Raw genomic sequence first — 288358 nt, forward strand, 5'->3', positions numbered from 1 at the left:
ATAATTTAGTGAAGGCCACCATGAAAAGGAATTGGAAAATTATTAAGTTTATATGAAATATATCATGTGGAATATAATTTATTTTTTTTTTTTTTCATATACATATTTCAAAGCGCCAGAAACAAGGTTTTTCTAAAATCGGATTAACTGTTTTTTTTGTTTTGATAAAAATAGAGAAGATAAACTACATATTGATAATAAATAAAGTTGAAAGATTAGATTTAACAAAGAATTCTGATAGGCCAAAGGTCGTGTTTGATATTATTCTTATAAGGTTTGTAGGCTTCCAGTACTCCGTTTGGTTAGCAATTTCGGTGGGTGTTGGAAAAAAAATGTTTGTATAGTAAATTACTTCATATGAATTGACTCACATATTTATTTACTTCGTGAAATTTATAATAATTCAAGATGAAATGGAAAAATAAGAATACAAAAATAGGTGTTCACATGTATTAATGTATATATGTAGAAGTTATACTTCTTTGTCATTGACTTATTGTGGGCGCACATTAATTATAATAAACAAATTTATTGACCAATAAAAACACTTCTTTCAAAATCCGAAGGCTCTGAAGGAAAAAAGAAAAGACAACTAACAAATAGAAACAATTGGGGTTAACAAACAGAATTGAAATAGTAACGGAGTTATGAATATTAGAGTTATGCGTGACAGAGTTTCGTGCTTTAAAGATATGAAAATCTGAAATTATAAAAACACGAAGTTATGAAAAACCAAAGTTAAAAAAAAACCAAAGTTATGAAAAACCTTTTTCCTGTTAAATAGACCAGTTTTTGAAAAAATTAATTTTCAAAAAACAATTTTGAGTTTCTTAAAAAAATAGTTTTGGTTTATTTTTATCTATCGAAAACGACAAGACATTTTTGGATCCAGTTGTATGTTTTTGTTTAAAACCAATAAGAGCATTGAGTCATGAAAACTAAATTATAGTTTGAATTTTTTTTCAATTTTTTTTTATTTTGAAAATAAATTTTTCAAAAAATAGTCTATTTAATTAGTCCGGTCAATTTAGACATTAGAGGTTACATTAATTCCCAGCAAGCTGAAAATTGGTAGGATTGTTGAAAATACCATCATAAATTAAATCTAAAAAGTCCTCATCGATCCGAGACCTGGAAAAAAATTTACGGGGGGTCAAAGGTCACAAAAACTGGTTTTTCACGATTTTCAGCAAAACGGTAAGTTTTATCAAAAAATTTTCAATGCAAGAATTGTAGACCAGATCATTATATATAAAAAGTGTCATGACACTTTTTTTCCTAATACCCACCGTTTCTTAGGTATAATGATTCAAAAAGTTGAAGTAGAGTAGTAATCGTCATAATCTGGCCTAGGTATTCTGAAAAAAGAACTCCTAACTGAAAAGTTCTTGAAATTTCATTATTTTTTTAGCTTGAATTTCGTTCTTCGATGGTTAAGAATATGAGGAAAGCAAAAAAAAAAAAAATGAAAATTTTCACCATTTTTCCGATTGGGGCCCTCCTCCCGAAACCATTTCCCTGGGAATTTTTGTTTAGAATATGTCTGAATATATACAGGGTGCGCAATAGAGAATGAAAAACCCTAAAACGGCAAATAGCTATACTTATGACTGTTCTAAAAACAGATAGAAAAAAGTTCTATAGCAACCAGTTCATAAAATATTGGCTTTTTATCGTTCAGTGTATTTTAAATTTGATCATCTCATGTTTTCGTTCACTACAACCACGAATGAAGGAATTTTATTTATTTCTTTTTATTTATTTCTTTTTTATCATTTTCTACAGTAATTGTATAAGTACATAAACGCTTTAAAAACTGCATAGCTATTGCACATTTTCGTAAAAAAAATTTTGAAATCTGTTTTTTGATGCAAAATGTAAAAAATGTATTTTATGAAAAATTTTAAACACCTGTGGTATAAAATAAATCTATAGAAACCTAAGTGGCCAACTTTCTTAAAAATATTCCCCCTAGACGAGAATATGTTTTCTTTTCCAGGCCTCGGATCGATGAGGACTTTTAAGATTTAATTTATGATGGTGTTTCCAACAATCCTACCAATTTTCAGCTTGCTGGGAATTAATGTAACCTCACCCCCTTATTTTAGTCTAATTTGACCGGACTAAATAGCTTTATTTGAAAACATAATAAAAGAAAAGTTTTTTGATTTCCAAAAAGGTACGGCACGTTATTATTGGTGTAACCGTTGATTTTTAATATTTTGTAGTTTTTTATGGTGAAATAAAACAAATCAACTTAAGCTTCTTAACAGGAATGTTGTATGGACTAAATTCAAACAAGTAAGAATTCTAAGTCAAATAAATAACATTTGAGGCGCAGTGCCCACACCAGTAGATTTACTTTTTCCAAATTATAAATTAAACAGGCCACTGTGGTGTATACGTACTTATTTTTCTAAAAAATTATGAAACTATTTGGAAATTGCAACAACAATAGTTGGGAAGATGAAAATAAATGGTGGCTTAAAGTGGACAAACCTTGGGGAAATAAACCACAACGATAAATCAACGATTTTTACACTAAACAAAACAAATATTTTTTTTGTGGTTTTTGAGGTGAATAAAAACTAATGCTTTAATAATTTTTAAACTAAGGGTAGGATACCAAAAATAAGAGTTGAGATAAAACTAAGCAAACAATCCACAATTTTAAACTAACGATTTCTTAGGAAAATAAAAAAAAACATATTTTTTTCGGTTTCTGACATAGGTATGTAGGTACATGGAAGATATTTTTTTATTGCACTTATGAAAAAATGGTGGAATAAAAAAAAAATGGGCTACCCCGGACTAAGGTGCAAAATACAGTCAAGTAAAAAAAAACCAATTTGTTTAAAATTCGAAAATTATTTTTTTTTAATTTAACAACTCGTTTGGGAGAAATTCAGAAACTAAAAAAAAACGAATCTACTACTGGAGGTATCTTTAATAATGACTTTCGAGAAAAAAAAACTTTTTAGACCAGAATTAAAAACTAATGAATTTAAATTTTTTAATAAAATTAATAGTCTAAGACGCTCATCGCTATACCAGTTGAGAGTTGTATTTTTCCAAAGGTAGTAACTTAAGTCTAGAGAAACAGTTCGCAAATGAGTTTTCTAGCGATATCCTGTCAAGGCATAAGGTTGCCACGCTTTATCCATAATATACCGGGAATTAAATGGCATAGTTTGTGGCCTTATAACAAATAAATGCTTTCCATTTTTTTCTGTTTTTACGAAAAAATTCTTTCAACTTAAATGCTAAATAAATGCTAAAATAATTAAAAAAAAAACTCTTTTCTGAAGCAATCAAAAGTCATAAATTCCATATTTTTGTTATTATTTATTACTTTAGTTAACATTTTTAATGAAAATAAAGCTTATTACAAATATTTTCATATATAATTAAGTTGTTTTTAATATAAATTTCATATACAAATTCGTTTTTTTTTTATAATACAAACATTAGTTTTTTTTTAACATACAAACATTCGACTTTGTAAGAATTTTAAATTTTAATAATTAATTAATTATAATTTTTAGTCTTATTATTTTTTTAACAATGCAGTAATAATCATGAAAAAAAATTTCATCTATCAATATACATTTTTGGGGCTCACAAAATGTATATTGAAATGATATTTTTATTTAAGAATTATTTATTATTATTATTATAAAAAAAAAAACATATTTCGTTGCAATAGATTATTTTATAAATTTTTTTATCTTGGAACTACATACATGATTAATTTATAAATAAGTTATTATATTTTAAGCTTAAATTTTACTTTTTAAAGTTAGTAATAGTTTTTTTTTTTTTTTAATTTGCAATTTTCAATAAAAAATATATAATTTTTGTATTTATCAATTTTTTAATTTTTTTTTTCATATATAATGCTAAAATTTAGTTTTTAAAATTATTATTATCTCTACTTTCTTTCCTATACAATGGCACTTTCGTAATATTTTTTCCCAATTTGTATAAATTTAATTTTTATTTCAATCATTCAAATTTTATAAGTTCTCACAATAAAAAAAAAATCATTATTAAATATAAAAATAAAACTTTTTATCTACTATATTTTAAATTATTTACAAGCGAAAATAAATGTTGGCAATTTTAGTCAAACACACGTTGTCGTTACCCTTGTCATTCGAGTCATTTCAGCGGCTGAAAATCTTCGTTTGAAAAATAGTGACTTAAATGTTGTGCGAAATTGTTTGGACATTAAGCCATACAAGACGAAACCAATAGCAGCATTGATTAGTGCCAGAAGATCCATTAGTTCACCAAACAAAACATAACAACGGACGAAGAAACATTTCTGCAGAATACCACTTAGAAGACCTAGAATTCCTTGAGGGAATTCGGTAATCAGGAAAAGCATTAGTACAGCAACTAAGAGCATAGTAGTTCTGTCCGTTCGACGATCACATTTCGCAGAACTGCAAAAATACAAAAAAGGTATTACAGTCAGCGTCAAAGTAATAGATCTGATTTTTTAAAAGTGTTCGAAAATTGATGAAAACTTACCGACTTCCATGACCATTTAATTGAGCACCACCTTTATTTGGATTACTGTACTCTTTAAGTTTCAGTTTTCGTTTCGAGGCATCACAGAGTACTCGGACGAGAATGAAACTAATAACTGTAAGGATGCAACATGGAAGCAGTTTAATTATAACAGAATGTATCCAAAAGTTGAAACTGCAAAGAGGAAGATGATTTCATTATTTGTATGTAAGTTGAAAGTAGTAAGCTTTGATATGACAAAATGCTAAAATAGTGGACTTACTAAAGCTAAAGGGAACCCGGCCGAACACCTTCGATTTTGATGATTAAATAAAACACCATATTTCTGCAGCTGTAAATGACTTACTTCTAATCACTTTTTTATGAGAAAAATCAAATTCTTTTGAGTTTATTTGAGCATTTTATTAATAAAATTCGTTCAAATTTTAGATAAATCAAAGAAAAACTAAAAGTTTTCAAAAAAAGCTAAATTTTGAAAAAAAAAAAAATGTTCATACCATTTTTGGATATTTTTCCTAATTTTGAAAATTTTTAATTTTTCTTTGGTTTATCTAAAATTCAAACAATATTTATTAAAAAAAGAATTTGATTTTTCTCATAAAAAATATGGTGTTTTATTTCATCTCAAAACTTCAAACCCTCACAACAGAAAAACTGCTTGTTGAATAAGTTTGAAATTTTGCATATTAATTTGAGGTATATTAAGCTTCAATAATTTAGCCTCAGTTTAATCTTATCACCCATAGTTATAAAAAAGCGGCACATTTTCTAAAAAAAACGGTAAAAATGAATATTTTGATAGCTTTCCTAAATTTCTCAAATCTCAAATGTAAGAAAACATTTTTACTAACAAAGTTAGCTTAATTTATTTGTAGAAAATTTAATGAAGTTTTTAAATGTGTACTTGAATTTTCTGTAGAATGATCCGTTATTGAGATGTTGATAGTAAAAGTCAAAAGTATGGTTTTTGGTTGGATGACTGATATTTCCTTTCTAAAAATAATGGGCACGTTCAGGAAATATTAGGGACTAGATATTTAGGCAACGTCATTTTCTGAACGGAAATTTGAGTAAATTGACTAAATTAGTTTGGATGTAATGCTATTGTCAAATTTCGAAATTTATTTAAGAATTTTACCGGTCGCATGGGTAAGACACCAAACTTCCCTTAACTATAATGAATAAATAAAATGAATTATAACCGATAATGCACTTTTTAATTGTTTTTCACAAAAAATAAATTTAATTTTGCTAAAATAATTCTTTAATTAAAAACAATCTGCTGTCATGTTGACAAAAAAAAACTTTCCTAAATTTTTAGGGAAAATTTTCTTGCCGAACTTTCCAGTCAGCTTTCCAATAAAATTACCTAAACTGGAAGGATTTTTTTTGACAGCTGACCAATCAGAGACCGAGAAATTACCTAAATATTTAGTCCCTAACGTTTCTGAACCTGCCCAATAATCATTTTATCACTAAAAAATTTTTACACTTTTTTATTAGAAAAGTAAAAACGAAAAAAATTTTGAAAATTTTGGTTTTTGAACAGTTCCAACGATTAAGCTATTTTACCGTTAGAAATAAAATATTTTGTCATAAAACCTAAAACAAGAGATACAGCCTATCAAAAATCACTAAAAAAAATCACGATTTTTTTCTTGTTCCCTTAATTTTTTGGGCTAGTGTATTTAAATGTTTAAATTTGGAAAATAAAATAATAACACTGGTCTGCAAAATTTAACTTTTTTTTTCTCCTTCAAATAATTTTTTGATATTATGAAAGATTAGAATTTTCTGAATCTAAATCTGGTTTCAGAAAAATTCTATCAGGTACCATTTTTGTAAAAATGATTTTTGAAAAATGTGGATAGTTTCTAAAAAATCAACCTTTTAGATTTATTTGAACTCGTTTAAAATTAAAACAATTTGTAGCATTGCGCTCAAATTTGGAGGACTTATTACTCGTAATATGGCCTATCGATTGACACCAAATATGTCCTTTTACATTAATGTTTACTCATATTTTAAAATACTGATTTATAAAAAAAGCAAAATTATCGAAAACCTTTACTTTTTAGTAAGTCCAACATGAACAAAAACACCTTAATTAAAGAAAATGTAAAATATCAACGCCCATTATAATTAAAAAGTCAAATATGTAAAGAAAACCATAATAAAATAGGTACATTAAACAAAATTTTTACGTGTTTTGTAATTTTATATACTATTTATCTATTTAGAAATATCTTATTTGTAATAAACCATTCGATAAACTGCCTTGTAAAGCTTCAGATTTGTTTCTCCTAGAAACAAAAGTATACTTTTCTTAAAGTTTTTGATGTGCTGAGTTTGAATCCGAAGTCAAAAAAATTCTATCACGTGAGGATTTTAAGATATTCGCATTAAAGTATCACAAAATCAAGTTTTTTCTTAGAAGATCTCAATAAAAACTACTATATCTCACAAATCAGAGCTGACCGAAATTTTTTGAGTTCGGATTCAAAATCAGCACACTAAAGTCCATTAGAAAAGTATATTTTTGTTCTAGGGAGAAAGATATATTAATTTTTAGAGATCAGTTTTTTTTATGATAAGATATGCCAAACCTACTAAACTTACTTAAATTTAGATATCTCGGAGAAGAAAAGAGATATTAAGAAGATTGAAACTGAATTTGAAAAAAAAAATAAGTTCTTTTATAATGCCGTAACAAATTTAATTGAAAAATATTACATTATGCCAAAATATTTCTTCGAAAACAGCAAAAAAATGGGTTTTTGAGATTTTCTAACGGGAATATCTAAAAAACGTGACGTGCTAGATCGATTCTGACTTCGGATTCAGAATCAGCATACAAAAATCCTTTAGAAAAGTATAGTTTTATTTAAAGGAGGATTTCCTTGCAGACCAGTGTAATTTAAATTTTGTTTCAAAAACAAAAAGTTCCTTTAAAATAAATACTTTTTATTTTTTTTTTTATAAACTATAATACATACCTACATTTTAAAATTCCCTTTTCTGATTACAAAACACACAAAAGAATATGGCCAGCAAAATTTAAAAATTAATTTTATTACGAACAACTTAAAAAAAAAACATGTTATTTTTTTTTTCAAAATTCTAAATTGGAAGACCAGTTTTTGAAAAAGACCACATTTTGAAAAAGACTTTATTCAATTTACTTAATTTTTATTTTACAAATAGGAATAAGCTTCCAGCTTTTTAAAAATGTGAATTCAAATATTGCAGGTGTTGCCGTTGTGATCAAATTGCTTCTATCGCTTAAACGATGGAAGCTAAAGAGGTTAAAGTATTTTTAATTACCGATGTTTGAAAAAAAAAATATCATCAAAATCGAGTGAAAGAAAAGAAAACCATGAGTAAGAAATTATTTGGCTTTTGTAGTGCACGAAGAAGAACCTTTAAAATAAATGTAACCAAGAGTCACAAGGTTTGGTATAGTGGAATTGATGTAGATCAAAGTTGACTACTAAGAGACTCGTGTACTAAATTAAAACCTGTGGTATGCCAACAAAGCAGAGAGTTTGAAACAAAATGTACACATCGTCGGTGAAACCAGAAAAGTGTGTAACTCCATTTTAGCAAATTTTATAGGAGAGCAAAAAAACAAAATCGTTTTGAAGGCATTTGTATGAGTTTTCATTTTTTAATTTGCTAATAAAATAAAAACTATGAACTTTAAGGGGAATCTGAGTTTAAGGAACGGTAGATATTAGGTTTGTCTAACAGATGGCATTCAAATCTAGTTTTCAAAAAATTTGGAGTTACACACTTTTCTGGTTTCACCGACGACATGTCACTCTATGTCTTACGTATAAATCGTTCAACTATTATAGGTAAGCACCTTTAAGAAATATATGGTTTTAAGCTTTGTTGTGTTCTCAAATTCTTGGAACTTCAGATAGACAAAGTAGAAATCAATCTAATATATCTACATACCTTGCTTACATCAAAAGCTCTTTTCATGGCAAAAATTCAGTAAATTTAAAAAAAGAAATAATAAGCATCATATGAAGCTTCAGGTTTTTCTTAGAAATGGAATGTCCCATAGCACAATGTTGCTAAATCAAATCTCTATCCTTTTATTAAATTTGTATATATATATTGTTCTGGTAGATGTTTCTAAACTGTAAACAACATTTTTGCATTTTTTTTTTATTTTATTAATAAGTTGCACACGATGATGACACAACAACCATATCCTTATATATCGAATCCCTGAATGCACTTCTTCATAACTTTAATACGACAAGCACTCGAAAAATAAGAAAATTCTTAGGAAAATATTTAAAAAAGATTTCCAGATTTTCCCTGAACTATCAAGTCGCAAACATTAAATAACCACATCAACATCATCAAGATGGTTTTTCGTAGAAAAAACAGTAGAATATTCCGATTTGAAGTGAAAAATATTTAAGTCAAAGAATCAAAACAATTTATAGTTTTATTTCTCTCCATTTAAACAGAAATAGGTCAATTTAATTTAACGAGAAAATGATTTAGTTGGTATCTAGTTGATTCGACCTAGCCCTGATTTTTCAATCGTCAGTTAGACTATCAGATGAATAAAAACTGCCAAATGTCAATATAAAAAAAACTTTTATTCCTAGGAATAAGCTGTATCTGAGGTTTATCTGACTATTGAAAAATTGGCCCTTAGTCGTTTAAGTTGTCATGTTTGACGAATTTCTTGTTAGACTTTTAATCGATGGCTTTTAGATACAATTATTGCAAACTACTTACAGTCTTTATATGTTTGCCACTCCGCAGAAACGATTGTATAAATTCTGATAAAATTTAAAGGGGTGGTTCTTATAAGCAAAATAAACATTTTGAGAATACTTTTAGAAAAATCCACCCGCTTCCACACCCACTTTTTTGTAATACATACATCAGTTTCTCTCGGCAACCCCCGGTAATTCTGTCTGTCAGTCTGTCTGTCTGTCTCAATTTCGACCTGCAGTCCGAACTACTGATGCGATTTGCTTTTAACTTGGTAGGTAAGAGTTTTTGGTAATCCCCTGGAGGGGAAATTGAAAATTTTTTAGGATCAAATTTGTAATATGACAAAAATGAAAAATGTAAAAATACCTACATATACTGTGGCAAATAAATTCCCACATTTGAAATTAAAAAAAAAACATTTGAGCCATTTTTAACGATACCTGCCATAGAACCATTTTCTTGATTTCTGACTCATTCTTAAACGACTAAGTCGATTTCAACGAAGCTGCAATATTAAAATGCCTTGAAATTTTCAAAAACTTGAGTTTTGGAATTTTAAAAAATTTAAAAATTAAAATTAACATTAAATTGAATAACAGCAAATACGTGCGACCCAGTCGTGCATTTTATTTCTAGTGTATTAGTTTCTCGGAAACTTCTATATTAATTTTGGTGAAAAAAGACCTACTCGGTAGAACTGAAGCTATTTTTTAAAATGCATTTATTTATTTGTCAAACATATTACAAATATAATAATCAGGCTCACCTTTTTGATTTTCGTTTCGTTAAATTTCTTAATAAAATACTGATTTTAAAAATAAAATGCAATGTACTGTACATGCTACTTCCGGTGGCAATTTTTAATGGAAACGGAAACAATTCCGATGTTCTGAATCCAGAAAACCCCAAATCTCTTAAATCCGAAATCTCCAAAAGCCCATAATCCTGAAAATCCAAAATTCCGAAAACCCAAGATCCAGAATGGATAAAATCCCGATAATTATGAGTATTATCGGGATTTTAGCCTTTCAGTAAAACACTTTTAAAAACTTTTTATTCAAGCTTTTAATAACCCATTTTGTAAATTAAAAAGTTTTCAGCATTCCTGAACTAAACACACTGGATATGCTCAAGTGTTCCAAGCTTCATTAACTTTCGTTAAGAAATGGCCACACAAAGGATTTTTAAGTCGAAATACACCGTTATTGTCAGTTGTTTCGTGTTTATACATATAAACTAATAAATTTATCGAATCGTTAAAAATTCAAAACGGCATACGAATAACTGAATATTATAAAAGCTGCAATAAAAGCAAATGGCGCCCAACGTGTGGCCAAAGACTTCGAGGTATACCTACAACAAAAGAATCAAACCCCAATTTTATTGGACAGAATGTATTGTCATATTTTTAACCTATTGCAACTAAAATCGCCACTGTCTTATTTGATCATCCTATCAAAAAGCTTTATGAAATGCCTTTGTATTTATTATCGTTAGTTTACCTCCTTTATTCTTTTATTGAAAAGGATAAAATAAAATACACAAATTGAAAAAATATCTTATCAAATATTATCAGCTATCTATTATTTTCTCCTGGCAAAGTTAAACTCGATGTCGATACCAATCTAAATGGGTAATATTCTTTGACCTCTTTCAAAAGCATAACAAATTGTATATATGATAACAATCTGAAGCTGGCAGTTTATTTTAGTAGCTATAAGAAAAAGTCAAGTCTATTTTTTTCAACTTCCATAACAAAAGCCAATTTTATTTTTCATCAATATTTAATAGATATATCCGGAATTCAAAGGCGAAACCATTAGCTCAAAGTATATAGGCTTGTCTTTTACCTTTTCATTTGACTCCTTAATGTTTAGTTACCTACCTTTTTAGAAAAAAATATAAAAATATACAAGGGTATAGAAAAGACGGAAAAATTAAATAACTTATTAGCTTGTTATTACCTTTATCTTTTTACCGATCTTATTGCCAATATCTGCCCGACCCTATACTTTTGTATTACCAAACCCTTTTACTTCTTTTGGTAACATTAGCCCATTTTAAGATATTCCCTCTTCAAATAACTTCAAAGGCTGTTGTTTGCCTGGGTAATAAAAGGCTTATGAAGGAATCTCGATATCATAATAATAAAAAAAAAAAAATACAGTCTTGTGTCAAGTAAGGCCAACTAAGTTACGTCAAGGTCTTGAACTTTGCACAGGCAAATTTATATTTTTGTTCCTGTGGCACTGACACCCACCATTTATCTTTGTAAAAGGAAAAAAACAACTTACTTCCTTCCAACAAGAAATGAAAAATAAAATAAATTTACTTCGCTATCAGTGGCAACAGCAAAAGACAGAAAAACTTTGTAAGAATAACTCAACTTTCAACTATTCTATATTGACGACAGATGGAGCAACTTTTTCTTACGTTGCATCAAAGTCTTCATTCTCGCATGGCCACGGGTTGGATACCTTACCTAAATGTAATCAAGAAAAATCGCTGTGTAACATGCGTTGTCATTACTCACTCACCTGTATAAGGCTGTATCCTCTGTAGCATCGACATGATAAACGGTCTCTTCTCTATCGGTGAAATGTCGTTCCTTCACTTTGAATACAAAATAAGTTGGAAAACAAAGTATTGGCGAGATGATGAATGAAAGTAGAATGGATTCACAGCAGTGCGACAACATAAATGAGGCACATGGTCCATGTGGGTGCCTGCTAATCACAAAATAGTGCAAAAATAAAAGAAAAATATTTAAGGACGTTAGTTTGGTTTGTATAGAATTTTTTAATTTTATATTTAAAGTTTAAAGTATTATATTTATATTTAAAGTTAAAAAATAATATGAGACAAAAAACTTTAAGGTTTTTTGTTGAATATTTTTTTAAAGGTTCGAAGTTTGTTTTATTCTGTATAAATAATCTTGTTTGAGAGCTCGCAGGTAGTTTTCTTTGAAATCAGTTAAATTTTGTTCGTGTTATTTTCCAGACCCAATTTTTTTTTTTTGATTGATTGATTTGAATGATTTAATACTTTCAATCAGCCTGTAAAATTCTATGAATTATCTTTTTGCTAAAGTTATCACATAAATAACAATTAATTTGATGATTAAAGATAAAATCGTCTTTTTCCATTTGGAAAAAAAAAAAAGAAAAACTAGGTACCTACAAAGGAGCAAATTGAAATTGAATTAATTTTCCAAATAAAATTTGCATTCGTTTTAAGTGGAAGAACATTTAATCAAGTTCGTGATAAATTCGAATAATTTTAAATGATCATTTTTACATTGGATTATTTTCATAAAAAAAATCGTTTAATTTGAGAATTTTTTTTTATTTTAATCGTAAACGAAAGAAGTGTAATATTAAGAGCCAATTTTTCAATCTTCTAATAAACAGTCAGTTAACTGTTTGACGAATAAAGTTATTAGGCTCATAAACAATCAGATAAAAACATTGAATTTTTCAATCAAGAATAATTTATTCTACAGAATAACAAAAAAAATTTGTCAAATTCAAAAATATTTAATATTAAACGTCATTTTTATTCATGATTGTTTTTGTTTTCTTGTGTTTCACTGTATTTTTTTCAAAATTCTTTCAAAACAGCTTTGATAACTGAAATAATATTTTTATTGAGATTATTCCTTAGAATAATTTTTATTCGTCTCTGAAAGAAGCAGATAGTTTTATTCATAGGAATAAGCTATATCTGCCTGTTGGAAAATTGATTTTTTCTCTATCCTTAGGAATAAGTACTAACTGACTATTTAACTGACTATTGAAAAATTGGCCCTAAGTTTTAAATTTTCAAAAAAGAAAAGCACACTTTTGTATTAAAAAAAAAAAATATAAAATTGATTGAAGAAATTTTGAGCTTTTTGTTTTTATGTGTCTTATACTAATTTCTAATGTAGCATACCAAACTTTAAAGTTGAAAAAGTGTTTTTTTTAGAAAAGCTTGATTTTATAACTCAAATTTAATTTCGGATCAATGAAACTATAACAAAGTAAATAAATTTAAGTGTGAATATACAAATCTGACTGTTAAAAATAAAAAGAGTTCTTTTTATAAATCTTAAAAATACAAAATTTATTTAGTTAAGCAAAACATAATTCCATTACCTACTCCAAAATAAAATTAAAACTAACTTTTCATATCAGTGGAAGAAACACCCTTTCACTTTGAACATTTTTGTATAAACTCTTTCGGTTCTTGGTTATCATATTAACTGTTATCATATTAACTGTTATCATATTAACTAGTTATCATACTAACTGGTAGGTTCTAGTTGCAAATCCTCTCATTGCATTAAAAAAAATACCTTGTACTTGAAAAATTAAAATATACATTATTGATTCTTTATTTTTGTATGACAAATTTAACTACAGTACCATTATTTTAAACATTATATTATATATATTAGATATTTTAGCAGTTTTTGGGGAGAGCGGGTCTAAAAGTATCACTTTTTGCACTTTTTTGAAAATAAATCCACAAAATCTTTACAAAACTAAAAAGCCAATTTAAAAAAAATGCACTGTTTTTTTTTTAAATAAACAGTCTCTGTTGCAATACCAAATAAAAAGTTTATAAGACTCAAAACTCACAATCAGCGGAATTTGGGGCCAAACAACCAAATTTTTGCCAAAAAAACATGAGTAAACCTTATTTTAATGAAACCACAATGAAACACAAATAAGTTACATCTTATCCCGGCATGAAATTTTTCACATAAAATAAATTAACGCTAAACTTAAATTTAAACAATTGTAGCCAAAAAAAAAAATAAAAACAAGACACTCAGAAATGTATCTTTTTTCTATTTAATAAAAAGAACAAAAAAAAAAACAAAAATGTTACAAAAGTGCTTTTTTGCAACTGAAGAGATGGCTATGGAAAAGACAAATATTTTTCTTTTTCACGGAATTCTTAATTCTAAGAGGAACAGTGTTTGTTTTAGTTGTTACTTCAAATCCCGCTCATCCCTACTCAAAAAATATACATACATACATACATATACAAATATACAAAGGATTATAAACATTTTTAGAGTGGTCGTTTCGGATCTCAGCATTATTATGAAATACTAAAAAAAAATACGTATACGCCACAGTGCACATTGATAACCTACAAATAATGTGACCTACAATTTTGTTTTAGATGCTAATGTTAACACACCCTAATCCAGATTAAAAAAAAAAAAAACATTTGCCTTAAGAATTGAATAACATGTAAATCTTCTTGTCGTCAGTTTAAACAAAGAAATAAAAAAAACAAAAAAACTTTCATATAAAAAAATTCTTCAGCCTCTTTAGTTTTCATTTTTTTGTAAGTATGACAAAAAACAAAAACAAAACATGAATAATTCTTTAATTAAAAACTATCCATTAATTTAGATTTGATTCAAAACATTATTTCTAAAATAAATTTGAATTTCAAAAACCATTTTATATGCAAATATTTTTTCGCATTTTTGAAAAAAAAAAATTTTGAATTTATTTGTTCAAGAAAAAAGGTGTAGTTAAAAAGAAGGAAATAAAGTTTTCTCGCTTTTAACTGAATTTTTTTAATGCCATATATTCTTATTTTGGTCTGAAATTCAGAGGTATTTTTCAAAACCCATTCTATCCATATTTGTTTTGGATATTACTCTAAAACTAAGACCCTCAGATCACGATTTCTGGACTTAAACTGTAGGGAATCCTAATTGAATCAATCCTGCATTTAAAAAAAGTACTAAAAAATGTTTCGTTTACGAGTTACAAGTTTTTCTCGATTTACTTGAAATAAAAAAAGTGGATAAAATGGGTTTTTTTATTCTGATCCACACAATTAACTACATTAAAATTTGAATCGTGTCAACCCGTATTAAACTTCTAAAACTTGCCATTACAGCACACAAAATTAATACCGCGATCCAATTACATAAGTTTTATTTCAGAACTTAATCATATTTGTCGCTTCACCTGCAGCAAAAAATATTTTGAGTTTACAAAGTTTATATGAGATCCAACTTTTCGTCGTTTTTGACAAACAACTAAAACACTTATTCCAAAAATGCTTTACTGCACAAGAGCACAAGGAAACTTAATTCCTTATGAAGTGAGCAGTTTAAAGTTCTTCAAATTGTGTGGATTGGATGCGTTGGGGATGGGATTCCAACCCAATATTAACTTGTTTAAAGAGCAAAGAACTTTTGCAACGACTTCAAAGTTAAACTTTATTACATACACGTCAGTAAATTAGGGAATTTTCGATATTTTGTTGAGAAGTGTGTTTCAAACTATTTTCAATAACTGACAAAGTAAAAGTATAAGAACATAAAGGGTTTTGAATGGAAAATTAAATCACAGTATGTATCTTGAAAACCTTTGGTAATTCAATGCTATTTGCTCGACACTAGTTACAAAAAAGAAAATGCAAGGAAAGAATTTTTCTGTTGAAGATTTTTTTATGTCAAAAATATGAAAGCAACGAATAAACTTACCTTATAGCAACATAACGCCAAATAGCAAGTGTCACTGTCAGACCAATTGAAATTGTGTGCAGGATTTGTGTGAAATGCATGTGAAATAAAAGATACACAGCCCACGCATAACGGAAATCCTTTTCACCTAAAAATTTAAACAATACAAATTTAAAAAATTGACCAATAAATAAAATGCAAAAATAGAAAACAGAAAATATAAATAGAAAGTAGAAAATGGAAAATAGAAAATAGAAAATAGAAAACAGAAAATAGAAAATAAAAATAGAAAATAGAAAATAGAAAACAAAAAATAAAAAATAGAAAATAGAAAATAGAAAATAGAAAATAGAAAAAAGAAAATAGAAAATAGGAAATAGAAAATAGGAAATAGAAAAAATAGAAAAAAGAAAACAAAAAACAATAAATAGAAAATAGAAAACAGGATATAGAAAATAGAAAATAATAGAAAATAGAAAAAAAAAAAAAAATAGAAAATAATTGAAGTTAAATTAAATACTCACCAGGTGACACAACATACATGTATGTTGCAAATGGTATATATTCAATCATAACAAACATATCAGCAACAGCTAACCATTTGAGAATTTTGCTAATAGGTGCCTTGGACATTTCCTTTTTCGTCAGTACAATAATATTCAAAATATTTGCTATAGTGCCAAACACGCAAATCTGTAAAATAATGGGTAAATAAGGTCAAATTTGAAATAATGGCATATTTGAAAAATGACTATATGACAGTAAAAAGTTGGCACATACCTAATAATAAAATATTTCTACTAAAAACAATAGAAAAGAAAGGTTATCATTTAACACAGTACTGTGATAATTTACTACATACATAAATGTTTGCCAAAAAAACTCAATGAAAAAAGCACTAATTATAAAGATTAATTGCAAGGACATTTTCTTAAAAAATGATAGACAGTCCTTTTTGTTTTCATAAATCATAATCGACTTTACTCCTGACATAATTTTTTTGTTTAATTTAAGGACAAATCTTTTTCAAACGTTTGGCATTTATAACACAAAAGAAAAATATAAATAATCCTTTAAGTTAAAATTAATTAGACAATTATTTATCAAATACAAAAAAATAACTTCTTTGTGAAATATGTCCTCGCAGAGTCAAAATAAAAAATAATATTTTTTTTTCTTGGAATCCCAACTGACATACTAATTTATTAAGAAAAATTACATTGTGATATATTTTATAATAAAAGGATTCCGTTTAATTTTTAACCTGAGATTTATTAATTATTAAAATCGACTCATTAAATTGAATATCCTTTCTTGTTTTTTTTTCACTCACTCGGTAAGTGAAGTAAATTAATGAAAACAGACAATCAATTATATTATCCAGGGACAACATGCAAGGGTATTTCTGTCACAGTCTTTGTTGGTTTCTTTATTGTAAACAAAAAAAATACATAACAACCAGATCTAGGTGGAATCCTTTCATTATGGAAAGAAATCCTCATTAATTAACCTAATTTTAAGGTCTTTTCCTTAGGATTTTTTTTGATATTTCATAATTTGTATTTTTGTAAAGAAAAAGTATCAACATTTCCATTGTCTCTTTGAAAATTAACTTCAAAATCATGTTAAAATGATGACAAAAATATTACAGAAAGAAATTCTTGTTTGATATATTCAACTCAACAACGAAATATTCATGAAAACACACAAGAGAAAATATTTGCATCGATTTCGCTTGTCAAAATGCAAAATTTTATGTTTACATTTTGCAATCTTCTTCATAAAAATAATTGCCTTAAAAGAGAACAATTTCTTCATCTATGATTCTATTTCAAAGAATGTCCTTGTGTCAAATATAACGATAAAAATAACTTTATGCAATGACGTTGGTTATTATAGTCATTGCTTTGGAATAATAAAGGATCAACAATCTAGGTGCTTATTCTTGGAAAACTCGGATACAAATACTCTGCAAAACGAGTCTTTAGATTTGGTAAAAGGCAATAATCGATGCATGTATCTATACGACATACTTTCAATATGCATGGAAATGTTATAACAGTCATATATGCAATATTGAATATCCTTTGGCAATTTTTGTTTCATATAGGTAGTTTATTCTTTTGAAAAATGCTTACAACTTACATATATCGTGTTCTACTTATTGTAAAAGTATTGACTTTTTGCCTTTGTAAAGGTATTTTATTGCGACGACACAACATGAATTCACTAATTAAAGGGCTCCTTTCACTTTTTCAAACAAACAAGAAGTCCTTGTATTTACTTGAAATACTCGTATGTTTTATACGTTCTTACTGTTAACATTTATAAAATAAAATAAAATAAAATCGATATTATGTAACAACCAAATACAATATCATGAAGAAATGTGGATAAAACTGGGATTCACGTTTTTTGTTTTCAGTTTGTTTAAGAGTTGAATCTAGTGTTCTTGGATTTGATGTTTTTATTTAATAACAAATGTTAAGACTTTCTCGTGTCCGTTAGAAAATTATTTTTAATCCAGATATTTGTTCGACATTCCATAGCTATCATCAGTTCAACAGTCTTCTGTTTTCTTATCAGGTTTATTAAAATACAAAATTGAAATTCCAGTTATTGTTTTGATGATTTTCCATGGTAATACATATATTTTTACTTAAAAAGCAGGTTTTGTATGCATCTTTAAAGTTTAAGCCTACACGTTCACTGTGGCGTATGCGTACTATTTTTTCTTAAATATTGTTTTTTTGCTTAAGAAAAAAAAGTTATTTTGTTAATTAATTAGTGTAACTGTTGACTCTTGTGACACATTTTCTAACCATCGACATTTTAAGTGCAGAAAATATTAAAGTATTATTTCAATTCCTATTTCGTTTTGATAAATAAAATTTCAAATTTAAATTCGAATATTTACGTTGTTTATGTTTTTCTCTCTTTTTCATAAAATATGAACTCTCAAGATTAAAAAAATATTAAATACATGATTGGGTCGTACGAATTACCTCGTAAAGTTCAAGCTGTGCAAATTTTTAAAACTTTGGACAATCTTATTTAAAAAAAAAAAATAAAATTCATTATTCAAAGAAAAACAAAAAGTACTCAACTTGATTTCTTTTATAAAGATGCGTTTTAAGAAAAAATAATTTGAATTAGGAGTTATATTAAAAATATTTTTTTAAGCTAATTTAAAAAAATAAAAACATACATAATTAATTCGGTATGCCATTTTGTAGGAATATTTAATGAGCATCTAAGACTGTCCTATTTAAGAAAAAGCGAACAACTTTTTTTTTAATTCACAATAGTGGTATTTTCTTTTTTGAAACAGTAGGTATATATAACTAAGAAATTTACCTCTTAAATACCAAAGTGGAGTTAGAATTTTTATTGAAATTATAATTCTTTACGAGTGTTTGTTCGGTGTAAAAATTGAAATTTAGAATAAACTAGTGATTTTAGCACCAATTAGTTCTCATAATTGTCAAATATGGTGTTACTGTGAATCTAATAATTTTAAAAGGAATGTTCACACTTATAAGAAAAAAGAGAACGAGTACGATAATTAAGGCGACAAGAATTAATAGCAGTATTTTGTAGAGGAGTTCAATACAATCATTTTTTACTATGGGAGGGGGTGTCTATCTCCCCCGTTTAGGCGGGAGGGGCAATTTTCTTAAATATGACGTAAAATACATAGTAAAAATATTAAAAACCAACGGCAACACTTTTAAATTATTACAATTACTAATTTAAATTTGGTGAAAAAAGTTTTAAAAAAACCATTAAATACTATTTTTACCAAGACTGTGAATTTAAATATGAAATTAATCAATAAAATAAACTGCCTTAATAAATTTCTTATCACATACTGAAAACTATATGCTTCAATGCCTTATAGATTCCGAAGAAATTGAAAATAAGAAAATTACCTTTTTTATCAGATTTTCATTTTCTTGACTATTTTCGCCAATATTAACATCTTTTTAACTCAAAAGTATCATGCCTGGCCCCACTAGCAGGTTCTCAGGATCTTAACTTCCTTTTGGATTTCTCTGTCCCGCTTCTCTTAGGCCATTTGAAGCTGGTCCTAAGAATCTCCCGATTTTTTTTTTATAAAAATGGTAAAGGTATGAAGTTCAAGGCGTATCAAAGTGAGATTTGCCTACACCCAAACTCACACCCACCCCAAATCCTACAATAGTGAGCCAAAGCATATGGGTTGCAAGGGGGCATACTGCGTGCATGCAAATTTTGACTTTGAAGTTGATTATTTCGAGAAAAATTTAATGAAATAATTTGATTTAAAAACTAGAATTAAGTGTACAATTCTGGTTTTTGGAAAAAGGTATCATTCATAGCTGTAAGTGTTTGCGTTGTTTTTTAATAATTTTTTTGTATTTTACGTTATATTTTAGAAAATTGCTCCTCCCGCTTAAACGGGGGAGATAGATAGTAAAAAATGATTGTATTGAACTCCTCTACAAAATACCGTTATCAATTCTTGTGGCCTAAGTTATCGTACTCTCCCCGCAAAAAGTTTTGATAAAAGTGAATTTCTGTGAGTGAGTGTTCATATTCAACGACAAAACAAGAAACATTTTAAAAACAAAAGCCCAATATTTTTCTTGGATTTTTTGTTTGGCAACTTTTTTTACCCATTTATGAGGCTGTGTTTTTATTGCCAACTTTGTTTTGAGGCAAATACTTAAAACTTGAAATAAGCATTTTAGTAAGCGGGAAATTAAAAATAAGTTAATCTTAAGAAAAAAAATTACTTGTTGTTTTTTAATCTAGTTTTTGAAAGCGATTTGATGGGTATTTTATAGTTTTTTTTTCAATGTTTATTATAATATTTTCGTTAAAATGCATCAAATTGTTTTTAGGTAAAGCGGTTAAAAAATGGTCTGCATACAAATTTTTTTTTTAACTCATCTACTGCTATTATAATTTTTTTTTTTATTTTTTTTTTTCATAATAATAGATATTTTTAGCATAGAAGCAAGTACAAGTAGCTTCGTGGGATCAAGTCATGCATTTATTAAAATTTTGCTTTAAAGATTCAAAAGCTATAAAAACGAATAATTAGGATTTTTTTTATATTGTTGTGCCCTCTTCCATACCTACCAGAGGAAATCGTCGTGCGTTGAACTCAGCACACTTCAATTGTAATGTTCACTTTGATTGTCCATTCGGATATTGTTTTGGGTCAATCAAAGTGCAATAAGACAATAATTGAATTGTGCTGACTCTTTAAACGTGCCGACGATTATCCACTGAGGAAGTTGGGCTCGCGACTATCGGAATGACAAGACAAGTAGAGTCTCATTCAATACGTAAACCAGTAGAGTTGTTTAAATATTAATCCCTGCGAATTCCCATAATATAACATCTTTCGATTGTTATAACATTGGCGCAGCCGGTCCGCGAACCTTTAAATCGCAATAAATAAAAAAATCAATAAATAAATAAATAAAATAATAAAAACAAAATAAAAATAACCAATAACTTTGTGTTGTGTCGACTTTTGGAAATTTTAAGTGATCACAGTGAATCATAGTTTTTTGCTTTTTCGAAAGAAAATAATTAATTAAATTCAAAGTGCAACATCAATTGGAATACGAAACCACAGTTGACAACGACTACACTATATTTATGTATGTACGTATGTCAATAAGCAGGTAAGTATATTTCGTTTTTATTGAAGTTATACTTCTTATGGGAGGGTGGGTATGAAAATTTACTTTTTGACAAGAATGTCAAAGGGATTATGACGCGATCACCCTGGGTAGCAGGGCTGTCGTTTCACCTTTAGAGTAGGCAGTACTTTAGTATTTAAAAATGCAGTACGCCGCAGTACGGCAAACATAAAACACACAACACGTTGCAAGTAACATGTTTTATGTGGCAAGTTGCATGTGGCAAGTTGTATGTGGTAAGTCGCGTGTGGCAAGTTGCATGTGGCAAGCTGCATGTGGCAAGTTGCATGCGGCAAGTTGCATGTGGCAAGTTGCGTGTGGCAAGTTGCATGTGGCAAGTTACATGTGGCAAGTTGCGTGTGGGAAGTTGCGTGTGGAAAGTTGCATGTGGCAAGTTACATGTGGCAAGTTGCGTGTGGCAAGTTGCATGTGGCAAGCTGCATGTGGCAAGTTGCGTGTGGCAAGTTGCGTGTGGCAAGTTGCATGTGGCAAGTTACATGTGGCAAGTTACATGTGGCAAGTTGCGTGTGGGAAGTTGCGTGTGGAAAGTTGCATGTGGCAAGTTACATGTGGCAAGTTGCGTGTGGCAAGTTGCGTGTGGCAAGTTGCATGTGGCAAGCTACATGTGGCAAGTTGCGTGTGGCAAGTTGCGTGTGGCAAGTTGCATGTGGCAAGTTGCATGTGGTAATTTCCATGTGGCAAGTTGCCAGGGTTGCAAAAAGCTCACAGCTCAGCTCAGCTCAAAATTTGAGCTAGCTCACTTTTGAGCTAGGTACCATAGCTCAGCTCATTTGAGCTGAGCTGAAACTGAGTTGAGCTGAAAGTAAGCGCCCCCAACTACCAAAGCTTATATCTCGGAATTTTGAAGAAAATGAAAAAAAAATTTTGTATGCCAAAAGGTAGCGGGGACTCTAACCTACATTTGGGTACAACTCTCATCCCTGTAGGTCCACGCGTTCTCAAACCGGGAGAACTTAAAAGTAAAAAAAAAAATAGGCACGATTCTGGAAAAATAGGCATGATGTGGCGGTTTAACATGGAAGGCGATTTTTAAAAATCTGACAATGTGCAAAGCGTAGGCCCATGACACAAGCTATCATTTGGCATCACTCCCAAAAATTGCTCTCAAGCGGTTTAGCTTCCAGGAGCGTTCAAAGATTCGGGGATTTTTCGAAAAAAAGTTTTACCTCAACTTTCAAACACGATTTTCTCGGAATTTTGAAAAAAATCGAAAAACCGGATTAGACCACTATCAGGTAGCTGATAATATAAGCTTTCATATGGCACCACTCCCCTGTCTCTAGATTAAAGCGTTAAAACGCCTATATCGCGGAATTTTGAAGAAAATTGAAAATAAAATTTTTGATGCCAAAAGGTAGCGGGGACTCTAACCTACATTTGGGTACAACTCTCATCCCTGTATGTCCACGCTTTCTCAAACCAGGAGAACTTAAAAGTAAAAAAAAAAATAGGCACGATTCTGAAAAAATAGGCATGATGTGGCGGTTTAACATGGAAGGCGATTTTTTAAAAATCTGACAATGTTCAAAGCGTAGGCCCATGACACAAGCTATCATTTGGCATCACTCAAAAAAATTGCTCTCAAGCGGTTTAGCTTCCAGGAGCGTTCAAAGATTCGGTTATTTTTCGAAAAAAAATTTTACCCCAACTTTCAAACTCGATTTTCTCGGAATTTTGAAAAAAGTCGAAAAACCGGATTGTATCGGAATTTTTTTTTATGATAAAAAAAGAAATATTTTACTAAAAAAATTGAAATATATTTACTATTAAAAAAACCAAGAGGAAAGATCACGAAAAATTATCTGTTTTATTTATAAAAATATCCATGTGTTAAAATAATTAAATTAATAACTAGAACCGAACATCTTAAGCTATGGTGTTTTATAAAAGTTTAATATATCTTCATATTTCATTATACTTTCCAAATAAAAATCAATGTATCCTCTCACCCATCACAGCACAGCTCAGCTCAGCTCACTTTACCTTAGCTCACCCAACAGCTCAGCTCAGCTCAGCTCACTTTCAGCTCAGCTCACTTTCAGCTCAGCTCACTTTCAGCTCAGCTCACTTTCAGCTCAGCTCACTTTCAGCTCAGCTCACTTTCAGCTCAGCTCCAATGAGCTGAGCTGTGGTACAAAGCTCAAAAGTGAGCTAGCTCAAAATTTGAGCTGAGCTGTGAGCTGAGCTTAGCTCACTTTTGAGCTTTGTAGCAACCGCAAGTTGCATATTGCAACTACTAGTGCTGAAGCACACACAATTCTCATAAAATTACCATATCGCACATTTTATGCGCAATTCATTTACTTTCGTTAAGTATATACCGTACCTTCTGAACCGCACAACATGAGTAAATTTCACAGAATAAATTGAAAACTACATGGACGCAAGGAGGATGAAAAAATTAATTTATTGTTCACTTGATAAAAATGTAAAAAAACGAAGTGTGGATTAATTAATTTAATAATAGAAATTAAAAATATCAAATGAAATTCATTTACATATACTGAATGAGAAGTATAACTTCAGTCGCGTGTATTTTGTTTTGAATCGTTTTCGTTTTTTTTCACTTTTTGAAAAACGATCTACTTATTTTTTTAATTTTTTTTTTGCTTGAATTGTTTTATTATTACGGCCAGTAGATATACGTTAATTTTAGTTAATGTAGGTCAGTTTAAAACTTCGAGTTCGGGATAAGCAAATTAAATAAATACCTACGTTATATTGTTTGACTCCAAGTGACTAGTTTTTTTTTTATAATTAACATAATTATGTGTCACACGACAAAAAGTGAAAAGGTTACAGCATGTGTAACCAAAGATTGGCAGACATTTCTTCCTCGAAAGGAGATTAATGTAAAAAATTTCTCAGAGAAAGTGGTTTGCAAATTCTGTAAGAAAACAAACCACAAAAGTGCTTATTGCAGGTTTAAGAGAAATACTTCTTTCCACAATACCTGTTAGGCACATGGACAACCTCAAAGAACACTTTCGTTACCCAAAGGTCAATTAGAAGCGGCAAACCCGCAAAAGACTAGGGTACGATGCGATTGGTGTTCTAGGGTTGGACACTCTGAGAATGAGTGTAGATGTAAAAGACGATATTTTGTAAAATATGATTGGGTCAAAAACCCAACGTTACCAAAAAACAAACAGAATGTCCCTTATCCATCCACTCAAATTACCAAATCTGCCAAAACGCCAATCCCCGTTGTTAAAACAAACAAAATTTATGATTTTCAAATACCTTCAGTTTTTAACTACATTTTTTTCATTTCACAATTGTTAGTATTCACTAAATGTTTCGATATGATTTATGAATTTTATTCAAAAATTCATAAAATCATCATCGAAGTGAAAAGTAAATTTAACAATAAAGAATCCAAGAAAAAAATGTATATAAAACTGCCATTTCCAAATGCTAAGAGAGGTAAAATTTTTGTTTTAATAGACGAAAATGAAAAAGCAAGCTTTTTAGTAAGTAGTGCATTAAAAAATAATGCAAAAATACGAACTAAAGAAAAATGTAAAATAAAATTAGCTTCTGAAGGGATTGGCGAAACTTTAGGTTCAATTCGGTCGAGTTTGAAGGGAAAAATAAAATTAAATTGGAATATAATAGATGGCCTAAATAACATACCCGCCGATGGTATAATAGGCAGGGATATTCTTGGGAACCATGCTATAATTGACTCTGTTACCAAAACACTAAAATTTTTGGATAACAACAGAAAGCTGGTATCACAGTTTCCCCTTATATATCCGTTTACTTCAAATAGAAAAAGTACCGAATTTCCAAGAACCTCTTCAAGACAAATAAAAAACAGGAGTCACAAATTAAGTGAAACGAGGGTTTCTTCCCCTAAAAAAAATGTTTTCAATGGATAATGTCTTAAACTTAATCTCTAACATATTTTCTAAAAAATATAAACAAGAAAAAGACGACTCTTTTGATCGAAGTCACATCCTCTTAGTGAAAAATATAAGAAGTTCTGTGAACAACGACAATCAAAAATTGAGATCAGTCAATCAATCAAGAGGCTTATGTCCGTGGGTACGCAAAGCATAACCACTTAAACTAAATCCTGTAAATCCTGTCTTGAGTTTTAAACTAGATAGTACTACAAACTTATTTTATTCAAAATTTCAGTAATTTATTATTTATCTTTGTTTTTGAGCATTTAATCCAATTTTTTTTCTATTTTCAGATAACATTAAGATGTCAAAAACTCTTTAACCTAAATCTTTTCATATATTTTCCTTTCTTTAATACCTCAATTCATTATATCCCACTTTCTTCTCAATTCATTATTCCAATTCTTTTCTTTGTTTAAAGCCTAAAATATTTAAAGTTGCACTAATTAAATAAAAAATATATACATACTAAGAAAACTACATAAATAAATAACTGATTGACAACTACGAAAGTATAAAAACTAATTGAAGATCAATAAACAATTGCTTTAAAAATTAATTATTAAAAAAAATGTTTCTTATAAAAACTACAAAAATACATAAATACCTTGTATATTAAAAATAATATATAATATATATGAAATAAAATATATGAAATAATATATATGAAATAAAACAAATATAATTGATTAATTGATAACTTAAATAAATCAATTAACTTAACTTTAAGTTAAATAAAAGTACAACAAAAAAAAATCAAATTCAAATATTAAATTTTTATGAAACTTAAACGTCATAAGTACTTGAAAATTATTATAACAATAAGAAAAAATATTATGAAATGTAAAAATAGTCTAAATATGAAAAAAAAAAAAAAAAAATTATTAAAATTAAGTATTAAACTTTATTAAATAAAAAAAAAAAAATACAAAGACAAAGACATTAAGACATTATTACGTAAAGGAGCTCTAAATTAAAATAAAATTGTAATATAAATATTACTTTAAAACTTTAAAATGAATGGTCACGAAGTTATGTTTGGGAAAGATGCTGAGAACTGTAAATAAAATGTTCTGCCAGTACCAGAGGTAAAAAATGTAGTCCCAGGTGGGGAGGGGAACCGCCTATCTTTATCTCTGTATTAAACGCACACTATTGCTCACATAAAAACTACCACATTTAACTACAAAGATGTTTCACCCATGCCAGAAAGCTGTAAGATCTAAGGGATATTTTACTCGAATTGAAGTAGTTACAAGCATCAACATACTAGATGTCAAACTCATAAGTAATAGTTGATATGTAGCGTAACTCAAAGCCGAAATTACATGTCGAACTGCACAACAGTCACCTAATTGGTAACAGTGCTAATGTTGGCGATCCCGTTCCTGCTTAAATATACTTGCTGGAGGCATTCAACTTCGATAAAATAATTCAATACCCTTCGAAGATGGGTATACTTCAACATCATATCACAAATAAGTTAAATTGTGTTAGAAATGTAAGCAATCGCATCTTGTGCAAGACGAGAGATAGAAATGGCAATTGGTTCTCCCGAATTGAAGCAGACTGAGTCAAGGCTAATAATTGAAGATTAACTTGACGCCCCAATACATGGAAACTACAATCATCGCATCCGCAGCAAGCCGTCAAACAACACCAAACTCAAACTAAGCATACTGACCGAGAATCATAATATTTTATATTACTCCTAAACGTTGAAACTGTCATTTAAAAAAAAAATACAAGATTCATGTGCAATACATTCGAAATAATAAGAAAAAATATTAAATGTATTTTATCCAAATATGTAACTAAATAATAACATTAAAAAAAAAGACTAAATTTGTAAGTTCCATAACATAATTTTATAAAAATGGTTTAAAGATATTTAAAACATTTAATGTATTCTAAATTCATAATTAACTACAAAGAAATTAAATTTAAAAAAAAATAAATAAAATAAAAAAATAAAACATATGTCAAAAAAGATAATTTATAGAAAATAAGAAATCAATTGTTATATTGTTATAAGAAAATGCTAAATAAATATGTGTTATTTAATCTTGTCGATCGTCATCCGGTTGATCGTGAGTTCTTCCTCCGGGTGGGGAGGGATGTTGTGCCCTCTTCCATACCTACCAGAGGAAATCGTCGTGCGTTGAACTCAGCACACTTCAATTGTAATGTTCACTTTGATTGTCCATTCGGATATTGTTTTGGGTCAATCAAAGTGCAATAAGACAATAATTGAATTGTGCTGACTCTTTAAACGTGCCGACGATTATCCACTGAGGAAGTTGGGCTCGCGACTATCGGAATGACAAGACAAGTAGAGTCTCATTCAATACCTTAACAAGAGTAGTTCAAATATTAATCACTGCGTTATCCCAAGGTATAACATATTAATGTTATAACAATATTGTACAAATGTATCAGACACAAAGTTTTAACGTTAACATTTAACCTTGTCTTCTATATAAGTTAAAATATTTGCCAGTTACGACCTACTATGATATTGCATTTTATATTCGAACAAGAATAGAACATTTTTCATGGCCATAAATAATTTGGCGCCGGGTACAAAGGGGTTAAGTCAGAAAATTTAGTTTTGAGAAAAATGAAATTGAAGTTTCAATTTTTTGTTTGTAAATCTGAATATTATTATTAAGAAAAAGTAATGATGCAGGAACATCATCTATAAGATCTTTTTACATATCCATATGCTGTTGACCAGAAAATGAACGTTCTTAAAAAAAAATGTGTTGACTTAACACTTTAGAGCCATTTAGTCATCAAAAATAAACTTGATACAAAGGAGTTAAGTCAAGAAAAATCTTTGTTTACATTGATAACAAAGTTTAATTTGTAAAAGAAAGTTGGAAATATCAATGTGATTATTTACCAAATGTGAGAATTCTTTTTGAGCTAATATAATATACTGTAGAAAAATGAATTTTCGTTTTCTGTCTTCCTCTTGACTTAATGCCATTTTTTTTATTTTAAAATTAAAAATTAATGCAAAAACAAAGGAGTTAAGTCAACTTACGCCCTTAGTATCACAAAATTTTAAAATTTTTTGACTTAAACCCTTCATTTCTAAAGGAAGGAGATACACTAGAGCTATGGCGATAGGACCAAACGAAAGAGAAAACAAAACTGACTAAATAAAAATCCGAAAATCGATTTTTTTGACTTAAAACCTTTGTACGCGGCAGCAAAGAATACACACATCGAATTCAGAACTGAATGCTATTTTCCATTGCATTAATATAGCAGTACTAGAAATATCAATCAGTTAATAAAACACCATGATTCATAACCACATTCCCTATTTTAAATTCTATTTAAAATATTATGCCAATTTCACTTCATCTATAAGTACACTTTGTCTATACTTTTCGCTTTTAATAAATAATAATCCTTACCAAAAGTGCAATATATCCATGAATAGCTTTATATGCAATTGAAAAATCACGTATATTTCCATTACAATAATCCTCGCACTCATCTAAGCTAGTTATATTCAATCGATGGTTATTGATTTGTTGCATATATTTCTCGAGAAAATCATTCCAAGCATCATTAGTTATGTTTAAATCCTCTAGATATTTTGAAGTATTTGGTTGTTGTTGTTGTTGTGAGAATGATCCTGATTGAAGAATAAGATTATATTCGGATAGATTGATGTCATTCGTCATTTTTTTGTGTTGCGGTGTTATCATTATTTGTTGTTATTGTATTTGATAGGGTTTATAAAACTCTTTACAAGCTTTATTTGTTGTTGTGGTTAATAATTGATGTATTCCTTCATTAGAGAAGGTTATACAAACATTATTGTAGTTATTTTTATTTAGATTCACATTTTAACTGTTAGTTTTTCATGTTTATGTGTTTGGGGAACATCTGCAAAGAAAAGAAAAAAATAAACATTAAATTAAAGTTTTCCGCATTCATCACATTTATAATGTAAAATCATAAAAAAAAAAAAAAATTGGAGGAACTTATTTGCCTCAATCTTCCTTCTATTTTTTTTTATTATTTTTAAAATCGCTTCCCTTTTTAAATCTAATTTCATAATTTTTATGATTAATTTTTATTTTTAAACTCATAGACCTAAAATAAATTTTATTTTATAGTCCAATGATTTTTCTATCACGGAAATTATTTTTTCCGCCAAAGACACTTTTTATCGTCATCCTCATTTCTTCTTGCGTTATTGGTAAATACTAAAGGGTAAATGGAGAGTTCTTAAAAAAAAGCTCAAAGCATTTTCTTGAAATTAAAACCCCGCAGTTCTATAAAAGCAAGTACAAACGACTCAGTAGGCATTTAATATATACTTTTTCTTAATAAGGCACCATTTTTGGTTGATGTCATTTTAACGAATTAAAAAAAAAAAAAAGAAAACAAACAACGCAAAGGCACCCCATGATGTTTAATGCTATTTATGTTAGCAATTATGAACATTATTTTTAACAACATTTTTCTCCTCTACGGACAAGCTTTGGGGGCTGATATAATATTTACCAGACAAATTCCAACAAATTACTTCTTTGTATTACTTATTACAACTTGCGAGCCAACATAAATTCTTTCGTTCTTCCTTCCTGTATTATAAATGCTTTCACAAGTTGATTCATTTAAGAAACTTTGCCCCAGGTTATTAGTCCAGCCATTTTAGCTAAAAAAGAGGGTTATCTAGAATGTTTTGGGTCTAGTCTTTAAAATAAATTGGCATACGGAATTTTGGGTAATCTATTTGAATTTTTTACTTTGGTGCTTTTTTCTTTTGAAAAAATTGTATGATGATAACAGTAAAAAAAAATAATAATAAGAGCATTAGTAAACGCGGCATCAGTAATCAGTTCTTTACTCGAAAAAAAAATTGAATCACGAATTGAAGATATAAATAAAATGTATCAAAGTAATTTTTACTGAAGAATTCCTAATTAAAAATTTGTTAGACTATGATAAACTAACCGTTTTACCCCACAACACCTTTGCAATCACTGGATGAGAAAGGTTTTTTGGAAAAGAACATAATAAAAAAAGTTAAGAAAAATAACTTTGTTGAAAAATATTTTTTTTAGAATAATTTTTTGTTCTGGAAGTTTAATTTTGAAATCTACTTCCGAAATTTTGGATCTACTTCACTTTTTTTCAAAGTTGCTTCGAAATTTCGAAATTGAAGTCCGAACCTTGGTAATTGCCATAGAACCGTTTTAACCGACTTCCAAAAAGGAGGAGGTATTCAATTCGCCTGTATTTTTTTTTTTTTTTTTAATGTTTGTTACTTCATAACTTTGGACTGAGTGAACCAATTTTGATAATTCTTTTTGTATTGGAAAGCTGGTGGCTGCAATGTGGTCCCATTTCAATTTCGTTCAGTTATAGCCATAGGAACTATTAGAAAAACCATAAAACCCAGTTTTGATCCAAGGAAGTCGGTTTTGTTTTTTGATAAAAAAGATTATTTAATTTCTGACTTTGTGGAAATATCTACACAATCACGCAAATTCTGAAAAAGCAAATAAAAAAATGATCGCACAAAAAAGGTTAGGAGCGATATCACAAAAGCAAAATATTAGGTAGATACAAAACACTATCAAATCACCACAGAAAGAGTAATCTGGGAAGACGGTCTTTAAACTTCATTGGAAAAACGGATCATTAAGTTTCACCCGAAAACTTTTTGTTCCCCCGAAATATAATTTTCCTGCAACTTTTTTTTTAAATGTATACTTTTTCAAGATTTATTATGAATTCAGAAAGAAAGTTTATCAAAAACTGTGACTTTGGAAGATGAAGAACAAAACGTAAAATAATTCTCTGGATGATGCACGAAAAAGTGTGACTCATGTGCTAACGTTCCACTTCCTGTGTGGTATAGATTGCAATTTCATCTTTAAGGCCAAGTCATATGAGGCCAAATCAGCTATATTTTCATAGTCAACAGACCAGAGTGTTCAAGCGTTGTATAAATTTGTCTTTTGCACCAGAGGTCCAAGGTTTGATTCCCAAGGCAATGGACTGTTAAAAAAAAAAAAACGAGAGTTTGTGTAGTTGTTGATAAAACGTGAGTAGTTTGTGACAATTTTTTAAGATGCTCCTTGTTCTTAGGGCTTAGGTCATAAAATCGAATTTTTAATGAGATTATTGTAGTTTTTGCCCAAGGGTACCTCTTAAAAACTTTACTCGACCTTGATAATCAAGAACAACTAGGGGATAATTGAGGTCCTGAAAATTGGTAGCGTTAAGTTTCTTAAGAAACTGTTTCCTACAAATTTTTCTATAAGATGGCTAAATAAATGTTATTTAAATTATATAAAATTTTTGTTTCAATAAAGTTTTATTTCAAAATTTTACATACATATTTACAAAAATTATAAATCATTTCTTCCAATGGCTTAATTTTTTTTAATTCGCCATTGTTTTGTCGTCTTAGTAATGTAATGACGACAAAAGTGATCCATGCGATAATAATGGTCCATGTGAAATCAATGGAGCATGTGAAATTAAAGGAGCATGCGAAATAAGTGGAGCATGTGAAATCAGTGGTGCATGTAGTAAAGGTGCGTGCGAAATTAAAGGTGCGTGAGATATCAAAGGTGCATGTGAAATGTATGATGAAGAATGAGCAATTGATATGGGTGAATGTAGTCCCAATGCAAGACCACGCTTAGTTTTGGTTGTATCAGAAGCTGGGGCAGCAAGGGCGCTTGTAGCTACAACGAGAAGAAGGATCTGCGAAAAAATAATCAATTTATTGGTTGTTTTAATGTTTTTAGGTTACATAAGCTTAAAATAAATTTAAAAGAAGAAATAGTTCACTTCTTCAAGATTTTGTAAAATTATTACGAAATTTTCGCAAAAAGTTTTTTCAAAGATTTTTTTTTTATATTTTTTATACTTCAAATCAACACATAAAAAATCTTTGAAAACAAAAATTATCTTCTATTTGAAATTAAAGAAAAAAGTATAAATTATTTTAACTGATTTTTTTAATATAAAACAACAACAAATAAGAAAGTCTTAGTAGCTTTGAAAAACATGTCGCGAACTAAAAAATTTAAAACCTTTATTTTGCATTTTAATGTAAGGATTTTTTAAATTAATTCAATTGATTTATGTTAATATTCCAAATTTAAAAATTTCACTTTTTAAACTAAACTTATTAATATTTTTAGTATACAAATAATTTAGTTAAAAATATTGTAACTTACAAAATATTTCATTTTAAAAATTGTTTTTTATTTTCAATTTAAACAAATTATTTAAGAATTTCACAGTTTGATGTGATGTCAGGCGGTTTACTATTACTTCAATCCAATAGACACATGATATTTATAGTAACTTTTGTCCATTCTACAAGTGGGCTGAGTTAAAAATAAAAACAAAACTAAATCCATACCTATCCTACGTACTTTATCCGCTTGATACAAATACCGGTGTTGTATTAGCTAAAAGCCCCGGCGAACACCCCATAAGTCGCCAAAAAAAACTTACTCAAAACATTAAAAACACAAAAAAAAAACAAGTGTACCAGCCCAATGTATATACATTTTTTTATTGCTAAACATTCTCTCTGTCGTCGTTTTCATTTCGTCAGTACAAAGTTGTATCTTATAGATTCAAAAGAATCTCGCATAGCTATGATTGAGCATGGGATTTAGTTGAATTCAACTCTTTGGAGTCATTCATGTGTTGTTGTTTACATTTCTAGTCGATCGATTTACAAAAAAAAAAAAAAAAAAAATTAAAAAGAAAAAAATCTATTTCATGTGGGATAGTGCATAAATAACAACAACAACATCTACATATCTGATATCTCTCTATGCCAATACAATTTGCTTATGCGCTCATGTGACCAAATTTTCGGTATGTTTTGACCGACTGATACAGTTTAAGAAACAAATTCTACAAATCATACGGCGATGAATTGCAGTTAAGTCTTAAAGTAGCACCAATTCGAGGCCGTATTCAAAAAAATTTGCGTGATCCAAAGGAGAAGAGAATGGTTGTACCCAATTGTATAAAGTTACAACACTTAAACTAAAAAAAATTATATTTAATTAAAATTTAAAAAAATGCATGTTTTTGTCTAATAGACAAGTGCAAATAAAGTTTGAAAAAGAAATATTAAAAGAGGAAAAATTGATCGGATCGCAGCAGATGACGAGGAGGTCTTTTACAATATCTAGCAAAAAGACCCTTTTAAAGAAAGTGAAAGTTGTAGATAATTTATAGATCTACATCTTTTATGTAGATTTATTTTTTTCATAACCTCAAAAATATTGCGAAAATGTCAAAAACTAAATTTAACAACCATTTTTGGATTTTAATAAAATTTTGTGATAATGAACGTACGTCATTAGGAAATTTGATTTGAATTAGGTCCAACGTATTAAAATTGATACTTTTTCATGTGCATCAATTTTTTGCCTAGAACATATTTTTCAATAAAATGTTATTAAAATTTATTTCGAAATTTTACTTAATTACACTTTTTACAAAATAGGAATTTTACAAGTTTTTTTTTGGAAAAGTTTCTGCATCATTTTTAAAAGTTTTGCAAAGGGGAACAGTTTAAAAAAATAAGTTTTAAAATTTTCACTTTTTCGCTTTTGTAAAATAAATAACCGTAAAGTTTTAACAACTAAAGTAAAACACTTATTTATTTCGATAATTTTATTAATTTTTTTAATTATTTTATAATACATAATAATATATATTTGAGGTCCTAAATTTTTGGTTGGAGGTCGTAAAAACTTAAGTTTTAATAGTTTTATATTGAAATTTTTGAATTGAATTTCCACGTTTGTATTAGTGTAGCGATTTTTCAAAAACATTTCATTTATTTAGAAATACTATTTAAGTACAATCGCAATACCTACAATATAAAAAAAAAAATTAGGTAGAAATATCTTTTAAATGAATGCTTAAGCTTTAAGAATGTAAAATTTAAAGATAAATAGAACTTAGAAAGATTCCTTTGAGGTCATACGAATTTTAGTTAATTAGCCGGTCATATTTATCTATATCGTTTTTTAATAATAACAAAGTAATAACAATAAAAATGTTAAATAAAATAAAACAAACAAATGTGTTTTTTATCGAAATTTATTCGAAAAAGAAAAGTAAAGTATTTTTTGTAGGAAAAAAATCTATTAGGTACTATTTTTAAAGAATTCAAATAAAAAATTTGTTTTCTCAGTTTAATGTCCTCAAAGAATTGCGCATTCTACCATTTCGATTTTAGTATTTACTAATATTAAAAATACAGAATGCAAAATGATTTTTTTTTTCTTTCAAAATTCGAAATATATTAAGAAAACACGGAAATTTATTCTGATAAATTTTCTGAACTGTGACTGATGTTAAGTTCAAGTGTCAGATATTCTTGATATATCCTTCAATATCAGTTTTTTTTCTATACAAATTTTGTAAATTTGCATTTTTTTTTTTTTACAAAATGTATAAGTTTTCTTAAAACTGGGGGACTTTAAAAAAAAAACATCAAAAATATCAAAAAGTAATTCTTTACGTATTGAATTCAAATCACTGATACAGGGGCGTACACACCATTGGGGCAAGCGGGGCGATGCCCCGGGGCCCCCCACACACCAGGGCCCCGTCTAGAGACAATGCAGAGAAGGCAACAAATTAAAAAAGTAATAAGCAAAAAGATTCAGTGTAATGCATAATGAATTGGTAGCTAGCCACATAGTATTCCATCTAAAAAAAAAATAGTACCTAACTTATTTTCTATATTAAAGGGGCCCCAAGTATCAAAGAATCCCCAAAATTTAGTCTTGCCCCGGGGCCCCGGCAACTCAACGTACGCCTCTGCACTGATACTTGAAAACGATTGGAATTAATAATATACTTCTGTTTCTTTTTTATTTGAGTAAGACTTCAATGCAAAAAAACATATTTATCAAGATTTATCAGTTTTGTTAAAAATTTTGATAGGTCATTCTTAAATTTTGTTTTATTTATTTTTTGCTTTTGTTGATCAACTTCATATTTTAATTACATCATTCGCTTTTCGGAATTTTGAACACTGAAAAAAATCTTAAAACTGATTAAAGAGACGCAAATAAAAAACTCCCTCAAATCCAATGCCCAGAAGGGTTTATGCAAACGGACATGAATTTAAAAACAATAAAAGCCTATGAATACTATTCATTGAATATGAATAAATGAGTATTCATAAAAACAAAAAAATTGGAAAACAATATTGATTCGTTCACGTGAGGGAGATGCTTACGCATTCGAATTCAAAAGGTTGTGCAGTAAATAATATTGAACATATAACAAAGCTTTTTTAATAATTTTATGTGTAATATTCACGTATTCAGCCTTTTATTTGATTGATAAATAATTGTTTTCTTTTTATTTATTTTTTTTTTCTTTCTTTCAAATTAAATATGATGTATTTCAGTTTGATGTATAAATGAACAAATTTTAAATAATACGCATTTACAAAAAAATCAATACAGCACAGAAAGAATATGCTATGAGGATACATATGTGTTTTATGCAATTTTGTCCCCATTTAAAACATTCCCTTCGAACAAATACAGAATTTCGTTTCGACTTTTTTTCTGATTCTAGATAAAATGCACAACCTGGGTTGCATAAACTTGCTCGAAAAGTTAAGATTTCTTAAACACTTTAATTTTAATAAATTAAAACGTTTTTCATGCTATCCCCCTTCCTGGCTCCTGACCTGGTATTAATCTACAAAAATAACAAACCGCCACTACACCAACCGTCAAAAATTAAATTTCATCGATTAAGCAACTGCCGGGCGCTGTCGAGTTTTTTGCGAATCTTACTGGCAATTAATGGCAACCCATATCTTTGGAAAATTTATAGCTCATTCGTTGATTGGTTCTTTCCTCAAAACTTGACTGTATCTCATTTTTGTTTTTTTGTCTGCACCAGGAAAATAAAATACTTACATGTAATTGCAAGTGTGGTGCATTTACTTTGGTAACCATTTCAATTATCCATGAAATAGATAATTTTCTTTTTTTTTCTTTCAAAATAAAATAAAAGAAGAAAAATAAAAAAAACTTGATGAACTTTGTATATGACCACCTAGCAAAAAGAAAAACTCGTATCGTTTAGTTATACTATTTTTTCTTATTCATTCATTTTTGCATCGAACAGGATCTTGACAGGTTTCCGATTAAACTTCCAACCAACAACAACAACAACAAAAAAGTGAGAATGAAATAAATAACAAACATTCACACAAAAAAATCTTAAACTAACTAAACCCGCACTAGTTATTATTAATCGCAATAGTCACATGGTTAATTTGATATTATCGGCGTAAGTGCATTGAAAAGAGCGAGTGAATCTGTCAAGATTTAGATTAAAGGCAGTTTGTTTGAAGTCTACTGACTTTAATTGTAAGGCAAGTTGCAAAATCGATATGGCAACTTTATAAAGAGCAATAAATATTCATCAGACAGTGACATAGTGTAAATTAATAACTTTTTTTTGTCGTAGTGATAAGAAAATAAAATCTATAGTAGTGAGTTATTTACAATGTATATAGAAAAATCGGAGCACCTGTTATGTTTTTTTTTTTTTGAGATAATTGTTTCAAAATCAAATGAAAGGATTATAATTTAAAAAAAAAAACAAGATTTTTGTATTTCACAATTAACTAATTTGTTGCATGGACTACGCAATTTTCTTTTGGTGATAAGGTTTATTGCAGACAGCTTCTGTAATAAAGAAAGAGGCTTAGATGCAATATTGTTGTTTTAGAAAATATTATTTAATTAATATTTGACTGCCCGAAAGCTGCAGTATTTAACATAGACTAACTTTTTGGTTAGTACAAAGCTGACATTACTCTTCTGCATAGCCTCATCAAAAACGGTCCAGTACTTTAGATTTTATTGAGTTTTTTCCACTTTCCCATACAAGGTTCCCCACTGTGCGGCGCGGCGTTCTATATATGCAACTACATTAAAAGTACAAAATTTTAAACAAGTAGTGAGGTTCTAAAACTTATTTATTGTTTTAATTTTTTTAAGAGTTTATAATTTCGTCATAATGTTTTAACAGATTCACTGTACTAAAACAAAAATTGTTTATTATTTTTATTCTTGATGGCTTCGTCTTATAGACATTAACCAGCGGACAAGCAAGATGCTTGCAACGATATTTCATTTATCGAAATGCTACAAAAAGTTAAGGAGGTATGATGTCATGGATGAACATCTGCCAAAATACTATTTGGTAACTAAAAAAATGTCCCTTTTTTTGAATTTCATTTTTCTTAAAAAAAAAGTACAAATTAGTAGAAAAAGTATATTGAATTATAAAATTAACATTATTTACTTTTACAAGTTTGAAACCCAAATTTGGATCGAATTGCTTACAAATCACGGTAACATTGTGGTTTATCTTGGTAACGCAGTGGTATTTAAAGTATTAAAGCTGATTTTTGGTAATAAACTATTAAGAATATTTAAATGAAATTAATTTTTCTGTGATTTAACTTCATAGGAGACTTACGTTGTTCTTAAAATTTCAAATAGTAATATCAGAGAGCTTAATTATTTATGATTTTACAAATAAAACTGAAATTTGCAGTAAAGTAACGCAGTTGTTTGGTTTTGATCACTTTCTGTTTAAACTGTCATAAATATAGAAATATCATTCCAAATATATCGGTGCAGTTGAATCATTTATTTTCAAAACATGATAAGTCCATTATTTTAAATTTTGCAGGAGAAGAAAAAAACGTTCTATTTTCTTTTGATGTGTGTAGCAAAATTTATAAAAAATATATTTTGTAGAACTTCTGCCTAGGTACAAAATACCGTTTCGTTTTTAATTTTTGGAGCGATAGTTCAAAAGATAAAAAATAAAAACGCTTTTGGACTTATCATACTTTGAAAATAAACGGATGTGAAATTAGTTTTAAAATGGGTACCCAATTTTGCTTTCATCCCCAGTCTATCACAAAATTGTATTTGAGATTAAAATATAATGTCCGGAGTGCTTCTTTAACTTTAAAGACACTTTAAACTTAAGATTTTCAGCCAGTAGCTTAATATAGCATTTACACATAAAAAAGCTGTTGTTTATTTTCAAAAGATGATAAGTCCGGGACTTATCCTGTTTTTGATCCTAAAACAAATATTTCGCTTAGCTGTAAAATCGGATATAAATGGAGTAGATACTTCTTTATTTTGAAGATAGACGTGGTTATCCCTAGATTTAGTCAAAAAAACGAATTCGGAAAAAAAGTGGACTTATCATGTTTTGAAAATAAATGATTCAATTGTTATTTTATAATAGATTAAAGTATAACTATTCTATGTCAACTAAAATATATTGATAAAAATGTGAAAAGTATTTTGGCCCAAATACCGAACTCAAGAAAAAAAAAACACATCTTTAAGAAATACCATGAATAATTACTTATGAATGCTTAAAGTAGAAGTGAACAATTTAACTTAAGCGTTATTTTGGAGAAGTGAGATTTTAGTTCTCAAACTAATTTTTGTTTTAATTATTTTGAGGTGCATAATGTCGTCATAAAGCTTTTTACAGAGTCACTGTACTATAACTAAAGGAAAAATCTTAGTTTTCTTAGTTTGCAGTTAAAACATATTTTCCAACACAAAATTATTCATTCCATTTCCATTGAACTACTTGCTGATGCAAACAATGATGCCTAGTGACCGGACGATTTCGACATAATCAAGCGATTCCATTGAATTGTTGTTGAAACTTTAGTTTAAAAACCAGACAAGAATTAAGAATTTCTTGAAAATAAAATTACTCCTACAAGCATTCTTGTAAGAGCTACTAAGAAATCCAGTTGTGGAGTCATAATGCTTTCATTTACGAATCCCACAATTCTATTTTCTTGAAAAGTATAAGTTTATCCTATATAACAAATTCAATTGAAATAAAATTCAAAAGGGGAAAATAGAGCCGTAACTGTTATTTTAATAGAATTTTCAGAATTATACAAAAGAATTATTATAATATACAATTATTCCATTAAACTGCATAAGATTTTATTTTTACTTTGAACTTGATGTCATATTATGAGACTTTTCCATGGGTATCAGTTAAGTATAATGTCTTTGGCAGCTGTCATTGGTGGAGTAAGCGACTATTTAAAAAATAATCAAAGTTTAAGTTAATATATCATTTCGTAGAAATTTGGTAATACAAATTTAAGCCCAAAATTTTCAAAAAAATTCAATATGGCCCATTTTCGAAAAAATTGATTTTTTAATCCAAAAATGCTTGCAAAATCCGAACAAATTGTCTTATAGATGGTGTTCAGGGAAGAAAAATAAAACGTTCATTGAATTCAACACGGCTTAGCGAGTCAAGGCCTATAGATAAAAACAAATTTTTCCATAAGCCATAGGTACTACAATACCTCTCAAACTTACACGAAGTAACAGGGCGTAGATATCTAATTAAACTACTTTCGACATCTAATCTGACAACTAAGTGAACTGAACTAATTTCTATTTTCAATTTCAAAAAACAAAAACTCTTAATTAAATGTTCATCATATTCGTTTTAATTCATTCTACATAATAAAATCTTAATCTCACACAAACAATAAAATTGATTTAATGAACATTTTTGTATCTAGGATTAAATTACCAGGAAGAGAATATAAATTAACATGAAGAGACATGAACAACAATGAAAACTAATGCACTTTAGAGGAGAAATAAATTAACTCACACAAATCTGTGTTTTTCTAAAGGAGCTTAATATAGTGCAGAGGTTGCACTTTAATGACTTTTTCTATCTTTTTGGAAAAGTATCGACTTTTAGTCCCTATTTATTAAAATTTCATAAAATTTAAAGCCAACTTTAATAAGAAGAAATTTTAAAATTTATATGCATTTTGACAGTTTTCTAATTTTTAATGGAGGTTTTAAAAATAATGGTCGTTATAGCTGCTCGTAATTACTCGTTTTATTTAAAGAAAAAAATTCTTTAAACGTTTTTAAAACAGTCGAAAATCATGAAATAACCCCAATCCAGCTTTTAGTTAGGTATATTGAAAATTTCATTTGGAGGTTGTTTGAAAATTCTGAGCAATACTCTGTTAATTTTTTGTCAGTTAGATTCAGTCAACTAACTATTCAAATCTGTTTTTTTTTTTTTTTATTTACAAATACAATACATGAACCCTTAAAAAGCAATTAGGATAAACTATCCTTCAACACTGTTGCGTTGCAGTGCCAGTAGTAGGTACTTTGAAATCCATTAGTCGATTGCTAATTTAGTTCGCTGAAAGTTTTCTAATCCGAATTTGGTCAAATGGCGTGTAGAACGAATAAAGTACTTTTATATAGAAACACTCACTAGTGATGCTCTCTATAATAATTATGAGATGTTAGCTCGTTTTTGTTTGATATATTCAACTTATTTGGCTCTGAAGAATCTAGTTAAGTAATTGTTTTAGAAGATGGTGCAATTAATTCATTAAAAGAACATTTTCTATGAGAAACAAAACAGGAAGACTTCTAAATGAAAGCAATTTATATACAAAAATGATTAAGAGAAAGTGGATGTTTAATTTTCAATTTATTAAATAAAGGAAGTAAAGATTAATCTGGGTGCTAGTAATTTTAAGAGACATAACTTATAGAAACAAACAAAATATAATATGGACAAATTGATGAACCTGACCACAGAAAAACCAATAAAAGAGGGTTATGTATTTGACCGGTATGTAGTTATGTTCATCTGTGACATCAATACATCATAGCTCCTAAACTACTCATCGCAATTTGCCTATGAGGTATCATTGGAAAGGTCTTACTTGGTCACGTCACTAGTTAATGACTATGTATGTTTTATGTTAAAGTTCATTTAAAAATATTTATAATTTTATTTTATTTAGAAAATTTTAAAAATAACATAAAATTTATTTTATTTTATGTTTAATTATAAAAATTTCTTATAAACCAAACAGTTTTTAGATAAAAAAAAATAGCTCATTACAAATAAGATTTTTCAAAAAAAAAAAATTGGTACGGAACTGAAAAGAAAATATTAATTGACATAATAAAAACAAAGTTACCTTTAATTTTCGTCCTAAAAATAAAATTTTCAACATCTTCTCCAGAAGATGTGAGACTCACTTTTGCGTTACATATGGACAAAAAAAAAAGTTGAGATAACAATTAGACATGACGTTATGATGATTATGCTAAAAAAAAAGTGGTTTCCGCGAGTCCGTCTGTCTCTCTGTCTATACAAGGAACTACTGCCTAATCTGTTGGTCCGATTGACATCAAGGGGTTTTCGGAATTAATTTTCTTGTACCAAAAATAATGATAGCTGATACTGCCATATACCGATTTTAGTAAATTTGAAATTGCTCGAAAACGGCTCCAACGATTTTGTTAGAAAAATTCAAATATATTTAATACAATTCTTTTTCGAAAATCGTTATTAACAGTATTTTTTTTTTTTTTTTTAATAAGATTTTTTACGAAACTTCTAATTCGATTTCAACAGTTTTTTTTATGCATTTTATAATTTTAAAACAAACCAAAAATACAATTTTCGAAAAAATGTTTTTTTCCGAAAATGCGACATTGAATTTTCTTTGAAATTTTGGTTGTAGGCATAGCCGTATTTAGGGGGGGGTTTTGGGTGTTTAACCCCCCCCCCGAAATTTTTTTTCAGAAAATCAAAAGATACCTATATTATAAACATATACAAAACTAATATGTGCAGCACTAAATGATTTGTTTTTGTATTTTAGTGATTTGATTACCTATATGAAAATCTCCCTTAAAATCACTACCAATTTTGCATCGTTGCAGAAGCTGTCGATGAAGTTTGTATAAAGGAAAACAAAACTTGTTTGGTCCATTACAAAGAGTTTTTATCTCTTTGACCATTTCCTTAAGCACTATGTTAACACCTTAAAATGCTCTTTTAAGAACCCTTTAAATACCACAAGTACTTATGCAGGGTTTTTGGTGCCGAGACTAAACTATGCTTTTTCAAAGGGTTTCGGTGGCCGAACTCGAATCCAAAGACGGACTTATTCGATCACATCTCGTTTTTGAATATTACCTTTAAATCTATTTAAATCTTTCAGACATCTTTTCTACTGTCCGAGATATCTTCAGTTGCTTATTACCCACTTTTGTTCTATGTTAACCTTAAATCCAGTATGTAAGCGAAAATAAATGTATCGATTTATTCAGAGACTGTAGTACCTACCAACGCTAGGAAATAACCTCGAAAACCGATAAAAAGCGGGATTTTCGATTTTCTAACGGATATCTCAAAAACGCGATGTGATAGAATTTTTCTAAGTTCGGATTCGAGCTCAGCACATAAAAAACCTTTAGAAAAGTATATCTTGGTTTCTGTAACAAAAACCTTGTTGGCCTACTCAAAATAAAAAAAATGCGATTATACTTTTGCAATGGAAGAAAAACTTATTTTTATTTCTAAAAATTATAAGAGAAAGTAACGGGACATTTTGTTCTTCTCAATGTTCTTGTTTTTTGATCCCCTTTAACAAAAAAATAGTAGGGTGTGGTTGCAATACTCGGTTTTATATAAATAGCATTTTTATATGGTGCGATTATACTTTTGCAAAGCACTGTATTTACAACATTTCGTTATTTTTTGTTTTAAATTATAAAATTAAACAATTTCAGTTTATTGTTAAATTTCAAAGTGAAGTATAACACTGGTCAACAAAATTAAACTTCTTTTTTGTTACAGAGACCAGGGTATACTCTTCTATAGGTTTTTAGTGTGCTGAGCTTCAAACCGAAGTCAGAAAAATTCGATCACATCACGTTTTTGAGATATTACCGTTAGAAAATCTAAAATGCCGCTTTTTACCAGTTTTCAGGGTTTTTTTTTAGCGTTTACTTTTTTTTTTTAAATTGAATTTGTAACAGTTTCTAAAAGAATTAAGTTTTGTCTCTCTAAATCCGTTTAAATCTTTTAAATATCTATTTTCTTCCTCGAGAAATCATAACTTGAAATCAAAGTGTTTGGGGCATCTCAAATTTATTTGCTTTTAATAGCAAATATCGAAAAGTTCTGTACCAATCGCTTTTAAATTTTGACACAATTCTTTTAGAAACTGTTACAAATTTAATTTAAAAAAAATAAGTAAACGCTAAAAAATTACTTTGAAAACTGGTAAAAATCGGCATTTTCGATTTTCTAACGGGAATATCTCCAAAACGTGATGTGATAGAATTTTTCTGACTTCGGATTCGAGCTCAGCCTATAGAAAAGTATACCCTGGTTTCTGTAACAAAAACCTTGTTGACCAGTGTAAGTAGCTCATGTCAAACAACTTGGATTATTTAAAATTTTAGTTTTTAAGTATTGCTAATTTCATTTCGAACTCAATAGATAGAATGTACCTTTCAATTTTCTGCTACAAAATTTCAGTGCAAGAAAAAGTCCATTTTTCAATGTTTTATGTATTAAATTGTACGAAATAATTTTTTTTATAAAGCCTTAGAATGGTTAAAATTTGTTTCTTAAAAAAAATTTTCTTGCTCGCTAACGCTCGCAATTTATATCAACCAACTTATCACTCTTTGTACCTACAAAACTAGAGATGCCGCTGAATATTCGGCCATTTTTAAATTCTTTTACCGTAAGCAGGGCTTTTTTAAACTTTTAACTACGAATTCCTCTCCTAAAAAATACTTAAAAAGGATATTGGCAAATTTTTCGCTTCTACACAGTTCAAATGATTTTTTGATTTAGCGGGATTTAGAATCGACTGCATGTTACATATAGTTGATGTTTGGTCTGAGCTTTTAATCTACATAAAACGAAGAAAATTCCGTCAGGTAAAAATTATTAAGAGACAATTTGCAACTAAAAATTAGTTTCAAAACAGATTTTTTAAATAATAAAAATACTAGCAAGATTTATAACTTTTGCTAAAGAAATGAATGAATACAAACAAAAATAAAAAATTCCCTCTGGCTTAAAGATACCAAAGTATTATGGACTTGGACTACCTATCAACTCTGTCGTCTAAAATGAGTAGATAAATGTATTATTCTATCCCATTAATATTTCCTTTTTCTTTTCCATTAACCTTCTTTAATGTGTAAAAGTTTGTCGGGCAAAAGCAAATTGGAATCACCCTGTGTGAACAAGAAAAAAACGCGTGTACCAAAAACAAAATAATTATTTCAATTGGATTAGTTATAAAATTTATTGCACGTTCCTTTTTTTTTGTTGTTGTTACAATCATAAATTAATTCCCAGCAGGAGCTCATAAAGTCACTACGATTTTGTTGGCCGATAAATCAATTTTATTCGCCCTCTGCCAATTAAATACCATATTGTCAAGGACCAAATGTCCAATCCAAGTCATATACATAAAACCTAAACCTGTAGGCAGAAGTTTTATTTTTTTTTATTTATCCAAATATAAATCATTCTATGGGTGTGTAATTTTTTTTTAACTGTGCCCGGCATGATCTATTTGATTTCGGTGAATGGTTCAATTTTTATTATGTATCTAATCATGATTTTGAATATCTACACGTTAAATACATTTTTTTTTAATTTTTGCAAAAATACCCTCAAGAGGTTCATTTGATATCAAAAATATATGCAAATTCCAAAAAACTTGTCGTCGATTGATCATTTCATTGAAATTAGTAACGCTCGTTCTTGCATTTAACTGTCGCAGGGCGGTACAAGTATGGTTTTAACTTTTTTCAAAAGCCATGTAATTAACTTTAAGAAAAACAGCTAGAGGTGAAGTATTAGAACTTTTAAATACGACAGATATTAAGTAAAATTTACATACGATTAATTTATTTTGATAGTTTTGATTTAATTCATGACATTTAATTAAATTTGAGTGTTTGGGTAATCGTGTTAGATTAGATTAATCGATAAGATTAAAGCTAGGCGTTTTGAATTCCACCGATTAAGAATCGAAATTAAATGTTTTGGTTTTGCAAAATATATCTCAAACACGTGTAAGAACACATACGAGTATTATTGAATTTTTTAACCTACATTTTTCTTCTTAACCTTAGCGATTACATACAACATTACTTTTGCTTATGGGTTTAAAAGTAAAAGGTGATGAAATAAGGTTGTTATTAAATTACATTGTGGGTTGTATGTAAGATAGATAGTAAAATGAGAATTTTTGAAGTGAATACAAATTAAGGTGTTCATAAAAATGGAGTAAACAATACATTCATAATAATAATAACACGGTGCTACACTGAAAATACACCCAAGAAATAACATAGTGTAGGCTGTTCGTATGGTCGAATAATGCATACAAATATTTTTGTTATATTTTTGGAACCAGCCAAACCATTCGTTCAAAAAATTTAAAACTTTACAGACTCAAATTTAATAAGTCAAATTCAATAAAGAAATACGCCAATTTGTGCCTAAATGTATATTCTTTCAGAATATAACCTTACTTTATTTTTTTGTTTGTTTTATTTTGCAAAAAAAATTGGGTAAAGTTGAAAAAATTGGGAAAAAAATCACTTTTTCAAGATTTGTGGGATAAAAACCTACACTTAATTTGTTTAAACAATAGACTTATATACATCATTCAAAAGGTCTGGAAATCCTCTTTCCAAAAACATATAACATATTGAGAGTTGCTAGAAAAATGACTGAAATATTGATAGATTACGTCGTAAGGTCTGTAAAAATGGTTTTTTGTAAATAAAAAAAAAATGGAGGGTTTCAAAAATATAACAAAAATATTTTAATGCATTATTCGACCATACGAACAGCCTATGTTATTTCTCGGGTGTATTTTTTTTTTTTATTTTGTAGCACAGTGTAATTTCCCTTATAAAAATCGTAAAATTAGATTGATTTATATAATATGTATGTAGGTACAGTACAAATATAGGCTTCTTTATAAACAATTAGGAGCCTTCTCATTCAAAAATTAAAACGAATGAACAAAGCGTTTTATGTAACCTCTTCACATAACACACTTCGAAGTCCAGTCAGTAAAAATTTAACACATCAGAATCCAAAAACATCAATTTATTAAGGATAACTTAACATTTATTGTACCCGTAAAAATGTCACGGGTGGAATTTAAAACAAGGAGTGATTTTGAGGTATATTTATTTAAATGTTTTAAAAATCCTATGGTTTCCTACACCAAATTAGTCGAAGCTCTACACTAAAAACGCAAAGCGACTTAAAAATGAGTTTCTGTGTATGTATATAAAAAAAAAAATAAGTTGTTAATGTCAAGGGTGGAATTTCCCAGCAAGAAAAGATTTATTTAAGTTAGTTTAAAACAAAATCGAAAAATCTAATATTTTAATTATTAAAATGAGAACAGGTCAGTTGTGATATAAAATATTTCACTTGTATATCAATTTTTTGAATATTAATTTTAATGTAATAAATAAACAAATTTTTAATTATTATTTTCCAAAATATTTAACATTAAAAAATTTTTTAACGTAGGTAAGTAAGCAATGAAAGGCACTAAGAAAACTGCATTCTGTAGTATTTTTGCTTATATAGTAAATTCTGCAAAAAATTTAAAAAAAAATTTTTAAAATTAAAAAAAAACTTTTTTTTATACAAAAAAACATAATTTTAAAAAATAATATTTTCAAACAGAAATTTTGTAAAACATTATTTGATAAGTTAAAAATCGTAGCTGCAATCTTGTCTTCAGTTTGAAGTATATCACGTTCTTATAAAATATAGGACCCAAAACACTACCTTGTCTTGTGGTATTCCCACTTTAAATTTTGAATACTTGTTTTCGTGGGTAACGTGGAAAATTCAGTTATCTAAATTTCCTTTAAAAATGATATTATCCATCAGACGGAATTTGTCTTAATATGAATTTGAGACCTTCGAGCTATATTTTGTCAAAAACCTGAGACTCATTAATTAACTTCTCAAACTGAATTAATGTTCAAGTGTTTTACTTTTTCTTCTATTTTATTGACTAAATAAATATACTTTCAAAAACTTTACATATATGTATGTAAATTGTTTCAGAACCATGATAATGTTTTTTTTTTTATTTCTCTGATCCAAATATTTTATTCATTCATGCTAACGTCAATCCTCCCACGTATTTCTTTTCTACGAATCATAAAATAAATTCCAATGCAATGCCAGTTAAATTTCACTGTAAAATATTATGAATATAAGTGAAAATTCTGAGAATACTGCTGAAGTCTCATTCTGGGTTCAAGGTTAATCAAGGACCGAATCATAACCAGAAAATCATTTAGCAGCCATAAAGAAAAAAAAGTTACTCATACACCACAGTGAACTTTTTTTTATTTCGGTGTGTGGATACTTAAGACAGGCCTAATCAAAACCAATTTTATGTTGAAATTCGTAAACACTTAATTATCTATTTTTCCTTATATTTTGTCAAGGAAAGACACAAATTGACTTTGTAAAAAAAAAACACACAAAAATAACAATAAATCAATAACATGGTGTAGAATGAATAAATCAACGTTTATTGCGTAGTCTGTCTACAGATACGATGTAATCGTTGCGTTAATTTTATGTTATGAATAAACAATTTAGAAAAAGAATCATGTGACAAGGCGCTAGCATGTTTGGTGGTGGTGGTTCTTAAGAAAAATTTAATATATCTTTGGTACCGGTGTAGGTTTTTTCGCTAGTTAAGGTTGATATAGGTATAGATTGGCAAATTGGCAAACTGTCAATTAAAATGAAATAATTTTGTCAAAGTTGTAACTGTTTTTTTTTTTATCAAATTAAATGATTAATGATTTAGTAATCACTTAATTAGTTGAGATTTGTTTTTTGTTAGTATATGAATAAATCATTTATTTGTAGATTTGTTGATGGAAAAGTTTAGATCTATGTAATTAAAGGTATTTAAGTCAATTGAACTTTAAATTTGCTGTGAGAAATATGTAAGTCCAAAATTAAATATTCGTTTTGAAGAAATCTTTAAATCCTTAAAGTTGTATCTATGTAAGTGAAGAAGGGTAGTTATGAAACTACACTTCCTTTTTTCATATCTTCTATCTATTATTTCATCTAAAACAATGCTTTCATAATTTCATTCCTTATTGTTATCTGAAAAGCCTCTTTAATTGCATAACATTTTGTTTTCTCTCTAAAAATTTATTTTTTAATTTAAAATTTATTGTAGGTATTGTAAAAAGTGAACAGCACTTAAAATAATAATTTTCATTCATTCGTGACTAATGCAAACACTTAAGGAAACAAAAGTCAAGGATATAAAGGTCCTTTTGTTTTTTTTTACCTCAATTGAAGTGGAACTTTTTAAGGTTTTGACTCATTTTAAGATATAATCATTTATCATTATTTTACTTTAAAGTTTTATTACCGCACAAAAGTTTCTGTATTATTGTTTACGAACGAAAAATTAAAGAGGAAATTTCTATACGAAAAAAATTGCTTTTCTTCGTGTTAAATTAGGTGGAAAGTAAAATAACTGAAATGATTTGTGAGATGAATATAAAGAGAAAGAGATGTTTAATCATAGGAAAATTTGATATTTTTGTTTTGTTTGTATAGAGTTTGAAGTTTACAAAATGTATTGGCTCTTGTTGTTTGTGGGGGAGAGATTTTCCTTTTTCAAGTACCTATATTATTTATGAGTCTTTTACCAGGTCTGCCAAAAAGTTTGACGGCGGTTAGTTTATTTCAAGAATAAAGTTCTATAAAAGGAACAACATAATTTTACTTTAACGTTCTTCCGTCTCCTTTTTTTTAAACTAATGATTTTTCTTTTGAAAGCATCGAAAAAATATATATAATTTATGCATAAAGATGTTTGTGAAGTTTGAAACTTGAATGAGAGGTAATTACATAGAAAACTGAAAGAAAAAAAAACCTTTATAATAGTCTAGTTTGTCTGTCTGTTTGTGCTAGCTGTCGGGAAAAAAAATTGGGTGAACTAAAAGGAGGTATATTAAAAACAAACTGATAGCTAATTTTTATAGTTTTTAATACAGAAGGTATAATGTGTTTCTTATTATGTTAATAGCTTGATTTTGTGTTGAAAATCCATATCTTATTTTTAAACATTTTTTTTAACTGTGCTTTTTTGTTTTTTTTTTTAGGAAAAACAAATTTGTTTCTTACTTTTCTTTAAATAAAAGTTTTTAAATACTTGTTTGGTTTTCGTGTTAATATAATTTCGTTGTTTTAGTCAATACCAACACTATGATGACAACATTGTGATTTTTGAAATGACAAGCCGTATAAATTTTATAACGTTTGCAGTAGGTACCTATACAGGGTGTCCCACAGTCACCGCCCCAAATGAAAACCATGGATTCCTGACGTCATTTAAGTCGAAAAACTTAAGAGGTAATTTTCTCGTTTTCGTCCCGTTTTCGAGTTACCACGGTTTTTGTGATTTTTACTCTCTTTGTCCTTTAACTGGCCTTATCTTTGCCAAACTATGTTTGATTTGAAAGATTTTTTTTACAACCAATCAAGAATTTATTAGGGTCAATGTGGGTAAATGTAAACAGGGGTAAATGAAAACATGGCTCATAACAAGCTTCAGTTAAATCCCTTTGATGCTTACATAAGTACAAATTGCGGACGCATGTATCTTTTAACTTATACGTCAAGCTCATTGCTGTCAAGAGAGAATTCATTCGACGAGCGTATTTTCCGTGAAAGATAATTTTTTAAAGTGCCAAACAAGTCGTTAGTCTTTCAGAAAAATTAAATATTTTTCCAGGTTCAATTAAGTCAGTATAATTTGCAAATGCTTTGTAGTTTTTAATTTTGATGTAGATTCTATGTGAAACAAACAAATTTTAAAATACAGGACATTTATGTCGATTTGCATGTGTTTACATTTACCCCAGAATATTTTTCATAATGGGTAAATGTAAACAACTAATTGTGGGGGTAAATATAAACATATATTTTTGCTGAAATTATTGGTTTTAATAAAAAAAAACGTATTTTTAGTCAATTACTATTACTAAAGTGCCGCGGAGTCCAATTAAAGTAGCCAACACCATAAATTTCCGTGGATGATGTTGCAAAATCGGTTTTTGATGCAAAAAAAAAAAAAATATGACGTTCAAAACTGCTCACAATGCATTTTGGGTGCCTATATAAAGATTCAAAGGAAGAAAACTAAAACTTTTATTGAAATTTGAAAAAGTTTTTGTCAAGTACCTTCTTGAACGTTTTTCAAATTGTTATCCATATGATAAAGAGGAATTTCTAAATTTTAAACCACCGTTTACATTTACTCCGAATTTCTAAAAAAACACAAACATGGTGGGGTATTTGTAAACATGTCATATTTGACAGTAATGTAAACAATTTGGGAAATATTTGTTTATTTTATATAGAAGAATTGCCATCATTTCATATTTGCATTTGAAGATACCATTAAAGTTGTTCCGTGAAAACATATAATAATCTAAAGTCGAAAGAAAAAAAAGACAGGAAATTGTTTACATTTACCCACATTGACAGTTTAAATTTGTCTGAAAACTTTTATTTCTGCGGACAACCGTTTCTCCACAATTTTGCATCGAACACAATTTCCTTCGTTTTTTAAGTTGTTTTTTACACTTTCCTATCATTTAAGTAAAAAAAAACACGTTAATGAGTATTAATTTTTTGTATTTTCTATTTTGTTTTGCTGAATAATAATTTTAATATTTTGTGGTTGTATTACTTCCTTTTATTTTCAATAAAAACGCCATTTTTATTTTTTAATTTGCCAATATATTATGAGGTTACCTCGAAATATATTGGCAAATTAAAAAATAAAAATGGCGTTTTTATTGAAAATAAAAGGAAGTAATACAACCACAAAATATTAATTTTTTGTGCTTTTTATTAAAGCCCAGTTTATTTTCATAAAAAAAAATAAGTTTTATTTCATAAAAAAGGCTACTAAATTAAAAAAAAAAATAAACAAACTGAGTGAAATAAAAAATAAATAATTTTTAAATAAAAAATTAATTTAAATGAATGAAAAACTTTTTCTCAGAAAAAGTTTTAATTCATTTAAATTAATTTTGTATTTAAAAACTATTTTTTTTTTAATTCACTCAGTTTGTTTATTTTTTTTAATTACTTTCAGTAGCCTTTTTTATGAAATAAAACTTATTTTTTTTATGAAAATAAACTGGGCTTTAATAAAAAGCACAAACACCCTGTATATATTTGAAGAAAATTTATAAAAAAAAACTGTCTTTTTATAAAAACTAAAAATGTAACGGGTGTGACATTTCGAACGTTGAGAAAGATAATGTCGAAACTGGAGAAAACACGATTTTTCAGGAGAAGTAAAATAAGAAATTCATAAAACTTAATTAACATATAAAACTGACGAATTTGTAAATCACTGGTCACAAGATTTTTGCCCTAATAAACCAAAATATAAAGCATTTAAGGTTCCTACCGAACCTGAAGCCTCCGTTTTTGAAATATTAAATGTTATAAAAAAAAAAAACTTTTATGCCTTTTATAACGGTAATATTTCAAGAACGGAGGCTAAACAATTTTTTCTGACTTCGGGTTCAAGTTCAGCCTAAAACCTTTACAAAAGTATATTTTGGTTTATAATGAATTACCTCATTTAAAAGCATAACCTCGCAAAACAGGTAAAATTACGTTTTTTTTTGCATAACTTAGCTTTACTTTACTTAAAATTCGAATTCAGCACCCAAAAGACCTTCAGAAAGGTAAATTTTTGTTCTTGTGGCAAAAACCTTGTTGACCATGTCAGTGTAATTTTCAAATAATCCAAAAAATATTTTTTGTTTTCGTTGAAACCAGTTAAGTCATTTAGGATACAGTTAGATATCAATAAAACGGTTCCATTACAGATACCGTTGATATCAGTCATCAGAACAAGCTTTTTTGATTCGGTTATTTGGCAAGTATATCTACTATTGATTTTGGTCCAAAAATAAAATTTTAATTTCTTCTCTAGGAAATCTTCTAAACATTCAACGACTACCACTGCTTCAGTAGTTAACTATTATTTGCTATTTTATCTTTTTTTCAGCAAATCTACTCCAACGTCCCCATCTATGCGTTTATTGAGAAAATAAAAATTAAAGCGCAATATAAAATAATAACTTTAAATCCATGGTGAAATCTTGCATAGATTTATATTTATCTGTTTTGAAGTGTGAGTTTCAGCTTCATACTTAGATGTTATTTATTGTTTAGCTGCTTGAAAGATATCCTTAAATTGTCATCTTAAATTGATATTTATTGCTAGTTACTTAAATTCGCTTTATAAAACCATTATTCATGTGTGAAATGATCCTTAACACATTATATTTTCACAAAGTTCAAACCTCATAAGGCACGAGCAAGTGTTTTTCAGACAAAAGCTTTTTTTTTTGTAACTTATTTGGAATAAGTAAACACCCCTTTTTTAACAAATATCAACACATTAATCTATTATGTTGATTTTATGTCTTCTTGCCATGAATCCTTTTAAAAGCCATTGCACTCTTCTTCAACCAGAGTACAAAAACAAAACAAACAAAAAAAATAAAAAATTTTATAATTTTATCATGAGCAAAAAAAAAATAAACGCTAAACGGGTGTGCCTAACTTTATTGTTCTATAAAGCCAAAAGGAAAAATAATAATAATCATTATTTAAATATCCTTCCTTCCTTCATCATTAAACATAAACATCCTTTTTTGTGCCTTTCAACATTATTTCATTCTTCAACATCTCTGACGATTGAAACTTTAACGTTTAACCCACCACTTCATATTTTGAATTTTCTATGTTGAACCAAGTTGTAGGTATATATAGGTTTTAAGCACTAAGCACTTTTGAGTTTTGAACCGTTTTTAACAACCCAAAGTTTCCTGGTCATTAAGTACAAAATGTGTTTATAAACAGGAACCGTTTAACAGCATAAGTGGAAAATAGCGAAAGAATTGTTTTTTTTTTTTTTTTTTTTTTTATCAACAAAAAATATGTTAATTTATAAATGTGAGACCATTGTTGCTGGGTAAAACTATTATGTTTGACTTTGATTTGGTTTCTAAAAGTTAATTATGTCCTTTTTACAGACAGTCAAAGTTGACTTGAATTTTATGTTTACCAGCAGTCCCAAATTGAATTTTATTGTTATAATAGAAATACATATGTACAGTGCTGCAAAAAACATTCCGGATTTTTTTGTCATTTTCATCAAATAAAATTTTATAACACAAAACTGAAACAAAATATTGCTTTAGTATTTTTTCTAGGTCGTTTATATATCAGTTAAGCATTTTCAACAGAAAATAAAGACCTTTAACACATACAAAAAAATTAAAAATTGAAAAATGAAGTAAAACCAGAATTTCGGCTGTGAAAAACTAACCGGATTTTTTAATGTTTATGCTTAAAGTTAATATTTTGTTCAGAAACCTTTGTTTTCTAAAACTGCTTGGCACCAACGAGGCTTGGACTCGGACAAATTAAATAAAATAAAACTAGGAATATGCTCCTAGTCATTTTTAAAAGCTACAAGAACGTTAGTTGCTGAGGTGTGCTTTTCCTTCTCTACCTGTCTCTTAAAGATGGCCCACAAATTTCCAATCGGGTTCAAGTCGGATAATTGTTCCGGCTATTCCAAGCCAGGAGCATTGTCTACCCCGAACTACTGTTTTTACGAGCTTTTAAGAATTTTTGGCATCATAACTTGCAGGAAGAGCCAATGTAAAGGCATTAAATTAGTTCAAAAACTAAAACCTCGTTTAGTTCATGCATTAATTTCAGAAAATAAGGATATAACAAAACTTTTCATAGCCTATAACTAGCGGGCTTGCAATATACTTCCATAAATATATCACTTGTCAATTGATGGAAAATAGTATAGAAGTTATGATGGAACAAACATTCCTACCAACATTGATACAAAAATAGACTTTAACGCTAGCCTAATTGCATGCATGCCGTAGGAGGAATGTACTAGTATAAAATCGGCTGGAGAAAGTCATGCGTGGATATCATTTCATGTAAAACAAACAAACATATTTTATGATTTTTCGTTATATTTAGAACACAGTTTCTCTCACACTTTTTTATTAATTCCAAGCTAAAATAAATAACTTTGTTATAACAACTCAAAGCCCAACTACATCACTTTAGAAATTTATTTCCAAAAATTACATTCCCTAACATAACAAAAAAAACGATATTTCATGGAATTGAAAATTTCCAACACTATATACCTACATCCAGCAAAAGGAGAACTATAATTACTAAAAATAAAACCCATGAGGCAATTTAAGGTATCTAACACTTCTAACCAGGCTATTTTTCAAAACATTTTATATAATTCCCAGAACAAGACAAAAAACATTTACGATTTACCTTTTGGGTAACACAACACAACACAAAGAGGCGTTTAACAAAAACGTTTTAACATAAAACCTACATCGGTCAGTTTTTTGGCCAAATTCATTGGAAATATGCAGATGGAGGTATAGAGGAAATCGTGTCATATGAAACAATCCGGAAGACCGGAAAATGCTTATAAGCCTTAAGGCATTTGTCTGGGTTGTCTATATTGGGGAAAATCCCAACCTAGACCTTTTTAATAAAACACACACACACTATAGTAAATGCGTGCATTCGTACCTTTTTCATTCGACATAGAAAACTACCATCTCATTGTTCGGTTCCGTAGTTTCTTTCAAACTTAAGTAGAATAATGCTAAGTAGAATTCTAGAATTTGTATGTCTCGTAAAAAAGATTCCTATTCCAATAAACGCAAGAGTGTCGTTTACCCAGTATAATATTGCCACTGAACAAAAATTAAGTGTCGGAGTAAAAAGGATCCTTGCATCCTTTTTTTTTCGTTACAAAAAGAAATCAATACCCAAACTCAATGTGTATCTCCCATCGTATTCAGTCAAAGAGGATATAACGACGACAACGATTTCCACTTCTGATATCCCCAGTTAATAAACTCATTTTTATGAGAATGAGTACCTACTTCCTTTAAGAAAATGCTCCTTAAGCTGTCATTTTATTATTCGTTATGTGAAATAATTCTCGTTTACTCACATCACGTGATAAGGAATCTAATTCCTTGCAAGCTTTAGGTAAGTCATTTTTATGAATGAAAAGCTAAATAGGCGTATGAGGAGATATTTATAGAATAAATGTTTCGAAAAACACTTATTACTGAACACATGAATGCGCCTACACAATGGCTATTTTGAAAGGATAACTACCTACAACAGCATAAAATACAAAAATGGTAGGGTTGGTATTAGTTTTTTTTTTTTGTTTTTAATAAAAGCCTTTTGTGTACAAATTATGGTGAAATACAAGGTAAGATTAAAGTTTTTATTTACTATCTGCACTAAAAGGTTTGTTTTTTTTTTTTTATTTTACCATCAGGTCGTTTTTGACTTTGAATCCGATTATATAAAAAATGAAATAAAGCTGGATTTATATTTAGCAGTAGGTAATATTTAAATATTTTATTTTAGGAAGGGTATTTTGACTTTTGGACATATTGCGTGGAAAAGCTACCACTGCTTTAATACTATTAAATTTAAGATGACAAGCGCCAATTAACTAAATTAATGGCTAATGGAAAAGCTTTTCAAAACAATTAACAGAATTTATATTAAATTCGTCTAATGTGGGGATTTATGAGTCTTTATGGCCATAAATTAATTGCATAATTTTAAATTGATTTGTTTTTTTTATTAAACCACAAAACTTCAATTTCAATCTAATTTAAACACAAAATATCTATATACTGCATAATTATAAACAATGTCACTTAGCAATTTCAGATGAGAATATATAGTTTTTGTTTCATATATTTTAATAGCGTGATATTAGCTGCGTTCCTTTGGGAACATTTATCTACTGCTAAGTAGGTACTTAAAATTACTTTGAACTACTTTTGCTATATTGAAAAAGTAGTTCAAAGCAGCTTTTTGTACTAAACAGTAGATAAATTAAAATTTAAAAAAAAAATAATTTTCTTTTAACTTGTGTTTAACGGTTTTTATTTTTAATTTTCTTAACAATTTTTTTTAAACTTAACTTTTATTGAGTTTTACTTAATTTTTTAATTTTTAAGTAAATGGATGTTTCATAATCAGAAGAAAAAAAAACTAGGTACATGTTTAAATGGTTAAAAACACAGGTCGACACGATTTTAGGATCTGACTTGGCTCCTTGGATGTGGCATAATAATGTTTTTGATCATAAAGTTTGCTTTTGTTAAGATCAGAGAAAATATACTGGGTTTTTCATTAATTATTATATTTTTAAATTCAAATTAAGAAAGGTTTTACTGAACATGAGAGCATTTCAATTTTAAGAATAACTTTTAAAAGATCATGTTGAAATGCATTGTTTTTATTTACCTAATTTCTTATATTATTTTTCAACATAAAGCATTAACTCAAGAACGAAGCGAAGGCGATAAAACTACCTCAAGAGTTTTTGGACTGTATAATTACTTCAGGAACCCATGGTTTTCGTCTTTGGCGGTGACTGTTAAACACTGGCCAACAATGTTCAACTTTTTAAAAACTTTCCAGAACAGTTTATATTAAATATTATGATTTTTGGTTCATTTAGCCCAAAAATCATATTGGTTTATTTCTGGCAGCTATAGTTTTTGAAATATTTAATTTTTTTTTAATTTAAGGGCATGTTCACAAAAATTTTCAAAGTTGCCTTTTTAAGATTTTATTGGAATTTCATTAAATTACTATTAGGTAAAATTATATTTTATATGGGGCCCCCAAAAATGTTTGTCACAGAACGTCAAAAAGACAAGCTTCCACCACTGATTAACCATTTTTCAATAGCATTTCCGACTCTTATCTTAAAAAATATGTAGAAAACTTAATTTTCTTTTCATAAAAAAACTGTGTAGCCTTCTCCGAAAAAAATAGCGCTTAAAAGATTATTTTGCAAAAAGTTGGTCATTGAAGTTATTACATCTTGACGTTTTTTAGAAACTCCTTACTGTAACCATTTTTACACTTTTACCTATCAATTTACCTATAAAAACAAAATTCAAATTTTATATTGTTGATATAGCCCTATCAAAGGTCCCGACATATTACGCATTCTTACCACGAACGAATCCTGCAAAAAAATAAGTACCTACCATTGTTAACGTCGGACTTGATATTTTCCATGAAAGCTGCAGCTTATGATACTACTTTTAACCAAACTCCGAATTTCGTAGCAAATATTTCAAAAACGACGGAAACAATGGTACTATTTTTCACTATAGCCTGTAATAAAACCGATAAAAAAAAATAATTTCTTAAAAAAAACACAGAATTAAGGGCCATTTGCTGAATAGAAACTTAAATAATTTATGTTCTCTAATTTTTCCTCTGCGTAAACTGTCACATAAGAATTTATGTTGAACTTAAATCCTTAAGTTTCGATTCAGCAAACGGCTCTAAGATATATAAGTTCTGATTTTGCCAATCAAAAGAGCAGAATTGGGTGAAATCCACTTTATACATCCGCTTGTATTTTAGAATCGAAAACAAGTATTTCAAAGCAGAACATTCAAAATACTACTAACCATCGACTATAAAAAAAAATACACCCACTTGTATACCATCCCTGTGAACTGTGATGTTCATGTTCTCCCTCTTTCAATCTCAAAACAGTAGTTTTTAAAATCCGTCAACTTTTGTATTTGTTTAAGTACTGGAACGGTCAGTTTCTATTTAAAGAACAAGTCAAGTGCACTTCGAACTTGATTCCTCTTGTTGAATAAATCCCTTACCCACTTCACAATCCATTTGGATATTCTCAGATCATCCATTCATGAGTAGTATTTCTTTGAAAATCAAAAATAGAAAATAAATAACCACTCCAACTTACTTTTCCAATAAAAAAAAAAAAAAAACATTTTAAAAATGCAAAAACCTGAAAGATAATTTCTCAAACATAAAACCTCTTCAAATACATACTTTACCTGTTCAATCTTTAACCGAATCTACCATTCCTGTTGTTATCTCTGCAACTACTTACTGGGCATTCTCCCTACAAAATCCCACCCCACCCATCATCAAAAATAAAAACTCACATCCTTTTTCATTATTATCATCGCTCATTATCATAAAACTTTATTCGTTTATCGTCTTTTTTTTAAGATTACTTGCATCAAAAAAAAAAATTCATACGACATTACCACACTTTTGGCCAAAAAAATAGAATAGAAATTAAAAAATTATATAATTAAACATAACCTACAAAATCGCTCGCATTCCTTCTTTAATCAGAGAAACTATCACTCCAATAAGTCGTCGTAAGTGGTGCCACACATTTAAACAAATCCTTGCCCATTGACAGTGATTCCAAATCACCTCGTTTCTTCTGTGATGTATCGAATCCAGGACAATTCGATTCGGTATGCTTTTGCAACCGTGTCTCACTGGTAAATGCCCTCTTGCACTTCTCACAACTAAACTGTGCAACAGTGTCCTTGTGCGCTTCCTGCATGTGTCTTCGACGTTCAGTCTTGTTGGGAAAGTGCATATTGCATGGCTCACAATTGAGAATCTTCAAGCTCGTGTGCTTTTCCATGTGGGTCTTTAGACTGCTCTGCATCTTAAACTTCCGGCCACACAACTCACAATCAAAGCTGGAATGATTTTGCTTTTTGTGGTCCCTCAGTTCTTCCCGAGAGTTAAGGGTCTCATTGCAAACGTTGCATGTCAGATTTACGGGTGGTCTGTCTTCAGATGACTTTGATTTCTTTCCCTTTCCACGTCGTCGTTTGGGAGGTGAGTAGTTCTCCTCACTGCCGCTGCTAAAGTCTCCAGCTGCAGCGCCAGACGGTGCTGTCGGATCTCCATCCAGTTCTGAATTCTTGCTATCGTTCAAGTCCGGATCTGGTTTAATGGCCTTCTTTAGAGGCGATTCCTTCTTAATTGCCGGTGACTTCAACTTCTTTTCCGTCTTCTCGGACTTGATCTTGCTTGACCTCGACTTCCGTGAACCACGACGAGGTCGTTTCTTCAATAATGGAACATCGGAATCCGTTTCTTCGGCTGAAGGTGGCGAAGCATCGGACAAGTTAAAGTCCTGGTCTTGCGGGGCATCAGGAATGTCTTCCGGATCACTATCTAGCGCATAGTTCGTTACTTTTCTGGTCTTTTTGATCGATGTTTCCAGCACCACTCGCAACTCTGCGTCTGTCTGCTCGCATTGACCCTTCAGAGCAAAGGCAGCATTGACACTGCTTAAACAGATCTTACAAATAAACTGCGGCAAAAAGTCCTTTCGCTGGATGTTAACCAGCGGACAAATAGCCATCAACTTCTCGGCATAGGTCTTCTGGTATTCCTTCTTGAAGATGCTCACCAGGTCTTTAGTTGTCGTACAGACTCGGCATTGATTTTCATCCACTTGACCCAAAGAAACCTTTGCTCCTTTAACTGGCTTCGGGGTGAATTTGGGTAAAGTCGATTTGGCGGATAGTGTCGTCGTTCTGGGAGTTCCTCTCTTTGAGGAATCTCCTCCATGCTTGTCGGATGGGTAGATGACTTGTCCATTTATGACCTTTGTTCCGGGCTTCCTTCCACGACGTTTCTGGTTCCGCTCAGGCGAATCATCGTCGTCGTCGTCATATCTCACAGCGTCGGGGATTCGTCGCTTTTTCGGCACCTGGGAGATGATTTTCTCCTCCCGACGACTTGCCAACGTTGCCATCGGATCTATGACATCTTCTTCTTCCTAGAAATTAAGATGGGATTTAAAGATAGGCAAGAGTACGATCACTAAGGCGGTGAAAAATTGTAACGGATTCTTGTAGAGGAGTCAAATACAATCATTTTTTCCTATGCGGGGGTATATATCCCCCCGTTTAGGAGGGAGGGGCAAAAAAATTACTCAAAATAAAAAATAAAATATTTTAAAACGACGACTAAGTGTTACAGTTGTTATGAATGATCACAGTACTGTGATGAAAGATACATAAAATATAAAGCAAGAGTTAGACACTTAATTTTAATTTTTAAGTCAAGTTATTTCAATCAACAGTTTTGGAAATAATAAATTTCAAAGTCAAAAGGAGAATGGGCATCTTGGACGTTCGGCGGCCATTTATGACATTTTTAATTTTTCCTGAGCCTTAACTACATTCATCTTTTTTTGCAAAAGTAAAAAAGTAAAAATATTTTTTTTCCCCGCTAGCGCTGTTAGTTTGTAAAAAAGAGTACACAAAAATAAGCTTTCATTTGTTTTAATTATCCTGCCCGAAAACCCGACTAATAGAACTCTTAATATAGGTAAGTTTTTTAAACCAACAGTATTGACTCTTTTTGACTGAACAAAAAATTTCTTAAAAAAGACTGAAGATTGTTGTTTTAAAAATGGTATATTTTGCTTTCTATTGGCCGGAATTCAATGCATCAGCATTTTGCATTCAAAATGCATTTGTGAGTTATATTAATGAGAAAATCTGTAGAAGTGTTAAATGCAAAAATGCAATTTACCGTGTGATAGATACATACATTTATGACTTAAGGGGGGAAATGCCTCTGGAATTTTTTATTTTTGCACTATTTTTTTGTTGCCTAGTAAATTTATTTATCAGATAGTCTCGAAACCCATGGGCTCCGAACTTACCACAGTACGAAAACGAAAACTTTGAACGGATTTTTCTCGAAACGCTCTTTTTTCCGCGCCGTGCAAAGTAACTCAAAAACTAATGAAGCTATCGACTTGAAATATAATTCAAATTACTCGTTATATAATTGGCCATTGCATGAACCTAAAAGTCTAATAAAATTTTGACAATAAATATTTTTTTTTTAAGAATTTGTTTATGAGAAAACATTGTATTTTTTCGTTTTTTTGGTCTCTAATTTTTATTTTACACTATTTTTTATTATATATTTAGGTTAAAGCAATGCGTATCAATATATTTTATTGGAATAATATTTTTGATTATAAATAATTTTCTGGACCTGGGCGTCAACTTTAAAGAGCTGTAGAGCCGCCGTTTTGTTTTTTTCTTACTTCAAAAAAATTGTGTTAATACTCCTTAATGTCAATCATATCATATAATTTTCGAAATTCGATAAATGCTTTCGGTTTTCCGAAAAAAAATTATTGAATTATTGCTGTCGTCCAGAGGAATTTCCCCCTTTAACGGATAAAATAAAATGCACGACTGGGGCCGCACGTACTTGCTCTTATGATAAAAGTAGCTTTTATGTCAAAGATTTAAAAAAAAATATTTTGAATTAGTTAAAATTTGATTTTTTTAAGGAATTTCATAAGAAATGCAAAAATACGAAATTATTTTTTTTTAGTTTTTCTTACGCCATATTTTTGTTACTCGTGTTTTTTTGACAAAAAACAAATTAGCAATTAGCTACATATATTAAAATCACTTAAAGCATTATGTATGTCAAATTTAGTCTAGAAAATTGTAATAACTCATTAACGGTGTACGGGAAGAGCCGACATCAAAGATTAAAAAAAATGTGAAGTCATATTTCCATTATCCGTATTTTTTGAGAAAAACTAAAAATGCAGTTACGTTAGATTTACGTATAACATTACTTGTGTAAAATGTAATCGAAATCGTTAGAGTCATTTAAGAGAAAATTGCAATAACTCCATTAAGATGTACGGGAAGAGCCGACATCCGCGATTTAAAAAAGAGTTAATGTCATATTTTCACTATCCGCATTTTTTGAGAAAAACTAAAAACGCAGTTATGTTAGAACTGCAAACAGCATTACGTATGTTAAATTTAATCAAAATCGTTAGAGCCGTTTTCGAGAAAGTTGCAATAACTCCAAAACTTTGTATGGGAGGTATACGTTTAAAACGAGATATTAAAAAACAAAAAAAAACCAACCTTGGAAATTACAAAAAAATCATCTGTACCAAATTTCAAGAAAATCCCTCAACCCGTTTAGGCTGCAGCTTCATGTACAGCTTTTTGTGACGACGCACCGACGCACAGACCGACGGACGTCATGACGAAAACCACTTTTTCGGACTTCTCCATCATCGTAATGTTAGTTTTGATTAAAACCTCGAATTTTTTTTTTTACACGAAACCAATACTTGCCCTATTGAGCAAGTAAAAATAAGTAAAAATTACTTTTATTTTGAGTGGAGTGATTGAATATATTTAAATTTTAGTCACTACACTTAAATTGCATAGACATATGTTTTAAGGTGCAAAAATGTAACAATGACGAGATCATTAATGCAGGACTGCAGCAGTGCTGCAAAAAACAATTGATAATATTTTTATAATTACGAGTGAAATTTGACTAATTTAGTACTCGTTCTTAGAAACAAAAGACAGATACATAATGTAATAAGTTGAATACATTTTTCAACAGACAATCCTTGGCTGAATATATGGAAGGTCTATTTTACTGAGCTGCTGCAGTCCTGCATTTATAAACTTAAATAATATTCCTCTAAAATATTAAAATTCACAGTCTTTTCAGCCTGTATACATGGACTAAAATTTTGCTTCTTAGTAAGAATATGACAGCATCTAACTGATGAGCGCCAGCGCACTGTCATACTTTGTGAAACGCATTGAAGTTGAGGTCATTTGAACTTTTAAAATGTATTTTTTTTTTACAAAAAAAAATACGATAATTTTACGCATCTGATCCTTTCGACAAACTGAAAGCTATTTGAATAAGAAAATATAGATTTAAGAGCGAGATATCGCAAGGAGTGATCGAAAATAGTATATAGATTTTAGTTTAACCGGATTTTTACGTCTAAAGGGCCCAACCCATAGAATCCGTTGCGTCCGTTCCGTCGAAGTTTTCAACTGACAGCTCGATAAAATACACACGTTCTTATGGGAAGCGACCCATAAGGGACGGATCCGACGGAGACGGACGGATTTGACGGAAGAAGTAGCCCAACTTTCTACTTTTTCATCCGTCGTATCCTTTGACATTGGTTGTCAACAATAGATCAGTTCGATTTTCTGTTTCTGTGTGCACACCGGGGAATTTCAGAACTAAGAACTGTGTTCTTTTCTTCTCTGGTTTTATGAATTGTGAACTTTAATTGTATATTTGTGAAGAATATGTAATAAAAGTAACATTTAATGCTATATCTAATAAATTAGGTATATCAATTTAATACTCAAATTCTGTTGTAGAGTTCAATTTTACTATGCCAAAGTCATACCTACAACTCATAATTTGTTATAAAAAATTGTTTTTAACTGAAGAGCAAGTACCTAGAGGAAATCTAGTAGTGCATTTTATTTTATTAAAAAAAAGAACAACAATAATAGTTAAACATTTCTTGCATCAGAACCTCCTTAATGCACATTCAGCGATAAAATATCGAACACACCTTGGAATTTGAAGTGAGCTGTCAAAAAGCAATCCGTCATACGACGTATTCTATGGGCCACCCCTTTCTGTCCCATCCTTCAACTTCAACGGATGGATTGACGGAACGGACGCAACGGATTCTATGGGTTGGGGCCTTAACGACGAAAAAAAATCTGCAATGCAGATTTCTTAAAATTTGCGAGACTCGATTTGAAAATATTTGCGAACTGATTTCAAATAAAAAATTAATTTCGAAAGTGATTTTCCGCGCTGAAATTGACACTGAAATTCTCCTAGAAGTGTTGCTTTATTGTATTCTTGGACTTTTTCCAATATAAAAGCAAAAATGCTCTTAGTTTCCTTATAATTTGCATTTAAGAAAATAGAATCAAGAATTTAAGAAAGAAAAAAATAGAACGAAGAAAAAAATAACAAAAATAATAAAAAAATAAAATGCACGACTGGGTCGCACGAACTTGCTCTTAGAGTTAAAGTTGCTTAAATTTTTAAGACTTTTTATATAGAAATTTGTAAAAAAAATAAAATTCGTTTTTTAAAAAAATAAAATAAAATCTAAAATTAAATTGCCCTCCAAAACAAGTATGCAGTTTTAATTGATATATTAAGGTGCATTTTTAGAAAAAAAATTTTCAAAATCGTTAGAGCCGTTTTTTAAAAAACTAATTTTTTATAAATAATTTTTTGGAAAAAAAGTTTTAAAATAAAATTGGTATGCCATTTTGTAGAAATCACTAATCAACATCTAAAAACAAAATTTCAAAAAAATTCAATGTCCCGTTTTCGAAAATTTGATTTTTCAAAAAAAAATTTTCAAAATTTTTTTAAAAATCCAAAAATATTTTTTTTGGAAATTTTATTTTTGGTTTATATTCAAATTACATAAATGCTTCTTCACAAAAAGTTTCGTTGACATCGAATAAGCAATTTCGGAGATAATCGGATTTGAAAAAAACGGTTCTATGGCAGGTACAGTTAATAATGATTTTCAAAAAAAAAACTTTTTCATTAGAAAATAGACCTTAGCTTAAAACTAACACTTGAATTTTTTAAACAAAATCGTTGGAGCCGTTTTCGAGATATTTCAATTTTACTAAAATCGGTATATGACAAGTACCGTTATTTTTGGTCCAAAAAAATTAATTCCAAAAACCCCTCTGGAGAGTCGCCAAATAACGCTACATACCAAGTTTGACATTAATCGGTCCATCCGTTTAGGCTGTAGCTCCTTATACAGACAGACAGACAGACAGACTGACAGACAGACGGACAGACGGACTTCCGGGACCCACTTTTTTGGCATTGTCTACCATCGTAATGTCATGGAAAAATGTTATCTCAACTTTTTTTTTTTGTACGAATGCATAACTTTATATACATATAGTACCTATATCGCAAGTAAAAATCATGTGTGCAATGCACACGTGGTAGAAGTGAAACCTTAAAAAATCATTTTTCTTGAAAAAAAAAATATACCATCAAAAAGCTTACAAAGTTTTCTAAAGAATTAAGCCATACTTAAATTTTTACAATGCGTAAAGCATAAAAATAATTTATTCAAAACAATAATTTTCATCAAAAAAAAGCGAAAAAAACACGTAATTTTATCTTCTCACGCAACAACCCAACAACCTATATAAATTTTTACAGCATCTGAAAGCTTATTGACTAAGCTCAAAATATATATATGGATCAGGTCTATGAGACATTAGGGTGTCCGTTATTTCCCAAAGTGATGTTTTCGGGGGAGACACCCCCCAGTTTAGGGCCTAAATAAGGGGAATTTAGCAAACAAAAATTTTTTGGAGGTCATTAACCCGTGCCTCTAAGGTCATACAAATTTGTATGGGAAATTTTTAACTCATACATAACATTTTTTTTCTCTCGAGTTAAATCATCTATTGTTAAAATGTTTGTTGATTCTGGTTGGAAAATAGTTCCTTTAAAAGATTACATTCAAAATTTCCCGTTGAAAAATTTTTTTATATTTTATTTCGGTTTTTGAAATTATTAGCTGTTTTCGTTGTTTTTGCTTTCACCTATCACATAATTTTAAATGCAGTTTTATTGGGTTTTAATTCTTTTCAAATATTGCATTTAAAAATTTGTGTATAAATCAAAAATTTTAATTTTTAAAATTTTTTTTTGAAATTTTTGCCGTTTTTATACGTTATTTTTCTCGAACTAAAAAAGATATGTTTACAATATTTTAATTGAATTTTGTTTAAAAATTATTCACCTAAAAAATGACATCAAAAAAGTTGCAAACAAGAAAGGGTAAAGTATTTAATAATATTTATTTATTATAAAAACGGCAAAAATTTCAAAAAAAAAATAAAATTTTTGATTTTTACACAAATTTTTGAATGCAATATTTGAAAAGAATTAAAAACCAATAAAACTGCATTTAAAATTATTTGATAGGTGAAAGCAAAAACCATAGAGGAAGGAATACCTAGAGACGCGACTTCGGTTGGTTTTTCTCTTCCACCCTACAAGCTGCAATGAGAGGAAAAACTCCACAGTGCTTATATGTGGTAGTTTTCCCGTGCATTTTAAATGGCACCAACACATTCAACTGTGGAGTTGAGCTCAAAACAATTAAAAACAATTTAAGTGCTCAGTAGGAAATAAATTCATAAAAAAATAATATAATAAATTCAAAACAAGAACCTTTTTTTTTTATTTCTGTACATATTTATTGAAAGGTGGGTGTCTGGTGTGAGCTATTTGAGCTATTCAAGTTCATGTACAAATCAAAATCATGTTTAAATTCAAAATTTGTGAGGACATCTACTGGTGAAAGGAAGGTTTAAACGAATTGTACTTTTCACACGTATTCACAGATAGGAAAACAAGAGAAAAATAAGAGAGATTATCTGAAATTAAATTTGCGGGTGTTTAAGGTAAGGGGGGTACGAGTCGGCTCTCTAGGTATTCCTTCCTCTATGGCAAAAACAGCGAAAACAGCTAATAATTTCAAAAACCGAAATAAAATATAAAAAAAATTTTAACGGGAAATTTTGAATGTAATCTTTTAAAGGAACTATTTTCCAACCAGGAACTATTTTCCAACCAGAATCAACAAACATTTTAAAAATAGATGATTTAACTCGAGAGAAAAAAAAATTTATGTATGAGTTAAAAATTTCCCATACAAATTTGTATGGGGAAAGTAGGAAATTTTGTACAATTATAATTTATTTAATTACCTATCTACAGTACAAATTTCATTCATCTATCTATTTAAACAAAAAAGTTATAACAAGTTGAAGTCGTGTCGCGTTTTCGTTTCATCTTGTTTCAAATCACTACGATACTAAAGATGTTTTCACTTCAAAATTATTTTTATTTTAAGTGGAGTGATTGAATATAGTTCAATACAAGTTCAAGTGACCTCAACTCCAAAAATTTATAAAGAGTTTTGCCCAGGTACGACAGTGGGTCCATCAGTTAGATCTGTCGTACCCTTACTAAGACGCCTTATTTTGGTCGATGTTTACCGACAGATCTAACTGATGAGCCCACTGTCGTACCTGGGCGAAACTCTTTATAAATTTTTGGAGTTGAGGTCACTTGAACTTATATTGAAAAAAATAGAACGTTATGAAAAAACTCCACCTGATTTGAAAACTTAACTTAAATAATAGGCAAAATAAATCATGTTTTAGTTCGTTCTTGGCCTTAATTTAATTGACATTTTACTGGAGTTTTTGGAATTTAATCCTTTTGCGTCTTTAAAACGTTAAGTTTCAGCTGCAGATTAAATCTGCACTATTGGCAACACTGCTAACGGCACAAAACAGTTTGTTTTTACACATTTAAGTGAAAAGTGTTCGGCTACTGGAGCTGTACGGAAATGGGTACATCTACCCTACACTGGTTTTAGATTTTAACAAACTTCTCATTGCAGGAAAACGTAATAAACACGTCTTAAGAATATATAAATCTCCCAAGAAATACTGGCGACCCCAATCTCCATTAAAAACATGAAGTCTATTTCGCCAATATCATGCAGTTACAGTTCCTTGTTTTTCCTCTCTTCCTTGTTTTTTTTTTTTTTTGTTTAATGACAAATTTACATTTGACTTAGACAGTTGAAGAAGTGTATTTGTTTAAAAAGCGGATACTTCTCGAAAAGTGTTTTAAAATATTTTCGGATTTTGGAAAATCAATTTTTAGTTTGAGCTTCATGGAAGCAAATAAAATATTCTTTAGATTTATTAACACCTTCAAGGAGTTTATCGTAAAAGTAAGAGTTTGCTTCAGACAAATAGTTAATTCAAAAATTCCTTTTGAAAACGCCTTTATTGCACTTCACAATCTTCGGCTAATTTCAGGTCTTCTATCTCGCTACCGATTTTCTTATTATTAAAGACCTGAAATTAGCCGAAGATTGTGAAGTGCAATAAAGGCGTTTTCAAAAGGAATTTTTGAATTAACTATTTGCCTGAAGCAAAAAGCTGACGGCGGGAAATTAATTTCCATTATGCCGTGAAAATTAGAAAATTGTCCCCCCTCTCATAGTACAAAATGCATGTATTTGACTCTTCTACAAGAATCCTTTACTTATTTTCAACGCCTTAGATTGATTCCAGAGGAAAATCTCTGACAAAAAACTCACCTGTAGAAAGTCACTTGCATTAAAGCCGATTGCTGTCTCTTCCCCGGAGAAGCCATTCTCTCCAGCTACTGGCAACAAGATTGTATTCTCGTCGATATTCGGTTCTGGCGCTAAACCGATTTTGGACGTGTCATCGGCGGCGCCTTCTTCCTCGTCGTCGTTACTATAAACATGTTCTTGCAACATTTCCACAGCGCCATCATCGGCGCTCATATTTGTGTTATCCTCTTCCTCCTCATCACCACCATCGCCGCCATTATCAACGGCATCGGTGTGAGTTGTAGCAGCAGCAGCGTCGTCATGGTCGTCGCTGGTGGCGGGATTACTGACAGCACCTTCTTCATGGGTGTTTTCTTGTTCGTTGTCTCCTCCGAATGACGAAGACTCTGGCATATTAATATCTTCATCCATTTTATATTATGTCTTTTTCTTTTCAATTTTACTTTTGAGCAAAGTTTTGAGCACTTTTTTTTGTTCTTGTTAAAAGTTTTTAATATCTTTTAAATAAAATTTTTTGCAAATAAATTATTCTCGTGTCAATTGTGAACCCTGTAAATAGACACAACAACATTCCACCGTTCACAATAGATTTTTTTTTTGTATTATTTTCATACACTTAATGAAAATTTTAAATCACTCTGTGAAATAACCAATAGATTGTTTAATTAATTGTGATTATAATTTACACAATATTTTAATTGGAATTTTTATGAGCAAAAATTAAAATGAAAAATACGCGGCAGACAGTCACAGTGTATATCTCATTGATGTTATACGGCCATTTTGGATATAAAAATGTGAATTTAATAGTGTAGGAAAAATTTTTTGATAAATGCGCACTATTGTGAATGGTTGTGATATGTACAGAAGAATTTTCGTTTTCGCTTTAATGGCAGTTAGAAGAGTACAGATAGTAGGGTGGATATTGATTTTTGTTCGTAGATGTTATTTATACGAAAGAGTAAGGAGATAGGCTATATATAACACAACAGACAGTGAATGCACAATATAATTGCAAATGTTTACATAAAAGCGGCAATTTTATTATTTTTTTTTCTTTGAGTTAAAACACAAATACACTTTTCATGTAATTGGAAAAACCATGAAGTTGATTTAAAATTGCTTATGAATTTTTATGTTTGGATTAATTTAGGAAAAGAACTTTAAAAATATTAAAAGAAAATTCAATTGACTTTGCCGGATGCAGACACAACGTTTTTTCATGTGTATTGTAATTATATAAAAATGAGATAGAGAGCTGACGAATATGTATATACCTTATTCATTTTTAGCTGTTTTATTTTTGTGCTTGGTGTGGTACAGTTTGAAACAAAAATGAGAATTACAGTAGAGGCAGTGTTTGGTTGCCAACATTTTTGAATAGGTATCTTCTGTTGTAGATGAATTCACAATATTTTACTATGGAAGAAGTTGTTGATGAAATTTATTTCATATCGATGTTTTAAATTTTCAGATAACTTTTGCCTATCATATGAATATCCCTTTTTTATTATTTTGATAAATTTTAGTTTGCATTCTCATTAACAGGAGTAAAATTAAATTTATAACAAATAAAAATTAAAAATGTAAGCAAATTGATTGTCTCTATTCACATTCCTGGTGGATTTTTAGTGTACAATGCTCTATAAAAGTCAAAAACCACCATTTCCAAATCAAAAGGAATAAATGACATGTTTTAGGAGCTTGTTTGGCGATAAATAGCCGGCTATGGGCTACTGTTTACTGTTCTGTAAGTTTATCACTGGCTAGAAACGTTTTTCAACTTTTCAAAAATCCATTTTCAACTGGAATTCATGAGTTAAGAAATTATGATTTTGAACGAAATTTCTTTTATTTTGATGAGATATAATGAATTTTTAAATCATTGAAACATTTTATTGCCAGTGATACAGAACAGTGGCACTGGCAAAAATGACTGCACATCGAAATTTCAGTCTTTTTTGTAGCAAGCTTTTTATCCTTGTTATAGACAATTTTTCTCTTTTTCAGAAATTTGACAGATTTTGAACTATTTGCAACACAAAGTAAACAAACATACCTACCTTCTTATAATGTTTTTACACCAAAAGTGAAATAAGACCAACGTTTTTTGCATTTAAGGCCGTCTGCGAATTCGGTTAAAATGTTGGTTAAATTTTCTACCACCGTTAAATTTTGAAGTTTGGTTTTAAAATGGATCAAATTTATTTTTTTACTGGGCGAATTGGGTTGAAATGGATTAAATGGGAAATTTTTTTGGCACTCCTTTGATTGATTAAAAAAAAAAAAAACAACCAATAATCTAATCATAATTAGAGGAAAGTACCTCTACTGACTGCTTTGTCATTTCGTAAAATATCACTGTATTATGTATCTTGATATTTCTATCACAACAAAAATATTACTGTTAAAAAAAGAGCCAAGTTATCCTATGTTGAAATTATGCTGGCACAAAAAGTACTGAGATGTAAAAGTGTACCAAGTTCTAAAGTTTGGGTTCAAATTCGTATCAATAAAATTTTGATTGTTCTCTTGACAATTTTTCTTAACCATCGATTTTTAAAGTTATTTCAAAAATTACCAAGTAAACAATCAAAATTTTATTGATACGAATTTGAACCCAAACTTTAGAACTTGGTACACTTTTACATCTCAGTACTTTTTGTGCCAGCATAATTTCAACATAGGATAACTTGGCTCTTTTTTTAACAGTAATGTTTTTGTTGTGATTTCACTACTTTTTGCAAGGTATAGCTGTAGAATATAAAATCTCTTTATTTGATGAAAATTCAGTGAAAATGGGTGGTTGCCACGCCCCCTGCCTGAAATTCTCAAACTTTAAATTTTTTCCTTTGTGTAAACTACCAGCTCCACCATTCTACCAAATTTCAAGATTCTACGACATACAGAAGTGCTCTATAATATTTGATGAAAATTCAGCGGGAATGGGCGGTTGCCACGCCCCCTGGAAGAAATTCTCAAGTTTTAAATTTTTTCCTTTGTATAAACTACCAGCTCTACTATTCTACCAAATTTCAAGATTCTACGATAATCAGAAGTGCTCTATAATATATGATGAAAATTCAGCGGAAATGGGCGGATGCCACGCCCCCTGAATTGAAAATCTCAAATTTTCGATTTTTTCCTTTGTATACACCACAAGTCCTATCACCGTGTAAAATTTCAAGTTTCTACGATATCGGGAAGTTCTCCATAATTTTGATGATCTGTCAGTGAGTCAGTGAATCAGTGAGTCAGTGAGTCAGTGAGTCAGTTACGGTTTTTGCGATTTTTGAAGCCCTATATCTCAGAAACTACTCATCGTAGGAGGCTGACATTTTGTGAGGTGTTTGGTTTTGACGAGCTCAACAAATGTAGTGAGTTTGAAATTTCTAGCATCTTTGGTGTGGAAGTTAGAGGGGGGTCGAAAATGGCCTGAGTTGTTTCCTGTAAATAAGGGTGTAGTGCCAAAGTTGCTAGAGAACTTGGCTGGGCACTACCGTGCCCCTTGATCTTGAGAAACGTCAAATTTTAACAACTATAGTGTCAAATTTTAGCTTGCTCCGTTGTTGGATAAGTTTTAACCCATTTTATTCACTACGCTACTGTCAAAATTTAGCCAAACGTCAAATTTTAACCAACATTTTAACGCAATTCACACACGGCCTTAATGCAATGAAATTTAAATTTTCAAAATGGTTTTCAATTGGATGCCTGTCAAACATTTGAAAAATTTTCAGAAATTTTGTTAGAAACTATATTGTAAAAATTGATATTTTTGGAAAAGAATGCAAAATGTAACTTATACCAGTTTCAAATATATCGACTCAAATATTTCTAATGGAGGCAAGGCTATAGAGACGGGAATTTTGAATTACATAAGACCCTTACAACCTTACGTTTCTGAACCTTTCCACAAAAGAATCTTTACTCGTTCTATAATGAGTTAATAAGCTTGAGTAAACAAAAATGCCAAAGTACGATATCAACTGCTTTTATTTGAAAACAATCAAAATGTGAAATTAACGTAAAAGTGATCATAAGCTGCGTTCCTTTGGAAATATATATCTACTGCTTAGTACTTACTACTTTTTGCTATACTTTGCTATTTTACTACTTTTGCTATACTGAAAAAGTAGTTCAAAGCAGCTTTAAGAACTAAGCAGTAGATAAATATTTCCAAAGGAACGCAGCTATAATTAGGTAATTCTGTTACGAAACTATGTAGGTATTTCACCCACATCACAAGTTAGCACACTATTATGAATATAACGGTATTATCCTGGCTCAAAAATGTTATGAAATGCCTCGTGGTTGTGCTATCCACTGCTAAATCTCTGTTGAAGAAAATGTAATGTGGATTTAAAAGAAACTATGAATAATGTGTGGATGACGTAAAACAGAATTAAAATGTAATCACAATCACAACGCGCTATGCCAAAACTGACGTGGGAGTTTGAGATAAATGCGCGAATAACGTCAATTTAATACGACAATAGGATTTCAAAAATGATACCAAAGATGAGGTTAGAGGTCTGCGTTCGAATCCCAGCTAAAAACATTTTTTTTTTCAAGATATTGCTTCTGTGAGGAATTTAGAAAGACCTTAAGAGTATTCAAAGTAAAAAAGACGGTTATGTGTTTAATCTTATTATTTTTAAGTGTGCTTGTTTGTTCATCAGTTCCATTATTAGCCGTGTTTTATTGGTACTCAGTATTTTACTGAGTAAACATTTTATGCTGTTAACAACAACTGATGAATAATATTTATTTATTAATAATCCTATTGTTGAAGGGTCAAAAATGTATACGTTTAGAAAAAAATTTTCTCTATAAACCAACAAATAAAAAACTTTTGTTTATCCTTAGCGATCTTTTGTTGTTGTTTCCCGTGTAAAATTTTACTGAGCTAAGTACTGAGTTACCAATAAAACACGGCTATTATTTCTTAAGTACTGATAATATGTAGTTTGAAATAAAGATTAAGTTGGGAATGTCTTGATTTTCTTTTGGTTATAGCTTATTTGACGTTACATTTAATAGTATATGGCGCCCTCTAGCAACAAAAGTTCTGAACTTTTTGTTTTTGTCTGTTTTATTAAGAAATAAAAAGTACTTACTTCGTCACCAACCAACAGGAATTCAAAAGCTACTTGATTTATGTAATAGAAAACAAAACTCTAATGATTTTACTAACCGTAGTGTGTTTTCCTGGACCGTAATATAATTTAACAGTAAAATATTGAACTTACCCCAAGCATAATTACGCCATTATTATGCCTAATTAACCGTAGAAATTCTGTAAAGAAAAAAATGTTAAATCGACTATTAAATTAATATAATTTTAATTACTAATGCTACATGAAAGACAAAATACCATACAAATTTGTCACATTCTAACAAATCATTGCCATCAATTACGAATATTAAATTAAATTCACGCTCCCAACAAACAATTTTGCTTCTGTAAAGTTTTACAGAAGCTAAATTGATAGTTTAACTATCATCGATAAAATATTCACCTTTTTCCTAGAGCAATGCAAAGCATTAACTGACAGACAAAAACAACATACAAAACCTAGTAAATGGAATCTTTAACACTTTAAATTAAGTTTCCTGCCTTTTAACAAAGTTGTGGAAGTTTTTCAATTAAATCAAAAATCCTTTTGACGAGGCGTGCTACACCTGACCAAACCACTACACTCTCCCATTAGCCCTCTTTTACTATGAAAACCTCAATACAAAACTGCCGCCACAAAAACAATAATGTAAATTAATCATTAAAATTTTACAACAAATGTTTTCCTAGAAACCTTTTTGCTTGTAGCTACTTCCGGTCGGTTTCAGCTGGATTCTTTGTTGGGATATAAATTAGTTTGAAAAATCTCCCAGCAATTTGCGTTGATTAGTTTTTTAGTTATTTAATTTGTTGACATTTTTCGCAAAAAAGGACTGTTCTAGGAAGGAATATACACCATTCTACTTCTTATACACCTTTTTAATGGGCTAAACAAAAATTAAAATAATGTTATTTTTTATTGAAAGCGAATATTTTCATACAAAACTTTTCAAATTAAATCGGGCATTTTGATATTGTGCTGATATTTTATTGTTTCCTTTTCATTTAAGAGGTATTGATTTTTTTTTTTTTTGTAGTCTTTTGAAAGCCTTTTCATGTAATTTATTTTTTAAACATGAGTTTTTTGTTGTTGTTTAAAAATCAGTGTAAAAATTGAAAGATTTCCGCTTGGTTAAAAGATTTCGTGACCTCTACTTTGAACCAATTTATTTATTATTATTTTTTTTTTTTGATAAACCAATTTTATTGGGTTCTTTATACGCAATTCATCAAGTTTAATCCAATTTATTCAATCCAAATACTTTTATCTACCAATGATTTTCTAGATATTTTGTGAAAGAAGAAAGAACAAAAAGAAAAGAACAAAATTACTGTGACCACTGAATTAATTTGAAATCATTTGGTATTCAAACAGAACTTGAATTCTGTTCGACGACGTTCGATATAAATGACTTTTGGTTTTTCTTCTTAATTTTAACAGATAGACAAAAAAGCAGTGAGCTCCCTCTTCTCGTTTCATAATTTGAAAAACATTATTTTTACAGAGTGGGTTACCCATACCCACCCTACTTGTGTAATGTGTACCACAACCAAAAGGTGAATTTCACCAATTTGTATTTTTTTTCGACAAAACTCAAAACTACTTGAAACTTGACTCCTACATAATATGCAGTAAGTATTCTATGGTACACTTATAGGATCTAATACCACTATCGGCTCTTGATGAGCTTATTTATTGAAGTCTTATAGGTTACTTCTTTGAGGTGCAATAGAAGTGAAAAAAGTTCACTTTTTTAATTGTTCGGATATTTATTGGAATTTAAGAGGACACAAATTAATCATTATAAGAATCTTCTCTGGCTTGCAGTTCATACTTTTACCCAATTTGGTATTGCATTTTTTTTTACGGCCACCAAAATTAAACAGATGAAATAAGTTGCACATGTGTACATACGATTTACTCTTTAAAGAAAGCTGTTAAAGTTTGATAAAACTTCTTGATCTACTTAAAAACTTTAAAGAAGCTGTTAACGAAGTTTTAACTTCTATAGGAAAATTGTAATCTAGGAATTTCTAGTGATGACATTAAGAAGCCTCGAAGAGTGATAAGACTTCGTGGAACAATAAGTGAGATTTCAAAAAATGATAAGATTTCGTGAAATACAAAAAGTCTGCATAAAGCAAAGGTGATGCAAACAGATATGAAATATCGTGAAATAAAAAAAGAGATTTCAAAGAGTTAAGAGACTTCGTGACTAAAAAGTCAGTGAAGTTAGAGAGGCTTCAAAGAGTGGTGAGACTTAAAACAAAAGTTTTCAAGAAGAAAAATAGGAATCAAAGAATGAAGAGACAAGAGACCTCTTGAAAGAAAAAGTACTGTAAGAAAAAAAATTCTTCTGGCTTATGCGGATGATCTTGATATTATCCGACGAACAAAGCCATGATAAACAGAAAACAAGGTATGCCCGATAGATTTTTGACAGTTCGGTGTGACGTCATCGCCTTCTCCCGCAGAATTAAGGCTTTACTATACATTGGCTCAAAAAGTGAAAAAGTATAAAAGGGAAAATTTACAAACGTACTTTCTTATGCATAGTTTTTCTGAATGGAAAAAAATGATGCAGAAAGCTTATTTAAAAAAAAAAAAAATTGTGCTACCGAGAAAAAAAATATTTTTAATTTTTCACTTTTGCAACGGGGTAAACGCAAACGCGGCTTTTAAATGGTTGCAAAGTACACATTCTTTTACCTCACAACCGGCCAAAAGGGGCGTTAACAAGGTTGACGGCCGGTTTCCGGCGTGCGTCTTGTGAAATGGGCCTCACAATGGATAGATATGATTTTGAAATAGTCAGAACCTTTTTATATTCGGGTTTCACAACAACTTTTCGCACATTGAAGTGCGTGCAGAGATAAAGCGAAGAATCAGTCTTTCTAATAGCTGTTTTTTGGGCCTAAGAAGCACCAGTCCATTTCGTTTCCAACCCCGATAACCGAGTGGCAACGTGGAAGAGGAAAACCTCATCTTAGGTGGCGTTGTTAACTGGGGATTTGGTACCGAGCTAACTGGAGAACCTTGTTTTGGCTGAGGCCGAGATCTATCCTACAATGTAAGTTGGGACCGAGCCTTAATGGCCGCTTTACAATGTCGCTTCGGGCTTTGCTTTGACAGATCTCTTTGTCATAGCAAAAGTTCAAACATAGAAAACTGTGCAGAATGCTCACAATGACGTTTTAAACTTCACGTTACGTTTCGGAGTTTATTAGTATGTATACAAACCAACGTAACATGAAGCGAGCTCGAAGCAAAAGTCCAAATATTTTGCTCGCGTTTGACGTTTGGGTTTGTTATATTTTGGTTGGGTTGGGTTCGATATCCCGCTTTTTATATTCCCGTTTTTTAAAATCCCGCTTTTAAAATCCCGTTTTTCATTATCCCGCTTTTTATAATCCCGCTCTTTAAAATCCCGTTTTTTATAATCTCGTTTTTCATTATCCAGATTTTGCGAGCAAAACTAGTTGTTTTATTTTAAAAAATCGGGCGATTTTTTAAAATAAAACAACTAGTTTTGCTCGCAAAATCGGGATACTAAAATAAATTAAAAAATGAGAGATTGTTCTAAACGCATTTAATTAAAACCTTTAACAAAAAATATAATACATAAAAAGAATAAGAAAAAGTAAGGAATGTGATACTAAAAAGAAATCAATTAACAAACTAATATTTACTTTAAAGTTTCAGAAGAACAATCAAATCGTGATAATCCCATAGATTAATAATAACATAAAATGATCACAACATCTTAAATTAAGTACACACTACATAATCAAAAGAAATTTCATTGAAATATATTTCAACTTATATTTGGTATTTGGATGCATTTCAACAATTTTCATATTTAAATAAATGAAATTTCTTTTATTTGTGAACTCAATTTAAGGCTTTAATCATTTTATGTTTTTATAAAAGAAATACCGTTTTCATAATGTGTTGAAGGTACATATTGTGTGGGCTTTACAACGCAAAAAATCAGTTTTACTAATTTTTTGTCTATTTCTCATGATTTTTTTATTTGTGAATTAAGCATGAATTTTGTAAAAAAAAATCGGGATTTGACGGGATTTTAAAATGCGGGATTTTAGAAAACGGGATTTAAAAAAGCGGTATTTTAGTAAACGGGATTTTGAAACTTTTTTTCGGAATTTTCGAAAAACGGGATTTTAAAAAGAGGGATTCCGATACGCTCCCATTTTGGTTAAACACAAAAAAAAAACAAAATTAGCAACAAAACTAATAGTTTAAGTTAAATTATTATTTATTATAATTTTTTTCTTCAGGATATTGCCAAACAAATTCATTTAATTGTGATTTTCATTAATTTTTTTTAACAGCTGTCAAAACTTAGATTTCAACGAACTGCAAACTTTATGAAATTGTTATTTTATTGTATGAATTTGACGTTTAAAATTGCTGAAATTCATATTAATATATGAAGCTAAGGTCAAAGCGGCATTGTGAAGAAGCCATAATGCAAAATTACTACCTGATAAAGTTATTGAAGGATTTATTTGTTGAATTTATAAGGTACATAATATTAATGGTAAATCGTATGCCTTCCTTAATTTTTAACAACTTCGGTAAGACTTGCACTAAACGGTTATAGAAATCTAACCGAAACTATCTGTCAAAACTATTTTCTTAGAGAAATATAATAGCATTGTTCAACAGACATAACCTTGTATTGAGATTCTTCTTTTGATGTATCTACATAGAAACTATATCGAAGTTAAAGAGAAACTTTATAGCAGTTGAAATTTCAATAAGTAGTTAAATTTTTTGAAGTTACATCTACTTTTTTTGACGCGCTATACACGAGAACCTAATATTTGCGTTTTAGCGGCCATTTTGAAACTGAACGTATTATTATTATTACCCACTCAATTATTTTGAGATAAAGTGAAAAGTACCTATATAGTAATTCATTGTTTTGTTATCTTTGTACCTGGTGAAATTCACATTCTCATACTATTATATTTTCCAGATCACCTCCAAGTTCCCACTTTTATTATTATTTTTTATCTTTTACTGGTTGTTAAAGATTCTGTTCAGTCTGCTGTCGATTCATTAAAATTTGCGGATTAGCTTCCACAGACTCCCCGGTGAATGCGATGCCTTTCAATTTACGATTCCCTTTCATGCTATAACTCACTTCAGGGATATTAATATGAATAAACGTATTTTTATTTTGTTTGAACCTCAATAAAAATAAATTTTGCAATAATATTTTCGTACATGATTACCCGCATTGCGCATATTAAGCACGAATATCATATATGTTATTAAAGGTATTTGAGTTATAAGCGATATGGGAGTATTCCCTCGACAAATTAAGAAAGCAAAACCATAAATGTGTGTGTGCTAACGACGTAGCTGAAATATGAAATGAGAGGGTATAAAAAAGTGAATTTAATGCACTTAGTTTTTAAGGATACCTTTACACCTTTGAGAGAAAGGAAACAACAAAAAATAACGAAAACGGATGCTACTCTTAGTTCCGGAAGATAGCTTTTCACATTGAATGAGCATAATTTATCATTGAGACGTGGTTTTTTTGTCTTGCATACATTAACTTAAAGCCTTCGCAATCAATTTAAATAAATTTGTCTTAAGACTCAATAAGATGAGGTGGGGTTACTAAAACAACAACATCCTTTAAAATTTTTGTTACAGTTGCTAAGCGTTACGTGTTTCCGTCACTGTCATCAGCAACGGGCTTTACTTTGAAGGTTGAGTATAAAAGTTTTTTTTTTTTCTGATGGTGGTTTCCTCTTGACGTTTTTTGTTAGAAAATTTAACATCTTTAACATTGAATCCATGTCTTGAATAAAATTGAGTACATAATTTGTTAGACAAAAAATATTATATTCATTGGTGGGAGAAAGGACATGACTTTAAGTGCTACCGATGGTTTTATTTTTTTAAAGTGAAGTTTGATAAAGGTTTGATGGGGCGAGTAAACTTTACCTTTTTTTTTTGTGCGGGTTCTTTTCTAGGGCGATAAGTTAAGGTTATACATATAAATTAGGGGCTTTTATTCCTCATTTTATAAATGAAGCTCAAGAAATTTTTCCAGGAGAAGGCTACTGGAAGGAGGAAATACTTACAATGTAGGTAGGCGTACAAAAAAAAAATAGGCACTACGAACTATGAAGGTCATTGTAATTGAATAAGGGACATAAAACTTTTAAGGTTATATTGAAAGGTTGTTCAGTTTTATTAATTTTTAAATTTTATAATGCTGTAAGATGAGAGATGTGGTGTGGGATTTTGGCAGCTTGAATAACAGCTGCTTTTAAAGTAGAGATTTTGAAATCTCACAGGTTAAACTTTATAAAAAATATAAAACAGAGACTTCTGAAAAATTTCCTTAAAAGTTTCATAAGAACTTTGTAGATGAATTCGGTACTTGCCATAGAACCGTTTTCTCATTGACTGACTTTCTCGTTAACGATATGACCGATTTCTATGAATATTTTTGTACAAAAAAAATTTAATTTACTTAAATATTAATATTAAAAAATTAAAAAAAAAAAAATAATACTCTTCTTGGATAGAAAAAAAAAGTTCAGAATTTATTTTGAGAAACCAATTTTATGAAAACTGCCCAATGAACTTAATTGAAACTTTTATTCTATTTTTAATGACAAAATAAATTTTTTGATTTGATGAAGGGAAAAAAATGAAATTGGCAACACTTGCAATTAGTGGCTTTTGGTATGATCGATCATGTCTGTAAGAGTGTAAGTTATAAGTATTAGCAAGATCGGCTGAGACGTCGAAAATTTACGGGTTAATTTTGTCATAATATCGTTATCGTTCACTTGAATAGTAAGTTGTACTTAAATATGTATATTCAGTGAATTAATTAACTTTTTCTTTTTTAATACGCTTTTATCAGCTTCACTTGTGTTGAATCACTTCCAATTATCGTATCGAACTGAAACTTCTTACATATACGCAGTTCGGATGGCAACACAATATTTTGGTGGTCCGAATCCTTGGGAGGGGCATTGGGGGGTCGAAACACCCCAAATACATTTTAGCCTTCTTCCAATTATCGTATCGAAATGAAACTTTGTACATGTATGTAGCACTGATGACTACACAATATTTTAATGGTCCAGAACTTGGGGAGGGGTATTGGGGGTCGAAACACTCCAAAACAATTTTAGCCTACTTCCAATATTATAGTACCGATATGAGATTTTGTACATAAATGTACATAATGTAGTTCGGATAACAACACAATATTTTGGTGGTCTGTACCCTGGGGGGGGGGGGCATTGGGGGTCAAAACACCCCAACTTAATTTATGTCTATATAGGTATGCAGTATAGATGCAAAAATGTAGGTTTTGCTGGTATGATTGAAAAAGAGGGGCTTTGAGGGCTAGTACAACCCAATTCGAATTGAACCTACTTTCAATTATTGGAAATAGCCTGTTTTCACTAGATGATAAGACTAAAAAGTAAAAAATAAATACACATATATATGTAGTTTAAAAGACTAAAAATACACTTTTATCGTGCACTAAAAACTATAAAATAATTTAATTGACTTATTGGAAATAGCCTGTTTTCACTAGACCCCAAATGAGATAATTTCGCAAATGAGGTCAGTTCAGATTTCAAATTTAATTTTTTTTTTTTATAGAATTTGACATTCGAAATGACATAATTTCCGTAATTATTTCAATTGGGATCTAATGAAAACAAGGCTTTATAAAAGAATTTGAATATTCAAAAGTATTTTTTTGAAAAAAGGAGTCAAAAATATACAAATTCAGTAAAAGTCAGTAGTCTTACACTCGGAAGTATATTTTTTCGGATTTAAGTCTCGAAATAAATTTTGGTATACAGATATGAGTTCAGAGTGAACAGGCCTATGCATTTAGCTTAAAAAATTACAAATTTAGTTTTTTTCAGATTTTCGAAAAAAAATCCAAGGGGTACCCCTTGCCTAACAAAAAGTTATTTTCAAAAAGTTTTAACTGGAACTAGTTACTGATTTCAAACTGACTCCAAACGTTCACATATATTTTCCTTTCGCGGAAATACTCTTAATTTCCACCTCCACATAGCTGTAATACCCACGGTCATTAAAATCTCTCTCGCTAGGACATTTCTATTTTCGTATCATGATGATACTCGTACTTCAACATAGAAAAATTTATCGTTGCTGCTGAAAATTCCTGTAAAATCTCATTAAATATTTTCACATGATGCTTATGATACTTTATACATTTCACATCATATCGTGTTAGATATTTCCAAGAATGTTCTTCTAATTATTCATTCACATAATTTCTTAGAAAACAAAATATAATAAAAAACATAGCTTTATGAGAAAATGGAAGGTAAATTGTAATAATAATAGGTTTATAGTATATTTTTCTACATAACTAATGTCCAAATGAATTACCTACCTACTTATTAAAATTATTTGAAATTGAATATTTAATTGATAGTAAGTGGAAAAAATACTTTAATTTTAATTGATTTCATTGGAATAAACATAAAATAAAATCTTTAAATAGAACGTCAAAGGATCCTATAGATGACCGGAGGCTTTTGCTTATGAACGTGGAATTTAGTTGAACATTTTCCAAAGAATTAATTCAATTGAGAATGCAATTAAAATTACTAAATCGATTTTATTTTTCATTTGAATTTGTTATACAAACAACAGTTTTAAATTTAAAGCCTTTGTCACCTTTGTTATATGATTTACAGAAGATAAAGTTATTTAATTTGAAACTATATCTATTGTTTTCAAAACTTAAATAAGCTTATTTCAACTTACGTTAGTTCAAATCTAACAAACATCGATTAGAATATTATTTAAAGAAAAAGAAGGAACATACCAAATTTGAAAAGGACTTTCTTCTTGTTATAGAGATGCAAAATGCAGAAGTTTGATTACGTAAACTATATTAATGATGAGGAATTTAAAATGGATAAGACAACTGCAAAATGCAATAATTTAATGAAAAAATTGGAAAAATCAGTTCGGAGTCCAAAGAAAATGAAATCGGACAAATTTCCGCTCCGACGCGACGGATATTTCGCTAGGGCCGAATATTAATTGTCTATCACCTTTTTATTTGATAGCATGGGAAATTTCTAAAAGATTGAATGTTGTTCAACAAATTGTATGTGGCATGTAATGTAAATGCTTAAAAGGAAAAATATCATCATTGATTTTTGATCTAATTTACTTAAATAGCCCAGTTAGAATAGACTTTTTTAAAGAAAAAATTCGTAACAGGCTGATTTTTGGTATACAAGTTGGTATTGAGGGTGTTTTTTATACAATCTGTGAAAAGTCCTGAAAGTTCCTTCGTCTGCTAGACCCGTTATAGTGAGTCAAAGGTCACAAAAACGGATTTTTCGTTACTATCTCTAACAGTAGGACTTCGAAAAAAATATGTATGTGACCTTAAACCCATTTTAACAGATGTATCGGAAGGAGGAACGTTAAGGAATTTTCACAGATTGTAAACAACCTCAATACTAACCTTTATACCTAAAATAAGCATGTTACAAACTTTTTCCTTTCTTTGGCTTTGTTTAGTCTATTCTTACCCGAGTAAAAATGGAATTTCGCTGCATTACCACTGCACCACGTCCACACCATGATCAAAAATTTCTAAACCGCCGCACCACCGCTGCAGCACGTCCGCACCTTTTCATTTTGATAAAATGAAAAAAATATGAAAAAAATTCGCTGGACCACCGCCGCACCACGACTGCACCACGACCGCGCCATTTCATTTTGAATAAAAAAAATTCTATTGTCCTACTTATGCAAATGTTTAAGTCGTCTTCAAAGTTATTTTGACTTAAGTAACAAATTGCCAGTTCGTACAAACATGACTTGAAGGTCGAGTGGTTAAAGCGTTTGACTTCTAATTGAAAGTGCTCTTGGATACTCGGGTTCGAATCTCCTTCTCGTCGCGACGCGTCGGTAGTTTTTTTTATTTTTCAATAATCCAAAATTATGTATGATGGTGCGGCGAATTTTTCATACAAATGAAATGGTGCGGACGTGGTGCAGTCGTGGTGCAGTCGTGGTGCAGCGGCGGCAGTTGTTCACCGAATTTTTCAATCAAAATGAAATAGTGCGGACGCACATGGTGATAACGCGACAAGGCGACAAGGTAACAAGGCGACATGACGACATGGCGACAAGGCGACTTGGCGACAAGGCGAAATGGTGACAAGGCGATAATTCGACATATGGCGACAAGGTGCCTGGCGATATTGTTGGGAATTGTTTGGAATTGTTCGGAATCAAAAGTTTTCGTTCGAAGAACTCTGACGTTTTTTTAGTAGATTGATAGGCATTAAAGGAATGCGTTTTGGCTAGCTGGGAAAGGAGATAGATTAAAAGTTTCATGGTCGCTATACATTTTTCAAGCATTATTTATGATAGTGTATATAAAGAGCAAGTATCTTATTTTAAAAGTTTTCAATTCGCTGAAGCTTTGTGACTTTAATCAAAGCCTATTTGTAACATCTTAATTGGTTTTGCCTTTTCTCGTGCATTATATTCTTCTTATCAATCATCTAGGAGAAATAATTAATTTCCATACTACTTTCCCCTTAATTCAAAACATGATTTTTTCAGCAACTGTTACAAGATTTATAAGATGATGCAAGGGTTTATCATTTGTTATCCTTATCAGGATGAATCTGCCAACATAATAATAATTATTTCGCTTCACTATAACAGCTAAATAGTGAACCAGTAATTGTTCATGCCTTTTTTGATGGTATTGGAATCACGTATAACCAAATACAAACTCATAAACAGTGAGGAGCAGGATTACTGTATCACAGCTATGAGATACCTCTATAGAATTTTCTATCAAAATTTATGTTATATTTCTTTGTTGCATCCAACAACCTCCCATTCATTGTTTTTTGGCCTCTACTATTTGAATTTGTTATCTTCATTATCTTCATCAAATTGCACTATAGAAGACTTAGTCCATAGGAATCTAATAATTTATGTCAGGTTTTGTTCAATTCTAAGAAGGACGTGCAAAAACCTTCAATCGATGGATACTATTCACGATATCAATGATGATCCAACAAAAGCACATCGAAATTTGTTAAAAAAAAACAGCGGGTATTTTAGAGGCAATATTGAACCTTCATTAAAAACAAATTGAACTGTCAATTGTTGTCAGCTGGCAAATTTAAAGCTATCGTTAAATTCTTGTATGAAGGCATTAAATTTTTAATATGCAAAAAAAGGATCAATATTTGTATGTGCTTTTTAGCTTTATATTGAACGAAACACACGGAATATACAAACATTAATCAAAATTGACTGTAAGATGTTAAAAATTACGGAAATTGGTTTTCTTTATTACAGGAAATTGGTTTTGAAGCTATTAGGTTTTGCAAATATGTTTAATTTTGGTTTTATATATGTGTATATGTATTAATAGGATGAGGAAAAGATTCGGACGGCGCGCGACGGATTGAGTGCGTTAGAAACATAATTATTGAACAAACAAACAATAACAGACTCAATGGATTTGTGCGGTAGGTACCTATTATATGACCGAAATGGAAAAGCATGTTTTTCTGAAGAACGATTTTAATTAAAATTTTTAAGCAAATAAGATTTTTGAAACAAGAGAAAAAAAAACATTAGTGGTACATTTATGTACTTCCATGTACTTTCAAAAAAATTTCTTTCCTATCCCACATAAAAATAGAAATTGAATTTTTAAAGAAAACAAATCTTGACCGCGGCACCGCAGCTGCACCACCGCCGTTTGGCGGAAAATCTCGGTGCACCACCGCCGCACAACAACTGCACCACAACTGCACCACGTCCCACAGTGCGTTGATTGTATGGAGATGTCGGAAAAAAATCAAATTTAATAAAAAAAGTTGAGTTTGGAAAAAAAAAAAATGTTTTTAAATGTAATAACAACACCTTTTACAAACTTTAGCGAAATTTCCACGCGCCCTGCCACGCCCACTTCTGAGTGTGCATATTTATATCTAGAAAACGGCTTGCACAATTTGAATAAAATTGAAGAAATTTGATTATCTAGGCGAGTTCAAAAGTACAAAATAGTGTCGACCCTATTCGCCCCCTGCCACGCCTACTTTTGTATACATGATTCGATCCAGGAACTTGTATGTATGGGAATTCGGGAAAAAAATAAAAAAACAAGTGTTTTGCTAAGATTTCTTGATTTTCAGGCTCTAAATTTGATTGTATATTTAGTTTTGACTTCATTAACTGCAAAACACCACGGGCTGTTGGGTTGGAAAAACAAACATCAAAAAGCTCCCTAGCTGAACACATTATGTAAAAAATACTCGTAAACAAACACTTGTTGCAAGAGAAAGCGCAAGTTCCTGCAGACAAAACTTACTTTTTTTAAAAGATATAATTGTTTTCTTTCTTAAAATAAAAACACTTTTTTCCCATCTGACCCCTCTCAAGTCTCAAAATATATGACTTATAAAATTAGTACTTACCACGAACAAAGAAGCTTTGATTTGGACTCTCAAAAAAAAATTTAAATTTACATTTAGAAAAAAAATATGCAGTTAGAATAATTATATTTTCTCTCCTGAATGTGAACCTAGCAAAAAAAATATCATATGTTCCTTTTTTCTTCAGTAAATGGTCTTTTAACCGGTAACTACAAATCTTACTCTAATTGTTTGTTTTTTTTTTATTGATCTTCTGAGGATCTCTGACAACAGAAAATTGAACTTTATCATAAATTAACTGTCGATTTATTCATTCAGACTTATTACCTTGAATTTGGCATACTTGCTTCACATTTTTGGCAAATTCTTTTTTTTGATTTTGTTTTTACTAGTCGCCGCACTGTGTGTCGCCTTGTCGCCATGTCGCCTTATCGCCTTCTTGCCATGTCGCCAATCAATTCATCCTCTTTTGACCCCAGTCTAAGCAAGTCCGCCTTTCTCAACCCACCCCGTTAAACTTTTTCTCCGTAGTCCATTTTTGGATGCAACTTTTATGAATTTTTCTTCGACCATTCAAATTAAATTCACGAACGTAAACAAAAAAGTTTATGATTCAAGCTCAAAAGTTTAGAACACACCAATAAAGAAGAAACCTCGGCCCAGTGTTTTGCAATTGAATAAAGAAAAGGGTTAACTTCGTAAGGATTTATTGTTTTATACTTTTTCTTGGATATTTTAGGTGTTTAGGTTCAATCCAATTTGCAAGAACATTAAAATAAAAAAATAAATAACAAAAACAATTACTTTTAAATATTTAAATTGAATTTGAATAAAATTTGATTTTATCCTCTAATTTGCATACGAAAAAGTTTTTGAAATTCTATCATTTTCACTGTTAAAAAAGTTAAGATTGTTTTTATTTATTATTTAAATGTTTTTTTTTTTTTACAAATTTGCTTTCATATGAAATACTTGGGTAATTTATTTGTTTTAATTTAATGGACTTTATTATATTAATCATGTAGGTTACGTACGTATGTTTCTAATAAATCTGGAATTTAGTAAAGTTTATTGACAATCTGACAAGTCCTGCCAGTACAAACAAACTAACATAAAGGTGCTTCTTTGTTATAATTCAATTATTCATGAGAAATCTATTTAAGAATTATTATCTTCCACAAATGGTTCTCACACAACCAATTTATTAAGGATCTATGCAATATAGAACTTCAACCAAAAGAAAATGGAAACATCATTTGTATTCCTTAAATTTAATTATATCATATCGACCTAATTGATAGAAAGATTTAACTAAGAAACAAGGTCTGTTTCTGGTTAAATATCGTTTTGAATTACATAGCAGTTCTGAAGACATACATAAATACTTTGAGATGGAGACGATAAAAGTTATTTTGTTTTGAAATATTAATTCCAATAATTCCTTGTTCGTATCACAACACATTAAACAAAATTAATATTAAACAATCAATTGGTCTTTTACAAAAGAATCCTTGAAATAATTTTGTGATTTAACTTTAAATAAAAATTATATTTAAGCTTCAATAAACTTTGGAGCTAATAAGCGACATCTAAACCTACTCACACACAATATCATCCCCTCTTTCATTGTTAACCACATAACTACATTTTTTATTACAATATTTTGTTTTCTGCTAAATAACACTGAAACATTTTCCACACAAAGATAATTTATTTTTTTTGAAATAACGCCGAGAGGGTATAGTAAATATTTACATAAATATGTCGAAACTAAAATAACATAGTTCCGGTTACTTTAGTTAGGAATGAGATAATACCCAACATCTTTATGCAAAGGCAAAAAGGAAACCACAATTATTGCCTTGTGTGGTATTTTCTATTAAGTTTGAAGTAGCTTATTAGATTTGTTGGCCAATTTAATTTATGTCCCTTGAAAAGTAGGTATCTGTCATGTATTTCAAAAAGTTTGTTGTTATTTAATTTTCTGCTTTTTCACACCATTTTATTCCCTCTGGATAAAATTTAAGAATCAAGAAGTGTTACAAGATGAATTAAAGAGTTGTTATAAAATATGTTGTAAGATATTTTTCTTTTACAAAAGTTCCCACGGCTTTGCTAAAGTTTATGTATTTTTTGTTAGAATGCCATAAGACTTTGTTCAAATCTTGTTTTAATTCTCATAAGGGAATTTCTTTTTTATTTTTTCTTACAAGGATATCATAATTTTTTTTTTTTAGTTACGACAAAGAGGTAGGTATACATGAAAAAAAAAATATGACCTAAGACATTAAATGTTTAAAAATGTACCTATGCTGATTATTTTTGTTGCCTACAAACCTTTTCACTGCGACCAACCAGAAACCGAAATAATTTCAAAAATAAGCATAAGGGGTGAATGGGCTACCTCTCAACTCATAGTTCATAGGAACCCACTTTTTCGCTCCCTATCATCATAACAGGGTTGTAAAAAATAATTTTTTTTTAATGAATTTGATTTCCAGTAGGTACAAATTAAAAAAAATATTTATTGAAAATAAAAAATTTCTGCATTTAAAAAAAAAAAATATTTATTGCAACTGAAAAAAATTTGCATTAAAAAAAAATTTTACTGAAAATGAAAAAAAAAGTGCATTAAAAAAAATATTCATTGCAAATAATAAAAAAATTGCATTAAAAAAAAAGTTATTGCAACTTAAGAATTGAAAATAAAATTTTTATTGAAAATAAAAAAAAAATATTTATTGCAACTGAAAAAATGTGCTTAAAAAAAATTTTTACTAAAAATGAAAAAAATGGCATAAAAAAATATTAACTGCAAATAAAAAAAATTGCATTAAAAAAATGTTATTGATACTTAAGAATTGAAAATGAAATTTTTATTGCAACTGAAAAAAATTTGCATTAACAAATTTTTTACTGAAAATGAAAAAAAATATTGCATAAAAAAAATATTCATTGCAAATAAAAAAAGTTGCATTAAAAAAAATGTTATTGCAACTTAAGAATTGAAAATAAAATTTTTATTGCAAATAAAAATATTTTGCATTAGAAATTAATTTTATTGCAAATAAAAAAATCTTCTGCATTGAAAAAAAATTCAATGCGTGCATTAAATAATTGTTTTTAATACTCGTCGAATTCCTTACAATTTTGTATTTGCAAAAAATGCAAAACATTTTTATTTGCAATAAAATCATTATTTTTTTTTCAATGCAAAATATTTTTCAGTTGCATTAAATTGTAAAATATTATTTTTTTTAATGCATTTGTTTTTCATTACAAATTAAAAAAAAATATATTTATTGCAAATAAAAAAATTTTGCATTAAAAAAATATTTATTGCCATAAAAAAATGTTATTGGAACTCAAAAATATTTTTATTGCAAATAAAAACATTTTGCATTAAGACAAAATTTTATTGCAAATAAAAAATCTTCTGCATTGAAAAAAAAAATTCAATGCAAAATGTGTGCATTAAGTATTTGTTTTTAATACCTGTTAGTAGAATTTTTTAACATTTTGACTTTTTGACCTTTTGATAGTATAGGTAGTTGAAAAGTTTATGTCTGGTCAAATACTCAAAATTGTAAAAAGTATTTAATCCACTCTTTTGCATTTAATTTTGTTTTCAACGCAGAAAATTTTTTATTTGCAATAAATGAAAAAAAAAAAAATATATTTTTATTTGCAATACAAATTTTATTTTCAATGCAAATATTTTTCAGTTGCAATAATTTTTTTTTTATTTTTCGGAGGCAATAAATATGCATTTTTTTTTTATTTTGCAATTTAAAAATTCGATATTTCTTGCTCGATTTTGAAGAAGACGAATCACATAATTATCGACATTATCTATCTATTCCTCAGATATATTCAGCTACTGTGAACTTGTCTCTATTTGCATTACATTTAATTAATATGAATCCCCAAAACCTCAATATATTTTTTAAAACGCGATTAATCTCTTGAGTATATGTATGTCCTTTCTTCAGGTAAAATATTCTTGATTGCAAAATCCATTAAAAAAATTATTGTCGTATATACACGCGTATTCCAAATTAAAAAAAACACACACACACACCCACAAAAAAAAACCTCAACCGTACTTTAAATAAATTAAATGATGAATCACCTCATTATACACAAATTTAAGAAGGATGAAGGACTTCTTCTTCTTTTAAATGATAATGTGTGTCTTCAGATCGAATAACATTATCCATCCATGATGACTGGCTAAAATGTTTAAGACTTTTGTATAAAATTCTAAGCCAACGAAGCGATTCTTTAAAGACTCCATTTAGAATATTTTGTACTGACTCATTCCAACTGTTTTAAATGTGAACTGTGTATAAAACTAGGACGACTACCATCACAGGCCTAATCCAATTTAATGCCCCAACGATTGAAGTTATGGAAGAATTTATCCATCTGTATCGGGCCAACATTCGTTTAAATACACTTTTAACCTTAATAGACGATACATATACACAAAATGGTTTTTATTCCTATAGAAAATACTGACACAAATTTATCCCAAAAAGTGATGGAGAAATTGTTGTTGTTTCCATTCTTGTTTGTAGTTTTAAGGTTTTCAATGGAAATGGGGACCCTTAATGTGTAAAAATACGTAGGTAAATAAATGGTAGGGAATGTTTTTGTTTTCGACAGGACAATACTTAATTATTTTCGTGGGAGGGGGAGGAGTGGAGAGTATATGGAAATGATTCCTGGAAACACCCATAAATTTACCAGCACTCATTCATTAATGTTAATGCCAGTAATTCGCTATGGCATTGTAGAGACACCATGCTGATATTTGAGAGGTCCTTGGATTGATGTTTTGTTTGGCTGGCTGTCTTTTAGGAAAATTGTAGGTTGTTGGAAGTTGGCACAATCAGCTCCAGTAGTCAGTTCAGAATTCGGAATTAATTATTTAAAAATGTATACTAGCCCAGTCATTTTAGTCATTTTTAAGCCCAATCTGCGGAAAAATTCCTACTGGGCTGAATTTTGGTATACAGCTTAATGACGGCTTTGTTATGAAGATGTGAAAAATCGACATTGATATCGTGTCCGCGTTAAGAGTTATAGGGGTCAAAAGGTCACAAAAACTGGTTTTTCACGATTTTCAGCAAAACGGTAAGTCTTATCAAAAAATATTCAATGCAAAAATTGTAGACCAGATTATTATATATAAAAAGTGTCATGGCACTTTTTTTCCTAAAACCCACCGTTTCTTAGGTATAACGATTCAAAAAGTTGAAGTTTAGTTGTAATCGTCATAATCCTATTCCTGAAAAAAAAACTCCTAACTGAAAAGTTCCTGAAATTTCATTATTTTTTAGCTTGAATTTCGTTCCTCAACTGTTAAGAATATGGGGAAACCACAAAAAAATGGAAATTTTCTCCATTTTTCCGATTGGGGCTCTTCTCCCGAAACCATTGCCCTGGGAATTTTTGTTTAGAATATGTCTCAAAATATACAGGGTGTGCAATAGAGAATGGACAACCCTAAAACGGCTTATAGCTACACTTATGATTGTTCTAAAAACAGATAGAAAAAAGTTCTATCGCAACCTGTTCATAAAATATGAACTTTTTTTCTTTCAGTGTATTTTAAATTTTATCATCTTATGTTTTCGTTCACTACAACCACGAATGAATGAATTTTATTTATTTCTTTTTTTTATAATTTTCTACAATAATTGGATGAGTACATAAACACTTTAAAAATTTCATAGCTATTGCACATTTTCGTAAAAAAAATTTTGAAATCTGTTTTTTGATGCAAAATGTAAAAAAAGTATTTTATGAAAAATTTTAAACACCTGTGGTATAAAATAAATCTATAGAAACCTAGGTGGCCATCTTTCTTAAAAATATTCTCCTTATACCAGAATATTTTTAAGAAAGTTGGCCACCTAGGTTTCTATAGATTTATTTTATACCACAGGTGTTTAAAATTTTTCATAAATTACTTTTTTTACATTTTGCATCAAAAAACAGATTTCAAAATTTTTTTTACGAAAATGTGCAATAGCTATGAAATTTTTAAAGTGTTTATGTACTCATCCAATTATTGTAGAAAATTATAAAAAAAAGAAATAAATAAAATTCATTCATTCGTGGTTGTAGTGAACGAAAACATAAGATGATAAAATTTAAAATACACTGAAAGAAAAAAAGTCCATATTTTATGAACTGGTTGCGATAGAACTTTTTTCTATCTGTTTTTAGAACAATCATAAGTGTAGCTATAAGCCGTTTTAGGGTTGTCCATTCTCTATTGCACACCCTGTATATTTTGAGACATATTCTAAACAAAAATTCCCAGGGAAATGGTTTCGGGAGAAGAGCCCCAATCGGAAAAATGGCGAAAATTTCCATTTTTTTTTGGTTTCCCCATATTCTTAACAGTTGAGGAACGAAATTCAAGCTAAAAAATAAAGAAATTTCAGGAACTTTTCAGTTAGGAGTTTTTTTTTTCAGGAATAGGATTATGACGATTACAACTAAACTTAAACTTTTTGAATCGTTATACCTAAGAAACGGTGGGTCTTAGGAAAAAAAGTGTCATCACACTTTTTATATATAATAATCTGGTCTACAATTCTTGCTTTGAAAATTTTTTGATAAGACTTACCGTTTTGCTGAAAATCGTGAAAAACCAGTTTTTGTGACCTTTTGACCCCTATAACTCTTAACGCGGACACGATATCAATGTCGATTTTTCACATCTTCATAACAAAGCCGTCATTAAGCTGTATACCAAAATTCAGCCCAGTAGGAATTTTTCCGCAGATAAAACCTAAAATTACTGGACTATACCTCGTGGCGAAGTTTAATATTTATTTGAGATGTGGGTGGTGGAAGCGTGTGGCTTTTTCTTGCTTATCCGCAACCATTTTCCATGTTTATTTGTGTCTTTTATTTTATTTTACAGAATATCCGAAAATAGAGTGATGTTTTATTTGTTTTATTTTAAGTTTTTTTTTTCCCGAGATTGGTAGCTATCTTTTCGTCGTACTAAATGAAAGAAGAAGAAAAATAAATAGCAAATGTTGACAAATGTAAATGTTGTGTGGTTGGAAAAAAATATTTATAAGGATTTCTTTTGATAATGTGTTTGTTTTTTAGCTCAACGAGTTTTATTCAATGATTCATGAAACTTAAAGTAATTTTCGAAGGCTTCACATCAAAGCATCAATAAAAATGAAGGAAACACTTCTTATTGCACAAACAAAACCAGAGGCTTACTATTTACTTTCTTATTTTTATGTTGTGACCAGCAGCTCCTTAAAATGGTGCTATATTCCTCTGTGGGGGCAAATAGACTCATCCTTATTTTGAGACAAGCTATAGAACCCAACTTAAGGGTTGCTGCCGTAAAAAAAATTAAAAATATTATTAAAAAGGCGGAAACCCTAAATGGTTCAGTTTTACATCTTCTAGGTACTAAAGCAGTCCTATATCATTGATATTACCTACATTTGTGGGCAGGGGCGTACACTCCCTTGAGGCAAGCGGGGCGGCGCCCCGGGGCCCCCGACCGACCCTAGGGCACCTACTGGAGACAATGCAGAGAAGTAAACTGTTAGCATAAACTGAGTTTCGAAATAAATTAAAATGTATTTGAATCACTTCGGATACAAGGGGAAAAAATTATGTCATTCAGTGTAATGTACAATGCATTGGTAGCCACACAATATATATTCATTTAATAAAAAGGCTACCTCAGGGGCCCCAAAAAAATAAACTGCTTTTTTAAAAGAAAAATTATAATTTTATCTTAGGGCCCCCAAAAATATTACTTAAAAAATAATTGCAACCACAAATAATACATTAGGGGCCCCAAAAGCCTTTACTTCAGGGCGTCAAAAAAAATTAAATTAAAAAAAATTGTTTTTTAAATTAAATAACATTTGTTGATGGATTACTAAATATTTCCTTAGGAGCCCCAAAAAATATGACTTCGGGGCCCCAAAAGTATTATATGAAGGGTTCCAAAAAATAAGTTTTGAGGAACCCCGTTAGTTTAGAGGCAATCAAATATTAATTTGGGGGCCCCAAAATCTATTACTAAGGAGCCCAAAAATATTCATCAAATTTTCAGATGACATGACAAATATTATTTGAGGATCCTCAAAAGCTATTACTTCAGTGGTTCAAAACAATCAAATGGAAAATTAAATATCAATTCAGGGGCCCCAACATAAATATATCAGGGCCCAAAATAAAAATATTACGTTATTGGTGGCATTCCGAATATTACTTCAGAACAGAGGCACCAATACCTATTAATTCTTGGCTCCAAAAATATTATATTATATTTAAGGGGCCTCTAGGCACTTAATTTTGAGGCCCCAAAAATAATTTTTCAGGGGCCCCGAAAGAAACAAACTATGTTTGATGATCGAAAATCAAATGTGTACATATGTATTACTTCAGAACAGAGGCCCCAAGAACTATCAATTCTAAGCTAAAAAAAAATTATTTTAGGGGTCTCTAAATATTTAATTTAGGGGGCCCCTAGTACAAGTATTTACTTCTTTTATGATAGAAATTTTAAATAAGTGGGTATATCAATGTGCATTACGAACTTATTAAAACATTAAAATAAACCTAAAAATAAATAAGCCAACAAAAAAAATGTATGGCGTATACGTATTTGTTTTTTTTTTTTTGTACCTAAGGGGCCCCCAAATATCAAAGGGACCCCAAAATTTAGTCTTGCCCCGGGGCCCCGGTGACTCAACGTACGCCACTGTTTGTGGGTAAAAATTATATTTAAATTCGATTAAGATAAGAATACAAAAATATTCTCAACACATGGCATCCCTGACTCCTGACGGGACGACAATCGTTTTAATTTCTTTTACTAATTTTCGAGTGAGTGACGGCTATTAGATTTAATTATAAAAAATATGTTGTTCAAGAAAAAATCCGGTTAAAAGAGTTTCCCTTAAAAAAGGACTGGAAAATAAGTCTTTTGTTGTCGTATTTTAGAGATAGCACCCAAAATTTTCTTAGAAGAGAACAGGCTTGTAAAAATATCAATTCAAAAAAATTCATTTGAAATTAAAAAAAAAAAATCATAGCAAATAAAAAAAAATGTCTTAAAAAAAATATTTATTGCAACTGAAAAAATTTGCATTTGCATTGCAAATTTTTTTAATTGCAACTAAAAAATATTTGCATTAAAAATAAAATATTTATTGCAAATAAAAACACATATAAAAAAAATTATTGCAAATAAAAAATTTTCTGAATTAAAAAAAAAAAAAAAAAATCAATGCAAAATATGTGCATTAAATATTTTTTTTAATATTCGTTGTTTGTTTAATAGCTGATGCATGGTCAAATAGTCAAAGAAAAGAAAATCAAAGGAATACGAATATCGACGAATATTACAAAAAAAAAAAAAATATTTAATAAACACATTTTGCATTGATTTTTTTTTTTCAATGCAGACAAATTTGTATTTGCAATGCATTTTTTTTTGAATGCTTAATAATTTTATTCGCAATAAAAACTTTATTTTCAATGCAAATATTTTTTAGTTGCAATAATATTCTTTTTTTAATGCAAAATATTTTTAGTTGCAATAAAACTTTTTTTAATTGCCTTAACTATCTCAAAATCAGAAGTTTCAATTGATATATCTATCGCTTTTGGATAAAGGAGGTATCTTATATAAATTGTTTACAAAATATCTATAAATAAAACTTTGAGTAGTAGGTAGGTATAGTAGATGTCAAGAAAGTATAGGATTATCCAATCTACAAATAATATTCTCTGCGAAAGAGGATTACAATAATCCTTTATAAGAAAATGTGATACCACTGGACATAGGACATTATATTGATTTTCTTCTATATTTACTTTGTTGAAGTTATAGTTCAGTCAATGGGGAAAAATTTGAATGCAGTATTGAAGCGATTTTTATCTTGAGTATAAATCTCAGTTTGCGTATTGATTGGTCTTGTGGGGCGTCCGCCATTTTGAAAAAACGCTTTAGTTTAATAGCAAAAAAAAAAACACCCTTTCATCCATGATATGATATAGTCTTCTTTTATTCTTGATGCCAATGACCATTGAAATAATTTAACCATTTTTTTAATATACCATTATTTTATCAGAATGTTTTGGTACTCTTTGCACAGCGTTCTTTCTGCCTTAAACAAGGTGTAAAGTAGTTTCACCAACAAAATTAACGGTAATGTAACTCGATGCCAAAAATACCCAAAAAATTGCATTTTTAACCTGTTTATTCGAGAATTTCAAAAACGGGACTTGTCAGTGCAATTATGATTTCATACTCGGAATAAGTTGACGAAAATATTTAAGAAAAAAATTTGTTTGGTTCAAGGCTAATTTTCGTTGCAGTCCAATGTACCCTAGTCATTATGAGTCCACATAAATCAATAATAAAGATGTATGACTTCATGATAGACCCTTTTGATTGTTTATTTGTCCAATTTAATATTAAACAGCAATAATTTTGAAATTTTAACTTTTAACAATTTTTGGGTTGGGGTCGAAATGCTGTAGGTTGCAAAATACTGGTATGTCAAAATTCTGTATGTGCAAAATTCTGTACGAACAAAATTCTGATAGTCAAAATTCTGTATAGCAAAATTCTGGTTGGTCAAAATACTGTATTTCAAAATTCTGTTCATCAAAATTCTGAAAAAATGCTGTAAAAAATATTGAAGTGCGCGCGAACTTTTTTACATTATCAAAACGATATTTTTTAACAGCATTTTTACAGAACTTTGAAATACAGATTTACTTAAAAGTGGTTTTATTATAAATTTCTAAAAGATCAACTTAATAAAGAGGCAAGCTTCTAATGCTGATTTATCTACATAGGTACCTTTTTAGGAGCTACGGAAAAATTATTTAAAAACCAAGTTGCATACCTAAAACGGATTGCAATAAAATTAAATATATTTTAATTTTGACAGTTTTTTGGAAAATGTATTTTATTTGTTTAAGAAAAGTTTGATTTGTGTTAATACAATTGATTTACTTTTTTACTTTAATAATAATTAGTTTGTATAAAATTACAACTTTATAGTCAATAATTTAAAATATTTAAAAAGCTAGTATTAGGTATGTGTTTTTTTATCAAAAGAAATTTCTTGAAAAATACTGTGTTGAATAAAATACAGTTCTTGACGTACAGAATTTTAGAAAACAGAATTTTGCAAGTCAGTATTTTGTTCATACAGTATTTTGACATACAGAATTTACAGTATAATGACATACAGAATTAAGGTCTTACAGTATTTTGACCCCACAGAATTTTGTCGTACAGTATTTTGACAAGCAGAATTATGACCCGGTCCCACAATTTTTGTTTGTTTTTATGAATGAACCCAATCCGTAAAAGACCAGACAAAACAGCTTCAAAATTCAATATTAATTTTTTCTATTAAATAATTTATAAGATTGGTTTTAAAAACAAACAAAAAACAACAAATCAGAAAAAAAACCAAAAAGTTTAAAATTGCTCACCAAACAAAATATTCTTCTTCAGATTGAATTAAAACTTTTATTGATTCTCAAGGGGATATAAAGAAAAAAAAGAAAAACATTGAACCATAAAAATAGAAACAAAAAGAAACCATAGCACACATCGTTGACTTTGGGTAAAAAAAAAAACCAAAAAAAAAAACCAGAGAAGGGGGTTTAACTTCAAATATAATCTATTTTCCATATAAACTTACGTCAACATGCGAGGGCTTGAGTACTTTTTTTTCCACACATTTTATACATGAAACTTTAAACAGAACAAGTAAAATGAACTAGCTGGGTACTCCTGATGCTGCGTTGGTTGATAGCATTTATGTATATGCCCTTGGGTTAAACAAAATGCACAATTTCACAGCTAATATTTTTCTCCACAAAATGCGTATCGTCAACTACACATGACACCACTAAAAAGCCGAAAGGTTAACTTATGAGAAAACAAAAAAAGCAAGTTTTGAAGTCTTATAACCTCTGGCAACTTTTCTGTTTTATCTACCCTTTTCTACCAGTTTGTTTTCTTAATAACATTTGCAAGGACTATGTATATGGACACCACTTTTGAGCTTCGTAAAGTTGTTTTTTTTTTTTTTTTTTTTTTTTGAGATACCTTGTTTATCAATGTAGGAAAACCTATGCTGATCCTTAATTTCTTTCAATTTTCCTCTTTCAATATTTGGTAAGGCAAACTTAGCTATGGACACTATTATTATCTATGTCCTTTATTTTCTTTATCTGATTTTGTTTAGAATAGGTATTTTAAAAATTTTAAATGCAAATTATTTTTCCAAATTTCTTTCCGTTCAAAAATTCAATTAAAGTTTTTCGTTTTCACTTAACCCTTTACAAAAAAAAATCGTTCAAATCGTCTATGATGGCTATGAACTATGAAGCAGTTAGTCCTTGAAACTTTATTCTATCAACTTTATGTCAACATGAAATATTTAATTCTATTTTTCCTCCCATCTGAACTCTTTTGAAGATGTTTTCCCCATCTCTCCGTCTACGAAGTTAAAAAAAAAAAAAAAACTTAGCTCAAGAGAAAAGCAAATAGAATCGGATCATTTCAACAAGACAGTAAATTTGAAATCCTATAAGAAGATTTTTTTATTATTCGTATTTCTTATCTTTTCAATATTTATTGGTTCTGTTCTATATGCGCTTGGTAACTTGCAGCTGTTGTCATTAATCTTTTTCGATTCTATTTTTATCTTAAAAAAACATTTTTCTTGAATGACAGTTTGTGGTTTGTGTTTTTTTTTTCTATGTGACAGAATAACAAATCCAAATGAATGAATTTGAATTTATAGGAAGATTCTATCATAAAATAAACATTTTGGTAGCTCGCATATGTTTTTAAAGTGCTTATATTGCAAAATCTTTGTTTTTAAATATTTTTTTATATGAAAATACAGAAAAATAAAAAAAAATCTTATCAGTTTACTTCTGAAGGCTTTTTACGTCATGAAAGCTTTCAATTTTACGAAGTCTTATCCCTCTTTTAATAGATTGATGAAAACTTTTTAATCCATGAAGTTTCACAGCTTTTGAAGCCTTTTTATATTTTGAAAGCTTTTTGATAATTAAAGTTAATACATAATTTTTTTTTTATTTTGAAATCTTTTTCAACTCTCATCACTCGTTGAAGCCTCTTTGCATCATAAAAGTTTTTGATTTTTTTAAGTTTCATTACATTTTTATGCCGTTTTACATCATAAAAGCTTTTAATTTTTGAAGTCCCATCAGTCTTTGAAGCGTCCTTACATCATTAGGGCTTTTAAATTTTTTAAGTTCTATTCCCTCTTTAAAGCCGTTTTACGTAATGAAAGCTTTTTAATTTTTGAAGTCTAATAACTTTTTGAAGCCTTTGTACATCATGAAGTCATTTTCATCTTCGAAGTCTAATTAAAGCCTTTTTAATCATTAAAGCTTTTTAGTTTGTAAAGATTATTTCTTCAAAAAGCCTCTTTAAGTAATGAAAATTTTTTTTTTTTATTTTGAAGTCTCATCACCAGGGATAGGATCTTGTGGACCTAAAAACTTAAAAAAAGGCAAAATAAAACTCCCAAAAAGGCATAAAAAGGCATTTATTGAGAGAAAGAATGAAATATAAAAATTAATGGCAGTAATTTTGAACAATCATGAGTTTTTTTAAACTTTCAGTTAACAAGCTCCTGCGATTGTCCCTTAAGAGTGCTTTAAAGGAGCTTAAAGATCTCTCTACATCTGTAGAGACGACTGGACCCCAATTAAAGCACTCGACATAACCCACTTCAACATTTGCCGGGAGCTCTTGATTTGTGTTCCCATGTATTACGCAATTTATTTGTTCAACTCTCTAGAGTCCCTTATTTGCCAAAAAAAAAATTGATCTGTACTTCTCAAAAACATCTTTTGCGACTGCCCCTTTCGCAGCTTCAAAATCTCTCTTGATTATGTCCAAAATCTGGAGAACTTCTTCAATGGAGTATTGTAAATTGAGTAAGTTAGCTTTTGAACCCTGATACGTGTCGGTTGTCGACCACGCAATAGAACGTAGAAGACAATAAGGCTAGGCGCACACATTCGATTTTAGTCGGGCGATTATAGTCGCAAAAATAGATCACATGGATTTCAATGCCTCTGAACAGACATACTTACCGCAATTAAAAAATTGAAAATTGTGTCTACAGTCATTGAAATTCTTGTGCGACTGAATAATCGCGCGATCAAAATCGCATGTGTGTGCTTAGCCTAAATGGTAGCAATAGCAGACAAACAAGTTGCATAGGTAGATCTTTTCACTCAAATTTTGTTTGTGTGGGGTAATTAGTGAATTTTTAATATAGATATAGCTAAGTACCTTTCGAGTAAGTAATGTACTGAGTAAGTTAGATCCGTTTTCTGAATCGAAACTTAAGCATTTTAGTTCTACATAAATCCTTATGTGACAGTTTAAGCAGAGGAAAAAGTAGGGAATAAGAGTTTATGTTCAACATAAATTATTTAAGTTTCGATTCAGCAAATGGCCCTTAGCTTTTTGTTTGTATATTTGAGTGTTTTGTGTGTAGGCATTATCTTAGAGACGCTAAAAAGATAAAAAAACATAGGAAAAGGCAAAAAAAGGCAATAACAAGAGAAAATGCAAAAAAAGGCAATAACGAAAGAAAAGGTAAAAAAAAGGCAAAATAAAATGCATATATTTGGCACGAGGGGGATGTGAAACGTGTTTGTTTTTAATCTATAATGTCGTACGATTGAGCAAGAAAAAAAGGCAAATTCCACAACATCCTATCCCTGCTCATCACTTTCTAATTTCTGAAGTCTATTCACTCTTTAGGTCTGTTTAATGAATCTGATGCGCACAGAAAAGAACAGAAAAGATTTAAAAAGTACAAGTTTTTCTGTTTCATGAAAAAAAAAAAATAAAATACTTGTTCTACAATCTGTCATTTTATGTTTCATGAACTTTTTCAGTACAGAAAAGTTCAAGTTTTCCTGCTCCTACTTTTGGGGTAGAGCAAGTGAGTGAAAAGTGTCAATTGTCAACTGTTTGTTTTCAATAAGAGAAAATAAGATTTTAAAAAGTGAATTTCTAAAAGCTTTTCATTTATAACAAAAAAATAATTACGTGAATATTAAAAGTGCTAGTAAATTATTTATTTTAATAAAAAAAAATTTTCAAGAAATAATTTTTGATTTGAAAATTTTAGACAATTGTCAATCTTGTTAAAAACGAAGTTGAACTTTTCTGTTCTTTCTTGTTCTGACAGTATTTACAAACTTGTGCTGCTCTGATCTGTTCTGTCCTAGACTTTTTTCATTAAACAGACCTTTTGCAGATTGTTTACAAGTTTTCTAATTTTTGAAAATTATTCATATTCTTTGAAGCAGTTTTACGTCATGAAAGATTTTAATTTTTTAAAGTCTCATGACTCTTTAAAGCTCTTTTAAATCATGAAAGCTTTTTGTTTCACGAAGTTTCATCACTCTTTGAAGTGGTTTTACTTTATGAAGTCCTTCCATCATTAATTAAAATCTCTCTTCCTCCTAAAGCCTTTTTATTTTATGAAGTCTCATGAATCTCCGAAACCCCTTGACTTCATGGAGTGTTTTTATTTTTTAGAAATCTCATCACTCTTTGGGAATTTTTGACTTCGTGAAGCCCGTCTTTGCTTTATGAAAAAATTTTGTCCAACATTAGGAAACAATACTTGATCTTTATTTATAGTTTACTGTCACTAACGTAAATTAATCTGCTTTCATTAAAATTGTACCTATTCCTAAATAAATCCATCTTTAAAGATTACCATAAGAGTTTAAAAACTTATAAATCCCGATTGTGGTAGTTAAATGGCAGCAAAAAAGACAAAATTTAATGACATAATTCATTCCCAAATCCTTGCATTATTTATCCTCTTTTTTATTAGGTACCTACAGAAAAAAAAAGAAAAAAAAAAAATATCACCGTTATAATCTAAGGTTAACTTGGGATCATTATTTCCACCCTGAACGACTTTAAATATTCCAAAATAGGTATAACGTTCAGTGAAAACTTTTAGGTATTTTTTTTTCTTCTTTTTTGTTGAGAATTTCAATCACTTAAATTCGTAGCACACCTACCTACACGAAAAATTCCAAAAGAGAGGCGTAAAATTGCACAAAAAAATAAGGAAGGAAATATTCCGTTCAATGAAACGAATCCTTAAGCCTGGTATTCTTTATCGATTTTCTTATATACCTACTCTTTCTTTTTTTTTTACACACATTCTTTCCAACGTGTACCTATATCCAACAGCTATTAAACAATAAAAAAAAGAAACGAATCATTATGAGAAATTATTTCGAAAAAAAAGAAAATTTCCTTGAAATCGGGACATAATTTAACTGAAAATCTTTTGTTCCTTATTGAAAGAAACAAGTTCCAATCAGCGATTATTGCTCTTTTTTTTGTTCTTGCCATTCTGCTACTCATGAATTTTTTTTTTTAACACACACACTCGTTGCATTGTTAGTTGGTGGGTTGGGGAGCTCTTTAACTTGACCTTCAATTTATAAAGCCATTATCATGGTTTATAGTTTTTAGTGAGTGAGAGAGAGAGTGTAGAAGGATAATAAATTCATAACTTGAGCTTTGAATGAGGTTAAAATCCACTAAAAGGACAACCACAGAGAAAGACTTTGAATGAGAAAAATGTGTATGAAGGTTAAATTAAAAACTTTATTTACAAAAAAAGAGGGGAAGATAACTTTTTAAGCTTTTATCAGCTGAATATGTTTTCTTTTTATTTCATTTGTTAGTTTTGTTTTTATGATTCTCAGTTTAATTGCTGATTCAATCAAATTTTTACACTAGAACAGATAGACTAACAGTAGAAGAGAGATCTAAAGGATTTAACTGAAAGGATCCTGTACAAGATTTCCTGGTACTATACTCTTCACATCCTAGATAGCAATTTTAGCTTTTCCACTTTTATGTCTTTCAAGTGGATGTGACTCTGAGTGGATGAGGTTAAAGTAATTGAATATTAATGAGACAGAGGGACAGGATTTAGAGGATTACGTTTTTAGCAGAAATATCAACATTATGCTATATATACTTAAGCGGAAGCAATTTATACATTGCGGTAGCCAGATGGTCTATCTACAGATATGTGTGTTGTGCAAGCACATCGGGAATAAATAGGTTGTGACAGATGGAGGATATGAGGCGTGCTATTTTTGTTTATATCCTGGCTAAAATAGTCTGAGATAAAATGCTGTTTTTTAGTCGGTTAAAAAAAATCACTCTTTTACACTTAGAAAAAACCTTTCTCAAGGACTTTCCTCAAGGACCTAAAAGGTACAATATTCTACGATAAGTTGTCAATTTCACATTTGAATCTATTTTAAATTCATTTGATATGAAATTATTGTCTTCCTATCAAGGACAAACATCAGAACGTAATACATCTTATGTCAATCTCTGGTGGCACAGCTTGATCTCATTATAATAGCCTCAAGATGTGTATATGGAATGTAAATTGGATTCATCAATCAATATGATAATGATTAATGAAGCCTATTTCCATTTTAAATGAATATAAACCTGTGTAAAAGGTGACCTTTGATGATGATTACACATGCATAGAAGCAAAATATACATTAATTATCAAAATAATCGATGCCTTAAACTATATTCATTGATTACACTATACCTTTTCACTTGAACCTATTTGAGTAATTATTTTGTCTGAAGGTTTGGATGAAAATCAATGTCATTATGACAAGAGATTGTCAGATCTGAGAACTATGTGGATCTCTTACTTCTGCAGGAGGCACGCTAATAGGAACTTTTGTCATTTTCAATGATTTGAATGATTCAGCTCTTCTAATTGAAAAAAAAATAAGAATTCATTAAAAATTAATTAAACACAAGCAAAAAGCTTTTATTTTGTCTAAAAATTGTCACCTTGTCACTTGATTTTTGACAAAATAAGTTTTGTTAATTTTAGAACTTTGGGTGATATGGAGCTTAAAATATATCTACTTAGTAAGAAAATAATAAACACCTCATTATTCACTTACTTTTATTAGGGGATTAATTATTTTTTTTTTTATTAATTCGTTGTTTTTTTTTAATTACCTACATTTTATGTCAAAAGTTTGAAAAAAGAAAAGAAAACATTGAGTATTTCTGACTCTGTCGTGCATTTTATTTTTACTAAGCGAATACCTATAGCAAACAATTACCAAAATGTAAAATATTTACATCACAACTACACTACACTTCAAAATTTAGTACGCTTTCATAAATGTACGTTTTTTTTTTCTTAAATTTTATTTGTCACCAACAATAACCTCGCTCTTGTTGAATATTTAAACCAATTTTGCCCATCCTCATTTATTTTTGAAATGTAAAATATTTGCCTATAATTTTATTTTTTGAATAAAATCGTTTGAAGGATAAGAATCATTTCAATTGCTTCAGCCATTTAGAAGAAAGTCAGAAATAAAAAATAGATTCCATAAAGGTAACCGTTTAAAAAGTAATTAAAAAAAATCGAATATACCTATTTTTTTTTTTTCAGATTCCTAGTAGCTGTTTTAAAGAAAAAATGAGCATTTCAAGAATTGAAAAGTTAATTTTAGTTCTAAAAGAAGTTCAAATACTGCCTGAAAAAACTATGTGAATTTTATACCTCCAAAAGAATTTGTATATCGTGTTCTGTAGTGCTACGATACAATTTTTTGCTAAGTCACCGTCGCACAAACTCGCTCTGAGAGTTCAAGTTGATTAAATTAGGAGGTGATTTCAAAAACCAGCTATCGGGAAAAAAAAAACAGGAAAATTAGATACACTGAAAAAAGGATTATTCTTAAAAACTATGAATCTCTTTCATAAACCAAAATTCATACATTTTTAAGAAATATTCATTAAATTTAAGCACAAATTCTTAAAAAAAAAGTTTAGTTTTAAGAAAGATTCATAAAATTTAAGAATCAGTTTTCATAAAAATTTTCCTATGGAAAATATTTTTATGAATTTTTTTTTAAGAACGAATACCTACGAAAGTTTATGAATAAATACATAAACTTCTAGATCCAATTGGAAAGAATTTTTTGCTGAATCTTAGAATCTGTACATACCTGTATAAACGAAATTCACTATTATTTTGCATTCATTTGTATTATGAGCAAAAAAAATTTTTATCATTGACTTTTTTTCCCTTCTAAAATTGAAAAATCTATTTTCAAAATTACATTGGTAAGAAATTCATAAATTTTGTGTTTTAAAGTATTTTTTCTTAAAAATTAATGTATTTTTTCTTAAAATGAATATATTTTTTCATTAATCGAAAAATAACGAATATTTAACCGTTATCCTGTATTCAGTATTAAGAACTTATTCTTAAAATATAAGAATCTGTTCATACTTTTTATGTTCGAAATTCATATTTTTCCAAAAGTTAAGAATTAATTCATTAAATATTATGAAAGTATACATATAATTTATGAAAAAATTCTCACGTTTTGAGTGTTTAAGTATATTTTCTTAAGGTCTATGTATTTTTTCATCAATCTAGAAAATAATAACTGTTGTTTTGAATCTATGCCTTAGAAGGTTTTCTCTTCAGATTTAGTTTAAAATCTGATATTCAAAGTGGGCGGTCGTTGTCGAAACAAGTTTGTGAATAAAAAACAATATTTATTATAAACAGTGTTTAGCATTTTAAGCCACGTAAACAAATTTGAAGAGTATAAGGCATTTCAACAGTGTAAATTATTGTTGGTTCCCGTTGCCTCTTCCCCTTACACTCAGATAAGTATAAAAACATAATTTGTTAAACATTTCTTTCTTTTATATATTAAATATATTTAAAATTTTTTTGTTATAGGTACATATTTTAGATACTTTTGTGACACGAGTAGGCACGTGAGTAATCTTCAATTTAAGACCATGTTATTTTCGAAAAAAGCGAAATATAATAGAATCAACAAAAGGGCACTAAATACTGCACCGTAAAAACCATCTTAAAGGCAACAGATCCAGTACACCCGAAGTTGTCATTGCAAAATAAAGCAAACACATCATGTTTGGAAAACATAGAATTTAGTAAGTGTTGCATGTTATTTAATTCCTTTAAATATTTAAATTTTGTTTTAAAGTAATAGGTATTATCAACATTCCTCATATTATTTTATATAATGCTGTATCTACCTAAATTTTTATATTGTGATTTTCCCCAACTTATTCAATTTTATATTGTTTTTTTCTTTCAGCTGCAGAACCTAATGCTGCCGATTACAATAAGGTAAAAAATATTTCTACCTTCTATTTCGATTTTTTGAACCAAATAGTAGATACATAGTCATTTTACTAATACAAACTTTTTTTATCTTTCCAGATGATACATCAATTAAAAAAGAAAAATTAAATTAAAAAATAAATTTATAGTGTCATTTATAGTGAAAGTGAACAGTAAAACATTTTTATAACGTTTAAACTCAATCATTTCTTTTATTTTTAAAAACAGTTTCATTTCTTTGTTTTAGATTTTGGGTTGTTTTCTTTTGCTGCTTGTTTGATTGAAATACAATTTTTTTCGGGAACAAATTAAATGCTTGGAATGGTAATGTATAATGAAAAGTGTATTACATTTTATGAAAACAATCATAAAACTTTAAGAAAAATTCATAGTTTTTATGATTTTTTTCATAAAATTTAAGCAACATTTAATTCAAATTTTTACGGAGTTTATAAAAAAAATCATAAAATTTAAGAAATAATCTTAAAATGTAAGAAACTTTTCTTAAACTTTGTTCTTAAATTATAAGAAATAATTCTTAAATTGTATGAATTTTTCTTAAAATCTAAGAAACTTTTCTTAAACATTTTCAAAAATGTTCGAATTCGTGTATGAACAGAATTCATAAAATTTAAGAACTTATTCTTAATTTTTAAGAAATATTCATTCCCTTATGAATTTGTTCTTAAAAAGATTCTTAAATTTAATGAATTTTTACATTGGCTCATTTGCCATGAATTTTTACATTAATTTTATGTACAAATTCATAAATTTTATGTACCTTTTTGGTTCAGTGTATGGATGCCATTTTTCACATTTTATTAACACGCATCTGATTCAATCAAAAAACTGAACAAGGCTCAATTTTAAAATGTATACGAGCAAAAAAGTTTCTAAATAAATTAAAAAAATATTGCCAAAGTTCAAATTTCTATCACTATATTTACCCATGCCGAATAAGTTTTCAATGATTCCATACAAATTATTCATGAATAACATGGAGTTTTGCAGTGTTGCAATTAAAAATTCGGCAAAACTGTAAACCTTGATTCGGGTCACTGGGGTGTATGCGTAACTTTTTGTTTATATTGAAAATTTAATTAAATTCAAAACTCCATCGCACGTATTAGATTATTCAACTTCTAAACAACTTCGAGTGGAAAAAGTTATGTAATTTTTTAAAATCCTTTTATCAATACAGAATGTTAATACATTCACAATACATTTAAAAATACTTATTGTTTTTTTTCTAAATTTTACTTAACGTATAATTTTAGTTTAGTTTTTTACTCTAAAAATAGAACTCATTCTGCTCCATTAATTTGCAACACTATCTTCTCGACTGTAGTCAAATACAAATGATTTTAGTTAATCCAACCATAGCATACATATTTTTCATCCTAAAAATAGAGACATCCTTATACTGACAGATTTTATAGTTTAATGTTGGTTGCTGTTAATTTGTCAAATAGAAACAAACACATAGCAAAAAGAAAAAAGAAAAAAAAAATACAGAAAACTATATTCTCAATTAAGAGAATGTGAGTTAAAATTACATACAAGTGCAAAAACACATTTCTCGTTTCGTTAATGGTATATTCGCTTGAGTAAGACTTTAGCTATATTTAGATGTGAAGCAATTTATTTTAAGTGTTTTCTAGAATATACATTCGTTTGAATATTAAAATACTCTTTTTTTTTTCTTGATTTACTTTTTTATAACTATGAAGGTTTTTATTGAAGAATTTTTTTTTTTTTAAATACATATTAAATATAACGTAATTCAATTTTCAGGAATCCTTTGATAGTTATCATTTATCTCGAGGATAACAGTAGGTAAAAATAAATGTTTGTCCTTTTTTTTTTTCCTGCAACCAGATACTTTACAAAGAAATTTGAGATTGGTTTTCTTATAAATGCCAGCAAGTGTTCTTCTAAGAAATATATATTCAAGATATTTGAAAGGTTAATAAAGCATCATATGAATGTATGTTGTTAAAGTAGATCTTAAAAAAGGATAAGTATGTTCTTGAAGGTATCTTTGGAAAAATGGTGAATAGAGTTATGATCTTTTCTCAGTAAGGATGATGGAAGTTTGAAAAAAAAACAGTACAATATCTAAAAAGAGCTTAAGGATATTCTATGGAATTGTAATAAAATATATTTCTTGAATTTCTCTCAACTGCCAACTTAGTCATTGCATTTTATTATTTTGCATCTGTGTCCATTTAACAAAACAAAAAGAACCATTTTGTTTCTACCAAGAATTAATTTTTCTTCAATTTCTTCGATGACGCATATCTAAAAATTAAGATGTCAGAAGGTAGTTTTTTTTTCATGAGAATTACATTCTATGACATTCTTTAACGCTTTCAAAAGGGCAAGATGTTGAAGAGAAAGTAAAAACCAAGTCTTGCATACTTTGGAAGATAGTATAGGGATACAAATTCGATCAATATGAACTAAAATAATCATAAATATAGCCTTTAGGGTTATGGTGTTCAGGCTTAATAGAGAAATAAATCCCTTCGAGATGTTATAATCTTTATGGGTGCACTTAATAAATCGAATTTACAGTGGTGAATTATGTATTTCTGAATATCTCTTTGCTGTTTTGCAACAGCAATGCTGTATTTTTGTGAAGAATTACAAAAAAAATGATATTGAGCAACTGTAACGAAGTGTTATATTTGTCCTGTATATACCACCGGACTATATCTATACACCGCTTCAATTTTACAACTGGTCCGCCCGGACTATTAAAAACATAAACCTCCCGGACTATGAACCGCACAAACCATCACCACAGACCACACCACCATCGACAACAACACATTACTGCATACAATATTTATAATCATTTATATATGAAATTGTGTACTTTATTTCTTATAATTCACATTTAGTATAAGTGAGATTATTAGTATGTAGATGTATTATTTTCAAAGAAAATCGAGAATCGTCAACCTTCAATACCAGAAGTATTTCTCCCGCCGCTACTAAAGTTGAATAGCAACTTGGTTATGGTGCCAGAGCAGAGGTCCAATTTTAATTAATTGTTCCGATTTTTTTCAAATAAAAGTTTTTCTTAGTTTATTTTATATAACTCTTTCACCCTCGTTAGGAGGCTGTGGACTAGGGACTTAATTAATTCCCACTCATTTTGAGGCTGGGCTTTCTCCGAGAGTTATTAGGTAGCGCTCTATTCACCCTCGCTAGGAGGTGTACACTAGAATATTCCCTCTCATCTTGAGCCTGGGCTAATTCCCACTCAATCTGAGACCGTAGCTTTTCTATACAGAGCATGTTAGGGTATCACATTGTGTAACAATTAAATAAATAAAGAAATAAATAATTAAAGAATTGTAAAAGAAAGTAGTTAGTTCTTAGTTAATTCAATAAATAAAGAACATTAATAATTGGAAAGAATTCGTTGTTTTTACTCTAACTGAGTTTTCGTTGCTTTTCTCAGGACGAACCTTGGATTCCGGCGAGCTTACCTCAGCCTTTGAAAATTAAGCATCACACAACTACAGTTCGGCTTAAAAACTTCTAAGAAAAACTGACTTTTCAAATTTAAAATTTTTCAAATTTGTACACATGTCATACATGTGAGAAATAATCTGCTTCCATCTTTAAGCTTTTTCATAAGAATGATTTTAGAAAAATACGGCCCGATACTGAAAAATAGTATGGAAACTGGTCACTGTGGTGTATACGTAACTTTTTTTATTATATTATATTTAACCATAATTAGTAATTAGGTACATTACTTTAAACTAGAACCAAATGCATTCAGCACCACCACTAACCAGCGAGGTTGCATGGAACGAAGACAAGTCCAAAACCTTTGGAGACTTCTTTGAAGACCATTTTTAACCAAGTTCACCAGGAGAACAAAGTCTACTTAACAAAGTAGACTTATCTATTCAGCGATTGCGTGTTCTTATCAGGCAAATGCTTGGTTCAGCCGTTAACAACACAGAGTTAACCACTTATGAGAAAAGCAAGAACATCATTCATAAGAATCACCCCAAGAAATCAGCAAAACCTGATAAGATATAAGATACCACTGGTGTTTTGATGAAAACTAACTTTGCTCTCCATCGTATCCATCCACTGCAACTTTCTAAACATTTTAAAAATTATTTTATTAAATTATTCAAACCAATGGAGTATTACCTAAAAAAAAAAGACTTTAAGTTTTGTGTGTCAACATCCATAATAATTTCAATGGGATTGTCAAAAAATGTTTTGGATGTCTTTTTGCAATTACCTACTTGAATTACTTTCAAGCTTAACGGAATGCACTCTAAATCTAGATCTTCCAAAAGATTCATATTATAATATTTTGTGTGTGCCTGCATCTTCAGTCTTTTTTCACTCCATAAACTTTATGTGTGCATAGAGAGCATAGAAACCCTGTGTTATAAGCTTTAATATACCTAACTCAGTGTTAACAACTTTGTTTTAATATGCTTCAACACTTTTGTGAATTCCAAAATCCCAATGGTTAAGATTTGCAAATAAAACACCTGCAACTGTTGGAAAACTTTAATATCGACCGTTTTCAAAAAAAAAACTTGGCAATTTACTTTCAAAAACTGCACATGCATGTTCACAAGAAATGGAATTGAGTTTTAAATTCAAACTTCTATTTCTGCATCTGGAGTATTTCGTAATTTAATGGGCCTTCCAAAATTTCTACCCTCATTTTCAAATGCTCATATGCTTTCAAGAATTTGAAATTTTGTCAGACACCTCCGCACCTAAATTTATAGGTTAGATTACCAAGCACCAAAATTGTGAATTTCCCTAAATAAATTATAACAAAAATCTGTTTTTTAATTAAGTTTTGTCCACTCTGAATGACCATGTGTCACACATAAATAAAATTACCCTACAGAATACCAAGTTCAAAACTGAACTTATCTAAAGAATAATACATTTTTGCTGCTATAAATTTTTGTAAATTTTATGGTAAAATTTTTAGTGTCCATCCTCATGGAAACAACATTATGAACGACAAATAATAAATCCCATGCCCTCAAGAGAATGAAGCCTAAATGATTGGTGTGGCACATGACGTGTTCAGCTATACAACACTCTTTCGTTTATACACATCATATAACAACTAAGTAGAAGACTAGAGAAACCTAATACCTACTTCACTCAGTTTTAATGTGTAATCAACTGCCACCCAACCATTAAACGTGTGCTAGGGTAATAAAGAAAAGTAGCAATTTGGAAAATTGATTGGTTAATATTGGCTTGGTGTATGTTGTGGTATTTATTTAGGTTCAACAAATAATAATAATAATAATGTATAGGGTAGGTACTTATGTACCTCCTTGGGAATTTATAAAAATGATGGAATATCATAAAAATTTCAGCAAAATAATTAGAAATAAAAAATGCTGTTGTTGACAGGAAGGCTATAGGACAGGAAGACATATTGGTAAGGCTTAAAAAGTTCAACAGAAAAAGGAAATTGATTTGTTTAATTGACAACAAAAAAACAACATTTAATGGTTTTTTAATATCAAAGGATCAAGGGTTTTTTTTTATTTTTAAATTTATTTATGTTCAAAAAAAAAGTTAAGGGTCAGCTTTCTTGTTAATGTTTGTATTTTTTTCTGTTCGCAGCTTATAACTCAAAAACGGTGCAACTTATAGAAAAAAACAAAATTTTCAAAATCAGTGATTCACCAAAATAAGAACAAAATCGATAGAGCCGTAAAGAAGATAAATGGGAATAATTAAAAATCAGACGCAAAGTCTAAGTACTGGAACTTCACTTTGATACAAGGCGAGTAAATGGTATGAATAAAAATCTGAAGAAAACTAGAGGATACTAACGTTTCAACTTCTTAATGATCTCGTATTCACTTTGAAAATCCGTTACTACTAACATTATTTCATTTAAATATTTTGTTCGCATTTTTCTATTTCTACATCTGCATTTCCATTCATACATTTGCCATTTTGCTAATATCTTATAAAAAAAACTTCGTAAAACTCTCATTCAAAAAGTCTCATTAAACCAAAATTTTTACTTCGCAAAACTTCATTCAAAAAGTTGCATTTTCAATACAGACTTTCTACTGCATTATAGCATAATTTTTACTTTGCAAAACTCTCATTCAAAAAGTCGCATTTTCAGTGCAGACTTTTTACTGCATTAGACCATAATTTTTACTTCGCAAAACGCTCATTCAAAAAGTCGCATTTTCAATGAAGGCTTATAACTGCATTGGACCATAATTTTTACTTGGCAAAACGCTCATTCATAAAGTCGCATTTTCAATGCAGACTTTTTACTTCATTTGAGCATAATTTTTTCTTCGCAAAACTTCATTCAAAAAGTCGCGTTTAAAATGCAGACTTTTTACTGCAATAGACCATAATTTTTACTTTGCAAAACTCTTATTCAAAAAGTCGCATTGTCAATACAGACTTTCTACTGCATTGGAGCATAATTTTTACTTTGCAAAACTCTCATTCTAAAAGTCGCGTTTTAAATGCAGACTCTTTACAGCATTAGACCATAATTTTTACTTCGCAAAACGCTCATTCAAAAAGTCGCATTTTCAATGAAGGATTATAACTGCATTGGACCATAATTTTGACTTGGCAATACGATCATTCATAAAGTCGCATTTTCAATGCAGACTTTTTACTTCATTGAGGCATAATTTTTTTCTTCGCAAAACTTCATTCAAAAAGTCGCATTTTAAATACAGACTTTCTACTGCATTGGAGCATAATTTTTGCTTCGCAAAATTCTCATTCGAAAAGTCGCATTTTCAATGAAGGCTTATAACTGCATTGGACCATAATTTTTAGTTGGCAAAACGCTCATTCAAAAAGTCGCATTTTTAATTCAGACTTTTTACTGCATTATAGCATAATTTTTACTTGGCAAAACGCTCATTCATAAAGTCGCATTTTCAATGCAGACTTTTTACTTCATTGGAGCATAATTTTTTCTTCGCAAAACTTCATTCAAAAAGTCGCATTTTCAATACAGACTTTCTACTGCATTATAGCATTATTTTTACTTTGCAAAACTCTCATTCAAAAAGTCGCATTTTCAATGCAGACTTTTTACTGCAATAGACCATAATTTTTACTTCGCAAAACTCCCATTCAAAAAGTCGCATTTTAAATGCAGACTTTTACTGCATTAGACCATAATTTTTACTTCCCAAAACGCTCATTCAAAAAGTCGCATTTTCAATGAAGGCTTATAACTGCATTGGACCATAATTTTTACTTGGCAAAACGCTCATTCATAAAGTCGCATTTTCAATGCAGACTTTTTACTTCATTGAGGCATAATTTTTTTCTTCGCAAAACTTCATTCAAAAAGTCGCATTTTAAATACAGACTTTCTACTGCATTGGAGCATAATTTTTACTTGGCAAAACGCTCATTCAAAAAGTCGCATTTTTAATTCAGACTTTTTACTGCATTATAGCATAATTTTTACTTGGCAAAACGCTCATTCATAAAGTCGCATTTTCAATGCAGACTTTTTACTTCATTGGAGCATAATTTTTTCTTCGCAAAACTTCATTCAAAAAGTCGCATTTTCAATACAGACTTTCTACTGCATTATAGCATTATTTTTACTTTGCAAAACTCTCATTCAAAAAGTCGCATTTTCAATGCAGACTTTTTACTGCATTAGACCATAATTTTTACTTCGCAAAACGCTCATTCAAAAAGTCGCATTTTCAATGAAGGCTTATAACTGCATTGGACCATAATTTTTACTTGGCAAAACGCTCATTCATAAAGTCGCATTTTCAATGCAGACTTTTTACTTCATTGAGGCATAATTTTTTTCTTCGCAAAACTTCATTCAAAAAGTCGCATTTTAAATACAGACTTTCTACTGCATTGGAGCATAATTTTTACTTGGCAAAACGCTCATTCAAAAAGTCGCATTTTTAATTCAGACTTTTTACTGCATTATAGCATAATTTTTACTTGGCAAAACGCTCATTCATAAAGTCGCATTTTCAATGCAGACTTTTTACTTCATTGGAGCATAATTTTTTCTTCGCAAAACTTCATTCAAAAAGTCGCATTTTCAATACAGACTTTCTACTGCATTATAGCATTATTTTTACTTTGCAAAACTCTCATTCAAAAAGTCGCATTTTCAATGCAGACTTTTTACTGCAATAGACCATAATTTTTACTTCGCAAAACTCCCATTCAAAAAGTCGCATTTTAAATGCAGACTTTTTACTGCATTAGACCATAATTTTTACTTCGCAAAACGCTCATTCAAAAAGTCGCATTTTCAATGCAGACTTTTTACTTCATTGAGGCATAATTTTTTTCTTCGCAAAACTTCATTCAAAAAGTCGCATTTTCAATGCAGACTTTTTACTGCATTAGACCATAATTTTTACTTCGCAAAACGCTCATTCAAAAAGTCGCATTTTCAATGAAGGCTTATAACTGCATTGGACCATAATTTTTACTTGGCAAAACGCTCATTCATAAAGTCGCATTTTCAATGCAGACTTTTTACTTCATTGAGGCATAATTTTTTTGTTCGCAAAACTTCATTCAAAAAGTCGCATTTTAAATACAGACTTTCTACTGCATTGGAGCATAATTTTTACTTGGCAAAACGCTCATTCAAAAAGTAGCATTTTTAATTCAGACTTTTTACTGCATTAGACCATAATTTTTACTTCGCAAAACTCTCATTCAAAAAGTCGCATTTTCAATGCAGACTTTTTACTGCATTAGACCATAATTTTTACTTCGCAAAACTCTCATTCAAAAAGTCGCATTTTCAATACAGACTTTCTACTGCATTGGAGCATAATTTTTACTTTGCAAAACTCTCATTCTAAAAGCCGCGTTTTTAATGCAGACTCTTTACTGCATTAGACAATAATTTTTACTTCACAAAACGCTCATCCAAAAAGTCACATTATTTATTTTTTGCGAATTTTACTCGCAACTCTCATTGTATTCTGTGAATATTAACCCTATCAGCACTTGTGAAACTTGGGGAGGGAGGTAAAGATTGCTCTTGGAATAATTTAATTTTAAGCTAATAAAAGCAGTTTTTTTTTTTTTTTTGTTTCTTTTATCTTCACTTTGCTTTTGATGAAGTTCTAGGAATTATGTTTGAAACTTAAATAATGTTTGTGTTTTATGCACGAATAAATTGCTTTCTTAGAGTCTTCCTCAATCATTTTTCATCTTCACTACACTTCTTGTTGAGATACAAAATTCCTTATAATTTACCAATTAAACTTCCTACTTCTTCTTCATAATTTTGCAAAGGTCAGTGATTAAGAGTAAATTCTAATTAGTTTTATCGTTTTAAGCTTAAGATAAAAATCTTTTTTTTTTTTTTTTGAATTTCTTAACTTGTGTTGCTAAGTTAAATCCACTTGAAATCTCTTATTTTTATATTCAAAATGTCACCCAAATATTGATTCCAGTTTTTGTTTTTGAAATGATATCCTTTCTCAGAAGATACGCATCATCAGTTTTCACTTCATCAGTCATTATTATATAATCAGAAATAATAATATAATGTAGGTACATGTTTGTGTTTATGATACAACATCTCTAATTCATAAATCAAATTCTGAATTATTCATGGCTGTTCAATTGGATCTAATTCAAATAACATTCATTACAAGATGATTGTGTAAATCTTCAAATATTATTTTTAGGAATTTCGATATGGAAACTGAGATATAAGCTTACATTTAGAGAAGGTCCTTTTTTATGATACAAGTAATTTTAAGGATTAATAGTATTGACTATTTGACAAACAAAAAATCGTTAGCAAGAATTTCACATAATTGGTATATATTTGAATAATTTTATGTATCTACATTCTGTTATTTATTATTTTTTATAATAAATAGACTGGAAAATAATATAAGAAGACGAAAATTCAATTTAATTTTAGGGATTCTTTTACAAAATGTAGGTTTGATAAAAAAACAGAGGGGTCATAAATTTGTGTTACAATTTTGATTAAATATATGACAAGGACCTACTTACATGCATAATGTAATGCATGATGATTTGTTGACAAATAATGTCAACAATTTTAATTATAATAAATTAATTTTAATTGATTAATTTACAATTCAATTGCATATTTACTTGTCACAAAATATGTATGTGTTAACAAAAAACAAAAATAATTGATTGAACAAATTTAATTAAATTATTTATTATTTTCTATTATATGAAAAATATATTCGTGAGAATTCAAAAAATTATTATTTATTGATGCATATTTTTTTTTGGTTAAAAATAAAGAAGAGTGCTATTTATAGTCAGTTTTCCAGCTAAAGATAGTAGCCTATCGTATTCAATATTCTAGGGTGGATGCAATTTGTTACGTTACACTTTTATAACCACAATTTCTTTAATTTTTTAACACATGAAAATTGGATTTTGACATTTTTTAACAAGATTTATGTTTAACCATTTATATTGGGATTTATTTACAAATGGGGATGAAGTTATCTCACTTCTCACAGAAAAAAAAAAAAAAAAACAAAGTAAAAACAAAATTTTAATCTTAGTTGGCGAAGCAAGCAAACTGGGGACTCTGTGGATAAAATATTGTTGAATACATGTACTTGAACATTTTTTTTTTAATAAAGGCAAAATAGATATTTAATGATTTAAGGGAACATAAAAAAAAGTTGCTTTCCTGTAGGTGAATATTTAATTTTTATTTAGATTGTTGAGCCATTTAACATATACCCTAATACCTAACCGTTTTCAAAGATTAAGATTGATGAATTATTTTCAAAATTAATAATACGAAATTGAAATGGGACCACACTGCAGGCACCAGCTTTCCAATACAAAAAGAATTTTGAAAATTGGTTCACTCAGTCCAAAGTTATGAGGTAACAAACATAAAAAAAAAAATACAGAGGTATTCACCTCCTCCTTTTTGGAAGTCGGTAAAAAATGTAAAAAAAATTATTATTGTATAAAAGTTATGTATTTAAATTTACAATAATATCTTTTTGAATTATTGTTTTGACCTCAAAACGAAGTATGCCATTTATTTGTATTATTATTAAAAATTTGTACTTATTTGAATTTTAAGAAAACAAAATTAAAATAAATTGCACGACTGGGGTCGCACGTACTTGCTCTTATGCTTAAAGTAACTATAATGTTAAAGCTTTTTATTCAAGAAATTTAAAATTGATATTTTGAAGAAATTTCATAAGTACCTAGTATAAAAAAAAAATAAATCTGTTTTTATAATTAATTAAACTCCGTTTTAAACTATCTTAAAAAAAATAACAAATATGCCATTTTATTTCTTGTATAAAAAGGTATTTTTAGAAAAAAATTTTCGAAAATTGTAGGAGCCGTTTTTTAAAAAAATAATTTTTTATGTATAAAAATTTTTCAACATTTTTCAAAAAAAAAGTTGGTATGCCATTTTGAAGAAATAAATAATTTACACATAAAAACTAAATTTCAAAATTTTTCGTTGATTCGTTTTCAAAAAATTAATTTTTCAAAAAAAAATTTTGAAATATTTTTTAAAAAACCAAAAATGCGTTTTTTGAAAATTTTCTAAAATTTTAATATTATCTTTACTTACATACTTTTGTATAAAAATTTTCATTTAAATCGGGTTAATGTTGTACGAGATATTCAGAAACGAAAAAAACCGTTTTATGACAGGTACCGTTAATAACGGTACAAAAAATATTTTTTTTATTTAAAAAGTTGGCTATTATGTGTAGTACTACACACAAAAATTTTAATCAAAATCGTTAGAGCCGTTTTTGAAAAAAATTTACTTTTCTATTTATGTTATATGGCAGGTACCGTTAGTTTTGGTCATAAAAAAAAAATTTCAATTTCCCCTCTAGGGAATCACCAAAAACTGCTTACTACCAAGTTTGAAGAAAATCACTTCACTCATTTAGGCTGCAGCTCCAGATAGAGACAGACAGACAGACAGACAGACAGACAGACAGACAGACAGACAGACAGACAGAATTGCCGGACCCACTTTTTTGGCATTCTCCATCATCGTAATGTCATGTAAAATTGTTATCTCGAGTTCGATTTTTTTTACGAATCCTAAACTTGCCCTATAGTACCTGTATCGCAAGTAAAAAAGATCTTTCTAATTGGTTTTTAACACCAAAAGAAGTTGAAATTTAGTTTCTCGTGTGACAAAACAGTTTTGAAAAACATTTCAAATTTCAAAACATTATTTTTTTTATCTGCATTAATATTTCAAGCATTTAAAAAAAAATTTTATGCCATTTATAGGAAAAGAGATTTCTTACAACAAAAATTTTAATTTCTTTTTCTAAACTTGAGTTTTTCGAAAATCATAATTATCTTTAACTTGAAGCTTATTCAAGTGCTTTTTAAAAAAATTTCTCGTAAAATTATGAAATCTTAAACGAGTAAGCCAAAAATGAAGGTACCATAAAAAACGTTCAATTTCGTGTGCTTTACGGTACAAAATCAAATTTTTTAGAGCATTCTCCTTTATTCTCATGCCATGTCTGCCGGTTTAATTTTGGGTCCATTTTGCTAAAATAACTAACAACATAAAGCACCGCAGAGTTGAATATTAAAAATATGTTTTTTGATAACTTTGTTTTTTAACTATAACTTTTAAGATTCGAGCCTATGAAATGAAATATTTAAATTACGAACTATTATGTACTTTTCAAAAAGGAAATGCGAGAGAAACAATTTACGTATATAACATTTCCTTTTTAAGAAAATATGAAATTATAAAACTTATCATATCTCAGGACTATTCCAAAAATTAAAAAAAAAAAAGAGCCATTTGAACAGGTTACGTATTTTTGGAGGTTTTGACAATTCTTAACAAAACTACTCATAATATGGAAATATTTGATTTTCATTTCCAAAAGAAGGACTTTCTATAAGGAAAAAACTGGAAATACATTTATCTATTAGTGGAGTAACTAAAGCTCAAAAATTGGCAATATTAGGGAACCCGGCCGAACAAAAACAAATTTTTTTCAAAAATTTTTCTTAAATTTCATAAATTAATTGATGCCAAAAGATTGTCTAGGAAATTCAAGGAAAAAAAATATATATGGGAGTGAGGGACAATCTTCCATAGTTCAAGCGATAGATGCAATTTTCTTATTAATTGACTTCAAACACAAAAAAAAATATTTGAACACAACGGCAATACCTACAATATTCAAATATACATTTTTTAAAAGCTAGAAGCTTAGTCATATATGTAAAATTAAAATTAAGTTAATTGAATGAACGGCTTTTGAAAGAATGGTAATTGAACTCAGATTTTTGAAAAAAAAAAAATTATTGAAACAATTTTAACATGTCGTTTTTTAAACTTGGTCGTAATATAAAATGCATTTATTTTCAAATTTTTCTGGCCGCATTTATTATGATTTCAAATTATAAAAGGAAATGTCAATATGTATTACGGTTTATGAAAAAAATTAAAAAGTATTTCATTTTCGAAGAACTTTTTTTAATAAAAGTTTTGAAAAAAAATGTAACTTATTTTTTTTTTAAAGTTCAACATCTAAACATAAAATTATTTTTTATTCATTTAATAACCCTTACTGTTGAAAGTTAAATAGCAAAAATTTCAAGTTCCTATTTACCACAGTCTTTGAGAAAATTAATTATTTTGAATGCAAAAATTCAGATTTAATAAAAAAAAAACCATTGAAATTGAAGTAATTTTTCATTTTTTTTTTTTCAAAAGTGTGATATATTTTATCTTTTTTGCTTCGAAATTCAACTGATAATATTTATGGCCAAACATTTTTTTTAAATAAATTCATATTTTATTAGAAAAAGTTTGGAAAAAAGTCATTTTAAATTTTTCTAATAACATTTTTTTTTTAATTCTGAGTTTGAGGACCATTTTTTCAAAAAGTCTTGATTAAATTTAGTGGATTTAAATTTAAGAGATAAGAATGAGCTTCTGTCTTTTTAAAAATGTATTTTAAAATATTGTAGGTGTTGCCGTTGTTTTCAAAATATTTTGTTTGTGTTTGAGGTCAGAATGTTAGAAAATTGCATTTATCGCTTAAACGATGGAAGATTGTCCCTTACTGCCTTTTTATATATTTTTCTTAAATTACCTAGAGAATCTTTTGCTATCATTTGTTTTATGAAATTTAAGCAAAAAAAAAATGGTTTTGTTAAAAAAAATTTAATTTTAATTTAAAAAAACAATACGGCAACACTGGCAATTTTTAATCTATAGACTTTAAAGTATTTTTAATTACCTACGTTTGAAAAAAAAAAATCGTCAAAATCAGAGCTGTTCGGCCGGGTTCCCTAATAATTTGCTTTAGTTACTCTACTATATACCTTGTCTCTTACAACAAAAGTGGGTAAAGGGATTTTAGTAGAAAGACTTAAATACCACATGTCATATTGGTGAAAATCCAACATCAAAAGGAATTAACTATAGTTCAGCATGTATTCAAATAATAATAGAACAGAGGTGTACATGAGTGCTGATATGTATTTGACATATTTACGCTTCAAAGAGGCAACAATTTGATTGCAATTCATGTAATTCCAAGGAAATTCCACCCAGCACACAATTAAACATTTTGGTAAGCAGAGCAGTTAAAGGAGCAGTTTGCTTAACAGAACACAGTGACCAGTAGTAGTGACAAAATCACAAGGATATATTGGAGAGGTATTAAATCAATTCGGAGATTTTGATTTTACTCGGTTGAAATTCAATTCAATCAAACAATAAATTTAATTAAAATCGATAAATTGGCAATTGGGTAGATGCCTAAAGGTAAATGTGGTTACGATTGATGAACTCTTCCAAACAAAACAAAAAATATTTTAAATCTGCAAATCATATTTTTTTTATCAAAAAGTTATCAAAATTATAAACATGAAAACTATTATAATTGAGACAAAATAAAATAAAACTGTGAAAAAAAAACACAAAATAAATAAATAACTGCGAAAATATAAAAAAAAAAATAGTCGATTTAAAATTTGCATTTTAATGGTTCAACAATAAATTAATACCTATTATACATATTATAATAAAACGATATTAATACGTTATTTTTTTTTAATTTCATACATAGGTACATAACGTGATGTATTTATATTAAATTTCAAAAGGAAAAAAAAAAAAAATAGGAAAAAAATTTACACACATAAATAGAATTGATTCTTAATTAATTTTATGACTTTTAATGAGTGTTGCATAACACTGGTTAACAAGGGTTCTGTTGCCGAAACAAAAATATACTTTTCTGAAGGTTTTCAGTGTGCTGAACTCGAATCCGAAGTCAGAAAAAATTGGTCAGCTCCCGTTTTTGAAATATTACCGTTAGAAAATGCAAAAAAAACTTTTTTTGACTACTTCGGACCTTATTCTTTAATATAAAGAAAATTGTAAGAAGATATTTAGTAACAGTTTCTATAAGAACTATTTTCCTTCTTTCAAGAACTTTTTAAAACTTTCCGATATCTTTGTTATTGCACGAGATATCTTAAAATGAAGTTAGGGGCTTTGGCTTCATATATCATAAAGGAGATAATGACGTTATAATTTCTATGGTAGATATAATGTGCCAAACAACCGAAGATATCTCGGGCAGTAAAAAAGATATCGGAAAGATTTAAACAGGTCTTGAAAGAAGGAAAACAGTTCTTATAGAAACCGTTACTAAATATGTTCTAACAAATTTCCTTATATAAAAGAATAAGGTCCGAAGTAGGATTTTCTAACGGTAATATAAACGGGAGCTGATCAATTTTTTCTGACTTCGGATTCGAGTTCAGCACACTGAAAACCTTCAGAAAAGTATATTTTTGTTCCGGCAAAATTTTTGACACAAAATTTGAATTTGTTAGTTTTTCATTTCAGAAGTATAAAAGCATTTTCACAACCAAATTATTTAATTGAATAAATATAAGTGTATAAATAAAAATATATAAGGGTGATCAGAAATTTTTTTTTTTTAAATAAAAAATAAATTAATGCTTATCTATTGATTTTTTCTGAATCATACATATATTCCGTGTTCAGTTTTAGAAATGTTTGCATTTACCTAAAGTAATATTGTGATCCAAAATATATAACAAAAATTTTTTTTTTGTAATTGTTTCCAATTTTCTAAATAAATAAAATGCACGACTGAGGTCGCACGTACTTGCTCTTGCAGTTCAAAGCACTTTTATGTTAGTCTACTTGTAGATTTTAAAAGCTGGCTCTTAATTAAAAAAAAAAATTGATATTGGGGAAGAGCCGACATTTAGGGCATGAACATTTTTTTTTTGTTGTTTGACTTTTTTGAGAAAAAATAAAAATACAGTTTTATTTCTACTGCTTTAAATATTACGTTTACAAAGTTTAATCAAAATCGTTAGAGCCGTTTTCGAGAAATTCGCAATATCGTATTTTTATGTATGGGAGGTATACGTTCTAAACGAGATATAAAAAAACAAAAAAAACCAACTTTCAGAATTCCATAAAAATCATCTGTATCAAATTTGAAGAAAATCCGTCCACCCGTTTAGGCTGTGGAAATGTGTACAGATGGACGCACAACCGCACAGACGCACAGACGTACAGACGCACGGACGGAATTGCGAGACCCACTTTTTTGGAATTCTCCATCATCGTAATGTTGGTTTTGATTAAAACCTCAAATTTTTTTTTTTGACACGAAACCAATACTTGCCCTATAGAGCAAGTAAAAAAAAAACACCTTGAGCAGTTTAACCTTAGTGAAAAATGTTACATTCTTTGAATAACTAAGATAGGAGTTTAAAATTAAGTTCAAAAACGTTATAAATGGAAAATATTGCACCGTTGAAAGTTTTTGTCTGCTATTTTATTCGAAGTTATTTTGAATAATTAAAACAAAATCGGTCCTGTCGTTAAGGAAAAACTCATATTTATATTTAAAAAGGATATAATATACAAATATTATAAAATTCTAACATAAAAAGAAAAAAACAAAAAAAAAACCACCCTAATGTACGTTTACTAATTTATGCATTTCCTCCCTATGGTTCACATATTTTCTTTGTTTTTCCCATTCACGTAGCGTCATTGAACAAAAATGCAAGTGTGATAACATCACGTTTTGAATTTCGTGTTTCCAATATTTTACAGCACATTTTTGGTTTAAAGTTTATTTATAGAGATGACAGATTTATATCAAACTATTGTAAGCTTTAAAAATTTTAACAAAAAAAAAAAAAAATTAAAAATGTTTGTTGATATTTATTTGATTTATTATAAAAACAAAATTTGGTTGAGTGAGTACTGGTTGATTGATAAGTTCATCATTGTAAACTAAGTTGGGTGGATATTGATTTGTTGATGACTTGATTGATGAGTGCCATATATTATTGGCATTGTAAAAATAAAAAAAAAAAAAAATTAAAAATGCACATCACTGAATATTGTTGTATGAACAATGTGTAACAAATGGTGAAACATTGTTAATATAATTATAGTTGACTTGACATGAATAAAAGATGATTTACAATGTTATTTACAAGGACTTTTCAACAGTAGGTACATATTAATAAAGGGACACAATATTATGTTTCATAAAGGGTGTATGAGGGAGGCGTAGAAAACACATTTTTTTTTATTAAATAAATTAATTTAATAGTTTCCTTATAATTGTGTGTCAAATTTATAGAATGATTGTGTTTTTTTTTTTTTAAGTACAACGAGTGCAAGCAAAAAGCAGGAAATAGGTACATGTAGATAAGTAATATAATAATTGTTTGGTGATCTTAATGCAAGAACATGTAATGAAAAAGATGATAAGAATACAACAAAAAACATAAACAGAAAACCAGATCCAAAAATATCTTCTCATTTTTGAGAAAATTTTGAAAAAATCGATTTTTGGATTTTAAGAAAAAAATTGATTTTTTTTTGAAAAGTCAATTTTTTGAAAACGCTACAATGAATATTTTTGAAATTTTGGTTTAAGGTGTTGATTAACCCTCTGTAGGCCAAAAATTCGTGAAAGGCACACGGGTACGAATTCGGTTTGTACTTTTTCATGTCGTTATAACTTTTTTCGGATTCAATGTTTTATAGGGAATATTTCACCATTATAATGATAATATTCGCACCCGTGATGTGCCGACAGAGGGTTAATTATAGTTACAAAATGATATACCAATTTTATTTTAAGTTTTTTCTTTCAAAAAATTATTTATAAAAAAAACGGATCTAATGATTTTCAATTTTTTTTTTCTAAAAATGCATCTGATAGGATTAAATTGAATGCTTATTTTGGAGCTAATTTTTATTTAACTTGTAAGAGCAATTTTTAACTCTTAAAGCAAGTTCATGCAACCCAGTGGTTTTTTTGTTAAATTTAATCTTAAATTTGACCTTTGACAGGCATTATAGAAGCTTTTTTGTTAAATTACATTTTACAAGCTCAATGCAAGCATTATAGCAGCAATAAATTCAAGAATTAAATTAAATTTTAAATAAAATTTGGAGGAAAATTATGAGTATAATTATGTTGATGGTGATGACCTTTTTGTTGATAATAATATGTTTTTAAACTGGGCTTTAGGTCAATGAAAACAAAATTATGAGTCAAATTGGCTTGTAATTTGCTTCCGCTCCATTTTTCGACAGATCGCTGATTCGTTAAGTGCTGGTCAAAATAGACAAGTCAAAAATTTGTAACAATAAGCTTGGACATCTGTAAATTTGAGCCCAGTATTGTAGGAGAAACTGGATCAATACCAAGAGAGACACGATAAAGTTATCTTGCAGCACGACAATGCTCGGCTACTTAAAAACCCTTAACCCCACCCGCGGTATTCTACAAACATTTTTTCTTTCGAATACCATTTTTTTTCGTTCGATTGCACATAGCCCTACTAATTAGTATTTCCACTATTATGAAGAAATCAAAAATACCAGCCACTGTGGCGTATGAGTAACCTTTTTTTTTTATAGAAATTTTAAAACGCAATATAATATACAAGTAATATTTGTAATTAGATTGAAAAATGTCTTCAAATGATAAAGTATATATGAAGCAATAGTTATTGAAATAGAAAGCAAAAGAAAATAAAAATGGAAAAAAGAAACTACTGATTCAATTTGATGTGTTCACATTACACATAAAATCTTTGGAAAGATCTCCTGGCAATAGATGAAATACACACAGAAACGAATTTTAGAGAAAAAGAGTTTTCAATGACACTTACGTACAACAAATAATACATATCTAAAAATATAAACCATAATTGAGTGGCACAGAAAGTTTTAAGCTTAGTTTCTTGGAAATGTGAAAAAAATTCAATTTTCAATTGTTGAATTATATTCATTAAGTTACGATAAGGAATTTTATTTTTGAATCTTAGTTGCAAATCATTGCTAATTTATTTTGAAAGAAACCAGATATAATTTTCTTTTCCTGTAGAGTCACGAGGCACATTTTCAATTTTCATCTATATTGAAAATAAAGGAAAGTTATTTATAAAATAGTTATTTTTTGATTTCGAGAACAATAAAATAGGAATTGCAAGTTTTTTGTTCAATTTTACAAGCATTTTTCTATAGTTTTGATTTCAAAACCAATATTATTCAAAATTTTGAGTTCAGTTTTCAAGTTTAGATGGGAATCAAAATATATAAATTATATTCAACAATGAAAGAATTTTTTATACAAAAATTGAAATTATTTTTTTCCAAAATTTGTTAGGGATAATTTTAAAGAAAACAAAATTACAAGTGAAACAATTTATTCATACATCATAATCAGAGCTCCTGGGATACGAATCAATGTCTGAGGTACCTTAAAAAGGTTTACTTTAACATAAGATAAATATAAAACACAAAAACTGTTTTATTGCACATTGGAGATAAAAAATATATTATAAAATATTAGAACAGAAAGTGAAACTGCACTTCTAGAGTTGAGAGATAATGCCTTTTATTTTAAATAATTATTTTCTACCTCAATTTTAGAACAAAAGTTTCACGAATAAATTCGAAACCCAAAGAAAATATAAAATAACCATCATTGCTCTTTTCAATGGTTGAAAAATAAATTCCTTAATTATTATGATTTATGACTCTTTAATACCACTCAAAGAACTAAGATGCTTCAAAGCCATACACATGTATATTTTCTTTTTTTTTTTCTTCTCTAATTTAATTGAAGTGTGTTTTGTATACAAGGTATATAGCTTTATTTGTTTATATACATATTTATAACTTAACGATTTAACTGTGCAATTTTAATCTCCTTAAGAAATCCCTTCAAGCAAATCATGGTTTTCCAAGTAAATCAAAAAAAACATACATCAAGGAGATTTAAAAGATTTAAGAAACATCAAATGAATCCTTATCAAAAAAAAAAAGATATTAACAAAGGATATAACTGTTCATATTATGCATTTAGAATATTCATGAATGATCTTTCGAGAGGGGTGACAAATCCTTTTTCAACCTTTTTTTTTTTTTTGTTCAATACAATAAATGTATCAAAAACCTAATCCCAAACGCACTTATATGTCCTTGAAGGAGACTTAAAACCTTTTTTGGCCTTTTGTATCCATTATATTCTATTACAAAAGGATTATGATTTTGTTTTTTGTTATATTTCAATATCAAAGAAGTTAATATATTAAGTGATAACCTTTTAACTCTTAAGAGTATTTTATTGGGTCTTTAATTTATAAGAACCTTGTTTAAAAAAATCAAAAATTTACTTTTAAAGTATTGGAACTGAATTTTTGACGTTAGAAACGGAGAGAGTATTTAAAGTTTACAGAACATCTCACTGAGGTGCCACAGGGTTGAACACATATCCTTAGCTCTTAGCTTCAAGGAGATAAGCCACAAACGACACCACCAAGTCGCTGTTGATTGCTTCTTCCATATTTAAATGACTTTCAGCGCTTGCAATTACCTTTTACCAATAACCAAAGGAAAATTAATCCTTAAGCAATTTATCAATCCATTCACCAGAATAACATTATAACTAACTCTACAAGTTCTTTTCAATACCAAACTTCAGGTAAAGTTAACATAACATTAATGATTGTGGAAGCTATTCTGAGAAATTTATTAATTACGCTAAGTGATTCCACGAATGTTCAATTTAGCGACTACAATAAGATGCACCTACAGCTTCCAATGTAAATGGCACTTTGCAATGGATTATATCAATGTGAATGATTCTAACAAAACGCCTATGTCAAAATGAAAATAGCTACATTCTCGAAATAAGGTCACAAACCTACAAATTCTTCGAAACAGTAGAATGTTACTTAGCACAAGCAGTAACAAAAGATAATTCAACTTTTAACTATAAGCAATGGAATTTTCCAAAAATTACTTCGGGCGATGAAATTTTTTTTCTTGAAAATTTTTTTTCTTGAAAATTTTTTTTCTTGAAAAAAAAAAAAAATATCTGTGGTAAACAAATGACAGTTGTAAGTTTTTTCCGCAAAAACAATGGGCGGCAAACTGTTTTGCGAGAAAAAAAATCGTGGTGAAAATAAATTTTTTTTTTCAATTTTGGTTTACAGCTGTGGTGAGTTAAAAAATATTTTTTTCTTAAAAAATTTTAAAAAAATCTCTCCCATAAGAAATGCATTGGTTATTTTTTTACTAGAACAACTGTATACTTAGCTTTAAAAGAAATCAATATTTGAATTAGTTCAAAAATTGTGTGTCTCAAATTAGTGCAACTTAAAGTTGTGTACCTACTTTTTAGTTTTGTATACTATATTGTTTTAGTTTTAGGAAACAAAATACACTATCACACTCACACGTACTTTCTCTTTTAATAAAGTTGCATAGAATGTTAAAGCTTTTCAATCAAGCGAAGTATTTCATTTGATTTCTTGAATTTTTGCAAAAAATGATCACAAATTATTTAACTATTTATAAAAAAAATTGTAGCACATTGATCAAAACGTGGACTTGAATACTTTTGATATATTGTATAAATATTTTAAACTGAGAGTATGCTTCCTTAGTGACATTTTTTTTTATTAAATTAGAACGATGATGATGACGATGATTTAATTTATTATAATTAACTTTAATATGGCCTACTTGCGATTGAAGCATTTCAAAATTTCAACGAGTTTTAAAAATAAAAATTAAAACAAAAAATTAGATCTTACTAAAAGTTGTCTATATTAAATTTATAGATTTAACAAATCTGTACAAAAAAGGCATCATAATTTTTTTTTAATGTTGTTGCCGTAGATATTGCATTTTCAAAAATTTCATAATGCTGAAAATGTTTATAACTCGTTTTTAGATCTTGAACCGTCAGTGCATTGGAGAAATAAAATCAATGCAAGATTTAAAGATATTAACAATTCTTACAGGCAAATTAACGGGTTATCTTATGTTTTTTAACTGAATGTAATAATACATAAAAGTATTTTTGTTCATTTGTCAATATCTGCTTTTTTAGTTTAAAATTAAGGTAACGCCGTTCTATTCGATTCCTGACCAAATTAGTAAAAAAAAATTCCTGAACTAACTTTCGCAGAAAACTAATTTGAGTGAAATGTTTCTATTTAATATCAATAACTGCTTCGAAAAACGGATAAAATAATAAATAAAATAATTTTCTACAAGATGAGCCTAATTTTTTCCAAAATTTTAGAGTTTGATATTTGACGAATTCCTTAGTTCTCAATTATCTATTAAATGTTTAGTGCAGTTTTATATAAGTAATAAGAAAGTCTTTGAGCAATGCTATAAACATTTTGTTAGCATATCAAAATTCAATTTTTCTTCCTTTAAATTATAATATTGTAGGTGTTGCCAATTTAAACCTATTTTAAAAAATGGCAATCAATTTTTCAAAAATCAAATTATTTAAAAATACAAAATAATACACATAATTTATTATTCTTCCGTCGCTAAAATTATTAAATAATATTTGTTGGGGCTCTAAGATAATATAATAATAATTTTTCTTGCTAAAAAGCAATTTATTTTTTTTGGGACCCTCAGTAATAATTTTTTGTTAGATGAAATAATATGTAGCTGGCTACCAAGCTATTGAGTTCTGACATAATAGATATGTAAGTGTACCAAATTTCAGCGAGGTTGGAATGTTACTGAAATGAAATGTCTATTTTGACTGGAGACTGATTGTTAAGTGTATTTTTTTGGATATGAAAAAAAACTGTGTCATTATAAATTATTTTCTGCATTCGCAAAGAAATTTTTTAGAAGAAATTAAGAGACATTTTTTTGAGTGTATGATTTCCTAATTTTTGGTCCATTTAGAAGTACGAATAAAATTTCAAAGGTTCTATGAAGCAAAAATTCTTAAAAACTAAATAACATGAATAAGGCATTCATGGTTTTGTATTGCTAAGGAAAAAGAAAAATATTTTTCAATTTACTACTGACAAATACCATTCGACTTAATTAGGTCTTATTTTATGTAATAAAAGATTTATTTAAAATAAGATACGAAATTCTAATTAAATTTTTTTTTTGTTTTCGCTCAAACTGGCAAACAATTTATATTATGTAATTTTTAATTATAATGTTATCTTGTTTCCCATACAAAAACAAAATATTTTTCTCTTTTTCTTGCTTGTTTAGGACGCAATTTCATGTCTGTGTCGAAGACTAATTAGAAGATGTCAGTGATCTAAAGTGCCATTAACAATTTTTTTTTTTTTTTTTTTGAAAAAATAACGACATTACTGGAACACTAAATCTCAGAAAAAAAGAGAAATAATTTTCATTGCAATTTTCCAGTTAAGTTTGTTTTGTCTTTGTCGGTTCCATTATGTTAACAGTGGATATAATTACATCATCCTATAAAAAAAATATATATTCTTAAAAAAACAAATGAAATAATAAATTGTAAAACTTCAATGATTCAGCTTGAGTGAGCTGGTTACTAAAGCGTAAATAGGAGTTTAAAAATATAATTAAGATGCAAACTTCTAATGATAAATAAGATTCCATATAAACTAGACTGACATACTGGCTGTTTCATGGATAAAATTAACCTTCAAGGAGATAGATCAAAACTAGGTCAAAGCAATTGATAAAAGTTTTCGGAATAAATTTCGTTGATATACTATAACTTAATTGGATTAATATAAGGCTTTCAAACTTACATAAAAAGTGTCTACATATGTAAAAATAATGATGACATGAAGTTTATTTGGAATATCACAACAAAATATTCAACTAATTCAGACATTTAATGTGAACATCCGAAATGGAAAATGTTAGCAATAAAATTATATCGTCCTAAAACGGTAGTTTTAAAACTATTATGTCGCATAAAATAAAATATTCACCACGCAAAAGTTTTGCTTAACAGCTTATAATAATAAAGGACACGTTATTCAATCCTGCAAAAATGAAGTATTGGGGTATTGTCCTTGGGTCAAGTATTTATTCATTGAGCATAAAGGCAAACTTTATTTTACATTATAGCCATGACAAGGACTTAACTTTGTTATAATTTGAGAAAAATTGTTATCAAACTTTGAAAAATTAAATATTCAGTTTGATATTTGATAGTTTTTGTTACATCCTTGTTGCAAGGTTTCATATATAAAAGTTAAATATTATTGAATTTATAAAACTAACAAAGTTGGAAAGTTTTTATCAAATAAGTGAACACATTTTTATTATTTTAAAATTAATATTACCTATCTCTTGAACATATTTGTTGACCTTTAACAAAATTTCCTCAGTTTTTTGCACATTTTACTTTATAAATTAAGTTTGACATTGTTTAAATACAATAATTAAGGGATCAGAAAATGTTTGCTATGTTTGAGTTTGGAAAGTTTTTTTTTTGAGAAAACAAATTTTTTCACACAAGAACTTTTTACCACCAACTATAGATGGTTTTGGACAAAAAAGTAAAGAAAAAAATTTTGATCTTGAAAAAAAATATCTGTGGTAAACAGATGACAGTTGTTAGTTTTTTTTCTGCAAAAACAATGGGCTGCACATTGTTTTGCAAGAAAAAAATCGTGCATAATATAATTTTTTTTTTGATTTTGGTTTACAGCTGTGGTGAGTTAAAAAAATATTTTTTTTTCGAAAAAAATCTAAAAAAAACTCTTTCATAAGAAATTCATTGGTTTTTTTTTTTGCTAAAAGAACTGTATACTTAGCTTAAATCAAAATAAAATACACTTGGTACATTTGAAAATTTAGATTAATATGAGTATTTAACATTAAATATTTTAAAGACTGTAAAAACAGAGAGCAAAATCCTTATGTGACAAAATTATCTTCCAAGGATTTGATTCCCGACTGATGTATGTACGCCGTAATAACGTAATCTTACACCTTTTATCTCTTGATATCCATACAAATTTATTGTTTTCCTGTACGGCCTTAACCCTCTACTGCATACGAAGCCAAATATGGTTTTGTCTGTTTGTATGCACTTTTCTCTTCTGTGTCACAAAAAAATGGTAAAAATTCAATACAATCCTCTTCTTTGTGTTTCTGAGAACCCATAGAGATAGTTTTTTCGTCTGTTAGACACAAAATAAAGGTGTATTTTATGATCACAGGTGAGTCGATCAGTCGTGTGCATTGAAATCGAAAGTGTAGAATATATTCATACTTTAAGTGTTAATTACTGCGTTTGTTTGGAAAGTAAAGTATGGAATTAAAAATTTATTTTGGTCGATTGTCTAATTGTGTATGCTATGAACCAGTTTTTGTTGAAACAAAATTATTGGCCTGGTCTTGGGAGGGCAAAAAGTACGGAAGCCATATTTAACTTCGTATGCATTAAGGGGTTGTAAATCTACACAATTTGTTAAATTTTTTGTTGGAAAATTTTGTTTCTTTACATTGTTATTTTGTTGGAAGCTATGTTTTGCTTCAGAAATGGAGCCCCTTCGCCTTTAGAGACATTTTTCTCATGTTAACCCCATTTCCAGCTGCGTAACCACAAAAATTTTAGGGGAAGGGGGGCTCACCTATAATATTTTTCAATCATTTTATTACTTTTTAGCTTTTGTAAGATCTGGGAGTGGGTGAAAATGTTGTAGCAAGACTAACTTCGACAGTGGAAAGAAAGTGAACCAGAAGAAATATTTAAAACGTACAAAAACAAATTGCTTTTCTCGGTTCCATGTCTTAAAATGAGCCAAATTTGAATTAATTCTTAACTTTTTGTAATGCAATGTATTTATTTTACTTTATTTTGTTTTTAAATGATAAATATTTATCTTTTAATATTTTTAATTGTATTCTTTACATAATCTGAATAAATAAAATTAGTAAAATTTCTTACCCTTTAATGCATACGAAGTTAAATTTGGCTTGTAAACAAATTTTTTAAACAAATAAATTTAAACAAATTTTTTTAATGAAAACCGTTTTGAAACAACCCAAAGAACCCATGTAACGCATTTTTTAATTTTTTCGTCCGCTAATATTAATTCATGCAGTAGAGGGTTAAAATGCAGTTAAATAAATCAAATAACTAAACAACAGTCACATCACTCTGTCAAGTCAACCTTTTTCCCTCCAAAGATGCTAGCCACTCTCATTGATTTTTGCACTCCAGGTAAAGATTGTAATGTTAAACTCCTCTTAAAAAAAGAAATGGGAAGATCAACGAGGCCACGGTTTTCACTCTTGAGAAAAAAAAAATCCCTGCCAGGTTACCCAAAATCCTTCCAAATTATTTTATACGAAAACCTGAGAAAGCCCTGAACTTGCAGTAACCTAGCAGAGATGTAATTTCATTTATTTAAGATTTTTTTTATTTCGAGGTTTAAATCAAAACCAACATTATGATGATGTCTCCAATAAATTGTGGGAATAAATTTACCGAACAATCAGTGCAAGAAAGATAATCATGATGTTGACAAACATTTTTACCGACTTTCAAAAAGGAGGAGGTATTCAATTCGTCTGTAATTTTTTTTTTTTTTATGTTTGTTACCTCATAACTTTGGACTGAGTGAACCAATTTTGATAATTCTTTTTGTATTGGATAGCTGGTGGCTGCAATGTGCTCCCACTTTAATTAATTCGTTCAGTTCTGGCCATAACAACTATTAGAAACACCATAAAAGCCATTGAAGTCGGTTTTGTTTTTTGATAAAAATGATTATTAACAACTCATTGGCTGCGAATTATAGGCTTGTGTGTTTAATAGAAAATCGAATTGTCTATGCAATTTTTATTTTCCTGCAGCTTGGAAAACAAAAGAACTACCATAGAACATAGAAGGTAACAATCCAAACAAAGTTAAAAAATTTCAAACAGAATATTCCATCCTTTTCTCGGACCTAATATCACTGTCAGTCGTAGGCCCGAATGAGATAAAATGCCTTTTAATAACTTTGTTATCAATGGATTTATTTCGAAGTTGAAAAACTAGGCTTTCTAGGATATTTAATAAAACAATTTTCTCACCAATTGTCTCTATTGGACTATTGTATTAAATATGCCTACCCTGTTTGGTCCAACATTTCACCACCAGCAAAGAAATATGATCGTAAGAGTTCGCTGACAGTCTGCGTGGCATTATATTGTTCATTTCGTTCATGAATGCTTATAAAATAATTAACATTTCCTGGTCACCTCCAAACCTATAAAATTATTTCACTTTGACCTAATTTATGTTAATTTCACACTCTGTTTCCCAATTATTTTGAACCCTTTCATGCCAAAAATTTACATAAAAAAAATCTAGAACAAACACTTCTAGCCACACCAAAAATCACTCTTCAGTTTAACCTTTTAACATCAATTGTTTCACATGATTTGAGAACGAACGTTTATTTCCAATGAAAATGTACACACAATCTTTTTGTTCAAGTTAGCTCTGAACAAATTTAAGCATAAAGACGAACTTTCGTTAAAGGAATATTGACTTTGTTCTATTGATTTTGGTGGTGGAAATTGGAAGAATATGGACAAAATATTAAATTTGGTTAAAATTAGTGCAGTGAATTGCAATTTTTTTAAATTAAATTAAGTACACAGAAAAAACATGAATTCATTCATGAAACACCCTTTAAATTTTGTAAATTTTATTTTAAGAAATTTAAAATTTGCACTTACCATTTTTTTTTTTTTAAATCCAGCAGAAGTCAGATGAAATTGAAGAATTCAATTCTATAAGAAGAAAGCAATTAAAAATAATCAATTAGTTTTCTTTTTTAATTTAAAGTTAAAAAGGATTTTATCTGTAAGAAAAAAAAAACTCCTAAAACTATACTTCAATTCAGAATTTTTTTTCTTATTTTTACATCAATTTTGGCAAATTCCAGTTCACACGTGCATCCTGTTTCCTCGAATCGAAGGAAGTATTATTATTTCTTATTTGTAATAAAAACATTTGATGTTTAACTCTGATACTCAAGGATATGTTTGCACAGGTGAACATACTTATTATAGGCACAATAAATCCTGGACAAAATGAAAAGGTCAATAATATAATATTCTGTTGTTTACGAGCTACCACACCAACACAAACAATATCTATAATAAAAATTCAACATCAGATTCATCTGGTATATAAAGAGTATAGGTAGTGTCCTTGTGAAACAGACAGGATATTTGAAGAATCCTTCTTGCTATTGAATGTAGGTTTATTCGATAAAATGTATTTCAATGATCGTAAAAAAAGTAAAAGTAGAAACAGTTGCTGGAAGGTAGTTTTTTTTTGGAAAAAGAAGATAAATCCTGGATTAGCAATAAAAACCTTGTATTGTCCTGGTAATTGACACAAGGATAAAGGTGATAATGATGCAAGAGAACTTGAGTGTTGAGTTGACATTAAGGATTTATGTCATTTTCAACAGGTTTTGCTTTTTTTCATTTTTTTTTTTTTTTGAGGAATTTTATACTTGAAGAGATTACACAAAGACAGACAATAAATAAAAAATTTCTTAGAAATGTACGTTCAAGAAAAACCAATGAAAATTTTTATCACAGTCAATGCTGAGATAAAATGCTTGCATATAGGTGCTTTACCTAAGGCTTTTTCTTATTGATACATTCCTACGCACTAAAAAATGTTCCCAGAAAAATAGGTTAATGTCGGTGATGATGGTTAGTTGCAATTTTGTACCTAAAAAACAGGGTTCGGTTTATGTCCTACATATTTTCGAAAAAAAGTGAGTTGAAAAAAGAGACTGGTAAATTCTTAACTGGGCTACTTTAAATTAGTAAAATTTATTTAAGCTCCAATTACTACCAATATTTGCTGTGGGTTCAAATTCTAATATTTTTGAATTTTTTTCTTTAGAAATCGCTTTTTTTTTGTATTCCTATTTCTTATTTTGTAACTTCTTTTCACATTTTTTTTAAACTTTTCAATTAATCCTTAAAAAAATGCAAAAAAAATGCAAAAAACTGTGACTTCTCTTAATTGTGTTTAAAACATAAAATAATATCAACCGAAAAGTAACACTCACTTTTTCTTTAATTTTTCTTTTCACAAATTCTGTGAAGCTGGTAGAAAAACAAATTTGAAGAATATAATTTTAATTAAAATTCCTTCTGATCAACAAATTTAATGACAATGAAGAATATTTCTCGGAAAAAGAGCACAAAAACATTTTTTTATTTAGTCAACCAGAGACAAAAAAAAAATACTTTTCGTTGGAAGAAAATGTTAAAACAACAGCATGATAAGATGACAAAAAAATGCAGTTAGCAATTAGGTGATGCAAACAATAAGCTTTGATTTGAATCTTCTTAAGAATACATAATTAAAAAAACCCTTCTTTAACAACAAAAAATTAAAGAAATACAGTTTTCACATTTTTACTATTTCCATTTATCTTTTTTAATTAAATATGAAAACATTTATGAAAAACTATAAAATGTCACTCTGCTTGTAATTATTTTTGATAATATATAAAAATATTTCTATTTCATTTAAAAAACAACTCTTTGTTATTCATTTGGCAAAGTTAGTTTGTTTCTGAAAAAAAAAAAAATATAATAAATTTTTCAATGTTGTGTTTGGAAATGATGAACAATAAATAATTTAAATGATGGAAGTGGCGAGGCACCGGCGCACAGTCTAGTACAAAATTCCGGACATTGGGTGAAAATTTTTTTTTCATTCTTGTAAATATTTTTTGTTTGTTAATCATAGAAAATTGTCCCTTCTTTCATAATCCACAAGTTATTTTTATCAAAATGTTTTGGTTTCCAAGATACAGAGTCTCAAGTGGGGACTATTTCACAAGAAAAAAAAAGATGTTTTTCTTAGAAATTTTCATACTCTTATATCTGGCTCATTTTTTAAGATATCTTCTTGAAATAAATTTTGTTGATAAGATACTGATATCTTAAATATATATTTAAGAAAAAAATCCTAAAATTATATTTCTAAATAATTCTAAAACACGTTTTTCTATAAGCCTTTTTGGAAATTTCTCTTCAACTTTGAAAATGCTTTTAAAAAAATGCTTACATATGCCCGCTCTCTAAGTAGTCTAGAATGAAAGCTTAATAGTTTGTGTGTAATATTTTAAAACATTTGGATCCGACCGAATCCGACCCCGTTTTTTAGAGCACCATCTTTATAAATTTAACCCTTTAGGTAGTATTTTTTTATTTTTTCCTATCTGTAAAGGGGAGGGTTGGTGTTATTTGGCTAGCTTAAAGTGTCATGGGGTAGTTTAAACCAAGAATATAACTACTGAATACATAACGTTAGGCAGATTGACCAAAAAAATAAAGAAAGAGTGGGTAAAAACAATTAATTTTTAAGGTTTTTTTTAAGAGTAAAGTACTGTCAGAGCGATCAACGAATGAACGAACTGATGTAATTTTTTATGCTTATGTATTTTCTAACAAAATCTGGATAATAAAGTAAGAATCTAACTAAAGTTTAAATTAAAAAAAAAAATATATATTTCAATTTCTAAAGCGAAACGGAAATTTGTATAAAAAAACAGCAGAACGAAAAATTTCTTTTCGTTTCGTTTCACAGCACACGAGATTGACAAACGATATTATTACCTGTACTTGAATACTTTGAAAGTTTTCAATAATGTTTCACTAATGTTTTTTCAGGTAAAATTCCTTGGTTCAAAAGAATTTTGCACCTTGTGAATTTTAATTTCTTCAAAATTATTTTCAAGTTGTAATTTATTGACATTATTTAATTTTGACTTTCGTTGCTGACTTTGGAGCCTTAGAAACATTTTCGTTTCGCTTCAGCAGCGTACTAGGTTAGCTTAAAATAATGTCATGGCTTCGAAATAAAATTTGTCTTGCAAACAATTTGTTCTCTGAATTGTTTCTTATTTAAGAAAATAAAATGTATTTTTTTTTTGGTTTTTTGAAAAATTTAAACTCAAGTTTTTTGTTAAGAAATTTGTTCTAAAAATATGTACAATTTCATTTGTTCGTTCATTTGATCATTCGTTGGTCGCTCTTATGTACATTGTACATTTTAATTTGCAATTTTATATCGTATTTTGTTTGCTTTTTTTTTATGAATCCATCATTTTCTTTTAAATTAATTTCATTATTAAGTTGACAATATTTATATTTTTTCATATTTTTATGTTTATGTTGGTATTTTCATAATAATACCAATTCATTTTAAAATAACACATATTTACATAAGATAATCCTTTTTAAGCTATTTTTTATTCATAATAATTTTTTTTTTGCAAATAATCGGTATTTTAAAAGACTGTTAACAAAATGTGTAAACGCTTTTTTTTACTTAATAAATAAGACAATAACGTAAAGTATTAATTTTATGTGTAGTAAAATAAGGATTTGGTAGTTTTTGTATGTTAACAGCTATTTTAAGTAAAAAAAAATTAAAGAACTAAACATTTTTTGTGATTTTTTATTGGATTCAATTCTGTGATTTTCAAGAAGCAATATAGCGAAAACCGTTTTAGGATCCGTTCATTAGATCAGAAGTTACAGTCCCATGACCACTTTTTCATAGTTTCGATCCACTGTGCGGCGGGCGAAGAGTGGTTTCCAGATGAAAAAAAAAACCCAAAAAAGTGAAACAATTTTCAAATTTTTTTTTGATTTGATTTTTCGATTAAAAATATGTATGTTTAAATACAGAAGTAGTTTTTACTCTTTGTCGGCCTATAAAAAAAAGCTCCACGATGCTCCACGTTCATTTTAGTAACAATTTAAAGCTTATGACATACTTAAATATTTTTTTTTTGTTAATTTTAATATAAATTGATACGAAATTACTATCAATGAATGGAGCCTAACTATTTTTTTCATAATTTACAAAAAAAAAAAATGTCTTTATTTTTAGCATTTGCTTGGGACAAATATAAGTATGATGGTAACTCACGTTTCAAAAATCGGACACGAGTTCAAGAGCCCGACAGTATGAAGTTTTTCTGCGAAATTAAGAATCTTAATTTTGTTTTTAATGAATATTCCATACATAAAAAAAAAACCAAAACATTGACAAAACCAAACATTTGTTCAATATTTCGAGGAATAATTTTAAAATATTTAGGTAACTCACGCTACATTATTTTGGTAACTCATGTTAAATGTGATTAGTGGTTCCAAAATTAAACAAAATATGCATTTTCACTCAAGTTTTTTTAAATCAAATATTGTGTAACGAAGCTTGCTTAAATGTTAATTTATTTAAGCAATAACGAGGGGATATTGTCATCGTCACTATTAGATCCATCTAGTTTTCTGTGGGCATGTTTTTCCGTCATGTTCATGTAAAATTAAAGAATGAAATGAAATTTTTAAATGTATCCTTAAATTCTCTGTAAAGTGGTCCGTTGTTGAGATATTGATAGTCAAAGTCAAAAGTATGGTTCTTGGTTTGATGACTGATATTGCACTCTAAAAAAAATCGTAGAATTTTGAAACAAAAAGAATCTTAAGGCCAAATATTTCTAAAACTAATAATCATTTTTTCGCAATAATATTTAGTTTTAAAATCTTAAAACTAGAGGAATGTAGCTTTCACATGATTTTTGTTTTGTCATGATACGATCATTTTTATACCATCTATCGAAAATCACTAAAAAAATCACAATTTTTTTTTTGTTCCCTTAATTTTTTGGGCTAGTGTAGTAAGTATAAATTTAAGGTGCTATAATACTTATGAAACTTTTTAATTATTTGCTTTTTCAAAGCCTTCTTTGTATTCAGTTTTAATTAAGCCTTAAAGTATAAGAGAAATTCACATCACAAAAAAACAAGAAAAGGAAATAAAGTGAATATATTAATCAATGCAACTTTTGAAAAAATTAGTAGTTTTAAAGTACGACACACAATTTTTTAATCACGATGAGAACTCGTTTTATTTAATTTATATACCAAATTTCAATCAAATCGGTCCATATGTTCAGTTTTTTTTAGGTTTTTTTCCACTTCCTCCATAGAAGTTCCCACTGTGCGGCGAACGCGGCGGGAGGTCAAAAAGCCGTGCGGCGGCGGTGCTGCAGCAGTGGTGCGACGGAATTCCATTTTTACTCGGGAACCCAGACAAGGTACATACATATAATTTTGAATACTGTGCGAAATGAAATTCGTTGGTAAACCTTAACAAATCCCAAATTATTTAACTAGTGCAAATGACTTTTGGCAAACTCTTCAGATTTCATTATAATTTTGAAAAAGGATATTATCTCCATTGTTTATCAAAACCTTAAAAATCCAAGTCCATTAAATCCTTAAAGTAAAATGATATGCTTTGTATAGCGACTATCTGACAGATGAAAAAAAGTAATAGATCTCCTTAACGACATGAACGTCATATATGTGTTTTTTTTTTTTTTTTTTTTTTAATTTTAAGTATATACTTTTTGTGGAAGGATAGCATCAAAACTCTAATCAGTTGTCGTGCAGCTCTATTCATCCATGCTTTCAAAAATTCTTTTGAAAATGGGTTATAAAAGCTTAGCATAATCTTCATTGTACTCTGAATATCTTTGCCAGCTGTGGTATATTATCATTCATTCATTCATTCATTATAAAGCTTTCATTTTAAAATTTTATTTATCACTTTCAAGTGGAATGATAATAATAAACAGACTAAACTATTTTTCTTCAAGTCTCTTGAAAATTTTTATATACATAGAATGAGAAATAATCCAACTTAATTTTGTTTTTGTTGTCTTTCTTTGATAGACATAAGATTAACCAACAAGTTTATGACATCCCATGAACCTTAGCAGAAAATGTCAAAATCACTGACCTGACAACTAACTTGTCTACTTTGATAAAAACATGCTTCATTTCAGTCTTTATGTTTTTTTTTTTTTGTCTTTGTTGTTGATCCCTTGGTAGAGGAATTAACATTTTGACCTTAACAAAGAAAGTAGAAAAAAAAAAAAAAATACAAACATTAATTTGCCGACTGCATCTTAAAAAGTCAAACAAAAGTTAAAGAATTTCCCAAGAGGTTATGTCAAATTTATAACAATGAGGTTTATGGTTGCCAATACACGAATAATAAAAATGCTTCTCCTTTTTGTTGGGTAGTTCATATTTTAGAGGTAAAGTTTTTGATGATTCAGCAAGAAAGCTTTATTTGGAAATTTTAGTCTGTTTCTAAGGACCTTCTTTTAACGGGCCCAAAAAAATTTCAATTTATATTTAAACTACATTTTTATAAAAGTTTTAAGAAAAATGAGTTCAATTTCAGTTAAGTGGCAACCATACTTTTGCTCACAACTTATTCTCTAATCAACCTTCTTTCCCAAAAGGATAAAACAAAAACAAAAAAACCAAAATTCCTCCACAGTAGACTTTACACAGATTGTTTTTGTGAGTTTTTTTTTTTTTTTTGTGATGCAACAATATTTGTCACGTAATGAATTTCATAAAACCCAAAATCACAAACGTTTAAAATGTTGGATAAATAAAGCTAGGCTAAATGAGGAGAGAGTAACTTATAAAAAAGGACGAACAAATCAAGAAAACATTAAAGCAAAAACAAAAAAACCTTCCCTGAGGGTATTTTTTTTTTTCTTGAAAATTACTTACTTTTACAACAAAAAGTTATTTAAAATAAGGGACACAAAATGATGCCAAAAACACAAAATATCTTTAAGGGTTTAAGTATAAGTGGGTAGTAAAAAAATTTTGAAAGAAAAAAAAAAAACATGTCGTCGAAGAAAAAGGTCCCTAAATCATACACGGGAAAAAAGAGCTTATTCAAGGACGATAATTTATAGCTAGTGGGTGTTTTTTTTGGTATTCTTCTTATCCGTGAGTTGTCGTGGGATAATAGGAAGAATATTATAAAAAGTGTTATATAGATGGGCACTTTTCTTTGTGGGATTTATTTATAAATGTTTGGACATTTTGTAAAATGTGTTTTTTTTTGCCTCGCTTTTTTTTTTGGTGGGAACTTTTTGTTGATTTTGACTTCTTAGTTACATGAATGCTTGAAGCAAATGGCAGACAAGTTGATCCCAATCTGACATAGTAATATCCCTGGTCTCTAGTGTTGAATGTTGTTCTTGTAATTTTGCAGCTGTCAGAATGTAGATGTGATGGATTTTTGTTTTTTCTTCTTTTTTTATAATTCAGGACATTGGGTTGAAATTAGGGTACTTTTAAAAGTGTGTAAATGATTATTATTATCGACAAATTTTGTTTTTAATGCAAACACGTGGATGTAAAATAGAAACTGACCTTCAAGAAATGGTGGGAAAAAGTTAAAAGGGTTAGGTATTTCTAGGAATTAAGATATTTTTCATTTTAAGACAGTTTTAACTAAGGGATAGTTATTGTATTGAATGAAGTAATCCGACTTTAAGAGCCGTATCATATATGTAAATCTTTAAATACTTTTAAGGCTATAGATATAGAATGATTAGAAAGAGATTTCGTATGATAAATTTCTCAAGTGTATGTAGAACAATATTCAGTAAACTGTTATGATTTTTCAATAAAAAAAAAAATCATGTGTGCAATTCACACGTGGTTGAAGTGAAACCTTAAAAATCATTTTTTTTGCAAAAAAAAAAAACGAAAAAATATATTTTTTTTTATTCCATCATTTTTTTTTATTTGACAACCTACAATAAATTTTATACCATCTGAAAGCTTATTGTTTTAGCTCAAAATATTTATTTCGACCGTTATAAGAGAAAAGAGATTGATTGTTTTGCTTTTTTTATGAAAACTAATTGGGTTAAAAAAATTCTAGCTCTTTTTGTAGATGTTGTATAGACATATCTACAAAAAGAGCTAGAATTTTTTTAACCCAATTAGTTTTCATAAAAAAAGCAAAACAATCAATCTCTTTTCTCTTATAACGCCATTAAATCCATTTTTTAAAAGACAGCCTACAATACATTTTATATCATTATTATTTTACCTTTTATATGACACTTCAATCATATTTCTACCATGCCTACAAAAAAAGTAAGAATTTTTTAAAGCCAACCATGTCGAAATTTCAAACTGAGATTACGGTACTTCCTCTACTGCTGGCTGGTCATCGGCAACAATACTTCTTCACAGGTGTTTTGAAGTATTTTTCAAGTTTTTCAATTAAAGATTATATAACTTGTAGAGCACATACCGTTATGTGTGATATATTAAATGAAAGATAATATTATCAGCATGCGTTTTAAAGTTAAATAAATTTATTATGTGCGCTAGATAAAAAGTTATAACGTGTTTAGAAAAAGAACATCTTTTCACCGTTATCTCAGAATTTTGAATATAAAATTAATTGAAATTTTGCACAATCATAATTTATTTAATTACCTATCTACCGTATAAATTTCATTCATCTATCTATTTAAACAAAAAAGTTATGATCAATTGATTTTTCGTGTCACTTTTTCGTTTCATCGTGTTTCAAATCACTACGATACTAAAGAAGTTTTCACTTCAAAAAGTTACGCATACACCACAGTGACCGCCTTGGATAAAGTTCATAAAAAAAATAATACAAACAACTATCAATAAATAATCAATAAAACAAGTTCATATTTGTTGCTCAGTCGACTTTTACATGGTTGTTTTCAACCCATGTGAAATAGATTATTAAAAAAATGGCAATAGTTGGCGGAATTCTTTACTCAGCTACCTTTTGGACAAAATAGTTCAAAAACTAAACATTTTCACTTAGAATTTATTAAAATTAAAGAAACACAAGAAACTAGCCTTAATGTAAAAAAAAAATAGTCCGTTAAAATTAAATAAGTCTTTTAAGAAGGAGTAAGAAATTGGGGAAAAAAAAAACAATTTTTATGGCTCAATGAAAATTATCTGTACCATAATTTGATGAAAACCCGTTCAGGATGCGGAAAAGATTGCAAATGAACACAAATGTGCACTTTGTGTACCAGGGTTGTTAAGAATGGATTAATTTTTAATGCATTGGTTTTGCATAATAAATAATATTTATTATTGAAGTCCTTTAAAAAAATGGAATGCAAAATATTTACATTAAATATTTCTGCTCAATATTTGTCGAATTTCTTACAATTTTGACAATTTGGCCTCAAATTAGTTCAATACTATAATGGAAACAGCATATAGTCAAAATTGTATTCGAAAATAAAATTTAAAAAATTTTGAGTGCGCAAACTTTTTTTTCAATGCAATTTATTTTTCTTTGCAACAATTTTTAGCTAAAATTAAGAATACTTCAGTTTTAACGATTCACTATGTTTTTTTTTTTTTTTTTAATTTATAACTTGCAAACAATAAGTCAAGAGGGACAAATGGAAAGTTTTCAATTTGCAGGATTAATTTTTGAAATTATCTTAAAAGAATATCATTTCACCTTAATTCAATTTAATGAAATTACTAATGTAATGTCCATTAAACACATGCTACCAAATTTAATTCCATTTGCATTGATTTATCAACACCACAGGGATTTAGTCTTTATATTTTTTTTTTCCACGAAGTAAAACTCATCAAATAAATAAAAAAAAAAAAAACCCAAATAATCCCAAGTAATCGAAATAAAAGTACAAATTCGTATTAATTTATTTACTTCAACAGACACATTTAAAATAATTGAAAATATATCTAAGAAAAAAAAAAAATAAGTCATTGAAAGAAAGATTCTAAGAAAAATCTGTGAGGTATGTGATTTTTCTTGAAAAAAAAGAAGAAGAATTTCTCATCTTTTTGTTTAGATTTAAATTTTACTTTAAAGCATTTTCTAAAGAAAATGTCTATCAACCCATTTCTTCACCATTTTACATTGCCTTGCCCTAGGCACCTGTACACATAAACTTCCCCCTTATGGTTACTTTCCAACATTATATTTCATTTATGTGTACATAGTTTCCACTTTTAGGTTAGAAGTTAAACCAACAGACTTGCACATGTGAACATACAAAATGTTGCTACATTTTTATTCTTTACAAAATTTACATAACATTTTCCTTTTCTATGATATGTATATTCTGTCATTCTTGTATATGAGCTTCTGACACTCTCTTTTTAATCTGACGAAGAGATTTTAGCTTTTAGTTTGTGTGAAAAATATATTCTTGCATGAAATAAAATGATGTGTTTTGCTTTTTTGTTTTTATTCTATACAGAAAAATAAAAAAAAAAACAGTATTTTTTGTAAATTCATAGAATAGACCAATTTACTTTTTGAAATGAATAAAATTTAAGTAATTAAATTAAAATGTTATGCACAAAAAAATTACAAAGAAATATCGTTGGTTTTAAAGAAGAATTTAATTAAATTTATTACAATTTTTTTTTGTTGTTGTTTCAAAATTAAAATATACACAACTAGGTCACAAAATAGTTGGAAAATTGAGTAATATTCATCTTTTGATTTAATTTCAGTGAATTAATTTGATTTTATTTATACTTATAAAAAACACGATGTGAAAAAAGAAATCATTAAATTTTTAAATAAAGCTTTATTTAAATATTAAAAATGTACTTTGTAATAGATGGATGAAATATGTATGCATATTTCGTAGAATCTACTTCAAATAAATTACATTGACAATTTTTATTATGAATTCACACTAAATTCAATTAACAAACTATACCGTCATTATCAGTAAAAACAACATTTTTATTATGATGATGAAATTTACCAATAAAAAAAACCCTAGTAAGAATTTATTAGTGAACTCTTCAATGAAAAACATTTATAAATATTTGAAAGTCATTCCGAATCGGCGACAGTTTTTGCAAAAAACAAACGAAAAACCGGCTGAAAAAAACGTCGAAAAAAAACGAGCTAGACAAAAAACTGAAAACCCGCAACTAACCACACAATTATGAATTTTCATTCATATTCAGCTCAAAAAGTTCCTCAAAACTAAAAAATAGCTTAGCTTAAGGATTTTCTTCGAAAGGTTTTTTTTTTTGTTGTTGTCAAATTAGATTAATTTTGTTTATTGTCAAATCATGCAAAAAAAAAAAAAGGAAACCGGTTTTTTTGGCCCTACGATATCTGCTTCCGAAGGTAAGAAACAAATATTTCAATTGAAAATATCTAGCCAAACCAGACGCCAAATAAATTTTTTTTTCATTCGTTAATAGAACTTAAAGATAATTTTCTTTGATGTCCTACTTAATGGATTTGGAGTGTGGTGCGGCGATTTAGAAATTTTTGATCACGGCGCACCACCCCGCCCCCCCCCCCCACTACGTCAGCACTATGACCAAAAATTCTATTCGCATACGAAAGGGTGTGGCTAAAATTTTAATACTTTAAAATGTTATATGATATGTATCTGTTCCAAGCGAGTTATTGTAAAAAAAAAAACTTTTAGAATTCTATAGAATCTTTTGTACCAAATTTGAAGATAAAATTTTGATTTTCGAAAATCAAGCAAATCGAAAAGTTTGATGCAAGGATTTAGTCTTCCATATTTAATAGGTCATTTAAAAAAATTAAAACTTAAACTTCGAATATAATTATTATTTCAATTATTAAAATCAATAATTTATTTTGTAACACATTTTCTACTTGAATTTTAAAACCTTCTTATATTTTATATTTTTTAAGGATGCGAAATACGTATACGTGTTATTTTATTTTGAAACTGCCTATTGTATTTTCTTTCCATTTAATAACTTGATTTAAATTATAGAAAGAGAACTATAAAATATACAGGGTGTCCCACAGTCACCGCTCCAAATGAAAACCATGAATTCCTGAGGTCATTTTAAGTCGAAAAACTTAAGAGGTAATTTTCTCGTTTTCGTCCCGTTTTCGAGTTACCACGGTTTTTATGATTTTTGCTCTCTTGTCCTTTAACTGGCCTTATCTTTGCCAAACTACGTTTAATTTGAAAGATTTTTTTTGCAACCAATCAAGAATTTAGTGCAGTTTAAGTTTGTCTCAAAACTTTTTTTTCTGCGGACAACCGTTTCTCCACAATTTTTCATCAAACACAATTTTCTTCGTTTTTTAAGTTGTTTTTTACACTTTCATATCATTTAAGTCAAAAAAACACGTTAATGAGTATAAATTTTTTGTACTTTTTATTAAAGCCCAGTTTATTTTCATAAAAAAAATAAGTTTTATTTCATAAAAAAGGCTACTGAAAGTAATTAAAAAAAAAACAAACAAACTGAGTGAATGAAAAAAAAAATAATTTTTAAATAAAAAATTAATTTAAATGAATAAAAAACTTTCTCTGAGCTATTGTGGTTAAGAAAAGAACAAATAGATAAAGCTCAGAAAAAGTTTTAATTCATTTAAATTAATTTTGTATTGAAAAATTATTTTTTTTTTTTTAATTCACTCAGTTTGTTTATTTTTTTTAATTACTTTCAGTAGCCTTTTTTATGAAATAAAACCTATTTTTTTTATGAAAATAAACTGGGGTTTAATAAAAAGCACAAAAAATTAGTACTCATTCTCAAGTAGCACAAAAGTCTAAGATACACCAAAATATTTGGTGTATTTTTTGCACTTTCGTGATATGCATTTTGAATATAAAAAATACACCATTTTCTCGTATAAAATAAACTCCGGTGGTTAAAAAAATATACCGATTTTGGTGTATAAATGGCACTAGTGGTATATTAAATGATCTGTTTTTGGTGAAAATTATCCCTTTGAAATTGAAAAATACACAATAAATCTATGGATAAAATACACCATTTAAATTATTCTGATTTAAAATTTGAACCAAAGTTTATTTTTTATCTCAAACAGTTTGATGAATTCTAATTCACACCATTTCTTATGAAATAAATGAAAATGAATTTTTATTCACTTTCATAATATTGCCATAAGAAACCAATGGTTAAATATGATTTTGTTTGCCAAATTTTAAAACGAAACACATTCTATCTACTAATTTTAGATGCTACCCCCTCTAAAAATCGAGCGCCTCAAAAATGTCAGTAAATTAATGATTTTTTTTTCGATTTTAAGAATCCATTTTTCAAAAATTATAATTTTTGTGTTGTTTTAAATTTTTTTAAGAAAAGTTATTTTATAATGAATCGAAAAAACTAAGAATGCGGGACTATTAGGTCGATAAATATACTATTTTAATAAAATAATTAATCGCTGTCTTCTATTTTTAAATGGCGTCCATTGAAAAATATGGCGTCTCCCACATATGCATTTTGGTGAATTTTATGTCCACAGGGTGTGCTTCCTACACCAAACAGTGTGTACAAAATAAACCGTTTTGGTTGATTTCAGAATCAAATAATTTTATGCACCATTAATGGTATATTATAAAAACAACTGAATATCGGTGTATTTTTTGCACCGAATCTTAAAAAAATGTTGAAATTTTGTACAGAAAAGACAGTGGTATAATTTTTATACCACTAATTTTGAGAAATACACCATATTTTTTCAATTTTCTCAATTTTACACCAAAATTAATGAATTTACACCAATTTATACACAAGTGTGCTACTTGAGTTAACGTGTTTTTTTGACTTAAATGATATGAAAGTTTAAAAAACAACTTAAAAAACGAAGAAAGTTGTGTTTGATGCAAAATTGTGGAGAAACGGTTGTCCGCAGAAAAAAAAGTTTTGAGACAAACTTAAACTGCAATAAATTCTTGATTGGTTGCAAAAAAAATCTTTCAAATCAAACGTAGTTTGGCAAAGATAAGGCCAGTTAAAGGACAAAAGAGAAAAAATCATAAAAACCGTGGTAACTCGAGAACGGGACGAAAACGAGAAAATTACCTCTTAAGTTTTTCGACTTAAAATGACCTCAGAAATCCATGCTTTTCATTTGGGGCGGTGACTGTGGGACACCCTGTATATTCTATAATAGAACTTATTATTGAAGTGGGGCACTGTGGTGTATGTGTAACTTTTACTACTCATATACATTATACATAGGTACTCATATATTAAAAAAAATAGTTTTTTGAAATTTAAAATAGTATTCTTGTAGGACCAGGTTTTCGTCCTTGATGTTTGTGGGTGTGACTACACACTATTGTGTAGTATCAGTTCTCAAATTATCTGTCACAAATCTAGAAATCGCAGCTTTGTTTATTTATTCTGAGGCGCTTATACTGTCCGAAGACCGTAGTAAACGTTGAACAGATAAACGAACAAAGGTATTAAACAAAAGATAATTGAATCACCAACAAAGATGAATGAAAAGCGTTTTGTTGTATTTTCAAATATAAATATAAACAATTTTATTAATAAAATAATTGAGAAATTTAAATTACGTTAAATGAAATGAGTTGGCAACCATAAACTGCGTTGAACTACTTTTTGTAAAATATTTAGGCGCTTTGAAGAAAACGTCGTAAATAATAAAAAAATAATTAAACGATTCAAGGTTGGCTTATAATTAAAGCCCCTCCCCCTAGTGTGATACTTTTTTGAGAACGTTAGCGCTAGGCAACCTTTGCTCAATGAAATATCAAACAAGAGTGATTTGTTTTGAATCAAGCTCTGCCTTTTATATGATTTTTTGAAATAATTTTAAATCAATGAAATATATGATTACAAACATAAATTATTTTAAAGTGATTAAACAACAAGTATTAATTCAGAATATTGAACATTGAAATGAGAATTATATGAATAACTAGTAAATGGATGTCTTATAATCTCCCCCTCTGTCGCTGAAATCGTCCCGATGATGCGACAGGATATGTGATTGATTTTGCTGGTTGCATTTGCTGATTCTTTATCTAGCCTCGTTGCTGATTATGTGTATTTTGTGATTCCTGATGAGTAATAACATCCCAATGGAATTGTGAGGTCATCTTTGGAAGCAACTTGGTATGCTGTTGACCCAACATTTTTTGATTATCACGTACATATCTTTTTGATATAAATTTGGCTGATTAGATTTTGAAGCTTAGCTAAGAAAGTGGGAAATTATTAGTACATATATTTGCATTTAAATGTGTTGATAACATATCTTTTGGACCTAAGATCATCCAACCATGACGTATAGTTAAGGTATACCAATATGGCGAGTTGTGTCTTCATGGCGCTACTTTTTTTTTTGGGCTCAACTGATGTTAGGAGTCTCAAAGCATATTCGATCGAATGTTCATCATATGACTCCCCCTGGACTACAAATACCCCAACATCGTAATTGCTGGCATCTGTCTTCAAAATAAAAGGCTGACCATCGCAGGCTTCTTTGAGGACAAAACCCTTTTAAGCAGCTCTTAATGCATTAAATGAGGATTGTTCTTCTTTGTCCCATTTCTACAAGGCGTTTCTTTGAGTTAGGTCACTTATTGATTTTTGATATTTTTGAAAACTTTCCATGAAATTCTGGTAACAAGAACACGTTTGCAAAAATGAAAGAACTTTTTTAAAGTTCTTAGAATTTGGACGGTTTTCGAAGGCGGAAACTTCATTTTGATTCGACTTTAATACCATGGTTAGTGAAAAAACATGTCCAAGGTATTTGACCCATGGATAGTAAAATTTTGACTTCCTTCTATTGCTTTTTAGTTTGAAGAGCTTAGGCCGCTCAAATGGTGTACATCATCCTTCAGAAAGTGGCTGGAGCGTCAAATGGCAACCGCTTTAGTTTGAAGAGCTTAGGCCGCTCAAATGGTGTCCATCATCCTTCAGAAAGTGGCTGGAGCGTCAAATGGCATCCGCTTGAAACGAAACATTTCAAATGGTCAGATAAATGCCGTTTTCCACAGACTTTTTCTGCTATTTCGATTTGATAGTATCCAGATTGTAAATCCAAAGTACTTTTAAATCATTTGTTTGAATAAGAGTGAAGTATGTCATCGATCCTTGATTAAATATATCTATCCGGAACTGTGACGCTGTTCAATTGTCAGTAATTGATGAAAACGCAAATACCTCCGACTTTTTAGGAACTAGCACAATGGTAGCTGCCCAAGGAGAATCACACTCTAAGCTTATCTTTTGCTTTAGCATCTTATCCAATTCGATTATTAGTAGTTCTCTTCTGGTCGATGATAATCTATAAGGTGTCGTATCTATCGGGTTGCTGTTATTCGTTTGGATTCTATGTGATGCGAAAGGCGTTGGTTCATCTTATGGATTAAACACAGTGCGATTTTAAACTTCTTTTTTCTAGTCAATTTCGTTCAACTCAATGGCTTTATCGGAACGGAACTCGACGTCAAATTCGGAACAGGTTTTGTGTTTTCAGGTTTCCGATCTGAACTAAGATCGGTGGTTCTCAAAGAGTCATCAACAATCTTTTGAATGGAGTTGGGAGAGTAATCATTTTTCACGGATGATGTCATCAGTCTTCTTGTTGACAAAATCTGCACAGACTGGATGTGAATTTTATTCCCAGGCATTGGTGAAATAGGTTCTAATGCTTCATACCAAGATAAAAATGCAGATTCTTGTTTCATTATTTTTGGTGATGTTTCTTCACTTTGCTCTATCAGAGGACTGCCACGTTTCAATGATTTCTTGTATGTCTTTTGAGGTGACATGAACTCTTTGTATGAGCTGTGTCGAAAAAATCAAAAGTTTTCTCTGGCTGATCGGCAAAGTACCACATTCTTTGTCCTAGATCCAAGACAATTCCATTTTGCTCAAGAAAGTCAATTCCGATTAAAGTTCTGTTGTCAGTTGCTTTCGGAAGAATAATAAATTTAATTGGACGTAATCGATTGCCAATTATAATATTTGTGTCCGAAACATAAAATTCTTCTGTAGACGCTCCTCCATCAGCAAGAGTAATGGCGGTGTCAACTGTCGAAGCGTTTTGGAGAAGATGCAATAATAGTTCTCTTCCAGCAACGCTTGTTCTGATTTTTGGTTATCTAATGCTACTGGTTCATGCACAGCTTCTTCTTCAGAGATTGAAAGTTCAGCCGCCCTTATGCCTTTGATAATAAAAAAGTCCTTAAAGGTTGTGATGCTTCCCCGGGATATACCGTCTCTGGTTTGAAGACTGAGTAGACCATACACTATAGATCAATCATTATTCGTTCTTTTGGGACTGTATTTTATAATTTGAAACTGATCCACTAGTTGGGCGCCAATTGTAGGACCAGGTTTTCGTCCTTGATGTTTGTGGGTGTGACTACACACTATTGTGTAGTATCAGTTCTCAAATTATCTGTCACAAATCTAGAAATCGCAGCTTTGTTTATTTATTCTGAGGCGCTTATACTGTCCGAAGACCGTAGTAAACGTTGAACAGATAAACGAACAAAGGTATTAAACAAAAGATAATTGAATCACCAACAAAGATGAATGAAAAGCGTTTTGTTGTATTTTCAAATATAAATATAAACAATTTTATTAATAAAATAATTGAGAAATTTAAATTACGTTAAATGAAATGAGTTGGCAACCATAAAATGCGTTGAACTACTTTTTGTAAAATATTTAGGCGCTTTGAAGAAAACGTCGTAAATAATAAAAAAATAATTAAACGATTCAAGGTTGGCTTATAATTAAAGCCCCTCCCCCTAGTGTGATACTTTTTTGAGAACGTTAGCGCTAGGCAACCTTTGCTCAATGAAATATCAAACAAGAGTGATTTGTTTTGAATCAAGCTCTGCCTTTTATATGATTTTTTGAAATAATTTTAAATCAATGAAATATATGATTACAAACATAAATTATTTTAAAGTGATTAAACAACAAGTATTAATTCAGAATATTGAACATTGAAATGAGAATTATATGAATAACTAGTAAATGGATGTCTTATATTCTAGTTATTTGTTGTTGGTGACAGTACATAATACGTAAAGATGAGAAAAAAGAACTTTTTCAAACTCTTTAAAAGAAATATGTATAGTAGGGTGTGTCATAGTGCTCAGATATGGAATTTTCAAGTGTAATAACTTTTAAAAGTTGCATTGCTTATCAAAATTAAATTCTGCATTTACAGTTTTCATTTTTATTAATATCTTTGGCTCGCTCAAAATATAGGAAGAAATCGAAAAAAAATTGGATTTTTAGATTTTTGAAATATAGGTGTTTTTTTTTTATAGCGCCGTTTGAATAAAAAAAAAAATATTAAATATTTTTAGGCTTTTTCGTGAAAGATAATTCGAAGAAAAAACTTTTTAGCTAATATTTGTTGAAATTGAACACTTAGTAAAGAAGCTGCGAAATAATAAGCGAAGGAAAAAAAAAACATTTTTTCATATAAAATCGTTTTTTTTCCTAACAACTTCAACCGATTTGAGCGAGCCACACGAACGATTTTATAATTTTTTTTACATACTATTTTATTAAACCTTAGGCCTTAATACAACTTTTGACCACTTAAAACAAAAATACTTATTAAAATTTACAATAAGGTCCTTAATGAATTACAAAATGTATAATTTCATAATAAATATAAATTCATTATAATGAAGTGAAAAATTGTAAAAAAAAAATCGATGATGTCAAAGTTGATAGAATTCAAAAAATAATATTTTTAAAAAAATTGATTTCTTAACTTATTTTAAAATGAGATCGGTTTAAAATTGACTGGGTAAGAGTATTTGCAATGGCTAAAAGTAAATCCTGATTATAGGAGAATAGAGAAATTCATACGTGTCAAATCATAAAAACACTAAAAGAAATCAAAAAATTTAACAGCCTTTATCGGAGGTATTAAAATTTTCACTTATTGGAAAATGTTCAACCATTCCAATCTCAATTGAAAAGAAAATTAATTTTTTTTTTAGAAAATAAAAAAAAAATGTTTTATCTTTTCAAAAAATGTACGAATTTGAATTTACTTGTTTCAAGGTAAGACACAGTAAAAGTTTTCTTAGAAATTAGTGTATGATGTTATAAAAATCAATTTTCCAAATATATTTCTGTAATTTCTTGAAAAAAAAAATTCTTCCAGAGAAATCATATTTAAAATTAAAACCACTTACCTACCCTATGAGTAAAGATATTTTACATAATTATATGCTTGAATGAAGTTTACCTTTCTTGGAAATTTAGCTTTGAAGAAGTAAAAAATGTCTGGTAATACGTTTGAATTGTATACGAATAAATTTAAAATGTATGCATTATCTTCATTTCTTTTTTAATACAGACATAAAAACAAGAGAACAAAAACCGATTCAAAAAAATTATGCAAACAAAATATTCAAAAAACATTTTCTTTTTGGTAAGATTAATGTTGCATACAGTAAATATTCTACATGAATTCTACAGAAAAAGAGGAAACATTAGACTGATTCAAAAAAAAATTTTTCTTCTTTCGTTCAAAGCATTGTTGAAAATATTGTTGGAAATGACGAAAAAAAAATACTGTAAAAGTTTCAGCCCTTAATGTTAACATTTAGTACCGCCGCATCGCAAATTTCTATTTCCCATACGATTTGTATGGGAAAGATTGTGTATTTGTGTTTAGAATTTTTTATCTTTTTAATGGGCCATCAAAAAGGCTAGATTTAATCATTTTCTTGTATAAAATTGAACGCTCTACAAAATTGCATTTATGAAATTTAAAAAAAACGGACGCGAAAAATTAATTAAAATAATTTTTAGTTGAAAACATGAATAATTCGAATTTATTGAAGAAATCTAAAGTGGTAGTATTAGGGGTTTGAGAGTTATATAAAAGGATCAGTGAAACCAAAACACAACATAGAATACAAATATTCAAAAATTTTGCCAAATTTTTTGAAAAACCTAATAATTTCGTCAAAAAATCGGAAAAAAATGAGAAAAAATTACTTTTTATATTTTAAAGTTGAATAACTTCGAAACGCGGGGGTAAACCAAAAAAAATACTAAGAGCTTTTTTGTAGAGCGGACAATTTTATAAAAGAAAATGATTTTGCCAAGCCTTTTGGATGAACCATTAAAAAAATAAAAAATTCTAAACACAAATACACAATCTTTCCCATACAAATCGTATGGGAAATAGAAATTTGCGATGCGGCGGTACTAAATGTTAACATTAAGGGCTGAAACTTTTACAGTAATTTTTTTTCGTCATTTCCAACAATATTTTCAACAATGCTTTGAACAAAAAAAAAAATTTTTTTTTTGAATCAGTCTAGGAAACATATTGGCTTTTCTTTCAAACTTCGATTATAAAAAAGTTAAACCTTTGTTTAAATTTTTCTCAAGTCATAAGGCCTTACAAACAACCTATACAAAACAAATACGATACCTATACAACATGAACAAACAAAATTGTATTTAATCTTCTCCTTGACTTCATCGAATATCATTTTTATGCGACCATTTATATAAACCTCCGAGGCCATTTACATAATTTCAATCTTCCCGATGACTTTGCTTTTATCTTTTGTTATACATTGAAAGTGCTTCTTTGAATTTTAAGGTAAAAAATCAGATATCAACATAATACAGGCAGTTCAGTTGTTCGAAACTGAAGAAGCCTCTTAATTTAGATTGAAAATTATTGAAATTTGCAATGCTTAGGCAACAAATTGAAAAATAAACTCAATGAGGACCTTGAGTTCTAGATCCAAATTTGCATTGGATTGTTTTTTGGGGGGCACACAAATTCTAAGAAAATCATTTTATTTTCTCGATAATTTTTATATCATCATAATCATGACATGACTTTTTTCCGAGAAGATATTTATGTAAGAACACTCTATACGCCCTTTTTACAACCTTGTAATCAAAATATTACCTCATATTTCCATACATGAGATAATAATTTACTATTTAATGGGAATATCTATCTGAACTTTTAAATGATTTAATTGGTATTAAAAATTCATATTTAATTAATTTTCATTAATACATTAATTCATCATTGCAAAATAAACAAAACAAAATAATATTTATTTTATTTGTTGTTATCTGTGTGATTATTTTAATTAATATGAACGTGTTGTGTATTCATATTCACAGATATCAGATATTTAATTAAACTCTCCATCCATCTATTCTATACATTTCATTTATTGATTTACGTCGCATTCTTTGATATCAGCCGATAATTCGATATTGGCATCGTGGCAAAATTCCTTTTTAAACTTTATCACTTTATTACATTCTCAGTATTACAAATTGCGATTCCAATTTTGCGTATATGTAAGTTTACATAGAAGCTCTTAACTTTCAACGATATTTAGAAACGCACTTTATATTATCTAGGTTCTAGGTTGTTTTCATTAACCAAACCATCCACAATTCTCCAGGCTAATCAGATTTTCATACTCATCAGATATTGAGATGGATTAGGATTTTATCGATGACAGGATTTGATTGAATAAAATTCGAAATTTTTCACGAAAATGGAAATTTATGTAAGGATTGCATCAATCACGAAAAGGTATAACGAACATAATGATGTATGCTTCTACAATTTTCGAAAAAGATAAATACAAATTTTTTTTGTGCTCCCACAAATTACCCATTTAATCAAAAAAACTAAATAATAAAAAATTGTTTTTCAAATTAAAAATTTAAGTTTCTTCTTAATTTCGTTTGTAAAATTAGATGCACGAAAAATTAGTTATTCAGAATCTTTTAGCATTGGAATTGTTCACTATATGTATTTTTTTTAATCTTTAAAATTGTTACTAATTAAACAAATCTAAGAAATAGCATAGTTAAAGCTCTAAAAGCATTTTTTTTATCGATTTGGCACGTTTCGTACCAGTAAGTTTTCAAATTGAAAGCCCCTTTCTGGGCTCCTCGTGTACAGAAATGAATTTGGTATCAAATGAAAGGTGGCGCTGACCTTTTTATTTGTGTGAAATATTTTAAAAATCGTTCATAGGAGAGTCGAGATATTTGAGGTTGAAGTTGATTATCTCAAAATCGAAATAACGGCCAATGCTGGTATAAATATACATTTTCAAAATTAATTTTCAAGAATATGTTTAATTAACTGTAGTTTCTTATTTAAAAACATTTCTATTAAACCAAATATCGTGAAAAAATCGAATTTTTAGTAGGAAATAACAAACAATGTTTAAATTTATAAAAAAAAAATCTTTAAAGTTTATAAAACAAAATTAAATGAAAGAAAAAATTGAAATCGAAAATTTAAAATAATTATAATACTAAAAGTTGTTCCCAAAAAAACTTAAAGGCAAAGCAGAGAAAAAAAAAATTTCAATTTTTAATCAAATATAAGCTTTCGATTTAAAATGTGAAGAAAAAAAAAATGTAGAAAGATTTTCTGAGCTTTAAAAAGTAAATTATTTAATTTTTTTTTAAATTCAATCGATTAAATCAAAAGAACGGTTAGCTGGATTAAATTGACCGTTTTGTAGACTATGAGAATTTTTTTTGGATATTTTTTATTTGGCGGGTGAAACACGAAAAGCCAAAGGTTTCTTCTTTTTGTTACTTCAGTAAAATTGCGAGAAACAAAAACTTCAAAAATCTTATTTAATCCTTATAAAAATGTTTTCAAGTGTCTTAAGCCTACATATTCGGTATAATCACTTTTTGCTCCCCTGACCGCATTTTTGAAAAATCTCAAAATACTTATTGTATCATAAAACGATTTAAACATCATAATAAAACAAAAACCTATTTAAAAAAATATGGCTTTTTCAACACATTTGATATTTTGGAAGATATTCTTACTTTTTTCCACAATAATGTCCTTTTTAAAGCAAAGAACTTTTTTCTAAAACAATATTTATTTTTCATTTTCCTTACCAAAATTTTCAAAAAAATCTAGTACGAAAAAGTACTTTTTAAAAAGGAGTACATGGCGATCAAATTTTTCCGCGACCAAACGTACCTCTGAAATTTTTCATTTTTACACTAAGTCTTTGAAATTTAGATCGCAATTTGCGACCAAACGTGACTCGATCAAAAGTTTTCTACCAAATGTAAGGATCCCCATTTGACAGAATTTGAAAAATATCGAAGAAAAAGTTTTACCAACATTTTTCGAACGGCACTGTACGGCAATTTTCTATGCAGAAATTAGTATCGATGATCAAGGACAAAAATATCATTTGCAGTAGGTATACACAATTCACAATTCTCGTTGTTTAAACAAAAATATATTTTATTGGAAAATTATTTAAAATATTTTTCCAAACGTTTATTGAAAGCGTTTTTATTTTTCTAAGTAAAAAAAAAAAACAAAATCGCAACTACTGGTAAAACCACTGAAACGCTATATACATATGTAGTATGAACAAATTAACGATTAACCACTGAACAAAAAGATGTCAAAAAAAGTACTCCTTGTCTTTCTACAAAACAATGTTTTTAATGCAATACTTTCACTGATGGCAAAAGAAAAATAAACTTTACAAAAAAAGGCCACAAGCTAACAAAATAATCTTTTCTCAGTCTTTTTACAAATTCAAGGGACAACTTTTTACAAATTAAATTTGTTACTGTTCCTGTATAACACCTCAAACTTAAAAAAATACCTTTATATTTGTATTTTGCCCGCATAGACCCGAGACCCCACAGCATAATTCCCAAGAGTTTTGCTGTTGTGAGAAAAACTCAAAAAAAATAGAAAATTGAATAAAATAAAATTAATACAAGAAAAAAAAAAGAAATATATCAGGTAAACATTGGATGACATGCGGGACCAGGATAAATACACTCGAGAAGGTCGAAAGAACTTGCTCAAATAATTTTTAATGTCAATTTTTGTTTGCCCAAGAACTTCTTAATAAGAAAACCCAAATAAAAGAATTAACATATCGATTAATTTTGTTAGCCATCTTGGTCAACTTTGGCAGGAGCTTAACGACAAGATACCTACCTATTTGGGTTTAAAATTGTGTCTGTCTCCTCTGGCCTTTTAAATCTTCTGATTGAAACCTTGAATTCGATTACCTTCTTATACAAATACATAAGCCCTTAAAGTAATGTTAAAATATTTTATACACGTTTTTCTAAATGTTCGATTTTTTTTTCTTGTCAACTTTGTAAGGGCATGTTTAGATATATCTTGGTCACAGTGGTGGCCATTGGCGAATATACAAAAGATAGAAGACATTTTTATTGATTTCCGTAGTCCCCAAAGCACTTTGCTGCTTAAGGATAAAAAAATATCTATTTTTTTTTTTACCGATAGATTGTGTAGAGATTCTAATGTGAGAATAAATTTTGGACGACTTCTTGTCTTTCGAAGAAAAAAAAAAAAAAAAATAACTAAAATTGAATTCTTCGACAAACATAAATTCTTATGTAGCTTACGTACAAGGTCGAGTTTTATAAATGTTTTTTTTTTTTTGTTTTGTATTTTTTTCATCGTTAACACTGAAGGACATTTTTAAATCCTTGTAGAGCTTAGTGATTTTGAATTTGTCTCTTGTTTGATATTAAAATAACTGCTTTACAAAAAATTAGGACAATGTGATTTATTTTGTTTTTTTTTTTTTTTTTTGTATCCAACCTTAAATCACAGATAAATCCAATGTCTTTTTTTTATGATTACATTTTTACACGCGATAACACAATCGCCTTGTTTATTTTATTTTTTATACACTGAAGATATAGGAAGATAAAAATTTGATTTTTAAATTAAAAAAAAATACAAAAATGTCGATATTTAAATTAAACCTTTATTACAAAAAAGGATAAACTCTTTTTAAAAATAAACTTTGAGGTCATTCAAAATGGTGAAATGCAATTTTTTACTTTGTGAAGTTGTGGAATTTACTACAAATCCAATTGGAGGTAGTTTTTGTTTCTGTTTTTCATGAAATTGTACGATTTTATTCATCAAAAATATTTAACTACAGACAAGGATATTGGAATGATGAAAAAAATAATAACCACAACTTTTATATCTGCAGGAAAGAATAGGTATTTACCTGTGCAGCCAGTTAAAGTTGATTGAAAATACCGATTTTTTTTTTCTCTGAGTGGATATAATTTTTTATTTTATTTATTTTGTATTCTTTTGATTTAATTTACAATAGCAAAAAGCAAATTTTTTAATATTGCTGTTTGTAGGACTGCAAATGTTTGGTTATTGCCTATGCCAATTTCACTGACCAGAAAATTTGTTTTTTTTTTTTTTATCATTATTAAATATTGCACAGTGGTTCGTGTTTTTTTTTGTCATCAAAAATCATTTCCATTTTTAGACGCAAAGTCATTTTTGTAGGTATGCATTATTAATTTTTGTTTGATAAATCAATACATTTTAAAAAATTAAGAAAAATATTTTCAAAAAATTATAAAAAAATTTAATCATTAATCAAAAAAAAAAAATTAATATTCAAAAAATTGAATAAGAAATAGTAGAGTAACTAAAACAAATTATTAGGGAACCCGGCCGAACAGCTCTGATTTTGACGATTTTTTTTTCAAACGTAGGTAATTAAAAATACTTTAAAGTCTTTAGATTAAAAATTGCCGGTGTTGCCGTATTGTTTTTTAAAATTAAAATTAATTTTTTTTTTAACAAAACCATTTTTTTTGATTTAATTTCATAAAACAAATGATATCAAAAGATTCTCTAGGTAATTTAAGGAAAATATATAAAAGGCAGTAAGGGACAATCTTCCATCGTTTAAGCGATAAATGCAATTTTCTAAAATTCTGACCTCAAACACAAAAAAAATATTTTGAAAACAATGGCAACACCTACAATATTTTAAAATACATTTTTAAAAAGCCAGAAGCTCATTTATATCTCTTAAATTTAAATCCACTAAATTTAATCAAGACTTTTTGAAAAAATGGTCCTCAAACTCAGAATTAAAAAAAAAAATGTTATTAGAAAAATTTAAAATGACTTTTTTCCAAACTTTTTCTAATAAAATATGAATTTATTTAAAAAAAATTTTTGGCCATAAATATTATCAGTTGAATTTTGAAGCAAGAAAGGTAAAATATATCACACTTTTGAAAAAAAGTGTACTTCAATTTCAATGGTTTTTTTTTATTAAAACTGAATGTTTGCATTGAAATAATTAATTTTCTCAAAGACTGTGGTAAATAGGAACTTTAAATTTTTGCTATTTAACTTTCAACAGTAAGGGTTATTAAATGAATAAAAAATAATTTTATGTTTAGATGTTAAACTTTACAAAAAAAATAAGTTACATTTTTTTTCAAAAAAGTTCTTCAAAAATGAAATACTTTTTAATTTTTTTCATAAACCGTAATACATATTGACATTTCCTTTTATAATTTGAAATCATAATAAATGCACCCAAAAAAATTTGAAAATAAATGCATTTTATATTACGACCAAGTTTAAAAAACGACATGTTAAAATTGTTTCAATAATTTTTTTTTTTTTTTTTTCAAAAATCTGAGTTCAATTACCATTCTTTTAAAAGCCGTTCATTCAATTAACTTAATTTTAATTTTACATATATGACTAAGCTTCTAGCTTTTAAAAAATGTTTATTTGAATATTGTAGGTGTTGCCGTTGTGTTCAAATATTTTTTTTTGTGTTTGAAGTCAATTAATAAGAAAATTGATCTATCGCTTGAACTATGGAAGACTGTCCCTCACTCCCATATATTTTTTTTCCTTGAATTTCCCAGACAATCTTTTGGCATCAATTAATTTATGAAATTTAAGAAAAATTTTTGAAAAAAATTTGTTTTTGTTTGTTTTTAATCTCCAATTAAATTTAAAAAATCAAAACGGCAACACCGGCAATTTTTAATCTATAGACTTTAAAGTATTTTTAATTACCGACGTTTGAAAAAAAAGATCATCAAAATCTAAGCTGTTCGGCCGGGTTCCCTACTATTGCTAATTTTTGAGATTTAGTTACTCCACTAAAAAGGGATATTTTGTATCATACAACATCGTTTCTAATTAGTACCTTTATAGATGTTAGTTAAAAGCAAGTCAGCAAATGTATTATAAAAAGTATTTGCGACGAAATGTAGAATTGCATTAATGAGATGTATTTTTAGAATTGGTACAATTTTTTGGTTAAATACGTGTATGCTGCTAGAATTTTGAAAAGCAGAATTTTGAAAAACAAAAAAAGCAGCACTTTGAAAACCCGAATTTTGAAGTCAGAATTATGACCCGACTCCCCGCAAACAATTTTCAAAGCTAGTAAATCAGTGATTTGGGATAAATAAGACCTCGTGATTTAGAATGAAAGTCACAATCGCCTGATTTGAAACCATTGGAATATTAATCAATAAACATTTCTTTGAAATTGCTACCAATTTTCTCTCAGAGCTAATATAAACATACATATTGCATACGAAGTTAACTAATTTTTTACAATTTCGTATTTTTTATTATTTCACAACTTTCTGCAAAGTAAACTCTGAGAGTAATAATAAAATGCACAACTGGGTCGCACGTAGAAAAGGCTTCTTATGTACCTACAAATTCACAAAAGAATATATTAATTAATATATTTTTATAAGAAATTTTAATATAAAAACAAAATAGTTTTAATTTCCTTTTAAATTTTTAAAACCATCTTTTATAATGGTTAAAAAGTTTAAGAAAAATAAGTTTAAAATCGTTAGATCCACTTTAAAATGTATAAAAATTTAAAAACTTTAAAAAAAAAAATTGGTACGCCATTGAAACAGAAACATTAATTTTTTCAAACAAAGTAAAAAACAAAATTTGTAAAAATTCCGAAATCCAAAAATGATAATTTTTCTATGGTTCAAAAAATATTTTGTTTTACTTGCAGGATTGCAAAATTCGTTGGGGTCGTTTTTGACGAAAATGAGCTTTTCCATGTTTGTCATATGGGTCTACATATATATATCTACAGTTTGTTTTGGTCCTTAGTAAAATTTCATCTTCAGCTTTAGGGAAGCACAAAAAACTCTTATAACAAACAAATTTAAAGCAAAGTTTTAGTTCTTGAGATACATCTTTTCACATTCTCTATCATCATAAGAATTCTAGACTTTTCCCTGTATTATAGTCAAATTGGACTCAAATTCGGATGTATACACAAAAAAATATTAACATGACTTTCTTTGAATTTTATATTGTTCCTAGAAGTTAAAGGTAGAAAAATACAAATTGGCATATTCCTTCTTCCCATGTTTCATTAAAAATAACTAGCATTTTATTTTTGAACGCCCTTTGTATATGGAGTGCATAAAATTTAAAATTTAATTTATCTTTTTCCTTAACAAGTACCTTAAAACTTTTACTTCATTGAAGCAAAAATAAATTGCATATTTTGTGTCCTCTAAGAAATTTCTTATTTTATTGTGCTTCTATCGTATCTTTTTTTATTTGCAATTTTATTTGATAAAAAGACATTTTTTATTTATAATAATATATTGAAATGAAATTATTCAAAGAAAGTTTTCAGGGAAATATTGCTTCATTATGTTGTTTCTAAGAAAAAAAATAACTAAATAAAAATAAATGGTAGGTAAGTCTGATAAAAAGAAATTGGGTTTTTTTTTTTCTCACAAAAACAAAAATTATTTTGAAATATCTCAGAAATCCTTATTTTATAAAATGAATACAGAAAAATATTCTGGAAAATAAATGAACAAAATTCAGAGAATACAAAATATATTTTCTGTGGAAATTTGAGAGTTAGTTTTGTATCATTATATAAAAAAATATAGCTAGATTTTCATTGAGGAGTGGAAAATCAAATCCAATCAATCGAAAAGGATTGATAACAATTTCCCAAAAAAAAAAAAAACATCAATTGTTTGTGCCTTTTTTAAGACATTAAGGAAATAATGATTTTCATTGAAATCATTAATTCATCATTATGCCTACACATGATTTAACCTTAACAGAACAAGAAGATGATTTACATCTTATTTACGTCAATTAAAGCATTCTCTACAGATTAATTTATGTATTTAAGAGCATGTGCACACACAGGTATTAAGGGTTCAAAACATTAAATTTCAACTTATTCTCATAGTTCTTACCATGTCAACATTCTTAATTACGTAGTTTCTGAGTTTAAACCCAATGATAATATAGTCACAGCTGTTAAACCTAAGTTTCTATGAATATTTAACGCACTTAATTCTAAGTTATAATACCAAAATTTCAATCCTATTATAATTGTTGTTATTGAATAAGACTTTAAGAACAAAGTGAAAATCTAATAAAGTTGTTTCTATCTGAAATTCAAATCAAAACAGATTATGGTTTAAGTATACTTAGTAACTTTGTATAGATGATTATGTGTCAAATTTTATTTCATTTACCTACTTGAAACTATTTCAAATGTACATTAATTTATAACATATCGTCAAAACATAGCTAACTTTTTGTATAGTAAATTTCAGAACTCATTTCAATTATTTCATATCGAATTTGGTCATACAAATTGATGAGAATCAACAAGAACGAAGCATGGAGTATGTTTTTTATTCAATTAAGGGATCTTTAACTTAAGTTAAATGATCAACAAAATCTTTTTAAAGATCTTCAAAAAAAAATTTGTATTTGTATATATTTCTTATTGAAAAAATTTGATTGCAAATAAAACATTTATACAAAATGTACCTATGCATTAAATATTTTTTTTCTTATATTTTCTTACAACTTTAGCTATACGAAAATTTCAAAAAAAATATTTAATGCACACATTTTGTATTGATTTTTTTTTTTTGTTCATGCAGAAAAATTTTTGTTAGCAATCATTTTTTTTTTTAATGCAAATTTCTTTTATTTGCAATAAATATTTTTTTTTTTTAATTTCCAATGCATTTTTTTATTGATATTTTTACAACAATGACTGGGATGTTATTAAAATTTGTTTGGACATAAGGATATTTTTTTTTTTTTTTTTTACAGTAATATTCATCAATTTCAAAAGGCGTATCAATAAAAATGAGCTACGAAATATTTTTTTGCTTTTTTTTAAACTCATTTTATACTATTTTTGTCCAGGCTGTGAATTTTAGTAAAAAAATTACTCACACAGAAAACTGCCTTAATTGATTCCTTATCGAACAGTGAAAACTATATGTTTCTATGTCTTCTAGTTTTCGAGAAAATTGAAAAATAAAAACAAATAAAAACAAAAAATATTTTGAAAAAAGAAAAATCTGATAAAATAATTTTTCAATTTTCTCATAAACTAGAAGACATAGAAACATATAGTTTTCACTGTTCGATAAGGAATCAATTAAGGCAGTTTTCTGTGTGAGTAATTTTTTTACTAAAATTCACAGCCTGGACAAAAATAGTATAAAATGAGTTTTTAAAAATTTTTTTTCGCCAATTTTTATTTTTGAAATTGATTATTTCAAAAACTATTGGTTATGTTATATTGATTTAAAAATTAGAATCAAATGTACAATTTTTTTTTTCGTAAATGGTATCATTTATTACTGTAAGTGTTGCCGTTGTTTTTTAATATTTTTTTTTTATTTTGATAATTTTTTCTTAGAAAACTGCCCCTCCCACCTAAACGGGGGGAGATAGACCCCCTTTTCAAAGAAAAAAATATTTGCATTGAGCTCCTCTACAAAAACCCGTTATCAAATCCTGGCGCCCAGGTTATCCTACTACGTGCCGAAACAACATTTTTGTTCTATACCTAAAAGTTCGAATTTCTGTATCTGGGTTGAAATCGAAAAATTTTTTTTTCTAAGCCAATTTGGGAGTGATTTTCATAAAAAATACCTCGATTGATTGGAAAATAGATATAGTTTATTAATATATTTTTTAAATAGCATGTTGTTTTGAAAACATATACTTTAAATTGATGCCGAAGTTGGGCAAATGACGAAAAAAATGGAATTTTTGAACTTTGACAGCTTATAAATTCTAAGTGGTTTGTTGAAAAGGTATATTTATCTTCTATCAGAAACTGTAAAAAAATCGAAAATGGGTAAAAAATTGTCGAAGCTAGAATTTTTTCAATGGGTGAAGGTCCAAAAAACGGTTTTTTGCCCGTAACTCCAGATTTTGGGGGTGTTAGGGGATTTTCAAATACCGTTTCGTAATCAGTGCGACTAGATCTACAAAACCTGATAGGTCTCCGCCCGCGTATATTTTGAAACTTCATTTTTGTAACACCGTGTTATTATGTAAATTTTTATTGATTTATTTATTTATTAATTTTCAAGTTTGTATACTTTTTTGGAACTTAAATTTATCTTAAAAAATAGTTTTTTTATTTTTAGCTTAAAATTTTTTTTTTCACTAACATTTAGAAAATTTTCCAATATAAAAAGTTAAGTATATTTCATAAAAGAAAAATGACTGATTAATTTTTTGTATTATCCGACCCTTGATTGGTTTGGTGTTCATAAGAAATGAGGCATTCAGAATAATAATGAAATAAGTCAATTTGAAATTTGTGCATTAGGCACGACTTTGAAGGAATTAAAAAAAAGGGTTTTATAGACCAATAGGTCTATAAAACTAGGTACAAACACTGAATTTATATAATGAAAATGATCAATGATTGGCAGCATTTTTTTTGTTTGACGATTATGCTACCCTTTTAGAGATTTTGAGTACACGTTTACCTAAGAGAGTGTAAACCCGTTAACCATTTAAGTTTATCGTCTAGACGAAGCTTAATCTATTCTATCAGTCTTTTGGTCAATTTTTTTTTCTTGAATGCTTTTAATTCACTAAAATCTATACTTTTTAAGATTTTTTAATTTAAAAAATTTCATCCCGATTCATGAAGTGACACATCAAAAGAAAACCCTTATTAAGTTTTGATAACGAATGAAAACCAGACATCCTTTGAGGTCTGCTTAAAGGACTTATTGTCGAATTTCGAATTTCTTGTAAAAAAACAAAACAAATTATTTTGTAATATTGTTCTAATAAGGATTCTGGATGAAAAAAACTCCTTGAATACCAAAAACACACCTATTAAATACGATCTGTCAGAAAGAAAATTGATTTTTAATTTGCTGCCATGACCAATCCTTATTTTACAATAGTCTACATCTACACAAAATTGCTTAACTTCAACTTCATAATTCCAATCCGATTCCATCACTCCAACTCACGTCCATGCGTAAATTTACTGGCAAGATTAAATCCTGTAACCCGAAAAAAAAGGAAAAATAAATGACAGCACATAATTTATTCAAGTATATAAACTGTCAGCTAAATGGTACGAGGGATTTGCATTCGACCGCCAACGCGGTTATAAATTAACTGATATCATGGTTTTTTCAGTAAAAGGTTAACCTTTTGAAAATATTTATATAAATCGCGGGTGCCCGCATAAATTTCAATTTTCATATCTATCTTATGTTCATATTGGCAAAAGTGTGTGTGTTTGGAATCAAAAATTTACACATACAACTTTAAACCCACCAAATAACTACCCAACTTTAATGACGTGATTTTGTGTCCAGTAATAATTTCTATATTAATTAGATGCCTTATAATCTGATTAGGTACTTTTTTTTTATTATTAAGGATCAACTTTATGCACCACCACATGATTGATAGAAAAGAGTATAGAATTAATATCCTTGGCAAAAGCTAATAGGTGATTCTATAGCTGTCAATAGAATTTCACAGTTGGCTGTCACTATCTTGTCCTTTCGTTATAACAATGTTACAACAACAAAAAAATAAGCTAAATTACTACGTGATGTCGTGACCATATTTCCATGTATTTTTTTTTTTTCTTTGCAAGTATTATGATCTGATGAAATGACTTTGTCATGTCACACAAAAAAAACTCTTTAACGAAGCTCAAAAAGTTTAAGGGTTGCAAATTTCAGAAACATCAAAAAAAAAAGTTTTGTCGTTTTTTTTTTCTCTCTCTTTTGATTGCAAAGTAGATTATATACCCGAACCTTTAATAAAGTTTATTTTTTTTTTTGGAAAAAAGTTCTTATTATCCTGTCAGTTGTTGTCAAGTTTATTGATTACTTTTGCAATGACAAGAGAATTGAGTTGGAAACAACTATGGTTGATTTATTATACAATTCAAAGTAAATACAAAAATCAAAGAGAAAAACTGATTCATGACGAGAATTAACTTTTGTCAGTAAATTTTGTTTTATATACGAGTTATAATAACAGAAAATATTACAAAATAAAATAGGTACACAAATTTGTGCGTTAAACAAATTTTTTGTGATTTTTTTGGAAAAATTGTTGATTGGTTGGTTCCATTATTGAGTTGTAATTTCATTTGAAAGATTTCAATAAATAGGTACAATTTTTTTATGGACTGAAACTTTTAAAAGTTCAATTATGTTATTGAATTTATTAGTTTCACAAAGTTTTAGGAATAAAAAAACCATTGACAATTTCCAATTTGAAAATAATTCATAACCTGTTAAAAAATATTACATCCATAAAAGGAAAAATAGTATAAATTACCTACCTTAATTTCAGTTAAAGACCAAATATCCACTAAAAGTCCGCCTATTAAATGGTCCAAAGTCAGGTCAAAATGAAATAATATTTTCATTTTATGTGACTATACAACTTCTTAACTTCACAAATAAATAACAAATTCAGACTTACAGGTATTATTCATTTTTTTTGTTGTGCCTGTTTCTAGTAATTGAATCACAAGTACTAAGGATGATAATAAAATTCAAAGCATAAATTCTTTGTGCGTGTTCCTGACGAGTTTCCTTTCATAAATAATAATTGTTATATGAGAGGGCCTACCGTATACTTCTTGCTTTGAAGTTTGAGATCATAAATTACAAAAGAATAAAACGCAGGCTAAGGAAGGGACACACGAAGAATTTATTAACAAGTGAATTGATGATATTGTTTGCGTTTGTGATAAAAACACATTCCAAAAAAAAATTATGTAGGTATTTCAAGGTTTGATAAATTTTTTGGTATGATTTTGTAAGAGACTTCATCTCTTACATGCAATTGTAATATCATTATTTTATAAACGACATTAATAATAATAACGTACGGCAACGCTTATTTACGATATTATGTTTCATGTTTCATTTTATTTATTGAAAGCAAGAAAGCTTTTTATGATGCATATATTTCTATCGAAATATTAACTGTTCAAATATATAAGAGCTTAATGCAAAACTCTTTCTCAAGAAATCGAATGATTTTTAAGCTGTTCTCATGTAAAACATTTTGTACTGTTGAATAACGTTCTTGTGAAAGCTCTCTTATTTTAAGCAAATGAAATTATGTTTTATGTTTAAGTCACAGTCTAAATAAAGAAGTCAAATGGACAAGTTTAATGTTTTATTTATTTAATTTGCTTGCTTTTACTTTTTGCTTAAATTTTAATACGTTTTATTTTTGCATGTTTTTAATAAGTATTTTGCTCGCATGGTTTCGCTTTTATTATTTTTTATGAAATTGTAATAAAATTAGCATGAAAGACGCTTACAATTAATCAGAAGTGGGATTAAGAACTTGCAACGTAGTTTATTTGCTTAAATTTTGTCAAATTTTTTTTTTGTGAAAAATCGCATGTGTAAAGATGAATGCTACTGCACGTGCGTCGAGATTTGTGGAAACTTCCACGGTTCAGAATCTGAAGTTAAAATTGGCCGAAATGGATTTATCCACACTTGGCTTAAAATCTGCACTTAAGGCTCGCTTAAATGAAGCCATTGCTTTGCTTGAGCCACATGAACTCGAGGGTTTATTCCCTGCTGATGCTGTGAATGATGATCATGGTGAAGGTGACGACGATGGTGACGATGGCGACGGCGACAATTTGGACAACGAAGAAAATTCAGTCCAACAACGATTAGATAGACTTCGTGAGGTGCTTCGCAAAAAGGAAGAAATTCGGGCTCTCGAAAAACGATTGGCTGAACTAAATAGCCATAGCCCCGCTAGAGAAGTTCGTCCTACAGCTGGATGCACAGCACGTGACATCGAAGACTCGTTGCCTACGTTCTCTGGTGATGATGAATACCCGATCACAAAATGGATTGAGAATATTGAGGATGCTGTTGTCACCTACCACTTAAGTGAGTCCGAATCATTTATTTATTTTAAGCGATTGCTCAGGGGTACTGCAAAATTATTCGCAAGGTCAAAGTCATTTCGCTCGTGGATCGAGCTTAAGTCTGCGCTTTTGACAGAATTTCACCAGCATACCACCGCGACCGATGTGCATAATGCGTTGCGAAAGCGAAGGAAACATAAGGATGAAAGTTTCCAACAATACGTCCTAGCTATGCAGGAGATAGCTTCTTCAACCGAAATCGACGAGCAAGACGTGATTGCTTATATCATAAAGGGAATTCCAGATTCCGTTTTCAACAAGCAGCTTATGCTTACGGCAAACACAATAGCTGAGTTGAAAACCATACTTCGAAGATACGAAAAAATGAAGTCTGAATTTCAACCATCGACTTCCTCGTTCAATAGGCCTGTGCAGCAATCAAAGCCTTTGCCTCGAGTAGACACAAAAATTAAATGCTACAATTGCAACGAGTTGGGCCACATTTCACCAAAATGCCCAAAACCCCGTCGACCAAAAGGCTCATGCTTTCGTTGCGGTATGGTGGGCCATACTGTAAGCGATTGCCCCAAATCATCTTCTGTGCTTATGGTTCAAAAAGATAACCAACTATCTACAACCGATATTGCAACACTTTTGAATGACTTCCATGGAGTTTTGGAGTTCCAGTTTACAAGTCCTGAAGCAGAAAATGTTCGAGGTAACATGCATTTGATGACAACTATAGATACCGGCAGCCCCATCAGTTTTGTCCAACGGCGATACGTGCCACCTTTTATGATGACTTCTTTGGAACCACCGAATTATGGTTTTTATGGTATTAATAACTCAAGACTGAATATTTTAGGTAAATTTGCATGTTTTGTTAATTTTAATTGTGAACTTGTCAATTTATGTGCTTATGTTGTTAATGATGGAACTATGAAAGATCCACTTGTCTTAGGACGAGATTTTTTGCTTAAATCTAACGTTAAATTAGTTGTTAATGAAACAAATACGAAAATTATTAGAGAACAAACAAATTATGATGAAAATGATTATGATAAATATGATCTCGATGATTTAGATTTTGAAGACAAAATTTTAAAAATTGATGTTTGCGATGTGCATGATGATATTTCGTTAAAAATTAATGAAAATTTGAATTATCATGATAAAGTTAAAATTAAAACTTTAGTTTCCGAGAGTGTTTCAAAAAGTAATGCAAATTATCCGGATGATTATGAAATGAAAATTGTTTTATCTGATCCTAACAGTTATTTTAATTGCGCGCCTCGACGTCTACCGTTTTCTCATAAAATTGAATTGCAAAAAATTTTGGACGATTTGCTTGCAAATAATGTAATTCGTGAGAGTAATTCTCCTTTTGCTTCCCCAATTGTGTTGACTCGAAAGAAAACAGGTGAATTGCGGCTATGCGTTGATTACCGCAATTTAAATAAAATTACCGTGAAAGATAACTTTCCATTACCACTTATTGAGGACCACTTAGATAGATTACGAAATAAAAAATATTTTTCACTCCTCGACCTCAAAAGCGGTTTTCACCATGTGAAAATGGCCGAGGACTCTATAAAGTTTACATCATTTGTAACACCTATGGGGCAATTCGAGTATATGCGTATGCCTTTCGGGTTGAAAAACGCCCCCTCGGTTTTTCAACGCTTCATCAATAAAACTTTTAAAGAACTTATTGGTGATGGGAAGCTCTTAGTTTATATTGATGACTTGTTGATTGCATCCGAAACTAAAGATGAACACTTTATGATTTTGAAGAAAGTTTTAGATATTATTTCAGAAAAAAACTTACAACTACGTCTTGATAAGTGCTTATTTATGTACGAAAAAATTAAATATCTCGGGTACGAAGTTTCGGCAAATGGTATTGGTGCGAATAGTGATGGTTTAAAAGCCGTCTCGGACTTCCCCATACCAACAAATCAAAAGAAATTGCACTCATTTATAGGCCTTTGTTCTTACTTTCGCAAGTTTATTAAAGACTTTTCTTTATTAGCTCAACCTTTAAACGACCTTTTGAAAAAAGACGCGAAATTTGAATTCGGTGCAAAACAATTAGATACTTTTAATTTATTAAAAGAAAAGCTTTTGAGTGCTCCTCTTTTAAGAATTTTTAATCCTACCGCCGATACGGAACTACACTGTGACGCGAGTAGTATAGGCTTTGGCGCTGTGTTGTTGCAACGTCAAGATGACAATCAATTTCATCCGATTTTCTTTTTTTCGAAGCGTTCAACTGATCAGGAATCAAGATACCATTCTTACGAATTGGAAACACTCGCTATAATTTATGCCTTAAGAAGGTTCCGAATTTATTTAACGGGAATCAGATTTAAAATTGTCACCGACTGCAAGTCGCTGACCCAAACTCTAAATAAAAAGATTTTGAATCCGAGAATTTCTCGATGGGCCTTAGAGCTTTCAGATTTTGACTACGTTATCGAACATAGAGATGGAAAGAGGATGGGTCATGTCGACGCGCTTAGCAGGTGCCACAATATCTTAACTGTTGAAACTGAGTCCTTTGAACACGCATTGGCTGCAGCTCAAGGAAAGGATCCAGTTTTGAAAAGAATTGTTGAGATGTTGGAGCAAAGGGATAGCCCCTCTTATGAGCTTATTAATGGGCTCGTTTATCGAAAAATCAATAAACAACCATTTTTTTATGTTTCTTCAAATATGGAGAGAAATGTCATTCAAACTCATCACGAAGCATTATGCCATTTGGGTGTAGAAAAATGCTTTAATTTTTTAAGGAAAACATATTGGTTTCCTAATATGAAAAAGAAAATTAAGGAATACATAGGTAGTTGTTTAAAGTGCATGCATTTCTCTCAACCAAGCGGAAAAAAGGAGGCGGTGTTACATAACATCCCTAAAGGAGACAAGCCTTTTGAAACAATCCATGTTGATCATTATGGCCCTTTACCAGCTTCTACTAAAAATAATAAAAAACACATTTTTGTGATTGTTGACGGCTTTTCAAAATTTACGAAATTATATGCGGTGAAAAGTACGACAACGAAAGAAGTTATTCAGTGCCTCGATTCATATTTTTCTTTCTACAGCAAACCGACTCGTATAATTTCGGATAGGGGGACATGTTTCACGTCTGATGACTTTTCAACTTTTTGCGAAAAATATGCCATTAAGCACATCAAAGTTGCAACAAGTTCACCGCAATCAAATGGCCAAGTTGAAAGGGTCAACAGGTGCCTTACCCCCATGCTTTCGAAAGAGAGTGAAATTGATTCGAGTTGTTGGGTTAAGTCTTTGCGAAACGTTGAATTTGCTTTAAACAACACAATAAACAAAAGCACAGGTGTAAGTCCAAGCATGCTACTTTTTGGAGTTGATCAAAAGGGTATTATTAAAGATAACATCAAAGATTATTTGGAAGAAAACATTATCGAACCAAAACCTAGAGACTTAAAAGAACTTAGAGCGCAGGCAAACGAAAGAACTGTTAAGAGTCAGGAAAATAATAAAATTATTTTTGATAAACACCACAAAAATCCGATTAAATATGCAATTGGCAATCTTGTTTTAATTAAAAATACAGTTAACACTCCCGGACTAAATAAAAAATTTCTATCTAAGTATAAAGGACCTTATGAGGTCGTCAAAATTTTGCCAAACGACCGATACTTAATTAAGGATTTGAAAAATTTGCAAGTGTCTCGTATACCATACGAAGGCGTTTGCTGTCCAGAAAATATGAAACCCTATCTTTTGAAATAAGCCATCTATTTGCATGCATCAATCTTTAATACTTTTTAATCTTTTATTGCTAAATTTCTTATAATTTTGTTTTTAAATATCTTAAACTATAGAGAAATGTCAATCATTATCTAAAAAACAAAAATCATCGTAACTAAATAATGTAACTAATCAAAAGAAAATGAACAAAAAAAAAAATTTTTTTTTTCAAAAGTAAACAAACGAAAACAAAACAAAATCGATTAAAGACAAACAAAAAGAAAAAATACATACAAAAATATTATATGATGAAAAATGTATTCAATGAAAAAAAATTTTGTTAAGTAAAAACACTGAAAAATGAAATCAATTACTATGTAATTTCAAATAAATACACATTCATATGTATTTCAAAATTTAAATGAAAAATGTACCTAATTATTAATTTTATTTAATATGGATACCTATCTAAATTTTATTTTATAATATTTTAATATTGTATGCATGTATTTATGTAAAAACATGATATCGTAAATCGAGGACGATTTAAGGTCAGGATAGCCGAGCTGTAAGAGACTTCATCTCTTACATGCAATTGTAATATCATTATTTTATAAACGACATTAATAATAATAACGTACGGCAACGCTTATTTACGATATTATGTTTCATGTTTCATTTTATTTATTGAAAGCAAGAAAGCTTTTTATGATGCATATATTTCTATCGAAATATTAACTGTTCAAATATATAAGAGCTTAATGCAAAACTCTTTCTCAAGAAATCGAATGATTTTTAAGCTGTTCTCATGTAAAACATTTTGTACTGTTGAATAACGTTCTTGTGAAAGCTCTCTTATTTTAAGCAAATGAAATTATGTTTTATGTTTAAGTCACAGTCTAAATAAAGAAGTCAAATGGACAAGTTTAATGTTTTATTTATTTAATTTGCTTGCTTTTACTTTTTGCTTAAATTTTAATACGTTTTATTTTTGCATGTTTTTAATAAGTATTTTGCTCGCATGGTTTCGCTTTTATTATTTTTTATGAAATTGTAATAAAATTAGCATGAAAGACGCTTACAATTTTTAATGGTAATCATATTGTTGAATTATTAAGGCGTTTTATAAATTAATTAAATCTTAATTAAATTAAGCATGACTCAAAAGACACACATAAAATGGAAGAGAGTGATTTTTTTAAGAATAATGGAATTGACATATTAAATTTCAATTGGATAAAACCGTTCTTTCTTAAAAAAAAAAAACACCATTCAATTCATAATAAGTTGATGCACTCATTTTATTAATTATTTGAATGGTATTAGCCCAGGAAAAATATATTTTTTCAAGGAAAAAATTTGTAACAGTCTGATTTTTGGTATACAGCTTGGTGTAAGGGTGGTATACAATCTGTAAAAAGTCCTGAAGTTTCCTTTGTTTACTAATTCCATTATAAGGGGTCAAAGGTCAAAACATTTTTTAAGTGAAAACTTCTTTAGTATCGTAGTGATTTGAAACAAGATGAAACGAAAACGGGACACGACTTCAACTTGTTATAACTTTTTTGTTTTAATAGATAGATGAAAATTTGTACTGTAGATAGGTAATTAAATAAATTATAATTGAACAAAATTTCAATTAATTTCATATTCAAAATTCGGAGATAACGGTAAAAAGATGTTCTTTTCCAACACACGTAATATCTTTTGATCTAGTGCACAAACAAAATTGATTTAACTTTAGTACGCATGCTGATAACATAACCTTTTATTTGATATATCACACATAACGTTACGTGCTCTACAAGTTACACAATCTTAAATTGAAAAAAAAAAAAAAAAAATTAAAAATACCTCAAAACAAGATCTGTTGGCGATGACCAGCTACCAGTGTAGGAAGTAACGTAATCTCAGTCTGGAAATTCGACATGGTTGACTTTAAAAAATTCTAACTTCTCTTGTAGACATCTTTGAAATAAAATTTATACATCATTATACAAGGTGAAACAATAAGCTTTCACATGGTATAAAATTTTGTATAGGTTGTCAAACAAAAAAATTGATTTAATAGCATGAGAACATAATAATAAATGTTTTTTTTTGCTTTTTGGATGAAATATTATCGAGTTTAAAAAATTCTAGCTCTTTTTGTAGATGTCTCATAGACTTGATCAATATATATTTTTTGAGCTAAGACAATAAGCTTTCAGATGATGTAAAAATTTTTATAGGTTGTTGGGTAAAAAATGCAATTAATAGCTTGAGAAGATAAAAATACGTGTTTTTTCACTTTTTTTTATGGAAATTGACCGAGTTCAAAAAATTCTACCTCTTTTTGTAGATGTCTCATAGTCCTGATCGATATAAATATTTAGAGCTAAGACAACAAGCTTTCAGATGATATAAAATTTATATAGGTTGTCATATAAAAAAGATGGATTTGAAGGTGATAGAATAAAAATAGGTAGATTTTTTCTATTTTATTTTTTTTTTTGCAAGAAAAATGATTTTTTAAGGTTTCACTTCTAGGTACCACGTTTTAATTGCACACATGATTTTTTTTTATTTTTAAAACGGTAGGCTTAAGACAAAAATTATGTTCTACAAAATTGTAGCTGAAATTATTTTACAAAAATTGTTATATAAAGATTTTTTAGTTAAGTCAATACAACATGTCAAACTATTACATGTAATTTGATTAAAATAACAAATATAAAAATATCAAGAAAAACATAGTGCGAGTTTGAAGTAATATAATTTCTAAACGGTGAGTGATACAAGAAAACTTTGCATAACAATTTTTTGTAAAATAACCTCAGCTACAATTTTGTCCAGCATAATTCTTGTCTAAAACCTACCGTTTTAAAAATAAAAACTGTTGTCTACGTACACTGTGGTGTATACGTAATCTAATTTTAATTTATTTATATCGCATTGGCGTTATGTGACTGAATTCAAAAATAAATTTATATTAATATTCAATTTGATAGGGTGTTTTTTTTTTTTTGAGAAAAAATTAAATTTAGATCTTGAAAAATAAATTATATTTGGAAATACGTAATGGAAGTATGTTAATGTTGAACAGTATAAACATTTTAACCTAAAATTTTTTTATTTAGGTATACTTTTTATATTCAGGTTGGAAAAATAAATAATTTTCAATATGCTTCCATTGCTCTAAAAAAAATGTAAAATATAAAATCAAAAGTTTCATTCCACTCCAAAGAATACCCTTTCAACTTGGATACTTGAACAAACGTTTTTGGTTCTAAGGAAACCCTCAGATTTCGAATTTTTTTTTAAATAAAAAAAATCTCAAAATATTCATCGACGAATTTTTAAAACTATTGAACTTTTTTGATAAATTCAAGAATGATTTCTCGAAGATTTAAAATTTAATGTTATGGTTACTTAAACGATACTTTCGTGAAAATCTTTTAAGTCATTTTTGAGAAATTCAGAGAGCATGAAAACAGTTCAATGACAAGACAAGTAGGTACCGTTTTACACTTTGTCACAAAAAAAAAAAAAAACACATTTTAAAAATATTGCAAGAATTTTATCGTTGTCAATTTTTACCTATTTTAGAAAGAATATATGTAGAAGATGTTAACGATGCATAAGACATGGTGGTTTTTATAAAAAACCTTGACCCTATTTTTATCAAAATACTGTTTTTTTAAAAGATTTTTCCACTTTGACATCGTTTTTTACATAATTATGCTAGAGTATGTTATTTTTTATGTTAAAAAAAAAATTATTATTTTGAAATTCAATGAGGCAGGTATGTACTTTAAATGAAATCAGTATACTGAGAAAAAATAAATATTTTCTCTATAAAGCAAGGATAAACACAAAAAATCGGTTAAAAATTGAATTTTTGTGATGACTGAAAGTCGAGAAAAAATTTTGTATAAAAAATAAAATATAAATAAAACCCAATTTAACGGTACCTGCCATAGAACCGTTTATTTGGTTTCTGAATATTTCCTACACGACTTACTCTATTTATATCAAAATTCTTATGCAAAAGCGTAACCGTAACAATTAAATTTTAGAAAAATTTCAAAAATTACATTTTTGGATTTAAAAAAAAATATTTACCTTACTAAATTTTTTTTTTGATAAAACAATTCTTTTTTGCCATAAGAGCAACATCGTGCAATCCAGTCGTGCATTTTATTTTTTATTCAACTCTCCCTCAATGAACTGTAAATTTACTTCCAAAGCTCCTTGTCCCTGTTTAAATACTTCGTTAAAATTTCCTATTTCCCTTTTGACCATATTCTATATTTTCATTTAAAAAAAAATGTCATTCCTGCCTTGTGCCTACCCATTACCACCCAACAAAAAAAAACCACATTGATTTCTCTCACCACAACACTATACTATACTGAAATATGAAATTACATCATAACGTAATCCTGGTGAACAAAATATTCACCAGCAGTGGCCTAATTTCTTATCCGATAAAAACACGATTGCAGAGAGAGAGACACACAATGGCATAACGAATACTTGTTGTTAAATTGAGCTTAAGCCCTAAGGTGATATTATGCAAATGACACCATAATTGCTATGTCAACAGAGAAAAAGCGACAAACATTTTACAACACTCAATCTCTGCGCGCCACTTAACCTAAACCAATAAGTGTGAAATTCGATGCGATCTCGGTTGTTGGTTGGGAAATTAGCACCTTTTGGAATTTTTTTTATAAATTTTTTTTTCTCTGTGTTGCTATTTGCCATTATGGTAAAACTTCACAAGGACTCAATCGTCACTTCTGGTTTCCTCCTTCTGCCACTTAATTCGACGACAGCGACAGCCTGGTGTGAAATATTTTAAGGGCTTTATTTGAACTTCTCACCATCCACCACCCACCCAAAAAGCCGTTAATGATGTAATATTACACCCAAGGACATAATTATAATTTTTATCCTGCCAACTAACTATTCCCTATTACTTCCTTTCCTCCACTCTATGAAACTGAATGATCAATTCTAATAAAATTCAAAATTGTAAAATAATATTTTAGGGATTTCTCAAGCCGAATACACAGAAGCCATTATCGAGGTTATTATCGATGAGTATGGCATAGGAATAGGAAGGTATTATAATAGTTTAATGGGTTTTGTTAAAGTATAAGAGAGACTTTTTTTGAAATCCTTGAAGGAGCATCAGGAGACACAATTGTTACGATTTTATAAAGCTCCCACAGAAACTGACTTGATGGTAATAAAAGTTAATTAGAAAATAACGTGATGGCATATTCTTTGTCATTATTTACTCGAATGAGCTTAAAGGACTTTATTATCTTATAATAACAACAACAAAATATATTCCAGAGATACTTTTAATAATCTTCACATAAAAAAAAAAAAAAATAAATAGAACAAGATATATATCAAGAAGAACGATGAGAACCAAGTGCAAATGCCATCAATAAATTCGTTCGTTAATTAGAAAATAATGACACATATTTCTGTCATTCCATTTTAGTTTGGATAAGGATATGATAAAATTGTGTGTGTGTGTCAAAATTTACCCTTGAATTCTTTCTTTTTTTTCGATTGAATTCCACTTAGATTTCATACATATCTGAAATTCTATCTTTATTTGAGGAAAAAATTAATTATTTATTAATGTTTAACCAAAAAAAATATAAATATTTTTCTATTATCATTGTTCCTAAGTAGGTACACATGACTCTATATGAAAATACTTGTTTATTTTTATGATTAATATTACTAACATGGACATTTTTATATTGATTTTGTTATCTTTAGTATATGTATATTTTTGTCCATCACATGTGTGTAGGAGGTATGTAAATATAATTGTTATAAGAAAAACAAAAGGCGCATACATTTTGATGGGCGGCTGGAAATATTATTTTTTTTGTATGGTGATTGACACTTAAATTGGAAATTAATTCTAGAAAAATGGGGCATGTTACCAAAGATTTATTCAGGATTGATAGATAGTGTAGGGTAGATAGGGTATAGTTACATATTTAGGAAAAAATTATATGCTTTCAGAATATAGTGGGTGGCTTTTGAGTGTTGATTAACTTTGTTGTCGTTCGAGGACAAAAATAAAAAAATAATAAAATTCACGACTGGGGTCGCACGTACTTGCTCTTACAGTTCAAAGCATTTTTATGTTAGGTTACTTGTAGAAAGAGCTGTCTCTATATAAATGTTTAAAGAAATTTGGTTTATGTAGGCGAAGAGCCGACATGAAGACCAAATTTTTTTTTTTTTTCACTTCAGATTCTTTGATGTAGTAAGCTTAGAACAAGCTTTTAACTACAATCAGAGGCTCATCATAAGTGCATGTTAGTGGTTAGTAGACAAAAAATACAACCTCCCACATGCACAATATAAAACAAAATAACTACGAACAAATTTACAAGTTATAAAATTATAAGTACAAAAAATCCAACATGTATAATTTATTTAAAACATTGATTAACAGTCACGATTGTGGAGCACTGGTTCGAAACAATGTTTTTAAACCCATTTTCGTCAAATAAAAGTCTAAGGATGAATGGTTCAAGTTAAAAAGTTTACTCATGCGACTAAGAGGCTCATTAATACCATAGTTTGTTCTATGAAAGTCGATATGCAAAGGTTCAAATCTTCGTAGGAGTTGAGATCCACCCGGATAATTTATACCAATACAAGCTAATAGATCAGGGGCGTCAATTTGGGAATTAATAAGCTGATGAAGAAAGATTAAATCATTATTTACACGTCTCTGTGCTAAAGTTTGTATCTGAAGAAGTTGAATGCGATGTTCATAAGGTGGCAAGTTGAAAGGGTCGGTCCAAGGAAGACCTTTTAGAGCGAAGCGTACAAAATTGTGTTGAATAGATTCGATTCGGTTTTTATGAACTTCATAAAAAGGACTCCATACTTGAGAAGCGTACTCAAGATGGGGTCCAACGTAGCAGTTTTACAAAGATAGAGTAACAAATGGATCATCAAATTCCTTTACCCAACGTTTAATAAAACCAAGCATTGAGCTCGCTTTATTTACTATAAAATTGATGTGTTCAGTAAATCCTAAATTTGAACTAAATTGGACACCCAAGTCTTTGAAGCTAAATACTCGACATAGCTTATGTTGCAAGATGTAGTAGGTAATCAAAAATATTAATGACTCGTTTTCTCGAGAATGTAATCGTTTGGCATTTAGCTGGGTTAAGTGAAAGGCCATTTTTACCACACCAAACATTAAAACTGTTAATATCGCTTTGAAGAAGAATACGGTCTTTGTCAGACTTAATTTCTTTAAAAATCTTCATATCATCAGCAAATATGAGAATATCACTTGAAGTTATGCACGAGATTACGTCGTTTATAGCTAAAATAAATAAAAATGGGCCTAGGTGACTTCCCTGAGGGACGCCAGAGTTGGCTATAAAAAGATCTGAAAGACAGTTTCTAAATTTGACCTGATAGGATCTTTGGTTAAGATAAGATTCTACCCAGGCAATAAAAATACGTGGAAAACCAAAAGCTTTTAATTTGAAGATTATTATTTTATGACTAAGTTGATCAAATGCCTTTGAAAAGTCAGTGTAAACGCAGTCAACTTCATTACCTTTTTCTAATGCATTTGAACATTTATTTAAGAAGCTAAGAAGATTAGTTGTAGTAGATCTTTTTCTTACAAAGCCATGCTGCTTTTCACTTATCAGATTTTTACTATAAAATGCTAGACTATCACAAACAACTTGCTCAAAAACCTTTGGAATGCAGGATAGTTTCGAAATAGGCCTATAATTCTTTATATATGTCTTATCACCCTTCTTGAAAACAGGAGTGAGGAATGACTTTTTCCAGATGGAGGGAAATTTTCCTGACTTGATGGAAAGTTTGAATAAAAATGTTAGAGGCTGAACTAGGGAGTTTCTACAGTTTTTTAATACTATTGGTGGCACACCGTCTGGGCCAGCAGAACAATCATCATTTAAGGATCAAAAGAAGGTCTAACACAGTACTTTGCAGTACAGGGATGTTCGTACAACTCGTTTCGGAATATGAATGTAAATTTTTGAAATAGATTTCGTCAACATCAACAGTCTCATTAACAAATGAATTACGAAAGTTATTGGCGAAAGCATTGCAAATGTCAAATGTTTGATGTAATGTAATATCGTCATGAATGAAGTTTGCCGGATATCCATCTGAGTTTTTCTTTGAGTTAACAAGGTTCCAAAATGACTTTGGATCTTTTCTAAGGGAATTTCCTTTCTCAATCATGTAGTCGGTGTACAAATTTTTTGAATGAGTTTTGAATTCTTCAAATAGTTCAACGTAAGAAGCGTGATCAACTGGTGAAAGGGTTCTTAAAAAAAGTTTCCATGCTTTATTTCGTTTATTTCTTAGTATTTTTAGGTCTTTTGTGTACCAAGGGTGACTAAAATTATTATTATTATTATTTGATTTTTTCATGGAAATGGAATTTACAAGGCAGCTGTTAAGGATGTTATAAAAATTTGTAACTGCTTCATCAATATTAGATAATGTAAGTATATTTTCTATCCCTGAACTAGATATGTTTTCAGAAAGCAACTCGAAATTTGCTTTTTTAAAATCAAGAGTATAAGAGCAATCAAAATCGTTACTGTTTTCAGTAATATGATTGCTCCAGTCAAAGAAGATATCCAAAGGTGGATGGTAACCGTCTATATTAGTGATACCAGTTCTAGACTCTAGAACAAGAGTACTAATAGCGTCAGAGGAAAATACTAAATCGAGAATTCGATTTTAATAGTTTTTAATACAGCTTATCTGCTGTAAGTCAGTATACAAAATTTTGTCTAATAAAGCAAGCTCATTTTGTGAAGATGTTAGTGAAGCTTCTTGATATGTTTCATCATCGGAAGGGACCCAATCAATGTGAGGTAAATTGAAGTCTCCTAAAAGTAATATGTTGCTATTGGAGCAAGACAGGTCAAGTACGTAATCTAAAGCCATCGAAAGCTCTGTATAAGAGGATGATGTACTTTTTGGAGGGATATATACATTTAGAATATAAATAGATTTAGTCATTGAAGAAATTTTAACGCAGATTAAGTCAATTGAGAGCTTAAACGGGAATGATATGGAAGAAGAAACAAATTTATTTCGAACCGCTACTAACTAATCGTTAAATAATTTTTTTTTTGTTATTTGACTTTTTTTTGAGAAAAACTAAAAATGCAGTTATATTGCAATTGCTTGGAATATAATATATGCTAAAATTAATCAAAATAATTCGAGCCATTTTCGACAAAAATTGCAATAACTGATTAAATATTTGAGGGAAGAGCCAACATGAGTGATTTAAAAAATCGGAAGTATCATATTTCCATTATACGTATTTAAACAAAAACAACCTTGGAAATTACGAAAAAATCATCTGTACCAAATTTCAATAAATCCGACCACCCGTTTAGGCTGCAGCTTCATGTACAGCTATTTGTGACCCCGCACCGACGCGACGCACAGACCGACGGACGTCATAAAGAAAACCACTTTTTCTGACTTCTCTTTTCCCACTTTTTAGCTAATTCTAACAATTACTTAGCAAGAAATTTAAAAAACATTGACTTGACCCCGAAATTGTCATTTTTAAAAACTATAGTGTGTAATGTGGTACACCCTGTCGTCTAATGTGGTATACTATACCACTGAAACCATGTTTTTTACATTATTTTGAATGAAAAAAATAAAATATTTAAATTCATTTTGATTTTAAATAAGTAATTAGGGAGCGGGTCATAATTCTGCTTGTCATAATTCTGTACGACAAAATTCTGTGGGGTCAAAATACTGTAATACCATAATTCTGTACGTCATTATACTGTAAATACAAAATTCTGTACGTCAAAATACTGTATGAACAAAATACTGACATGCAAAATTCTGTTTTGTAAAATTCTGTACGGCAAAATACTGTATATCAAAATTCTGTAAAAATGCTGTAAAAAAATAAAATTTTGATAATGTAAAAAAGTGCGCGCGCACTTTTTTACATTATCAAAATTTTATTTTTTTTACAGCATTTTTACAGAATTTTGATATACAGTATTTTGATGTACAGAATTTTGAAATACAGTATTTTGACCAACCAGAATTTTGCTATACAGAATTTTGACTTTCAGAATTTTGTTCCTACAGCATTTTGCACATACAGAATTTTGACATACAGTATTTTGGCATACAGTATTTTGAATACAGAATTTTGCAACATACAGAATTTCGACCCCAACCCAAGTAATTATATAGTGAAATAAAAAAAGTAATAAATAATGGACAAAAGAACGTCGGAAAAAAAAAACAAAACTTGCCCAAACACAAGCACTTTCCTTTCAGTTGAAAAAAAAACTCGACTGCATCTAATTTTGAATTTTCAATATTTCTTCTAGTTTTTTTTTCATATATTTGACATTTAAACACACCTGCTTCTCTTTTCGCTGTCGCTTCATCTACTGGTTTAAAAATTAAAGTAAAGGCATGCTTAGTTTTTGAGAAACCTGCCTATACCACATTACCCAAGTGTACCACATTTACCTAAATAACTCTACTCGTAAATCAAATTTGAAGTTTATTTTCTGAATTTTATGGCACAAAAGTATTAAAATTAAAAAAATTCTAAAAAATATTTTTTTTTTAATTTCTGATTAGCCATTATTAATTTCACCCAATTCAGTATTCTTCCACTTTATTTGCATTGTATTAAAATATTAGTAAATTTTCGTCCTTTTCATGTGTTTCCTTCTTTCCTCCCAACTTATACTTTATATTGTTTTTTTATTTTTAATCCTTGTCGTAAAGGTAGTGTAGTTAATAAAACACAACTATTTATGTTGATTGCTACACATTCATTAAATTTTATTTATAATCTTTACTGAATATTTATTCAGTGTCGACTTTGTAAAAACTATAATCATAACTTAATCTTACAATGGAAGTGAAACCATAAAAACTCATTTTTCTTGAAAAAAAAAATCGAAAAAGTCTATCTTTTACCTTTAAATCCATTTCTTTTATATGACAACCTATAATAAATTATAGATCATCTGAAAGCTTATTATTTCACCTTTTATGTGTCTCTAGGGGAGCAGTAAAGCTGCAATATGCCGTCGACACAGTCAGAGATTGGACCGAAAAATGGCGTATCAAACTCAATGAAACAAAATCTTCACATATAAACTTTACAAATAAAAAGATAAACAATATTCCAATATTCATTAATAATCAAGCTGTACCTTACGCCAATACGGCCAAATACCTTGGAATGACTTTGGATGCAAAGCTAAAGTGGAAAGAGCACATCAAAAAGAAAAGAGAAGAACTAAACTTGAAATATAGAAAAATGTACTGGTTACTTGGTAACAACTCTGATTTATCAATCCAAAACAAAATAATGCTGTATAATCAAGTACTAAAGCCTGTTTGGACCTATGGTATGGGGCTGTACAAAGAAAACAAATACCGAAATCATCCAAAAATTCCAAAACAAAGTCCTTCGTGGAATAGTTAATGCACCTTGGTACATAAGAAATAGCGATCTACATCGTGACCTACAAATAGAAACGGTTACAGAAGTTGTTAAAAAATACGCTGTATCGCATAATCAGAGACTGCAAAGTCATACCAATTCTGAAATGGTGTCCGTCTTGAATACAAGAAACCATGTTCGGAGATTAAGAAGAACCAAGCCTCATGAGCTTATGGTCTAAAAAAACATGGGAAAGTATTAAAAGTTTAAACTTCCCCCAAAGTGATTTTACAAAGTTAAGAAAGAAAAATCTGATGTCGATCTCTCAAGATTGGTCCTGATAAAGAGGTGGTTTTAGTGGTTAAGAGTCCCACACTACTTGGTGTAGAATACTGCCAAGTGTCTTTTGAAGATTTCCTCCCGTCAAAAAAAAAAAAAAAAAAAAAAAAAAAACCTTTTATATGACGCTTTAATCACTTTTTAAAGCCAACCATGTCTAAATTTCAAACTGAGATTACGGTACTTCCTACACTGGTGGCTGGTTATTGGCAACAGATCTCTACAGGTGTTGTGAGGTATTTTTCCAGTTTCTCAATTTAAGATTGTGTAACTTGTAGAGCACGTACCTACCGTTATGTGTATGATATATCAAATGAAAGGTAATATTATCAGCATGCGTATTAAAGTCAAATCAAATATTTATGTACTCTAGATCAAAAGATATAACGTGTTTAGAAAAAGAACATCTTTTCACCTTTATCTCATAATTTTGAATTTGAAATTAATTTAACTTTTGTACAATTATAGTTCATTCTATTACCTATCTACAGTATAAATTTTCTTCACCTATCTATTAAAACAGAAAAGTTTTATTCAATTGATTTTTCCTGTTACTTTTTTGTTTCATCGTGTTCCAAAATAAAATGAGCTTGACTGGATTTACATTGATTTATTCTAAAGCATTCAGACCAATAAAATAACGAAAATATTTTCTTGAAACGGAAGTCGTTCTTAGTTTTACTCTATTCTTTATTTGAATAAATTGAGTGATTCATTAAAAATCAATCATATCAGATAAAATTTAGAATTTGTCTTTCAGAATCATTAATTGTGGTGTACCACAGGGAAGCGACTTGAGTCCATTATTATTCGATCTTAATCTTGTATTCTGCAATTATATGGCTTATTCAAAGGCTGACTATAATTGCAAAACATGTAGCAATAAATCATTGCCGTAATAAAATAATTTCCAAATAAAGTACTCTTCATTGTTGGTGTCACAAACCGCAATTATTTAGAAATGCTTATTTTTGTCTACTATATATATTTGTAATTTTTAAGACTCTGTGATAACTTATATAAATTATGGCACAACAATATTATACCACAAAGAGACTCTTTTAAAAAATTTAATTGACATAATAGACATTGGTCTTTATAAATAGACATTCCAAAACTGTCACAGACATCCTCTCATCCATCATTGAAATTTCAACTTAATTAAATGCGGTATCCGTTCTCCTTAAATGCGGTATCCGTTCTCCTTCAATCTTCTTTATCTTAGAGCATGTGGTTTAAATTACCGCAAGATAGAAATTCTTAATGATTTAAGTCTCAAATTGCTGTTGACAGACCAACAAACTACTAGGTACTTCAGAGGTAAATTAATTTTAAAATAGTTCCAGAAAAAGACCTTTTGACTTATGGGGTATTTGTGTTCCAGCTGTAACCAACTACTGTACAGCGCCATCTAGCCATCCATTTAATGATTTCAATCTCTCTCTCCCTAACGAAACTAATAAACCAGAAAAAAAAAATAATATAAAAAAAAAAATTCAGTTGAAAGTATAAAAGTATCAGGGAATTTACATTTTTTCCTCTGGGAATTATTTATTTGGCAGTTTTTCAGAATTTTTTTTTTTTTATATACATTTTTTATTAATTAATACTAATTTTCCTGGACATGATTTTTTTTGGGGGAATATAATTCATCAGATTGAAATATTTTAGAGAAAAATATTTTTTTGTCAAAGATTAATACGAATTTGGGGGAATAAATGTCATACAAGTTAACGAGAAGGCTTTTTTTTAGACACAAACAACTATCAGACTCTAATGGAACTTCATACTTTTGAGTGTTATAATTAAGCCGTGAATGGTGCGAGATGGATGATAAATCTAGCCTTGAGAGAAAAATTGATGTTTGACTTTTGCAAAAATCTAATAAAGGCATTTATGTACATACATTCAAACTTTCATTAGCGAATTCGAATGGAATGAAAGAGCCTCAAGCAAAATGTTGACAAATAACGAGGAAGAATAGGCTATTATTAAATAGCTACCTACTGATATTCAACCGTTTATTGAATTCGATGAAGGGTAGTATTTATTAATTTAGTGGGATAGATAGTAAAAAAAGTCATCAAATTTAGTGTTGTAGGTTGGTTAACTATATTATTTATTGGTCTTCTCTCTTGTTATTCACTCGATAAAATTGAACAATTTTTGCTGCTTTGATTTTTTAATGTCAATATTTGAAATTATTTTCCTAATTAGCGAAATGAATAAAACCGAGGGGCAAAAATTAATACTGTATTTGACAAAAAATTGTTTAATTAAAGCTCGAGCTACTCTATTTCCACTATTCAAGTTATATGTATCACAACAAAAACAACAAAAAAAAGAGCCAAGTTCTCCTATGTTAAAATTATGCTGTCACAAAAAGTATTGAGATGTAAAAGTGTACCAAGTTCTAAAGTTTGGGTTCAAATTCGTATTAATAAAATTTTGATTGTTCTCGATTTTTAAAGTAATTTCAAAAATTGCCAAGTAAAAAATAAAAATTTTATTGATACGAATTTGAACCCAAACTTTAGAACTTGGTACACTTTTACATCTCAATACTTTTTGTGCCAGCATAATTTCAACATAGGAGAACTTGGCTCTTTTTTTTAACAGTAATATTTTTGTTGTGATTTCACTACTTTTTGCAAGGTATGGCTGTAGAATTGAAAACCTCTATATTGAAAATCTCAAATCTTCGATTTCAAAAATGACCTGAGTTGTTTCCTGTAAATAAGGGTGTAGTGCCAAAGTTGCTAGAGAACTTGGCTGGGCACTACCGTGCACCTAGATATTAGGGTGTCCGTTATTTCCCAAAGTGATGTTTTCGGGGGAGACACCGCCCAGATCGAAAGTTTAGGACCTAAATACAGGAAATTTAGCAAAACAATTTTTTGGAGGTCATTAACCCATGCCTCTAGGGTCATACTTTCCCCATACAAATTTGTATGGGAAATTTTTAACTTTTACATAAAATTTTTTTTCTCTCGAGTTAAATCATCTATTTTTAAAAAGTTTGTTGATTCTGGTTAGAAAATAGTTCCTTTAAAAGATCACATTCAAAATTTCCCCATAAAATTTTTTTTATATTTTATTTCGGTTTTTGAAATTATTTGCTGTTTTCGTGGTTTTTGCTTTAAAGTTTTATTTTATTCTTCTTAAAGTACACCACCTATCACACAATTGTAAATACAGTTTTATTGCTTTTTAAGTGTTTTCAAATATAGTGTGTTTTCAAAACTAATTCTAATTTTATGCGAGGTTTTGATATATAGCAAGAATTTAATGTATGTACTAGCGAGATTTTTTTAAGTTTGCGATCAATCGTTTCGCTCCCGTTTTAAGTACTAAGCAGTAGATATAAATGTTCCCAAAGGAATGCAGCTAATGATGCAGGTTCTTTGTTTTTTTTTTATTGATTTTGTGGGGCCCTTATTTTGTGGAGGCCTGGGGCTGTAGCCCCGGTTGCCCCGCCCTGAATCCGGCCTTTGCAACGAATGACGTTAGTACATTATAAATTTGACCAAGTTATTCTCCTATTCAACGTAGGTACGTTCTGTTCTTCTTTTATTTGTGTAATTTCGGTTCAAAATTTAACTAACAAAAATTTGGTGCCCAAAAGGCTTTCCAAAAAGGTAAAAGGTTAAGTATAGTTTAATTGAACGATGAATTCGCTTTAAGCATTTTTCAAATTCTATTGGTTCCAGAGTTTGTAAAACTTCTCCTTCAAAGAGTCTTTCGATTTTTATGTAAGAGTTGTGTGAACCTCTTACAAACTTAGATGCATTTTATGGTCAGGAGATGAGTTATAGCATGAGTCGAAATCAATAATTCTGTTTACAAGCGAATTCCCACCATGTAATAAATGACTTTTCGCCATATATACCCTAAATAGCATAGTAAAGTCTGCCTGACATAGCAAAATGAGAACACATTCATTAGAGAGGATATACCTATCAATTTGATTGAACAGACAAGATATTGACCATGTCAAACAGCGCTAAAACCACTCCGGCTAAAAGGCCACAGTTCTGGAATTTCCTGTGTTGGATACCATATACCAATCTATCAAAACTAAACGATATTTTCAATATCTAACCACACATGTTGTTAAATTGCCATTTAAATTTAAATTAGGTAAATAAGATATAATTTCTCAAAACTAAATTTACAATTTTCGTTGGTCTCCTTCTGTGTGCGAGGCAAAATTCTTGGAATCTATAAAATTATTTTGTTGGAGTTGCAAACCCATGTTAAAGTAAAATCAATATTTTATTAATTTTATGTAATTCCACTTAGAATTAGGAATTTCCTTTTAATTGCACTGAGCTAATAGTTCGGTATCGTTTTTATTCTAAATAAATTTTAAGCGGTTATTCGCAATAAATTAATTTCCAATGATACAGCCTATCAATTATATTATTCTCTCTGGTAAAACTGCCAATTTGTAACAAATTGACTATTTAACCTAGAAATCAATCATCATTTGTGATTCTACTCTGGTTTAAAAAAAAAAAAACACAAATAACTTCCCAGGTGTTCAAAATTTATTTATTTGAAAATAACAAAATTGATAACAATTTTAGATTTTACTATGGAATATTCAAGCAATTTCAGGAAAGTGGTATAGGGTACAAATAAGTTAAACAAAAATGTAATAGATACGAAAAGGATCTGCTCTCCTTTCCTGTTTGAAAGTTTATTATTATTTGAATTCCTTCTATCCTTCTCTTGAATATGGACTGAAACATTGAATTTATATATAAGTAAATAGGAATATTCATATAAAATATTGTTTATCTTCAATAGGGTGAGGAGAGGACTTCTAATGAATATTGAAGAACAACAAAGTTTTTGATTTTAATATAAATTTTATAGCTGTAGAATTTAGTCTTTTACAAAAATTAAATTTCTGGCAAAACTTCCGTTCATTTTTTTAGTGATGGAATGTTTTTATGAAGATTGAAATGTGTTTTTTCTTATATTTTCTTTCTCTGGAAATTCATAAAAGTTTATGAATGAAAAGGAAGTCCATTAAATAGAAGTAATAAAAAGTTGTATATAGTTCCTGTTAAAATGTTCGTAAATTTGTTTAGTTATTTAGAAGAAAAAAACATTATGATTCAATTATTTTTCAAAACTTGTCCGAACACAAATTCTTAGTTTTTATAATAAATTTCTCAATAAATTGATTATAATCGGGCTATATAATGTTTGCAGGAAAATCCTCGACATGGTTGCACGTGCATTTTTTGGATTAAATACTAACTGGAATTTTCTTATATAGTGGAGTAACTAAAGCTCAAAAATTGGCAATATTAGGGAACCCGGCCGAACAGCTTAGATTTTGATGATCTTTTTTTTCAAACGTCGGTAATTAAAAATACTTTAAAGTCTATAGATTAAAAATTGCTGGTGTTGCCGTTTTGATTTTTTAAATTGAATTGAAGATTTTTGTGAACAAAAATAAATTTTTTTCAAAAATTTTTCTTAAATTTCATAAATTAATTGATGCCAAAAGATTGTCTAGGAAATTCAAGGAAAAAAAATATATGGGAGTGAGGGACAATCTTCCATAGTTCAAGAAATAGATGCAATTTTCTTATTAATTGACTTCAAACACAAAAAAAAATATTTGAACACAACGGCAACACCTACAATATTCAAATATACATTTTTTAAAAGCTAGAAGCTTAGTCATATATGTAAAATTAAAATTAAGTTAATTGAATGAACGGCTTTTGAAAGAATGATAATTGAACTCAGATTTTTGAAAAAAAAAATTATTGAAAAAATTTTAACATGTCGTTTTTTAAACTTGGTCGTAATATAAAATGCATTTATTTTCAAATTTTTTTTGGCCGCATTTATTATGATTTCAAATTATAAAAGGAAATGTCAATATGTATTACGGTTTATGAAAAAAATTAAAAAGTATTTCATTTTCGAAGAACTATTTTTAATAAAAGTTTTGAAAAAAATGTAACTTATTTTTTTTTTAAAGTTCAACATCTAAACATAAAATTATTTTTTATTCATTTAATAACCCTTACTGTTGAAAGTTAAATAGCAAAAATTTAAAGTTCCTATTTACCACAGTCTTTGAGAAAATTAATTATTTCAATGCAAAAATTCAGTTTTAATAAAAAAAAAAACCATTGAAATTGAAGTAATTTTCATTTTTTTTTTTCAAAAGTGTAATATATTTTACCTTTTTTGCTTCGAAATTCAACTGATAATATTTATGGCCAAAAATTTTTTTTAAATAAATTCATATTTTATTAGAAAAAGTTTGGAAAAAAGTCATTTTAAATTTTTCTAATAACATTTTTTTTTTAATTCTGAGTTTGAGGACCATTTTTTCAAAAAGTCTTGATTAAATTTAGTGGATTTAAATTTAAGAGATAAGAATGAGCTTCTGGCTTTTTAAAAATGTATTTTAAAATATTGTAGGTTTTGCCGTTGTTTTCAAAATATTTTTTTTGTGTTTGAGGTCAGAATGTTAGAAAATTGCATTTATCGCTTAAACGATGGAAGATTGTCCCTTACTGCCTTTTATATATTTTCCTTAAATTACCTAGAGAATCTTTTGCTATCATTTGTTTTATGAAATTTAAGCAAAAAAAATGGTTTTGTTGAAAAAAAATTAATTTTAATTTTAAAAAACAATACGGCAACACCAGCAATTTTTAATCTATAGACTTTAAAGTATTTTTAATTACCTACGTTTGAAAAAAAAATCGTCAAAATCAGAGCTGTTCGGCCGGGTTCCCTAATAATTTGCTTTAGTTACTCTACTAATATTAAACAGGAAAAAATATTTCATTTTCGATTATTGATTTAGTGATAGAAACTATCGAATGATTTGAACTATCGAATAGTAAATTCATTCATTTATTCATTCGAATAAAACCTATCGAATAAAACTATTCGAATAAATAAACTATCGAATAAAAAAAAACTATCGAATAAAAATCTATCGAATGAAAAAACTATTCGAATGAAAATAGTAACTAAATGAATGAATGAATGATTCAAAACTATCGAATTAATGAATATTTCACAAACTATCGATAGTTTGATTGTTTTTATTCGATAGTCTCCATCACTATACTGAATTAAAAATTAAAATTAAATTAACAGAAAGATAGTTGAGATTTCAGGATAAAATAAAAACATACCTACAATAGCAATTTCAGCTTTAAAAAATACAGCACTTAATTAAAATCATGGAACAAAGCGGAAAATAAATTCGCCATTCAATAAATGTGTTGAAACTTTATAGTTTAAAATTTCAAATTCTTAAGTTTCATTCACATTTGGTGGTTTTTAATTTTTTTTTTTTTTTCGTTTTTTAAAGCTTGTTAGGTTAGCTGTATTAAACTTACGAACGTCTTGTCTCTTCTAAACTTCGACATAAATTTTAAGAAATATAACTCTTAAGAAAATGTTCCTATTAACTTGGTATAACTTGTTATTTTTAGGGTTAAAAATCAAGAAAAAAAAACGCTTACAAGTATTTTTCGTTCAGTTATCAAAATAAACGCAAAAAGTATTTACGTGCCCAAAATACGGCCATATTGGATGACTGTGGCCCTGAAGTGTTTTATTTGCAAAATATGAGGATGTCAACGTCAATAAGCTGTTATCAAAATTAAAGTCTAGATACGAACTTCTAGTCTTATCTTCACGTGGCGAACATCGACCACCTAATACCTCAATCCTTAATAAAAGATTTGAGAGAAACCTCATTGGGAAGTGGTAGCAAAAAGAGAGATGAAGGTAGGACTGCATTCACTAAGGCACTTCTCCATGGATCCAGATTACAGAGGAAGAATTTCACAGCAATGATGGCGTTGCAAGGATGCACTACTTAATGAACAGGTAATATGGGCAGCTACGAAATATTCATATAAGAGCTCAAGTCAATAACAAGCTATTTGATTTGCCTTTTGATGCAAGTTAAATACTAAGCAATGGAATGCGAAATGCATCGAGTATGGAAGAAATTACTGATGATGTACTATACAAACGAAAAAAGGACTTTGAATTTCGGATTTTTTTTCTTTTAATAGACTATGTATGTGTAGTAGTGATGGGAACTATCGAATAAAAACTATCAAACTATCGATAGTTGTAAAATATTCATTCATTCGATAGTTTAAAATCATTCATTCGAATAGTTTTTTCGTTCGATAGTTTTTTATTCGATAGTTTTTTCGTTCGAATAGTTTTTTCATTCGATAGTTTTTTCATTCGAATAGTTTTTTCGTTCGATAGTTTTTTATTCGATAGTTTTTTCATTCGAATAGTTTTTTCAAACGATAGTTTTTTCATTTGAATAGTTATTTTTATTCGATAGTTTTTTCATTTGAATAGTTTTTTTCAAACGATAGCTTTTTCATTTGAATTTTTTCATATTCAGTTACTGTTTTCTAAATTATGATCCTAAGTGATTGAAAAAAGGTCACGAAAATAGGATAAATTGTTACTGTTTTCTTTCAGTCTATTAGATTGTTTTTTTTTTTTTTTAATTCAGTCATAATTTTATTTCTCTACTATTTGCTTTTTCTCTTGATTTCACAATTTAATTGTAAATGATTTTATCTGCATTTGAAGGAAGGACTGAAGGAAGATGAATGATGATACACATATTGTGCGATCTTCCAAATGATATCTTGAAAGTTTTTCAGGACTGAATTTATGTGTTTTATGTTGGAGTGCCCATATTTTCAAAACAAAGGCGGTAAAGAAAAGAAAAAGAAAGGCAGCACGGTGCATGAAAAGAAAAGAAGTTATCCGTCGGTCAGTGCGGTGTCATAAAAAAGTGACAAAAGAGAAAAAAATAACTCTTTGACCTGGGAAGCGGAACATGTTCATTGTTCAGCCAGTGTATAGTTTATGAACCTAATTAGTGGGAAAACCCATCTTTTCAATCACTTGACGAGACATGGCGCCGGAAGAAGCAAAACATTCGCGCACGCACAAACAGCAGGTATATGTGTCAACAAGTGGATTTTGTAAAGGGTTGTGAATGGGTTAGACAAAAATATGATGCAACTGTGTGGTTGGTTTGGATTATTGTAGGTAGGTATGTATATACTTTTGATATTTGCAATTTTGCATGTGGACGAGCAAAAATAAAAAGTGTAAGAAAAGGAAACAAATCCTTTCCAGTGGTCATTTCTCGACTATTTTTTTTTTACGATTTTTATATTATGTACTTCAATGTATGATGGATGCTTCTTTAAGATGAAATCGGATGAAAAGTGAAAAACTTGATAAAATATTATTTTTAAATAGCAACTGAATATTTGATAGTTTTTATTCGATAGTTTATTTGATAGTTTTTATTCGATAGTTTATTCGATAGTTTTTATTCGATAGTTTATTCGATAGTTTATTCGATAGTTTTATTCGATAGTTTTTATTCGAATGAATGAATGAATGAATGAACTATTCGATAGTTCAAATCATTCAGTTACTAACTATCGATAGTTCAAATCATTCGATAGTTCCCATCACTAATGTGTAGCATGACTGGATCGCACGAACCTGCTGTAAAAAGTTGCTTAAAATATTAAAGCTCTTTAAACTTTCAATAAAATATATTTTTAATTTATTTTTGTAGAAATTAAAACTTGAAAATAATATAAAATTTTTAAAATTAGAAAAAATATCTCTTTATGCCAAAAAAACTTCTTTCATAACAAAGAATTTTCAGAATTTTATTTTTTGAAAATTGTTAGAGCCGTATTTTTGAAAAATATTTTTTTATTATAAAAAAATTTGAAAACAAAAAATTATGGTATGCCAATAAGAAGGAAATTAAAAAAAAAAACAATGTTTCAAAAATATTCAACAAAACGTTTACGAAAATTTCGTTTTCAAAAAAAAAAAAAAATAAATGTTTGTAAAAAAATCAAAAAAAAAATTTTTTTGAAAATTTTTCTTATAAAAATTTTTAAAAACTTAAAAATCAAATAGATTCGTTTGAAAAAAATTGAAATGTTTGTAAAAAATCCAAAAAATATAAGGTAGCTTAAAAATTTTTCTTAATTTTAACATTGGAACTATACTTGAACTTTTTTGCTCAAAAATGTTCGTATCTTGTGAATGTACGATCGTTCCGAAGACCCAACATTGACACAAGCATAATTTATATATGCGGATATTAAGACCATCGCTAACACACGAACATTTTGTGAAAATGTTCTCGGTTGCTACCCATGCTAGCTACACCACTGCAGTGCTTAAATTTTATATTATTTTGTCTTTACTTCTGGTACAATGCCTTATGTCATCATATTTTTGTTGTGTATGATCGAAAGGGCCAACAAACAATTGCCAGAATTATAAGAAAACTGCTCTAATAAGGAAGTATAAATTATATAACTGTTCCAAGATCTTCTATGGAACCATTGATTGGTTTAAATGGTAATTATTGTTTGGTTTATTCCACTGTATTACTTTGTATCAACTCTCCAAAAAAAAAACTTTTAAAATAAGTAGAAATAATATACATAACTTATAGCTGTTGGTACCTTCACTTCCAGTTCACTTACTTTTCTACGGAAATTTACTCATTTCCTTTTACTTGTGAATTGTATTTCAAGTAAAAACTAAAAAAAAGCTATCAATATTTTAATATTAGCAAGAAAAAACAACTTTACCTTCCTTTTCCACTTCATAACTTTGATTAAAAATTTAATATCTATAACGAAACACGTGCTAATATTGAAACAGGATCTAAGTAAGTAGAAAGGTAATGAAGCTTTTCAACAATTTTTTTTTTTAATGGTAAATTTCAAACGAAAAAACACCCCTTAGGATACAATTTCATAAATTATTCTTGGCAAACTTGAAACTGATATTCATTTTGGCAAAATAATGTGTGCGTTTTGTAAATTTATTTTTGTTTTTTTTTTGCATTTTAATTCATCGATGTAAAATGTATATAAAACACAAGCATTCAAATAGGCGGAAGCAAACCTACGAGTACCTACCTATGTATATGATAAGGTAATCGAAAAATAACAAAAAAGAAATAAATACTTCATACTCACATCATTAAAAAGAGCAATGATGAATGAGGATTTTTTTTTTTAAATCTGTACAAATTTAAAGTCCAATTGAAAAAAAAAATCTATTAAAAATCTGAATTCGAAGTGTGTGTTCATACAAATTGATTCGTTCTTGTTGATTCTCATCAATTAGTATGACCAACATGACCTTTGTAGTAAGCATTTTTTCTGAATATTTTTAATGCCTCTATTTTGAATATTTATGTAAATGCACCGTTTTAAGCCTTCCAAGAATAAACGGATATACAAATAAAAAGATCTGCATTAGTGTAAAACGTGTGTTATTTTTTAAGTTAAAAAATGTATTGTTTTACAATAATTCTTTTATGCAAATAACTTAAAAAAAAAAAAAATTTAATACATACATCAATTCAAAATATGCTCGAGGAGTGCATTGCATGTTTTATTGTGTACAATATAAGCATTTCAATGGAAATGAAAATAAGTTTTGTATCTTTTTTTTTATTCTTGTTTATTCAGTTGAAGTGTTCACACGTTTCATGTATCGAAGATAACTCGTTTTGAAGTTCAAATTTCTGCATATTTTCATAAAAAGAAAAGAATAACAAAATGGAAAATATTTTTTTTATTTTCATTTCAAGTTGTATATGAAAAAATGTCATAAGCAGAAAATTTCCAATGTAGGATATTTTTAAAGAAAAATATTGATATTATGTAGGTGGCACTGCTTAATAACGAAACCTGCACTATATTGAATTTCAAAGATGCTTGAGATGATATAGGTATGAAAAGGAATATTTTTAAGACCATAAGAAATTCATTGTTGGTTTTTTTTTCAATTGAAAAAGAATTTCAATGCAAGTGGATCTATTAAAAGATATTTGTCGTATTTTTCATTTGAACGAAATATTTACATTTTTTTGTCAGTTTTATGAGTAACATTATACAAAAAGGCTGATTAATTTACATGCGAAATAATTTTTAAAATAAAGAATAAAAAGTTTGTTTTTTAATTTGTATCCAATATTTTTTGAAAGAATAAACAAAATATATATAAGCACAATAGAATCTTAATTTTTCTTAGGCAAATTTTTTCATACAATACTTAAATATTAAAGTACAGAATTAAAGAGCAACATTCAACACGAACTAGAATTGAAACAAACTACTTTTTAATTTTGAATATAAAGCATTATTTCCACTAGTCTGTTGTTTTATTTTCTCATCTTAATTTTTCTTAGGCAAATTTTTTCATACAATACTTAAATATTAAAGTACAGAATTAAAGAGCAACATTCAACACGAACTAGAATTGAAACAAACTACTTTTTAATTTTGAATATAAAGCATTATTTCCACTAGTCTGTTGTTTTATTTCTCATAGTAATTTTGACGTGCGTCAGTTTTCAAAAAGTGAGGCGTGTCAGTTTTCAAAAAGTGCCTCGTGTCAGTTTTAAAAAGTAACGCGCGTTAGTTTTCAAAAATTAACGCACGTCACTTTTCATTAAGTGACTCACGTCAGCTTTCAAAAGTGACCCACGACAATTTTCAAAAAGTGACACGCCTCACTTTTCATTAAGTAATGGTGTCAGTTTTAGAAAGTGATGCGCGTCAGTTTTCAAAAAGTGACGTGCGTCTCTTTTCATAAAGTAACGCTTGTCACTTTTCAATAAGTAAAGTACATCAGAAAACATCTTTTGTTATTGATGCAATCACTGAGAAAAATTGTTACAATAGCTGGCTGTGTTTTATTTTCCTCGTGATCCGGATCAGATCATTGTTTTTATTAGCTTTACAACAAAAGTAGGATTTTGTTTTGTTATTGTTCTTGTTGATTCTCATGAATCCATGTGACCAAATGTGTAAATTTTAGTTGATTGAATACAGAAATATAAATATTCGTTCTTGTTGATTCTCATAGATCTTTATAGTTAAATTTCATGCATAATAAAAAATAGTGGGAACAATTTGGCTTTCAAAAAGTTCAAAAAGTTATGTTTTGATGCTTTTGACTTAGGTACCTATTTGTTTTCAAAAAATTTAGCATAAGTTAAAATTTTCAATTTACACCCTTATAAATAACCCATATCTGCCATCCTTATACCATCCTTTATTTTTAAAGTCTTAAAAAGCATTGCAAAACTCTTATATCAAATTCCACATTAAATAACTTAACCTTTAAATATTTTCCAAGAAATAAGGGAATGGAATGAAATTCAACACATACTCATCAAAAATACCTCCTACATTATAACGAAACAATTTATTGAATTGAATTTATGATAGATACACACTATCAAATAACGCTATTAAATTTCCAATATACTTTGAAAGTCTTATTGAATAACCATAAATAGGTACTAATAATGTGACATAATAGTCACTTGAATTTAATACATTAAGATCCCATGGAAACTTAAATTTTCAAAGTTATGCATTTATCATTGAGTTTTAATTAAGTCTTAAGTGAATTTTATGTAAATCATCATATTTTTGTTGGATCTGTTTCGATCAATATCTGGGCAGAACTAAGTGACACAATTGAGGTTTTTGAATTGGTGACTCAAGGTGGTACATAACTAAATGTGTTAATGGACCCATTTGTATATTTATATTAAAAGGAAATAGCCATCAGAACCATTTACTTACTTTAATGATTTAAATATTTAAATTATGTTAATTTGTACAACAATCCTGATCTCTTGACAGGGAATGGCTGAAAATAACAAAATAGGTCTCTGATAGTAATACTAAATGCTTTTTCTCATAAAACTTGTTTAGTTCTTCAGTCTTATTGTATAAAACAAGTTCAATACATTACGTCTTGTTGGATCTAAGAAGTGTCGCATTGAGAAAGGAGATCAAGTTTATGATATTTGATTCTGACTACCGACGCGACGGTTTAAACGTTATTTAATTATTTTCTTTTTAATGCATTTACTTTTCATTAAAAATGAAAAAAAAAATACGAAATGAAAAAAGTTGCAACTAAAAATATTTTGCATTAAAAAAAAGAATGTTATTGCGACTGAAAAATATTTGCATTGAAAATAAAATTACTAATGCAAAAATAAATATATTTCCTAAAAAAAAATGTATTGCAAATAAAAAATTTTCTGCATTGAAAAAAAAATCAATTAAGAAATAATTTTTTTTTTGAATATTCGTCAAATTTCTTCCAAATAGCCAAATTCGGCTATTTTACCATACATTTCAACTACATATAATATTAATCCTAATGAAAAGCCAAATAGTCAAAAATTGTAAAAAAATCAAGGAATATTAAAAAAATTAAAAATTTTGTTTTAAAATTTGTATGTATTTCCAATAAATATTTTATTTTCAATGCAAATATTTTTCATATGCAGTTATATTTCTTTTATGCAATAGTCGTCATCAACGTCACAGAGACGTATTTTTACATTTATATGAAACGGTTATTTTTCGTGCATGAAATCTGTTGTAAGCAGTGCTATAAGTGCATCTGAAATTTAATACAAGTTGCAAATATTATTTTTTTGTTTTATTTTGTCAAAACTAATTATTTAAAAAATCGCCTCTATTTCCCCCTAGAGCCTAGAGCCTAGACCACCAGACCCCCTCCCTCCACTTTCCCATAAGTTTCTCGATTCTTTTTAAAAGTTTACGTTCTTCCTAAACTTTAGAGATGATTATGTTTAAAAGTGGATCACTAAGGCGTATACGTAACTTTTCTATAGAATTTTCTATAGATGAAAAAATAAATATTTTCTAATATTATAACTGAAAACTTGAAACAAACTAAAAAATATATGTACTTACAAAAAACTATTAAAGACAACGGTAGCATTTTCAAAAAACAATTTGTCTTCGATCATTTCTTATGTTGACTGTGCATTTGAGTAATGATGAATTTGTACGAATTTCATCTATCTAAAGGATATTTTTAATGTTTTTTCTGTGAAATGTTAATAAATGTGAAAATTCACCCTATAAAAGTGCATACAAAAATCTACAGAAAAAACTTTAATTTTAAAATCAACAATACTTGCACTGAACAACATATAAAAAGCATCCACAAGCTCTTTTAATGCTGATATAAGCCTGTCAATTACCTACAAACGATGAATAAATGCAATACGACCTTATTTAATAATAAAAAAAAACAAGATAAAAACACAATATAAAGTTCTTAATTAATATTATCCAAAAGCTTTAAAAAAATATATTTAATAAAAGTGGTGCTTATTTTATTTAACTTTACTTTGTGACTCAATTTTAATTAATGTATGATTGATGGAAACGAAAACTGCTCAATCAAGCCATCATTACCACAAATATACACAAATATTTAATGATAAATAAAGGAAAATTGTAATTATATTTTTAACTTTTATCAAAAAAAGAAAAAAAAACTCAATTTAATTAAATGTATATTTCCGGTCAAAACAAATGATTTTCATTGTCTTTTGATTTATTAATTCTTATTTTAAACAAACAATAAATGGGAAAAATAATAATATAATTATTTTTGTCTTCTTGCAATTTTACCTGCCAAGATAAAACAAACAGAAATATCAAAACAGAAAACGTTTATTCTTTTTCTGACTGTGTGAACTGGCCATACAGCATCCAAATGGTTGGTACTTTAAAAATATTTTTAAAGAAAGTAAAATGTTTCATTTCTTTTTTTTTAATCATTTTTATTTAAAGCATTGCATTCATGTTTTTTTTTTCAAGTGGGTTGTTTTTCTATGTGAAACTGTGTGAGTGTGTTTACGTCTAGAACGAACATAACATATTCTTCAATCTCCATATGGAAATCATTATGTGTGTTTACCTACACCATGTTGCGCTGAAAGGAAACGTTTAAAATTAGAAAAAAAAAAATATCCTTTGCAAGGATATCATTATTATGCGTGGCCTTCATGAACCTCCAAGGGGTTAAGAATTTTTTTGCTCCATAAAAGTGTGGTTAATATAACGCATGGCCTAGTTCATGTGCTTGAATTTTTAACAAAAATTTTCTAAGAATTCGGTATAAATTTTTTATACACAATTTTTTTTGGTACGAAACCTTTTGGTTTAAAAATGTGTATTAATTGGACGACAGACTCGTTTTATACTTCGTTCTTGTTGATTCTCATGAACCCATGTGACCAAAAGAGGAAATAATAGTTAATTAACGTAGACATAAAATTATTCGTTCTTGTTGATTCTCATGAATCTGTGTACCTAAATTTCATATGCAAAATGCAATTCAAATACTTAGACCGTGCAGATGAAAAATTGTATTTCCAAACATTTTTTATGATAATGATGGGTTTGGAATTTTTAGAAAAACAAAAGAAAAAAATAACGAGGTTGAATTAAAATGCTGGTAAATTATAAACACTTCTACAGATTTTAAACTAATCACTAGTACATTGATAATAAGAGGTTTACATTTTTTTTTATTAAATTCAGAATTCAATTAGTTTTTACAGTTGTTTAGAAAAAATCAAAAAAGGAGAAAATTAAACACGTTATCGTTTAAATTTATTTCCTTAAAATTGGAAAGAAACAAATTTGTCAACTCAGAACTGGTCGTTCAATTAAAAGTAATCTCGAATTGCTATAAACTGTCGAATTACTACGTTAAATAATTAAAATTACACTGTAAATGTTTCATGCTGTTGTCTGAAAAATTCCCATTCCAACCCTAATTTCAGTGACAAAAAGTTGCAGTCAAAATTTTGTTTTTTAAAATTCTGTTTTTTTTTTATTTTGCTTTCTATAGTTTTGTTTGCAAATAACTCAACGACAAGACCTTGAAGAAACTTTTAAATTTCATTTATATATACAGTTTAAGAGACATTTCTTTTAATGACTCATTCGATGGATTTGGAGGAAATTTTTAAAAATGCAGTTTTTTCGGCAAAGGGGTTAACCTTGAATTTTTTCGAAAATCAAAAACAAAACAAAAATTGAAATTTTTAGGTATCTATTTCTAAATAGAGTTAATAGTGGAGTAACTAAAGCAAATTATAAAGGAACCCGGCCGAACAGCTCTGATTTGATGATCTCTTTTTTCAAACGTCGGTAATTAAAAATACTTTAAAGTATACAAATGTTGTACTTAAAAAAAACATAGTTAACTTTTTTTTCAAAAATTCTATATAAAAAAGTTCTTCGAAAATGAAATACTTTTTAATTTTCTTCAAAAACTGTAATAAATATTGACATTCTCTTTTATAATTTCAAATCATAATGTGGCCAAAAATTTTTTTAAAATAAATGCATTTTATATTATGAAAAAGTTTTAAAAAGGACAGAATAAAATTTTTTCAATAATTTATTTTTGAAATCTGATTTTAATTACCATTTTTTCATAAAGCATTTCCTAATTTTAATTTTAAAAATATGAATATATCTTTTGGCATTACTAAATTTATGAAATTTTAGCAAAATTTTTGCAAAAAAAAAATTTGTTTGTTCACCAAAATCTTCAATTAAATTTAAAAAATCAAAACGGCAAGAGCGGCAAATTTTTAATCTATAGACTTTAAAGTATTTTTAATTACCGACTATAAAAAAAAATCATCAAAATCAGAGCTGTTCGGCCGGGTTCACTAATAATGCCATTTTTTGAGCTTTAGTTACTCCACTACAAAAGACACCCTTCTTTTGATATCCCACTCGATGTATTTGAAGAAAATTTTGAAAAATTCAATTTTTGAATAAGGGGTAAACCTTGGATTTTTTTTAAATATTGTTTTATTTAAAATAAACATAAATTTTAATTTTCACTTAATTTTGGTAGCTTTACAAAACATAGGCTTTCAATTTTTGTTTTCGTATTTTAAATCAGCTGCGAATTCATAATATAAAAAACCAAACCTTTATAAACACCACTCTTAGTGCACTATACAAACATAATTACTGTTTATTTAACTTGATAAGTACGAGTTATTTGTTATCCCACGGGTTTTACATTACCTAATCCAAAAATAGATTCTACTAAAGGCATTATCAAATAAAGGTACCTTCCTACATAACCGGACTAGAAAACAGGAAATGTGAAACTTATTCCCAATCCTTTCGTAGGAAGTATAATCATTGGAAAGGTTATTATCATTACACCATAGAACAACAGGTATTCATTAATGTTTGTTTTCCTTTTCAAAATCGATTAAAGTCATATCAATAACAAGGATAGTGCGGATTTACACAACATTTTGAACCACTAATACACAAAATAAAGGAAGTGCTATAACCAGGATGTTACTATTTTAAGAATAAACTTTCTAATTAAACCACATTTCTATTTTGCTCTTTTTTTTTTCAAACAACAAGGATTCAAGTAAAAGGATACAATTAATTTACTACTCTCAGGAAATATCTAATAAAAAAAAAGAAAATACCCAATAACACTAACACCGTTGAATGAATCCACTCTCTAGTCTCTAGATCATCATAAAACCTTTAGCCCACCCAAGGCTTTCAAGAGATTAGGGGAAATATAATGAATTTTATTCAACCCTATAATAAGCAGCATCCTCTCACAGGAGATAACTTTGCCTCATCATTTATTTACATTCAGGTGTTCTTAGAGTGATGAAATTTGATGGAGGTTTTTTTTTCTAACATAGTATAAAGTCCTACTTGAGCTATGTTAAGGCACATAAAAAAAAAGAGAGACCTACTTACTTTTAGGAATCAGAGGAGATAATAATGTTCATTTTCATAACCAAGACTTCAACACTATTAATATGTTGACAGATCTCTGGGAATAACCCAAGGAAAAAGGAAGTAGAAAAAGAAAACAAACTTTAATAAACTCATAAGAAAATATGACAGAGAAAAAATAAAGGATAGAGCTTTTCCATAAGGTAAAGAGAAGAAATGACAAAGTTTGTAAATTTTTGATGGCTCATCTGGGTTTTACGAGTTGTAATAGTTTGAGGAAAAAAAAAATATTTATTTGTTTTTTTTTTTCTTTTTTTTTACTGCCACTTGACAAAATGCCAATCTTTTTCCTTGTGAATTCTTAATTTTGTCAAGCAAAATATATATAAACTCAAAAGAATTTATTCAAGAATTTTTCTAGCATTTTTTTCTTTGTTGACCAAGCCTCTTTGCATTAATATTGTATATTAACAAAAAAAAAAAATAATCCTGTGTCCTGTGGAATGACACAAGAAAGACAGAGAGAGAGAGAGAAATGTATATGCATTATGGAAATGACAAAACAAAATTGATAAAGGATGAGCTATTATCCTCCCATTAATCATCGAATGCCTACTTTGTGAGTAAATATTTGAAAGCATCAAAAGTATTAAAATTACATTTTTGTTTTAAAGTATTTATTGAGCTTTTTTGAGAATTGAAAATTAATAAGCAAATGGAAAGCAATGAAAAATTCTAAAATATAAGCTATCTTAATTTTGTTTTGAACAAAAGTTCGTGCTGATGCAATTATTAGAATTTATATTTTGACAAAATGGGAAGTATTTTTAACTAAGGGAATTTTCAAATCAATTACAGAAAGTTCCAACTTGGCAAATATATTAAAGTCTATTAGTTTTTGAAATATGTTCGTGCTAAGCCGTGGTACAAACTGGGTGTACCAAAAAAAAGTAATCCTATTCAAATTCCAAAAATGTAAATCAAATCGTTTTACGAGTGTATAGGTGCCTATTTTTGTTTGTTTGTTTTTTTTTTCCATACATATTTGATTTAATTTTGAAAATTTCCGTGAATTTTTATTTTCGTTTCAATTTTATAAAAATCAATCACACACGTGTCTGTCAATATTGTATAAAATCAAGTTGAATCAAATTTCTTTTATATTCTCTCTCTTGCTTAAGGTAATTCTTATGTTAGCTTATTTCTATGTAATTGAAATGAAGGATGTATCATGATTTTATATATGAAAACAATACTTTCCAACAAAAAAAAAAAAGATTCTCAAAAATAATAGCACTTGAGAATTTTTTACGAACTTGAACTTTTTTTTTTTTTTCGTTGGAAACCTACCTTGTTTGGTATTCCGTGCAGTTACTCTTATTCGGTTACCCTCATTGTACCTAACCTACTTTGTGATTTGAGTGAAAACAATATGTTTTTTATTCTTTTTTTGTTCAGTATTGGTGTATGAGAAGTTGATTGATATAGGGAAAGAAATTGAACTTGGGCCAATAATTCATTCAAAAAAATATTTTCTTTCTTGGGAAGTATATTTCTATTGTACATGGTTTTAGGTTTTAGGGGTTATAATGGTAAATATTAAGGATTATGGGAATGTGTGTGTTTTTTTGTTAAGAAAGTTAAAGTACTTCGGTTTAAGAATTTGGTTTTATGATGGATTGGAATGGAATAGGGGGAAAGCAAAAAGTTGAATAACAAACAACTATTAAAGGGTATATCTTTTTTAATAGGAAAAATTGTGAACATGTAATCGATCTTATTCTTATACTATCACTATATTAAAGATTCTTATATTGAATCTGTAAATATCAATAACTCGCCTTGCTATAAAATTTTTTTTAAAAAATTGGACAAAATCAGTTCAAACACATTTTTTTAAATATTGTTTTAATTTTTTGTGTTAAACTTTAAATTATTAGGTATTTATTAAAGCAAATAAATTTATTTATTTAATTTAAAGACAAAAATTACAATTATAATTTTCAAAGAATTTTTAAGGTAATTAAATATATATGTATAATGTATGGTTATATGGGCCAACACATCTTTCTTAATATGTAGTTTTGGCCACCAAACTGAAGTAATCAAATTCAAAATCCCTAAAACCGTTAAAAAAATCCAATTTATTTTAAATGCAAAAAGTTTCAAGCATTTTCTTTAAATACAAAATTGGTACGCTAGATTTTTAAAAATATTAACGAATACTTAAAAATAAAAGTCCTAAGAAATGCATCCAAATGTTTTCAAAACAATGATTTTTCACAAATGTCATTGTTTTTATATGTTTTTTTTTTTTTAATTAAAAGTAATTTTAACGAATATTGATCCTACCACCTGACCAAGTTAATAAAGTCTTAATTGAAGAAAAAAATATATGAATTATTGTATTGGATGCTGTATATGTGTTCTCTATTTGGTAACCTAAAATATCAAATTTAAGCGTTATTTTTGGTCCTAGAAAAAAAATCAATAATCCTGTTAAAACATAGTTTTACATTGATGGGCTGACTGACTGACGTATAAAATTAAGGAGTTCTCTTATCGGAATGGCATATTGATCCAAAATTTGACATCGATCAATCTCAAGAATGTAAAACGTGCCATTTAGTACCACTGAATTGTAGGTAAAAACTGTCAAAAAAGTTTTTATGTTTAAAAAGATAAATTGTTCCAATTTTTTTCTATAAAATCATAAGTTTTTGTTAAAATGAAATAAAAAAAAAAACCAAGTGATTTATTAAAAGTTTTAAAAATTCATTTGTTGATACTTTTTAGTTTTGTTTTTATTATTTTTTAATAGAAAATATAAATTCCTGCAAAAATAGTCTAGGGTGCAATTCTCATAATAATTAATAACTTTTATATTCCATAGCCTAAAAACCAAGTTTAAAATATTTTACAAACCTCACTATGTTTAGACCAAATTTATAAAATATGTAAATACAATTTCTAAAATTCTTATTTTTGTTACATTTTTTTTTAAATTCTGCTTCGGATTTTTTTTCTTCATTATTTTTGACATTTTACAATTTTTCAACAATCGCTTTTAGACACACATTCAATTGACCAACAAAATTTAAATAAACAAATTTTTAATAGATTTTATGATTTAAGCGTCATGTAATAACGAAAAACCGATATTTTCGACATTTACCCTTCATTTATATTGACGCCCACATCAAGGGGTTAAAGAATACCCTTTAAATGTTACAAGAGCACAGTGCAAGCAATTAAGATTTGAAAAACTTTTTTTATAGAAACATGTATGTCCCAATTTTTATGCTAGTTTGTCCAATTTGTTGGCTATCTTTACATATATTTAAGTAAAATTAATCATCTTATCTGCTGTTTCAAAAATAATTTAATTATTTTATTTTGAAATATTTCTTATTAATTATAATTATTATTTTTGCCTACATACTTATTTAGGTACATATATATTAACAAATCAACTCACCACCTTCATAGCTCTAAACAATTTTAGTTGGATAGTGGCAATTTTGTTTACTTTGTTCTCTTATTGCATGCCTTTTGTATTTGCAACATTTTTATAAATAATAATAACAATTATTCTATAAAAAAAAAAATATTACAACAAAGTACAAAAGCCATAAAAAAGGCTTTCTCGTTACTTAACTTTCATCATATACAACAATTTATTATGAAAAGCTTACGTAGAATGACAATAGATTGTTAAAAAAAGCCTTATTAAACACACAACCACACACTCACTTAGAAAACATTACACACTTATCTACTTCCTTTAAGCACTCTCATAAATAAAAATTGAAATTTAATGCAATAGGCTCATTTTTTTCCTTCCTTTAAGTAGGTACAAGAAAAAAAAATATATATATATAAAATCCATTGTATGAAAAACCAACGAAAAAAAAATATTATTCTGACTTTATACCTACACAAAAATATTGCATGGATTCCTCTATAGACTACATATATAGTGCAAAAAAAGATATATATTTTTTTTCTTTATAGGATCCTATGGCAAACTCGAGATTCGAAATTGTTCAATGTCTCAAATTTAGAAGATAAACTATATCCCATAAGTTGGCCTTAAAAGGTTTTTGTTATAATATTTATTGCGAATGCTAAAAGTCACTGTCTTACTGTGTCAAGTATTCATTGATAAATTGAAATGAATTAGAAAAATAATGACCTGATGAATTCGTAGCTATATCATCACTGGAATGTGGAAGGCAGAACTTGTTTGAAGAAAAAAAAATTGCGTGTCCTAGGTCCACTTTGACACATTTAAAGGACTTAAAAAGCATTTCAAATGCTCTATAGAATTTTAAAAATTAAAATCTAAATTAAAAAAAGAATTTTTTGATTTTTCGAGATAAATTGCATCAAAATTTAAATCCTTTTTACTTGCGATATAGGTACTATAGGGAAAGTTTAGGATTCGTAAAAAAATCGAACTCGAGATAACAATTTTACATGACATTACGATGATGGAGAATGCCAAAAAAGTGGGTCCGGCAATTCTGTCTGTCTGTCTGTCTGTCTGTCTGTCTGTCTGTCTGTCTGTCTGTCTGTCTGTCTGTAAGAACCTCGAGCTACAGCCTAAACTACTGGAGCTACACAGAGAAAAATATGACCCGCTAAAAACTAACAGATTGCCATATTGTTTTACCGTCCATACATTTCATAAGGAAATCTTATTAAAATCAACGATTAATAAGGTTTTTTAAGGAGATTTCTTATTATTTTTATAGAGAAAATCTTATTAAAATTTGACTGAAAAGTTGATTTTTTTTGCAACTTAGCACTAGAACAAAAATCGCGATCAATATTTTCATGGCAGGTTGGTTCAGGTGGTAAGGTGGGCGACTAAAGATTTGAAGTCTCCAGTTCGATTCCCAGCCTGGTCATCTTTTTTTTTATTTGTTTGCAGATTTTAAAACAATAAGGAAAACCCGATTGTTTTAATAAGGTTTCCTTCTTGGATGAAAACCATAGAGAAATCTTATTGTTTTTGTTCTATTTTATGTGGTCTATTTTTCTCTGTGTATTTTCTTCAAACTTGGTAGTTAACAGTTTTTGGTGATTCCCTAGAGGAGAAATTGAAATTTTTTTTTTAAGGACCAATACTAACGGTACCTGTCATGTAACGGAAATACAAAAGTTAGTTTTTTTCAAAAACGGCTCTAACGATTTTGATTAAATTTTTTGTGTGTAGTAAAGCACATAGAAGCTTTCTTTGGAAATAAAAAAAATATTTTTTCTACAGTTATTAACTGTACCTGCCATAGAACCGTTTTTTTGATTTATGAATTTCTCGTAAACTACAAAACAGATTTCGACCAAAATTTTTATACAGAAAAGTTAAAGCAATTATTTTTTAATTTTTCAAAAAACACATTTTTGGATTTTTAAAAAATATTTCAAAATTTTTTTTTGAAAATTCAATTTTTTGAAAACGGGTCGGTGAAAAATTTTGAAATTCCGTTTTTAGGTGTAAATTAATTATTTCTTCGAAATGGCATACCAAGTTTTTTTTTGAAAAATGTTAGAAAATTTTTATATTAAAAAAATTATTTAAAAAAAAAACCGCTCTAACGATTTTCGAAAATTTTTTTCTGAAAATTCCTTTTTATACAAGAAATAAAATGGCATACTTATTTTTTTGTAAAAGATCATATAAAACGGTATTTAATTATTTATAAAATCAGATTTTATTTTTTTTTTTTTCACCACTTATAAAATTCCGTGAAAATATCAAATTATAAATTTTCCTTTATTTTTATTAATGAAAAGCTTTAACATTAGACTAACTTTTACCATAAGAGCAAGTACGTGCGACCCCAGTCGTGCAATTTATTTTTTCTAATCTAGACATGTCTGCATACTTTTTCAAAGGGTTATTCACAGACACCACATATTCATTAAATATGGGTTATACAAATATAAACAAAAAAAATTATAAAATTGTTTGTATATATTCTTCAACATAATGACGTAAATATTATTGAATAATAAATTAAGCACAAAATTATATTCAACAGTCAAAGGTTATCTAAAGCATTTTAATGTTGAAAATATTATGATTATTATATCCGCCCACCGTTATTATGCTAAATAATTTTTAACAGCGAAGCTGTTTTTTTTTTCAAAATATTATTTTAAATAATTTATACATTTAGTAATTTATACTGAAAAAATATTTAAAAAAAAAAAAACTTTCTTTACTAAAAAAGTAGGGTAAAAGCGGGTGATATGGCGCGGCGGGTGAGATGGCGCACTTTAAATATCTTTTACATTTATTGCTCTAAAAATGTACGAAAAATATTTTTAGGTTTCTTTAAATATTTTAAATCGAAGTAGCCAGTAATCGTCTCTTTACCTGTGATACAAAAAATAAAAAAAAATTTCAAAGCAAATCATGTGATGATTTTTTTCGAATTTTTTTTTTCTCCCTTTTTTTTTGTTCCGATATTTTGTGAGTTGTTGGGATCTTAGATGCCCTTGATACACCAATACATACAAGAAAGTATAAGTTATGCATTGCGTGTGAAATCTGAGCTCTAGTTCTATCTGCTTTTTATGGGTGCTTACGAATATAAGTTATGCGCAGTTTTTTGAGGGTGAAATGTCGCATTCCCTACTAGAATTTTTTAATTGAGTTTTGAGTATAGTTTTAGCATGTGCCATATCACCCTCAAAATATTTTTTTAAGTAATTAAGCCAAGTTCAAATTTTATAAAAAAGACGACTAGTTGCTACCTATTATACAGCATGCATTGGTGCTTGACTCCTTCACATCGTTCAACCATTTTTGCAATGAATTTGGAAATAGAAACCTAAAACAAACTCATGCGCCATCTCACCCACCCTATAGGGGGAGATGGTTTTTTTTAAACTTTTTTTCTATATTAATTTAAAAATATAAATTTTAAATATAAAATTCTGTAAAACAAACGATACGTTGGATATTGAATATAGAACATTTTTGCATTGTTAGAAATATGAAATGTGGTTTACTTTGAAAAATATGACAAAAACAAAAAAGGTATGCCATCTCACCCGCTTTTACCCTAGATAAATCAGATAAGCTGGTTCTGAGAACTGTGAGTAAAGTTTAATGTAGTGTTTTTAAATGTATACTGGATCAATTGTGTTTAATTATATAAAAGTTATGCTTGGAAAATCCTTCAACCTTAAACTTTCGTTAACATTTGAGTTTGTACAAGAATAAACAAAACTTAGAGAATGTATGTATAAATAATGTATTTTAGGAGAGAATATCAAGAAACAAAATTTACTTTAAATACAGGAGAATAATGAAATATCATGTTTAAACTTTTTTTTAAACAACTTAGGCTTTTACTTAATTTATCAGAAAAACATTCAAAATTAAAAAAAATAATGTTTGTTCATAATGATGAAGATACATACATACATAATGTACCTATTTATTAGTATATTTTGAACAAAACTCTTTAAGTGAACTTGAAAAAAATATTTATTGCAATCGAAAAGAGTTTTCATTAAAAATAAAATTTTTATTACAAATAAAAATATTTTGCATTAAAAAAAAAAAAATTCAATACAAAATGTGTGCATTAAATACTTTTTTTTAAATATTCATTAAATTTCTTTTAATTTTAGTTGAAATATCGAATGTATGGTCGAAAACCCAAAACTTTAAAAAAAATTCAACGAATATTTAAAAAAAAAAAGTAATGCATTTAATTTTTTTTTTTTTTCAATGCAGAAATTTTTACTTGCGATATATGTAGGTACTATTTATGTCAAGTTATGCATTCGTATATAAAAAAAAGTTGAGATAACATTTTTCCATGACATTACGATGATAGAGAATGCCAAAAAAGTGGGTCCCGGAAGTCCGTCTGTCTGTAAACGAAGCTACAGCCTAAAAGGATGGACCGATTGATGCCAAACTTGGTATGTAGCGTTATTTGGCGACTCTCCAGAGGAGTTTTTGGAATTAATATTTTTGGACCAAAAATAACGGTACTTTTCATATACCGATTTTAGTAAAATTGAAATATCTCGAAAACGGCTGAAACGATTTTGTTAAACAATTTCAAATGTAAGTTTTAAGAGAAGGTCTATCTTTTAATAAAAAAAAATTTATTTTGAAAGTCATTATTAACGGTACCTGCCATAGAACCGTTTTTTTTTTTTTTTTTTTAACTGATTTACTCCGAAACTACTTATTCGATTTCAACAGAACTTTTTGTAAAAAAGAATTTATATAATTTTAATATAAGCCAAAAATAAAATTTTGAAAAAAAATAACTTTTGGATTTTTTAAAAAATTTTGATTTTTTTTTTAAATCAAATTTTCGATAACGGGACATTGAATTTTTTGGTTTTAGATGTTGATCAGTGATTTCTACAAAACGGCATACCAACTTTTGTTAAAAACTATTTTTCGAAAAAATTATGTATGTATACAAAATTAGTTTTTTAAAAAACGGCTCTAACCATTTTGAAAATTTTTTTTCTAACAATGCAAATTAATATATTAAAACTGCATACTTGTTTTGGAAAGTTATTTGAAACGAATTCTATGTTTTTTTTTATTTTTTTTTTTTGTTTGTTTTTATATATGTTGTAGGTTCCTAACTACATTTTACAAATTTCTATATAAAAAGTCTTAAAAATTTAAGCAACTTGAGCTCTAAGAGCAAGTTCGTGCGACCCAATCATGCATTTTATTTTATTTGCAATACAATTTTTTTTATGCAAAATATTTTTATTTGCAATAAATATTTTTTTTTGTAAGGGGGGAAATCCCTCTGGTATTTTTTATTTTTACACTATTTTTTTTTTTTTTTTGCCTAATAAATTCATTTATCAACGAAGAAACTATTTTCAGTGGTTTAAGCATTTAATGAAGCCTCAAAAGTCCCTAGATCAGGGATGGCGAACCAATGGCACGCGTGCCATTGGTGGCACGCCATGAAATATTTCTGGCACACTACGAATTGAGTAATACATTTGTTTGTACATTTGAGCGACATTCAACGATTTTTCTAGGAAAGATTTTTCGAAGAAAAACTAACTCAAGAGTTTTAGTCGGTAATAAGATATTTAATTGAAGTATTTTTCGTCAAGGTTTTCACAATTGAAAGCTTTATCGGACACCCTTTGATAAACTGAACTTGTCAAAATTTTATTGGTTGGGAATTCAAGACATTTAAATGCAGTTGAATGAATTCCAATCTAGTTCGTTATGTACTCAGAATTTTGTCGCAATAAGGAAAGAGTTGAAATCAATTCAAATAGAGAGGCTGGATGGAAATACGATTAACAATGCAAATGCCAAATTAAAGGAAAAATGAATTTCAATTCCCGATAAAGCTGCTTGAAAAAGTAGGCGTTTGTTACCTTATTTTCCAAAATATATAACATTAAAGATTCACTTATAAAAAGGTTGTCAAATGAATCAGCTTGCATTTTGCAAACATTGGAAGTAACGAAATATAGAAATATTTCGTATACTGATTTTTTACTTTTATATTTTGTTTCTTTGTGTGGTGAATGTAGTTAAGCCTCAACAAAACAGTTAAGGCTTAACTTTTTGAAAAAGTACAAAAGTGAAAAAAAAAATTTTTTCTCGCTAGCGCAACTTTTTTTGTAAAAAAAGAGTTTACAAATTGTTTTTTAGGCAAAAAATAAGTTTTCTGCATCATTTGTTTTAATTTTCTATCCCTAAAAACCATACAAAAATGTGTTTGAAAATTTTCACTTTTGTACTTTTTCACTTTTTGAGTCAATTTAGTTAAAGCTTTAGTTTGAAGTTTTGTTATTTAATTAAAATTTATGTCGTTTTCGATTGGCTCTCCGGAAGCGTCCGGAATCATTCAGAAGACTTCTGAAACCGTTTTATTGGCATGAAAATGACAGCCAGAACGCTTCGCAGAAGAGAAATTCTCTTCTTGATTTCAAATAAGAATCAAATCAAGAAGCACTAATACATGAATACTCACATGTCAAAAATACACTCAATCATTGTTTATTATTATTTTTCATTCAAATTTTTTTCGTTTTCTGAAATTAATTTGTTTATTTATTTTCAAACAAATAAATTAAGCTTTTAAAATATTTTGCAAAACGAATTCCCGATTAATTTGTTGAATATTAGGTACTATTTTCTTCACATATTAATTATTTTTCAAGTCTTATGCAATATTTGACATTTTAAATTTCACAGAAAAACAAACACAAACACACAAAAAATAGAATTGAGTGGAAGCAATTCAAACTGTTTTATTGGATTTCAGAATGAGTGAATCCTTGAGTGATTCCAATCGAAAACGACATTAATTTAAATGAATTATAAACTGACTTTCAATTTTCAAACATAAATTAATATGCTTACAAATAAAATGCTGGGTAGTTTAAAATGATCTATTTTTGCCATCCCTGCCCTAGATCTAGATAGTCCCGAAACCCATGCGCTCTGAACCTACCACAGTACGAAAACGAAAACGCATTTTTCGCGAAACGCGTTTTTTTTCCGCGCCGTGCAACGTAACTCAAAAACTAACGAAGCTATCGACTTGGAATAAATTGCAAATTACTCGTTATTTCATTGGCTATTGCATGAATCTAAAAGTTCAATACAATTTTTACAATAAATATATTTTTTTACAATTTGTTTAAAAAAAAACACTATCAACAAAAACACTAACAATATCAATAATATCATATACTTTTCCAAATTTCAATAAAAATGCTTTCCGTTTTCCAAAAAAAATTATTGAAAAAGCTGTCGTTCAGAAGGATTTCCCCCCTTAATTTGTAATGTAAAACAGTGTGTTGACACTCAGGCTAAAGCTGTAATTCACATTATTTGTTCACATTCACTGTGGCGTATACGTGTTTTTTTTTTTTTTTTTGTATAAATTTGTTGGATTAGTTCCGTGTAAGAGAAAATACCGGCTATTCAGGTGCCATAAACTGAGTTTATATTTATTAGCTTTCTCTTTCTCCCTCATTTGATAGTACGAAGTTACACACTTGCCGTAAAAGTTATTACTTAACAAGTTCAGATAAGTACTTAGCGCACCTAGATAATAAACCACAAACCACTAAAAATAATTGCACCTGAGTTTTCTTCTTCAAATTACTAAATTTGACTGAGCTGTTAATTAAAAATGAATTATCACAATTTAAGAGTCTTGAAGAAGTCTTATCCTGATCCATATAACCACAACCCTGATGATGTAATTTGTAAACATACTTGTAGGTACAAGAAATATATTTTTAATTAATTTTAAAAATAACTTTTGAATAATAACACTGGTCAACAAGGTTTTTGCCATAAGAACCAAAATATACTTTTCTAGTAGTTTTTGATGTGCTGAACTCGAATCTGAAGTCAGAAAATTGTTATTGGCCTCCGTTTTTGAAATATTACCGTTAGAAAATGTCAAAAAACGTCATTTTGGCCGTTTTCGAGGTTATGTTTTTATGTGAGGTAAATCATTATGAATAAATTTGAACGCGGTGCCTATAAGTACTGGTTTTATTCTTTAAACAAATGTTTAAATATTTCCAATATCTCATTTACTGCCCGAGATATTGAAAATTTAAGAAGCGGTCTTTGAATCAGAAGCAACACTGGCCAACCAAATTAAACTTTTTTGGCCACAAGAACCAAAATATACTTTTCTGAAGGTTTTTAGGTTGCTGAACTCGAATCCGCAATCAGAAAAATTCTATAAGCCTTCGTTCTTGAAATATTACCGTTATAAAATGCAAAAAAAGGTTTTTTTATAACGGTTATATTTTAAGAACGGAGGCTAATAGAATTTTTCTGACTGCGGATTCGAGTTCAGCAGCCCAAAAACCTTCAGAAAAGTATATTTTGGTTCTTGTGGCAAAAATTCTGTGACCAATGACTTAAACTTTAGATTAAGTTTAGTTTCTCTTTGGCTTATTAACTGAAAATTAAGATATCTCGAGCAATAAAAGATATTTTGGGAAAATTTAAACAGTTTTTGAAAGGAGAATATTTGTTATTATAATCACCGTTACAAATTTGTTTATAGTGAATTACCTCACATAAAAACAGAACCTCGAAAACAGCCAAAATGACGTTTTTTAGCATTTTATAACGGTAATATTTGAAAAACGGAGGCCAATCAATTTTTTCTGACTTCTGATTCGGATTCAGCACCCCAAAAAATACTAGAAAAGTATATTTTGGTTCTTGTGGCAAAAAAAAAGTTAAATTTTGTTGACCAGTGTAATTACTTCTGGTTGAAGACTCATCATCAAAAAAAAAAAAACTACAATGTACTCTACACGACCCTGTTATAATGCATTTTTAGCTAAATGCAAAACATATAGCTATTGCTATCTAACCAAATATTTCATGAGTAAGCAAAAATTTCATAGTGTACTTAAAAATAAATAAAAATAAAATAAAACAAGCAAACAAAAATTTTATTTCTGTACAACTCAACATTTTCCACCCATCACAACCATTTTCCAGTATTTTATTTCAACTTAAAGAATTTTTATATTTTTATGTGTATTTTTTTGTAAGTTCATCCTTCAGTTATGCAAAACGTGACTTGTACAGATTTCCGGCATTTGCATGTAAAATAAAATGTTCATACAATTTGTTGACACACACTCAGCTGAAATCGTGTCTTGTATATTTTCTACAACATACATGGGGACTCTTTTTAACTGAGTTTTATTCTCCTATTACGCGGCATTTTAGTTTTAATGTCCTGGGCTCCTCTCTGCTGATTTATGCTATATAGAACCCAAAACAATAAACACTGCAAAGTTGGAACTTTGGGAACTATAATAAAGTTACGAACTTTTAGTGTTTTGACACTGTTCAAAAAATGTTTTGAATTATGTATGCATGACAGCGCACTGATTTGTGTTTTGTGGCGCGAGTGAGTGACGTGTGTGTGATCTATTTATCCTGTGCGGCGGGATTCCGGAATGTCCTTGATCCTTATTTGATCCAAATACACCTAATTTCGTGTGATAAAAGAATGATGTAAAAAATACATTTTTATTTATTTTTCGACTTTTATTGCTGTTTTGTTGTTAAAGATTTTTTATGGCTTTTTTTTTTTGAGGCCGTAAAAATGTTTGTTGGGTATCTATTTTTTTTTTATTTATTTACGATAAATTAATAAGATTTACATTTTTTTTTTTATTTTTTTATTTGTGGGGGATTTTTTTCAATTTTGAAATGTGAGTATTCACAGATGATGACGAGTTAAGATTTTTGTTGATTAGCTTTGAATCATTTTTATGAAGTCAATAAACTGAATTTTTTGTTGAGCTTACTCTTGTTGAATATAAAAATAAAGCTGCCAGTTTAACTCACTCTACTGAACAAGAGTATTGATTTCGTAAAAATAATTTTGAATTTTTAAAAAAAGTGGCTATGTGTGTATTTGAGTTGTGTGTACTTTAGCTACATCTCAATGTCATTCGTAACATACAAAAGGGATTTATTCCAACGTAAAGTTGGTGAAAGAAGGAACTGTTGTTTGTGTGGCTGTCATGAAGGTCCTGCAAAACTTGAACCCGACAATGAAATTCAATTTAAAGGATGATAGACTGTTGGCATGAGACAAAGATTTTTGTGTTGAGCGTTCCTGGGGTTTTTTTTGAAATGTGTGCTGATGGTTTGAATTATTAAAATCTGTTTTGCCATGATGTGTAACACAGAGAGAGTTCAAAAAAGAAGTATTTGTTGTGTCATAAACATGTTAGGTAAAAATGAAAACAATTACTAAACTGGATGAGAATGCACGAGCTTTTTGGAATACTTTAAAGGTCCTGCAAAAAAAATCTAACCTATTTCTGTCTTGCAGATTGATCTCATATTTTTAACAATTTTTATTTTTATTTTATTTTTATTTGCTTTATTTGTCTGTTTTAAAATTGTTTGCCATTTATTTTTTGGTGTTGAAATGTTTCATTCATTTTGAAAAATGAAAATAAATGGAATTTAAAATTAGCTGTCACTAGAATCTTGACCAAAGTAAAAATTCTTTGAAATAAAATTTGTATAATTGTAAAAAAGAATAATCTGATGGTTGTTTGGTTTTCAATAGAAGATATGGACAAATACTTGGAAGAGCTTTTAAAAATTCTACCCATTCAATACATCCATAAAACAAAAACAAAACAAAAAAAATTCTACTGAAAGAAGGAAAATGTTTGGATGGGATAAAATAGTTCTCGTACGGATAGTGTGCAAGTATCTGAACTTGACATGACGACGTATAGAATTTTTCACTAACTAAAATTAAAAACTACCAGCATAACAAAGAAATGAACTTACAGAGTCTGATGATTGGATTGGCATTCTTAGAATTAATTTATTTCAACCATAAGACTAAGGATTAGCACATTAAAGATGTTTTTGTTGTTTTTTTTTTTAATGCATTTGTTTTCCATTACAAATTAAAAAAAAAATATTTATTGCAAGTACAAAAAATTTTCATTAAAAAGAAATTTTATTGCAACTGAAAAATATTTAGATTGAAAATAAAATTTTTAAAACAAATAAAAATAAGTGTTTTGCATTAAAAAAACATTTTGTTGTAAATAAAAAAATTTCTTAAAAAAAAAATATTCAATGCAAAATGTATGCATTAAATATACCTGCTGGTCTGCAAGGAAATCCTCCTTTTAATGAAACTATACTTTTCTAAAGGATTTTTGTGTGCTTATTCTGAATCTGAAGCCAAAATTGGCCTATCACGTCACGTTTTTAGGATGTTCTCGTTAGAAAATCTCGAAAACCCATTTTTTTCTTGCTGTTTTCGAATATTTAGTCATAATGTAAACTTTTTCAACTAAACAAATCACAGTTTAAAAAGAAACTTATTTTTTTCTTTCAAATTTAGTTTCAATCTCCTCAATATCTCTTTTCTTATTCGAGATATCTAAATTTAAGAAGGTTAAGTAGGTTTGGCATTTCTTACCATAAAGAAACTGATCATTTAAATTTCATATTTCTTTCTCCCAAGAACAAAAGTATACTTTTCTTATAGATTTTAGTATGCTGATTTTGAATCTGAATTCAAAAAATTTCAATCAGCTCCTGTTTTTGAGATATAGTAGTTTTTTTAGATTTTTTAAAACCAAAAACTTGATTTTGTGGTTCTTTAACACGTATATCTCAAAATACTGACGAGCTAGATTCTTTTTGACTTCGGATTCAAATTCAGCACATCAAAAACTATAAGAAAAGTATACTTTTGTTCCCAGGAGAGACAGATTTTAAGATTAAGAAAGCATTCGATACAATGGTTTATCACAGATAAGATATTTCTAAATAGACAAATATTATATAAAAACATTTATAAATTGTTTTAATGTATTTTACTATAGTTTTCTTTACATATTTGACTTTTTTTATATAACTGACGTTGAGATTTTACATTTTCCTAAATTAAGGTGTTTTTGTTTATGTGGGATTTACTAAAAACTGCAGGATTTCAATATTTTTGCTGTTTTTGTGTCAATTAGTATCTTAAAATGTGTCTAAACTTTAATTAATAAATCATGTTATGAAAAATAAGTCCTCCAAATTTGAGCTCAATACGAATATTAGTTTTATTTTTGTACTAGATCAACCGTATCTAAAAGGGTTATTTTCTACAAACTACTCATATTTTTCAAAAATCATTTAAAAAAAATGGTACGTGCTAGAATTTTTCTGAAACCAGATTTAGATTCAGGAAAGTCAAATCTTTCATAATTTCAAAAAATTATTTGTAGGAGAAAAAAATAGATAAATTTTGCAGTGATATTTTTTTTAATACATATTCGTCGATTTTTTTTTTACAATTTTGGCTGTTTGATCATAAATAACGTTGGATATGTGTTTTTATAGTTGGAATAGCTAATATATGGTGGGAAAGCCAAAATTGTAAGAAATTCGACGAATATTAAAAAAAAAAATATTTAATGCTCACATTTTGCATTGATTTTTTTTTTGATGCAGAAAATTTTTTATTTGCAATAATTTTTTTTTTTAATGCAAAATATTTTTATTTGCAATAAAAATTTTATTTTCAATGGAAATATTTTTCAGTGAAATTAAATTTTTTTTAATGCAAAATATTTTTACTCGCAAGAATATTTTTTTTTTAATGCAAATAAATTTCAGTTGCAATACATATTTTTCTCTCTGGAAGATTTTAGTATTCACAATAAATATTTTTTTTTTTTAATTTCACAACCCTGTTGGGAAGAATATTCAGTAGAAAGCTGAATTTCTAAAGATATTACTTCATTTAAAAGCTAGCATTAACTTTTTTGCCTTCATGAAAATAATTGATTAAATAAAGTTTAGATTTTCTTCAAAGTTTAAATTATATTCCCGTTATTTTCAAGCTATTATTTATCTATTCCTAGAACAAAAATATTTTTTTATTAATGTCCTGACTAGCTGGTTTCTTCCCGGAAAACTTGACTATTATTTTCTTCAACAAAATTCAAAGAAAATTGAGGTGATTGTTTTAATTCTTGTTAGTAAATTTAATTAACCTAAAATTGCAGATAAAAACTCTGAACTGAAAATTCTTAGAAAATAATAATAAATCATTTTACTATCAAGCTTCAAGAAATAATTCGAAGAAGAGAATGCATTTTTAACTTTAAAAATTCTCTATATATTTTGTTTTATAAGAATTTATGAGAATTTTAATTTTAAATTTAAAAGAAAATTCTGGAAGAAATATCTGCACACCAGGTATTACAACATTCTAGCACACCAATGGTGTACCTAGCTAAGTTTAAAATAATCGTTCAAAGAATGACTTAAATTTAGTAAAAATTCTATAAACCAATTACTTGCTGACTTTGAAGATGTGTGGGACGTATTCGAAAAAGGATAGCAAGTGATGGCATATTGTTTTTATTGACATTGAAACCATACAAGATTAAGAAAAACTACAAAAATACAGTTTTATAAAAAAAAAATAACTTTCCAAATATATCAAGAAGTTGTTAGATTTTTAGAAAACGGGTGTTAAGTTCAGAATTTGGGTATTTTATTATTAAAGGGATTTTATTTATTTTTTTGGTGTGGTTAGTTTTTATTTACATATTTTACGAATTTATGTTTTATTAGTGGAATAGTTTTGACCTAAAAACAAACTATGCCATTTATTTTCTTATATAATAAAAAAATTTTAGAAAAAAAAATTGAAAATCCTTAGAGCCATTATTTTAAAAATAATTTTTTCCCAAAAAAATCTGTTACGTCATTAAAAAGATAATATAATTTGACACATAAAAACAATGTTTATATAAATTTCATTGGTCCATTTTCAAAAAATTGATTTTTCGAAAAAATAAAATTGAATTTTTTAAATTCAAAAATGATTGTTTTGAACATTTTTCTTAAGCTTCTTTAAATTAGAGTAAGGTACTACCACCTTTTTTACTTAAATTTTAACTGAAGTCGGTTCGGTGAAGTCGGTGAAAACGGTTCTATGGCAAGTACCGTTAATATTTGTCCCAAAAACATTCAAAAACACACCAAAACTACCAAGTTTGAAACAATTCACTTCAATAATTTAGAATGTAGCTCAAGATAGAGACAGATAGACAGAATTGTGAGACCCTTTTTTTTGGAGTCCCTAACTCTCTTTTCTTTTAAAACGTAAATATTTTAGGTATTCAGAATTCCTTTTTTTGACGTGATAACGTCTTACAAATCGATGAACCATGGCAGCATTTACGAAAAAGTGACGCCATTTTCTCCTGTTCCACCTGAAATTTTTGGCAGTGCGGCATAAATTTCAATTTAAAATTAAAAATAGAAAACCTACTATAACTTATTTGAAAGATAATAACCTAAAGGTGAATACCAATGAAGGATAGGATACAACAAAATTTGAAAAAGTAGCTATTTTCTCAACGCGACGTTGCACAGTGGCCCATTTAGACAAAAGTGCTTGCAATATTCATTTTTCGGGTGGGTCGATAATGAAAAACTTTTAGATCACTGGATTCAGAAATGGTTGGAGCTCGAGTATTCGAAAAAAATTTTCAATTTGGGTTATTGGTGTGCCTTATAGAGCAAGTCAAAGTTAATAATTTTTTACTATGAAAAAAAAAATCTGTTTTTTTATTTTTTTTTTCTTAGCTTTGAGTGTTAAAACTAGGAAGAGGGCTCCTAAAACGTTTTTATTTTTATTTTTTTTTCAAATGCTGTGTAAATATTTAAACCAAAAATTAAAAAAAAAAAATTAAAAAATTTATTTTTTAATTGTTTAATTTAATGTTTTTTGAAACACTGTTTTTTGCACACTTTTTCGACTTCAAATTGCATAGAAAAAAAAGATTCCTACGTAATATTATATATATTATATATTTCTCAATAAAAATCTAAAAGCTCAGCTGCGTCATTTTGCATCCAACTGAGCTAGAGCGATTTGATTTGAAAAGGTCAGTCATTTTTTCGACATTTTTTTTTCATGTGTGAAAATAAAATCTTGGAAAATTAGAGTTCTTTGTTTTGTAAGTGGTGGATTTCAATAACATGATTTTTTTATGAATATATTGGGACCAAGGAGATGGAAAAGAGAAGAAAACAAGCGATCCAAATGCGTTTTTGAGAAGAGCTTGGACTTGATGTGGATAAACCAAAGAAAGGCTATAGAAATACTAATAATGGAAACACTTCAAGGAGAACAATCAGATGCAACCGCTCGAATAACTGGAGTCAATGGAGAAGTTATTATGATGCTGAAAATAATACCTACTGAATGTTTTGAATTGCAGGGAAGTAGTGAATTCAGTTAAATTTGGAGAGTATACTAAGAAAACAGCAGAGCTTCTAAAAAAAAGTATCCTGAAAAACTACTCACGCCTACTCTTCACAAAATAATGGTCCATAGTCAAAATATCATCGAATATCAATCACTTCCACTTTGAGAACTGTCAGAAGAAGCCCAGGAGTGCAAAGTTGAAGACCACAAGAAGTACAGATATCCAAATACGTGCAAAGTTTCAAGGATTCGGCAGAATGAAGACCTATTTAACATGCTTGCAACCTCATCGGATACACCTATTTCTTATTTAAGGCATGTAAGAAACCAAAAAGATCTGCAAGAACAATACACTCCACTGTTTGACTTGTAATATATCACTGAAATACATTATAAATCTACTCTTCTATTAAGAAAAATAAAAAAATTGCATTAACAAAAAAAATACTTTTCTCCCCACTGTTTCACTCGAATTGGTTCCTTTCCTTTTTCCCCACTGTGTCACCTAACTCAGATTACTTCAGAAATCGATTTTTGACGATTGTAATCAGAATACCATTATGTTTACAACCTTATCTAAAACTTCTTATTTTAACACCAAATTCTGAAACACCCTGTAAAGTTTTTTTTTGAAACTCACAATTTTCATAGCCTTGGAAATTTCCTTCAAGATAAAAAAAAAATTGTGGCGATGTCTTTATTTGTTTAGAAGATATTAATTTTGCAAGCAAAAAAGTCAAAACGGGCCACTGTGCGTTGTAGGAAGTTGAATTTGTTTAATCGATAGACAAATTTATTGTCTAAAAAATTCTAGAAAATTTGAAAACCAAGTTATAAATGGTTTTTCCAAAACGTGGCAGACCTTTGACAAAGTAGTGATTATAGGTAGGAGACATTTTTTTTTGGCATTTTGAACAATGGCATTGAAGAGATAGGTAATAAAAAAAAAAATTAGGGATCTGATACGGATTTTTTTAAGTCTCTGCGTATGGAAATATGAGTTTTTGAAAAACATCTACTGTTTTAGAATTATTTTTGGGTGGTTTTTATTTTTAGCAATTTTAAAAATCTCAAACTTAAAGGACATATAGGTTATGGCCATGGTTTTATGCAAAAATATGGTATTCTAAAATGATTTTGGACTAAATAACGAGAAAAACAAGTAATTTGTCCCAAGTTTCTTGACTGTTTTTAACCGTTTTTTTATTTTTATCTTTCTTCTTCAGCAGATATATGAAAGAAATTTATACTGTAGATAGATACCATTCTTAAGTCGTTTTCAGTAGCCCACAAAAAAAAAGATTAAGTTAGTCATTAAAAACAACTATACACCAACACTTTTCATTTTGAATACAATAACGATAAACGAAATTGAAACTTTCTAACCCTATTTCCTTCTTATGACAGTTGTTATCCAAATAATTCCCTTAAATTTGACAGCTTAATCAACTAATGTTAACCTTAAATATTTGTTCCTATATTTATTACCAATTTTAATTCCATCTTTTAAGGAAAAAACACAAAGTTGCCAATTTTTGACATAAAAACAAATAACTAATTTGATTAGTTAAACTGGTATGGTATGTTGTTTCTAACCCATAACCATATTCAATCAGTTTATATCCATTTTTAACATTGTTTGCCTTTAATATTGATGATTTTCTAACAAAATAACAAAAAATCATCATTAGTCTTCTTCAAAAGAGGTAGAACTTTAACATTCAAAGAACTTCAATTTTCATGCTCATGTGAACATCGGAAATACATACATACGTTCTATTGTATAATATTCTCAAATTGACTTCCAAAAAGAGAAAGTTCAGAGACAAGTAAAAAAAAAAAACAAAACATTGACTGATGATTGTTTGAAGAATTATAACAGAAAAGGAACCCTTTTGTGTGTTTCCACAAAATGTTACAAATGGTTTACCAAATAACAGTTTATCACTGTTGCCAAAGTGTTTACCAGTTTCCTTATATGTGAAATTATTTCCTCTTCTCATAAAGAGTGATATTTTGTATCCGGTAACAAGCAATGGTACACGAGCGTGTCTTTTTTGCTCTTAGACAAAAAAACAGAAAAAAAATTTAGATTAGGTTATTCGTTATTTTTCCATCTCTTCTCCCAAACAAAAGTTAATTTCATTTGTTTTCTAGTCGTTTTGCTCTTCTTCTTTTTTTGGCTTTTCTCTTTTTTGTATGCTTTTTGTCATACTCACCGATTAAAGTCATTTATCACTTGAAAATTATATCGATTTTTTGTTTATACTCTTTTTGTAGGAATGTGAGACGGTTTGACAAAGATAACACGAGAGAAAGCAAAAAATTAAAAAAAAAAGGATTTCGAGGTCCTTTTAGAGCAAAAATTATAATAACGACAACGACTATACAGGATTTGGTTTGACCTTTTTTTTATTGTTATTTTGGTTGAAAGTGGTGTTATGAAAGCAGGCCTTGTGTACGAGCGACACAATAAGGTTTCGGGGCATATTATGCCTAACCTATCTCTCTCTCTCGATTTTGACCCGTATGGTCTTGGTCCATACAACATAAAGGGCTCTATCTTCATCTTCATATTGTGTTTTCGCATATTTATACCTTCATCAAGAGTTTATCCCATATTTATACAGGGTTTGGTTATCTTATGGAAATACAATTTCAACTTGAAAGTATTTCTACTCTATACTCTCGAAAATGTTGTATAATTTTAAAGCAATTTCTCGGCTTTTCAAGGTTCGTTGGTTGTGACACAAAACAATTTAAGAAAACAATGAGAAAGGTTTTCAAAAAAATGGGTGAGTTGGGGTTTATTTTATTTTTTGTTGCTTTGAAATAAAAAAAATAATATGCACGATTGGGTCGCATATGTTTGTTCTTATTTGGTTCAATGGTCAATAGCAAAGTCAAAGAAAATGTAAAATAAAAATAAACTATGGAAATTTGTTTTATTTTGAGATTTTTTTTTTTCATTTGTGATGGGTTGGATATTATAACAAAGGTCAATTTATGGATTCAAGATATAAGAATAATTGACATTCCGATGATAAAGGAATGTGTCCCATAATTTTGTCCATTTTCTTTTTTTTGTGGTTTTGGGCTGTCATTTGGACTGATTATTGTCAAGGATGGCAATTAAAGTCCTAAGCTGATTTAATAGAGGTTAACCCTTATCTTATTCACGAGAGGACCAATTTTCAGATTACTTTCATATTTTACCCATATAAAAGAACAGAAAAAATGAAGATCTTCTAGAGAGCTTTCCATACAATCAATTTTCTTAAAGAAGTTATAGCTTCGTAAAATGTTTTAACTGTTTATAAAACTTCCTTTACTTTGGTAAGACATTCTGTAAGTGAACTTAAAGAAGAAAAAAAAAGCTTAGAATTTAGAAAGATTTTTAAATAGATTATGCAAAGTGGAAAGTAAATTTTTTTTTGTATTCAATTCTCTATAACTTCTAAAAGGTTCGAATTAAATATCTATAGAAGTGTTATCGAATCTTATTGCCAAAAGCAGCCGTTTTGTTAAAGATTCTTGTAAGCTTTCCAATGATTTCTTAAGGAACTTACAATAATTGTTATAACCACTGATACCGTGTGAAAATTTTTCCTTTTCATACAAAAAAAATCGTATTGAAGCTTTATCGAAATTAAAATGTGGCATTTGTCATTCAATTTAAAAACTAAAATTTTTTGGGTAGGGTTGTTGTCTTAGGAGTAATTTATTCTTGCACCGAATTTCACTGAATTTGTATTGCTAGCTAGTTATTTTTTGAACAAATCTTTTAATAAAAATAATTCAATGATAAAACCCAATTTTCGAAACACCTTTAAATTACTTTTTATTTTCGAAATTAAAAAAAAAAAAAACAATATATACGAATAAGAGTTTCAGGAAAAAATAAAAAGCCACGACTGGGTCACATATACGATATACCTGCTCTTGGAATTCAAATTATTAATTTCAGGACTTTCTTTTACAAATTTGGTAAATGGATATGAAAATAAAAAAAAAAATAGCTAGTTCTTCAAATGAAAAAAATAACTTTTTAAATGAAATTAAGCTCCAATAAAGGAAGCAGTTTAATTTCTTTTACTAAAATGTATTTTTAGAAAAAAAAATTGAAAATCGTCTATTTTTTAAAAATAATTAAAAAAAAAAAAATGTTTTAAGATAAAGTTGGTATAACATTTTGTAGCAATTATTAATCAACACCTTAAACCAAAATTTCAAAAAAATTAAAAACTCGAGTTTTCAAAAAAATATTTTATTTATTTTTTAATACAAAACTTATAGAGCGGGCGGCCACTGCAGAAACGCTCAACTCATCGAGCTAAAAAAAATTTCAAATGGGAAGTGAAAGAGGGTTATTAGTAGTTACGAAAACCACAGGTCTTCCCGTTTGCATCCTGGCACGATTGGCGTGGATAAGTGCATTGTGCATCTCATAGAGTTAAAAGACAATATTGGTGTCAAATTAAAGGTAATATTGTCAGCTATCAAAATTCAGAGGTCTTCCGGGTGAAAGTCTGGCAGTTTTGTCATGCACCCCGTTTTAAGGTTAGAAGCGATGAAAGTGAGTTTTTTCATAAAGTCTTGTTTTTTGGTATTTTGGTCGATGAGTTAAGGAGTTGTTTCACTATAAAATAAAAATAAGAGTTATTAGCATTTAAATATAAAACGATGTTTTGGAAAAAGCTTGATAGGTTATTAAAAATGACCCAAAGTTTATGCAAAACTACGAATATTTCACGAAAAAGTCTCAAATAATACGCTGCGCCCCTTACAACTTACCGAATTAAGAGGCAAATTTAATTCCAAATTAAAGCTAATATGTAATGTCTTTTTTTGAAAACCAGAGGTCTTCCAAGCCAAAAATTGGATGTTAGGTCACGCAGCTTGTTTTAAGGTTAGGATCGTTTTTCACTTATAACGTTCCTCCAAGCTGGGGGGTGAAATGTCAAGATGTGGCTTGGAAGACCTCTGGTTTTCAAAAAAAGAAATTATTAGCTTTAATTTGGAATTAAATTTGCCTCTTAATTCGGTAAGTTGTAAGGGGCGCAGCGTATTATTTGAGACTTTTTCGTGAAATATTCGTAGTTTTGCATAAACTTTGGGTCATTTTTAATAACCTATCAAGCTTTTTCCAAAACATCGTTTTATATTTAAATGCTAATAACTCTTATTTTTATTTTATAGTGAAACAACTCCTTAACTCATCGACCAAAATACCAAAAAACAAGACTTTATGAAAAAACTCACTTTCATCGCTTCTAACCTTAAAACGGGGTGCATGACAAAACTGCCAGACTTTCACCCGGAAGACCTCTGAATTTTGATAGCTGACAATATTACCTTTAATTTGACACCAATATTGTCTTTTAACTCTATGAGATGCACAATGCACTTATCCACGCCAATCGTGCCAGGATGCAAACGGGAAGACCTGTGGTTTTCGTAACTACTAATAGCCCTCTTTCACTTCCCATTTGAAATTTTCTTTAGCTCGATGAGTTGAGCGTTTCTGCAGTGGCCGCCCGGTCTATTATTATTATTGTAAAAAAATATTTTTTTTTTTCAAAATTTTACTTTTGATTTGTATAAAAACTATAAAAGTGCTTTTGTTTAAAATTTTCGTTGAAATTAAGAAAAAAGTTTGGGAGATAGACCCTACTTAAAAACAAAGAATTGAATTTTTTGATTAAAATCTTAGGAGCCGTTTTTGAGAAAATTAAACTTTTCCAAAATGTGTATACGACAGTTAGCAGTTAGGTACCGTTAATTTTGGTTAAAAAAATTATTTTCAAAAACCACTCTGCTTCTTTATTCAATATTACAATTTGGATATTCTCCATAAACTATTTTGTCTCGTCGATCTATTCTTTTCCATATCCGGAAAAAATAAAGAAACACACTCCCTCTCCATATTACCAGCTATGATTTAGTGATTTATATATAGGGGCGACTTTGCAAAAACTAAATTGGTTGGAGTAATATTAAGATTGCTTTAGTTTTCCAAAAGAAATTGGGGCGCCTTGTTCTTCAAAGATGAACGAAGATTTTGGACACCATTGTCCTTCCGGAAGCCAAACAAATTAACCCAAAATTGGGGGTGCCTTCATTCTTCAAAAAGTTTAGGACAAAAAATACGAGCGCCGTTGAAAAAGTAAAATAGAAAAAAAATTGGGGCGCCTTTGTGAAAGTAAAAATAAATAAAACATCGATTGGAAAGACTTATGTTATTTATGTGTTATTTATATAACTTTTGTAAAAGTTCGGGGCGCCGCACAATGGGACCAAACGACCAAAACCATCTCAAAATTGGTTTTAACAAATGTGATCATTTTAAAAAAGTAATGATTGTTTAGCATAATAGAAATGTGCGCAATTATGAAAGCATACATTGTTTTTAATATATTTTGGATAAAAGTACTTAAAATGTGTCTCGAACCTTACATTTCAATTTTTATTGTTTTTCGTCCTATTTTATTTAACAGTTTAAACTTAGTTTTCTCAGAAGTTTGTGAAGAAACCTTATAAGTGTTGTATATCAATAAAAAGGTCAGAATCTCTACTTTATAAATCCGTTATTTGTTTTTGAATGTACTTTAAATTGATTGTTTAAAAAAAATAACAATTAATGGGAAGTAATTTGGCCAATTTTAATTTTCAATTGTAGATTTCTCCTTTGCCGACGACTGCCGATGTCAAGTTATGAATGAATTTAGAATCTCATTTTACTCAAAATTAAGGAATAAAAATAAAATTTTGCGCATATTTGCGCCATTTTGATTTACGGTCAAAAATGTATAAAATAAAAATTTTCCAAAAATGTTTGGAAATCTTTTTTTTTCTGTCATCTACAAGGTGTCTCAAAATTAATGATTCAAATGAAATATTCTGATAGGCTATTTAAAGGGCTCTTAAAATTTGGTAACTTGTCTATCCCAAATATTTACGGTTTTCGATTAAATGCACTTCTTGTGAAATTTCGAAAAATTCCTACTTTAAAACAGTATTTTGACTCCCCTGTTCATAATTTATTTTTGTTTTTTTACAAATCTGTCCCTAAAACAATAATTGACAATTAGGAACAATTGACAAATAAAAAAAAAATTATTTCGCTACAAATTAGTTTAAACAAAAGCCTATGTTTTTTATTGTTTTTTTTTTTACTCTGAAAAACCTAGTTTTGTTGAATTCAAATTATAGTATCTTTCATCTTAACTTCAATTTCCGAATTATACTTTTTTTGAAAACTGTGATAACTAGGCAAGTTATAAAAATGATAAACCAGTTACAAAATGTACAATTTATTTTTTAGGGTGTTGCTCTAAAATAAAAGTAAGAAATTGAGTTTCATTAAAACTGCTAACTAATTTGTAGCGATATGGCGAACAAAATAAATAATGTTTTGATTAAATAATTGATTCTTATTTACCAATGTCTTAGTGAACGTTTGTAAAAACAAAAATCACTTATGAACAGGGGAAGTAAAATACTGTATCAAAGTAGGAATTTTTCGAAATTTCACAAGAAGTGCATTTAATCGAAAATGGTAAGAATTTGAGATATGTATGTATTTTAAATTATTACTTTTGGGATCCCCTATAAAGGGAATTCCCAACAAGCTTGACATTCTGAACGGATTTCAAGTCCCATTTTATGCCGCAAATCAAAATCTGCAGATTTGATTTTATTTTATTTCATCCCATTTTTTCAAACTTTTATTTTTTTACGCTGTTTTAATTCTTATCTCAAGCTTTTGTTTGTTTTATTTAAAAAAGTCTTCTCTATAAAATATAAATTATTTTCATATTCCATTTCGTTTTAATACATTTTCCTCTTTAACCCTTTTTTGTTGTTTGAGTTTTATAAAATACACAATAATTTTGATTTTGATATTACGAAAGTGGTTAATTTAGTCTCTACGTTTTTGGATACTTATCCCTTTCACATTTTTTCTTCCTTTTCTTACTTATAAAATAAATTCTACCTACAATGAATTTTATATTATCTTTCATTCGTATGCTTTTTTTAAATTTATAATCTTTTAATTTTTGCTTTCTTATCAATATATTATATATATGATAACTTCACTTATATTTAACACAAATAACAACGACTTAAAATATAATTTTGTATATGAATTAAGCCATTAATTGACGAATTTGAGCTATTTTTCATAATTTCTGTTTTTGAAAATATTATAATAAATACATACATAATTTTTTTAGTTCTGATTTTTATTACATGTTCAAGCATATACATTGTAGTATATTTGTGCCAAATTTCAAAAAAAAGTTATGGAATTTTGAGATGATTTACATCGTTTGGTCCCATCGTGCGCCGGGACCACGGCCCAGGCTGCCCCCCTCCCTAAAACCAGCCCTGGCTGTAGCTCCTTATACATACATCCTGACAGACAGACGGATAAACTTACTTTCGAGACCCACTTTTTTCGCATTCTCTATCATCGTAATGACAAATTTTTGATTGTTATATGAACTTTTTTTTTGTACAAACGATTATACGAATGTAGGTATAGTATGTAACTATATCTCAAGTAAAATAAGTTGGATACATTTACAGGACTTAAAAGAACTACATACATATTTGAAGATAAAGATGAGCATACAAAATTAAAAAAAAAAAACAACAACGAGAAATCGCAAAACTTTTGTATTATTTTGCCATAGCATGTTACAAAGCGTCACATGTTTGGGTAAAATATCCCTTATTATACCTAAACTAGTATTTAATATTATGAACTGCTATCGCCAGCACTCCTCATACCATTATTTGTTTCAAAAAAGAAACCCATGTCGTGAGGTTCATAAACTACAGATGGTGAAATTCACCTTATTAGTTTTTGTCATACTAGACAGCCACCGTTTCCTATGGGCTTGTTTTCTGTGGTTTCTTGGTCAAAACTCGAAGTTTTCATGCAATCTTGGCAATTAACATTTCTCCACCCATATATGAAGAAAGGTAAATTTTGTCTTTGAAGAGAGCTTAGTGACTTGAATGCGGTCTTTTAATTCTCCGAAGAAGGTTTGCAGCGATAACCACATCACCTCAGACATCCAGTTCGATCTTCGGGAAAAAGCACTCTTCTACTGCACATTGCATCCTCTCCTAAAGTTTTATCAAGACATCCCCTTAGCTCTCAACAACCAACAAGTTACTATCGCATGCTTTTTGGATGAAAGTAAAAGCTATAATTATTAAATTCCACTTGCAAGACTTTTCTTAGTTGTGCTTCAATTTTTTTGTTCGTTTTGCTGACCTTGTAAAAAACCGAAATTTAGACCATTCCTCTAAAGTTTTTTTTTTTACTTCTAAACAACCTTAACTTAAAAATTCGTTGATCGATTTTACTTAAAATTCCTTTATCCTTTTTTTTAATCCTTTCTAAACTTTTTCAAATTAAAAAAAAAGGAAATTATCTCACATTTCCAATGTTTTTGCAAATTCCTGAGAATACAATTTTTTTTAATAGTAAAATCCGTTTCCATCACCTAGCTAGAGTAAGTTGCATTGAAAAATGAACAAAAAAAAAATCATTTCAGATTCCTAGAATATAAGCTTTCATCAAGTAAAGTTTGCAACTACAACTAATGGAAATTTAAAGCTGAATTTCAAAACAAAGTTGGGGAAAATTAAATTTCACATGAATTTTCATTCATATTCGAAATTCTAATCAACTCTCAAAATACGAAGCAAGTGCTGATGTTAGTTATACTAGATGAAAGTTTCCTAAAAATCCTGATTTTTCATTTGAAAAGTCCTTTTGCCATATATGATGATGATGATAAGCGTCATTGGCATCTCTCTCGAATGCAATCAACTTCGCATAGATTTTGAGTATTTTATGTGACTGGACAAATATCCTTAAAATGTTTGTAGTAGTTGATGGTGATTTGGAATGGAATTTTCTAAAATCCATCAGGAATTTATTCCAAAAAAGGTTTTAATATTCGCATGTATCGACGAAAATTCAAAGGAAACGAATGTTTAACTTTATTCAATATAAAATTTTGTAATTCTCACAAAGTAGGATTATTCACACAAAAAATCACACTCCCAACGGATGTTTTTGCCAGTGGTGGAAGAGTTTTTCAATGGAATTGAAAATAGCGTCAATAGTTTCAGTTAGGTTGAACTACTTGTTGAGTGTCTTTTAAAGGATTTCTGATTCTTACTACAAGTCTGTGGGAACCACTTAACTCTACTTTTCCTCTACATTTTCAACTTTAAGCAGAGTTGGAGTTATTTGGTCCAGGGTAGGAGGTATTTTTTATTCTTTAATTTTTATGAATGCATTTGACAGTTGTTCCCTAGTTTAACAGGCCGAGCAGTGCAATTCGAAAAAAAATTGAACAAAAATAGGTCAATGCTGAATGTTTTTCGGAAAAGATACAATAAACAAGCTGTTCTTCTTTAATGAAGAGTAGAGTAGGTTACATAGGAAGATAAAATGCCATTATAAAGGGGAACGCAAAATACCATGAATCGAAGAATGCTTCGTTTGTTTTTGTTTCTATTGAAGTGGTGCGCTGTTTGTTTCATTGAAAATAAATAATTCTTGCCGGTGATGAAGAATTGTTAAATATTAACAATTAAAAGCATTAAAGCATTCCTAGAGTTGAAAATTTTTATTTAAAGAGAAGTTTTCTAACTAATATTCATTCAAGTTGCCCAATAAAATTTCTAGAATTAAGACCACTTTTTTCAAAGGTGTTAAGAATTTTCCTGGAAAACAAAAACATTTTAGAAATTCGGTTGAAATACGTTATTGTGATTTTCTCACCATTATAGTTGGTGGTTATATTATTTTCAAGAAATTTTGCAAGTGGGTTTTTCCGAGTTTAGGTAACTATAGAAGTTTTTATATTTTAGAATTTTATTTACAAGAAAGTGGTTCTTCTTATTAAGTAAAACCAAAAATAGACAAATTACGGGGAAATAGAATTTACACAATAATTGTAGTGGAAAATTTGGGTTCTGCTGTCAACTTTAATTGATTGTTTTCATATCAGCAAACTGTAAAAACAATTGGGGAATTCTTCTAACATTAGATTGGTCTGAACGTTCTGAGAATCCAATATAGATTTTCATATCAAGTTAACCTCAAAATGACGTTCCTTGTAAGTGGTTTATACTTGTAAAATACTCAAGAGGGTTTTAAGGTTGAATTATAGTTGAATTTAAAGAAGAATTACTCTTTATTGATGTACAGTTGAATGACATTAGTAATTCGATTAAAAATGAATGTGGATTAACTCAGACTTTTAAAGCTGTTTATGGTCTCAAACCTTAAACTGCTATGAGCTAAATGCTATGAGAAAATATATAAAAAAAGGTTTTTATGAAATTCTGGAAGTCATGAGTTTAAATCATACGTTTTGAACATCATTTAAAAGGTATTAGATATCCTTTTTTTTCTAAAGTAGGTAAAAAGACTAAAATCGGTTGATTTTACATAGTTTTTACATAGGTTAAGGTCGAAAAAAAAATTTATCCACTCCACATTAAATTTAAGGCCGTCATTAAAAAGTGTAAATTTTAAAATTTGTATGCTATTTGACAGTTTTGTAATTTTTAATGGAGACTTTAAATTTAATGAAGATTGGGACTTAGTCCTTTAATTCAGAATTTGAGGGTATTCAGCTTTAATCAATAAAGAAAAATGTTTAACATTTGTCTTTAAAATTAATAATTTTTATTTTTAATATTTAATAGGGACTATCTAATGGAGAGTAAATAATTAATTTAGTAATTTTGAAAACAAATTTTATAGTTAAGTTCAATTTTGTACTTTAGATGGCTTACCAATTTAATGGGTATAATCCTAATGAAATTCGGTAATAACGTTACATTTCGTCGGCACAACGCCGAAACCGCGAATCTGCATTTTTTGACATTTTCACTTTAATGCGTCATCACTGAGAGAAAAAATAAATTGAAGTTGAAACGTCGTTGTTTCAAAGATGAACTACTTTGATTTATGTGACTTTAAGATACGAAACCATCAAAAATTAACCTTTTTTCTACGTTAAAATGTTCATTTTCAACTCAAAATCATTCCGAATAATAGTTAAATCAATGTGGTTTTCATTGATTTTACGTTGTTTTATGGTTTCTTTTCCCTCAGTGATGTTGTTTGTTGTCGGTCCTTCTGTTCACTGCATCGATCCCAATCCTCCATCTGTTGCCTAGAAGTCTAAATGATCAATTTCCGTTGCACGAGTTTCTATAAGATTGCATGAGTTTCCAAAACTTTGAAGCCGTTTTTCTCAAAACTACAAATTTGCACATTCGTGGTTTTGGCTTTGTGACCACGATAAATAAATAAACCTCTAAACATAATTTTGGATTAAAAAGTTTTTTTTTCTAAGAGGAACTACATTCTGTTACAAGTTTCAAAAACAAAGTTGGTATGCCATTTTGAAGAAATAATTAATTTACACAAAAAAACGAAATTTCAAAATTTTTCGTGAACCCGTTTTCAAAAAATTGATTTTTCGAAAAAAAATATTGAAATATTTCTTAAAAATCCAAAAATGTGTTTTTTGAAAATTTTCTTAAATTTTAATATTATTTCTACTTAAACGCTTTTGTATAAAAAAATTTCGTTGAAATCGGGTGAGTCTTGTACGAGATATTTAGAAACCAAAAAAACCGTTCTATGGCAGGTACCGTTTATAACGGTACAAAAAATATTTTTTTTATTTCAAAAGTTGGCATTTATGTGCAATACTACACACAAAAATTTTAATCAATATTGTTAGAGCCGTTTTTGAAAAAAATTCACTTTTGTATTTCCGTTGTATGGCAGGTACCGTTAGTTTTGGTCATAAAAAAAAAATTTCAATTTCCCCTCTAGGGAATCACCCAAAACTGCTAAATACCAAGTTTGAAGAAAATCACTTCACTCGTTTAGGCTGCAGCTCCAGATAGAGACAGACACACAGACAGACAAAATTGCCGGACCCACTTTTTTGGCATTCTCCATCATCGTAATGTCACGTAAAATTGTTATCTCGAGTTCGATTTTTTTTTACGAATCCTAAACTTTCCCTATAGTACCTATATCGCAAGTATACATATCTTTTCAAATCCTAGCTAATTTTTTAAAATCAGTGACCATTAATACATATCTTTAATATGAGCTTCATTTTGTGAATTTGTTAATTAATAAGAAAGAATTCTAATGAACCATAATGCTTTTATAAAATGTAAAGTCTATATTTGTAACCATGTAATCGAACGTGTAAGTTCTTGAACCATTAAGTAAGGCCTACGCGTGAAATAACATTTATCATTTATATATGTAGTTCCTCAATGAGGGAGGTAGCTAATTAAAGGATATATGTACATTATTTTAATTTTAATATTCCAGAGAAATGGTTAAATAATAATTTCTGAGAAATTATATTTATCAACAGTAAATTATTTTAATACCGACAACAAATTTCGAAGAATTGACTGATTATAAGTTTAACTGAGTAATAATGATTTCAAGCAGTTATTTGACGTAAAAGACTGAAAATAAAAAACAAAAAAAAACATATTTAAAAATATTAACTTGAATGGTTTTTTTTTAAGTTCATTAATATTTTTTTAAATTTTATTAATCACCATACAACCATATGAAAAATTATGGATTTTATCAGATTAAGAAGACACGAGTAAAGAACATTGAAAAGCTCTAGGTAGGTACTCATATTTAAGTTGTTTGTGATTTTTAGTGTACCTATTGTTAAAATAAATACTTGTAAATCATACTGGAAAATCCAGATTTTTGCAAAATTTAACTTAAAATTTATGGCGTCTCTCCTATTATGTTTGAAAACCACTCTTCCTTAATTTTAACTCTAATAATTAATATATTTTACTTGTAGGCGAAAGTATAAGCTCTCATTTGATAGCTTTAATTTTAATTTTATCAGAAGATATTTGCCAAATATATAGCCTAAAATAGAAACCAAAGTTACGCATACACCACAGTGTCCCATTTCTATGACACTGTGGTGTATGCGTAACTTTTTTTTCTATTGAAATAAAAATATCCTAATGTACGTGGTTACTGATGAAAAAAAAAAATTGCTTCAGGGATGAGACAAAATATTAATATTGCAGGTTTAACATTGATTAAAAATATCCAATTTGGGTGCTTTTTATTTATTAATTAATATCTTTCAAACAATAATGGGTATTTTTTTCTGCATTCTGGCCTTTCTTTAAAATATTTAGAAATATAAAAGGATACATTTAACAAAATGACACAAAAATATACAGATAAACAAATGAAAAAAAAAATTTAACTTTTTTATTTTTTTCTTATCAAATAATTTAATTTTAAAAATAATAATTCAACCATAAATTAAAACAACAGCATGTGTGCAGTAAAAACAATTATAAAGTGTCAACATCAACATCATAGTACGTTTATTTTGTTCGATAACCTAAGAGAATAGACTCTGTGTTATAAATAGAGGTGGAAAATAACTAAGTTGACCTTTATTATATTTTTGGCTTCCCATAGAGAGCTATCAAATTTGCCACAGGTTTTGCTGGTTGTTATTTATTGTTTATTTTATCTTTTTTTTTTGCCAAACAAGAACTTTTTTTAATTGAAAATACATTATAGAACATGGTTAGTTTTGTAACAAATTATTTTTTTATATACAGAAATTCATAATTGTGTTGCCTATTTTTCTTTTTTTTTTTTTCATTCTCAATCATCTTAATACCATGTCTGATTATATTATCTGGAGACAAATTTTTTTACGAATCCTTGCCTGTACTTGTTAGGGTCTTAAGGTAATAAAACCGCAATTTTTTATTGGAAAACAAACTAAAATATGCAATCCAAAGATAAATAAAAAAGATGGTTTCGCGAAAAGCTTTTGAAACTTTTTAAGATCTAAAAATATAATTTTAAAAATCCCTTTTTTTATTTATTATCGACTGGTTGCATACTTTATTATTGTTGTACATCAAGTAAAAATTGCATTTTTTGTTTTGCTTTAAGGTCCTAACAAGTAAAACTTTTTAACGGCGGGCGCCCAAGACATAACAAAAAAAAAACAGAGCTAAATTTCAGGGTATAAGAATAGAAAAAATTGATTCAAGGTTAATCCAATACTATATCACTTTATTGTAACGTGACAAAATTCTGAATATTTAAAAATAATAATTATTTTACAAGTCCAACCATTTAAAAACAAAAATATAAGTTTAAATTTAACTGCGACAAAACATTGCTTAAAAACTAATAAGAGCATCGAATTTTGAAGACAAAATCAGTTGGTACTTAATTACAAAAAAATTTGAAAAAAAATCTTCGAAATTTTTGTATCAACATTTTCCGTTTGAAAATATTTTTTTTTTTTTAACTATTCTTTAAAAAAATTTTACTTATAATCATATTAAAAGAAAAAGTTGTTGGCTTTACAAAAAGGTATAGTACATTATTTTGAGTGTAACCGTTGATTTTTAATAGTATTTTTTACAACTTGAGTAAATTTTTTAGAAAATTTCCTCTCCTGGGGGTCAATTCCCGATCTGTGAAACTGGGAAGTGATAAAAAAAAAAAGAGTGTGTGTACACATGTACACGCGACTGAAGTTATACTTCTCATTCAGTATATGTAAATGAATTTCATTTGATATTTTTAATTTCTATTATTAAATTAATTAATCCACACATCGTTTTTTTACATTTTTATCAAGTGAACAATAAATTAATTCTTTCATCCTCCTTGCGTCCATGTAGTTTTCAATTTATTCTGTGAAATTTACTCATGTTGTGCGGTTCAGAACGTACGGTTTAACGAAAGTAAATGAATTGCGCATAAAATGTGCGATATGGTTATTTTATGAGAATTTTGAGCTAGCTGACTTTTGAGCTATGTACCATAGCTCAGCTCATTTGAGCTGAGCTGAAAGTCAGCTGAGCTGATGGTTGAGCTGAGCTGTTGGGTGAGCTAAAGTAAAGTGAGCTGAGCTGAGCTGTGATGGGTGAGAGGATACATTGATTTTTATTTGGAAAGTATAATGAAATATGAAGATATTTTAAACTTTTATAAAACACCATAGCTCAAGATGTTTGGTTCTAGTTATTAATGGAATTATTTTAACACATGAATATTTTTATAAATAAAACAGATAATTTTTCGTGATCTTTCTCTTGGTTTTTTAAACCCTAGAAAGATAATCATAATATACGTCTCAGAGACGTATGATTCTAAAAAAGATTTTTGGTCTTATGTTAACACTTTTTGTCATATTTATTTAACTCATTACCTAGATTATTTTAAAGAAGTGATATAATAAATCAAATCAATTTAACAAAAACCCAGAAATTTGAATTGAATTAGATAAAACAGTTCTTTACACGCCATACGTCTTACAGACGTAGATTATCTTTCTAGGGTTAATAGTAAATATATTTCTATTTTTTTAGTAAAATATTTCTTTTTTAATCATAAAAAAAATCAGGTACAATCCGGTTTTACGACTTTTTTCAAAATTCCGAGAAAATCGCGTTTGAAAGTTGGGGTAAATTTTTTTTTCGAAAAATCCCCGAATCTTTGAACGCTCCTGGAAGCTAAACCGCTTGAGAGCAATTTTTGGGAGTGGTGCCAAATGATAGCTTGTGTCATGGGCCTACGCTTTGCACATTATCAGATTTTTAAAAAATCGCCTTCCATGTTAAACCGCCACATCATGCCTTTTTTTTCAGAATCGGGCTTAACTTTTTTTTTACCTTTAAGTTCTCCTGGTTTGAGAACGCGTGTACCTACAGGGATGAAAGTTGTACCCAAATGTAGGTTAGAGTCCCCGCTACCTTTTGGCATCAAAAAAATTTTTTTCATTTTTTTCAAAATTCCGAGATATAGGCGTTGGAAGGCTTTGATCTAGAGACAGGGGAGTGGTGCCATATGAAAGCTTATATTCTCAGCTACCCGAAAGTGGTATAATCCGGTTTTTCGATTTTTTTCAAAATTCCGAGAAAATCGTGTTTGAAAGTTGGGGTAAATTTTTTTTTTCGAAAAATCCCCGAATCTTTGAACGCTCCTGGAAGCTAAGCCGCTTGAGAGCAATTTTTTTGAGTGATGCCAAATGATAGCTTGTGTCATGGGCCTACGCTTTGCACATTGTCAGATTTTTAAAAAATCGCTTTGCATGTTAAACCGCCACATCATGCCTATTTTTTCAGAATCGGGCTTAACTTTTTTTTTACCTTTAAGTTCTCCTGGTTTGAGAACGCGTGTACCTACAGGGATGGAAGTTGTACCCAAATGTAGGTTAGAGTCCCCGCTACCTTTTGGCATCAACAAAAATTTTTTCATTTTTTTCAAAATTCCGAGATATAGGCGTTGGAAGTTGGAGCGCTCACTTTCAGCTCAGCTCACTTTCAGCTCAGCTCAAATGAGCTAAGCTATGGTACCTAGCTCAAATTTGAGCTGAGCTGTGAGCTGAGCTGAAATGTTAGCTTTTTGCAACCCAGGCAACTTGCCACATGTTATTTGCCACATGCAACTTGCCACATGCAACTTGCCACATGAAACATGTAACTTGCTACGTGTTGTGTGTTTTATGTTTGCCGTACTGTGGCGTACTGCATTTTTAAATACTGAAGTACTTCGAACTCTAAAGGTGAAACGACAGCCCTGCTACCCAGGGTGATCGCGTCATAATCCCTTTGACATTCTTGTCAAAAAGTAAATTTTCATACCCACCCTCCCATAAGAAGTATAACTTCAAAAATATCATTTTAGTTTTCATATGAAAAGTTTTTGAAGTTTGTTTTAATTTTTTCATTAATCCGGAATGGAATTCATTATGAAAACGTGATAAAACTTATCACTTCACAGTTTCACAAATCGGTAATTGACCCCCTGGCTTAGCGAAGTTTAATCCCATTTCACGAAAACATGATTTTGAAATTTTAATCTAAATAGTAAATTATAATAGGTAACATTTTTAAAATACAATATAAAAGTAATATTTTTAATTTTGTTTGACCGCCTTAATAATTGCTAGATTCTGGAATAACTTTTGTTTTCACTTCCACGAACACGTATTCAAATAAACCTCACAGGAAAAAATATTTAGTTCCTTGGCTGAGTTCTAAGTGCTCAATCAACCAAAATTTGAAATTATTCAGGAAACAATTTTTTGTATTTTAATCGTGCAATTTTTTTGATGAAAGACGTTGTTGCGCAATTACTTTCAACAATTTAGTTAGTATTTTCACTTAACAAAATAAAATAAAAATTTTTCATCAAAAAAAAAAAATTAACCTCCTCCCATGCATATGTTAATTCTTTGAAACAAAATAATGTGAAATTGCGAAGAGATACGACTAAAGGAGTAGAGATTGAACATATAAAAACGTATACACTCAACCAATAACAATTAGATTTGCATTCTTTGTTTTTTTTTTTTCAATACTCGTGTGACATTCAAAGGATGTACCCACTTTTCTTATGGTTGTTGAACACACTTAAAAATTTGCATGGCTCGGTATTTTTCTTATAAACTGTGTTCAACCTACTATTGAATTTAAATTTTAAATAAGCTGCCATACATTTTCCACTTATCCTTTTTACACACTTCTAAAAAAAAATTTCCTTAGAATCGGGAAGAATTTGTATTCCCTATACCTATGATATCGAAAAACTTCCCCCTATTTTTCAAACAGCTGTTTTCATAAACTAACTTTGGAAAAAATAAAATTTTTTGTATACAAATAAATGATTGTTTCTTTAACCCTCTGTAGGCACACCTCTTTTTTGTGACGTGATAGGCACACGGGTGCGAATTTGGTTTATACTTTTTCATGTCGCTAGAACTTTTTTCGGTCACAATATTTTATAGAGAATCAATTATGAAATTGATGTAGAATATTCCGAGGAATTCGAATATTGTATTCACAATTCCGAAAAAAAAATATTTTCACCCTTATAAAGAGACTTTTTTGTGACCACTTTTTTGAAAAATCTAAAATTCTAAAATCCTTTCTAAAATCCTTTGTGATTTAAAAACAAAGAAATTCATCAAAAATATTTCTATTTCCCTTTGGGCAAATTTTAATTCACTATCCACCAAAACAATAATTTTATTTCGAATTTAAAACTTTTTTACTTTATTTTACCTAAATCCCAATTGTTTCATAAATATAAATCCTAAACCAAAACTCTTCAAATTCCCAATTGTAACTCTATATATCTGCATCATACTCGTACAAAACAAAGTAATTAAAAACACATCCGTGCTTACGTGCTACTCAAATGGATTTAGTTTCCTCATTATCCTTGCACATTCATATACAACATACACTTACCGCTTACTGAGCTGTAAAACTCTCATAATTGTATCCAGATTTTTATTTTTTTGTGTTTTTGAATTCAATATTATTAACAATCCAGACCATAAGGTTGTGGCAATGATGGGCGTGTGGGTGTGTTATTCTACCCTTCACGCTTGCACTGATGTTTTCACAAGAGATTCTGAGGCTGTGTAGGAAAATCAAATAACAAGATTTACTTTCACGTGTTCACAATATTCACTGTTTTTTTAAGGATCTTGTTAATGCCTCAACCAACACACGATAAGTAAGAGTATACACGGTAACGTTACACAAGCTCTTGCACAAAAATAAAAAAAATAATAAAAAATTGTAACTGAATTAAGATACAGTTGAGATACTTATATGCACTCGCTAAATTGGGGATTGGGTATCTGAATTCATCAGATGCAGTCGTGTAACTAAGGTAACTTTTTTTAAAAAATTCAATAAAATCGTGTATTTGTTTCTTTACAAATCACAACACAAAAAGCACTCGAGATATTTTTGTTAAAAAAAGAAAAAACTAAAATATTTTCTCACCTCTGCTAGTGGGAAAAATATTTTACACAAATTGAACACTTCAACACCCACTGACCGAAATATTTTTGTTTTAAAAAGGAAACAAAATATAAAATTTTATTTGTTAAAAGCCCCCATCCAGCATAGAACAGAAAAAAGGATAAAAAGTACCCATCACGGCGCGCCCATTAGGTCAGCAAGGCAAAGCAATTCAAAGTCATAATGCTTCAAAAAGGTTTTTGGACTCAACAAAAATACGTAACAAGATGCTTTTTGTTTTGGCTAACACCGAAAAAGGTTTGTTGGAATACACTCGTATCCCCGGCTAAGAGATGAGACCGTTCATTTCGTTTGAGAAACTTTCACTGAAATTTTCAAATTTCTCTAGATTGTTACTTGGTCAGGAGGAATTGGTAGAAAATAAAAAGTGTTGCCATTTCTGTGCAAAAAGTATTAAAAATACTTTGTTTGAGTTATTTTTCCAGACTGGAAAATTGAACTGCACAGAAATTGGAATAATGCATTTTGCAGACTGAGAATATTACATTAATTTATACAAAACTGGTTGATACTTGTTGAATATTTTTTAGTTTTTTTTTTTGTTTTGTTTTTCTTTTGGAAAAAATGTGTCAAATCTGTAAGTTTGTTTTTCTTTTGCAGACAAAAATTAGAGTTCTAGGTCATGATGATGGGAAATGTGTGCCTTTTTACTTGCGATATAGGTACTATAGGGCAAGTTTAGGATTCGTAAAAAAAATCGAACTCGAGATAACAATTTTACATGACATTACGATGATGGAGAATGCCAAAAAAGTGGGTCCGGCAATTCTGTCTGTCTGTCTGTCTGTCTGTCTGTCTGTCCGTCTGTCTCTATCTGGAGCTGCAGCCTAAACGAGTGAAGTGATTTTCTTCAAACTTGGTAGTTAGCAGTTTTTGGTGATTCCCTAGAGGGGAAATTGAAATTTTTTTTTTATGACCAAAACTAACGGTACCTGCCATATAACGGAAATAGAAAAGTTAATTTTTTTCAAAAACGGCTCTAACGATTTTGATTAAAATTTTTGTGTGTAATACTACACATAAGGGCCAACTTTTTAAATAAAAAAAATATTTTTTGTACCGTTATTAACGGTACCTGTCATAGAACGGTTTTTTTCGTTTCTGAATATCTCGTACAAAATTAACCCGATTTAAATGAAAATTTTTATACAAAAGTGTGTAAGTAAAGATAATATTAAAATTTTAGAAAATTTTCAAAAAACGCATTTTTGGTTTTTTAAAAAATATTTCAAAATTTTTTTTTGAAAAATCAATTTTTTGAAAACGGATCAATGAAAAATTTTGAAATTTAGTTTTTATATGTAAATTAATTATTTCTTCAAAATGGCATACCAACTTTTTTTTTGAAAAATGTTAAAAAAATTTTATATATAAAAAATTATTTTTTTAAAAAACGGCTCCTACAATTTTCAAAATTTTTTTTCTAAAAATACCTTTTTATACGAGAAATAAAATGGCATATTTGTTTTTTTTTTTAAGATATTTTAAAACGGAGTTTTATTAATTATAAAAACAGATTTAATTTTTTTATACTACTTATGAAATTTCTTCAAAATATCGAATTTTAAATTTCTTGAATAAAAAGCTTTAACATTATAGTTACTTTAAGCATAAGAGCAAGTACGTGCGACCCCAGTCGTGCAATTTATTTTTGTATGCAATCGATTTTTGTCAACTTTCTGAGTAAATACAAGAATAAGGTCAAAACAAATAAGTTATAGGAAAAGTGTAGTTTCACTAGTTCGATTTAAAAAAAATATTCAAGTTTTCTAAGAAGTTAATATTTTTGTTTCATTTATTTGTATGAATTTTATTTGGGGTCAATTTTATTTTATTTTTTTTTTTTTCAAAAAAAAATCCTTGGAAGTTGTAGTTTTTAATTTGAACTTTTAGAATGTTGTTGGTTTTTTTTTTAGTTGATTTATTTCAATGAAGTTTATGCTTGGTAAATAAAAGTAGTATTTTGAAAGAGCATTGAAATTCTTAATAAAAGGTATTTAAAATAGTTCTTAGAATACATATAACCTTCAAATGAGAATTTCATTTCGTGATAAAAATGAATTGAATAAATAATACTAAATATACAATTTTCTAGAAATATAAATATTATTATCTGAACAAATTAATTTCAATATTTACACAAAGTGAATTGAAATTATTAGAAAGAAATTTCAAAAAAAAAAAATGAATCAATCATTTTTTATGTTTTAAACATAAACATACTTCAAATTATTGGAGCTTCCTCGAAGTGGAATTTTCAATATCAATATTAGGTTTAGTTAGAGGGTGTTTTGGAAGAATTTAAATTGAAAGGGATTATAAAAAAATAAATATTTATTGAATGTTAAAATAGATTGAGGCAATTAAATAAGAGATTATAATTGTGCGAAAATATGCAATAAAGATAATTTGTATTCAAAATACAGGGTGTCTTAGTTAAAAACGCTTCGTGTAAATTAAAAAAAAAATCTTTTTCTTAATATTGGGAAAGAGTGGGGCGTTTTTGAACACTGCTTATAAAATTTTAATTTATCAATCTTTTTTAATAGCCCAGGGTCGATAATTTTCGAAACCAAAAAAAATCAAAGTAGGTTGAAACCCATTGGAAAAGGAGGTGAATATGATAAAAATGAAAGGAAAAATAAATTACGGGCGATCCGAGTTCGGGAAGTGGTAGGGTTGAGTTTTTAATTTAAAAATATGGTATATCTCGATTTCCGGCAAAACTACAAGTGTGATGTAAAAAAGTTGCATGGCAAAGTTGTAGTTAACGAAAAGATCTACAACTTATGTTTTAACAATTTTTTCACATAACCTCAAAATTTATGTGAAAAATAAAAAAAAAAAACGAGTTTTTGGTTTTTTTATTTTTATCTATTTCCAAAAAATGTTTTTATGTGAAAATCTACCTTATTATGTCCCAAATATACAGTAATTTATTTGATTTAAAATATTTATTTTTTAACCCTATTTTAACTTAATATCAAAAAAAAAAAAAAACACCCTAATTTTCAATCGAAAATTCACGTGTCGAAATATCAGCTTTTTTCAAAAAATCGGTAGGTATTTTGTTTCTTAAAATCTCTACATTCTGATGGTGTTAACAAAAAATTTACATTAGCATAAATTTGAAAATTTTTTTATCATTATTTTCAATTGTGGCCTATTTATTAAAATTTACACTTTAATTACTCAAAAACCGTAAGATTTTATGTTACTTTGATAAATGTTACGGTTTTTGAGTACCTAATTAAAGTGTAAATTTTAATAAATAGGCCAAAATTGAAAATAATGATTTTATGTTACTTTGATAAATAATGTAAAAAATAAAAATAAAAAAACAAAAAATTGTATCTTTGCATTTTTAATCAATATTTTTGAGGTTATATAAAAAATGTTCTGAATCAAAGCTGTAGACTTTTTACCAGTGGCGTACGTTGAGTCGCCGGGGCCCCGGGGCAAGACTAAATTTTGGGGCCCCTTTGATATTTGGATGCCCCTTAGATACGAAAAAGTACGTATAAACCATACATTTTTTTTTTGTATGGCTTATTTATTTTTAGGTTTATTTTAATGTTTTAATATGTTCGTAATGCACTTTGCTATACTTACTTAAAATTCCTATCATAAAAGAAGTAAATACTTCTACTAGGGGCCCCCAAAATTAAATATTTAGAGACCACTAAAAAAAAATAATTTTGGGCTCCTTAGTTATAGATTTTGGGGCCCCCAAATTAATATTTGATTGCCTCTCAACTAACGGGGTTCCTGAAAAATTATTTTTTGGGACTCTTCATATAATATTTTTGGAGCCCCGAAGTCATATTTTTTAGGGCTCCTAAACTAATATTTAGTAATCCATCAACAAATGTAATTTATTTTAAGAAAACAATTTTTTTTAATTTAATTTTTTTTGACTCCCTGAAGTAAAGGCTTTTGGGGCCCCTGGCCTGAAATTGTTTTTTGCTTTTTTGGGGCCCCTAATGTATTATTTGTGGTTGCAAAGATTTTTCAAGTAATATTTTTTGGGGCCCTGAGGTAAAATTATAATTTTTTTTTTAAAAAGCAGTTTATTTTTTTGGGGCCCCTGGGGTAACCTTTTTATTAAATCAATATATATTGAGTGGCTACCAATGATACTGAATGACATAATTTGTCTCCCTTGTATCCGAAGTGATTCAAATACATTTTAATTTACTTCGTAACTCAATTTCTGCTAACAGTTTCCTTCTCTGCATTTTCTCCAAAGGGGGCCCTGGGGTCGGTTGGAGGCCCCGGGGCGCCGCCCCACTTGCCCCAAGGGAGTGTACGCCCCTGCTTTTTACTATCTACTACTTTTGCATTTAACTTTTTTCGATAAGAAATCGTAAAAACCACGATTTTTGACACCCACCCCACTTTTACGCCCACCCACCCTCTTTCTATTTTCTTTAATTTCTACTAGCTGAATGTGAAAGGACCACAACAAGTTTTTGTCTTTTACTTTTTGGAAAAATCTTTATCTATCTTCATAATTTCTAATTCAAACATTTTCTCCAAACTATTCTCATATGAAATATTATTTGCATTTAAGTGATAAATAATTTCGTTTGTGAAATAAATTTCTAAAAATTATATATTTACTAATTTCGTAATGATTACTATTTTAAAAAGTTATGGAACGTGAGAGATTTTTTTTTCCATTTATGTCTATGTCATTTTAAAACAAAGTGTTTTACTTGAATTTAATTTAATGCTATAGCAAAATAGAGTAAACTAAAGATTGGATTTCAAAGAACTTACTGTTAAATATTGCAAGCATTAGTTATAACTTTTGGCAAAGGGAATTTTTCTTTTTACTTAGTTTTCAAATGCATGAACCCCTCAAGAAATTCCGCTAAAATAATTTTCTAATATTCAATTACTTCTACATGGCTTATTTTATTTTATTTTATTTTATACAGAAAGTGTTATTGAAGTTAGTGTTTCTACAGTTTAAAGAGAAAATTTAATCTTAATGAGAGGAAGTGAAGCAAGAAAACATATTCTTTCAAAGAAAAACCAGCCCAAAGCCATGAAAATAAATAACACAAGATTTCCACCTTTCTTTTTTTCTTTTTGTATTCTTTTATCAGGGTTTTTGTGTTAACAATTTTAAAACTTTTTTTTAGAGGGAAGCAATTAATTAAACGACAATTATGTAGACTAGGTTTACCCTAGGTAGTAGGGAAAAAACTATATTCTCTGGAAAAGTTGCACTGACTGGGTTCTTTAATTAAGTCAGAAGTAGCATCTATATCGCTTGAAACTATTTTGCTTAACGTGAATAAAGTTCCTGGTTCAATTTTTACTTCGCAGAACTATCTGAATAGATATTTGCAATTTAAAACTTTTTACCTCAGAATTTAATAAGCTTTTGCCAAAGGATAATGAAGAACTTCCTTTAAAAAAAAAAACAGTATTTTATGTTAAATTCTTCATCGTGCTCTGGAAAGTAATGAGTTTTTTTTTCTTGAATAATGCTAAATTCATGTTTTATGATTAATATTAACTCCTACACTCAAATAGAAATATTTCCTTATACCTTCTAACTTGAGGTACAAGTTTAGTGGGTTTCATCTCATAACTCATTTATATAGGAAAAATGGACTCTATGGAAAACTCAATTTTAAAGTTCAAGTGACCTCAACTCCAAATTTATAAAGCGTTTCGCCCAGGTACGACAGTGGGCTCATCAGTTAGATCTGTCGTACCCTTACTAAGACGCCTTATTTTGGTCGATGTTTACCGACACTATATAAAACTCACAGCATGAATATACTGTGAATTATAATATTCTAAGGGAATTTGTTTAAATTCAGACACTTAGAAAATGTATGCCCGTGGTCAGGCTTATATAATAACGAAGAAAAAAATAACAAAAATAATAAAAAATTATTAAAATTATTTTTATTTTAAGTGGAGTGATTGAATATAATTCAATGAGGTCACTTGAACTTACATTGAATTATATTCAATCACTCCACTTAAAATAAAAATAATTTTAATAATTTTTTATTATTTTTGTTATTTTTTTCTTCGTTATTATAGTACCTACATTATATCGCAAGTAAAAAAATGTTATTAACAAAATTTAAAATTACTTTTTTCCAAACTTTTTCTAATAAAATATGAATTTATTTAAAAAAAAAATTTTTGGCCATAAATATTATCAGTTGAATTCCGAAGCAGAAAAGGTAAAATATATAACACTTTTGAAAAAAAAATTACAAAATACTTCATTTTCAATGTGTTTTTTTTTTTTTTGATAAAAACTGAATTTTTGCATTGGAAAAATTGATTTTCTCAAAGGTTTTGGTAAATAAGAACTTTAAACTTTTGATATTTAACTTTTAACAGTAAGGGCTATTGAATAAATAAAAAATAACTTTATATTAAAATAATGAACTTAAAAAAAAAATAAGTTAAATTTTTTTTTTCAAAACTTCTATTAAAAAAAAGTTCTTTGAAAATAAAATAATTTTTAATTTTTTTCATAAACCGTAATACATATTGACATTTCCTTTTATAATTTCAAATCATAATAAATGTGGCCAAAAAAAATTGAAAATAAATGAATTATATATTACGAAAAAGTTTTAAAAACGACATGTTAAAATTTTGTACATAATTTTTTTTTTTTTTCAAAAATCTGAGTTCAATTACAATTCTTTCAAAAGACCTTCATTGAATTAACTTTATTTTAATATTACAAATATGACTTAGCTTCTAGCTTTTTAAAAATGTATATTTGCCGTTGTGTCCAAATATTTTTTTTTGTGTTTGAAGTCAATTTGTGAGAAACTTGCATCTATCACTTGTACGATGGAAGATTGTCCCTCACCCCGATATATTTTATTTTCCTTGAATTTCCTAGACAATCCTTTGGCATCAATTAATTTATGAAATTTAAGAAAAATTTTTGAATTTTTTTAATCTATAGATTTTAAAGTATTTGAAAAAAAGATCATCAAAATCTAAGCTGTTCGACCGGGTTCCCTTATATTGCCAATATTTGAGCTTTAGTTACTCCACTATATGTGTTTTTTTTTTAAATTGTACCAAAGAGTTTACTTCTGTACAAAAAAAATTTGTTTAAAGTGAGAAATCAAGAGAGACCGGGGCGTATTTCGTATTTATTTATTTCAAAATTCTGTGAGATTAAAATTCTGTATAATTCTACACGATAGGTACTGTATGATCATATAATGCTGTATTATTAAAATTCTGCATTTAAAAACACTGTAATATTAGAATGCTGTATTTAAAATAAAAATGTACGTTAGGGTGGGTCAAAAAAATGGAAATTCGTTTATTTTATTTGGTACTTCGAAAACTCGATTGCTAGACACCTCTAGAATATACTCACCAAATATGAGCTCTTTATCTTAATTTGAAGGTCCTCCGCTTTTCAATTTTCCATTTTTACATCAAGCTTCTACTAAAAAAAAAAATATTTTTTTTATTAACTGAATTTTTAGCCAATTTTTTTAACGCTCTACAAAAAAGGTTAAATACACCTTTTTGAATTATCTAACCGTTTAGTAGATATTTGAGGTCCAAAAATCGAGAAAATCTTTAAAAATTCGTTTTTTGTTCTTAACCCTCTACTGCATACGAAGCCAAATATGGTTTTGTCTATTTGTATGCACTTTTCTCTTCTCTGTCACAAAAAAATGGTAAAGATTCAATACAATCCTTTTCTTTGTGTTTCTGAGAACCCATAGAGATAGTTTTTTCGTGTGTCCGACACAAAATAAAGGTGTATTTAATGATCACAGGTGAGTCGATCAGTCGTGTGCATTGAAATCGAAAGTGTAGAATATTTTCATACTTTAAGTGTTAATTACTGCGTTTGTTTGGAAAGAAAAGTGGAATTAAAAATTTATTTTTGATCGATTGTCTTATTATGTATGCTATGAACCAATTTTTATTGAAAAAAAATTATTGGCCTGGTCTTGGGAGGGCAAAAAGTACGGGAGCCATATTTGGCTTCGTATGCATTAAGGGGTTTTAAATCTACAAAATTTGTTAAATTTTTTTGTTGGCAAATTTTGTTCCTTTACATTTTTACTTTGCTTGGAAGCTATGTTTTACTTCAGAAATGGATCCCCTTCGCTTTTAGAGGCATTTTTTTATGTTAACCCCATTTCCAGGGGCGTAACCACAAAAAATTTAGGGGGAGGGAGGCTCACCTATAATTTTTTTTTCAATTATTTTATTACTTTTTAGTTTTTTTAAGATCTGGGAGTGGGTGAAAATGTTGGAGCAAGACCTACTTCGACAGTGGAAAGAATGTGAACCAGAAAAATTATATATAACTGATAAAACAAATTGCTTTTCTCGGTTCCATGGCTTAAAATGAGACAAATTTGAAGTAATTCTTAACCTTTTGTAATGCAATGTATTTATTTTACTTTATTCTGTTTTTAAATGATAAATATAGTCCAGTAAATAAAGGAGTTTTACCCTACAAAAGGTCCGGTAGTTCTAAATTTTTGATATGTTGTTAGGTATGGTTAGTAGATAGAAAAACCAAATTTCCACAACCACGCCCCCTCCGCCCCCTTCAGCATCACCGAAAAACCATAGAAATCTGGCACTTTTTTCACTTTTATGCCCATAACTTTCTTCTGGTGCATTTTATTGAAAAAAAGTTGTTGGTAGACTTGTAGAAAACATAATTTCCTACGAAAATGACCTTGGTAGTATTTTTATACATCCAAAAACAACGAAGTTATGAAGCTTCCAAAAACATGTAAAATTTCGGATTTTGCAATATTTTCAGTTTCTTGTCACTTAACAGTGCTATAACTCTTTAACAATTGACTTTTACGCAAAAGTCTTCATAATCAATCTTATAGACAATTTAATTACCTAAAATAAAATGTAACCCACTTTGATTTTGTGAATCAAATAACCGAGTTAGGGCTAAAATAGTAAAAAAGTATTTTTGGTAGTTTTAGAAAATTTTTTAATTATCCATTAAATGAAGGATTTGAATCCCACAAAAAGTCGGGTGGTTCTTATTCTATATTTAATCAGGTTCTAATGGTAGATTGAAAAAAAAATTCATAGCCACGCCCCCTCCGCCCCCTTAACCATACCCCAAAAACCAATTCTGCATTTTTTCAGTTTTATGCCCATAGCTTCCTTCTGGTCATTTAAATGTGAAAAATTAATGTGCAAAATTGTAGAACACAAAATTTTCTACAACTTGCACATCCAATATCCACCAAACTAAGAATTTTCAAAAAAAAGTTACAATTTCCGTTTTTCTTTATTTTCAGTTTCTTACCTGTTTACAGCGCTATAACTTCCCAATTTTTAATTTTTAGCCAAAAATCCTTTTGTAGGGAATTCATTTGCATAACTTTATTATTTTGATAAGAACCAGGTAATAGTAAGTGTTTTTATTTAATAAAAGTCGTATTTCTTAATAACCTAGTTTAATATCTCATGCGCTTATAAAGCGGTGGGCTATGAGTGGACGAAGGTAAAAGAATTGCGTTATGAGGGGAAGGGGTAGCAGGTGGGGAAATATAGAAGTAATAGGTGGAGTTGAAGATGGTGAATTATGAGAAAAGTTGGCTTCGTTGAATTTTTCTTCAAATTGATCGATGATATCTGATCTTCTTCGTCGACATCTTCATAAAAAATTCAAGTGGACGATTTTGACAGGATTGTCCACAGCAAAAATTACAGAATGTGGAACATTTAAGTCCCTCTTTCCTGCATCTGCCAGCTCCCATGCATCTATGCACATAGATATTTGCATGACACAGCTTTCATCAATTTTTGGGGAGCAGGATCTTGCACAGTTTTAATGGGTTGCAATACGTGGCATCCTCTCGTCCAGCCCCATTTCAGAGGTTTTTCTCAATACCCATCCACGCCATGATCTGGTGATAAGTCCGGAGGAAATGAAAGTGTGCTGGATCTGTTGTACGCGGTAGTTTGCACAAATTAAGTTAGTTGAACTGCTCATAAATTTGAAATATCGAAGAGAGCTTAGAGATATGACTACTGTCCTCTCCATATAAAGCCAACAAGATATGTTCTTCCGCCTCCGATACTTTCTGATCTCTGGCATTTGGGTCCTTAGCTTCTCTGCAGCTTCAAGAGCAGAGGGGTTTTTGAAACATTTTGCAAAATTTGTTTTTTTCCGAAAACAAAGATGTTTGAGGTGGTGTCACATTCACTTATGGCATGAATGAGACGTTCTCCATAGAATTGAATGTGAAAAATGGAGAATTCATCAGATAAATTGATCCTCCCAGGTTTTCGAAGGTACATACACGTTCTCTGCCCTAGGTATAGTAAGTCGATGTCTTCCTCAAAAATCTTTGAAACTCTATGGTACCTGCTTTAGATACTAATTCTGGCGCAACTGGAAGAAAGCATCCTTACGTTCGAGTTGAATCAGGGGTGGTTGTGGTTGCATGATAGTAGAAACTTAAAGTAGCTGCGCCTCGTGGTGATTTGATGAAAAGCCAAGGGATGTAATCATATAAATGAGAAGCTCAGGACCTTCCTATACATATACACTTATTCTTGTTTGAAGGGGGAAAGGAAGGATCGGGGACGAGCAGCAGCTTTAACAGCATGGGATAAGGCCAAACATTTCCTTTTCCATTTATCCAAAGGGCCACTCTTATTCTTCAGTATTACAGTTTCAAAAAATAGAGGATGGGTAAGGGTACTCATCTGTATTGTAAACTTTAGACCGAATGACTTCCAAAACTGTGCCTGCGGCTGCTTTGACTACTCTCAACCTTTTAACCTTCTCCATACTTCTTAGGCAAACAGGATTTGACTGTTTTATTATCCATTTTATAATCACCCGTATTGTGATTTACAACTGTCAATCGATTGTTGATAAATACTGTAATTTTGGGTTTTTAAACCAAAATTATAGGAAAACTGGTCAACTGGAATTTTGTAATTAGATTTCTTTATAACGACTAGGACCATTCTCTGCTTTCAAAACTTTTTTTAATTAAGTAATAAGATATTAAAATTAAATTTGTATCAACTTCCGATTGATAGTTGTATATTAGGGTGGTCCTTATTTTACTCTTTTTCGAAAATTGAGTGCGACGCCCCCTAGATTGGTTCCAAATCAGGAAAAAAAATACCCTATTTTTTTTTAAATTTTTATCTCTGACCCTTCCTGGCCCTATTTTGATAAGAAGTTACTATAGCAAGGGCGATATTCTGTGTCCAGTGTTGGGTAAATGGCGGATTTTTGATATAAACTTCTTAATTAAATATGGTCAGGAAGGGTTAGGAATACAAATTTGAAAAAATTAGGGCTTTTTTTTCCTGATTTGGAACCACTCTAGGGGACGTCCCCAATTTTTTGTTCCTAAGGACCACCCTGTTGTATATAGCAATAAAGCTGAACCTCCTTCAATCGTACTTGTCAACTCATCAACTCATATATGAAACTTCATAAAACTGAAAAAAATGCAGAATTGGTTTTTGGAGTATGGTTAAGGGGGCGGAGGGGGCGTGGCTATGAATTTTTTTTTCAATCTACCATTAGAACCTGATTAAATATAGAATAAGAACCACCCGACTTTTTGTGGGATTCAAATCCTTCATTTAATGGATAATTAAAAAATTTTCTAAAACTATCAAAAATACTTTTTTACTATTTTAGCCCTAACTCGGTTATTTGATTCACAAAATCAAAGTGGGTTACATTTTATTTTAGGTAATTAAATTGTCTATAAGATTGATTATGAAGACTTTTGCGTAAAAGTCAATTGTTAAAGAGTTATAGCACTGTTAAGTGACAAGAAACTGAAAATATTGCAAAATCCGAAATTTTACATGTTTTTGGAAGCTTCATAACTTCGTTGTTTTTGGATGTATAAAAATACTACCAAGGTCATTTTCATAGGAAATTATGTTTTCTACAAGTCTACCAACAACTTTTTTTCAGTAAAATGCACCAGAAGAAAGTTATGGGCATAAAAGTGAAAAAAGTGCCAGATTTCTATGGTTTTTCGGTGATGCTGAAGGGGGCGGAGGGGGCGTGGTTGTGGAAATTTGGTTTTTCTATCTACTAACCATACCTAACAACATATCAAAAATTTAGAACTACCGGACCTTTTGTAGGGTAACCCCCTTTTTTTTAGCTTCATTTATTGGACTAATATTTATCTTTTTATAATTTTAATTTTATTCTTCACATAATCTAAATAAATAAAATTAGTAAAATTTCTTACCCCTTAATGCATACGAAGCCAAATTTGGCTTATAAACAAATTTTTTAAATTAATTAATTTAAACAAATTTTTTTAATTTAAACCGTTTTGAAACAACCCAAAGAACCCATGTAAGGCATTTTTTAATTTTTTCGTCGGCTAATATTAATTCATGCAGTAGAGGGTTAATTTTGTAACAAATTGAAAAATTATATTAATCAAATGCGCATGACATATTCTTGTAGGAAACAGATTGTTCCACAAGAAAGGTCTTATTAACTTTTTTTATTTATCTAACCATTTGAAAGATATTCGAGGTCAAAGTTAAACAAAAATATAAAAACTTTTTTTACTTTTCAAAATTTTCTTATTCACTGAAAAGTCATTATTATTAAATTAGTAAAATGGATTATTGTAGGGGCTTAAATGTTCTACAAAAAAGTCCTTGGCATCAAATTGGTTGCTTTAACCGTTTAGAAGATATTCGCATCCAAACCAATGCCCACTGATTTCAATAGTTTTCTTATGGTCCCTATGCATTGCGACTCGGATGCGAATATCTTCTAAACGGTTACCGTATTTTCGCAGAGTGTCGAAGAAGCTAAACTCGTGGAAATTTTGAATGAGCATATAGTTTCATGAAGTTGGTGATTGATTAAAGTAATGTACATAATACATATTAAAATCAAAATGGATATAAAGACAAGAAAAAAAAAATATTATCTAAAACAGGTATTTCGTATTTGCAACTGCAATTTTATAACTTGAGCTCTATAGTACCTTAATCATAAGGAAAAAGTAACGTAACAAACTTCTTTACAAGCGAAATGTATTTTGTACATTTACTCAAAAATGTCCAAGGGAATACATTTCACCAAAATTCACTTAGTTTTCATTTCCTACTGAATCGTTTGATTAAAAATGTAATGCACTTATGAAATTCACTCATGGTACATTTTCGCTAGAATCATAAATTCTTATTATATTGAAAAATTCAACTTCATGCACTTAACCACTTTTAAGGAAGAGTAAATGTTTGACTTTTACATCTATCTGACAGAAGATAGTGCAAAGCCAACCCTACACAAAGATAGTTTTTCCAATCTTAATGCACTTGAAAGTGAATTTTTTTTTTTTGCAGGCTTTAATACAAAAATAAAATTAAAGACAAGCATAGTGAAAAAGTAATGAGTTGGGTTACTCAGTACAGAATAACTTAAAGACGACGTTAATAAAAACTTAATAGGTTTTAAAGTAGATAAAAGGTGCAAGAAAGAAGGTCCGCTAGAAAAAATCGATACAGGATAACTTACTACAGAAGGACAAAGGAAGAAGTTACAATTTCAGACTAAATAAGGAATGAATTAAGAAATGTCATGTTGTAAGAATACATATTTTTTATTTATAAAATTAAACAATTAATTTATAGAAATTGTCTGTTCATAACTTGCAAAAGAAAAAATACATTCCTTTCCTTAAAAAAGAATCATTTAAAAATAGAGGTTTTATATCAACAAACACGAACCCAAACACAAGACACAACAAATGAAAACATTTAAATTATTTCCACTGTCTCAATAAAATAAAAATACCTAATAAAAAATGAATATAAATTTATTGTTATTTTATTTGTTCTGACCGTCGCGTCGCGTCGTTGTCGTCTGAGTCTTTCCTAGATTTTGCTTTTACTACGAAACAAAACCAACCATACCCTACATAATTGCTGAACTCAGGTGCTGGAAGAAATGAAAAACAATTAATTGGCAGACCGTATCTTTTGATTCTCGGCTCGGGGTTCCTAGTATTAATCAATGTTTCAACCTTTTTCTGTTTTTTTTTTCTCATTTAAATAAATAAAAAACTGAGAAAAAAAGGAAATAAATCTTTGGAATTTTCTGTCTCAATTTACAAAATGTCCTTCCAAGTACAAGGGTTAAATAAATTAATAATTAGCGAATGCTATAAAATTAAAAAATTAAATCACTGAAAAGGTGTGTTCTCTTTAATTTAAATCTGAAGAATAGTTCAAATGGGATGAAGCTTTACATTAGGGTGGGCCATTATATCGAAACTCCTTCGCTACATACGACTTTTCGTCGTTTGTTTTCTTTCAAAATTTTCAAGAATCACGTTAAAAGATTTATTTTTCTTTTTTAATTTTTGCTTTGTAATAAAAAACAGAGAGCTGGTGAAGATAAAGTCTTTAATTTCGAAACATCAAATCAGAAATTTGTATTTATAAACACATTTCGAGAGTAAAGTTTTCTACGAAATTTGTAATTAGTCCAGTAATTTTAGGTTTTATCTGCGGAAAAATTCCTACTGGACTCAATTTTGGTACAGACCTTCGTTACGGCGCACAGTGTGACAATTCGCACATTTAGCGGGATTTAATTAATAACGCTCACAAATTATAACTTTTCGTGGATTTTTTTTTATAGAATTTATAACAAATATATACAAAATGAAATGAAACAACAATTTTGTTAATATTCTTTCATATTTTAAACAAAAGAGGTTTAATGGGGGTCATTTTTGGGCAAAAGTACGATAACTCACAAGGTGAAGAATTGTAACGAATTCATGTAGAGGAGGTAAATACAAGCGTTTTTTACTACAGGGGAGGGGGTCAATTCCTCCCCGTTTAAGAGGGAGGGGCAATTTTCTAAAAAAATTACTTAAAATTACTTAAATTAAGAAAAAAATATTTAAAAACGATGGCAACACTAACAGTTATGAATGATACCTTTTTCAAAAGCCAACATTTTATACTAAATTCCTATTTTTAAATCAAGTTATTTTAATAAATAGTTTTTGAAATAACCAATTTCAAAGTCAAAATTTGGGAAAAAAAAGTTTTAAGAAACACATAGAGGACTATATTTTTAAAGACTGTGGATATCAATACAAAATTGATTGATAAATCAATTTTGCTTTAATTCATTCATTATTAAACACTAAAAACCATATGTTCCTATGCCTTCTAGTTTTTGAGAAAATTGAAAAATAAGGAAACTACTTTCTTAAAAGATTTTTTTTTTGTTTGCTATTTTCCATAACCTTGGCTTTAACAGTGCCACTATCAAAAATGGTCTTTGATATTTAACTTCATGAATACTTGCTGGCATATGAAACCAGCTATAGTTTCTGATATATAGCTCCCTCGTATCTCTTGCAAATGTTTCAAAGGAATCTACGTCAATTACATACCCAGACCCAAGCGCTTCTAAAATAATGTGAAACTTTTTTATGATTTCAATATCGATTCCTGTAATTTCAGCAGTTTTTTCTTCATCTCTAAAAAATCTTCTGGCCGTGTTGCCATCATTTGTGTTGCCGGGCTGTTGAGTTTCAGCTCTAAATCTATCTTGAATCATTTTGTTCTTGCTTTGACCTTTTCTTTACTCCCTTGATCTCTAACCTGCCAAACTTTAACATCTAGTCTATAAGCTGAATGTTCACTTCAGATGGTTTTTCTGCGCAAATGTAGCAGGTTTGTGACGAAGATGTTATAGATGATAAGAGAATTTCATTTAAAACAATTTGTGGCAGTTTAATGATTTCATTTAACCAATCACAATTATTGCTTTCAAAGCGTTCTCTTTTACGACCACATTTGGCCATTTTTTCGTCAAACAAGTTTTTCTCAAGCATAAAGTTTTGAAGGTTGCCTTTATTGACTTAATTGCCTCTTCAGAAAATGAAAAATTATTAAAATTATATCCATAACGAAGGAAAACACAGCATCGAAACGCTTAATTTTGATTTTCGAAATCCAAATATCAAAAATTTGTTTTTTCCTAATTTCGGTTGTCATCCTAGAATACGAAAAATTTTGTATGAGTGTCGCACCTGTGCGCAAAAAGATAAAACACTTTTTGGTTCCACATATATACAGCTTTAAAACAAAAAGGGTCTCAACCTTGAAAAACACTGTAAAACTATACTTTTTGTCTAATGAACACATAAAACACATTGTTTTTCACTATTTTTTCGCTTCCAAGCACCCCCATTTTTATGACAACAATTTATAAAAAAAAAAAACTTAAGTTTATAATCACAAATACTATATTAAATATACAAAAAATAAACTTTTCCCTCAAACCTCACGAACCACTTGCAACAGAAGCAAAATCCACTTGGCACTAAATCAGACCATTCTCCTAAAAATAATACAAAAGTTAATTTCTAAAGTAATTTTTTGTTGTTGTGCTTAGTTCTAACGCATAAAAATGTGCATATTCATTGAGGGGGAGGTTTAGGCTTTAAGAGAAACTGGTTTTTGTTTACATTCATGTATGTTGTTTTTTTAATTAAATCCCACTAAATGTGTGAATTGTCACACTGTGCGGCGTTGTTATGAAGATGTGAAAAATCGACATTGATATCGCGTCCGCGTTAGAAGTTATAGAGGTAAATCCAACCGTTTTCGAAATAGAGCTGTTTCAAGCGTAGGCATAATACATGATACGTAATAATAGGTTTGTTTTATTTAAGAGTGAATAATTCAGTATTTGAATACTGAAAAATACATGTGTAATCTCTTTTGCTTTTTATTAATACGTTTTTATAAGTTTCACTTATAATCGATATTCAAACTAACTTACTAACTAACTAACTAACTAAGTTACTTAGCAACTAACTAACTACTTAATAAAATCTTAGCAATTACCCTGAGACGTTTTGGTCTCAGGGTAAAAACATTTGAGGGTCAAAACACCCCAAATCAATCTTAGACTACTTCTAAGAGTCATATCGAAACTTTGAACAAATTTATGTAGTTTGAATGACTACGTTATAAGATAGTCCGAAATCGGTTGGATTTACAGAAAAATGCATAAGGCAATATTTGTAGATAATTTTATGACGAACAGATTTTCCATAGACCTCTATTGACCTCCGAGCAACAGGTCACGAGATATATGCGAAAAACTTATTTTCGTGACCTTTTGACCTCTATAAATTCTAACGCGGACGCGATATCAATGTCGATTTTTCACATCTAAATAACAACGCCGTAACGAAGGTCTATACAAAAATCGAGCCCAGTAGGAATTTTTCGGCAGATTGGGGTAAAAAATGTCTAAAATTACTGGGCTAAATAAATTTATCAGATGGAACTCGGAGTAAGTTCTTTGAGGTTTAGTTAAAACCTAGAAATTCACGCAATAAGATATTTTGATCTGATTTACTGTTTGCAAATGAATGACTTAAAAGGGCGATGGGGAAGTATATTGGCCTAATCTCTTGCCGATTCATGAATCTCTACAAAATGCCAACAAAAGTGGAAGGAAAGGTTTCTGTCAAAATGCCAAATGGCAAATTTCAAAGATATGTAGCTGCAAATATCCAATATCAAAAGGAATTACCTAATAGCTCCGCGGATATCTTAATATTAATAGAACAAAGGTGGTACCTAAGTGTTGATTATGTATTCGATATTATTAACGCTTCAAGGACAGGCAACGATTTGATTGCAATTCAAGTAATTTCATTCAAGTTATTCCTAACACGCAATTTAGACACTTTAGTAATTTGAGCAATTTGAAATAGTTACTATATTTTGCATAACTGAACACAGTATAGCCATAGTAGAAGTGGCAAAATCACAACGACATTATGAAGAGGTATTAGCATGTCAATTTGGTACAATGAATCAATGGTTTTGATTTCATCATTCAATCCATATATTCACTTGGATAAAATTCAATTGAATTAGGTGTTTGAAAATCAAATTAATTTATTGGATCAATTAATTTAAGAAAATTGTGAATTGTGAAGTGTTTTTTAAAAATTCCCTGAATATCAACTAAAATTATATCATTTCAATCATTAAGGAATGAAAATTTACATTTTCCATTTTAATAATTTAAATTGAAATTCATTTTTGTTTATTTTCTGTGATCTTTTTCAAACTTTTTGTAAAACAAAAGTAAAACCAGGAGTATTTGAGGTTTCAATTATTAAAATTTTGTTTTGTTATACACAGATTTTTGTTACAAGGACTTACTGAAGCAATTTTGAGGTTAAGCAAATATTAAATATCTTTTGTGAATTTTAGATATTTTATTTGAAGGACTCTGTCTGCGGCAAAGATATTTATATCATCATCATAATAATTAACCACTTTGGTCTCTTTGTTTAGAAAAGGAGAGTTATTTGCTTGTGTGATTAAATGAACCTATTACAATCACTTAAAGCTATATTTTACATAATAAAACCAAAATAACAAAATTGTCTCTATTAGAATGTCCTTGTAGGAAAATTTAATGATGTGTGAGTGGTTTTCTTATGTCTGATGTTTTACAGACAAGTAGGTACAAATTAAAATTTCCTCTATTATTTTCATAGTCATTTTAAAATTATATTTTAACTTTTTCCCAGGTCTAAAATTTTACACTAATTTTTTTAATACTGGCTGGTTTTTTTTTCGGAAAACTTTAATATTTTTTTCTTTTTAAATTCATGGTAATAAAATGAATTAAATTCAAATTGCATAGGTATAAATTTGCAGGTTTCAAAATTCTTTGAAAATAATGATTTATGATTTTACTCTCATGCTTCAAGAAATATTTATTTCAAAGAAAAGACCATTTTTAGCTTTAAAAAATGTTGATTTTGTGTTTAGAACTTATGAAAATTTAAAGAAAAATTTTGAAACAAATATCTGCACCTTAGTTGCTGATTCAAATCAGGCTTTCCAGAAATTGCAACTATTCATGATGATGAAACGGGTTGAAAAATATATGTATTTTAGGTTCACCGTTTGCGAGAATAAAGCATAAAAGTCATTCAAATTACAACTTAGCAGATTAAAATGAATACACAGTAGAAGTGTATTCTTGGATTTTTTAACTTAATTAATTTGTATTTTAGAATATTTTTTAAAGAGATTGATGTTTTTTTAAGTTTTAATGCATTTTTTTTTTTTCAATTTTTTTAAGGTACATATTTACATACCTATTTATAATTTGAAAAGTATTTTATTTTTACTATTATGAAATTTCTTATAAGAAAAAAAAATTATTAATTTTTTTTAAATTCTTTTCCGCCTTAAAATTTTAGATACTTTTACCGTAAGTGCAAAAAAGTGCAATCCAGTAGTTATGCATTTAATTTTATAACAACTCATGTCTAATTTTCCACACAAAAGAAAATATTCAGATGTAATAATTCGTGCTATTTCTAAAAAAACTAAACACGAGTTTGAGTTTAATTTTAGTAGAATTGCATTTATTTTAAAACGTTTAAGGGATTATATCTAGTTGTAATTTTGGAAAAAATCAAATATTTTTTTTTTACTTACTTTGAATATTTATATATAATATATTATATATGTATAAGAATATTGTCCGAAAATTTCAAATTGAAACGACAATTACATTCGAAGAAAAAAGCGTATTTGTGAAGTCTTTTTAGCTTAGTTTACATGGCTCCCAAAAATTTTGAAATCGTTTTTCACGAAACGGTGTTTTCAAAGTCGGTGGGGAAAATTTCTCCTAAACGGCTAGACCTATCGGCTTGAAATTTTCTCACGATCTTCTTAGATACTTTTGCCAGGTAATGAACGAAGGAATAATTTTTTCAAGCCACTTAAAGTGAAAATTTTCTTGTTTAAAAAACGATTTTTTACTTTGGGAAGCCGCCATTTTGTCAAAAATCAAAATTTATACTATTCCTTCGTTCATTACCTGTATTCGTCTATTATAAAAAGGAATCTTTTGGTTTTTCTTATTTTAAACAATTTGGATCAGAGATATCTTCCTCACCGCCAGACACCTTTTTATGGAAGTCCTCGTTCCTCGAGGAGATTTTCTACAAAAATAACGGAACTCAATATTTTTGTAAATACATCGCAAAATCTAAAAATACATTAAATTCCCTATATGTACATTTATTGTATGTATTTATTTAATAGAAAGTCTGCTCACAAAAAATTCACGAAAAAGCACTATTTTTCGTTCTTACAACTAGATATAACCCCTTAAGTTTCTCGGAAAGGTAAAATTACAAACAAAAATTAATGAATACATATTAAGCGGTTTAAAATTCTAAAATTACCAATGAAACCTTTTGGGGTATTTTCCCAACTAATTGCTCTAAACTGAAATCATGCCAAAGCACCTTGTTGGTACTTTTGCTGAAATGAATATGTACGAATTTCGCTCATAAAATTCACACACACGCCAAATCGATGAAAATGTTGTGCAAGTTGAAAATTCTTTTATGCAGAAATGTAGATATTTTTTTTTTGTTTTGGCAATATTAAATTTTGTTAGTCATGTCAGCTAAAAATAAACAGGGTAGGATTTTGTTGGAAAAAGGTTAAGAATTTTTCGGTTGAAATTTTGCGAGTTTTTGCCGAAAACTAAAGTCTTATAAGATAACCAAATACTGACAAAATTTTGTTTTAAAAAAGTTAAATGTGAAGGAAGGCCTTATTTTTTCCAGAGTATATCTTGCGGCCATTTGGCCTTGAAAAGTGTGAAATAAGCGATGCTTCTTTAAAATTTGTAAAATGGACGAGGAATTTAGTTTTTGTTAATTTTTAATGACTCTTATTAAAATTTTCAATTTTATTACATGTAAAGACATTCAATTTCTTAACGGTTCAATAGTATAGTGGTCAATACATCCCTGGCATACCATGGAGCTACACTGCAGTGTGTAAATTACTTACGGATCATTTCCAAAAACTACAATCTATTTATTTAGCCATTGCCATATTGCAGTGTAGTAAAAACAATAACATAAAATATATGATTAAAAGATACCCAAGAAACTGAAGCAGGAGCAAATAATAAAGTGGGATTAGTTTGATGAGAGGACCATATTTGATATTAAATACTGATGAAATCATTAGATCCTACTCAATTCCATCAATTAAATAACTGGTAATGATTTTGAAAATTCGAAGAACACTTATGTGGGCATGGAAATAAATTTCAATGGAAAATTTGTTTAAATCTGTTGGAATGGGTTAAATGAAGCAAATAAAATGGTGCTTCTTGTTTTAATACACAGATGAAATGCTAACAACTCATCTGTAGTTAAATAAATGATGTGGAATATTTACAAAATGAACAAATGCGTTGAATGTTTTTACTTGTATGGTCAAAGTAATGGTAAAAGTTAGTTTTTAGGTTTCATGCTTTTTGCCGTCAAAAATTTATTTGCAAGCCAATGTTTTAATGATGGATACGAAAATGCTTCAAATTTTTCGGTTAGCCAAATTGAACTCTTCAAATAGATTTGATATGCTGAAACCGAATTGTGAAAGTGAAGAAATTTTAACTTGAAAATGTATTTTAATCTCGGAAACATTGATTTTGTACTGGAAAGTGGCCTAAAATGGCACCCCAAGGTAAAATGGCCCCCTTGCTAGAAATCGTAGAATCGAACATAATTAGAAAGTTTTATGAAAGCGATTCGTTAGTTTATCTGTCAAAACCGACATATACGAAATTTTAGCAACTTCAAGCCATTATTTCTGTCTCTAACCACCTAAAAAAGTACACTCGTTAAAATTTTGTGAAATTTTTTTTGCAAAAAAAAATATTGTATTTTGGAAAAAGAAGTTAATGTATGTATGCATGATGTATTTCTTATGAATTTAATGAAAAAAGTTGGCTTATTGGCAAATGGCCTACTTAGTATTCGGGTAAAATGGCATACTTACTTTCACATGCCATTTTACACTGACTTTCACATTTTCATTTTTTTATAAATGGTTGCTAGATATATACAGAGAGGAAGTACTGGGTTGAGGAAAGTTTTTGATTCCGTCCAAAGTCTGGAAAAAAGCATCCAAAACATTCGAGGTTACAAAAACTACAGTAAGCAGACGAGCAACCAACATGAACAATGTTTTGAATGACTCGTAGAAAGATCTGGAGGGGATTAAGCAACACTTGTTCCAAGAAAATGGAAAATGAGTCCTTTGACTCGATTTTTCATTTAAAATCACGTACGTTTGGACAGTGTGCCCTTTTACAGTTGTAGACGTCTTGAAAATTAAAAAAATTAAATACTTTTTGGAATTTTTTTAACTCGCAAAGGAAAAAGCTGTGAGAGTTATATACTAAACTTTGAAAAGTATATAGCATTTAAGTTTCCATAATTGCATTGAGATAAGTCGAAACATGGTCTTAACTACATTGGCCACTTTTTGCAAAAGGAAGAAAGGAAAAATATTTGTTTTTTCGCTAGAAAAAGAAAATTAAACAATTAAAGAACATTTTTTAACTTTTTTTTTCTCAAGTGAAGCACATAATTAGTTTGCCAAACAACATGGATTATTTAAAATTTTTGCTGTTAATATTCCCAATTTAATTTAAAACTTAATAAAATGCATAAATTTTTTGCTACAAAATCTCAGGCTAATTTTCAATTTTGTAGGTATAGGTATTTAAAAATGTACGAAATATTTTTTTGTATAAAGCTTAGGAATAGGTAAACTTAATTTCCTCTAATAAAATTGTTTGCTGGCTTACGCTCGCAAATTTATATGATATAACAGATTTTTGACACTTTTAAACACTTTGTTAAGGGCTTAGAACATTTCTGTTTTCCGCCACCAATTTTTTGACCATTTTATTCAGTGAAATTTTCGAATTTTCGCTGTTCCGTATTCCGCATTTGAACACATTTTGCCACACTTTTCCCGTTTTAAATCAACATTTTTTCTCAAACAAAAAAGTGAATAATTTATTTATTTATTTATACATATTTATTAGTTATTAAAAAATAATATATTATGTATCTAACACAGGAAAGCAAACTTCAACAGAAACAATTACCATCAGTCAATATAACTGAATTGAAAAACTTCCAACTAGACCATTGATAAACACAAACAATAGGTCCGAAAACGAAAAATATAGTCCCACAACTTTGTTAGTTATCTTCCTGTATTTGGCAGGAAGTCAAGTCAAAAGAAAAAATGAATCACCAATTAAAAGAAGCAATAAGTCCTAAATATTCCTAAAGTTACATTTTGATGCAAATGTCGTCTCTATACGTAAGCCATCGCTTCGGTTAGGCCGAAGAAAGAAATCACAACCGTTTTTATAATAGAAATACAAGTGATTTTAAAAACAATAGTTCAAAGAAAGAAACAAATCCCGGCTTTATTTCCTTCTAAATTTTAAAAATACAATAGTCGGAATAGTATTTTGACAAAATGAACATTTTTCTAACTGATGAGTATAATTTGTTACAATTCAATATAAGTTCAAGTGACCTCAACTCCAAAAATTAATAAAGCGTTTCTCCCAGGTACGACGCTTTATTAATTTTTGGAGTTGAGGTCGCTTGAACTTATATTGAATTATATTCAATCGCTCCACTTAAAATAAAAATAATTTTAATAATTTTTTTCTTCGTTATTATAATTTGTTACAGTTAAACATAAGATAAGAAAGTTCACGGTTATTTAATAAGTATATTATGGTGAATCTCATGATGGTCAATGGCAGTCATATAGTTGGTGTTATGCTCCGAGGCTGCATTTTTTGTATAAAAAGTATTAATTTTTGAGGGAAACAAGTATTTTGACAAACGTTCTTTTTCAACGTTGGTAAGGTAAGGTAAATGCATTTTACGTGCTTCAAGCACGTATAAAACTGACAGATTTGTTAAGGCTCCGATTTGTAAAAAATTGGGCAAAAGGGCGGAACTTAACATTGAAATTAGTACATCTTCTGTTGCAAGTCATAATTTCGGTGTGTCTGTTAAAAAACTGGAGAACTGAATTTTTTGCCGGAAACTAAAAATTACCAAATATGAAAACACAAAAATATAATTATACTATTCAAAATTTACCACAAATGGACAAAAAATGAAAAAAATGCACTAAAAAAAAATAGACGAAGAATTCACTTGAAATCGCGGATTGACTAAAAAAAGTCCGGATTTGAAAATGCCATTCTTTCATCAAAAACTTTGTTAGCAAAAGTACCCTTTGCATTAAGCTCGAAAAAGACAATTTTGCCATATTTATGGGAAGATAATACAGTACTTACCTCATTAAACAAAAATTGAAAAAAAATTGAATTCTCAAAGCAAAATTTTTGGCCAGTTTCATTAGTGAAACAATTTTTTTTTGTTTAATGATTTTATGTACTATTTTACGTATACTATTAGATTAATAATTTCTGCAAAATTTCATACCAAATTTATTTAAAATAGTTTTTTTCGAGAAATGTTTATAGTCATTGCCTACTGACTTTTAAATAGTTATTATTGACTATTAAAAGGTCATTATTGACTATTTAAATAGTCACATACCTACAAATATTTTAATAGTTAATTTGGAGAATATAAATAGTCAAAATAACTATTTTTTAAACTATTTTAATAGTTATCCCGATAATAACTATTTTGTTCTCTGAGTGTATTGTCTTAAGTTTGTTATAACAATTTTGAGCTTGAACGGAAGATGTGATACTTTTTTCAAAATAGATAGGCACTCCAAAATCATTTTCCTAGGGGCCCCGCAAAATTTATCCTCGCACACGGCTCATTTTGGTCTAGCGCCGCCTCTGTAGTCATCGAAACTAAAAAAATTAAATTAATTAGTATTAGTTTTTTGGGTCCTATTACAGATTTTACTGGCTCTTCGAAAAAACACCCTTTTTTATCCAATTTTGTTCCATAAAAAATCTTTATTCTTTCTTTCTATCCCAAATGCAACGTTTTTATCAAATTTCACTAGGCTGGCCCATCAATTTTTCAAATCTAAAAAAACCACTCTTTCAATGAAAAAAAAATTATAGACTCATTTAATTAGAAATTCACATGGTAAAAACAACATTTGTAATAAATTTCTTAGGGTTACCATTGATTTTATCGCACTTATCACGGTTTTTCTTTATTTCCCAAAAAACACCCTTTTCTTTCCCTTTTTTTCATGGACTGCTTAGGTTCTTAGTTCTATTATAATAATAAAATATTTTTAATAATTTTTAATGGGGTATATACCATTTTTGTCTTTGTATTAGTGGAACTTATACTGAATTCCATCCTTTTTAAAAAATAAAAAAAATTCCTTCCACTCAAAATAATTGTATTTACTGCTTTTAATAAACTAACAAACATTTAAATGAAGGCTTCCGGCAAATGTGCAAAGATACAAAAGAAACCATAGCAATATGAGCAACGACAAATATATATGATCCTTGTTCCTTGAAAAGCAAATAAATCTATTAGTTATTTTCTTTGCTAAACATTTCAAGGGAAATTTATAAATCTTCCAAAATTAGATCTCTTGATACCGACACCTTTTGTGGTGTGTCTCACCAAATCTACTTTTATCTTTTTCCAAGGTTATCAGATTATACGCATGAAAATGGGATACCATTATTATTTTTACTAGGAGATGCTCTTCAGGATGCTTTCGAATCTTTATTGAAATAATACCTTGAAAAATAATCTTTGCCAAATTTTAAGGAAGGATCCGAAAATATTCCAAATTTCATGGTAAACTTTGAAAGTAATCCTAAGCTGGCAATGGTAGTGAAAATGGTATGCAGATATTCTTAGTTCCAATTCTAAGAAACTAGAGAAATTGTTCCAAACAGATTACAAACGTCTGAAGTCTCCGTAAACCACTTATTGCTAAAAATAAAACTTCCTACCTAAAATCTTGATTTTAAGACATTCAAAGTGTTGTTTTTTTTTGTAATTTTTAAATTTATTATTATTGTATTTTAACACTACTGTGATATTACCAATAAATTTTGATAAAATAAAATTTTGCAAGAAAATCAAAAGCAATTTTGAGTTGATGCGAGGTAAACGTAACAGAGGTCAAATGATTTTCGAACAATTTTTGTTCTTAATTTTTTTCATTAGATTTTTTACATATATATGTCATTAAGTTCCAATTCCAATTACATATATTTGACATTAAATTACATAAATTCGTTGAAATGAAGCCTTCGTGATGCATGCACCATATTAATTTTTTTTTTAATATTCAATTATTCACCAGAAATGTTTTTTTAAATAACTCTATAATATTTTTAGAAATGCTCTGTTACTCATAAGAATTTCTTGGAAATTAAATTTTTGGTAGGTATTCAATTTGTTTAAACACCTATATAATACATCTCAAGCGCATGTGAAAATTTTTTTTCCATGAATAAAAGTGGTTCATTGCAAAGATATCTTTTCATTTGAAAGAAAATAATATGAAGTAGTAAAATTTTGAATTTCAATACATTTTTGTATGTAATATAAAATTGAATTTTGCAACACATACCAACAGCTACTAAGGTCGATTCACTTTGTGGGAATAGGTGTAGGTATGTGGGTTCGAATTACATTTTTAAAAGACATATTTTATGAGCAATTTTGCATGGTGTTCAATGGAATTAAGGAAGAAAGGAAATTATTTGAATTCCTTTCTTTTAAAAGAAAAAATAATTATAATAAAATCGGATATTGTATGTATGTATGTAATATGTTTGTTTAAAAACTTTTGAAATAAGTTTTGAATTAACGAGAATTTAAGCTGTAGGATCTTATTAAATTTTGAATCTCTTCCGATTTAATTTTAAAAGTTTATGAAAATTAAATAAATGTTTAACTGGTTTACTTTAGCTGTTGAAATTTTTGTAACCTGTTTTTTTTTTTAGTATAAAAAAAATGTAACACATACGCCACAGTGACTGGTTTGTTCTGATGACCCTTCGATTGATTTAATAAGGTTAACTTAAGTTATAAAGCGTCAGTCAGACGAAAAAAGGCTTACTCAGGTCTCAAATGTCTATTGTATCACCCACTAGAACCTTGTAGCATTTTTTTAAGATTATGGAGTGATTATTTTAACCGGATTTTGCTAAATTATTATTATTGTCATGTAATATTTGAAATTAGACAGGATATTTTCCAATGTGAAGTTTGGGAGAAAAAAGAATCAATATTCAGGTAAGGAATTAGCGTACAAAATCTCTGCTAATCTATTTCAAAATTTTTGTTCAAATCCTATAGTTTAGTTTTCAAAACATAAAAAAAATAAGTATAGTTAATGTCACAAGTGAGAAAAATTTTTAGAACGTGAAAACACATTCTACGAGAATAGAAATTTTTTAATTAATGAAGTTTTTTATTTAAGTCATTTAGACTTTTACGTAAAAATATCACTTAATTTTACTCGTTAAAATTCTTTAAATAATCTTATCGTAAATAGCTGGTTTTCAGTTAAGTAATGAAACAGAACGGACTGAAATAATTAAGTTTAATATGGTAACTTTACTTGATAGGAATTTATGTACAATGTTGTGCTTCTTACTTTCTAATTCAATGTTCTCAAAAACAAAAATTCCAGAACATTTCGCAATTTATTAATAATCCTATTAGTCGGAGAGGCGACCGTCGAGTTACTTAGCTCATAAGGTTAGAGGTTAAAATTGGTGTCAAATGAAAGATAAGTTGATACTGAAAATAAAAAAATAGGGTTGCCACTTCTAAAATGGGAACTTCCATGTGGCAACCCTATTTGAAAGGAAAAATTGTCACATAACTAATACATTCATATCTTTGTTGTTTGGCCAGATAAAAAAAAATTTGAAAAGCCAACCGAAAGCCAAAATAGTAAAAAAAAAATAATAAAATAATATAAAGAACGTAACCCTACAAATGTGGCAGCCCCATCCAAATGAAAACAACACTGACAAAAATCTTCTTTGAACAAAACAGTATAACTTTTTATGCACTAGAAAGCTAAACTATACGCCATATTTTAGATAATACTCCCTTCTATCTAAAAAATGTCGGGTGCCACCCCGCAAATGCAGACAAGTACTCGGCAACCCTATCCAAATGCTAAAAAACATAAACATCACTTGTTTTTTGGCCAAAGTATATAATATTTGATAGAGTTAAAGGCTGTAAAATACATCATGTTTAGCCTAGACTCTTTTCTATCTAAAAAATGTCGGGTGCCACCTCACAAATTCAGACAAGTACTCGGCAACCTTATCCAAATGCCAAAAAACAAGTGATTTTTGCGTTTTTTTAGCATTTGGATAGGGTTGCCGAGTACAAGTGATTTTTGGGTTTTTTAGCATTTGGATAGGGTTGCCGAGTACTTGCCTGCATTTGCGGGGTGGCACCCGAAATTTTTTAGATAGAAGAGAGTCTAAGCTAAACATGATGTATTTTACAGCCTTTAACTCAATCAAATATTCATTTTCAAAATAGCCGCTCAAAGAAGAAGAAATGCTCAGGAGATCTGTTCGCCGAAGTTTATTAACAATGCTCAAGGCCAACTACTTGTGGAAAACGACGAAATCCTCCACAGGTGGCCACAGTACTGTGACGAACTTCTAAATGAACAATTTCCAAGGCTACACTTTCCAATAGCTTCACCTAACTTAAGCGAAGTATCCGATGTCACAGTCGAAGAAGTTAGTGAGGCTGTAAAATACTCCAAAAAGGGAAAAGCTGTTGGGCCAGACGAAATACCCTCAGAGTTTTGGAAAAAGATGGGAGACATCGGGTCTAGATGGCTCATGGTTCTTGTTTCCAAGCTTATACGAGGTGATCGAATGCCTAATCAATGGAGGGAAAGTTACCTTCTTCCAATATACAAAGGAAAGGGTGATACTCGAAGCTGTGATAATTACCGTTCGATTAAGCTGATGTCACACACCATGAAGATCGTTGAGCGAGTCTTCGCCGGGTAGCCGACTGCGAAAAATAATAAGGCTATCTGATGACCAGTGCGGGTTTGTTGCGGGTAAATCAACCACAGATGCAATCCAGAGTATAACAATCATTATGGAAAAACATCGAGATTCCTTGGAGGATTTGCATGTGGTATTGGTTGATTTTGAAAAAGCATTCGATCGACAACCACGAGATCTGATATGGGTGGCCCTCAGACAACGAGGAGTTCCGGAAACCTATGTGCGGATAATTATGGACATGTATGATGGAGCAGTAACTAAAGTAAGATGTGCAGCTGGAGTCACCGAAGAATTCGAAATCACAGTAGGTGTACACCAGGGAAGCGTCTTGAGTCCTCTGCTCTTTATTACCGTTCTTGATTACCTGCTTGAAGGCAAAGTGACGGACCCAAAAGTGCATCAGTTATTCTTTGCTGACGATGGAGCCATCATAAGTGAAGACCCGATATCCCTGCAACAAGCACTTGATGTATGGGTGGATGTTCTAGAAGGTAGTGGGTACCGCATAAGCGCGAAAAAGACAGAATACCTATGCTGCCCATTTTCTGATCCACACAGGCCTATTCCTGACATTTATTTGAATGGTGTAGTGCTTCCCAAGTGTGAAAAGTTTAAATATCTGGGGTCTATGATAAATAACGAAGGTACTTGTGATGACGATATCAATCATCGCGTAAGCGTAGGGTGGATGAAGTGGCGGGAAAATTCTGCTATCTTCTGTGATCGAAAAATGCCCCCTAAGCTGAAAGGAAGACTCTACACCGCAGTTGTGCGTCCAGCACTCACATACGGTTCACAATGTTGGACAATGTACAAAAAGTATGAGAGTAAGTTAACGGCAGCTGAGATGAAGATGCTTCGTATGACAGCAGGAGTAACAAAGCTTGATAGAATTAGAAGTACGAAGATCCGAGGAAGCCTTCATGTTAAAAACACCATCTCCCAAAAAATTGAACACGACCGACTCAGTTGGTATTGCCATGTTCAAAGGAGAGATCCTGAGAACCCCGTCAAAAAAGCAATATCATACAACGTTCCAACACGAAATAGAAAGAAAGGTAGGCCTAAAAACTCCTGGTACAAGCAAATGCAAAACCACCAGCATTCAGTTGGCCTTAGAAATGGAACAATACAAAACCGGGAGGCTTGCCGCCGATTTCTGAGGTCAACCCGGCGAACCCCACAGGCGGATCACTAGTGTGAAGCAGTTACGTGGGATAGTTATGATCCCCTCGACATCGAGATCATAACAGCGCCGAGAAAAAGGAAGAAGAAGAACTCAATCAAATATTATACACTTTGGCCAAAAAACAAGTGATGTTTATGTTTTTTAGCATTTGGATAGGGTTGCCGAGTACTTGTCTGCATTTGCGGGGTGGCACCCGACATTTTTTAGATAGAAGGGAGTATTATCTAAAATATGGCGTATAGTTTAGCTTTCTAGTGCATAAAAAGTTATACTGTTTTGTTCAAAGAAGATTTTTGTCAGTGTTGTTTTTATTTGGATGGGGTTGCCACATTTGTAGGGTTACGTTCTTTATATTATTTTATTATTTTTTTTTACTATTTTGGCTTTCGGTTGGCTTTTCAAATTTTTTTTTTATCTGGCCAAACAACAAAGATATGAATGTATTAGTTATGTGACAATTTTTCCTTTCAAGTAGGGTTGCCACATGGCAGTTCCCATTTTAGAAGTGACAACCCTATTTTTTTATTTTCAGTATCAACTTATCTTTCATTTGACACTAATTTTAACCTCTAACCTTATGAGCTAAGTAACTCGACGGTCGCCGCTTGGACTATATAACTCTGTAATATTTTTTATTATTCTTCTCTTCTTGTCTCGCTCAATATTTCCCTTTTCCTCTGCACTATCCCTATTTTTATATGGAAACACTAATTAATTAAGAGTAGTTTTTTTCTTAATATTTTCTTAACTAAGGTTTATAAAAATTTTAATCCTTAGATGTAGAAAAAAATATTGCTCATATTCATTGCCACTTTTATGTGGAATATAAATCCACAAACGAAAAAGGTCACTCAATTTTATAGAAATCAATGAAATAAAGTTTTTGTTTTCTCGAGGAGACCACTCTATTGATTGCTCAAAAGTTTTTATTTTGATATTTTTTGTTGGAAAGAAATCTAACAGGTTCGCGATCCCCTTTGTATTCTTGATTTTTTTATAAGCTTAGAAATACTTTTGAAAAAGAAAGAAACTCTTTTTTTTGTAAAATTTACAAAAATAATAAATTGAAAAACGATTCTTTTTTCCGATGGTCGCACTAAAATTCTTATATCCAAAAAACTACATTATTGTTTCAGAAGATTATGAGCTTAGTTATAGAATAATGCTTAAAAAAATCGTTGATGCCCCACAATCAACAAAAAATTAAAACATGTAATGGAAAAAATTCGCCGTTCAATTAAAATCACTTCACAATATAATTGCATTGACATGCTCAATCTCAATCTCAATCTATCACCTCTAAAATTCCCTTCAAACATCAGTCATAATTCTAATGTTTAATGCTTCAAAAATTCAATGATACTTGCTATGCCAACATCTACTCCATTTCTCATATAATCGAGCCGTAGTATGTAATTCTAATTCAGAATTTTAGCTATAGTAATAGTAATTAACTATAATTAATAGTTAAAAGCCATTATTTATTAAAATATTTGTACACTAATGAACACAAAGTTATTTACACTTAATAATATAATTAATTTCGAGTTAAACACGATTCGTGCTCTTATCTATTACTCTTTCACGTTTTGTTATGGAAACATTTACATTTCTGGATATCTTAATTGCAATTTGATATTTTCATGAAAAATATTAAAATTTTTTTTACACAATTTTTTCCTGGAAATATTCAATGAAAATTATACTTTATTTTTCATTGGACTACAATTTGGTTTATTAAATACAAAACAAACAATTTTATTATAATATAAATCAAACTGCATTAAAATTAAATAATTTCATAATTATGTGTATGAAAATTGGATGCTCTTTAGACAATGTAATATATAATTTTATTTACACGTGCCAATAATCATTCAGCCTTATTTATTAGATTTCACTTAACAGCTCTAAACGGCTGCATAGTTATACAATACATAAAGTTTTATGTAGCCTTTATGCAACGTTACATAAATTTCTATTTATAAAACATTTTCTTAGCCATTATAGTTATGCTAGGTTTGTGTTAAAATAAGTACTAAAAATTGAAAATTAGTACTTTTAATCACGACAAACAACTCCATTTGTCGATAAAACAACTCCATCTGATTCGAAAAAAAAAAAAACAAAAACGTGAGCGAAAGTTTTCGATGTCATTTATAATATACATACATATATAAATCAGGAAATTATATGAGGAAAAAATCTCCAAATTTAGTGAAGCCGATAAAAAAAGTAGTTTTTCAATTTTCTCAAAAAGTAGAAGGCAAAAGAACATTATGATTTTCATGATTTGTGGATCAATTTCGTATTGAAGTCCACAGTCTTTGTGAAAATTGTATTCAATGTGCTTTTTAAACTTTTTTCCCCAAATTTTGACTTTGAAATCGTTTATTTCAAAAACAATTGATTAAGGTCCATTTTCTTCACTCGGAGTTGAACAAAACTTGAGAATTTTTATATTAAAAATAAATGTTCAACTTCGAGTGAAGAAAATGGACCTAAAATAACTTAATTTTAAAATTAATATTAAATGTATAATTCTAGCTTTTGAAAAATCAATCATAACTGTAAGTGTTGCTTAGACTGGGCCAATAAAATAAATTTTTTTTTTTTTTTTAAAGTTACTTCGAAAATCTTGTTCAGGATGATGAAAAAAAAATTTGGTGAAAATTTGAGCCGTTAAAAAAAATTTTAAGAGGTCTATCATCGGTGTTTTTTATTTTTATACATGATATGATGTTTTACAACAGAACTGCTAGACGATCAAAGTAAAAAAAAATTCTGTTCATTTTTTCTTATATAAAATTAAATTTCCTACAAAAAAGATCAAAAGGAAAATTTTCGTCAGACGAGCCGTATTCGAGTAATTAAGCTTTTAAAATCGAAGTGTTTTTTCAATTTGCCTGTTTCACTTTGGAATTTTGTGATGAGCAAATAAGTGAATAGAAAAATAAAACCTCGACAGATTCTTATAGGAAATTTAATTCTCTACAAAAAAGGTCTCCCAGTAATTTTCCCTAAATTGAGTTTTGAAGAAGTTATTCACGATTTAAATCGAGAAAAAAATTAAAAAATCAATTTTCAATTTCAAAATTTTCTAATTCACTGAAAATTCAATATTTTCAAATTAGCAAGATGTTTTCTTGTAGGGACTTAAACGTTCTATAAAAAGTTCCTTGGCAACAAATTAGAAGATAATCGTAATCAAATCGCAATGCATACTTGTCATAAGAAAACTATTGAAATCAGTGGGCATTGGTTTTGATACGAATATCTTCTTAACGGTTAAAGCAATTAATTTGCTGCCAAGGAACTTTTTATAGAACGTTTAAGTCCCTACAAGAAAACATCTTGCTAATTTGAAAATATTGAATTTTCAGTGAATTAGAAAATTTTGAAATTGAAAATTGATTTTTTAATTTTTTTCTCGATTTAAATCGTGAATAACTTCTTCAGAACTCAATTTAGGGAAAATTACTACAAGACCTTTTTTGTAGAAAATTAAATTTCCTATAAGAATCTGTTTTTTTTTATTTTTCTATTCACTTATTTGCTCATCACAAAATTCCAAAGTGAAACAGTCAAATTGAAAAAACACTTCGATTTAAAAATTGACTGTTTTGGTATGGAAATTTTTTTGTACAATTTTTAAAAAACATTATTTCAATAGGAAATTTAATTCTCTACAAAAAGTTTTATATGCAATATATCAAAATTTTGCTTGGTTTACGGGGTATATTGAAAAAACCAAAAAGGGGGCTTTTGCACCTTTATCTTCAGTTTCCATCACCCTCGCATTTAATTGTACTCCGCGGTTTTATCTTCTCTTATAACCCATTGAAAGATTCCTGCAATAATCAATAGCCTATTCATAATATATATAAATCAGGAAATTATATCAGGAAAAAATCTCCAAATTTCTTGACATTTACATGACATTTAAGCAAGATAATATTCTTATTCAGGCTCTAAACAACCTGATGCGATATTTTCTTTTACTGCATGATATTGCAAAGTAAAAATATTGTTTTTTTTTTATTTATGTAAAGATATAGGTACACTGTGGCGTATACGTACTTTTTTAAATTACTTTTTGAATTAACTTCTTAGCCGTGTTGTTTTATGTTTTTGACCTTTGAGATTGTTGAAAAAAAAGACTTCTGGGGTCGAATTACGGCACACGATTACGATCATACGTTAACGTTTTGACTATTTCTGTCTCTATTTAATTATTAGAAAACGATAGGGACACATAGCAACCATTCGTTAACGAACGTATGCCGTAATTCGACCCCAGACTTTTAAGAGAGCCTCGTATATGCGATGCTATCGATACAGATTTTTTGTAAATGGCACAGCTCAGAGGTTTTCTTTTTTAAGAATCGGGCAGATAACGCTCAGATTCCATACTGCGGCATGCTTTCCTTCAACCATATTTGGCAGATGAGTTTATGCATAATCTCAAACAGGTCGTCACCTTCTGTAGCAGAAAAGCCATCAGCTCCAGTTGCTTGTTTGGATATGACTACCTTCACTTCGGCCATTTCGGGAGGACTAATTGATGCAATCTACCTTTGAGTGGAGATCGCCATTCATTGTTCTTAATTCATTTATTCGTTATTTATAAATCTGTCTCTCTTTATCCATGGCTTGTCTCTGTATGAAAAAGTTAATAAAGGACTTTTTAAAAACTCCAAGCCAGAGTTGGCCATATACCTCTCCCCCCTCATTCATTTACTGCTACCAACAACTTCCCACTGGGCTTTTACCCAATCTAAGATTGAGGTTCTTGGCCATCGATGTTCGTAACATTAAGGCGATAGTAGTATTTGGTAGACAGAGATGGAGTTTTTATATAAACCTATGGATTGAGATTGAGATTGAGATTGGAACCATAGAGATCCTTAAACTTATACAAAAAAAAAGTATAATTAAGTAACTTCCTTTAAGCCAAACATTTTTAATTTTTCAAAAACATTACAATGCAGAAGAAACAAAAATATTCAGACAAAACTTAACTCTTTGAAAAATTGCCAATCAAATTTCATTAATTTTTCTGATAAATTATAATATTTACTGACAAACATATAAAAATACACACAAATGTAAATGTACAAAGGCAAAAAATAATTAACCCGCTTTATTCCCTTAAGCTTCACAATGTAAATTCAGTAAGTAATTTAAACAAAACAAAAAAGTACGTATACACCACAGTGTACCTCTCTTTTACAATATACATATACTCTTTTCCATATCAAAAATGACAGCTGATACAGTAAAGGATAAATTACATAAATTAAAATACATACATTAAATAATATAAATATGTACACATTTAAATAAGAACAGTTATTCAATTTGTATCTGAAAGAACAATAATGCAGACAAACTGAATGAGTGAAGAAAACGCCGAAACATACAATAGTAGAGTAACTAAAGCTCAAAACATGGCAATATTAGGGAACCCGGCCGAACAGCTCTGATTTTGATGATCTTTTTTTCAAATGTCGGTTATTAAAAAACTTTAAAGTCTATAGATTAAAATTTGCCACTGTTGTCGTTTTGATTTTTTAAATTTAATTGAAGATTTTTGTGAACAAAAAATATTGTTTCCAAAAATTTTGCTTAAATTTCATAAATTTACTAATGCCAAAAGATTGTTTAGGCAATTAAAGGAAAACAATTATATGGGGACAATCTTCCATCGTTAAGGCGATAAATGCAATTTTCTCACAAATTGTCTTCAAACACAAAAATAAAATATTTGAAAACAACGACAACACCTACAATATTTAAATATACATTTTTAAAAAGCTAAAAGCTTATTCATATTTGTAAAATTAAAATTGAGGAAAGAGTTTTTAAAAAAATGGTAATTAAACTCAAATTTTTGAAAAAAAAATTATTGACAAAATTTTAACATGTCCTTTTAAAAACTTTTTCGTAACAAAAAATGCATTTATTTTTCAATTTTTTTAGGCCACATTTATTAACAAAAATGTCAATATGGACTACAATTTATGAAAAAAAATTAAAAAGTATTTCATTTTCGAAGAACTTTTCTTAATAGAATTTTTGAAAAAAAAAATTAACTAATTTTTTTTTAAGTTCAACATTTAAATATGAAGTTATTTTTTCTTCATTCAATAGCCCTTATTGTTGAAAGTTAAATAGCAAAAGTTTAAGGTTCTTATTTGCCAAAGTCTTTGATTAAATCAATTATTTCAATGCAAAAATTCAGTTTTTATCGAAAAATCCAATGAAATTGGAGAAATATTTAATTTTTTTTCAAAACTATCATACATATTATCTTTTCTTCTTCGGAATTTAATTAATCATATCTATGGCCAAAATATTTTTAAAAATAAATTCATATTTTACTACGAAAAAGTTTGAAAAAAAATCATTTAAATTTTTTTTTAATAACATTTTTTTTTTTCAAAATTCTGAGTTTAAGGACCATTTTTTCAAAAAATATTCATTAAATTTTGTGGATTTAAATTTAATAGATAGGTATAATCTTCTGGCTTTTTTAAAATGTATTTTTCAGTACTGTAGGTGTTGCCGTTGTGTTCAAAATATTTTTTTTTTTTCGTGTTTGAAGTCAGTTTGTGAGAAAACTGCATTTATCGCTAAACCGATGAAAGATTGTCTTTTACTTCCATATATATTTTTTCCTTAAATTGCCTAGAGAATCTTTTGGTATCATTTATTTTATGAAACATAAGCAAAAAAAAGGTTTTGTTAAAAAAAAATTTAATTTTAATTTAAAAAAACAATACGGCAACATCGGCAATTTTTAACCTATAGACTTTTAAGTGTTTTTAATTACCGATGTATGAAAAAAAGATCATTAAAATCAGAGCTGTTCGGCCGGGTTCCCTAATAAATAATTTGCTTTTGTTACTCCACTACAATGCTAATTTAATATCAATAAAAAAGAAACAAAAATCATATTAATAATATCTGTACAAATGTGTGTTGGAGCGTGTTAAATTAAATTAATTACCACACACAATTTTTATAGATATGTAATTATTTAATTTCTTAATGTAGTTTGATTTGTTAATAGTGAAATTGTTTGTTTTATGTATTTTAATAAACCTTAATGTATTTCAATGAAAAATAAAGTAATTTTAATTGAATTTTTTCAGGAAAAATAATGAACATTTTTTTTCCATATTTTTCATGAAAATATCAAATTGTAATTAAGATATCGAGCAATGTAAATTTTTCCAAATAAAAACTCAAATAGTAATGGATAAGAGGAATCGAAATTTATTATTAAACGTACACATTTTATTTTCTATACAAATAATGTACTATAAAAACAATGGCTTTTAACTATTAATTATACATAGTTAATTATAAATAAATTATGTGTCAAGTTCTGTGATCAAAAATAAATACTAGATAAAATAAATGTTTGTTATTGATTTTTTAATAAATTCAAAGCTAAAATTCTGTTTATGAGGAATTATTTTAATTGCAATTATGTATTCATATTACGGATTGAAAGATTGGAAAAATGGATTGGATATTGACAAAAAAGGTTGGTTCCATTTCAATGACATCAAGTATCATTGAACTTTTTAAGTATTAAACACCAGGCAGAGCTTTAAATTTAGAGGCGTGAGCATGTCCTTGCAATCATATGAAATGATTTTGATTTGATTTTGAATTGAATGAAGAATTATTTTCACTATAGTTTTTTTATTTTTTTTTTTTATTTTTTTTTTACGAAAGACTTTTTAATGCCAACATTCGGTCCGCAGAAAAAAAAGTTTGAGAACAAACTAAAACTGTAAAAAATTCTTGATTGGTTGTAAAAAAAAAAAACTTTCGAATCAGACGCCATTTGGCAAATGAGATCAAAAATCATAAAAACCGTCATAACTCAAAAACTGGACGGAAACGAGCAAAATTACCTCTTAAGTTTTTCGACTTAAAATGACCTCAGGAATCCATGGTTTTCATTTGAGGTGGTAACTATGGTACACCCTATATATGAACATAAATCCTTCTTAAAGAGTTTTAGAATTCTTAGCTCGTTTTTTAAGCAATTTTGTGCAAAATCGTACCTATATAAAATCGAGTTGAAATCCTTTATTTTTGGCATCCTGCCAATAAAAAACTAAATAATGTTTTAAGTCATCTCCATTTTCGTTGAAAGTGTTTGTATGTATGTATGTATGTAATTTTTTTTTTAAACTACCAGTAATGCGAACGTCAGAAATTAAACAAATTTTTAGACTTTTATTCGAAATTGTTGAATTCCAGGTATTCTATATTTGCGACTAAATTGTCGTGTGACAATAACCGCAGAAAATTCTTGGAAAAGAATTGCTCGTACATATTTGTTTTTCAATTTTTTTTTCCCAGTCGTTGGCATATTGGCACATCGTGCGTCAAGGATGGAGAAAATAAAATAAATCTGGGTTTCCTTTGGTTTGCTCTGGAGGATATTTGACGTTGTCGTCGGTCGCTACTTGAATGGAAAAAATAAAATTTCTACTATTTGGCAAAATAAAACTTTGTACTATGGTTGAACCACAAGCCACATACATTTTTGAGGTCATTGGTTCTTGAAGTTTATTTCTCGGTACGCACTTGATGCCACCGAGATTTACATCGTCCTTCATGTTTTTTTTTTTAAAGTGTCATTCATGCAGATAGACTCAAATTGCAGCCACATTAACTTATTATTCCTGATTTATTTATAAATAGTTTTGTCTATATGTATGTGAAAATTTTGACGTGTTTGTATAAGTTCATTTAACACTTTGGCATTTGGTCTGGAAACTGAGCAAATTTACAGATGTCTTTTATGACATTCCTTAGAGTCAGTTTTTTAAAAGGATTCAACTTAATATCAAAAAAGGTGCACTTCTTTTTCATTTTTACTATGAGCATAAAGGGTTAATTGTACCATTAACCTTTTAATAAAATATAAATGGTAGAAGTGTGATAGATAAAATTCTCATAATATTAAAAAAAAATATTGCTTAAGTATTTTTTTGAATCGAGCATGATGACCAAATGAATCCGTTTATCCTTAAACCTTAAATCATTACAATTTTGTTTTCTCTATCTCTCTTTTTTTATCAATTAGAGAGTTTGAGTGTATGTATAAATAAAAAACCACATTCGTTTGCATCTCATTTCCCTTTTAGAAATGACAAAGATTTAAATTTTTTCCGGGTCAAAAGTATCCAATTAAATGACACAACCAATAAAGGACACGAGCTAAATGTTGTATAATTAAAAAAAAAAAAAAAAAACAGAAAAAAAAACTTGACGATTATTTCCAAGTGACCAAATTTAAGGAGGTTCATACCGTTTTACACAGTTAAAAAGGACATCTTTGTGGTTTTTATTTTTAATTAAAGTTAAATTCTTCTGATTAAAATCAAGGGCAAACAAAAAAAGGAGAAAAAAGGATATAGTTACCAATCGTATATTTTTTTCAATGTGACCAGTGAAATGGTATAATTTAATTGAAACTCCGCCAAAGTTTATGTAGGAATACTTTTGTTAAGATCCTTAAGTATTTAACGGCAAATCGAGTTTATTTTTGAACCCCACTTTTGGGAAAGTTTTATTATTGTGAAAAACTTTTATGAAACTTCCTCGCAAACAGTTTTCAGGTTTAATACATATCGTGTCAGTTTAAAGTGAAAAACTGCTAACTCCATTGTTACCCTTCTGACAAAAATATTAATAATTTAAATAATTCTTAATGTTTGAATACATCAAAAACTATGTAAAGGTTTTCGAAGTGATTGCAATAAAAGTGCACTTTAATTCTTCACAGAAAAACTGCATAATAAAAGAAATTTGTTCAGGAATCTTGAGAATTTTCCAATTAAATGTTATTTAATTATTTATTAACAAGAATTCAAACAAACACGTCAATTTTCTTTGAATTTGTTGAAGGATTTTCCAGGAACCAGCCAACATTCACAAAATAAATGAGAGAAACTATTCGTTTGAACTTAGAGCATGGCATCGATAATAATAGCTCGCAAACAACTACTATTTAAATAACCGAGGAAAATTTAAACAAAATTTATCAATATCTTTTATTTAATTAGAGGTAAAAATAAAAACGCTTTTAAATGAAGAAATATCTATAGAAGTTCTCCTTGAATTCTTTAAACAGCAAAATTACATTTTAAGGTGTTTTGGATGGAATTATAGCAATTTCAAGGATCATCAGACTCTTTTAGTTTTTACTTGCGATATATGTAGGTACTATAGGGCAAGTTTAGGATTCGTAAAAAAAAATCGAACTCGAGATAACAATTTTACATGACATTACGATGATGAAGAATGCCAAAAAAGTGGGTCCGGCAATTTTGTCTGTCTGTCTGTCTGTCTGTCTGTCTGTATATACCTCGAGCTACAGCCTAAACGAGTGAAGTGATTTTCTTCAAACTTGGTAGTTAGCAGTTTTTGGTGATTCTCCAGAGGGGAAATTGAAATTTTTTTTATGACCAAAACTAACGGTACCTGCCATATAACGGAAATAGAAAAGTTAATTTTTTTTCAAAAACGGCTCTAATGATTTTGATTAAAATTTTTATTTGTAGTATTACACATAAGAGCCAACTTTTGAAATTTAAAAAATTTTTTTGTTGTACCGTTATTAACGGTACCTGTCATAGAACGTTTTTTTTGGTTTCTGAATGTCTCGTACAAAATTAACCTGATTTCAACGAAAATTTGTATGCAAAAGCGTTTAGATAAGAGTAATACTAAAACTTTAGAAATTTTTCAAAAAAAGCATTTTTGAATTTTTAAAAATATTTCAAAATTTTTTTTTTTGAAAAATCAATTTTTTGAAAACGGGTTAGTGAAAAATTTTGAAATTTCGTTTTTATGTGTAAATTAATTATTTCTTTAAAATGGCATACAAACTTTTTTTTTTAAATGTTAGAAATTTTGTATATATATAAAAAATTATTTTTAAAAAAAACGGCGCCAACGATTTTGGAAATTTTTTTTCTAAAAATAGGTACCTTTTTATGCAAGTAATAAAATGGCATACGTGGTTTTTTATAAAACATAATTTAAAACGGTGTTTCTTGAATAAAAAGCTTTAACATTAGAGTTACTTTTAGCATAAGAGCAAGTACGTGCGACCCCAGTCGTGCATTTTATTTTATTTTGTAGTTGTAGTAATTTGAGTTAGTGAAAATTTCAATGTCAAGTTCAGAGATCTGTACACTGTACGACACTGCTTCATTCAATAGCATTTCTACTTGCTCTATAAATAAGGTAGGTTTCGTCGGTATTTAAAAAATTGGATTTCATGTGAAACACAAATTTTGTTTCTTATAGAATTATTCATACACGATTAAAAAAACCAAAAGCGGATATCTGCAATGGTCACTGTGGCGTATGCGTAACATTTTTTGGAGGTGTGCTCTTTTGTTGGTTAAAAAAAAAAAAATGTTTTGCTAAACAAATATTCGACGAGATGACACTATGATAGTTTTAACTTTGTGTATATTTGTATGGTATTAAAACCAATCTGAATGTTATCAAATTTACATACACAAATCGAAAGGGCAAAGGAGAAAGTTCATGTTCAGAAATCTCATCAGTTTTTTTTAACCAATGCAAACAAAAGAATTTGAGAAAAGGTTCTGGATTTCATTTAAAAAAAAAGCAGAAACATACATATTAGCAGTGTTTTATTTTCCTCGTGATCCAGATCAAATCATTGATTTATTTGCGAAACAATAACAAAACAAAATCCTGCTTTTGTTGTAAAGCTTATAAAAACAATGATCCGGATCACGAGGAAAATAAAACACAGCTATTGTATGAACCAGCTTTTCCTTATATCAGTCAGAAAATATAATTTACTAACAAAAAATGTTAAACTAGATTCCTCAATGCATTTTATTTAATATTTATTTTTTACAGAAATATACATTTCAAACTCAATCTAAATAGAGTTGACGAAAATATAAAAAAAAATACACAGATTCATCCCTTTTCAGAACAGCCAAAAAATTGAAGTATGTATGTATTTTTATTGTCTGTTTTTTATTATTTTGTTTTACTTAAAAAAAAAAAACTCCTGTACCGTTAATAAAATAAAAAATATAGAAATAATACAATCCTTTTGATATACACAAAGGTACATACATATGCACGTATATGTAATTGTTTTGAATTGAAAGTAATTTGATTGAAATGAAGAAAAAAAGAACAGACTAAGTGTCATAGCAACAACTTTGACATACCAAAAAAAATAATAATAAATGTCATAGAGATTCCTTCTCTGTCATGTTTACCTTGGAGATTTAATTTTGAATGATTTTGATTCATACGAGTGAGTGTATGGAGCGAGGAGCTTTGAAAGGATAAAACAAAATTTTCATTTTGAAGAGTTTTTATTTTTTCTACCTCCAAAACTTTTTTTTTTGTCAAACAAAATTTTTATTTATTATTAATCTATGAAGCTATGGTTTAACCTTTCATTTACCAGGAAAATGAAGATTAAAAGAGAGTTCACATAAAATAGCTTGGGGGGAAAGCGTGTTATTTTTGCTCACACAAAACAGTCTTTGTTACACAATTTTTATTCCTTTTATCTAATGTAATATCCTTTTTGAAAATGTAACTAATAATGCAACTAAGGTATCTGTTAGATAAAAAAGACGTAATGAACTTTTCAAATAAAAATTGTATTACCTATATGCATCTAGGTAACCAATGACAAAGAAAAAAGTTATATAAAAATACTTGCAGTTGTTAAAGAAGAAAAGGATGAGCTTTAAGAAGTTTTTAATATCATGGATACAAAGAGTCATAATTTTAATGAAGAACACTTGTGACAAGTGCCAAGGGATACGATTTTATAACTTTTCTCTTTGGCAAGGTAAAATAAAAAGTTATTTTTAGATTTATTCTTCGAGATTTTGATAGGATTTAATTTGTGCAAAATTTAAAAACGAATTCATCTTTACTCAAATCATGAAATTGTCAATACCTACTCCAAAATTTATAGATTTGGAATTACTAAAATAATTACTTTAAACTTTGAATCAAATCTGGTTAATTTGTAACCAAATAGGTACTATCATTTTCTTTTTTAGTACCAACAGGATTTTTGGGCCATTTAAGTAAATTTTAAACTCAAAAATAACCTATTAATGGTTAAAAAATGCCTTGAAACCTAAATTTAGATTTGATTGAATTGTTAACTGTACAACAAAATGGAGTAATATGCATAACAAAATGGAGTTATTAAAATACTTACTTTGTAATGTTTAACCATGTAATTTAAAAAAAAAAAAGTAGCCTACTTGTATTAATGGGTAAGTAAATATCCAAAATATACCAACAAAATAATATTTAAGTATCACAAACCTTAAACTAATAAATTTTTACGAATGTTAAAAGTCAATTATTTAAAAGCAGACTTCAAATTTTAGATTAAATTTGGTTAATTGGTAACTTTTAAATAATATCTGTATCACAACAAGGGGTAACTAAAATACTTACTTTAAACTTTGCATGATAACTGGTTAATTTGTAACCAAAAAATAACAATTAAAAAAAGTAGGAACTATTTTTAGACTTACTAATTTACATTGAATTGATATATTTTTAACCAATATGCATGTTACCATTAAATGTTTGAAAAAAGGTTAAAAAATTACCAAAATGTAACCAGACTATATTTAAAGGTTAATAAATTTAAAAAAATATATATTTAAGTGTAGCAAAAATGGAATTAATATACAGTAATGAGCAAAAAAGTCAGTTATTATTATTATTAAAAGCTTGCTCCAAACATTGGATTAGATTTGGTTAATTTGTTACTTTTAAATATTATCTGTATTAATTGAATCTGGTTAATTTAACAAAATATAACAATTATTTTAAAAAAAAAAAAAAACAGGAATTATTTTTAGGCTCACATAAAACTTTGAATTAAATTTGGTTGATTCTCAACTTACTCGTAACAATAAACATGTAATTTATAAACATACACTGAAAATAATAAATTTCGTAAAATTACGAAAATAGTTTCATACACTACATTTTCGTTGGCCCAACGAAACTTTCGTTGGCTCAACGAAAATACGTAATTTTTCGTAATATGAAAACCTTCATCAATTAATGAAAACGTTTCATACACTTTTTCTCCCCATTTAGAGTCGAAAAATCCATTTTAATGAAAAGATTCATCATTTAACGAAAAATTTCATACTCATTTTAGAGAATAAAAAAATGAATTCGATCCTTACTTGATCACAATTTTAATTGAGTAACGAAAAAATTCATAAACTTATGAAGTTCAACATTAACTAACGAAAATCTTCATCAGTTTATGAATATAAATAATTGGCTTATGAAAATTCTTCATAGATTAATGAAATTTTACATCAGGTTATGAAAAAATACATCAGTTAACGAAAATAAATCGTTGTCTTCCGAAAAAAAGGTAGAGTAACGTGTATACAGAGCACGCTGTATTTTCGTTTATTGTGTGCATTTCTGTCAGTCACAGTGTAAGTGTATATTCAACAACCAAAGTGCGAAGACCTATCACGCGGAATAATATAAATACAACATATTTTATGCTGAAAAAGTTTAAAGTAATTAGTTTTATGTTTAGTTTAAAATATTATAAGCGGATCCTTACCAAAAAGATTTAAAAAAAAATCCTTTTAGCTGGAACTTGGAATATTTACTCGCGAGTTATACAGGTAAGATACATAATTGTAAACTACCTAATTCCCAATAATTTTGATTACGTTTCATCCTTTCAAAAAGAAAAAAAGGTTTTCGTCACCGTTCTCAAAAGAGTGGAAGAGTGGATGAACGATGAGATAGTAAGTATCATTCGATTATTGCTTCCTATATTTGATAAAAAAAAACAATATTTTTGTCTTTTATAATATGTATTCTAACTTTTTTGTTCGTTTTTCTATTTATGTTTTATTTCAGATTCCAAAGATGTCATCCTGCACCTTGCACCTTATACATGGGACTGGTTCTAAAGGACAATTACATATAAAACTGCCATGAAGCTTTCCTATTAGTGATGGGAACTATCGAATGATTTGAACTATCGATAGTTAGTAACTGAATGATTTGAACTATCGAATAGTTCATTCATTCATTCATTCATTCATTCATTCGAATAAAAACTATCGAATAAAACTATCGAATAAACTATCGAATAAACTATCGAATAAAAACTATCGAATAAACTATCGAATAAAAACTATCAAATAAACTATCGAATAAAAACTATCAAATATTCAGTTGCTATTTAAAAATAATATTTTATCAAGTTTTTCACTTTTCATCCGATTTCATTTTAAAGAAGCATCCATCATACATTGAAGTACATAATATAAAAATCGTAAAAAAAAAATAGTCGAGAAATGACCACTGGAAAAGATTTGTTTCCTTTTCTTACACTTTTTATTTTTGCTCGTCCACATGCAAAATTGCAAATATCAAAAGTATTTACATACCTACCTACAATAATCCAAACCAACCACACAGTTGCATCATATTTTTGTCTAACCCATTCACAACCCTTTACAAAATCCACTTGTTGACACATATACCTGCTGTTTGTGCGTGCGCGAATGTTTTGCTTCTTCCGGCGCCATGTCTCGTCAAGTAATTGAAAAGATGGGTTTTCCCACTAATTAGGTTCATAAACTATACACTGGCTGAACAATGAACATGTTCCGCTTCCCAGGTCAAAGAGTTATTGGGTGCGTT

The 288358-nt window shown here is 28.7% G+C and overlaps 3 protein-coding genes across 4 annotated transcripts; all 3 read right to left on the minus strand.

Annotated features, from left to right (window-relative positions):
* Positions 1-3905: 3905 nt before the first annotated feature.
* LOC129907455 (G-protein coupled receptor dmsr-1) lies at positions 3906-242265 on the minus strand. Of its 2 annotated transcripts, none has more exons than XM_055983692.1 (9): positions 241890-242265; positions 134426-134479; positions 73656-73702; positions 28823-29300; positions 16288-16456; positions 15785-15911; positions 11820-12008; positions 4537-4710; positions 3906-4448 (listed from the first exon to the last, which is right to left on the minus strand). In XM_055983692.1, exons 4-9 carry the CDS (start codon positions 29117-29119, stop codon positions 4127-4129), a joined length of 1278 nt encoding a protein of 425 aa, XP_055839667.1. In that variant the 5' UTR covers positions 29120-29300; positions 73656-73702; positions 134426-134479; positions 241890-242265; the 3' UTR covers positions 3906-4126. The 2 variants fall into 2 exon arrangements, with proteins under 2 accessions (XP_055839667.1, XP_055839666.1); XM_055983691.1 differs by having other exon boundaries at positions 11820-12011.
* LOC129911465 (cuticle protein LPCP-23) lies at positions 31839-36403 on the minus strand. Its single transcript, XM_055989282.1, has 2 exons — positions 36365-36403; positions 31839-32141 (listed from the first exon to the last, which is right to left on the minus strand). Exons 1-2 carry the CDS (start codon positions 36401-36403, stop codon positions 31839-31841), a joined length of 342 nt encoding a protein of 113 aa, XP_055845257.1.
* LOC129907454 (enolase-phosphatase E1) lies at positions 58520-69466 on the minus strand. Its single transcript, XM_055983690.1, has 2 exons — positions 68404-69466; positions 58520-60159 (listed from the first exon to the last, which is right to left on the minus strand). The coding sequence occupies exons 1-2, from the start codon at positions 68812-68814 to the stop codon at positions 58696-58698; spliced, it is 1875 nt and encodes a 624-aa protein (XP_055839665.1). The 5' UTR covers positions 68815-69466; the 3' UTR covers positions 58520-58695.
* Positions 242266-288358: the final 46093 nt, after the last annotated feature.

The sequence above is a fragment of the Episyrphus balteatus genome, chromosome 1, assembly GCF_945859705.1.
Source record: "Episyrphus balteatus chromosome 1, idEpiBalt1.1, whole genome shotgun sequence".
In the NCBI taxonomy this organism is placed as follows: Eukaryota; Metazoa; Arthropoda; class Insecta; order Diptera; family Syrphidae; genus Episyrphus; species Episyrphus balteatus.

Bases quoted from the DNA above. Each gene is read 5' to 3' on its own strand.
- LOC129907455 (XM_055983691.1), bottom strand. From the start codon at position 29,119: ATGATAACACCGCAACACAAAAAAATGACGAATGACATCAATCTATCC. The intron at 16,457-28,822 runs GTAAGGATTATT...ATTATTTTACAG, and splicing joins ATGGATATATTGCACTTTTG to ATTTGCGTGTTTGGCACTAT. The intron at 12,012-15,784 runs GTAAGTTTATTC...TTTTGTGATTAG, and splicing joins TGGCGTTATGTTGCTATAAG to CAGGCACCCACATGGACCAT.
- LOC129911465 (XM_055989282.1), bottom strand. From the start codon at position 36,403: ATGGTTACCAAAGTAAATGCACCACACTTGCAATTACAT. The intron at 32,142-36,364 runs GTAAGTATTTTA...ATTTTTTCGCAG, and splicing joins CACCACACTTGCAATTACAT to ATCCTTCTTCTCGTTGTAGC.
- LOC129907454 (XM_055983690.1), bottom strand. From the start codon at position 68,814: ATGGATGAAGATATTAATATGCCAGAGTCTTCGTCATTCGGAGGAGAC. The intron at 60,160-68,403 runs GTGAGTTTTTTG...CTTAATTTCTAG, and splicing joins ATGCAAGTGACTTTCTACAG to GAAGAAGAAGATGTCATAGA.